Raw genomic sequence first — 288358 nt, 5'->3', positions numbered from 1 at the left:
TGATTCATAAATCAAAACAGAACCCAAGTCAGTTAATAAAAACCACTCTGATTTATAGGTCCAAACTCATAAAGAGTACTGACAGAATCATAAGTGAGGAAAAAGGTCTCTGGGGGAAAATGAAAGATTGTTCCAGATCCTGAGAAACCAGGGGGTTTCATACAAAATGTACACATATTAATTATTAAAACAGCCGATTCAGCATGGTATGATTAATGTTAGGTCACACTGGCAAATCAAAACAATTTAGTAAATTCAAAAGGTTCTTAACACTAACTAATTTCTTAAGGTCTTCCACAGCAATTGGGCTCCGGAGAAGTAAAATCCAATATGAAACATGTTTTTGTCAATAGCCTATAGAATCTTGTACATGATGGGAAGTCTCATTCACTGTACATGCTTTCTATGACTACAATCAATTTCCATCATTGCACTCCATGTTCACCGAAACTGTGGAGAGTGAAAATTCGCAGAGGGCAGCTGATCAGAAGGGGGAATAGGCAAAAGTAAGATGAGCAGAACCCCAGAAACTGCATCCTTTTAAATTAAACAGTGTCTCGCATGAAAATGTGGCATAACTATGATAGATAATTTATTACACTCCTAAAAGAAATAATCTTATAGTTTCAGGTGCACAATCATTAGTTCATCGGTTATGGTCATATGTATCATTAAAATTACAAATTTGCACAAATAATTTGTTGCACAAAAATATACGTAAGGAAAATCTTTAAGAACACGATCTGAAGTCAAAGGGAATATGATTGCACGTTTGCTATCCCAGGCATTTTGGGGAATAAATGTCCATAAGCTAAATCCCCTAAATGGCACAAAAGACTACAAAACCTGGCACATACTTGAAATAGTTAGTGTTTCTGCATACTCCAAGTTGGGATTTGGAATTTAAATGAATCAACTCATCAGTCTGTCTCTCATGGTATTTCCACACTTACGCTACCACGTGTAGGCTTCTGCAGTACTTTGATTTTCTTTCTTTTTTCTATACTTTGCTTATATACTGCACAAGACCTTGCATCAACTCGGTAGAAGTACTCTGAGTTGTCAGAGTAGTGCTTCCAGGAGCTGAGAACATCAGTTTTATGAACAATATTTTAGGAAGTGCGCCAGTAGATTTGTATTTAGTGGGAAAAAAACAAATTTATCTGCTGATTAAACATTTAGGGGCATATTATCAAGGGCGTTTATCTCCGCTTTTTTGGCTTTAAAAGCCAAGAAAGCGGAGATAAAATGATCTCCCTACTACCAAGCTGTCGCTAACACCAGTTAGTGACAGCTAATAGGAGATAGCGACCATCTTGGGTCCCGCTTTGCATGTCAGTGATATTTATCACTAATGACATGCAAAGTGGGCGTGCCAAGATGTTAGCGACTGGAAACAGTCGCTAACATTGCTATCTCCTATTACCAACTTTTGGAGATATTCGCGCTAAGCGCGAATATCTCCAAAAGCTAATACCTGCCCTGAGCAGTTCTTCACCATGTTATCCAATGGGAGGTGGATAACATGGCTAAGAGCATTTGCTCGATAATGCATGAATATCGCTGACTTTTCAGCGATATTCATGCATTGCGGCCGTTTTTTATCGCATTTGCGATAAACCTTGCTAATAGCAAGGTTTATCTGCGATAAAAATCGCCGATGTGCGGCGATAATTTTTGTCTCTAAACAAGTTAGAGACAAAAATTATCGCTAGTTGTTGGTAATATGCCCCTTAATTCTTTACGCCAATACCCCCTAGCTCTCAACGGTGCTTTGTCACACAATCGGGACAGGCTAAACCCATCAGATAAAAAAACTACCATAATCTCTTTCAAATGTGGTAGCTTCTAATACACTCTTCAGCATCTGCAACAGAACCTTGAGTTTTCATCTGTCTTAAATCTATAACTTTGCACAAGACATCATATGGTCTCAGCTGAAACCATATGTTTGCTTTATTTGAGTTACAGCTGTTAGGATTTCAACTCTGTTTAAAAATCTTAGCACCATCCATGAAGAGTAATCTGTAATCCATAAATAGGACTGAAATTTGCGATTAAATATATTTTATCAGACAGAACCTGAAACTCAACAATGTGCTACACAACTGGTCACACACCCTACCTTGTTTCTGTTTGTCACTTTCAAGTTTCTACCAAGCCATGTAACCTAATTTAACGTGTAATAGGAAGGGTATGTAGCTATCAGCTGAGATGCTTCATTTTCGTCACCTGGTCTCAGCACATATTTCTTCCTAATACATAGTTAGAGCCTCACTTAGAAGCCCATTGCACTGCCAGTGCGTCACTTTTTTAGACTCACTAACAGTGCAGTGTGCCTTCCCATATTTACAGGGCCATATAAAGTCAACCTGTCTGACTTTTCATAGCCTTGTAAAGAAGGGCCCCATTCACCCATTACTCTGCGGGAAAGTGGCATTCCATGAGTGTTGCTATGGGTGTTCCCACGCAACAACCATGGAACCTCACACATTCCCAGATTTACAAAGTGTTGTAAACCTGGGGATGTGTTAGAATACTACGCCTCCCAAGGGAGGTGTGGGAGTGGTGCAGCAATGAGAAATACTTGAAGTTTTTCCTTATATTTTGCTCTTGGTATTTGTGCTGTATGTCTTTAGGAATGTATAGGAAAGTAGGATCTGCTTCTTATGGGTACCCCCACTTTTTGCTTGATGGCACACTGTTTTGGACTAGTCTGACTGGGTTCCTGCTAATCAGGACCCCAGTCTATCTGCTTTTTCCCTAAAATGTTATCTCATGTACTTAGGTACACTCCAGATTGGATACTGGGTTACCCTTGTAAGTCCCTAGTATGTGGTACACATGTACCCAGGGCATATGTACTCCACAGGCCTCCCATTGACTTAAGCATGTATTATGCCACCCACGAGAGGCCATGCAAAGTGGAGCTACAGGCCTGCCATTGAAGCCTGTGTAAGATGGTGCATGCACCACTTACTTTAGATATAGGTTTACTATATCTGTAGGTCACCACACTTAAAATTTATAAGTCACCCCTACAGCAGGCCTTCACAATCCTGAAGGCAGGGTGCTGGGTTTTACGTGAGAGGGTGCCCCTTCGGCGACCATTCTCCCGGGAAGTCAGTGACGCAGCCTGACATATAGGTAGAGGTGCATTATATGCTTGCGTAAAATGCTTTCTCGAAAACAGCTGCAACAAACCATGTCGTGTTTGATATTAAACACCTTAGAATTATACCTCCACACCAATAACCGGTGTCGGAGGTATGTTTCCACCCCTCAGAAGCAAGCTCCCGGTACCAGCCTTCTTGACCCGGACAGCACAAAATGGATGCTGCCGACCAGAGACACATTTCTGCCCACCTGCTGCTGAGCCAACCTCGAGCAGAGGAAGGCAGACCAATAGGCATCCTGCCACAGGGAGGTGTGACCACCTCCCAGACAGGATTTAGTGTATTGGGGCTGGGTGGGTGCACAGTCCCTGTGCATAGTTCAGTTCTGGAAGCCGTTGGATCCTGCTCTAGTGTGAAACTTGACAAAGGACATGGGAGTAACCTCCCACTGTCCTGACCCTCCCCATAACCTGTCCAACCCTCTCCAGTGGGTACAAAAGGGCGTACCTAGCTGTAGGACCCTAGATTCGACGTGGACAAGATTCTAAACAAGAAACCACTGACCTTCCACCGTCTGAATACTCTGAATTTTGACTGGGCCAGACTTCATCTCCTCTCTGTCCAAAGCATCGTCTGTGCCGGTGCACCATATAGGCTCTGTGCAAGACCTGTGGAGCATCAAGGACTACTAAAGTATCTCCCTTGGGGGGAAGGAGTCTCCCCCCTGTATTTGCAGACACCATAACGCAACTGACTCGTCTGCTGATTCTGAGCTCCTGAAGACTCCGAAGGCCACAGTAACACAGGGGATGAGCTGCCCTCTCATCAAGTTTGAGGTCAGTATCCCTCGTGGGGACCGCATAATCCGAACCCCTGTGCACCGCATACTTTTGCAAGTGCATATGCTTGTTGGTGTTCCCCACTTTCGTAAATTGGGCTGTCAATAGCCCCAACCTCTGCGCAGTTGTACAAAGGCCTTAGGCCTCCTCGCAGTCTGTGCCCTGCAATCTGTTGTTTTGTGCAACTGCTAGAGGTCCCCTAGCGACTCCTGTGCCTTCGGCATTTGGGTCCATTTGAGGGACAACACTGCTTTTCTTGGGCTCCTGTGGTTGCCCAGACCTGCTCTGACTCCCCTTGCTATGGTGAGTCTTCTGGTCCTTGCTCGGCCAGCCTGTGACCTTCTTTGTCCTTCTTCGTTGATTGCCGCTGCCTAAGCTTGTTGGTGCTCCCGCCGAACACCGACTCCTCAGCACACGACATCCTTTGTGGGACGGCTCAAATCCGGCTCCTGGTTGTCCTCGAAATCTCCTGGCTCCGGCAGCTGTAGAGTCAAGGTCTCCTTCTTCACACCTGAAGCACATGACATTGGTGGACATTCATCTCCCAAGGCCCTGGTGACTCCTGAGTGACCCAGACACTGTCCCCTCTGCTTTCAGGTTCCTTCCATCAAGAATCCACCTGCAGATTCCACTAGGACACTTCTTCTTTCCAGCAGTGGCATTTCTTCCCATTGAGAATGACTGAGGTTTCCGACGCCACTTCAGCCCTATGCAACAGGCTTCCCCTGGGATAGGTAACTCTGTTACTTCAGTATCCACGAGTGGGACGGCTCTCCATCCTTCTATGTTTCTATGTTTCAAAGGGTTGCCTCGTAATCCACTGGGAAGGGTCCTAAAACATTAAAACTGCAACCGCAACTCTCACATTGAATTGCACGTAGCACTCGGTCGTGTTCTCACTCTGCACCTGTCCTCCTTGGGGTCCCTACTTACTCACCTTGGATGGTTGCTCGGGGTCCCAGCGATTCTGCACTCTCTAGACACTCTATTGGTTCGATTTGTGGTTCTTATACCACTATTTTAGTATATGGTTTGAGCTCCCCCTGGAGGCCACTGTTTATTAGTGGTTCTTACTATTGTTTCTGTGCTACAGTATTCTGTGATTTGTGTTAATCTGTGTGTAGCAGATACTGTGAGGTATTTAAGGTGTGTTTTTTTTAATAATAAATATATATTCTTACAACTACTGTGTGGTTCTCCTTTCATTTAACCAATACAAAAAGGTTGCATTCTGGTAAAACCAGCTGCTTAACATTCCTCCAAGACTAAGCCTGAAGGCTGCTCTCCACAGCTACCACTTAGATAGCTTTCTAAGATTACCTTTGACCTCTTAAGTCACCATAAGCGTTGTTTAGACGGGTGCAAGGTACCCACTTTAATTAGTGGACATCATATACCAGGCCAACTTCTCACAGAATGTTTACGTGCAAGATGTTGCCCCTTCCTACACATAAACAATAATTTCTGCAATGGAGGCCCCCTTGTACCATGGCACAAGAGTGTCTGAGTTGGTGCACAGCTGCTTTTTATCTGCAAGAGAAAAGGATAGGAATGAGCTGTATCTTGTAGACATGGCTCATTCCTGCCCAGGAAATCTTGCTGCACTGCTGTGCCTAAAAATTTAGTAAATGAGGCCCTTAGTAGCTTCCTGGGCCATTCATTTGATATGCAGGTAATTGCTAAAATCAGTCCCTTGGACCCTTTTTATCACTTATTCTTTTTAGAAGACGAGTGCATAGTGTGCTTGATCCAGATTTACTCAAGTCGTCACCACCATTATTTTCCCTGATTTACCAATTTTCCAGAAAAATAGACATAACCTGGGGCAGATGTCTTTTGTGCAGTGGTGTTTTTGCACCGGCTGATTCCTCATGTGTCTAATTGACCTTATGAGTCAAAATATTTCCCATGAAATGAGGCCAATGGCATTGCTCAATCCACAGTAAAGCAGTCAATCGCTCATTCATCCAGCTTCATGGGTGGATGGTTTAATTAACTGCGCCGCTTGCAAAAACAGCTTCCTACATCATCATCTACATCATCCTCTATCTAAGCAAAATGATGGGTGACTTGATAAACCGTTATCTTCCTTTCGTGAACTCCTGTGAGTGGTGTGCATTATGACGGAGTGAATGCATTGTATTTTTGGACAAACTGAAAGTGCGGAAGGTGTCGGTGATAGCTGACTTTGACAGCTATTACTTTTGTAAGTGATGTTGTTATAGGCTTGGAGAGAATAAAGGATTTTTGACCCACTAAAAGTATCAGCTTCCTTCCGGGATTGAATTAAGAAATCTTCCATCCCTATAACTACTGAGTCCAGTGGGTGCTCTTTCAGACAAACAACAGATACAGAAGGTTATACGGCAAGAACCAGACAGAGCATGTTTTATGTCAAAAACTTAGGGTTAAGAATCTCAATGGCAGCTGATTGTGGAAGAAAGGCTGACATAGGTTACTTTTAAAAGGACAGACAGACTTATACTATTATGCTTTTTAGGAGCACAGCCAACTCTATAATGGTACTATGGTAAAACAAGCATAGTCTGTTAGTGAATCAAGGGGCTATAGCTGCAAATTCCATGCTAGGGTAGGATACGTTGCATCTCAATGGAATTCTGGCAATTTTGGGACTTATCTCATGCTACCATGGTGCAGAAAAATCTAATCACAGAATAATCAACTAGTGGTTGATTCCACACCGATGTGCTGCATTTGTCAGCAGTTGTAGTCAACTAAAGGGTGTTCAAACTATGTGGGTGTGTAAACATACATGTTGATTGTTAGTTTTTGTCATGCTACACTACAATCCATGCGGAATCCCACAACTGTGTTGCATTGCAGCTGTCTCTTGGCCATCACAAGTTATGGTATTCAGGGTATTGGTTTCCGGTTATTGGGAGTGTTGAGTTGTGAAGAGTGGTCCAAATTTACTAGCACTTGGGGCTGGGTTTGTTTAGCTTTTAGTAAGTTGGCCAAAGAAACTTAAAATAGTACTATGCACTAATTCGTGCTTCTTTGAGTGAAGGGGACGTTTCATTGGTGGTACATTAGCGTTCCCATACATCTACACATCGGTTTTGTTGCAAATCCCTACCTACTAACTAATGTAGAAAGTAATTTGTGCCAAACACTTACACCTCATCAAGGCAGGCATAACAGTAGAAGTGTTTTATTTTCTCCATACTTTTCAAACTATGCATGTCTACTCTAAAGTACCGCACATATAAAATGGGAAAAGTATTAAAGCATAGTTTTTGTACTGGAAGGCTCTCCTTCCAGTACAAAACCTATGCTTGAAATCACACCCACAACCTTCATATTATGATACAAGGATGTGTGTGTTGGCGCATGGCATCCTAAAGTTCACCAGCACAGGGAAAGAGAAAAGCAGCACCATATCTTAGCAGATACGGTACAGTTCTTCACTCCATTTAACGCAACACAGCAGAGCAACTTTGGTTGGGGTCACATTTTAGAACATTTTCCCCAGTGTTTGACTATGTTGCCTTGCTAAGATCAAACCTTTTTGCTAATATCCCTAACTTCTCTCTGTGCCACCACTGGGAGATTTTGATGGCACGTCCAGCTTGTCCATGACCTTTGCTAATTGATATCATTGTATTGGCGCGTAATAACCATTGCTGTTATTGTTATTGCCATTTACATGGAGGACAGTATGTGTCAATATCATCTAATAATTTGTATTTTGTTGGTATACGTTGTTGGAGAGTACGTGTTTCTCATTGCCCCATTATTGCAGATCATTTTTCGAGTAATTTAGTAAACTCCAAACTGTAACCACTCTGCACCATTTAAAGCATTGTCATTCAAAAGTGGTTGCAATAGGTGGGCTTCTAGATTGGTTTCCTTACATCTGATTTCCTGTTTCTGTTTTGCAGTTTAAGTGGGCTTACACTGCATGGTAATCCCATTTCGCTTGATATAATTTAATTAGACTCCTTGCCTAATGGAACCTTGTGATCTGCCTTCTAGAAACTGCTGCGTGAATTTATACTCGCGTTTCTTATTCTAAAGACCAATTATTTATAAATCCAATCAAATCTCGGATGCTTATCTCAAACCCTACTGAACTACAGGATAACAAGTCTCTCCTTTCTATAAATCTATCACTTCAATATATATTTGCGTGTACAGCACTTAGGGGCTTTCTACATAAGACCATAATGATTATTCGAAATGCAGCATTTTTCTGTGAAACTTATAAAAAACTGAAAAAAGACGAAATTATTTTTAAATTGAAATCCATTATTGAATGTGAGGGTGAAAAGGTTACCAGGCCATTGTGAAACAGCCATGGAACAGTGAGGTAAATACTCTGACTGGTTTCAAGCAATACTGTATGCTATATTTGCACCCCCCTGGCGTACTGATTTGTAATGTCTTTGACGCTTATTGGGGTACTCGCTAGCATGATGGCTGTGTGCAAAGACTCATATGTACCTACTGTATATTGATACATCTCTTTTCTGAGTTTCAAACTCAGAACAAGGGGCTAATCTGGGCAACCTTAACAGCGAGCTTTCTCTTTTTCATCCATTTTACCCCATAAAATGTCACCAGGTATTTCCTGGCAAAAATACGCAAAGGGGGGAAACTCAGAAGTAGGCAATTAAGGAGAACTTGTAAGTCAACTCAACCATACAGTTCTGTTTATGCCATGTAATATTTGGGGGTCTCTAGTTGGCACAGGTAGGTACCTGTGACGAATAGGAACTCTTGCCTCTAGTCAGGGTAAGGGGGTACACTCCTAAAATAACCCCTGCTCACCGCCTTGGTAGTAGATCCTTACAAGTTGATGAAAGTATACACAAAGTCCCTTTTCCACTCTTTGGCAGTCAAGCAACCACTGCAAGCCAATCCCCCAAGCATCACTTCAGCTTAGGGATCGTCTTTCCTCAGTTTCTTCAGGTTCCTCTCCTCAGCAAGGGTTTCTTCTTATTGTCCAAAGTGATCTAAATTCTTGGGATCAGGGTCCCAATACTTATACCCCAAAATCCTTTGTCCTCTGCAGGCAGAGGGGCATTTGCCCAGTCCAAACCAATTCTGGAGCACTCTGTTGACATGACTGCTTCTTTCCTTTCACAGTGCAGGGCAGAAACATCAGACACCCCACAGGAGGTAGAGCCAGCATTGTGGAGGAAAGGCACAGCCCTGGAGCACTCTGTTGACATGACTTCTTCTCTCCTTTCACAGTGCAGGGCAGAGACATCAGACACACCACAGGGGTGGTGCCGGCATTGTGGAAGGCAGACACAGCCCTATTCAGGTCCCAGGTGCAACTCCTCCCTCCCATCTAGTAAACCAAACCAGCCAATCATGGAATCACTAATTCATACATTCATTTATAATAGGGAGAGCATATGCACTTTAGCACTGATCAGCAGTGGTAAAGTGCCCAGAGTCATAAAATAGCCAACAACAGGCCAGAAAAAATATAGGAGAAAGGCAAAAAGTTTAGAGATAACCCTGCAAAAAGGGCCAAGTCCAACACAACCCCCTTCCAGCCAAAACGCAGGGTAGACCAATCACTACCTTGATGGGCTTCCCTGCTTTGGGCAATAGAACATGGATCTGGCCCGCAACAGCCGGGGCATATGCCAGTTCTACGCCAATCTAAACCCATTTAAATTCCTCTGTCCATACTCTCAGGGCCCATCATGCTAACCCATGGGGATCCCTTCTCCTCACCTGTGGACACCACCTGTGCAGCATCTAACCCTAACTTGCTCACAGGTGTGTCCCAACAGACAGACAGCAAGCCACAGCGGCCACTGACAGTAGTCCAGGATGACAGCCAGGCCTTATGCCTCTCAAGGCTCTCAAACGTCTGTGGCTTCAGAGAGAGGGGGGCCGTAGCCCCAGGTGCTTGGCATCCTTTGTCCACTCTCCCTCCTGTCAGGTCAGGTATGACATCCTGACACTGACCCACCAACCCCAGGCCTGTACCTGACAGCTGGATCCGGGACTGGGGTTCCCTCTCCGACACCCGGTCCTCCTCCTTGGGACTCTGCACCCTCCCCCCTGGAGCAGTACCCCCTTCCAGAATTGTCAGGGTGCCTGTAGCAGGTGTCCTGCACAATTAGCCCACCAGTTCAGAGGTTCTATCCTGCAACTGGACTCCCAGGTCAGGGGGACACCTTGAATCTGACCCTCCAACCTAGGCTCTAAACCCTCTAGTTGAACCGCGGTCAGAGGCGAGGACTACCTCCCTCGGCACCCCCTTCCAGAGTGCTGTACCCTCCCACCTGGAGTTGTACCACTAGAGGCTACATCGGTCAGGACACTGATTACAGTTGTCCCTTCCTCCAGGTAAGGCAACACCTGAAGCTGGCTTCCCAACCCAGGGACCATCCCCTGCAGTTGAGCGCTTGCCTGGCACACCAGGACGTCTTTGGGAGCACATATGCCCTCCGAACATAACACATAACTCATGCGTCGTGTGACAGTCTGCCTGGCGCAGATCTCCCGACCCCTGCCCATCTGACAGTGCGCAAAGATCCCCCAGGACAGAAGTGGTGTCACCATGGTCATACACTGGTGACTCAGTCCTTCCGACTGGCCCCTGACCCACTGGTTCTTCCACTGGGGACTCCTTCCCCCTCTCACCCCTCAATCTGGACTTCTGCACCCTCCACTTAGGAGCGACACTGCCAGACACCAGAACAGATGGAGGCCTGCTTACAGACACTCCCAGTTCACCAGACACTAGGGGATCCCCCTCAATGGGCGGCCCATCAGGACAGCCTAGGCTCCCTATCTGGTGGTCCCTTAAAGAACCATCAAGGCCCTGAGAATGGGTTTCGGGCACCTTGGGACACGCAGCCCCACACTAACTCCTTCTCCACTTAGACAGGACGTGAGCCCCTACACCCCTCCCAATACAACAGGACCTATCTGGGCTACTCTGAACCACTTCCACCACTCTGGGTTGGAAGATACCTGAGCCACTCCCCTCAGGGTCACTTCCCAATGCCTCTCCAGGACCTCTGGAATCCACCCAAAGGTCTTCCTCCAATGTGAGCTCCCTGGGGTCAGAGAACAGGTATTGGCATAGCTCTGGAAAACAGGGACTTACAATATGCTCTCCCACAATTGGATCACACAGCCCCCCACAGGGGTTAGCCAAACTATCCTTTACCTCATCATCCAGTGCCTCGCACACATACTCCACACCACTCTCCTGAGATTGGCAAGACAGTATCTGACTGTCTCTGTCACTCAACCCACACTCTTCTGGGCGGTCTTCACACTCACATACCAGGACTTCAACCTTGGGGAAACCCCTCTCCCTGTACCTCTCACCTAGAGTCAGTAGAGTGTCCCTCCCACCACTAGGACCATAAACCACTGCGCCAGTTTCCCCATTCTCTTCAGGGACGCTGCGCACTACTGGAGCTACCTCATGTCCTTGAACCTCCTGGTGTATGTTAACCCCCTCCTTCAAGTCAGGCGTCAACTCTCTGGGTCCACTAGGGACTTCTTCAGGGCGGATTCTTTTGTGTATTTTTAGGTTGTCGTACTGGAATATCACAATTGTTTTCATAACAGGAAAGGTATCTCAGGAAGTATGGGAAAAATCCACGTTCTTGGACATATAATCCAACGTTACAACGTTCCTATCTCTGCGAGTAATGATGGACAGATGAGCCAGTGTGTCGGGAGGGATAATTCAGGAGACGGGCAATTATAGGCCTGGGGAGGGTCCCAGGTGGAGGTCTTGGACCCAGCGATCGATGTGCTCTCCCCACTATAAATTGGGGGGAAAGCATTACTTCATCGGTGATCTCCATCAACATCCGTTCAACATAGTGCTCTATTCTACCAGTGTTGGTACTCTCCGGTACTCCCAGTATGCGTACGTTGTTGTGCCTGCTTCGGGCTTCGATATCCTCACTCTTGGCATCAATAATGCACATAAGCTTATCCATTTGCGCAACAGCATTTCGCAGTTGAGTTGTGACATCCTCTGTGTCGGATATCCGCTGTTCAGCCTCCTTTAGTCGGGTGTCATGTGCATCTAGCTTACCGGCTATGGTGTCTATGCGACTAGATAGAGTGTCCACCTTGTCAACTATCGTGGCAAAGCCTTATCGCATTTCTGCGAGGATAGTCTGCATATCTGTGACTGGTCTTTGGGCGCTGGCTCCAGCCGTCTCTTGTTCACAACCCTCCGACGCCGCGGGCTCGGGCTTAGAGCCCCTCTTGGACTCAAACGTGAGTCACGGTTGGTGGTTGTCGGGTTTGCCCATGTCGAGGTTCTCTACAGTACTAATTGGGACAGGGATGGTGTCAGTTGTCAGCAGCCAATCAGTGAGGGCAGCCTCCCCCTGAGAAAGTTTATGTACGTTGTCAGAGTTCACAATTTCTGACGCAGAATGGGCCCTCAGGACTCAATCCCATAAAGCACCCTATCTCCGCTGTGCATTCAACGGGGCATCCACCCCAATAAATCAGCAATGTGACACCACCAGGTCGACAGTTACCAGTGGCGGACAGTACAGGGCACTCACCGGCCGTATCGTTATATCCCACTTTGCCCTTTATTTGTGCTAGCCCTGTAACACTGCAGCAGGCATCGGTAGCAGTCGCCTCACAAAATGAGTCTATGTCCGCATCTAGGGTCCTAGTAGGTGAAAACTCTCCTCAGAGCACAATGTCTGTGGTAATTTTGGGGGAATCCGCCGTCACCCACACCGCCAGGCGGGATGCAGGCAGCTCCTGACACCAGCGCTGTCTGATACAAAGCAGTAACATGGCCGCCGCCATTAGACATAGGGGAGCTGAGCATGCAGCTCGGCGATCTCAGCTCTCAGAAGGCCACCGGTAGGCAGTGTAATCTCCGGGCTGGTATTAACACCATGGGGGCCGCAGCAGGGATATATACAGCTCCGTCTCACTCACTGCAGGTCTGATTCTGGTGCCGCCGGTGAGTAGCGCTTCAAAAAGAGGGTGGTGATGGACAGAGTATCTGAGTTAATCAGAACACTCCTACGCAGTCAACAGATCAGGGCTTGATCCATCACCGTTTTTTAGCTCACTGCACCATCCCAGTTCAGAACCTGGCTATATGCAAATTAGTCTGTCCTTGGCCCAGTGCATCATGGGAACAGGGCAGACCAAACTACCAAGGTGAGTAGCGCGGCCCTGCCACCATGTGAGTTCCCCGGGACTCCCGTGGGACTCGCAGCCGCTCCTAGGCACCGCTCCTAGGCACCGTGGCGGAAGATGGTACACACCGCCGATGCAGAGCGGCTGCCCGATCCGACTCAGCTGGCACGGGAGGGAGACGTTTGATACGCTGCTCTGTTCAGCACACTTTCTGCTGCCACCGGCAACGGGCGAAATTGGATTTAATTAGTTGAGTACATAGGATTAATGCAGGATATTATTCCGGACCGCGGGAGCCTTAAGGAGTTTCGGCCATTCCGCAAGCGCGCCACCTAGCACCCCAACAGCACCTCCCACCTTTATTTGCCCACTGTGGTTTTCTCTGTTCACCAGTCCTAGAAACCTACCATTCTGTGAGCCTTCTAGAACTGGAGCAGGCACATATGATCATGAAACAAAGAAGTTAATGCAATGTGTGCCATCATATTCCAACAGATTGTCCTCAATTCTTGCTGCGCAGTGTAGGAAGCTGGCTCTGTATGTACTATGGTGGCATAGATTGCACAGAGTTTAGCAAAAAGTAGATAATACTAAAAGCTCTATTTGTGGCCATTTGATTGAGTAGTTTGGCTTATCAGAGGGTAGTGTTAAGCATTTATTGTACACACTCAGGCAAGAAATGATTGCACAAACTCAAAGGCTGAATCCAAACCAATTGTTGTGTATAAAAAGTAATTTTCTGGTTATTTGATATCTAGAACCAAGAAATACTCAGTAGCAGGTAAGTAGCCGTTTTCAAAGCAGTAATACTTTCAAAAATGCAGTATGAAGTGTTTTGCAAGGCAGAGGAAATGCTTTACAGTTTTGGAGATGCTTTTGTATTAGTCAATCAGAAACAGTACCACTTAGCAATGTGAAAGATAGACTGGATGCTCTTGATTATCGAAACAGCTTCAGACATCCTAATCATAGAAAGACAAGAAATTAAAGAATTAGAACAAAAACTGATTGATAGCACGGCTTTAGATGACGCCAAAAAGAAACTAGAGGATATTCAAAATGACGTAACAGGATACAGAGATTACCTAATCAATAAGAAAAGCAATAAACTGAGGAAAGATATTGCTAAATATAATCCTGAACACGTATATCCGTATCTTCAGAAAGATTATTATGAACGGCCTAGAGATAATTTACAAAATCGGAGACAGTGGCAACAACATCCAGCCAAGAACTTTCAAAATAAGAAAGTTAGATTCTTTGACACCTCATACACCAGAGGTGTCAAAGAATAAAGATAAAGAGGTGGCAACTGGCCCAAATAGAGAATCTCTCTCTTTTTTGGAACAGCGCCAGAATTTCGGACAACAGCGAGGGAGGAACAGAGGGAGAGGCAGATATACCCCTCAACCTCAGTTCCACCAGAGGCCACACACTAGGAGTCAGAAAAACTGGGACCTATAGATAAGGCTCCAGTGATCAACCTATCAGGGATAGAACTCACAGATGTAGAAATTAAACTTTTAGAGAAAGGATTAGGTTTTGCTATTGCATCACCAATAGATAGATTTAATCTAGAAAGAGATCTTCAAAGCTTTTTTCGCAAAGCAAGATTACAATCTTTTTTTGAAGATAAAAATAGGGTCCCTTCACAAAACAAATCAGGACTAAAACCTAAGTCTACATGGACTCCACAAATTGGACAGGTTAATAAAGATATAGAGGCTTTTGAAAGAGTTGTCGAAAAAAGTATCTCAGACCTCCTTGATCAGAAAAATTGGATAAATTTAAATCTAAAAATAGAAGAAAAAGAGGCCCTGAAAAAATTAGAAAACTGCCACACATTAACTATTAAGCCCGCGGATAAAGGCGGGAGTATTGTGGTGATGTCAACCAAACAATATAATGATAAAATGGCCCTTCTCCTAAAAAATGAAGACCATTACCAACAAGTTAAAATGAAAGATTGGTTACAACTCAAGGAAATGGTCAAAAGAGTACTTGACTTAGCCAAAGAAGACGAAGTAATCTGTGATGAAGAATATAAATTCCTTTATAACACTAATCCTACAGTGCCCGCACTGTATGGATTACCCAAAGTCCATAAGAACCCAACAGATCCCCCTATGAGGCCTATTGTTTCTAGTATTGGCTCCTGAACGGAGCCTCTGAGTAAATATGCGGACATTTTTCTGCAACCACTAGTTACTAAACAAAAGGCGTACATAAAGGATACGGCAGATATTATCCAAAAAGTTGAAGGACTATCTTTTAATTCAGAAACCCAGTTCCTAGTGACCCTTGACATAGAGGCACTTTATACAAACATACCCCAGGACAGTACGATTAAAATGATAGAATCTCTTCTGAGTACCAATGAGAGAGACCTGAACCCACAAGAAACATTTATTATTGATTGTGTCACGACAGTATTAAAAAATAACATTTTTATTTTTAACAAAGATTTTTATAAACAAGTCAAAGGGACCAGCATGGGGGCCAGCTGTGCTCCCAGTCTAGCGTGTCTATATGAAGCACAGTTTGAAGACATCCACATTTTTAATCATTTGGCTCCTTTTTTTGAAAATATTTCTGAATGGTCACGTTATATTGATGACGTTTTTTTTTTTATTTGGACCGGACCATTGGAAATGTTGAAAGAATTCATATTGTGGTTGAATTTAGGGGATGCAAACCTTAGGTTTACATCACACTATGACAGACATCAATGTGAGTTCCTAGATATAATAATTAAGCATGACAATGGTACACTTCAGGTAGAATTATTTATGAAAAAATGGACAGAAACACCATGCTCCATTATACCAGTTATCATCCCCCATGTCAGAAAGACAATATTCCCTTTGGGCAATTTTTAAGACTAAAACGTAATTGTACACTAAATAAAGATTTTGAGAAACATGCAAAGATTTTAACTGAGAAATTTATCAAGAGATGATATCCAAAACGCATGGTCAAACGTGCGTATAAAAGAGCGAACTATTTCAACAGGGACTGTCTCTTTCAGAAGAAACAGGAGCAAGATCCAAAAGATAAACCTCAGATTTTTTTTACTAACTACAGTACAGTAAGCAACAAAGTAAAGAATATAATAAATAGGAATTGGCACCTGGTTACAAACAAAAATAAAGAGAAGGTCCCTAGACCAACATTTGCATTCAGACGAAACCAAACAATTAGGAACAGTTTAATACATACATATAGAAAAGAAGTTAATAATCCACAACTAAGCATAAATAATGCACCTCTTCCAACTGGAACTTTCCCATGTGGGAATTGTTCCAATTGCAATAATGTCCTTAAAGGGGATTGCATCAAACATAACAAGATTACACATAGAGTTAAATCCTTTATCAATTGCAGGTCTAAAAATATGATATACTTCATCAAATGCCCCTGCAATTTAGTATATATAGGGGAAACTTTGCGTGAAATCCGTCAAAAGATTAATGAACATAAATCCGCCATCCGGACTAAGAAAAGAGGGGCCCCAATAACAGAACATTGGCAGGAGGCAAACCACACAATTGACGACCTTACCTGGTGTGGTTTAGAAATTATCCAGATAAACAACAGAGGTGGTAATATAGATCTGAAAAGGAAAAAAACTGGAACAATTCTTTATGTCTCAATTTAACTCAGTAAAACAGGGTCTAAATAATAGAGAAGACTGGGAGCGTATTTTATAAACGAAAAACTCCTAATAATCCCCTCTACTAGTCACTGTTGTTACCCTGAATTAAGAGAACATGTTACTATAAGAGAACCTGTTATTATATGAGACTGTATTAAAGATCAATAACGCTCTATCTGTCCCCACATAAGAGGTCAAATTAGAGTAAATATACCTATAGAGTGAGAGGAAAACTATATCAGAGATTTACCATCCCAGATATGTCCCCTTATAAGACGTCAAATTAGCGGATATATCTCCACAGAGTGAGAAGATAACAGCTGTTTTGTAAAATAAATGTCTCGCAATCGAGTCCATTATACAATATAGATTTTTTGTTTAAAAAGGGGTTCAGAGAAGAAATTACTTGATTAAACATATTATTTATATAACAATGCGAGACTTTGAACCAGATTATAGTCTACAGCCCATTTTTTCTTTATATTCATTCTTAGGGTAATAATTAATAGTCGTAGGCCTATATATGGCAGAAAAAATAGCTGCCCAAACTAAAACTTACTATAATTAAACAATAGCCGGTAAATAAACAGAATATATTATGACATTGAACTACCATGGTAGTTCTTAGTTAATGTCGCACCGGAAATAACGAAACGCAAGGTAAATAAAATTGTGTGACTTCACATTAGATTATAGCGTAGTGCCCAAAAAATGTTTTCCTTACTTTTAGGGTGATAATTAATATTCACAGGCCTTAATACGGCAGAAAAGAAAGCCGACCAAACTAAAATTACTATAATTAAACAGTAGCCGGTAAATATATAGAATATACTAAGACATTGAACTACCACGGTAGTTCTTAGTTAACGTCGCACCGGAAATGACGCTACGCAAGGGAAATCACGTGTCCTTAACCCCGTGGGACTTAGACGCCAATACAGCCCGCGCTTATTGCAAATATAAGGAGAACTACCGATACAGGCTCACTTTTAACACGAATGAACGAGTGACAAGTGGAACAGGGAGGCCGGTCCGTCTACTATAGGTAAGTGATGGCATATCGTGACCTCTCTTTTTGAAGATCAAGACGGCCGTACTTTAGGCCTCTTACTAGAGTAGTTAACCATTTTTTCAATGCATAATACGTAAGACCAAAAGAGGGGTAGAATAACGGTATAATTGCTTTAACAATCATGTTAGATACGTAATAATATATACCAACATGATGTACCTTTCGTGGGAAACAAGAATCAGTTAGACAAATATCAGTTATGCATAACCAGATTGATCGTAATTTTCTAAATTAACCGATAGATTAAAGAGCGATCGATGACAATTTTTAGAAAAAAGAATAGAAAGAATATAATTGGACACGCAGATACGCCTTAACATATTGGGTTTTTCCATGGGTAGTTCGTAATAATAGAGAATACCCTAAGAGATATGACGTTTTGCATAACGGACCCTCGAGTAGATAAAATGAGGTGGGAGAGTTTAGATCTAATACGATTGACGCTAGTTCAGTAAAAAAAAATTGTTCGTTATAGTTGGGTAATTAAACTACACCAGCTCTAGAGAAATAAACAGGAACAGAAACCTGGCGCGATTGTCAAGAAATCCAGTCACATGCATCTCCTTTGGTTTAATTTTCTTATTAGTGGGTAAGTTAATAGAATATACTTACAAACCAATCATAGAAATGAACACAAAGACAACAATTAGAACCGAATATGATAACTCATTCATTTTTATACAGCCACGAACAAAAAGATAATAAACTTCGGTGGCTCCCTTGTCCTCAATGAGAATTTATAGATCAAGAAATTTTAAGGTAATGATTTTGATTCAAACAGAGTGAGCATGATGAATATCTCAGCACCTGCCGTTTATTTCTGAGAGATTATTAAATTTAATTATATATTCTCAAAGGGTACCTGATCCAGAGAGGGTTACCAGACTAACTACAATTTAGTAGAAACAACCGACCAAAAAGAAGAAGACACGGTTAGAAATTGAGAATAACCTCAAATTGAGTACAGAGGTCGCTACAATCCCCTTTTTCTTAAAGAAGGTATGCACACGAGTAATTTAGTCTCCTGTGACATTTATGATCTGTTTTTCTATTCAGTTGTTTGTTGTTCAAATTGGCTCCACATAAACCCAGTATCAAGAATCACTTAATGTCGGATGTTCAGTTTAGTTAGTATTCACAAGTGCCCGCAAGTATAGTGATAATCATGTTTAGCTACTGATTAGTGTAAACAATACAAACTAAAAAAGTGTTTTTATATTCTATAAAAAAAGTACATGTTTTATGGATCTAATTGTATTTTTTTTATTAAATAGAATTTCGTCCTGATGAAGGTGAAGTAAGAATACCGAAACGCTGCGTCGACAACCTTTATTTTATTGTTCCCCATGGGTATTGACACATTTTTAACCTTTGTAAATGTATAGGAATTTATATAGCGCAAATCACCGAGTGGTTTCTAAGCGCTTGCTTAGGGAACCCGTCCTGGTATTCCCCTGTGAGATAACCCCGGCAGGGTATCCGCAAGGTGAAAGCCAGGCATCCCGCCGCGAGGGGCCGTTGTGGAGATTAAGCAAGCTATTGCCCAGAGTCGCAGAGTGTGAACCCGTGAATCGAGTAGGCACCGGAGCGAGAATTGTCGAGTCCATGGACATTTTAGGACTCAAGACCCCGCCGAGCCGGGAATTGAACCCTGGTCCCGGGCTGACCTCTGCTTCCAGGTCTGCCTCCTCTAACCAGTGAGCCACACTTCTCCACCTTTATTGTATGGCACTTTTTTCTTGTGTAAAACATTATAATGTATGAAATAAATTGTACAATTTTCTTATAATTGAATTGTGTGTATTCAAAAAAATTTGAATAGAAGTTTTTTCCTTGGATATGTGTATGTGACATTAATGGGTTCTTGATTAATCAGTGGATGCATCACAAAAGTTTCTCCATACTGTGGCAAGATAGGGAATTTTTTCTTATTGCAATGTGAAAGATACACAGTTGCATGCAGTAGGTAAAATACAATGCAATCGAAAGGGCGGAAGACAGTGTTATGCATTAGGAGGTAAGTACTCAACTTGTAATCCTAGTCTTCGGGGTTTGGACCAACACTGGGCAATGTTTAATTTAAGGTAGGTACTGCACCACCAGAAGCACTGGGGTGGCACGGTACAGTGGTCACTGGGCCTATGTGAATCCGCTACGAGGCCTCCGGGTTGTTTGCGCTTTATAAAACCCGATTAATAATAATTAATAATAATAATCAATGGAGACTGTTGGCTCCTTGAAGAGGCATGGTTTGCAGGTAAGTACCCACAGTTTCAGGGCACTGACCCCAGGGGCAAAGATCAGTAGAAGGGGGCCACAAGGCAGCACCAAAGCTACACCACCAGCGGCACAGGGACAGCATGGTGCAGGGTGCAAAATCAGCGTCAGGTGCACAATGCGTTTGAATGGGTAGACTTGGTCGCACAAAGAGGCTGCAGGCTCAGACTAGTGCTGTAGGTGACCACCGGCTGGGCAGGTAAGTTGGTTTGGCTCCCCAATCCGTAGGGCTGAGGATGCTGGGCTACCTTTTGGTGTCCGATCTACTTAGTCAGAGCTGGTCACGGTCAGTGAAACCCTTTGAGTAGCCAAATCCAGGAAAAAGAACATGAAGGTGTTATAAAAGACCTGATGCAAAAGGTTGAAGACCTTGAGAACCGAGGCACAAGACACAATCTGCGCTTTCTTGGCATCCCCGAGGGCGCCGAGGGAAATGATCCAAGGGGCTTCATGGCTGATCTTCTGAAAACATATTTTCCCGAACTCCAAACTTGGAACCTGAATAAAGAGATCCAACGCGCACATCGCTTCCCCTTGGTACTCCCAAAACGTAACCATCAAACCCCACAGTACCCGAGGGCCATGTTGGTCTACTTCGGAAATTTCATCTTAAGGGAAAAAATCTATGATATTGCCAGACCGTCAAATAAAACAGAATTCAAGGGATTTACTTTCTTTGCGCGCCCCGACTTCGCTCACGCGACAGTAGAACGCAGATGGCGAATGAGACAACTATTCGCCCCATTTGAACAAACTGGAGCAACAGTATACCTACAAAACCCGGCGCGTCTTAAAATCATCTACAAAGGAACAACTAAAAATTTCACAAGTGAGATCCAGGCTGAAGCCTATCTAAAAGAAATTACTGAGAAAAGCAAGCAGAACACTGGAAAATAATCAAAAGGCATTCTGTAATGGTCTTAACCATTAAAGTATTACACTTTATTGAACATATACGCCAGCGGATTACACACCGGCAGTTCATTGGGGAAAAAAATAAACAAAAAGATAGGACTAAGATAAAGAAGGAGAGCATCTCAATTTTGTAAAAATTTGGGTTAGGAAGACAACAACGTGAAGTAACTTATATGTATTCTATGTACCCAAAATTTATATATTTTTGATCAGGCCACAGTGCATGCGTGCTGGGACGTTCAGTCCCTGCCGACGGCCACACCTGGGCGCCCTATGACCCAGGACGTCTCGCAGGGAGAGGGGGGGGATAGGGGGAGGAGAGGGGAGGCTGGGGGGGGGAAGTGGGGGAGGGAGGGGAGCATTTAAAAGAAATTTAAAAAACAGAACCAGAGTCAATCCAAGTCTTACTTTTTATTTTCAATTAATATTACTCTCACAGAATAGGGCAATCGAAACCAAGTCAGATCAAACACACTATCAATATGAGCTGAGGGCATTGGCAGATTATGGCTTGCTAAACATAGGACCATGGGGAAGTTAACTATACGAACTTGGAATGTTTCAGGACTCTTAGATAGTGATAAACGCCAACGGCTGGGAGAGATAATTTACCGAAACCCAGCAGATATTATCTGCCTTCAAGAGACACACCTGCCTTGGCTGAAAAGACACCTTCTCAAAATCAGAGGATATAATTTATTAGCATGTACCACACAAACCTCCAATATTAGGGGGGTAGCAGTGCTTGCTAAAACTTTTCTGGGACAGGCCACCCATAAAATAGTAGACACTCATGGCAGATGGGTAATTATCAAACTGGGCATTTGTATCACTATCTGCTCTATTTACGGATCTAATCAGGATGATCCGACTATATTTGAGACACTTGAGCTCGAGCTAGCACCTATACAGGGCCCACTTATATTATGTGGCGATCTAAACATATCGTTAGGCCCTTGATTCAGTAGTCATACACACCCTCACTATATTGGCCGTACGCCACGAGTCTTTAAAGCTCTTAGTAGACTCTGCGATAGCTTTGGGTTAAGCGATGTATGGTACCTAAAAAACTATCCGGACCCTGGCTACACTTATTATTCCTTCCCCCATAGCAAATATGTCAGGATTTACTATCTATTTGCTACTAGTGATTTGGCTGACAATGCTACAATTTTAAAGGTATCTAAAATTATCTCGGATCATAATGCTCTAACTCTCACTATTAAACTTAGATCCATTAAGAGGGAACGCAGAATCTGGAAATTTGATAGGAAGCTGTTAGCCAACAAAGATTATATTACTCACATTACTAGCTGGGCCCAAGAGTTTTTTGATATAAACTGATATAGTGCCTGTAGGGTTGTTGTATGGGATAGCTTTAAAGCGGCTCTAAGAGGCGAAACTACGAGCTATCAAGCTAGAATACGGAAGCAAAACAATATGGGATATCATCAACAATTGGCTGATCTGACCAGAGCCGAGGAAGTGCACATGGCACAAATAGCTCAAGGCGAAAATGGGAAACTAGCTATGCACCGCCTGCTAGTGTTAAAAACCGAGCTTAACTCTGGCTTGACTCAGAAAGCTGCTGAGACATATAAAGCACACCGGAAAGAAGTGTACGAGAACGGGAAGAAAGTTGGCAAACATCTCGCACTACATACACGCCAGCAAATGTCCCATAATGCCATCACAAAGATACAATCACAAGGGCAGACGTTCACACAAACACAAGAAATAATTGGTGCATTTCAACAATACTATCAGACCCTCTACCAGGATGATAACAGAACCAGCAGGGTAGACGCAGACTTGTTCTTGAAAGATCTTCTTGAGCAACCAGAGGTAAACAAGACTTTAGATGATAATACCAGAGAAGAGCTCGAGAAAGAAATTACCCTTATAGAAGTCCAGCTTGCTTTGTCTTCACTGGCTTCTGGGAAGGCGGCAGGTCCCAATGAAATACCTCTGGAACTATATAAAATTCTCAGTCATACCCTGGGCCCACTATTATATGATCTATTTTTAGGGATCCAGTGGAGTGGTATCCCACCCACCTCATGGAGAGAAACAAATATAATTATCTTTCCAAAAAAGGGCAAACCTCAGGATCAATAATCATATCGCCCAATTTCCCTAATCAATTCTGACTCCAAATTATACGCTAAAATAATGGCCATCCGGCTCGGACGGGTCGTCGAACATCTGGTCTCCTCATGGCAGCACGGGTTTATTCCCGGCAAAGGTACGACCGACCATACTCGGAGAGCAATCTCCCTGTTTGATGTAATGTCTGCAACAGGAGTCCAGATGTCGATGATCCTTCTGGATGCCGAGAAGGCCTTTGACCGGGTGTCCTGGAATTTCTTATGGGCTGCCCTGATGCAGTATAATTTCGGCCCCAAATTTGTCAAGTCGATAATGGCTATGTATTCTAAATCAATAGCGAAATTACAAATAATGGGCTCTAAATCAAGTATAATTAGAGTATCCAGAGGCACACGCCAAGCCTGTCCATGTTCTCCAATATTATTTGCCCTGTATATAAACCCTTTAATTTTGAAACTTTTAGAGAACCCACTAATCACACCTATAGTTGTTAACAAATTTGAAACCAAAGTATTGGCCTATGCCGATGATATTGCGGTACTAACACCTAATCCTTCTGTGGCAATATCAGAAATAGAGGCAGTAACGCAAGCCTATGGACACTGCTCTGGATATTCTCTGAATAAAGAAAAAACAATCATCCTATGTACAGATAACATTATTTGTAATGATCATAGGAAAACTAATAATGCTACATACCTAGGTGTTAGCATAAGCCCCAATGTTACACAAATCTCTCAACTCAATTATGAGCCCTTACTAAACACTGTAAAGAAAGACCTAGATCGGGTTAATGGTTTACAGCTGTCAATAATTGGTAGAGGAAACTTTTTAAAAATGAATATCTTGCCAAGGGTGCTTTATCTTTTTCGGGCTATTCCATTGATGCCTGAAGAAAAGGTCCTCAAAATTCTAGACTCTCTTATGTCCAAATTTATGTGGCAACAGGGCAAAACCAGAAGATCCTTGAAGCTTCTGTCACTACCACAGAACAAAGGTGGACTAGCAGTTCCAAACATTCTGCTATATATCTGGGCTTCATTTCTCCAACAGATGGCCCCCCTTCTTTATGAGAATCCTAGCTCAGAGACCACGGAGGATGCACCTATTCCATCTATATACGAGCTATCCCTAGGGGAAAAAGCTAAAGGTCTTTTTCTGAGACAAGTAGAGAGAAGCTATTACAAGAAAAATAAATTCAAAGTTATCACGAGTGCCTGGACAATCTGGTTAAGGATTACGAAGTATATGCACATCCCAAAGCTTAATAGGTATTCTCCCCTATGGCATTCTAACCTTCTTCCCGAACTAGGGAGCGATGTTATCGCAAAGAAATGGCATTCTGTAGGAATTACCTCAGTTGGCGACTTTCTGGGTGCGAATGAGGCTTTTACCTTTACAGATCTACAACAAAAATGTCATCTTCCAAATGGGCACTACTTTAAATATTTGCAGATTCATACTATGCTCAAACATAAGGATCCTAATATTAACTTGGAGAAAATTTAAATTATCGATGCCATCGCTAAAAGAACAGCAAGAATAGGTACAATCTATGGTCAACTGCTGGATAAGGTACAAGATGATCTAGAACATACAGAAATTGCGTGGGCAGACAGACTTGACAATCCAAATGTAGATATTGACATGAGTCTCTGCCTATCATCACGACTACTTAGGTCAGCTAGTTTAAAAGCCCAGACCTATAAAACTATCTATAATCTATACTATACTCCGGCCAAATTATATGCCTGGGGCAAAAGAGAGAACGATCATTGCCCCAGATGTCTTAAAGGTCCTGCAACGCTCATTCACATGCTCTGTGAATGCGACCAATTAACACTTATTAAAAAAATGATCTGTGAATTCTGGGAGGAAGTGTTTGGCCATAAAATACCCGACTCCCCTACTCTATATCTGCTAGGCACTGATAATACACTAAACCTGAGCAGGGAAGAAGAGGACATGCTTTTTATAAGCTCGGCAGTCCTCAGGGTAATACTACCAGCACGGTGGAAAGACTCAGATCCACCGAGTTTTCAAATGTGGATAGCACGTCTTCTCGGGGTCTTCAATCAGGAAAGTGCCATTTATGCCACCAGAGGGCTAAGATCTGCTATGCGTGGTATGGCGATCTGGCAACCCATCACTAATTGGAGGAGGAGGCTTAGCACAGTGTGATAGTATGATAATGACTTACTCTATTATGTCGTTTTATATGTCTATTCATTGCCCTTTTTCTTTTCATTTCTTTTCTTTTTTTTATCGTTTTCTTCACTTTTATTTCACTCTCCCTCTCAATATGAGAATGAAAACAAATCAAACATGGAAGTAATTGTTTATTGTACAATATTATCGTATTTCGACTACTTTTTTTTGTTTGTACCTGTTTTATCTGGTTCTGAAAAATAAAATGTTAAAAAAAAAAAAGGGAACCCTTTGAGTAGTGGCTGCAGGAAACTGCCTGGGGTCCATGAGAGGTCAGCCAATGAAGGAGATGAGGTCAGGATCAATAGGGGAGACTTCACAGGAGAGGGGAGCCACTCAAACTTGCCAGTGGGTGTCAAGGGCAGAGTGGGCAGGGTTTGAGATCCACCAGGATCCAGAATCCTTGGTGTAGTTTCTTTTGGACAGGGCCGCTGTGCTCGCAAGATCTCGTCTTGGCTGAAGAGAGGCAGTCTTCCTGTGGTTCCTGGAAGTCACTGGCCATGGGACAGGCTTCGTCTTCCTCGCAGGGTCTTGGAGCAGAAGGCAGGCCGGTAGGGCTGGGGAAAAATCAGTAGTCATCTTCAAAGCTCAGCTGCACGGTGCCATCTTTGTCATTTTCTTCTTGGGTCACAGGAGTCTGAGAATCAAGATTCAGGGGTGCCCTAAATACTGAATTTAGATGCTTTGCAGGTACTGGCAGGTAGTAGCCAATGGGATACTTTGCCTTGAGGGTGACTTTACCCTATGTATGTCCCCCCCTTTTGGGGAGGGGGCAGCCCCTAACCTGATTGGCTAAAATCCTTCCATTCAAGATGAAGGATTTCCTCAGGGGGGGGCGGCGCTTCAGCTCTGGGCACCTAAGGGATGGCCCTGGCTGAGAGGGGACATACCTTTCCGGACTACTAATTTTCCTGCCAACCTTGCCACCAAAAGTGGGGCTTGGTTGGGAGTGGGCATCTCCGCTGGTTGGAGAGGCCCTGGCTAACATTACAACGAACAGAAAGCCTTTGAGGCCCATCTCCTAGAATGCTGTTTCTGCTGGGGAGTAGGTATGAAACAACCCAACACCAAGCAGCCTTTGCTCCTGACACGCGAGTACAAGGTCCATCACCTCAGGGGGTCAGAAACGTGTGTGTGTGTGGCAGGCTCAGGCACGCCAGTCAGCTGCACACTAGTGGGTTGGTAATTTCTCTAAGGTGCCCTCTGGGTGCATTTAGCAATAAATCCAATACTGGCCTCAGTCTGCGATCATTGTGCTGAGAATGTTGATACCATTCAGTAAAGCCATCATGGAGCTGTAGAGTTTGTAATGACAAAGTCTCAGCCCATGTACTCAATATGGCTTCACTGTACTTGAAATGTTTAGGTAAGGACTTAAACACTGTAGGGGCATATTGCTCATGCAGCTATGCCCTCACCTGTGGTATAGTGCAACCTACCTTAGGGCTGCAACACCTGCTAGAGGGGTGGCTTACCTATGCCACAGGCAGTGATAGGTAGGCATGGCCCACAAGGATGTGTGCCATGTTGACTTTTATGTCTTTTCTGCACCAAAGCACACAATCTGAAATGGCAGTGTGTATCTGTTATTTATTTATTTATTTATTTATATTCTTGTAGCGCGCCTGAATCAGCCCCGAAGGGGTATCTCCGCGCGTAGCTTCTGTATGAGTCGAATGCTTATTGAGGGGGATGGCAGAGTGAGGGGTCTCTGATGGTCTCTGATGGTGGCACAATACATGCACAATACATGCTGCAGCCCTTAGGACACTCTCTAATAACAGGCCCTCGGTGCCAGTGGTACCTTTTACAAGGGACTTACATGTGGGCCAGAGGTGTGCCATTTGTGGAAACAAAGGTACAGTTTTGGGAAAGAACAGAGGCCCTGGGAACCTGATTGGCAGGGTCCCAGGGCACATTCAGTCAAAGTGCATCAGGAATCTGGAAAAACGTGGGAGGGAGTTACTGTAATAGAAACCCACTTTTCTACACATAGGATATCAGGCTGCATGAATTTGCACCACATAATAACAGAAGGAGAGAGTAAGGGATTATCCATAAGAGTGGAAGGAGATACTCCTGGTCCCCTGGACCTAAGACTATGTAAACAACAAAAAGAGCATCATCATTGGACCAACTACATGGTCTCAAATGGGAAGAAGGGAGATGGAGAAATAACAAAAGAAAGAGTTTATCTTTTTATTTGAAGACCCCTCACTCACCAACCTGGTTGGTGACATGCCATCATGAGTCCTACATGCCATCCAGAACTCATGATGGCATGATTTGAACACTGGATGGCATGTAGGCACAACGGCCTCTGACTTCTGCATAACTAATATGTTCTGAGCAGAACAGGCTACCCTCCCACCCCGTGAAGCACCTGAAACTCACTCCCTGAGTTTCTCCCCCCTTTTTTCCTCGCCTGATAAGGCTGTGAGGACACCGACTGCAGGTATCCAGTTTGGTATCTGGGACCGAGGGCTGGGTACACGTTAATGTGTGTATACCGGCCAGGTCCCATGTTTTTTGGTCCTGACGAAAACCTTATAGATCCCATCACAGGTTAAAACATGTAGACTTCACAACCACATAGATAAAGTTGGTCATAAAAACCAAGACTAGTGTCTTTCACTGTCTTTTAACACTGTCCAGTAACTTCAGAAAAACATTTTTCCAAGAAACTATACTGAAACAGTTTTTAACATCACTTTTTTTGTACTACATTCACAAGGAAAACCCGCTCCACTGTAATCAGGTGTCGCAGCACACCCGGATGGCATTCGGCTATCCGGGTGGGACCCCGATGATAAAGCATGTCACCAACCAGGTTGGTGAGTGAGGGGTCTTCAAACAAAATCAGAATCGTGGGCCAGATGGAAACATCCATCTTCTTATGCGGGGGAGGATACAAAAACTTTTTACTGCAAACCACACGTTCACTGACAGTAACTACATAAGCAATTCCCACTACTAACCCACAACAATCTTCATTATTTAAAAGTAAATATCTCCCGTTTGCCAGTAATGTGAATGTGGTAACGATAGCAGGCACAGGTGTACCTTTCAAAATACAGGCCAAATTTGGCTCATTTTGGTTACAATAGCCATGTAATTGGATATGTCTACACATCAATGAGTTATCTTATGTTTCAGTGCAATCTTCACCATTCAAATAAACTTCGTTACCCTCCCTAAGGCATCTATAGGTAAATGGAAGCGACCAAGCTTCATGGAGATAAGCACTTCCAAGAGGTTCATATCTACCAATTGCTAAGTACTTCATACACCCCTTGAACTTGAACAGAGGAAACGGGAGCGTTATTAACCCGTGGATAAGCCACGTTGCTGAATTGGCCTCAGCCACCGAGAACGGTAAAGGTTCCAACCTCTCAATGTGTAACATAAAAAAGGAGGCATCTTTCATTGACAGCAAATGCTGCATGTCAGTCAAATTAAACGGGGCAAACAATGTTGACGTGTTCATGCAATGCCATGGCACCGTGCCAGATTTTAAGGTTTGTAAAGTCTATGCAAATTGCATAATGGAACGCAATTGATTCTGACCATGGTATAAAACAGACACTTCATCCTGGACAATATCAACAACAGATGATACAATATTGTCCATCGTGTAAATGCGGGAAGAAAGTGTATAAATGCTATTATCTACAATTGCTAGCACCTTCTCTAAGTTAGCCTGATCTATAGCTCTAATGCGGGTAGCGGCCTCAATCTGGGACGTTTTCCAGACTTCGTTATAAGTAGCATTTATCCATCTTTTAGATCTGCCGTTAGCCGGGCCCTTTATAAAATCATTCAGATCAACATCGTCAGTCAGTTTAGATAAATGTAGCTTAACTGACGCCAAAGTGGAATGTTTGAGCCAATTCTGACATAATTTGCCTACAGGATAGGTAGTCACAGAATGGCCACTTTCAAAACGGGGATCCACCCTGACCTGCGTGAAGCCATGAGCCAAACCCAGAAAACGATGCTGGCAAGAATCAGCACTTCTGTGCCAGAGCAACCAACCCTTGGGATCCAAGCTGGATATGTTAAAGGAAGAATTCAGCAACAGAGTATTTAACTCTCTGATCGAGAATTTAGTAGCATTATCCCAACCGGAATATTCTTCTAAGTCAGGAAAAGAAGGAGCATTTAATTTTTTAGTAGTAGCCAATCCAAAGCATGTTGTCTGTGAAATTGTAGTATTCAAAAGCAACATATGGTTTCGGGATGAGGCATGCACGGTGCAGAGCCTCAGTGCCTTGCACTTGCCAGCTTTTTGAACCCCAAACAGATTTAAGGTCAATGGTATCCTTCCACAACTCGTAGCCCGCAACAGCTAATTGGTCTAGAAAGGACTTCGAATACAATAATTTAGTATCGGTAAGTCTAACTTTGGATGTGGACTTTTCAGTCATCTTAAAATAAAAGGCATTGGGATTTGACTGGTTAAAATCGGTAAAATAAGTGAATGTCCAAAAAGGAAGCAGATCTGCCTTGTATAGGCGCTGGACAATGTTCCCATTGTGTATAATTTACAGTGTTCCTTCTGGTATTAGCTTTATGTAGGTAGTGATTGCCAAAATGTTGGTAACAATGTAAATCACCGTAATTAGCAAACTCTAAATATAAATCTTGAGCATCTAAGGCAGCATAATATTTCAAATCAGAAAACAAAGCTTCTATGGCCTGAACATCCCAATCATCAGAACGTATATTTTGTTTAATCACATCCCCCATAGAAACTCTAAGCACATTAGGGACATTTATAACTTCAGTGGGCCCATGGATTTGAAATCGAACAGAATCCCATACAATCCAATCTAGGACAGGCCAAGCAGTTATATTAACAAAAGTCAGGTCCCTCTTCAATCGGTGTGATGAGGAATGGGGAGCCAATGTTCCATTGATATGTCAAATGCATGTTCTCTCCTCGACATAGTGTCCATTGACAAGTCGAAAAAAATACACCACATAGCCAATTGACATGAATAGGTAAATTAAAAAAAGCACCAACCAAATGTAGGTCCAAGGTGGAATCAAAAAATGTTTTTTAAACAGTGTTGCCAAAACAGAAATTTTTGAAGGGGTTGTTGATGTGTGAGAATCAGCGTCAAATGAAAATCTTGATTCTGTAGCCAAACCAGTTTGCAAATCAGGCATCGATAAGTCAGTGGGGTAAGTGTAGTCAGTTTCATCAAGGTGAGTACCAGGCAGTGAACACAGTAAAGGACTTGAAACTGCAGGCATCTCGAGGGCAACATCAGGCCTTGGATCAGAAGCCGTTCAAAACAGAATTTCTCAAAATCGAAGGACATGAGACTGCCGGTGTCATACTAAGAAGAACCGGCCACTTTGTGTAACTTGACATTGTCAATGGAGATATACCTGTTTTCTTTACGACCTGGAAGTGGTGGTAAAATGACTGTTCTTGTGCCCTTCACGCCAAGCACTAGAACTGGAGCTCGATAAGTGGGACCAAATCCTTTCTTGTTATCGATCTTCTCTCGAACCAGTTCTCCAACCTGGGGTAGCCAGCCAACTACCGGAATTTGCAACGCAGCTTCAGATGTGCAGGGCAAATTGTCCTTTGCAAGACTGTCTCTCGTCTTTTGGAGATCCTGTAAAACATTGCAATGTTCGTCTATGTCAAAGTAGGCAGCAACAGCCGCCTGGTCTAGACCGCCATGGTCCGGGATGAACATCTTGATACCAAAGAGCATTTCGTATGGGGTCCGCCCACCCAGAGACCTTCTAGGGAGATTATTAAGAGCACACTGCACGCTATTGAGGTGGGCCTGCCAGTTCCTGCCAGTGCCTATAACCCTAGCTGTCAAAGACTGATTTAAATCACAGTTCATTCGTTCCACAACACTATTACCCTCAGGTCTGTATGGAGACGAAAACTTGACTTGGACCCCCAACGAAGCCATGGCATCCTTATACGCCTTAGAGACGAAAGCAGGACCCTGATCCAAATGGAAGGTACCACAGGCAAAAATCCCTACAAAGATACGCAAGTCTCTTATGACAGTTTGCGAATCAGTGCTGCGGTGTGACTACACCCACACAAAGTGTGTGCATGAATCAACTACTACTAAGATGTACTTATACGCAGTATCAGAGGAAAAAGGACCGCAGTGATCTAAGTAAACACATCCAAGTGGTTTATTAGAAATGTACAACTGTGTCTGGGGTGGACGCGCAGCAGTGGAAGGTTTAATCTGCTGGCAAATGTCACATTGAAGGACATAATCACGCGTCTGTTTGTACAGTCCCCGCCACAGAAACGTTGTTGTAACTGAGATACAGGAGCCGAAACGCCCGCATGCGCAGACGCAACACCTTCATGGGCAGCCGTAACCAGTGTGGACCTGCGGTCCACGTTGGGAATTAACCTTTCACCAACGTCCGGTATTTTCACATATGGAATTTTATCAGGATTTAAGTGGTATGAATACTTCGAAGGGAACCCCTTTGGATATTTACTTCCCCTTCAGTCGCGGCTACTGCCGCCAAGATATCATCATCAATATTATTCTTGGAACATGTAACTGCCGCAACCAAATATGTTGATACTGCTGATTTTGCGGCCTCATCGGCAAAAGAATTGCCCGCGGCGTGAACTCCCACGCGCTGATGACCAAGAGTGTGAATTACATACACGAGTGGCAATTGCTCTTTAAGCTCAGTCACTCGGACCCAGATCATTTTATGTTTTATTGTGCTACCCTTGGCATCACGAAAAACATTCTGAATCCAAAAGAACAGATTTTCATTGTAAGACTGGACACAGTAGTAAGAATCACTCACAATAAGAGTCATCACACTAGGATCAGCGTACTCTAATGCAAACATCAGAGCACGAAGCTCTGTCAATTGTGCGGTGCAGTCCCCTAAAGTCTGCGTGTGTACAACCTTGGCTTGAATTCATCATTCACCATGGCACCTACCACAATGGGGCAAGCTGAAACGTATGCGTGCTTAGACTCATGCACAACTTGACCTGAACCGTCAGTGTAAACGGTACAATGGAAATCCTCCAAAGGCCACATAGTCAATGGCGCAGGATGAACAAATTCATACTGCAAAAACTCTTGTGACAGTAAGGAGGCATCAAAAACAAACGTGACATCCGGAGACGTCAGGGACGCAGCCCATTGTATCCACCGTGGGTGCAAAGCTTTAGAATTTGGTACCCTGGCTTTCGTCACTGCTTCAAGTGCAGGATACGGGGTAACAACCAACATGCGTTTTCCCTGCGACAGTGGTCGTTCCTTGAGAATCGCCATTTGCACTGCTGTCAAAACTTTTTCCACAGAGGAAAACCGCATTTCAGTCGAAGTGTACAAGTGTGACTTGTAAGCAATAGGTACTGTGTCACCCTCGTTAAAAGTAAGGTAAGTGAAACCCACCGCCCCAGGGATGATTCTTATCACCAGGTTGGTGTGGTTATCACGAGTCAGTAAGAATTCAGCCTGCAAAGATTGCAAAATGGCTGATTGTTCTGTTCTTGTAGGAGCGCGCAGTTGTGCGCATTTCTACAAAAAGTGAAGAGCCAATCCTCGACCTTCATTGTTGAGCTTGTAGCCCAGAAACAACACTGTGTACTCTGCAATGTGAGACTTAGCAAAGTTAAATTTGTAACCGAAGTCCGCAAAGCTACAAATTATTAGGTGAACGCGACACAGATGCGCCCAAAGTTCGTCGTCTGTGAGATAGATGTCATCCACATACGAACAAGCATCCGGGTCGACTCTCTCCAAGAGAGTTACAATGCGGGCGGCAAACACCCCTGGACTATTCTCATAGCCCATCACTAGGCGTTTAAACTGGCGTTTTTTACTGCCACAGGTAAAACTGGTCCATTGGGAACTTAGACCATCCAAATTGTGGGCAAAAAAAACATTAGATATGTCAAGTGTGGGCTTAAACCGTTTACGCACAAGAATATCAACTAGAGCAGAGCCGTGGGTATTCTGTACCGCACAGGTACGGCAATGCGAGTTTAAATGCCCGTAATCCAATACCAAACGGTACGAACTGTCAGGTTTGGTCACAGAAAAAAGCGGGTTATTCATTAGTGACACACAAGTTTCAATTACACCCTGATATTCCAATTGTTCAAGGATTTCCGCCACGGAAGCCTTAGCTTCAAGTCGGATGGGATATTGAGGTTGAGGCTGTGGCATAGACCGCAAGGGAATCTCGTGGTGTGGAGTAAATTTATCCCAACCACAGTGTGTACGGTACAGAGCCAGCGCAAGGGCTTTAACCCACTCTTCTGCAAAATTCAGCGCTTGCTCCTTTGAGACGGTGTGCGTGAAACTAGGGAGGATCACCTCCTCCCCTCTCGGAGCTGTGAGGACAAAAGGAGGGGCTCAGTCAGCCTCCCCTAACAAAATGTCATAGGTAGTTGTAAGATTTTCCCAAAATACCCCTTTTATGGTACGCTGTATGTCACCTTCAATTAAAAGGACCATTTCATAAAGCCTATAAGGGGGAGCTACTCTGGTATCAGCTGTCTCCACAACAACAGATCGGTCAGTCGCTGTTACCTTCAGTAGTGGACACAGGGCCTCTCGTACTATGGTAATCTCCGCCGTGCTGTCCAGCAAGGTCAGAGCCCATGTCAGATTCCGAAGCTGCGTTCTCACTATCTGTGGCATATCTTGCTGTTAAAGCAGCAACTTTCTTTTTCTGAAACTGGGGCCTCTTCTGTGAAGAATCGTCCTGCTTGCCTTTTCCGTCTTTCGGGCGGGGCGGGTCATGAGACTGCGGGCCACCCCTACCTCTTCCGCCACCTCCACCACCGGACAATGAGGCCAATGTGTCCTGAAAAGAACGAGGAGAGCGTTGATCGGGGACCTGAAATCTATCGGGCGACTTAATCATACTGCGGTAGCGCAAATCATAAACGCGCTCAGTAGACGCAGGAAATGGTGACGGTGGACGGGACTCCTGTTTCTGTTGTTGTTTATTCTGTTTTTTGACCAAGGTTGCTTTTTGGTCTTGGGTTGATCATCATTCTCAGACTTTGACCTTTGAGGTTGCTTTCTCTCTTTAGTAAAAAATGGCTTGACACCCAGACTATTACGGCCAATGGTTTTATAAGCAGCCGTGATAATCTTCGGTAACTGTTGGGGTTTTTCGGCATCGGGGACCGCGAGCAAAGCATTTGACACTTGAAAGTTTACTGCGTCTCTCTTTATATTAGAAAGAATGAGCTAGGAAACTACGTCAAATGTGCCGCATAGTCTCATTCCCAATTCAACCGCAGCCTTAGGTCCGTGTTCGTCCTGAACACGCTTAATTACCGAAGGAAGGACAGCCATTGACGGAGTGCCGAAGCACCTCGTGTACACTGCTTCAAAAATTCTGCCCCATGACTCGCAGTCACCGGCGTCTGGTATCAAGTCTTTCGACAAACTAATTGTAAGAATCCTGTGTTTTTCAATAGGAGTCGTGATAGGAAATATAGATTCCAGCTGGTCAAATTTCTCAGCAAGCCAGTAAGGCATATCATCCTTATTCTGGGGGCGCTTGCCCATCACAGCATTAACCATTACTGGACTCAGTTTCAAACCACTAAGTCCGGCTGGAAGAACCGCAACACCCGGGGCCCTGCCCGGGAGATTGCGGGCAATTATTGTACCAAGGCCCTAATAACTGCAATTGCAGTTGTATGTAGGACCCGTAGATCAGCAACGGAGACAGCACCCATTCGAGGATGCGGAGTAAATCCTGCCAAAACAGGCCAAGTTGTGCCTGGCATGGACAAAGGACCCAATCTAATTGTTGCTAATGAGTGGGGAAGGGCGTCATTAAACCAAACTCGATGCTGCCAAGCATTAATTGGAACTTCCTGTGTCCTATAAGCAACATATTCTGCGGGCATAGCTGAGTGAGTATATGTATGAAACACACCAGAATTTGCGTCCACTGCAGGAAAAGTCACCCACGAGTAAAAGATCTCATATGGGTACGCGACTTCTGCACTCACCACCATGATCACCGCCATGCCCTCCAAGGCGACATTATAAGTCTGCAAATGATTGCGTACTGCAATGCGACTATGCTGCGGTATGTCAACGTCACCCATTTCTACACAGAAATAAAGTGTGAATAAAAAAATTTACGTAACACAACTGGGTAGTAATTCAAACGAAAACCGTTTTCAAGCTTGAATAAACCTATATAACTATAGGTAGGTTTGTCCAACACTACTATTATCCGGAAACAATAGTGAAGGGGTTAAAGACTGATAGAAGCACTACTCAAGTGCCATGTAATAAGACCACCAATGGTTGGGCGCCATGTCGCACAGATTCTGCTCCTACACTGAACTGTGCATAGAGACTTGGAACCTCAATGAATTAGGGTGTACCAAAACTCACCTTTGTATCGAAAATCCCCTACCAGACTAGCAATCAGAGTCTCATTGGTTCTTCCATACCACCAATGATTAGACAACCCAGAACATGGACTTAGAACACCTCAGGTAATGTGGAACACATGAACACTCTTTCGTTATACTATCATACCAGTCCAAAACGAGGAGTAAATGAAGACATGTGCAGCTTTGAAATATTTATTTCTAATGCCGTGTTCTCAAGCGCTGTATCTTAGCTAATACAAGCAAACATATTATAAGCAAGATGGTTATCGGCATAATTACTATTTCATAAAATACAAAGGGAGAAAGCATGTTAAAATGCTAAAGGGAAGAAGGCTAAATGGCACCTCAGTCTTACCCTCCCTTGCTAGTATATTATATTATATCTACAGAAGGTCTCTTTGGGTTTATAAGGGCGGCCCCATACCTCTGGTCCTAGTAGAAAGGGATCACATCATTTTGTACGCCAGCTCTCTGCATGCGAATGTTCTCCAAACTGTGTGTGCATGTTCTGCGCAGTGCATTATTAAACGCGCTAAAATCAGAGGTGGCCACAGCTGCATATGTGTTATGTCTAGGACGTACGTTGATCAGACCGAACAACAGCCACTATATTGATATAACCTTGAAGGCCTCGGCACTCACTGTTCAGACATAGCTTACCAAGCAGGGCTGATACTATAGGAAAACATATTATTCTTGTGTGAAGTAAAATATTCTGCTAGACTCTAAACATTTATGATATTGTGTGCCGTGTGCAGAAGCAGCAGAGAGGAAAAATGGCGTTCAAACTTCTACTAAGCACATGCTAACTTAACACAGTGTAAAGGCAAAGCCCATCTCCATGACACTACAGTCTTACAATCACTCGACTGGCTATCTATAGCAAGGAAGGCAATATTCAAGGTACTTTGCATTGTTGACAGGGTCTGCCAGGAAAAGGACCGCTTTACTTACAAGCAGAATTCAAGCAATACAAACAAATCAGGACACTGCACTCCAGGCTTGCACCACTTATCAAATCACCTTACCATGAGAAATCCGTACAAAAGGCACTGCTTTCTCAGTACATTCTGCCAAGCTCTGGAGCTCACTACCAGCCAACAATAGAACCACCTAGGAGCCTATACACTTCAGACGACATTTGAATGCCTGGCTATTTCCAAGACAACTCCAGCACCACACATTCCGACAACAGAAGCTGGAAAGACATTCGCACCCTCAAACTCAATCTTCAGCTTACAATCCACAGATTGGAAACAACCCAACCAGAAAACTACTTTCAGTAGGCAGGTAAGTTAAGGAGAGCTGACCTATGTTTCGATTTGGTATTATATAGTTATGTAAGTTCATACACAACATTTCTGGCACACTCTAATATCAATACCATAATACTTAGCAGTCGGCAGCTAACTGTAACTAACATCTCTTACATTCATAAAAGAACTATCTGCTATGAGGGTTGTCCATGACCAGTACTGTGCAGCCAATAAACAATCCATCACTAAATGAACGGCATGGAATAACTGAAGAGATCTGTCATAGACTGGTTCAATTGAAAGATTTTACTCTAGTACATGACTGCTGGTCCCAAATGTCTATACACTATGGTCATTCATTACATCTCACAATGGATTCCAGATATGAGATGATAATAAAACGCATCCCACCATCTCACTCCACTTCTTTATCCCGCGGACAATGCCAGATCTGGCCCAGAAGTATACACTAGGGGACAGATGTATTAGGATTTTGCTTTGGGTTTGTGCCACGTCTTTGGTGCAGCCCGATGTAAAAACATTTTTGGTATTTACTAAGCAAATCAAAACGACCTTGCCTGGCTTTATGTAGTTTAATAAATACAAAGTAACACAAGGCATGGGTGGAGCTTAGGCATTCGCATACATCTACCTATGGAATCTGATACAGTCCCAGATTTATTAAAGCTAGTAAATTTGGGAATGCGTCAAACGAATGCACCTTCCCCAGTGAGGCGTAACAAGGAGAAGTTTCTTTATTTCTACCTAAATATGCTTTGCCAGCCCAAATCAAACTGGAATTTGGCCTGCATATGCAAGAAATTGCCTGTAAAGGTGCCTATGTTGAGTGCTGGTATAAAATCAAAAGTGCTGAATCTGGATCCCTGAATGCACATTTATGGAAGGAAATACCGTCAAAAAAAGAAAGTGCGGCCATGACCTAATTTGTTAGCTTCAACTGACCGTTTGGACCTGGGGGAACTTTGGGAGGCCTCAGGGATGCATTACAGCTTCAAACATCTCGTTAATAAGACAGTGAAAGTGTGTCCATGGTGGAAGACAGGGCAGTGCTTAAAGAAAGGGCCCACGGATGGTTTGTCGTGCAGAGCTACACTAAACCCTCCTCGCAACCTTATTTAGCTGCTGGATTTACGAAGAGAATTAAGGAAAAATGTATTAATTTGTGAATGGGTATCCTTCCGACCCTGCTGCTCCTGCCACCTTGGAAACAAACACAGACATTGACTATTTGCCGCCTATGTAGGAAAGCAAAAGAGAATGTACTCCATCTACTGTGCATCTGTGGAAAACTGCAATCTGAACGTCGACTGCTATTAAAAACCCATACCTAAGACCGAGGGAATAGGAACTTGTAGGCAGGCAGTGAAAGCATGTTTTGAAGGTGGAGATGTTCAGTTGATCTGTCGTTTTGTACGATTTATGGAGACAGTGGGGAAAAAACTGCAATATCCAACAGCTAACAATTTCTCACACTGCAACCAAAAGGTTCTCCACAGAGACACTGGAACAACCTTTTGCTAACTCATCCATTATACAGCTGAAAATCTGCCTTCCCCAGCACTTGCGACCCTTTAATCCCCAGTCTTCATATTTATGCTCTGGCTCACCACTCTGAGCATTAGAACCATACATCTGGATCCGTAGCTAAAGACTAATTGCACTGTGGCCACCAGCAAAGATCACCTCGGTTGTCTGGAGAACAACTTTTCATGCAGCAGTTTCTTTTTTTAATTGAATTGTCAGCTAATAACTTTTATGTTACTGAATTTCGTGATCTTCCACTTCTCTTTTTTAAAATAATTTTTAAATACAACAACATTCAGTTGAACAATTTATCTTTATACAGTGTGCAAATCCAGTATAACTACTTTATACAAAAATCAAATTGCAACTGTCGGTTCTAACTTTGGAAAAGTCAAGACACTTCTGGTATTTATTTTATTGCAATGGTTCAAAGTAATCGCGCAAATAAAGTAATGTTATCTTGATTTCAGCTTATTACTTCTTCATTCTATGTATGTTGCATTTTGCAGCACACATAGAGGATTATGCCTTTATGGATTGTTTATGTGGAGGAAGTTGTCCCAGTTGTAATGCTGGCACCCTTGCACCATGGCGCAAGGGTGCCTATGTTGGCGCTAGGCAAAACATAGTGTAGCAACACTAGAAGACAGTAGGAATGTGTCATATATTTTTGAAAATTGTGCATTTCTGCTTTCTGCCTTTCAAGCAGCGCAGGAACATCTTTTGCCATGTTAAATTCTTTGAAATGTAAGTAAATCTACCCCCAAATTTCTGATTGGGCAACCCAGTGCAGTAATCAGCTAAGCAGATTATAATCATAAGAACCACAGAGCTGTTGAAAGCTGCCAGCATCACGAAAAAACATAAATTGCATGTCTGCCTTTCTCACTCCTCATCAACAACCTTCTAACTACATATCACCGCATCAAGGGGTACCTTTCTCTCCATACCATAGAGGTAAACATTTGAGTGCCACACATATTGGCAGTAAGTGCTATACAAGTGTGCAATACAATACAATATTTGTAACTTGTGCATCACTAAGATTTGTTTTGATTCTAGTAAAATCTTTGCTTCCATTAGACTTCAGAATTGTAAAACAAAATGTGCTTCATTTGTGCTTTTGTTACTGCTGGAACATGTTGAGATATGTGTTCGGTTCATTTACACTCCCTGTATTACACAAGGTCACCGGAAATATGCGTGTCTGTGGCCTAGGAATTATGCAATCTGTGAGTGTGGTGTTTTCTGCATAATTATGTGTTTATCTCATTTGCCACATCATCTATTATCTGGTGCATATTCTGCAGATTTGAACAAAAAACACATTTTGTTTTTGAGTTCAAATAGATCAAAAGCTACTAAAAATCCTGCAACGTGTGCTGTGATGCAGTGGTAGGTTCTTCACAAAGGTTGACTAGTCACCTTTCAGTAACTTACAGTGAGAGGTATAAGATGTGGGACTAGTACCAATAAAGTGAAATCTTTGTCCAGACTGTACAAACATGCACAAATGTCAAATTAAGTTATACTACTAAAAATGTGCCACATTAAACTGAATAATTTGGGTTTTCTTGCTACTTAATTGAGTCAATATTGCTTCATAATTTGGGCCTCCACTGCTGCCTAATTCCTGTAACCCTGTCTGCCTAACAGAGAGAATATCACATAATTCACTTTACAAAATCCTCTCACTTTGCAGTTGAAGGAAAAAAAGTAAACAACATATCCACAATAAAAAAATAAGCATCAATTTGTCAGAAGTCAGCCTGACATTTTTTTTTACCTGTCTTGGAACACACAGTACATGTACCAAGATAAAACTAAATTTTAAATGCATTTTTATTGCCCATCCACCTTCTGAACTCCCGCACCTTTAAACTGTGCCAGGAGACATAATTTTGGGGGGGGGCAAAGATTAATATGAGCTGGCTTGGCCTTCAAATGCCCCTGTGTGGCTATGGCCCTGGTTCCGGGCCCATCTGCCGGAATTCTGTAAGAAGCAGAGCACTGCTGGTTGCAAAAAGCTGCCACCCACGACTGGTCACTTCATGATTGTGACTGCAAGGATGCCCCCGATTGATGTCCAGAGGCGCTGGTGTGGCCTTAATCAAGTGTGGCATGGAGATACATACAAGGCCTCTGGAGTGTGCTGGACTTGGTGCGAGATCTGCCTGTACACAACGACTCTGTTAGACAAAATACCTGTGGCCAGCGTGCCAGGGCAGCCTGCAGAAAAGGGAGTGCCATCAGTTCAATGGTGAAGTGAGTACACTAAATGACATACAAATTGAGGTGATGGAAGCACCTGTTAATGCCAAAGATATTAGAGGGATGATAAATGGCCTGGCAATGGGGAGGGTGCTGAGAGGAGATGAACTACCAGTATAGTTCTGTCCAACATGCCGTGCAACATTTGTCCCCAAGTTATAGAAAATGTTTGAGGCGGCTAAGCAAAGAGGGGTCTTGCATCAAACAACATGAGAGGTCACAATAGTAGCAATCACACAACCTGGGAAGGATCCACTACAGACTATAGCATATTGCTTTCCACAGATTTTAAGGTGCTGGCCAGACTTCTGGTCGGTAGTGACACCTTTAAAGTCATACAGACCATGCCTGGTAGAGGTACTTTCATAAATATCCAATGCCATTTTCACCTTTTGAAAGACAGCGGCCAGATGATCGTGTAGCCTGTGGTGATGACGACAAATATGGAAAAGGTGTTTGATACTTTAGATTTGAAGTACATTTTTGGGGTACTAATAAAAATGGGTTAAGGGACTGAAATGCTGAAGTGGATCAAAGTTATGTATAGTGGTCCTCGGGCAAGGTGCAGATGGGTAGGGTTATATCGGATGCATAGGAAGTGGAGAGGGTGACACAGCAGTGGTGTCCGCTCTCGGCTCTGCTGTTTGCTCTGGCAATGGAGCTGTTAGCCGCGAAGGCTACACAAATACCTGATGGATGGGTGTGTTGATTGATTAAGAAATGCACATCAATTTGCTATATGCGGATGATATCTTGTTATATTGAAAGGATGCAAGGTTTTGCAACATTGAGGGTCTTAGGGCAAATGCCTGTCCTCAAAGTTAACCAGAGAAAGACAAACCTTTATTCCTCACAGTAGCCAATTTCAGTCCTTCCCGAACCTCCTGTACTCTTTGCTATCAGCTATGGGACTGTGACTTTTCAGTACTTGAGGGTACATGTATGTAGGATAGATGAATATAAAATTGATGAAAACATACAAGGAACTCTGACTTGGGCCTTGTGGTCTTTAGGCTTCATGAAAAACCTTCTCCTGTCAGCAGAGGGTTGAGTGACACTCACCAAGATTATTGTCCTGTCAAGATAGTTATATTTATTTGGAAACTTCTGATCTTAGCCACAGAGAGCCTATTTGGCAAAATGAACAGAATGTTAACCAATTTGATATGAAGAAGTCCTTCACAGATGTTCTATATACAAACTGCATCAGCTCACAATAGATAGAGGCCCATAGGCCCATTTGCCCAAAATATAAAACTTAATAATGTTGCTGCAGCACAACTGCTATGGGTGGGCAGATGGTGATCAGGGGCTGCTAACCCTGACCTGAATTATGGAATGCACAGATGTTGTCGCAGGGATTCTGCTCCTACACAGAACTGTGCATAGAGACTTAGAACCTCAGTGAATTAGGGTGTACCAAAACTCACCTCAGTATCCAAAATCCCCTTCCAGACCAGCAGTCAGTGTCTCATTGGTTTTTCCATACCCCCAATGATTAGACAATCCAGAACATGGACTTAGAACACCTCAGGTAACGTGGAACACATGAACACTCTTTCATTATACTAACATACCAATCCAGAACGAGGAGTAAATGAAGACACGTGCAAGTTTGAAATATTTATTTCTAATGCCGTGTTCTCAGGTGCAGTATCCTTGCTAATACAAGCAAACATATTATAAGCAACAAGGCTATCAGCATAGTTACTATTCCATAAAATACAAAGAGAGAAAGCATGTTAAAATGCTAAAGGGAAGAAGACTAAATGGCACCTCAGTCTTATCCTCCCTTGCTAGTATATTATATTATATCTAAAGAAGGTCTCTTTGGGTTTTAGAAGGGCGGCCCCATACCTCTGGTCTTAGTAGAAAGGGATCACATCATCTTCTACCCCAGCTCTCTGCATGCGAATATTCATCAAGTGTGTGTGCATGCTCTGCATAGTGCATAATTAAACGTGCCAAAAGCCAGAGTTGGCCACAGCTGCATATGTGTTATGTCTAGGACATGCACTGATCAGACCTCACAACAACCACTGTGTTGAAATAACCTTGAAGGCCTCGGCACTCACTGTTCAGACATAGCTTACCAAGCAAAGCTGATACAATAGGAAAACATAATATTCTCGTGTGAAGCAAAATATTCTACTAGGCTCAAAGTATTAATAACAATATGTGCTGTGTGCAGAAGCAGCAGAAAGGAAAAATGGCGTTTAAACTTCTAATAAGCTCATGCTAACTTAACACAGTGTGAAGGCAAAGCCTATCTACATGACAATGTGAGAAAAAAAAATAGTGTGAATCCTATATGAGCAGGGTACAAAGCATACTAACTATATACAACTATTGTCGGTGGTGAGATACAACATGGCTGGAATGCATTTTGCCACCCTTGACCCTCAACTGTCACTGTGGGCTTTGCCTCCTCGTTATACACTTACCAGAACTGTGAATACCAGACTATGGTCTGCCGCAGGTGTAAAGACATTGGGAGACTTGGTGAATGATGAAATGTTCCACACATTTTAAATGGTTGGAGACTGTACACATGGCGAAGAAGGTGGTCCTCACATTGGGAACAGTGCACAGAGATGTGGGTTAGATTTTACCAGGGTCTGGTAGGAATAACCAAAATTCCTTTGGAGATGAATTTGGGTGGAAGACATTGATGAAGACATAACCTTTAGAGAATGGGATAAGATAGTGTCTTACCCTAAAATTTTTCCATAAAATACTCAATTTGAACTGCTGCAGTTTTTGTATTGTACACTGTACATATTCAACCACACATAGACTGCACATGCTGTTTAAAGACTCCCCAGATAATTGTTTCAGCTATACGGCACCCCCGCTGATCGTCTGCACAAGGTTTGCACATCTCTGATATTAGAGCTAAACTGCACTAAGGTATTCGATTATACCAGAGAGATCACTGATCGTGACCTAGTGAGAAGTTCTAAGAACTATGGAGCATATTATCAAGCCTGGGCGATAAAATTATCGCTGTTTTAAAGCGGCGATAACAGGCTTGATAATATGTTCTATGGAATTCCAATCGAAGCTCATGTTAGATGTCTTCACATCTAACATGGGCTTCGATTGGAATTCCATAGAGCATATTATCAAGCCCATTATCGCCACTTTATCGGCAGTTTTCTGCCGATAAAACGGCGATAATTTTATCGCTCAGGCTTGATAATATGCCCCTTAATGCTGGCCTCTTGCCAATATCAGACAGGTAAAAGATGGCATGCTGACCTGGCATTTGCTGGCCTGGCCATATGAATGTCCAAGAGGCTGATAGTGATGAGGGGAAAGAAGGATGATACTCCTTGCTATGGGGATGGTATGCAGACGTACATAGATGAGTGACAGCAGAGATTAAGGTTTTGACTGTGCAGGCCTATAATGCTAAGAAGAGCATACAGTATGATGAATGAGATGTACATTTGCTTAGACCCCAACACAATGATATCACTAGGTCCTTTTAGATTTTCCTAAATTTCCTAATTTTCCGCCCAGGCTAAAATAGGAGGATTCCCTAAGGTAGTAGGGATTGTGACATACTGGAATGGGTGTGGTATATTGTCGCTGTTGTAATATACTGAGGGGTGCAATCTGCCTTGCTTAAGTACATTTCTAAACTGCCCAAAACTTATCAACACAATAGATGAGAATTTCTTGCAGGACCCTCGGCACCTTGAACATGATATTGCAGACTGTCTGTAAACATAATGGCTCAGTGGTGAGATCACTACTGAGGGTTAGCCTTCTAACAGAGTCTGGCTATATGGAATATGAATATGTTATACATATGCATGTTTGTCTTGGTCTCACTTGTTGTAATGTTGTAATTGTGTTATTAACATAAAATAAACATAGATCTGAAGAAAACAACGGTTAAAGGGATGGTATAGCTAGGAGAAAATGTCAGTTAAAACATAACATTTTAAACTAACAAAACCACTGAAATTCACCTCTTATAGGTATTTGAAATAACAAAGGCTCATGCCATAAAGTGTTTTTATTATATTCCTATTTCAGATTTCATTAGGGACGTTATCAGTACAGTCATTTAACATATGATAAGTCATGTAATATCCAACAGTAGAAGCAGTGCATGGCGAGGGCACGAGCCATAGTAACTTTAGGGCATGAGTTATCCCTACTTGAGATAACTATAAGAGATGAATGTTGGGGGTTTTGTTTGTTTAAAATATGATGTTTTAACTGAAATTGTCATCTAACTATAGCATCCTTTTAGCCTTTGCTAATTGAAAGTTACATAATTTTACAATTCCTAACTATAACGCCACTCTAACCTTTATTTTTTTATCAGTGGATTTCTATGGTTTTTTTTAACATTAAGGGACTTGTCCATCATTGGGAGCCCAAGCCCTGCCACATGCAACCTTTGGCCATGCACTGCATAGGGTTGGATGCACGGCCTGGCCACAAGCCAGGCCCTGCGTCTAACCCTCCTGGGGGAACCTAACCCCTAACTATGCATGGACGAAGAGGCCAGGCCCTGCACCCAATACAGTGCATGACTGTTCACAATATAAAGTGTCATTTTAAGTAAGGCAGACCTACTGGCTTTGTCAAAAACTCAAAACTATCAAATATAAATGTGGCTTGCTTATTGGCTTTATCAAGGGACAGCACATCAACAAGTGTAAAGCAGACCTATTGGCTTTGTCAAAAAATCACAAATAGCTATGAGAAAATGCATATTTTATAAATTCACATATAACACATTTGAATACTAATGATTGTCTCAAATAATTTTTAATAAAGTGATAAAAAAATAATCATGTGTTTGAGTCTTTTCTTTAAAACCTTTTAGGCTACAAAGTGCAGCCACAGAACCAACTACAAGAGGTCCCTGCACTCCAGCTGAAGAGCATACAGCTCCAGCTCAGAGTGCATTAAAAAATATGGGAAACTCTACTGTGTTCATGGGTTCAGTGACCCAGTAAACTTACAGTATTTTTCTAATGTTGCAGGGGGGCTGCGCTCTCCATGCAGCCCCCCACAACATTTAAAAAGTGTCTGGTGGTGCTGGGTAGAGCCGGCTATTTTGTTTTGACTGTGGGTGCCCGGTTCCCACGCGGATCGACCATATATGTATTATAAAGTTGCTGGCGCAAGGGGATCCTGAGGCCCACCCAGCCACAGCCAGCTCCCCAGCCACCAACCACAGTGGGTGCCACTGGGAGGTGACTCTGTTACTTTGCTCCCATATGGGCAAGATCAGGTTTTTCTCTACTCCCATCTGGGCAGATGCAAAGTTGTGTTCCTGTCTGGAAGAATACGGGCAGAGAATAAAGTTTATTTTCCAGGGCCGAGCTACCCGGGGTAGTCAACATAAAAGTGTCCAGGGAATCTGTTCCCTGGGACACTGTAGTTATCGATCCCTGGAAGATAGGGTTTCCAGGGCTGATACATTGCTTTGGTGGGGGTCAGCAAATCCCATCAACTAAGTTAAAATTTGTGCCTCACAGGATGTGGTCCCTGGGGCTTCCACGAGGCTAGGGATGAATGCTGCACACTTGGTCATGTTAAAAAAACAATCAGGTTATGTTGATGCGGTCCCTGGGTCCTAAATAAGGCTCAGGGAGTAGAGACCACATTCCCCCTCCCAATTTTAAGGAAAGCAGGTCCTGGGGATGGTGTTCCAGGGGCCTAAAACAGGCTCAGGGTGGTGGAATGCACGCCCTCTACTCATTGAGTGAAAAGTGGCTCTGGGTGATGGGCCCACAGGGCCTAAAGATGAAGGTTGCCTGTCCCCACCCCTAAAAAACATAATGGCTCACCCCCCGGCCCTAAAAAAAGGGCGGGAGCCTCAGCGTTTTTTGGCACCGATAACTATTACTCACATCCTCGCCATTTATTGCTTATGACATCCCATATTACAACACTCATAATATGTTCTGTGTCATCATAGATAAAACTAATGATGACAACTGAACAGACGTCATTAATGAAAGCACTGTGCATGGCAGGGGCAAGAGTTATAATAAATGCTTGAAATATCTATAAATGTTGAATTCAGTGCTTTTTTTAGTTTATGTTTAGACTAACATTTTCACAAAACTGTAATGTCACTTTTAACCTTTGTTTTTTTTCAGCGAATTTCAGATTTTTTTCAATTAAAAGTAAGATATTTTTACCACTCATCACTATAAACATCAATGTAACCTGTAGTCTTTTCACTTGGTAGCTTGGCATGAGCAGACAGGCTTAATTAACCCCAAGGCAATGCATAAAGAATAAATACACAACATACCAGTTTAGAAAAATAAGGTATCTTTATCTAAACCAAACAAGACCAAAACATAAAAAATACAACATACATATATCAAAATAGCACTTAAAAACAGTTACTTCCACCTGGGGCAATTACGGCGTCATGACAGGCATGAGTCCAAAGTATGGCACCGACCGTGAGGTTCGAGGCATTGGGCACGGAGTCACGCAGACCCCCAAACAGTACCTTGGAAAGTGAAGTCTATAGACAATGCATGGTGTTGTGGAGGTGAGGTGTCAGTGCAGAGGTCAAGGCCGGTTCCCTGGTTGCCCAGGGTAGGAGAGGCATCATGTCAGTGAGGAGGCAACGTGTCGAGTCAAGGGCTGGGGAATTAGTCAGCATGGGTGGATAGGCGTCGGTTTCATTGAGGTGATGGGGGTTGAAGATTTCTTGAAGTCACCTTTGTCGGTTATCGGCTCTGCGATAATGGGATGCTAGCGCTGGCAGCGTTGATGTGAGTGCTGGCGTTGGAAAGACCAATAACTGCAGGCATTGGCAGGTGTAGGCAGGCAGTGGAGCTGTGGTGCAATTGGGGTGGTGCATCGTGCACTTCATGAGCGGTGCCCCTGGCCTCGGTGCAGGTTGCAGTGTCACTGATGGCAGTGCTGATGGCGTCTGAGTTGTTTTTCTTGCTTTATTTAGGTTTATTCCAGCTCCCAATAGCAGGAACAACCTCCAGAGGCCCAAAGTGGGAATAGGCATTTCCTGGCAGATCAGTAGAGTTTAGTGGAGCTAGTGGTGAAGACTTTGTGTCCCTGAGACTTTAGCACAGGAGGCCAGCACACACAAGGCCTTGGAGAATCTTCTTTAAGCAGGTTCATAGCAAAGTTTCAGTCTTTGTCTTCTTCCTTGGCAGAAGCAGCCACTGGAGGACAACCCAGCAAAGCACACAGCAAAGGAACAGTAATCCTCCTTACAGCTCTCCAGCTCGCAAAACGTTCCTCTTGAGTCCAGAACTGATTTAAAGTCCTGGGTCTTAGGTCCAATACTTATGCCCTAAATTTGCATTGTTCTTTTTGGGGAAAGGGGCTCTGAACCCAACCCAAACCAGTCCTGTCCACTATGGAGCAGCATGATCACAAGGGGTGGAGACAGCATTGTGCAAAGGAGACACAGCCTATTCATGTGCAAGCAAAACTCCTCCCACCACTCTCAATGCAGACCAGGTCGATGAGTGACCCAGGCAAGACTGAACACACCTCAACCCCCCCCCCCTTAGTGACTGTCTGGGGTGAATGCACAGCATCAGCTCCTGTCACTCAAACACCAGATACTGAATACACAAACAGCCAGAGGCACACAGGAATGTAAGGTAAGAAAATTATCACTTTCTAAAAGTGGCATTTTCAAAAACAGAATTTAAAAACCACCTTCAACAAAAGGTGTGTTTGAGGTTCCTGAGAACCTACCACTGGTGTACTTCTTGGACCACTGTGCTTAGCTGCAGCTAATAAACCTGATTTTCTACGCCTAACAAAGTGTCTTGTGTCTCTGTCTGACAAGGCAGGTGAACCCGGGGATTTTAGGCGTGCCCTGCGCCGCTGGGCCCATAAGGCCCAGTTCTCCATGTTCATAATTTCTGAGTTCAAAGAGCCTAAACTAAATTTTTCTATCTTGTCCCTATTGAAAGCCACACATAAGGCCCAGTTCTCCAATTGGCGCCCAACGTGGGGCGGCTTCAGTGGTAGCGGTTCAGACCAAGGATCGAGAGGAGCTTCGCAAGAAAATTCTGGAGGAATCGCGAACCACGTCAAACGACCCATGTATGTCGAAGTGGACTGAAGGTCTTTTGCAGCGCTGCTACTCCTTTCCGACGGCTGCTGACGACTGCTGCCCTGACTGCCGCCCTGCCTTGGCGCTCTGGTGATAATTGGTACCGCGAGACGTTAGACGGACACCTGTTGGCGTACGAAAACATTTAGTTAAGGATTTGTGGGTAGCGCCCACTCTTTTGTCTTGTTTTTGTTATTCGACAAATGCATTAGTCGAAGCCAAGGGGTAAGTACGTTTGTACTGTGATTATTGCTTCTAACCCCCTTGAAGTTTGTGAATAGTCCAGTTTGTTACGAAATGCCTGGGCTTAGTAAATTTAGGAAATTCTGCTGTTTTGATTGTACTAGGGATTCCCGGCTAGAGGATTCTTGTCCGATTCCTCCGGTTGGAACTCCCACTTATGAGCTCTATTGGAAACATGGTCTTGGTCCCATTATTTTTAATGAAACATGGATCCGATATACGAAGAAAGATGGTGTTCTGCAGTGGCCACAAAATAGTAGCTTTGAGCCTGAATATTTAGATAACTTAGAAACAATTTTGTTTTAAAGAAAAGCCCGGCCGGCAATGTTTGAATCTTTCCGCCTATGGCATAAGGAAGCCAAACAGAAAGAAATTAAACAGGCAAAAAGAGATAAGAAAAGGCAAGATATGACAATTTTACAGGCTGCCCAACAGTTTAAGACTAATGAGACTGATCAGATGATTGAGGTCTCGGAAAGACAGCATTGTATGGCAATAGATAGGTGTTATCCGGTGTTGCCTACTTCCCCACATGCTAAAGATCTGGACGAAGATCCCTTAATGTCTCATTTATGGAGATTACCCCCACCTTATGTATTAGGTGCTAATGCACCCCCATTGCAGCCTATTGTTGAGCCACCTGTTGCTCAACCAGTTTCTCCGAATCTTCCACAATTGCCTCTTCCAGTAATTCCACCTCCACCTCCTTTGCCGCCAACTTCTGTGCCTCAGTCTCCTTTGTCGTCAGTTTCTCTTCTAACTACTAGCCCTTCTCCTGCCGCGCCTAATGTATTGTCTCCTGTTTTATTGTCAGATTCTCCTACGGCTCGTCAACGATTAGTTGATACTGTTTCTGGTCTTTTATCACCTTTCTTCGGGTCCCTTAATTTGACTCCTGCTTCATCTAGAAGGCAATCTCGTAGTCAAATTCCGGATTCTGAGGAACGAGTTAGGTTGGACTTTCTAGCTCATAATTGGATCATGAAGGGCCCACAGTATAATGTGCGTGATATTCTGGGTACTTTCCTTCAATGGAATGCGCCCACGCAGAGATATGTTTTTGATGTTAGGTGTGACATTCTTGTCAAAGGATGGGAGGATATGGATTTGGGTTCAGCTCCCCAGGGTCTGTTAGATGTACAGGCTAAATTTGATAAAGGACTTATTGTGGGTTCCGAAGTCGAGGATGCTGTCCAGACACTTGTCACTTTCAGGTCTTCCCTTTACTCCCAAACTTCTTTTGAACCTGATCCTGCGGTAAGACAAAAAGTGAAACACTATCTTATGCGAGAAGTTCCTCCGATATGGAGGGATGCGGTTCCACAGGTAGGTGCTGCCCCGCCTGTCCCTGCTCATTTTCAGCGTATATGGGTACATGTCCCTTGGAAAAGATCGGAAGTTTTGGCGCTTAAACAGTCTTTACCTGACCCTCGTAAGAATCCTGCTGGGTATTATAAAGAGCTGTCCCAGACTGTTGATGCATGTATCATGAATTTGGCTGATATTGATATGTTGATGGGAAATGTAGTCCCTCAAGCATTATGGGCTCGGATTCGCAGGGAAGATCACGATCAGGCTTTAGGTGGTAATTGGGCTGCTATTGTTGCCGCGGATGCAGCACAAGTAGGTGGTGCTAAACCTGATGCTTTGATTACAGAATTGCCCAGTAGAATCATCACTTTAATGAAAACGATGATGCCTGCCTTACGCGTTAATTGGGATAAGTGAGCTGCATGTAAACAGAAGAAAGATGAGAGTGTCTCCGATTTCTTTACCCGTTTCGAGGAGACGTTTATCGACCATAGTGGTCAAGATATGAGTGCTGAAGGTGGACAGTGATTATTTGTGGATAAATTTGTGTTTAATTTACTTCCGGAATTATCACATAAATTGAAAGATTCTGAGAGTGCGTGGGCCGTTTCTTCGTCCGCCCAGATATTAGCTACTGCTCAGTACTACGAGAATAGGGATAATGAAGAAAAGGATAGAGCGGAGAAAAAGACTAAAGAGTTGAAAACGAAGGTTCTTTTGCAACAAGCTTATCCCCCTCGTTCTGCTCAGTGCCAATCGCAACAGCCTCCACAGTTTCAAAGATTGTTACAGAAACCTATACCTTTTGTTCCGCGACCTTTGCTGGGTCCTAATCAATGTGCCTATTGTAAAGAAGAAGGTCATTTTAAGAGTAGTTGTCCGATTTTATTGCAGCGTAATGGTGGACTCCCAGGGCCACGAGGCCATGGTGGTTTTCAGTCAGCACCTAGGGGTAGAGGGCGAGGCGCGTTGTCTCAGGAACAGCGTTCCTTTCCCCCTAAAAATACCATGAATTATTTCGATCAGCAGAATACTACAATGACGATTATTGTACCGAAAACGAAAATTCTGATTACATACTAGCTAGGACAGCCATGGACAGCCATGGACAAAGAAAGGCAGTGGTATCAGTTCCAGTTGATCAGAATGGGCCTTATGTTAACGTTGTTGCATTGGGTGTTTCAGAGCCATTTCTTTTGGATACTGGTGTAATGAGGAGTTCAATTATTCACTCCAAACTTCCTGGGGCACCTTTGTCTGGCTTAACAAATGTTTCTGTAGGATTCTCTAGCGCCCCAGTTCGCAACCCGGTTTCTTGCCCTCTGCCTATTTCCATTGGTCCTTATGATTTGGAAGCCCAGCTCATTTTAACGACTGGTTGCAGTGAGAATTTATTGGGTTTGGATTTATTGAAACGTCTACATGCAACATTGTATTGTTCCGCCTCTGGTGTACATCTTACTTTGGGTGATAAATTAGTTTTTCCTATGTATTTGTCTAAGGATCAATTGCCGCTTGAATTGCGTTCACTTCCTGCTGCACTTTGGGCCACGGGTCCCAATGATGTTGGTCTGCTCAAAATTCCACCTTATGTGATTACTATCAAGCCTGATGTTAAATTGCCTCGCATTCCTCAGTATAAGATTTCTCACGACGGCGAAAGAGCTTTGTTGGCTATTGTTCATGATTTAGTCCAGAAGGGTGTGGTTGAAGAAACAAGAGGAAATGTTTGCAATAGTCCTGTTTTGCCCGTTCTTAAACGTACTGATCCTTCTAAGCCTCCTGTAAACCATTTTGTGATTGATCTTCGCGAGGTCAACAAAATTGTTGTCTCTCAGTTTTCTGTTGTCCCGGATATTACTGCCTTGCTCATAATTATCCCTGCTTCAGCTGTCAGGTTCTCAGTTATCTTTAGCATTCCTATTGCTGAGGAGAGTAGATATCTCTTTGGTTTCTCTCTCGGAGGCCGAAGTTTTCGATTCAAGCGTGCACCTCAAGGCTATTGTGAGAGCCCCTCCATTTATAGTCAGGCTTTGAAATCCCAGCTTGACGCTTTCTCTTTGCCTTCTTGTGCTACTCCTATTCAGTATGTGGATGATCTGTTAGTGGCTGCCGATTCAGAGGATGTTTGTAAAAATGCGACTGTTTCGGTTTTGTACCACTTGTCTGATTTACATCATAAGGTGTCACCTCGTAAATTACAATATTGCTACCAAGAGGTTTTCTATTTAGGTCATCTCTTGTCGAAGAAGGGAAGGCGATTGACCCCAGAACGTATTCATGCAATTGCACGAATGTCTGTACCCTCCACACAAAGGGAGGGGCGTGCCTTTTTGGGCATTACCTCTTATTGCAGACAGTGGATTCCGAATTTTTCTTTGTTGGCTAAACTCTTGTTGGCACTTACTCTGAAAGACACACCCCAACCTCTTCCCTGGACTGATGAATGTCAGAAGAGTTTTTCAGATTTACGCACTGCTTTGTGTTCTGCTCCTGTGTTGGGTACTCCAGATTATAGTAAACCTTTCACACTCTACGTTCATGAAAGAGAAGGTTGCGCGTTGTCATTCTTGACACAGCAATTTGGAGGCAAACAAAGGCCATGTGCCTATTTTTCGGATACATTGTATCCTGTAGCCAAGGCATTGCCTAGTTGTCTCAGAGCAACAGCAGCAGCAGCGATCTCCATTCGCCAATCTCCTGGATTGGTATTGGATCACACTCTTGTTGTCATGGTACCACATGCAGTGGATACTCTCTTGAACAGAACGAAAACGCAACATCTCACAAGTGCTTGCTTGTCTGGATATGAGTTGACGCTTTTGGCTAGCCACATACATATCAAGCGATGTAATGTTTTAAATCCAGCAACATTGTTACCTATTCCAGAAGAGAAAGACACACAAGAACATCATGATTGTTTTCTTCGTACAGAGGAGGAAACTAAAGGCAGAATAGATTTGAAAGATACACCACTCGTGTACCCGGATGGGATCCTATGGGTGGATGGGTCTTGTTTCAAACTTCCTAATGGTGAGACGACTGCAGCTTATGCTGTTACTACTTTGTATACAGTAGTAGAAACTGCACGTATTACACAGAATTCAGCACAAGCAGCTGAGTTGATTGCACTGACGAGAGCGTGTGTGTTGGCTAAGGGAAAGAGAGTGACTGTTTACACCGATAGCCAATACGCCTTTGGCGTGGCTCTTAGTTTTGGTCGTTTGTAGAAGGAAAGAGGATTCTTTACTTCCCATGGGACCAAAATACAGCATGGTCAGTTGGTGACTGACCTTCTCGAAGCACTTGCCTTGCTTATTCTAATAGCGATTGTGAAGTGCAGTGCACATAAAAAGATCACTGATGATGTGGGTCGTGGGAATGCTTTTGCAGACGAGGTAGCAAAAGAAACAGCGAAAGATGTCAAGAGTCGTATGTACGTTGCAGGTCCTGCAAGATGGGTCAGAGAAGCAGGTATGTGTGAGGATACAGTAGAAAGTGTGAAAATGATTTAAGAAGTAGCAACAGAGAAGGAATTGAGTAAGTGGAGAGTGAGTACGGGAATGTTGGATGCGACAGGATGTTGGACGGAATTGTCAGTACACCAACGTTGGTTGTTACCAGATGCCTACGTACTACCTGTAGTTACTATGGCTCATGGTCCAGTGCATATCAGTGCGAAAGGGATATGTAAACTGTTGGCTCCAGTATGGCAGAATGAGGGTATCCCTAAATGTGCGGACAATGTGGTAAAGCATTGCATTGTTTGTTTGACGCATAATCCAGGAAAGGGAACCCCAACTCCGGCAGGTCATTTTGCTCCCCCTACGTATCCTTTTGAGGTATTACAAAATGATTACATTCATATGGAACGTTCCAATAACCTCAAGTATGTCCTGGTGGTGGTTTGTGCCTTATCCAGATTGATAGAGGCCTACCCCCTAAAGGATAATACTGCTTTGTCCACTACCAAAGTCCATTTGAAGGAATTCTTCCCGAGGTTTGGTTGCCGGGCATTGTCTGGAGTGACAACGGAAGCGAATTTGTTGGTCAAATTATGCAGAAGGTATGTGCGGGTCTTGGTATTTACGAAGACCCCGATGATGAAGCATGACACCAAGGGGCCTGTTGGTGTGTGAGGGGTATTTTACACGACACTGAGTGTTCCCCATCCTTGTGGTGCACACTGGAAGTAGGATTCTTCTTGTTTATTTATCAGTGCCTGTGGAGTAGGAATCCTATCTTTTTACTCTACCTCCCTTCATTGTTATTTTAGTCTCTAGGCAGCGCGCAGCTGCAGGAGTTATTTTCTCCAGACATACATCGTCACACACATAGAGACACACACTTAGGTATAATAAAAGAAGCCAGCGGTCCATTCAAAATGGAAGATGAACACGGCCTCACTTTTGCAGAGGACGAAATTGACAAGATCCTATCTGATACCAACCTTTTCGAAGGCCTGTGTAACCAGGAAACAGGCCCACAAACAAATGATTGGAATGAGTTGCTGAACCTTAGACGTAACCAAATAAAAGCAGCCTTACACGGGCTGTTCATGACTCAGTACCTTCGTAACAAAATGGCACCACCTGGCCTAATTGTTAAAAATGAACCACTCATTTTCCAAAACGATTTAATTTTTAAGAAAGAGTGGTCATTGATTTCTTGGCACTGTTCAAGAGACTGGTTAGTTCTCATAATTAAGACAGCTACCAGGATTACACAGGAACTGAAAATTGAAATAAACAAAATAGAGGTCCAACTGAAAACATACATTCCACCAGAAGAGTTGAAAACTAGACTCGAGGAATTAAACCAACAAATGACTGACTTCGAGTTCACTCTGAAACAGAGTAAAACCAATAAATTAACTAAAGATGTGGCAAAGTTTACCCCCGAAAATGCATATCCATACACAAAGGTGGATTATGTCTCCAAGAGCACCTACAGCGACGCGGATAGCGACACTTCTGATAATGGGTCCTCAGGTTCCAATTCGAGCGGAAATCGAGGAAACAGACAACGCAGAGGAGGTTGGAGACAAAGGAGACAGCAGTTCCCTAGACAAAGGGGATGGCGTGGGTACCAACCACAAAACCAATTCCCACAATTCATGGGCCCACCACAATTCAACCCTTTTCAGTTTGGACCAATATGGAATCAAGAATATAGCGATGGTTACTATGGCCAGCAACAACCGTATGGAGGGCCACAACAACCTTTTTTAGGGGCACGCCAGAACACACGAGGCAGGAACCGGAAAGGCAACACAGTCGCTTGGGAAGACCAGGAGCAGCCCAACGCCCGGACAACCCGGAGCATGACGGGATCACTTCCCAACCAACCGTCAACCAGCAAGAGAGGGACCTAGTTGTGAATCTCACACCCATGACATTAACAGCGACACAGAAGACTGTTTTAAACAAAGGCTTGGGGTTTGTACCAACTCAGAAACCAGATATCTTCAAACTCAACATAGAGCTACAGGATTTCTTCAGGAAACTAAAGCTACAGGCCTTCTTCAAAGACAAGCCTTTACCAGAAGATAAAACAGACACAGGATTGAAGTTGAAATCAACCTTCACCCCACCAGATTCTACAATTCCCGTAGAAATCCTAACCTTTGAAAAGGCAGTGACCACTGAGGTCAACCAACTGAATACAAAAGGGAAGAACGTCTTCTATAACACAAGTGGTGATGAACAACAAGCCCTAAGAGAACTGACAACCAACAATGAGCTCGTTATAAAACCAGCAGATAAAGGGGGAGCGATAGTATTGCAAACCCTTGAGGCATATGATAAAGAGTGCCAGCGTTTACTATCGGATGAACGGAACTACAAAATGTTGGAAAGAGATCCAACGGAAGGACTTCGGATCCGGATCGGCGGCATGGTAGAGGAAGGCCTAGCCCATGACTGGCTCAGCAAAAAGGAAGCGGATTTCCTTCAACAACCTACTCCAAAAATACCATATTTCTACTGTATCCCGAAGATACATAAAAACATCGAAAATCCACCGGGAAGACCCATTGTTTCCGGGATTGGGTCGATTCTGGAGCCTTTGTCCAAATTCTCGGACGCTTTCCTCAGACCAATGGTACAATCCACAAACACATATTTGAAAGACACAAAAGCGGTCTTACAGCTACTGGAAGAGAAGGAATTTGATCCATCCACACAGCTCCTACTAAGCCTCGACGTGGAGAGCTTATATACGAGCTTGCCTCATGAGGAGACACTACAGATCATAGAGGAAGTGCTCTTCAGTAATACATGGAAGTACCAGACACCAAGAAACCTGGTCCTAGAATGCATCACCATGGCCTTGAAAGACAATTTTTTCAAATACAAGGAGACCCTATACCTACAGACCCATGGAACAAGCATGGGCAGCACTTTTGCCCCAAGTCTAGCGGGACTATACGTCCACCATCTGGAACAGCATAAGATCCTACATGAAGATAACCCATACCGTTCCCAGATTGACACCTGGAAACGGTACATAGATGATATCTTCATCATATGGAATGGGGATATAAACAGTGCCACGAGTTTTGTAACCTGGCTCAACAACCAGAATGAGTACCTGAAATTTACCAGTACTATTTCCAACACATCAATGGTCTTCCTGGATTTGAATATATACACGGAGGAGGGAAGGCTGAAAAGTACCACCCATTTTAAACCCACCTCCAGGAACTGTTTGTTGCGATACGATAGTTTCCATCCCAGACACCTAAGGGAGAATCTACCGTATGGTCAATTCTTACGACTCAGAAGAAACTGCACAGAATTGAACCAATTCAACAATCAGGCCAAAGATTTGAAAACCAAACTGATACAGAGACAATACCCTGTTAAAACCATTGATAAGGCGAAGAAACGCGCAAGGAACAACCACAGGGAGGCACTTCTAGAAAACAATCCACAAGACAAGGGAGCAAACAAAAGACCAATTTGTGTTACGACATATACATCGATATCAAACCAGGTATCGAAAGTCATAAACAAACATTGGGGAATACTGAACTGTGGAGACCTGGATTTTGAGAAACCAATGCATGCACGCCGGAGGGGCAGAAACATCAAAGACATGCTGGTACATACTAGACCACGACAAAACCCCACAGGAAGACAGAATGTGACTGGGGTTCAAGGACACTTCCCCTGTGGCGATTGCAGCTGCTGTCATCAAACCCAAAAAAGCAAAACCCTAACCTTTAGGAATGGCACATCATGGGAACAACGCCAGTTCTCTAATTGTAACACGAAGAACGTGGTCTACATGATAACGTGCCCATGCGGTCTAGAATATATAGGCATGACCACCCGACCTGTCAAAGTGAGGATAGGGGAACATAAAAGCAACATACGTTGTAAAAAAACGACCACCAAGATGGCGTCACATTTTTTGGAACTTCAGCATTGCATTAATGATTTGCGTTGGACGGTTATTGAACGTCTAACATCTGATACAGGCCTGTTCCAGAAAGAACAACGATGGGTATTTCGCTTGGGAACCCATATTACAGGTCTTAATGATGACATTCCATGGAGCCAAATTACTGGACCATAATTGAAACACTACAACGTCATTAATTTCATTTTATCATTTTTTGGGTTTGGAAAAATAAGAACCTATAATACCAAAATTATCCTGATGTGTCTTTCACCCAAAGAATGATATAAATAATCACGGAAAGCCCTTTAAAAGCATGCACATAAATGGACTAGGACAGTACTAATAATTTTTTCTGTTCAGGCCTTTTGCCCATCATGACAAACAGACTTAATGATGGCCCTATGGGATGCCCCGGAATTGAAGTAAACAGTATTCAAAGTTCGTGAAAAGCAATAGTATTTCCGATACACCGCACGAGATCAGTGCGATTCACACATCCGCGCATGCGCTGGTAACTAGCAAACCAGGGCACAGCAAACACGAAATGCGCATGCGCGTGCTCTTTGAAAAGTTCAATAACAAGGCATGCGTAGTAGGACCCGCGTCGACAGGAACTTATGTCCGGGCTCGCAATAGGCAGGGAAGCGGACACTCCGTATTTGGTCTGCCAAGAAACCCGGTAATTAACCAATGAAAAAAGGATACATGTTACACTGAGAGCGTGAAAAGGTACACGATAGGCGGGAACACGGATGTCCCTTTTATGGCCATCTTCCGACTTCCGCTAATTAACGAATGAGACAACACCTAAATCCCCAATATATACCGCAATGTTGCTCGCTAACGCATTCACGGCGGAGCAGCACAGGGTGGTAGAAGGAGGCCAATTTAGGCGGATTTCGTGAGTATATATGAAACACGAAAACAACTCTCAGATATCCAGATCTAGCGTGGAGTCCAACAGTGAGTAAAAGGAGTAACAATACTGAAACTACTTCTTTACCCTCACAGATTGTGGATCCACCTACCTACCCTGATGTTTCTGGATATGCTCATGACGCAATATACAACAGTGACTATGAGTATGTCCAAAAGAAAGAAAAAATATATATAAAAAACCTTTAAGTGTGTCTTATATGTTGTGTGTTATGTATGTCCCCTTTTTTACAGGTTAATTTAACTGTTTGGGGCTCCAGGTGACTGCACCTGTCTGAGCCAGTCCTACATGGCAACCAAACTAAAGTAAGTTTTTCTTTTTTTCAGGGCATGCAAGTGCATGAACCGAAGATACCGCTGTAGGCACATTGTTAGCCTTCGTGAGATTGTTATCACTTTTTGTTAAAAAGATAATTAGAATAACACATTTTTATAGGAATACGTGAGTAGGGTTGGGAAGTTGTGCCCCGTCCTGAAGAAGGAACACCAGTTCCGAAACATGTCGACGCACACCAGAGGTTTTGTCCCTAATTAAGACAACTAACCTCGTTTTTTGCACACCTTTTTAATAGCACCAGCTAGGGGTACGGAATAAAGTTTTTTCGCACCACCCACTAGCCAGGTACTTTTTAATTTTTCACTACACCCTTCACTCACATTAATCCCCTCACATGCACTCAACACACACCACACATAGTCAATTCTTGTCAACGCTCCCGCGTAGTCGCAGGTCGTAGCGTGCCGCATCCCTTTAGCGGGGTGCGAAGACCCCGATGATGAAGCATGACACCAAGGGGCCTGTTGGTGTGTGAGGGGTATTTTACACAACACTGAGTGTTCCCCATCCTTGTGGTGCACACTGGAAGTAGGATTCTTCTTGTTTATTTATCAGTGCCTGTGGAGTAGGAATCCTATCTTTTTACTCTACCTCCCTTCAATGTTATTTTGGTCTTGGTATTAGGCAGAAATTCCATGCGGCAAACCATCCTCAGTCAGCCGGTTTGGTAGAGTGTTATAACGGCACTCTCAAGCTCAAATTAGCAAAGATTCAGGCCAGCACGGGCCTCGCTTGGCCCGATGCCTTACCTTTGGCACTTCTCTCTATGAGAACAACTGTGCATTCTTGTTTAGGACTTAGCCCTTATGAGGTTGTCTTTGGGCATCCAGCCAATGTCTGGGGAGTCCCTCGACCTAAAAAGTATTCCGAAATTCCATATCCATTGTTGTTTGATTACCTGCATGACCTCACCACTAAATTACGTGTTATTCATCAACAGGTCCAAAACGCTTTGCCGGAGGCTTCCTCAGATCCAGGTCATTCCATCCAACCTGGTTTTTTGTGTGCGTCAAAAACTTCCAGAGGAAAAAGAATTTGGAACCTCGCTGGGGGCCACCGCGACAAGTGCTTTTGACGACATGTACAGCTGTGAAGCTCGTCGGAAGGAAAAACTGGGTACACGGCGTGCACTGTAAAAGGGTACCATTACCTTTACCTTATGACCAGTGGGTCCGAGAAGGTGTGGGTGATAGTGACTGTGAGAAAGTACCCCGATTTGTGCCATTCAGTAGTGCACGCCTGGACTGTACAAGTTCCGAGAAAGAAGATGACGATGTGTTGCAGGAAGCTGTACCACTACATTTGTGCCTGAATACAACGAATCCAGAGACTTTGTTTCAAGACTAAACGATACCTGGCAACACACGGTACAACCTAAGACCTAGGTTGTTAAAGAACAATTTAACTTTTTTGTGTTTTCCTTTTGATTACTCTCATTAAAAGACATTTTCTTTTCCACTATCCATCAAGTTGCAGAGTCACGGTATGAGTCTTAGGCTGTGACCTGAATAGTGACTAGGTCAACAGGACTTGCAGTGTCATAGGACGGCTAATAATCACACCTAAGTGATCCAGGAAGATTACCGTGAGCAACGCCTTTAGAGAATGGAAAGTAAAGTGGAAGGGAATGATATTAAGATTGTAAAGAGAAATGAGTACAAGAAATTATTGTTTAATAGATGTGGCGTAGCATTATGTATTTTAGTAAGTTTATGTATTTCATTAGCCTGTGTGGGTTGGGTTGCCCACACTATGCAGCAAACACCTGCTCCAACTTCTGTTTCCTTGTCTTTTCCTACTACTACCTCCCCGCATAAGTTCTATACACTCCCAGATCATGAGCAAATTAGGCGAACAGAATACTTCAATAATTCATTCATCCAGTTGTTACATCAGCATCAACTGGTAGTCAACACTACTGACTGTTGGGTTTGTGGGCTCATGCACCATAATGCTGAGAAAGGGATACCATATTTAGCCCTTCCGTTTTCATATGAAGGTTCCGCTTGGGCTTATTTGGCTATGTTTTCCAATGCACACCAGAATCAACTTCGATATCCTCCTGATGGACCATATAATGGTGGAGCAGATTTTAGTCATAGTCCTTTGATAAAGGGAATAGTGACTATGGCTAAAATTGCCGACATTGGTAAGATTCCCGTAGATGAGAAGCGAGCATATGATGGTTGGAATGTGACTCGTTACGTTACTAGCCTTACTGATAAGGCTAGACAAAGAAGATCTCTACCAATATGGACCGTACCTCATAAAGGTAACTTATGTCTATAGATAAATGGTCAGAATAATAAGAACAAACTGGAAAAGAGTGTTTGTTCCCATACATACATCTATTCACCCTTTATTTCTTCACCGATAGTACCATCTCAAGGTACATATTTTGTCTGTCATGATAGAGCCTATACATGGCTTCCTGCCTATTTTTCAGGAACATGTTACGTGGCTTTCCTCCTTCCTCCTACATATACTGCTCCTTCAGGTCATCACAGAAAAAGATATGGCAGAGGGGTTATTGATTCTGGAGACACAGCTGGACAAGAGGGAGGAGACTTTATCAAAGGGTTTCTTCCCTTTTGGGGCCCAATGGTCAATAGCAGAAACATTAGACAGCTAGTTCGTGTTGTTGAGGCTACGATAAATGTAACTTCCGGAGCCTTAAGTAATTTGACAGCCGAACTTCAGCCTTATGACTTTGCAAAACCGAATTGTTTTAGACATTGTCCTTGCAGATAGAGGAGGAGTCTGTAAATTGATTGGGTCTAGTTGCTGCATTTACATTCCTGATAACGCCCCTACAGTATACCAAGTCATTTCCAAGTTACACATGGTTTCCGAGTCTATTCATCAGGACGCAGGAGATTGGTCTGTGATGGGATGGTTTTGGGGACTACTGTCCACATGGGGATGGAAAGTGTTAACGTTCCTTGGAATGATTCTGGCCATCATTTTCTCTTGTTGTCTCTGTTTTCAGTGTGGCCCCGCCATCTGTGGTCTTTGTGCCACCTTGTGTGTCATAAAGTCTGTGTCACAGCAAACAGAGAACATCAAAATGATGTTGCATCAACAGCTCAATGACCTCATGACCATTGACATCGACTCAGACTAACTTGAGTCCTTTGTGTTTTGCCTGAGTAATGGTAAAAGGAGGGTCTGAGGTTCTGTGGTTTTCGACTTCGTTCCGTAACTAGCCGCCATTTTGTGCTAGCCGCCATTTTGTGTTGCCTTAACTCAGGCTACACGGCGAACATAGTGTTTTTGCATTTCCAGCTGCTATGCGTCTCCTTTGTTAAAAAGTAACCCCTGGTCCTTGTTTACGAAACCGATGTCAGGGTCTGCCAGAGTTCGTTGATCCATGTCTAGACTGATTGATCCTTGTCTTAGTTGACTGTTTGGGTCCCACCATTCTTCTCTCTCTTTATCTTGTTTGACTTGCCTTCGCTATTCTCTCCTTGTATTCTCCTATTACACAACTATCCTTTGAAACACGCAAATACGTCCTGCCACCTGCAAATTGAATTACATGCACTAGCATTGATCAACTTGAGGGGAGGGGAGAACACGGGGTCTGAAAGAAGGGCGTATTCGAGATACTCGATAGCTTGTGTTCAAACTTTTCTCATTCGTCAGTTTTGTATGTTTTGGGAGTAGGCATTGTAATTATGTATACTATAAAAGATTGTGCGCCACAGAATTAATTGGCAGTCTCCTGAGAACCTACCACTGGTGTACTTCTTGGACCACTGTGCTTAGCTGCAGCTAATAAACCTGATTTTCTACGCCTAACAGAGTGTCTCGTGTCTCTGTCTGACAAGGCAGGTGAACCCGGGGATTTTAGGCGTGCCCTGCGCCGCTTGGCCCATAAGGCCCAGTTCTCCATGTTCATAATTTCTGAGTTCAAAGAGCCTAAACTAAATTTTTCTATCTTGTCCCTATTGAAAGCCACACTTGTAAAATGTTATAGCGCAGCCCCAATGATTAGCCTATAGGACTGACAGCCTTTCAACACTGAAAAATGAAATACACAGAATGTCTCTATCAGGACATGCCACACACACCAGTACATGTTCTACCTTTTACCTACACTGCACCCTGCCCATGGGGGTACCTTGGGCCGACCTGAGGGGTGCTTTACATGTAGGAAAAGGGAAGGTGGGGGCCTGGCGCGTGGGTGTGGTCACCAGGTAGACCTGGCAGTTTAAAACTGCATGCACAGACACTACAGTGGCAGGTCTGAGGCACATTTGAAAAGGCTACTTGAGCGGGTGTCACAATCAGTGTTGAAAGCCCACTAGTAGCATTTAATGTGAAGGCCCTGGGCACACTCATTGCACTTTACTAAGGAGTTACCAGTAAATCAACTATGCCAATCATAGATAATCAATCGTAATCATAATTTACACATAGAGCATATATACTTCCGCACTAATTAGCCATGGTAAGTGCTCAGAGTCCTAAAGCAAGCAAAAACAGGGCAGGAAAAGTAGGAGGAAGAAGCAAAAAGTCTTGGAAATAACCCTGAAAAATGGCTATTTCCAACAATCTTTAAAAAACAAGTTCCAAAGTTGCCAAAGCTTAAAAAAATTAAAGTAAAATAGTTGCAAAGTTTACGTGCCTATATGCTACTTTGCTCATTTTCATCACATTCCACAAGTTTTCTTAGGATTTCTTGCCAATTCTCACGGTGGTGTACCAGAGTGGCTTGAGTTGCTGACCATGACTTTGATATGGTCTTCTGCCATAGCTAGTACCCGCTAGCTATTTGTATTGTATATGCATCATGGATCACTTGCAGTAAACAATGTATTATGACTTAAAAACAGTGTAGAGTGTTTATAGTGAGAACAGATTTGTCCATTTTCTTCTATGAAAATCGACCAAAACAATCCATAGCTTCTCAGGAATTATCTTTAAGAGGCAAGGCAGGGCATTCGGCAAAATCATTCTCCATTTTACTGCTGATAAAACTGCAGATGAATTATGATATTGTTGGATGATATTTTCTGTATTCTGTGAACACTGAAATTCATGTGCTGAGGCTCAAGTGCCAGGATAGAGTATTTCTTCGCCTCTTAGACACTGCCGAGGACCACAAACCTACTTCTTTACACCACTTGAATGAGTGTAGACTTTCCTGGGCGGACTGATACATGTTATGTGTGGGCTGGAAGTTTCTCTGGTAACAACACTAGCAATAGGATTCAACAAACTCTGAAGCTGCAAGATCAGAATCTCAAGGACATAGCTCGAAACCTCATTTTTTAAAGCACCACTGTGATGATTGTCCGAAAGACTAGACAAGGAAACATTATTTGTAATAGCTTTTCAGTGATAGAATCCATTTGTGACTGCAGTTTCTGACTGTGAAAACAAGAATTCAACTCATCCAGGTAGACACCTACATTTTAGGTCACCATGAGAAGAGTGGGCGATTTGTCTATCTCTGACGACTGCAATTCAGAGAAATTGAGGACGACTATTGTCCCTTGAAAAAATGCACCCTTTCAACTGGCTTTCTCTACAACCAGATGAAGCAAATCTTTGTGAAAATTCCTTGAATGCAATTAGGACAGGCCCATGCTTTGTTTGAATGAATAAAATGCGTAATGCATAGCAACAAATACACTTTAAAGTGTGCATTTAAACATGGAGACAGTTTGCGGTCCTGAAAAACTCATATAATTTTCAGTAGATTAGAACAATATGGTAGCTTAACCACTACCTCAAATATCTCAGACGGGCTTCAAAGTCTTTTAAGATAGAGATAATAACAATAGGATATTGACTATGAGGAAGAATTGTAATCTTCCCAAACTATAATTCAGTTTGATCAGCCCTACTGTGAATGGATGCAAGAAGAGACTATCTAATAGAGGATTTATTTCACAAAGATGTACTAGGACTCCTATTGTGCAAATGTGTTCCCCTCTATTAGAATCAGGGTGCATAGTAACCTCTCAGCTGGTGGAAGTATCAGGACGGATATAATGGCCCCACATGCACAACCTTTTGCACATTATCTGTATGAACAGCTGCACTTTCCTACTTGTTGTACTTGATTTTAAAGTCTTGGTCAACCTTACTTGTGATACTACCAGGTTAGTTTAAGAACATATTTCTCTGTCATAACGTGATTCCTGAATGATTTTACTCAGTCAAGAGGCTGTTTCTGTTAGTGTGCATGGCATAGGTGTTTATTTTACTCATGCAAGATTGATTAGACAGTGGCAAATCAAAACCAGGAGTTGCTGTACCAGCAATATTGAAAAGGACCTGGCATTAGGCCATACTCTGTTACCGGAGTGACTTTTCTGTAAGTCTATAAATTACACAATATGTGGTTTTTTGCCATGATCTGTGAACTTAGCTCACCTTCTGGTGCTCGGCAGACACATGAGTGTATAGCTCCAAAGTCACCAGCAATGACTGCATTCTGGAGACAGAAAGATAGAGAGTGCTCCACAAATATTGCTGTCACTTGGCAAAAGGTGTCACATCTCTGGAAGGTGAACTACATACTGATGTCTGAACCCACACTCTATTTCACATAATTCCTTCGAACTCTCATGATGTTTGGAAACAGTTGTAGCCATTTTGAGTGTTATTGAGTATACGTTTCCTTGTGTTTCAAAGTGTCCTTGCTAGGCGATCAAGATACTTTTTTGCTGCAGCCAGGATCTTTCTGCCAGACCTTGTGAAAACATAAGAGATTGTTACCTTTCCTTATGAAAGTGTGATTGGAAGCTTAATCTGAATACAGAGAAGTATTCTAAGGATTACGTTTTGCTCAGAAACACACTTAAATAGCTGGAGGTGCTGATTCTGAGTTCACATTGAAGGAGTGAAGAACGCAATTTTTGCACATATTTATTTATTTAGGAGTTTTATATGTTTTAATCCTATTCTATATTAGGAAACCGAGTGGCTGTGCTTCTCTTCAGAATACTGTTGAAATATTTGCACCTTACATGTTATGACGTTCCGTGAATTCTGAACCCGTTTCATAAAGGTCGTCGTATCATGAAGATTTTGGTATCAGCGGACCGAAAATGGCGAGTGTAAGATGTACGAGTGTTTTTGTCATGTTCGAGTGACGAGATCATCATGAAATAAGGGATTTCGTTCTGAACCCTTGGGTTCCATTTTGTGCACGGCAGCCATTTTGTGGTTGCCCTCACATAGGTCGATGACTAATGCCGAACGAGTCCTTGGGACACATACACCTTTGGCTGACTTCTGTGTGACCTGGGCAAGCTGACTCCGTTGCACGAAGCCAAACTTGTTAGGCCAGTTCCTTTCCCAGTAGCTGATCAAGATTGAGGATCAAGGCACAGGACATCATAAACCCTTTATTGCACACAACTATGTCTTATCTTACTCACACCTGTCTCTGCTCCTTTCTTTATGGCCTGTTTACGATGAGGAGGTGCCTGTTTTTATTAGGGGTCCGTTCGACTTATCTGATGAAGAATGTAGGGCCTTTCCGGGTAATTGATGGTGGGCTGGACAATGAAATGTGGGTTTGTCATGCAATGATTTTTGTCGTGTACACATGGGATTGGTCAACTGTAAATAAGGAATGTTTGCCTGAAGCACAATATTTGGTATAAAAGGGATGACTTGCTTTGTAAAGTTGAGCAGTCTCCTGAGAACTCATACCGTGTTGACTTCAAGGACTTCTGTTACTGGCTGCAGCCAATAAATTTTGATCTCTGACGTCACCAAGAAGTGTCCCGTATCTCTGTATGTCGAGACGGGTGAATCCGGAGACTTTGGGTGTGTCCCCTGGCACAGCTGGGTTCTAAATAACCCGGTTCTTCATTTGGCGCCCAAAGTGGGGCGACTTCAGCGTTACCGGTCCAAAGCCTGAAGATCGTGAGGAGCTTCGTGTGGAAATTCTGGAGGAAGGCCTGCCACTTCATCGACCCCTGTATGTCGTGGTGGTCAGAAAGTCTTTGCTGCGAGGTTCCCCGCTTTCCGACGGCTACGAAGGACTGCTGCCCTGACTGTCGCCCTGTCTTGGAGCCTTAGACAATTTGTAGAGCGAGACGATAGACGGGTCTTCTGGTGACGTCATCGATACCTCAGTTAAGTATGAGTGGAGCGTCTCCCAGTCATTAGTTTTTGGGTATCCCCTTGGGATCTTTGATTTGGGACTTGCAAGTACCAAAGCCGAGGGACTCGTGTATTCACGAGACTATCGTATTCGATAATCCTTTGAAGTTTGAAGCTAGACTAGTGAGCGAAGATGCCTGGTCTTAGCAGACTTGGAAATTTGTTTTGTTGTGGTTGTAATAGGGATTCCCGATTGGAGGACTCGTGTCCGGTTCCTCCGATTGGAACTCCAACCTATGAGCTCTATGTGAAACACGGCGTGGGCCCCATCACGTATAATGAAGTGTGGATCAGATACACCAGGAAGGATGGTGTCCTAAAGTGGCCCCAATATGGTAGTTCAAAGTTCAAAAGATACTTTATTCGGTTTAAATCACAAAAACCATAAAAGTGTACAAGTATTAAAAAGGTCCACAAGTCACCAGGCTGCATAATTTTAAGATAAAATACAACGTAGATGCAAAAACAGGGAGTACCCAATACGATATGCAATACATGGTGGGAAGAGTTTAAAAACAACAGCATAAACATTGCTCACCCGATTAAAAGATTCATGCAATAGTTGATATTTATAGAAAATCAACTAGGACCAAGCGATCTTTTTGCCAAGTCTCACTGCTATGGTTAAAAATGTTGCCACATTATAGATTTCCCATATTTCTGTCAAAAGTTGAAGGTACAACAAAGCTGGCTTCACTTGCCTAAAGCCTTTTCCTTTTAACAGTGGTATAATGAATTTTGATCTAATACCCTTAAAGTGATCACAAAAGAACAAAAAGTGAACAGTGTCCATAATTGAACAGCCATCACATTTACATAGATCCAAGTCCCTACTCCTGGTCCAGACAGGGCGGCCAGAAATTAGGAGGTGAATTTTGTTCAATCGGAACCTTGTTAACAAACACCTATGATTGGCATCATTAACAACTTTGAGATACAGTTCCGGTTCAGGGCCAGAAGAAACGATCAGCTGATGGGTCCTGACAGAGGGCTTTAGCAGCTCTCTGTCCTCTCTATCCATTTCTCTATTCAGCAAAGAAGTATTTTTGGCCCATTTCAGATCTCCTTTCACCAAGCTGGAAGGTTTATCAAACAATTCGGGCCGACCCAGCTTTTCACACAATTGTTGCACGTATTTCAACCAGGGGATCTTTTCCCAGTGATCTAGCAACAAACAGTCTTTTAGGATTTCGTGGTTCACTTCAAGTTCTGGGTTTAGCCAAACTGCTAACCATTTTAGTAGGGGGGCCATGGCAATTTTATCCTCCAAGTAACCCACGCCGCATTCCTGATGAACTATGAAGCTTGCAGTGGATCTTGGGAGGGAAAGAAGTGTTTTTAAAAAGTTGTCCTCTATGACCTGAAGCGATGTGACAGGCCTAAAGCCCCACAGATCGGCCCCATACATGGCGATGGCGGTACATTTGGCAGCATATACTTTTAACACTGCTTCGATGGGCTTCACCCCTACTTTACGAGAGAAGTTCAGCACCGCCGAAATCGAGCGTGCCAAGGCTATTTTTTTCTCTACCATTTGGGGTTGCCACGTAGAGCCTTCGTCAAAAACAACCCCCAGGTAGGGAAATCTAGAAACTCGTGATAGCTTGTGGCTGTTACAAAATAGTGACATCACATTTTTTTTTTAATCTTTACTTTGTGGCCCACTACCATAACATGGGACTTGCCAAAATTGACACTTAAGTCAAGATTATTCATAAAAACATAAAAAGAGTTCAGCAGGCATTGGAGTCCTACAGCAGTTCTGGCTAGGAGGGCAGCGTCATCCGCATACAGTAAGGCAGGCAGTAAATATTTCCCAGCCTTCGGAATATCCTTGCAGGCAGTGCCCAAAACTTTACCTAGGTCATTGATATATAGTGTAAAAAGCAGGGGAGCAAGGATGCAGCCCTGCCTCACACCATTGATGATACTAATTTTTTCCGTGCAGTTCCCCTTTCTGTCAAAACGGACCATTGCTGTAAGGTCCCTATGGAGGTCTGCTAGGAAATACACTATGTTAGGGTCTATTCCGATGTTAAGGAGCTGGCCCCACAATTTGGATCTGTTAACTCGGTCGAATGCCGAGGACAGATCCATAAAAGCAATAAACAGTGACCCTTGCTTGGCTAAGGTGTACTTTCCGATGAGCAATTGTAAATTGAGGCTTTGGTCAATAGTACTGCGCCCCTTTCGAAAACCATACTGTAAAGGGGAGAGTATATTGGTCTCCTCTAACCAATCTGTCAGTTTGCCTAGAACCACTCTCCCTAAAACCTTGACTGCAGAGTCGATGAGGGATATAGGTCAGTAATTGCCAGGATCCCCCCGGTCCCCTTTTTTGTAAATAGGTACAATAACCGACTGCGTCCATGACTCAGGAATGCCTGCCTTCGAAACTCTATTAAAAACATTGGCTAAAACTTTGGACCAAAATAAAATATCAACTTTAAAAAGATCAGAGGGAACGCCATCTGGTCCAGGAGCTTTGTTTTTGGTCATCAGGCTGATGGCCGCTGCCACCTCCTCCTCATTCACAATTAAGGTATAGGGCGATTGGGGAAATGCAGTCATACTTTCTGCCGCCGTGGTTTCTTTTTCATAAACGGACCTAAAGTGCGAGTGCCATCGATCTTCTTGGATTCCACAGTCCAGTTCATTATTACTGGAATCCGAGAAATAAGGTTGGTTGACCACCGCCCACAACTTGGCGCTGCTTTTTAGGACGTCTATTGAGGTCAGATCAGCCCAGGCGTCCTCTCTAATTTCGCGACGCCTTTTTTCAATTGAGGTCTTGTATTCTTTCCTGAGGGTGGCCACAAGCCGTTTGTCTACTGGGTTTGACTTAAGTGCAACCTTGAGTTTATGGTTGGCTGCTGAGCAGTTTTTGTCAAACCAACCATCCTTCCCTTGCAATCTACCTTTACCCTGGCGAGTGAGGTTGGAGAAAATGTTGAGGCAAACCTTTTTATACGCCTCCATTACTTCACTGTCTCCAGCCTGATCATCCATACACAGCGTTAGGTCGTCCCTGCTACTAAGACAAAGGTTACAGAAAAATTCTTCTGGGATTAGATTGCACCATTTGATTCTGCGTCCTTGGTCTGTCAACCGCATATCCTGTTTCCCTACCGGGTTTGGGCAGCTATCCTTGATAACAAATATGTTCTTTGATTTTAGTACAACAGGATTATGGTCGCTAAAGTGTGACCCTATAACTGAGTAACTGCTAATTTGGACTCCGCAGGTACTGCTGAGGAATATATAGTCAATCACAGAGCCACTGCCACTGCCATGACCTGTAAACGTGGGAATATCCCCCTCACCCCCAATTGGTAAAACAAACCCATTTTCAGCCAACATTATTTCCAACAAAATACCCTGCTCTGAATGTTCAAAGTGGGTATTTTCTTCATCCGGGGTACCAAATAACACGTTGGGGGGACATTTATCCTGGCAACCGTGAATATTGAAGTCTCCCATCAACAAGATGACACAATCATGCTCTGCCGACTCTTTAAAATCAACCAAAAAAGCACTTAACATCATCAGGCTACTAACTGGACTGTCCCTGTCAAAAGAGTTATAAAAGTTTATAACCAAAACATTATGGTAACTCCTATAAGTGATTAAAACAGCAAGACAATAAGGGCAGCCAGTAGCTATTTGCTTGTATGTCCCAGGGATTCTAGCAGAAATCAGGGTTACCAGTCCCCCCAATATGGTAGTTTTGACACGGAAGTTTTAGATAATTTAGAAGTTAGACTTTTTAAGAAGAAAGCCCGGCCGGCGATGTTTGACTCTTTCCGCCTATGGCGAAAGGAAGCCAAACAGAAGGAAATTAAATTAGCGAAGAGAAATAAAAGAGAGAAGGGTACCTTGATAATGCAAGCTGCTATACAGTTTAAGGATAACGAAGAAGAACAGGCGAGTGAGCAGTTGCACAGGCAACGTAAAATGGCGATTGATAAATGCTATCCAGCTTTGCCGCTTCTTCAGCAAGATGCAGCGAAGGAACTTGAGAAGGATCCCTTGATGTCACATTTGTTGAGTTCGCCACCCCCTTATGCGCAGAGTGCTACAGCACCTCCGCAACCCTTAGTTGCGCAGCCTCCGGTTGTGTTGCCTCCTGTTATTCCACAGCCGCCAGCTCCTCTTCAGTTGGCTCCTACTCCTCTGGCGCAGCCTCCTCAAGGGCAGCCGACTTTGCTACTTGCTCCGTCTCTAATTCCTACGACTTTGTCTCCTGTATCGTCTACTCCTTCCGATATTCCTTCTGATACTGCCTCTACGTCTGCTTTGTCTCATCCTGTTTTTCTTCCTGTTCTTTCGTTGACTTCTCCTTCTGTTCGACAGAGAATGACTGATACTGTTACTAGTCTTTTATCTCCTTTCTTTGGGTCATTGAGTATGACCCCTGTTTCAGAGCGTAAACAGTTGTATAGCCAACTGCCTGATTCCCGAGAGAGGGAAGTATTGGATCATTTAGCGCGTAAATGGGTTACTCGCCCTTTAAGATACGATGTAGAGTCTGTTATGGATGTCTTCCGTCAATGGGAAGCACCTAAGCAGAGATATGTATTCGATAAAATGTGTACTTTCCTTCGTGAAGAATGGGAAGATGGTGATTTGGGACAGACTCCGTCTGAGTTGTTCTGTGTACAGTCTGAGTTTGCGAAGGGAACGATTGTGGGTTCCGACGTTGAGAAAGCAGTTGCGACGTTATTGTCGTTTAGGAGTGAGTCTCCTTCTCAGCCGCTGTTTGAGCCTGATCCTTCTGTTAGGAGAAAAGTGTGACAATATCCAATGAGAGAGGTTCCTCCGGTATGGAAGGAAGCAGTTCAGGCCGATGTAGGTCTTGGTATTGTAGCTGCACCGGCTCATTTTCAGCGTGTTTGGGTACATGTTCCGTGGAAACGTGCTGAAGTTTTGGCTCTTAAGCAGACCTTACCAGATCCCCGTAAAAATCCTGCAGGGTACTATAAGGAGTTATCACAGACCGCAGACTCATGTGTTATGAATCTAGCTGATACAGACATGTTGTTTGGGAATGTTGTTCCACAGCCTTTATGGGGTTTGATTTGTCATACAGATCATGCGCAAGAGTTAGGTGATACATGGGATAATATTAGTGCAGCAGATGGCCGACAAGTTGGTGGTGCTAAACCTGAGCCTTTAGTAGCAGAACTTCCTGGTAAGATTGTCACCTACATGAAAACTTTAATGCCTGCTATGCGAGTTAATTGGGATAAATTGTCTGATTGTAAGCAGAAGAAAGATGAAGGCGTGTCCGATTTCTCACCAGGTTTGAAGAGACGTTTATTGACCATAGTGGTCAAGACATGAGTACGGAAGGTGGTCAACGGTTGTTTGTTGACAAGTTTGTGCATAATTTGCTTCCAGAGCTGTGTAAGAAGTTGAAGGATTCAGAGAGTTCTTGGGCCGTTTCCTCATCAGCACAAATATTGGCTACTGCACAGTACTACGAAAATAGGGATAAGGACGAGAAGGATAGAGCAGACAAGAAGACTAAAGAGTTGAAGACGAAGGTTCTTTTACAGCAGGCGTATCCGCCTCGTAGTAGCCAGCGTGATTATCAGCAACCTCAGCAGTTTCAGAGAAACTCGCAAAGGTTCGAGTCTTCTCAACAGCGTTTTCCGGTAGGTCCTAATCAGTGTGCATATTGTATGGAAGAGGGTCATTTCAAGAGTAGTTGTCCGGTTTTGTTACAGCGTATGAATGTTGTTTCTAGTGTAAGAGGTCGAGGTGTTCCGCAAGCTTCTAGAGGTAGAGGACGTGGAGGGTTCCCCCAGAACGCGCGTTCCTTTCCTCCACAGAATACGATGAATTGTTTTGATCAGCAGAATGGTGCGTCTGGTAGGACGACTCAGTACTATGCTGACGACTACTATGTTGAAGGTGAGAATGTGGATGGTAATGATTGCTAGGACAGCCACGGACAAAGAGAGGGAGTTGTTTCAGTTCTAGTAGATCAGAATGGACCTTATGTTGAAGTGATTACATCAGGTGTGTCAGAGCCTTTTCTGTTGGATACTGGTGCTGCGAAGAGTTCTATCATGCACTCTAAACTACCTGGCGCACCTTTGTCTGGCTTAACGAATGTTTCAGTAGGTTTTTCTGGCGCCCCAGTTAGAAACCCGATTTCTAGTCCTATGTCTCTTTCTGTTGGACCTCGTGAATTCAAAGCACCCCTTATTCTGACGACAGGTTGTGGTGAGAACTTGTTGGGATTGGATCTGTTAAAAAGATTGTATGCAACGTTGTATTGTTCTCCTTCGGGAGTACAACTCACATTGGGTAAGAAAGTGATCTCCCCGATGTATCTGTCGAAGGATAAACTTCCGACAGAATTGTCTTCTCTTCCTGATACTATTTGGGCTACTGGTCCTAATGATGTGGGTCTTTTGGAGATACCGCCATATGCTGTGACGTTGAAAGCGAATGTTAAAATGCCACGTATTCCCCAATATAGGATCTCTAGTGATGGTGAAAGGGCGTTGCTAGCGATTATCCATGATCTAATTGAGAAAGGCGTGATAGAGGAAACAAGAGGTAATGTGTGCAATAGTCCTGTTTTGCCTGTCTTGAAACGCACTGACTCATCTCAGCCGCCCGTTTACAGGTTTGTGATCGATCTTAGAGAAGTTAACAAAATCGTCGTGCCACAATTTCCTGTTGTTCCGGATATCACTGCCTTATTGACAATGATTCCAGCTTCGGCCACTTGGTTTTCGGTGATTGATTTGAAGAATGCTTTCTTCAGCATCCCGATTGCCGAGGAGAGTAGGGATATTTTTGGCTTCTCTTTAGGAGGTCGAAGTTTCCGGTTCAAGCGCGCTCCTCAAGGCTATTGTGAGAGTCCGTCGATATATAGTCAGGCTTTGAAAACACAGCTTGATACGATGGTCTTACCTGATGGTGCTGCTCTTCTTCAGTACGTCGACGATTTGTTAGTTGCTGCCGATACTGAGATAATTTGTAAAGAAGCTACTTTGTCATTGTTGCGTCATTTGTCTGACTTCCATCACAAAGTGTCTCTTTCGAAGTTACAGTATTGTCGACAAGAAGTGACCTACTTAGGTCATCTCTTATTGAAGGAGGGAAGAAGATTGACCCCAGAATGAACTCAAGCGATTGCGAAAATAAGTGTGCCAATTACACAGAGAGAAGTGCGTGCTTTCTTGGGTATTACGTCGTATTGTAGACTGTGGATCCCAAAGTTTTTCACTTCTTCCGAAACCTTTGATAGCTCTTACTGTTAAGGATACTCCGAATCCTATTCCTTGGACCAATGAATGCCAGAAGAGCTTTTCTGAATTGCGCGATGCATTGTGCTCGGCTCCTGTGTTGGGTACCCCCGACTACAGTAAGCCCTTTACACTTTATGTCCACGAGAGAGAAGGATGTGCGTTGTCAGTTTTGACACAACAGTTCAGCGATAAGCAGCGTCCATGTGCGTATTTCTCGTCGACTTTGGACCCGGTAGCTAAAGCGTTGCCGAGTTGCTTGAGAGCTACAGCGGCAGCAGCTGTTTCTATTCGACAGTCTGCTGGTTTGGTGATGAATAATACGTTGGTTGTGATGGTTCCACATGCAGTGGATACGTTGTTAAACAGGACCAAGACACAGCACTTAACTAGTGCTCGATTGTCAGGTTATGAGTTGACACTTTTAGCGAGTCATGTGCACATAAAGAGATGCAATACGTTGAATCCAGTCACATTGTTGTCAATTTCAGTAGAGACAGATGTTTCTGAACAGCATGATTGTTTTCTCAGGACAGAAGAGGAAACGAAAGGGAGAGTAGATCTTAGGGACACTCCTCTTGTAAAGTGTGATGGTACCTTATGGGTGGATGGTTCGTGCTTCAAGCTTCCGAATGGTGATACGACTGCGGCATATGCTGTTACGACTTTGCATACGATTGTTGAAGCTGCACGTATCCCACATAATTCAGCCCAAGCAGCAGAATTGATTGCTTTAACGAGAGCGTGTGTGTTATCAAAAGGAAAGAAAGTGACCATATACACCGACAGCCAGTATGCGTTTGGTGTGGCTCATAGTTTTGGACGTTTGTGGAAGGAACGTGGGTTCCTCACGTCTCATGGAACGAAGATTCAGAATGGTCAGTTGGTTAATGAGCTTCTGGAGTCACTTACCTTGCCGTTGCAAGTTGCGATTGTGAAATGCAGTGCACACAAGAAGATTACTGATGACGTTGGTCGCGGTAATGCGTTTGCGGATGAAGTTGCGAAAGATGTGGCGAGGGATGTGATGAGCAGAATGTATGTTGCAGGTCCGGCGAGATGGGTTCCGGATAGAGGAATGTGTGAGGATACGATAGAAAGTGTGAAGTCGATTCAAGCTGAAGCTACAGAGAAAGAGTTGAGCGTATGGAGAGAGAGTACGGGTAAATTGGATTCGAATGGTTGTTGGGTGGAATTGTCGGAGCATCAGCGATGGTTGTTACCCGATGCGTACGTGCTTGCAGTGGTTACGATGGCGCATGGAATGGCTCATATCAGTGTGAAAGGGATTTGTAAGTTGTTGGCTCCAGTATGGCAAAATGCTGGAATTCCTAGGTGTGCAGAGAATGTGGTCAAGAATTGTATGGTTTGTCTGATGTACAATCCTGGTAAGGGAACTCCAACTCCAGCTGGTCATTTTGCGCCTCCAACGTACCCGTTCGAGGTTTTGCAGCTAGATTTCATCCACATGGAGAGGTGCCACAATTTGAAGTATGTACTCGTGGTTGTTTGTGCCTTTTCAAGATGGGTGGAAGCATATCCCCTGAAAGATAATACTGCCTTGTCCACAGCTAAAGCCCTTGTCAAAGAGTTTTTCCCTAGGTATGGTTTGCCGAGAATGGTCTGGAGTGATAATGGGAGCGAATTTGTGGGTCAAGTGATGAAGAGAGTATGTGAAGGGTTAGGAATCCGTCAAAAATTCCACGCTGCAAATCACCCCCAATCAGCTGGTCTAGTGGAGTGCTATAATGGCACCCTCAAATTGAAGTTGGCCAAGATACAGGCGAGCTCTGGTCTTAAATGGCCTGATGCTTTGCCATTAGCACTTTTGTCAACAAGGATGACTGTACATTCTCGAGTGGGACTTAGTCCTTACGAAATAATTTTTGGTCGCCCGGCAAACATATTGGGAGTGCCGAGGCCAACAAAATTTAGTGAGATTGAACACCCTGTACTGCTTGATTACTTGTATGATTTGACGGCTAAATTGCGTGTCTTACACCAACAGGTTCACGATACGCTGCCTCAGGCTTCTGAAGATCCAGGACATGTCATCGATCCTGGCTCGTGGGTGTTGATCAAGAATTTTCAGCGGACAAAGAACGATCAGCCCGCTGGATTGGTCCCTACTTGGTGCTGTTATCAACGCGGTCTGCAGTGCGAGTGCAAGGGAAGAAGAACTGGATCCACGGCGTACATTGTAAGATGGTTTCCCCTGCCTCTGCCGTACGACCGGTGGGTCCAGGAGGGTATTCCTGATTCGGAAACTGAGACTGTGCCTCGTTTTCTGCCTTTTAGCGATGCACGTTTAATTGGGACAAGTTCTGAGCGTGAAAGTGACGATCTTCTGCAAGAAGCTGTGCCACCGTCAGTTCGATTGGACACTACCGAGCCTGAACTCTTGTTCTGTGACCAGACATTGCCTGGGAAAAGCCGCTATAATTTACGACCAAGAATCATGGGACAAATAAAATGAAACTCTTTTCTTTGCTATTTGTGAAAGTTCAGTTCTCCCATCTGAGAAACTGTTTTGACTGATTTTTGTTTTTTGAACCGCCATCCGGGTTCAGCTGTAGGGTCGCAGTGTCAAGTCTTTGGAGTGCAAGCCGAAGACACAAGGTCGACCGTTCTGGTTGGTCCGAGGGAGTTCCCTGGACTGACAGACGCATTCCTTAGCACGGAACACCCTACCGCCGCGAGCAGCATGGTTAGAGGATGGAGTTTTTCGAGATGGGGGAGACCTGTTGAAGAAATGAGTTTTAGAAGCAGAATGTATAAAATTATGAGCAGAAAATGTTTTTTAATATTGTGTCTTTTCATGTTGCTTAGTTTAATGATGTTTTTGATGGGATATATAATATTCTCTTTTCAAGTGACGTTTGCACCCACTACACAGCCCATACCTTCTTCTACTGTTTCTTCGCATTCTTTTAATCCTCTGCCTGAACATGAGTCCATTAGGAGATTGGAATTCGTTAATAACTCCTTCGTTCAGCTTCTGCACCAACACCAATTAGTAGTGAACACGACTAAATGTTGGGTGTGTGGTCTTATGCCTCATACTACTGATAAAGGTATTCCTTACCTGGTCCTGCCATTCAGCTACAATGGTTCTGTGTGGGCATACAGAACGATGTTCATCTATGCTCGTGAAGTCCACCCCCTACGTTCTGTGAAGGACAATCCAAAGAATAGTGCTCTAGTTAAGGGTATAGTCGACATGATTAGAGGAGCTAGATCTTATGAGTGGATAAAGGAAATTGGTCGTTGATGGGATGGTTTTGGGAACTGTTATCCACGTGGGGATGGCAAATTCTGATGGTCATTGGGATGATCTTAGCCATTCTTTTCCTGTTCTGTCTTTGTGTACAGTGTGCCCCTGCTATATGTGGCCTTTGTGCTTGTGCTACATCGTGTGCAAGAAGACCTGTATCAAGAGACGTGCTAAGTAATAGGATGATGCTACAGCAACATCTTGATGATCTGATGAGTATAGACCTGGATTCAGACTGACATGAGTTTAGGTTATTGCCTATGTAAGGGCAAAAGGAGGGTCTGAGGTTCCGTGAATTCTGAACCCATTTCATAAAGGTCGTCGTATCATGACGATTTTGGTATCAGCGGACCGAAAATGGCGAGTGTAAGATGTACAAGTGTTTTCGTCATGTTCGAGTGACGAGATCATCATGAAATCAGGGATTTCGTTCTGAACCCTTAGGTTCCATTTTGTGTACGGCAGCCATTTTGTGGTTGCCCTCACATAGGCCAATGACTAATGCCGAACGAGTCCTTGGGACACGTACACCTTTAGCTGACTTCTGGATGACCAGGGCAAGCGGACTCCGTTGCCCGAAGCCAAACTTGTTAGGCCAGTTCCTTTCCCAGTAGCTGATCAAGATTGAGGATCAAGGCACAGGACATCATAAACCCTTTATCGCACACAACTATGTCTTATCTTACTCACACCTGTCTCTGCTCCTTTCTTTATGGCCTGTTTACGATGAGGAGGTGCCTGTTTTTTTTAGGGGTCCGTTCGACTTATCTGATGAAGAATGTAGGGCCTTTCTGGGTAATTGATGGTGGGCTGGACAATGAAATGTGGGTTTGTCATGCAATGATTTTTGTCGTGTACACATGGGATTGGTCAACTGTAAATAAGGATGTTTGCCTGAAGCACAATATTTGGTATAAAAGGGATGACTTGCTTTGTAAAGTTGAGCAGTCTCCTGAGAACTCATACCGTGTTGACTTCAAGGACTTCTGTTACTGGCTGCAGCCAATAAATTTTGATCTCTGACATCACCAAGAAGTGTCCCGTATCTCTGTATGCAGAGACAGGTGAATCCGGAGACTTTGGGTGTGTCCCCTGGCACAGCTGGGTTCTAAATAAACCGGTTCTTCAGTTATGGTTAAGGTAGTAATGTGTTAACAGAAGAGATGTTTTGATATCCGTGTGAATTGTATAGTTCTGAAGTTGTTATGAATATTTGTTGTTTCATTTTCAAGAAAAGGCAAACTTGAATGCATATCAGGGACATAGTGCGTACAGAAGGTAGTTACCTTGTCAGAGAAGAGAGTGTGAATATTTCAAAGGCTTGTATACTATTGTGCTGAATATAGAAGTTAGTGTTCAGAACGCACTTTGACATAAAAGGGTTAACCAGCTTAATCAGTGTTGATGAATGAAATTGGATGCAAAAGACTATGTACTGCAGTGAAATTTTAATTGGCTTCCTTTAACTATAACTTTGATAGCAGAATCTAGGTAACTAAATTGGCCATGCTATTTGTCCTGCCAAGGTTTTGCAATTTAGTGAATTAGGAGCTGCAAATGGAGAGAGGCAGGTGGCTGAGGTCATGTCAACCAGAACTAATGTCAACGAGACTAAGGGCCTGATTAGAACCTTGGCGGATGGGATACTCCATCACAAACTTGCAGGATATCTCATCTGCCGTATTACAAGTTCCATAGGATATAATGGAGCTTGTAAAACTGATAGAGCGCGCAGGGCACCCGACTAGTCTTTTATCAATATTCGCCTGGGCCCATAATCAATATAACTCACAAATTATGCAGGTAACCTTCGCTCTACTATCAGTGTATTTTAGACATTTAGGACTTTTGACCTATCTATACCTTGACTTACCAATCCACGTCACTGGTACCTAAAGTCCTAAGGGATCAAGGGTGTTAGCATAATAGTAATAATAACATTTGCAATCATATAATAACCACAAACTCGGGAACTTTTAAATTCTTTAACTAAGTTTCTTAAATGGTCATGATCCAAAGATTAAACACCAAAAGACTTTCAGTTATGAAGATCAGAATCAAAATGTAACTATGTAGAAAATGTTTTAAACTAATTTCGATCATTTAGCACTAGGGAAGGTAAAGAAAGGGAAGATAAAATATGATCAAAACATTTAAGCATTTAACACAAGGGAGGGTAAAAAGGGAACATATCAAACTTTAAAATAGGAAGGGTAAAGAGAAGGAACATAATATGCAAGCACTATTATCAAATATGTACCATTTAGGGAGGGGAAGAGAAGGAAACAAGTTAATGACAAACCCACATAAATGTATATTTACCTAGGAATGGTGTGAAGAACTAACCCTGGCCACAGGTCAGTTGAAGGACAGAACCCCGAAAGTTGCAGTCGCCAGTCGGCTAGCAGGCGCAGATTCAGAATCAGGAAGGGTAAAGCCAAATTGGATCAGGACAGGACCACCAAAGGTTAAGACTGGCACCCGCAGTTAAGTTGCAACGCCTGCGCTACTCCCTCTCTGCAGCTAACAGCTGGAACCCCGATTGGGTTTTCGATTTCCCCCGACAAAGTGCTTCGCCAGCACTTCAGATTCCCAGAACCCTGATTGGGTTATCAAATCTTCTAACAGAGTGCTCCGCAGCCCTCTGCTCTTGGTCACCTATTGAGTGCGTTGGGTCAGTGACAAGTCAGCTATTCGGACAAATTCTCTTGCTAAACCTATGCTAGTTATACTATTATTCAGGTCAGTGTACCACCCCCCAATGTTGCAAATGTAAGGATCCCCAATTTTGATTGGACAAGGAATGAGGAGAGGTCGTCACACCATACCAAAATCAAACTTTTCTCTTGAATATTCTGTTTAACGTTCCCGCCCATCAATTTTATTTTTCTCACATATGTTTTATTCCACCCGGCAGTGAATGTATCAATAATGATTACAATGTGGTCCATATTTCAGTTCAGTTTCCTTCACAGAGGTCAGAAGTTGACTTTCTCAGGAACAACTTCTAGCAAGTCGTGCCTTGGCCAGGTTTCAATGACAAATGACATAGTTCCTTCTGGAGTTTGACATGCGCAGTTTGGCTTTTCAAGATGGAGTAATAGAATCTCTCGGGCCCAAAGATTACGATATATGAAAAGTAGAAAAGAAACAATTTTAGAACACAGAATAAATGAATGCACTGTATACCACTTATCTCTACTCTATTCCCATTTATTTATTTTTAACTATTGCGTTAAGGTTAAGCTGAACGAACAGCTTAGCAAAAGCAGCAGTGCAAGCTTCATGCATGCTGTAACACTTAGCAGCCATTTTAATTTCAGTGCGCAGAAGCGAAAGATTCCCTCCAAAGCAAAGAGTACGTCATGTCACGTGAGTATGACAGACGCATGCGCAGTAGAAAATCCCGCATAGCAGCAGCCATTTTAGTTGCAAGCGGATTACGGTTAGTAAAAGCACATATGCAAGCTTCATCTAGATACCCAAAATGTAGTGTAATGCAATATTAGTAATACAAACATGTTGATTAATTTATTACCGTTATGTTGAGAGGGTTGAGTCAAGCAAGTCGCGCTACATGCGAATCCTTGCTTCATCAATACAATGGACAGAATGTCCGAGACTCTTCTGATGGAGTATCCCATCCGCCAATATCATAATCAGGCCCTAAGATTGAATGAAGAATACTGGACGGATACTTGGTCAGGGGATTCCTTGGCATTACAGAGAAGCAGCTGATACATGAAGGAATAAAGGGATAGCACAATACAGAATTTAGTACATAAAAAAAGTGGGGTGCGGAATAATCTGAAAACCTCAGAAATGGAGTAGTGCAGATCTGTAGTCAACCACAGCCACTGTCCCTTAGCACGGTCTCCAAGGTATGTTTGAGGCAGAATTCACAGTACTGAACTAATAGCCTTGTGCAGAGAAAGAAATTGAAAAGGCTCTTTGTATCTGGGAACACGCTCACCTAGCCTTGATCACCTCGGACAGACAGGAAACCGCAGAGACTGATGATGAAGGATATGAGGACACCTTTTCTCAACTTAATAGTTTAAGAGTACTCTCCATGGTAGGAGGTTAGCTAAGCTCAGCCAGCACGAACTCTTCTTAAGATGGCCCTCTGCCAGAGAGAACTGAAAGCCCAGCGGCCAGCCCTGGCACAGAGAGAAATGAAATTGGCTCTTGAAGAAAGAAAAGAGACTGGCCTTAGAGGAGGAGGGTGCTAACATAGATCTAAAGTCCAACAACAGCAGTGACAGCAATGAACAGATATCTGCAGGGGGGGGGTCACACAACCCTCCCTTGCCCTATGACATTGTACCTAACTTTGTAGTACAGGATGACATAGATAAATGGTCTGCCCCTTTTCAGAGGGCTTGGAGAATGTGCAATACAGGACAGGTCCACAGCACTTCAGTTCTCTACTGTGGGATTTAGGGCCAGATGTAGGTAGCCTAATACCGGTCGGTAACGGCCGAAATTCGTTAATTTCGGCCGTTACCGACCGGTATCTTAAAAATGAGATGTAGGAGTCAAAAATCTACCGATTCAGAAAATATGAGTCGGTATTTTACCGAATCGGAATATACCGAATCCTTAGTTACCGAATTCTTATTTACCGAATCGGTAAATAAGAAATGGTAAAAAAATGTCTATGGAGATGTAGGAAACCAAAAAATTACCTAATTTCATGAAATTCTGTATTTAAGAGTCAGTATTTACCATGGATTGAAAGCAGGTTGTAACCAGGTGCAGGCTATAAAATAAGGCCCCAAAATGCAACAGTGTAACCAGAATGGCGGCATTCTACGTCATAGCAAGGCGGATACGGCTACAGGCAGCAGGAGAGAGGGAATGGAGAAGGGAGGAGCAAGTGTACAGGCAGAGATAACACTCTTCCAACTGACTGAGCCGGAGATACTGCAAAGGTACAGGCTACACCCCCACACCATCCTGGACCTGATCAGGGACCTGCACCCACTCCTGGAGCACCCAACACCAAGGGCGCACGCCATCCTACCCCATGTGCAGGTGCTGTGTAGCCTACACCTGCTTGCCTCTGGTAGTTACCAGCGTGTGATTGCTGCAGTAGGTGGTGTGTCCCAGAGCTGCATGTCCCGTTTCTTTAGGGAGTTCCTTGAGGCCATGATGCAGAGTATGCATCATTATAGTTGGTTCCCTGACACACCTGCGGAACTAGCAAAGAGCAAAACAGATTTATATCAACTGGCACACTTCCCTCACGTGATAGGCTGAATAGATGGCACCCACATCCCACTCCGCCCACCTGCAGCCACAGAACACATATACAGGTACCGGAAGTCAACGCACTCCATCAATGTGCAGGTGATATGCAACGCTGGCAATATCATTACAGACATTGTGGCTAAATTCCCTGGGAGTACTCACGACTCGTACATATTCCAGAACAGTGGGATTCACACACGCCTTGTTGCTGGAGAGTTTGGGGACGGATACCTGCTAGGTAAATGACTGTGACACACCCTGATAGTCATAGCAAGCAGATGAATGTATCATGAGTATGTAACTAATGCCACTGGCTTTTCCACCTAGGCAATAACGCATATGCCCTGCGGTCCTTTGTGCTCACCCCCTACCTCAATCCATCTACCAGGAGTGAGAGGCGTTACAATGTGGCTCACAGATCGACTCGTAACGTTGTTGAACGCACATTTGGACTCCCCAAGAGCAGGTTCCGCTGCCTCCACAAGAGCGGAGGTGCACGCCAGTATACTCCAATCCTGTGCTGCAAAATGATAGCGACCTGTGCCATGTTGCACAATCTTGCCACCAAGGAAGGCACAGAGGTGGAGATTACACATCATGAGGACATTGATGATGAACGAATTGTAACAAAGTCGTAGTCGCACTCCCCGTGGTAAAATGTAATAGAAGTTGATAACGTGGGTGGTGCTATCGAAGTGCAGCCCTCTGTGCTCAGAGCAGTTATATTTCAAAAAGTGGCATATCCCTTAGGAGTGACGTCCCTTCGATGCACTCAAAGAACAGATCTTCGCCTCATTCATTCAATGAAATTCAATAAAGTTTTTCAATGAATTGGTTAATTCTTATTCTTTATTTTGGTTCTTAATCATTTTTTCATGTTTCGTTATTACTGCATAACATTATTCAAAATGTTCCTCTTGATTGCGCCCAATGCATTTCGGGCTTGAGCCCTTTGTCAGGGGACTTCATTAAATGCTGTAAATTTACAAACAGGGTAACGTAAGTTCAGTGGGCTAGCGTTCTACTTACAAACTGATCACATATTTACACTTTAGAAGAAACATGCAAAGGAGAATAGGAAGGGCAGGGTTTGCAAAAGTTCATGCATGCTGTGTATTTGTATAAATCGAGATAGTTGTTCCCGTGAAGGCAGGTGTATATTCGTCAGTGCCTAGAACATGATAACATATAGTAAGGTGGTGCTAGTAAAATACATATGGAGGGTGACATCATGTATAAGATACATGTGTGCCCGTGTTTAGTGCGTATAAATGAGCATGTTTACTCATTCTGTTCCCGTGAAGGCAGGTGTATATTCGTCAGTGCTTGGAACGTGATAACATATCGGAAGGTGGTGCTAGTAAAATACATATCAAGGGTGACATCATGTATAAGATACATTCGTGCACGTGTTTAGTGCGTATAAATGAGCGTGTTTACTCATTCTGACCTGTACCGTGGCTGCGATGTGAGCGCTTAAATCAGTTAAATCGTGATATTATTCGATCTGTGAAAACAGAGATACAAATGACTAGGTTAAACTAAAGCCGAGCACGAAACTTGTGCGTGCTCTTTAGTTATATCGCGCTGTTACCAGCGGCTTACCGTGATCAGCGTAGTTCGGAACTGTCCAAGTTTCGCGGTCTCGATCGTAAGCGTTTGTCGAGCGGTTCGTATTCCAAATGGGGATTGGTGAAACCATGTCTTATGTCGAACGAAGATGGAAGCCTCGTTCCGATAGGTGTTTGGTGGACCACGTGATCGCGAAATTCTAACTTTATTGTTCCGCCGTGTAAACACTACATCGAGTGCTCTACTCAGAGTATGTGTAAGAAAGCGTGGCCATTGGGTAGTGTACCTGATGTGTGGAACATTCCAAGAGTGTGTGCACCCACGAGCATGTGTACATCTGTATCGGTGTTTAAACTAAAGCTCTATCACTAGACATCGCACATTTCTAAATATCTATGAAATACAAATATACATTTTCCTAGTTAACAATACACAATTGTTTTTAAAAAAACTTGGTCTACACTTGTATAATGTCTCTATAAACAGCAGCTGTATTCTAGCCGTTCATTGAGTCCCTTTGGATGAATTGTAGATAAACGATGTATCCAATATAATTCACGTTTCAATAGATATTGTATGTTGTCTCTCCCTGGAAGCAAAGTTACCATTTCCAGAATACAAAATTTAAGTTGACTTGGATTATGGTTGAGATTATTAAAGTGGACTGCAACAGCTGATTTGCCAAGTTTTAGACGAATATACACCTGCCTTCACGGGAACAGAATGAGTGAACACGCTCATTTATACACACTAAACACGGGCACGAATGTATCTTATACATGATGTCACCCTCGATATGTATTTTACTAGCACCACCTTACTATATGTTCTAGGCACTGACGAATATACACCTGCCTTCACGGGAACAACTATCTCGATTTATACAAATACACAGCATGCATGAACTTTTGCAAACCCTGCCCTTCCTATTCTCCTTTGCATGTTTCTTCTAAAGTGTAAATATGTGATCAGTTTGTAAGTAGAACGCTAGCCCACTGAACTTACGTTACCCTATTTGTAAATTTACAGCATTTAATGAAGTCCCCTGACGACGGGCTCAAGCCCGAAATGCATTGGGCGCAATCAAGAGGAAAATTTTGAATAATGTTATGCAGTAATAACGAAACATGAAAAAATTATTAAGAACCAAAATAAAGAATAAGAATTAACCAATTCATTGAAAAACTTTATTGAATTTCATTGAATGAATGAGACGAAGATCTGTTCTTTGAGTGCATCGAAGGGACGTCACTCCTAAGGGATATGCCGCTTTTTGAGACATTGATGATGACACAGAACAGGCAGAGCCCTATGCAACAGGAGCAGCACCAGCAATAGATGGGAGACTGAGAAGGGCAGAGATCACACGCTGATATTTCTAGGTAAGTGAGGAGACACAGACAGGCTTAGTATTTGAAGTACGTAGTTTTATTGTCACTACGGCATTTAAATAATACCACACCATGGTACTACAATGTCTATTATTATGACTGGGTGGTCACAGTCAACCTCACCGTGACCTGTCCTGTAGGTTGAGGGCATTTTCAACGTTTGCATCCATGCACTACAGTGCGGGATGCACAAGGCTGGGTCTCAACGCTTTCGGTGGTGCCTGGGTCAGTAGATTGGCGCCTGCTGCTCCTACGCATGTCAGGGACAGGAGTGCTAGAGCCACTCCTGCTGGTGGAGTCTTCTGTTTCCCCGACACCTGTGTCTCCAGCAGTGTCTGCCTGTTGTGTGAGCATCAGCTCCATGGCAGAGGTGACTCTCCCCATCCCCCTTGACAAATCCGTGCAACAGTGCACAATTGCATTCTGCATGGCGACAGAACGCCAGCACAGCAGGGAGGTTGCAATAGCAAAGCAGTTCATTGCTTTTGTCTGTTGCCGCATACACTGACGATCCCTGCGCCTCTGTGAGTGGTCTCTATCTAATTTGTCGCAGAGAGCACTCATGCACTGGGTCATGTCCGTTATCCCCTTTGCCATGGACTGCATGCTCTCTGTCATGTTGCCAATACCCTGATCTATGTTTGACATCTTGCACTTTATACTGTGCACCTGCCTGTGAACTGCTAAAATTGCCTTTGCCTGCAGGCGCTGGACTTTTACCATGGTGGCCTCAAGACCGCAGAAGACCCCCTCTGCATCCTGGCCTTCACCTCTCTCCTGTGCCCTTCGGCCTCGGACACTGGCCCGCACAGCTCCTGAAGTAGTCTGCTGCCCAGCGTTGTCAGCCACAGGTGGATTACTTGGCATGTCACCCTCCTCATCTTCCTCATCTGACGTTTCTTGAATCTTGAGAGGAGGCACATCAAGCCTCCTTGCCCTTCCCTGCACAGATGACTGTGATGTTGGTGTGGGGGAAAGTGCTGCTGGTTCCGACTCTTGTGTCCCAAACAACAAAAGGGACTGAGGCTGTGGTGTGGTGGGTCGCTCAGGTGTAGTGGCTGCCTGCGCTGTAGTTTTGTCTTGCTGAACAGCGCTATGACCTGCTCTTTCTTTTGTCTTCTCCCTCCTCTCAGTTGTCGGTGCCCTCTCCTCCCTCTCTTGTGCTGTACTGCACAATGACTCTCCTGTGGACAGATATGGACATTGGGTCAGTGGTGTAGTTCACCTGTGTGTCATAATTAAATCACATTCCTATCACAAAATTGCCTAGTCTTCATCAGCTTTTGGAAGTAGTGTGTGGCATGCCTTGCTGAATTCTATGGTGACTGCATTGATGTACGTACCTATGACTACGTCTCCCATGATGCATTGCTGGACATAAGTAAAACCTGTTCTGGAGTGTGATGCAGACACACACAGTGGGGAAGGGGGACAGGGAAATGGGCGGGGATTAATGTCCATGCATCTTACCTTGTTTCCTTGCAGCTCTGGCAGAGCTGTCAGCGTCCCCAATCCCATGGATACTTTCCGGCTCCAGGGTGGATTCAACCAGCTCCTCAAGGTCTGTCAGTCTTGGTGCTGTTTTTCCCTCCACCTGTGGCTCCAGCTTCTTTTCTCTGTGCTGCAAGTTTTTTCTTCTTGATGATCCGCAGATCGTACCATCTTTTTTTGAGGTCATCTATGTCCCTGTGGATGACCCCAATGGCATTGACCTTGGACTGGATGTTAAGCCAGGTTTCACAGACTCTGCAACATGCAGAGACTGTTTTCCCAAAATTTGGGTGTGGTGTTTTACCACCTCCTCAACTATTACTTGCAGTTCTGCTGGGCTGAATTTGATTTTCCTCCTGCGCTCAGCTGCATCCTTCTGGCCATCCTGGGTCTCCATTCTGATTCTCAGGTATGCTCAGGGAAGCCTGCTCCTCTGTCTTTCCTCCTGCTCTCCAAACAGTTCAGTTGCTCTGCACCTGCATGGGTGTGGCCACTCCCAGGTACTGTGGAGGGGTGGTTGCATCTGAGTGGCTGGTTCCTCTGTAGCTTTGTTGGGGGGTGTGGTGGGTGTTCCTGATTGGTTCACAGACTCACATGGGTTATTTTTATAATTACCGAATCGGTATTTACCGATTCGGTATTTACCGAATCGGAATTTTCCGAATCGGTAAATACCGAATCGGTAAATCCCATTCATTCCTATGGGCCAGGAGGACCATAGGAATGAATGGGTATTACCGATTCGGTATTTACCAATTCGGAAAATACCGATTCGGTAAACACCGATTACATATTCCGAGTGTTACCGAATCGGTAATTTATTCCGATTTTTTTCCTACATCCCGTTTTCCGATTCTGAAATACCGATTCGGTATGAGTCGGTATTTAAGAGTTGTAAAACTGAATTTACCTACATCTAGTCCCTAGTACCTGGAGTGGGGAGGGATAGGCTCTTGACTCTAGACGAGTGTGTAGCTGAATCCTATGAACACATGACAGATGCCTAGTGGAGAAATTTGGGCTCACACGTGACTGGTATCATGAAACACCCACAAAGGTGCACAACAGTATTTCAATGAAGAAACTAGAAGGTTGGATAAAAGGTAATGACGTTACAACTTATGGACTGTATAATTGGTTTGTCAAAGAAGACATTTTAAGTAACTGGCCTTCCCACCAGCTACAAAAGTAACACCAGCTACTAGTGGATCCAAAGTTGTCTAACTTCAGAGAACTAGGTAAGACAACTGATGAATGGGTGCACACACGTGTATCCAAAAACTTTTTGGGGATGACCTTAAGGAAGGGGGTCAGGCTCCCAAAAGGGGAATTAGAGAAGCAACAAAGAGAAAAATAAATACTTTACAAAAGGGTCATTAAAGCCATCCCAAGTGAAAGAGTTTTAAGCCTTTGACAAAACTAAGTAGGGATTGTACAAATGGACGAAACCGTTTGATCCTGTGAAGGCTGGGGTGTGCTTAGACTGTTATCAGCTTGGGCGTAAATAGTGAGACTCTGTTCGAAAAAGCCTTTTACTGATAGGGAGTCACAAGGAATTTCTTGTGTATGCATTGGGGTGGAAGAAACCAGGAGTTACAATGAAGCCTCGTTAGTCTTTGTGGGTAGGGTGGATGTTGAAGCCCTGTCTGCCTTACCACTCAGCAGGGTAAAGTACAGGCAATGGCCTAACTTCAACAGGACCAAAGTAGAAGCTCTGGAGTATACAGAACGAGCCTCACCAATCTCTGAGAATTGAGGCACAGTTCTATCCAATGGCAATGGTCAATTTTGAGTGCGGAGGGGTTACTGCCCTGAATAAGGTAGCAGTGAGACCTGCTTTTTCATTGGAGTGTCCTTTAGGAAATTAATTGGAAGCCTCTGCTTGGTCTGAGGTTGGAAGGAAGACCCATGAAAAATGTCTGGGTCTTCCTGACTGTGTGACAATGGCCCAGACGGCAAGTCAGCAAAGTGAGGGGAGCCTGGTGTCTTCAACAATGGCCAAGGCTCACACAACCAAGAGTAAGGGCAAGAGACATGAGAAACCAGCCTTGAATGTACCCACAATCCAGAGGAAGTGTGGAACCTGTCAGAGCTTCCTGAATAACAAGGGGCTAGAGGCCCCTCCAGGGAAGGGTTACACCAAGGGCAGAAAATGAATCCAACACTTGAGGACCTTCTGTGTCAGGTGTAAGTGCATGTACAGAGGGATACCCATGGAACCCAAAGATGTATTCAGAGAAAAATGTCCAGTACAGTGAGAATAGGGACCCAAAAACATGGGGCATCCAGGATATTGGTGTCCCCCCTAAAGTATAGGGTCTTCCTCTCAAACTTATAACATCCTCTTTGCTGGACATCTAGGGCCGACTAAGACCTGATCAGGGTGGTCAATCACTTTTCTTGGCCCAAGATGTCAGAGGTGAAGAAGTTCTGTCACTTCTGTACCACCTGTGAAACCAGTAGCAAGTCAGAAGGCAACCCAAGGCCCCATTAATTCCACTACATGTGGTTGGGCTGCTTTTGTAAGGGTAGGATTAACATTGTTTGTCCCCTGGACCTTTTAGCTGCTTCAGAGAATAGTTTTGTTTCAGTGATGATGGACCATGCAACAAGATATCCTAAATCAATACCTCTGAGGACAGTTACTATGCTCTCAATGGCAAGGTCCCAGGTAACTGTATTCAGCAGAGTAGGATTTCAAAAGAGGTATGTGGGAAAGTACCCTTTTAGTATGGTCACCCCCTCACACAATTCTTGCTCCAATGCTGATGGTTATGGCCATGAAAGGGCACTGGAACCTGCTGCCCAGGCCTCAGTGCTTTTGTTCTCACCCTAGAACTGATATGTGGAATTGTTAACTCCTAGGGGCAAGGACTTTAACATCCGTTATCAGTTAATAATATATGGTACCAGTGGTACCTAGGGCATGGGTGTTAAAGGGGTCACCAAATCCTAAATCCATCGTTTTTTGCACTCAACACCACCCCAGTTCAGACATGGCCATATGCAAATCAGCTTTGACACTGTGCCTCATGGGAACAGTCCAGCCCGAACTGCCAAGCCATGTCTTTCCTGGACCGGATTCAAGCATCCTAGGATCGGTTTCTGGCTATCAGCCGTCTTCATCCAGGATAGCTTGACTCCAGTGGTGTGGAGAGCATGGGACTCACGTCTGAGCATACCCATCCCACTCGGGGTGACAAATGCAAAACAACAGTTGATGGACAGAATGCAGAACAATGTCATAGATTCACCCCAGTACAGAGATCTGGGCCTAAATCCATCGTTTTTTGCACTCCACACCACCCCAGTTCAGACATGGCCATATGCAAATCAGCCTTGACCCTGTGCCTCATGGGAACAGTCCAGCCCGAACTGCCAAGCCATGTCTTTCCTGGACTGGATTCAAGCATCCTAGGACCGGTTTCTGGCTATCAGCTGTCTTCAGCCAGGATAGCTAGACTCCAGTGGTGTGGAGAGCATGGGACTCACGTCTGAGCATACCCATCCCACTCGGGGTGACAAATGCAAAACAACAGTTGATGGACAGAATGCAGAACAATGTCATACATTCACCCCAGTACAGAGATCTGGGCCTAAATCCATCATTTTTTTGCACTCCACACCACCCCAGTTCAGACATGGCCATATGCAAATCAGCCTTGACCCTGTGCCTCATGGGAACAGTCCATCCCGAACTGCCAAGCCATGTCTTTCCTGGACCGGATTCAAGCATCTTAGGACCGGTTTCTGGCTATCAGCCGTCTTCATCCAGGATAGCTTGACTCCAGTGGTAATGCAGGTGAAACCCACAAGCTGTGCACGTAGCCCATCTCCCTACAGGGAATGGACTTCACAGTGGAACATAGACCTGGGATTGACCATGCAAACACATATGCCCTTTCCTAGTTCGACTGCTTAGATACTGAGAACTCAAAGGGAAAGTTGTAACTCACCTTTCATCTGGAGGGGGCTGTGTAAGTTAATGCCTCCTTTTGCTTGATCAGACCCATTTTTTGGACTGTTGCTGTTGGTGTTTGGGCTCTTTACACTAGAAACCTGCAAACTATGCCCTGGTGCATGTGCTCTGACTCCTAAAAACATGTTGAATTGATTAAAATCCACAATTGGCACATTTAATTTACCTACAAGTCCCTAGTATATGGTACCACGTGTGCCAAGGGCCTGTAAGTTTAAATGATAGGGGTGGGTGTCCCACAGGCGGTAGATTTCCGGTTTGTTGTGCTGCTTGCACTGAATGTTTTTTTTTAAATTATTCATTATAACAACAAAAGATGCAAAGAAAAACATCTGATAGCAAAAAGTAGAACATAAAAGTAGAAAAGTAGTCCAAAAAAAGAAATGGAACGATAACATCAATCGAAGCTTAATATAATTAACACAAACATACCGGGAAAAGACGACATCAACAAGCCCAATTATACATTATTCTTAAGAAAAAAAAGTGATCAAAGAGGCAAAAAAAGAAACAAACAATGGATTATCAGTCCCATTGGAGATACGCCCATACCTTTTTAAATTTAAACCAAGATCGCAGGCCTCTAACTTTGGCTAATGCTGATTCCATTTCATATATTTGTTTGAGTAAGACCCACAATGCATTAATACTTGGACTCGTATTTTGAATCCATACTTGAGCAATACATAAACGAGCACATGCTATGACAATCGAAACAAACAATCTCATATAACTACCCATGTCCCGTATAACCCCTAAAACTACTTCCTTCTCAGCTATCTGGACATAATGGCCAGCCAATGTTGTGAGTACGGAAGTTACCTCTGTCCAAAATAGATTCAACCTTGGATAGGTCACAAACATATGTCTTAGGTCTGCAGCATACATTTGACATTTTGGACATGGCGATTTGGCTGATGGTTGAGTCGTAGCCCATTTGGAAATAAGCTCAGGAGTATAGTACAACATAAATACTATCCAATGTTGTTGGAGTTTCAAATTAAATGATGTTACAGATGTATCTATAGATTCCAGTGAATCCTGTATTTCCTTATGATTTATCTCAGTTTGGAAGGTCCGACTTAGTTTCACAGATACCTGTAGCCACTGTTCCCAATAAGCTGCGCGGGTGAGCGCGCGCGCACAGAGGTCACCCTAAGCGCCCAGTGAACTGTATTTACCGCGCACTCCCTGCAACACCGTTCGCGCCACCGCTGCTTTAAAAATGCGAGCGGCGCGAAAAAATGCCATTTCTCTGTGGGAGACTGACAGTTCCTGACAGTTCTTAGAGTGCACAACTGAGTGACAGTTCCTGACAGTTCTTAGAGTGCACAGCTGAGGGATAGTACTAGTACTTGTGCTACGCTCGGAAGTTAAAACTCTTCCTCACAGTTTGCGAAAGCCACCAACTATAGAAACTCATTTCCTATGATTAGCACTATGGAAACAATCTCTGATAGTCTGGTGAAGTAACAGACGACTGCAGCTCACACGGACAGAAAAAGTAAAAACCATTCTTACATACAGTAAGAAAAGTTTCAACATCGCCAACTCTAACAAAAACATTGGGATGTATAACACCACAAAATAACTATTTAAAGATGTACAGGCAGACGCATTCTTTGAAATAAAGCATTCTCAGTAGATCCTGGGTAACTCACTGCTTTAAAAATCTGCATAATTGAAATCCGCAACCAATCACATTCAGCCTGCCTTTTCCTGACACACACAGCCGAGCCTCTCTCTCATTACATTTAAGTAGTGCAGTGTGCTGGAGCGGCCCCAGCCAGGCCTCTGCCCTGACCTCTGCAGTTCTCGGCTGCCATGAGTTAAGGTTTGTCTTTTGCAGTCTTTAACTTAATGGTCTGATACTTTTTATCAGTTTTATTTGGATGCCGTCCTTCTCCCCCCTTTTTATCATCACCCCCCTCGACAGCTCAAATGAGAATATTGATTAATCGCATTGTGCCAAGTGCTGAATCATGAGTCATGGTTTCTCTTTCAGGAGACTATTACTCGGTGGAGGAAAAAGCAGGTCAAAACCATCAATTTAATTAATGGGAATTTCTATTTATCACCAGCAGCCAGAGGGGTTTTGCTACATGCTCTGAAGACCCTAAACCATCATTAAAAGGAGGCTTTGTCACAAGTGTAAAGGGCACTGAAACATCCTAACTTTAACCTGCAGCCTTCCACCTCACTCCCTATATTTCATAATTTCTGCATTTCTAGACCTAATTAGCTCAATCAGTTCTTGGTAGCACCCTTTATACATTACTGAAACACCCACAGTGTTTGTCGAGAATAAGGTGCCTTGGAGGCAGTGAGTTAACCCCAGCTCTCCCCCTATCAAAACACAATTTTTCTAGAACAGGAAGGCAGTGGTGAGGGTCAATATGTCTTAGCCATGTTTTACAGCAGTGTGGCTGCTATCCAGTATGGCTAAAAATTACTGGTGCAAAGTGGCGTGGAGTGAAGCCTTCTAACGTGGAGTAGAGTGCATTGTTATGGAGTGGCGTGGAGTTGAGTGTTATGGTGTGTTATGAAGTGGTTTATAGTGATGTGGAATGTAATCTAGGAAGTATAGTGTTGACCTAAAAAGTATCCAATGGCCCTGATGCAGACTCTAGCATATGAGGGCTATACTCTATACTACTAAGCAAAATATGGTTAATAAAAACAGTCTCATTGTTCTCTTAAAAACGATAGCATTGCCTCAACACTGATTTTATTATGAACAATGCTCGTGCTGTTTGATGCTAATGTTCTACCCCACAACCAACCTCCAAAATTAAGACATGACATTTTGACCTTACTACCAGTGAAATACCTAAATCAACATTTACACCCTTGTTAGGGTAGGACAAAAACATATCTGAAAACATTCAAATTTGCTCCTAGAATGCACAAAAGTTTAAAATTAAAGGATGCACAATGTCCACAGAAGTAGCAAATAATCTACCTCTCCCTCCCTCCATCTCCTTCTCCCTCCCTCTATCTCCCTCCCTTTACCGCTCTGTCCCTCCCTCGACCTCCCTCTCCCTTTCCCTCTCTTTCCCTCTACCTCCCTCTCTGTCTCTGCCTACCCCTCCCGCTCTATCCCTCCCTCTCACTCTACCTCTCTGTCCCTCCCTCTACCTCTAGCTCCCTCTCCCTAGCTCTCCCTTTCACTCCCTCTCCCTGTACCTCCCTCTCTGTCTCTACCTACCTCAACCTACCTCTCCCTCTCTGTCCCTCCCTCTCCCCCCTCCCTCTACCTCCCTCTCTGTCTCTACATACCTCCCGCTCTGTCCCCCCTCTCCCTCCCTCTCCCTTTCCCTCCCTCTCCCTCTCTCTCTGTCTCTACCTACCTCTCCCTCTCTGTCCCTCCCTCCCCCTTTCCCTCCTTCTAATTCCCTCTCTGTCTCTACATACCTCTCCCGCTCTGTCCCTACTTCTCCCTCCCTCTCCCTTTCCCTCCCTCTCTGTCTCTACCTACCTCTCCCTCTCTATCCCTCCCTCTCCCTTTCCCTCCTAATTCCCTCTCTGTTTCTACCTACCTCTCCCTCTCTGCCCCTCCCTCTCCCTTTCCCTCCTTCTAATTCCCTCTCTGTCTCTACATACCTCTCCTGCTCTGTACCTCCCTCCCTCTCTACCTCCCTCTACCTCAGTCCCTCCCTCTTCCTCCCTCTCCCTCTCTGCCCCTCCCTCCACCTCCCTTTCCCTCCCTCTACCTCCGTCCCTCCATCTACCTCTGTCCCTCCCTCTCCCTCTCGCTCCCTCTCCCTTTCCCTCCCTCCCTCTCGGTCTCTACCTACCTCACCTGCTCTGTTCCTTTCCCTCCTTTACCTCCCTCTCTGTCTCTACCTACCTCTCCAACTCTGTCCCTCCCTCTACCTCCCGCTACCCCTGTACCCCCTCTCCCTCTCCCTCTCTGTCCCTCCCTCTCCCTTTCTCTCCCTCTCTGTCCCTCCCTCTCCCTCCCTCCCTTTCCCTTTACCTCCTTCCCTCTACCTCTCTGTCCCTCCCTCTCCCTTTCCCTCCTCTACCTCCCTCTCCTTCTTCCTTCCCCTACCTCTCTGTCCCTCCCTCTAGCTCCCTCTTCCTCTAGCTCCCTCTCCCTCTCCCTCTACCTCCCTCTCCCACCCTTTCCCTCCCTCTACCTTGCTGTCCCTCCCTCTCCATCTACCTCTGTCCCTCCCTCTACCTTCATCTCCCTCTACCTCTCTGTCCCTCCCTCTCCCTCTCTGTCCCTCCCTCTCCCTCTCTACCTCCCTCTACCTCCTTCTCCCTTCGCACCTCCCTCTCTCTACCTCCCTCTACCTCGCTGTCCCTCCCTCTCCATCTACCTCTGTCCCTCCCTTTCCCTCTCTGTTCCGCCCTCTCCTTCTCTGTCCCTCCCTCTCCGTCCCTCTGTCCCTCCCTCTCTAACTCCCTCAACCGCTACCTCCCTCTGCCCCTCCCTCTCCCTCTCTCTCTACCTCCCTCTACCTCTATCTCCCTCTCCATCTACCCCCACTCCCTTACCTCCCTCTCCCACCTTCTACCCCCTTCTCCCTCCCTCCCTCCACTTCCCTCCCTCCCTCTACCGTCCTCTCTCTCTCTACCTCTGTCTCTATCTATCTGTCTGTCTCTGTCCCTATCTGTCCAAATTCTGAATGTGCTTACATCCAGGCGTGCAATGCCCATTGGGCTCAAAGGGCTTAAGCCCCAGCCTCCCCCACTTACCCATTCGTTTGTGGCAGCCCGGGCTGAGACAGCTTCCTGGGCGCGCATCAGCTGTACCTGAGTACTTCACAGGGCTTCCATTTACTTGTTAATGAGGCTTTGTTGTTTTTTTCACACCTTCTTACAGCCCATGCATCTCCACTTTGCCTAGAAACGACAAGGCAAGGTGCGTGCGCCGCCAATGAAGGCCTGCTAGGCCGCTGGCGGCCCGCGGGCCGTACTACGAGTACCACCGATGTAATTAGTTTACACAACTTTAAAATACTTTTTAAGTGCTTTTAACTTGTATTTGCTATTTTGTCAGCTATAAATTACGGCAAACCTAACCACACAACACAGTATAGTTTAACGTGACACTGTATGTGTGGAAATGCACCATCTTTTCAGATTTTTAAGCAAAAGTTTGGAGGGATATTTGGCGCTGCACACACGCACGGTCTGGGTTCCTGGCGCACATTGCCATGGCTGCAGCGCACAGAGACCCTACACTGCCGCACACAGAGGAAAAAAATTAGAGGGAACATTGCCTGTAGCCCATTATCGCTAGCGGCTGCTAGCAGTTTCTCATAATACCCTCTGACCACATAAGAAATAGTCCCTTACTTGCAGATACTTAAAAAATGTACTCTGTGCTCGCCCTGATTGTGAGTGCTGAGAGCATGCAGCGTGAATGGCACTGTGAGGCGCGCCAGAGGGTGTCACTTTTTTCTGCAGCTCGAGTACATTTTCTACTCATGTGGCAGCTTTCACAACGCAAGTGGCAACTTTCTTAAAGCAAGTGGTAGAAACCTGCTGCGACTGCTGTGTTGAGAAGTCGGTCTAGCACTATTTTTTTCTCACTTTAACTCGCCTACTTAACTTTGCCGAGCCACGCACGAGAAAGACTCCACCTAGTGGCAGTTGACAAAGTTTTTGCCGTACTCTTTACTCCAAGCAGCGCACGGAGTGGGCAAAACTCTGCAAACTCCACCTGAGGAGCGGAGTTTACCATCCACCCTCAGTAAATGATAGTAGTGATCTGCAGCACTTTTTTAACTACTAAAGTGGCAATGTAAAGCATGACTCTAGGCCTGCCCCATCAACTTAGCTGAGCAGTTGTAAACCTGCCAGTTTGACCTGATAAAGCTCCCTTATTCCAGGTCTAAACCTTACTTTTATAAATAGTAGTAAGTCACTACTGAAGCTGGCTTTGCTATCCCTAAGGAAGGGTGCATAGTATTTAAAAGGATTACATAATTTTTTTATGTTTTCAGTTAAATATTCCCCAAACCAATTTTTCACTCTAGCAAGGTGGGCTGTGTCAGAGAAAACACTGACATTAAGTTCAGATTGGCACTAGCTGGAAAAATACTTCAAACACACATTTTTATAGATAAACAAAATACAACTTAATGCCAGAGTAGAATTTTCTCAAACAATTTCAGATATAGTGAAGTTAGAAAGACACAATTTTTCTGCCTACAGCCTCTAGTAGTCTTTTCAGAGTTAATACCCACTGTCACCAGACAGCCTGGTGACCCCCTGCAAGGAGGTGTGAAGGGTTGCCTAGAAAGGGAACAAAATGGGCTTTAGTGGGAGGAGGTGTGTCCTCCTCCTGACACTATGGCCTGAGGGTAGGCCTGGGTGGTGAACTTTGCTCCGTTCGCGGAGTTTGCAGTTTTCTACACTCCAGACTCTGCAGAGCTTGAGGTGAAAACTCCGCTTCGTGTTGTGCAGCGGAGTTTTTTCCCCGCTCGCGATCGTGAATGGTAAGATCGCGATCGCGAACAGTAAGTTTGTGAGCGCGAGCTGCCTCTCGGGTAGAATTTCTACCCAAGTGACAGGAATACCAGCACAAACTGTAGTTTTCACTGCCCGCTGCCACTCGCAGGACTTCGTGGACTTTTTTTGTTACTTCGCGCAGTTCAGCGTAGCAAAACTACGCCTACTACGCACAGGTCTACCTGAGGATGTTCTGACCAACTTTACCCTCTTCAAATGGGCATCCCTTGTTACAGGCAAGTGTAACACACACCTCAGACTACCCATCCGTTTTCCATTTGTCATGTTGGCACCATTTCCAGTGAGGGGGAACCTGTTTCAGAACTGGTTTGCACTGAGATTTTCTCATTTCTCTAGACACACCTCAGGGTTGTGCCCAGAGCTCTTCCCAGGGGGAATAAAGATTTTGCCGTGTTGGCGTTTGGCAGAACAGTGAATTGTGGGATTGTTTTGGGCCAAAACCCCAGGAAATTATGTTGAAGTGGGTAGGTTCGCCCCTAGGAACATTTTCCCTATTAGTCATGGAGTCTCCCTCACACACAAACTAGTGCCAGGCACACATGTGATACATCTGGATACCTTCTTCAGAACACATCAGGACCCGTGGAAAACAGAAGAAGAACTACACCTGCTGGTGAACCTGTGCAGAGAGACCCAAAGGGCTAGACCTCCTCTCCCTTGTACCCAGTATAGGAAAGAGGACTCCAAAGGTTAGTTAGCTGACCCTCTGTAAAGCTACAGCACAACAAAAGCTGATAAAAGCAACTTTTTACAACAGCCCAAATGACCAGTTCCAACTAGATCAGCCCTAGACCCTGCTGGTGGCTTCTGCGCGAGTGGGTCCTAACTCTCAAGTGGTGCACACACAGTCTTTGACCCTTGGCTAGTGTTAGAGTGTATTCCTGTCCCTAAAACCACCAAACTAGACACTTAGAAACTATTTCAGAACTTTTTATCCAGAGAACCAGTAGAGACCAGGACCAATGGCAAAGCCACAGCTGCTGATTTCAAATTGCCATCAGATTCAACTCCAAACATAGAGAGACTTCAAAGAGGCTGATTTTGAACAGTGTCTGACTGCTGACGAGACATTCCTGGGTACGGGCTCTGGACTTCACCTACTCAGAGCTTCTTGGCATCAGCAACGATCACACCAATTTTCCACCGCACCGGACCTGATGCTCACACAGAGGACCCATGCTTCACCAGGCTGCCATTATTGAGCCCTCCTTCGAACCCAGACAGCAGGCCGACCTGCCTGACGCCCCGTCAACTTAAAACCTACATCAGATTAAATTAGATTCTATTTTTATAAATTTAAATGAGATTTTTATTGTGTTATGTTTTCTAGTTTTTAACTGTTTTAGTACTAATAAATGCTTTGTATAGTTACACCTGTCTGCTCTGTGCTACATCAATCGAGGATTTACCTCAGGTTTAAATTATTGAGGCTTAACTGGACCTGGTACAGAATTGTGACAAAATTATTTGTTGAGGTCTCATATACTCTGCAACTAATAAGCCACTTTCTCAAATACAATGTATGTAACTTTGTGTCTGTTGTTCTTATTACAATCTCCAGTGCGTACAAACGCTGGTCAAAGATACTGAAAAACAGAAGTTGAAGGGAGAATTAGCTGCACTGCAGGAAAGGCAGCTTATTGTGAGAGAGACTATGGAAAGTGCAGTGGTCAGAGGAGATCAGATGGAGGCAATATGTTCTGCACTAGCAATAAGGGTAGCTCAACAGAAAAATAAGTGCATAGGGTACCATCAGCCATGGGATCCCAGTCCATGGTAAGGATCAGACTCTGGCAGTGACAAATGGAAATGGGATGAGGAGGTAGAAATATGCAGAGCAGATGTGGAAAAGGAGGGAGGTGAGGCGGAAGAAACAATACTGACTCACCCTCTCATTCAAAACAAGTCAAAAGGAGTGGCTGGGGAGAAGTGCCGAATACTCTTTTAGTAAGGGTTTATACTCAGAGTGAGTTGTTGAGGATAACTCATATGTTTCGGCAAAAGGCCGGAGACCCCCTATTTAAATGGCTGGTTCATTTATGTCATGCAAGGGCTTAAGGAACCCATTTATCATCAGAAGAACTTCTAAAGATGGGATCAGTTACAATGCATGTGATGTTTGGGCAACTGTTATGAAGCGGTCAGGGTCACAAGTATTTCCTTCGATGGGATGGCGACTAGAGGAAATTAGGCTATTGTACCCAATTGCCACGGATGTTGAGGAAAATTGGGGGCCTTGGTTCGCCACCACAGAGGCAAATGAGCAATTAAGAGAGATGGGAAAGAAAACTGCAATTTATTGTCAACAATTTTCAGGGCCAGATATGGAGCCAAAGATGACTGGGATAAGAGCACACTTCATTAGGAGGGAACATATATTACCATTCAGCAAATGGAGAGCACTACAAATAAAATAATTAGAGAATACCTGGTAGGGAAGCCTTTGTAGCTCCTGCAGAGAAGAGGGGGGAGAGGAAGACTGGATAAGATAGCAAACAAAGGACGGCAGCTGCCTCACAATTGTCCCCAGACTTACCCAGCTATGGATAGGCGGTTCTGAAGCTGTACTGAGGATCAGACCAAATTCAGAGGAAGGTGGCAAGAGATACATATTGACTATGGTTGACACTTATTCTGACCTAATGCTTGGACTGGTTTGGAAATCTGCTAATCACACATCCACCTTGTAAGGCCAGATTACGTAGTTAGGCACTATGTAGTACAAGAGAAAATCCAAGCAGACAGAGGTACTCATTTTACAGGGAAAGCATAGTAATTGGCTCAGTAGCACATGGTTTGGTAGGTATTACACAGTAGCTATTACCGTCAAGCAGCAGGAATGATACAAAGATACAATGGTTTGCTGAAAGGGCAGTTAACAAAGCTATCAGTGTGAAAGAACTTGAGAGTATAGAGTAGCAATTTAAACTTATCACTGTTCAGTTAAGCAAAAGACCAATAAGGGAACAGAATCCATTCATTCAAATGACCAGGCAGGGCAATGACTAAACTCCCACAGTGACCATGTGGATGTCAGACCACAAGCCAGACTTCCATTACAGGCCATACCGTGAAGTATAGGACTAGATCTATTTGTAATGGAGATAAAGAGAATGAGACATGGCAGAAAAAAAACATTCCTTTGGAGATAAGAGTGAAATTGCTAGGTAAGACATCCGGCAGGATTACCTCACGACCAACCCTAGCTTTTAGGGGAATATGTGGGGAGAGAAGGTATCGGCCCAGATTATGAAGGCTAAATCAAAGGGACATTACTGATCCAGGGAGAAACTGCTATATTGTATCAAACACATGATTGAATACCATATCTGAATAAGGATAAATCTCACAATGAGTGGAAAGATCCATTCCCCCAGACACTAAAGAGGAGAGTGAGGATTTCAAAGCACTGGAAAGTAAGTGTGCGTGCACCATGCAAAAGATAAAGCAGAAGCTGGAGAAAGGAATGGGAAGTACATATGTTGTGCTTTTCAAAAATTCTAAAATGGCTATGTTTGTACCTACAGTGAGGAGGACCTTTTAAACTCAAATAGGGGAACTTTGTCAAAGATGTGGTACAGTTTCATCTTGGTGATTGTAACAGCAGGAGGCATATCAGTGTATCACAATATATACAAGAATGCTACCTATGATCTCTATGGTTTTTGTGCACCAAAAGTTACTAACATCATCAATGACAAAAGGGTTGATTTCACTCTGCAGCGTGCCAGTGGGTGGACGTGAATGCTGCCAAGGTGATGACTTGGAAAGTGACTGATCAATTAATTTGTACAAACAGCTTGAGCGAACTTCAATAAACATCAGCAACATTGGAGGGACTGAGATATACCATGGTCATGACATGCATGTAATGCACTGAAATCTTAGTTTATAGCAACTTCGATATCTCAGAGTAAGCAGTGTGAGTGTACTAAGAAGTAGACAATTTTACAAGTTCACATGGTCTTAGTCACCAAGAGCAATGGGAAAATGGGGGCCCAGAGTTCCAAGCCTCCAGCATTGATGCTTCATGTAGCCAAGTAGAGAATAGTTAGTAATTTAGATTAAAGTCAGATATATTTTAGGGTGCAAACAAGCTCTGCATGCAAGTATTATTAATCAGATCATATGACAAATCAATGTTACCAGAGGGAATGTTATAGTTTGTGATACATAATTTGCCAAATATTTACAACAATTGTGTCCCATACCAAAAGTACATATTAGGAGAGATTTGGGGGTCACTAGTAGCCAGGGCAAGTGGAATTGGGGTGGGTGCACTTAACTCCTCCAATATTGGGCCATTCGGAATAAATGAACATCCACAGGATACATTACAGTGAAAACTATTAAAGTTATACAATTTCAAAGCTTTATTCGACAGCATGTCATAAAAGCAAAATTATACTTCCTCTTACAATTAATAGACATAATCATTATAAATACTAACCAAAAATAAAAATACAATGTTAAAAAGTTATTAAATCACGAGGCTGTCATTTACAGGTTAAAAACAAATGTTCTAAAAGATATTTTTTTCTTTAAAAAACTGATGTATACAAAAATATGATAAATCATCTTATTGAGAGTCTTTAGAAAAAATCATTGGCTAGAATCAAGAGATTTTAAAGTGCGGGTGCGAATGATCCAGGCCCACCTTAAGAATTTGGCGACTGCAATCGCTAGGCAAGGTGAACAATCAGTCTCCAAAATCCGTAAGGCCTCAATATATCTCCGGGTGCCCATATTAATACATATTGGTTTTAGCCACTTGCTACGAGGGCATATATAGAGGGGACATACAAACAGTATATGGCATACATTCTCAATCAAATTTTTACAATTATAGCATTTGTCATCCCAATTTGCCGAACACTTACAACTGAAGGCTTTTACAGGTAAAGTTCCAGCTCTAAACTGGAAAAACAGCTTTCGGTCAAGCGGACTGTCATGATTCCGTATGAAGCCTTTCTATTTGGATGGCTCCATTAATAACTTGGCACTATTTGCCATAAAAAACCCACCCCTTTCCCGTGCACCTGCACTCCGTAAGTATGTATAGAGAGAATGTGGTTCGCAGATCGACAGCAAGAACAACTACGTCCAGTACCGGCCCTCCTCCCCTTAGTCTAGCTCATGTCTTGTAGTGTTTAATACTTCCTCCAGGAAGGGGTTAGTCTTTAGGGAGGTTGGTCCCTTGCGTCCCTGCGAATTCACTACGCGTCTCATATCAAGACAAGGTAAGGGACGACGTTTTAAGACCTTGACAGAAGGCAAAGCCCAAGTAGAATAATTCGCCTGGAAGGAATGGACCAAGTCTCTCTTCAGGATATAGCCGCCATGCTATCAGAGTTAAAACAGGAAAATGTAGCTTTACGTAGAGACATGGTTTCTCTCCACAACACAGTTCATCAACAAAAGCCAATTTTAAAACCACCCACCTTTTCGGAGGGGGGGCTTCTTCTTCTTCTGAAGCCCAAACTCAGATTCAAGTGATCACACCAGTTTCTACGCCTTTAGCTCAACCTGAGAGGTTTTACGGAGACCCTAATAAATTTACCATCTTCCTTAATCAGTGCCATTTACATTTTTTGGCCAAAACCACAGCTTTCCCAGATGATTCCTCCAAGGTAGCATTTATGTTGTCCTACTTAGGTGGCGGTGCTGCTTTGTGGTCTGTCCCTCTTGTAGAAAGAAAAAATCAGGTTTTATATAATTTTAGAGCCTTTGAACGGTCATTAAAAAAGATTTTTGCCAAGCATGTCTTTGTTCAATCGGCTGACAGTGAGCTTCTAAATTTAAAACAGGGTTCGTCTGATTTACTACATTACATATCGGTGTTTAATCGTTTGGTTCTAGAAGCCGATTGGCCAAATCAAAAAAGGGTGTCCTTATTCTATAGAGGCCTGAAGGACGAGCTCAAGGACATGGTAACTCAAGTCTTAGAACCCCTCGCAGAGATCAGTGAATTCATAGATCTGGTTGTAAAATTAAATCATAGGTTTTCTGAAAGGAAAGGAGAAAGAGGTAGATTGGACCATAAAGTAATGTTTCAAAAAGATAGAGTCTTGACTCCTCGAGAAACAACCCAAAGATCAGACTCTGTAGAACCCATGCAAATAGGTTCAATTCGAGGACCTTTAACAAAAAAACAAAAGGAAAAGAGACGAAAGTTAAATCAATGTCTTTATTGTGGGAAATCTGGACATTTCGTAAAGGAATGTCCTTCTAAACCAAATAAGGGGAAACCTAAGGCTGTAAGTTTAGCTTTAACTTCCGAGGAAACAGAAAACTAGAGCACTCGGTGAAAGAAGAGGTCAGTTTATCGAGTGTGTGTTCCAGTTCGGCCTCAACGGTCCCACCCAAGGGGTGTCGACACTTTTGTGTAATTGTCGAATTGAAAAGTTTAGCCAATTCAGGGTGTTCTAGGAAAGTAGAGGTAATTATTGATTCAGGAGCTACAGGGAATTTTATTGACACTCAGTTTTTAAAACTTTTAGGATTCAGTTCCGTTCTAAAAACTCACCCAGAAACTGTCAGAGCAGTTGACGGTAAAGAATTGACTTCAGGACCTATTAAAAAGCAAACCGAGGTCTTACTTATGGACAGTTCCCCTATCCACAGGGATAGAATAGTTTTTGATGTTATCGACGCTCCACAATTTAAACTAATCTTGGGACTTCCCTGGCTTGTTTTACACAACCCAATTATTGATTGGCAGGCAAGAACAGTGACCTTTAGATCTCATCATTGTTTGAGTCAATGTTTTCTGTTAGACAAGACTGGAGACACTATTCAAGGTTTTGAATTACCCGTAGAATCTGCTAGTATCCTACTCCTAGAAGGAGTACCTACAGTATACTCAGACTTACTAGATGTATTTGATAAAAAGAAGGCTAATACTCTTCCCCCCCATAGAGATTTTGATTGCAGGATTGATCTCGTGCCAGGGGCAAACTTGCCATGCAGCAGAATCTATGCTCTGACAGAGAAGGAAAACAAGCACTTACGAGAATACCTGGACGAATATCTCGCTAACGGTTTCATCAAGCACTCTAAGTCTCCTGTATCATCTTCACTTTTTTTCATTCCAAAACGTGGGGGGGGGGGATTTAAGAGCGTGCATAGATTATAGAGCCTTAAACAATGTCACAATAAAGAACAGATATCCTTTGCCTCCCATTCCAACTCTTTTAGATCAGGTAAAGAATGCAACCATTTATACTAAATTGGATTTGCGCGGAGCTTACCATTTTGTTAGAGTCCGGAAAGGTGATGAGTGGAAAACAGCATTTCGTACCAAATTGGGCCTTTATGAATATCAAGTCATGCCTTTCGGACTCTGTAACGCTCCTGCAGCTTTTCAATTTTTTTATAAATGAGGTATTGCATGAGTTTATTGACATTTGTTGTGTGGTCTATATTGACGACATTTTAATTTACTCTCATTCTGAAGACGAACATGTACAACAAGTTCGCGCCATTCTTCAAAAACTGCTTTCCAACTCATTATATGTGAAATTAGAAAAAAGTCTTTTTCATGTGCCTAAAGTAGATTTTTGGGGATACATTATTAGTCCCTCTGGCATTGAAATGGACCCTAAGAAAGTTGAAGCTGTTACTTCTTGGCCCCAACCCTCATCTGTGAAACAGATACAGAGTTTTCTAGGGTTCGCAAATTTCTATCGTCGATTCATTCAGAATTTTTCACAAACTATAACTCCCATTACCAAACTGCTGCGAAAAGGAGTAAAATTTGATTGGACGGAATTAGCTGATAAGGCTTTTCACGACTTAAAGGAACAGTTTACGTCAGCTCCCATTTTGAGTCACCCAGATCCCAAACTCCCATTCATTGTCGAGGCAGATGCTTCTCAGTTTGCTTTAGGAGGGATCCTGTCTCAACGAAATTTTGAAACTAGTCAAATGCATCCCATTGCCTATTACTCTAGGAAATTGTCACCTGCAGAAGTAAATTACGCAATAGCTGATAAGGAATTATTAGCTATAAAAGCAGTTTTCGAGGAGTGGCGACATTACTTGTTAGGGGCACTTCACCCCATCACTATCTATACTGACCATAGGAACCTGCAAGCCTTACAAAAGGTAAAAGCTTTATCAGCTAGACAGTTAAGATGGTCTCTGTTCATCAATGATTACAATTTTGTGATAGCTTACCGACCTGGGAAAGAAAATCTAAAAGCGGACGCATTGTCTCGTTTAGGAGAAAATAATTTGGATCAAGAAACTGTAGTTCATCCTGTGTTATCCACTGCTTGTTTTCAAGCTTGCTTATCAGTCATAAGCATTTCTGATGAAATACTGAAGGAGCAAAAGACAAAGAGTCTTGAAGAATGGAGAAAAGAGTACCCATATCTTCAAGAAAAAGACAAGTTTCTTTATGTACATGATCTAGTAATGGTTCCTACTAAGGCCCTTCAGGAGTCAATTATCCACCTTTTTCATGACTCACCTCTCTCGGCTCATCCGGGAATTGCCAAAACATACGAACTGATCAAAAGACAATTTTGGTGGCCTACAATGTTCAAAGATGTTCAATGTTATGTAACCACTTGTAGTGTTTGTATCCAAAACAAGCCCTCTCACCAGCCTCCTAGTGGTTTATTAACACCTCTTCCTATACCTCCTCAACCATGGCATTCTATCTCTTTAGATTTCATTGTAGAACTTCCTTTAACACAAAGAGGAGACACTACAATTCTAACGGTAGTGGATCAGTTTTCACGTATGGCACATTTCATTCCGTTGAAAAGACTTCCTACAACTATGGAACTAGCTAAAATATTGATTACACATGTGATTCGTTTACACGGAATTCCATCAGTAGTAATTTCTGACAGGGGGTCTCAATTTATATCTCATGTTTGGAAGAATTTAAGTTCCCTTCTCCAAATGGAAATTCGTTTGTCATCTAGTTATCACCCCCAAACTGATGGTTTAACTGAACGCACAAACCAAACCATCGAACAGTACCTACGTTGCATGTTAACCACCGTCTCAGGAGATTGGTCTGATCTCTTAAGCACTCTGGAATTTGCATACAATAATGCAGAACATACTTCCACTAACATGTCTCCTTTTTTCTGTAATTATGGCTTCCATCCTAAAAGCTTTCCAGACGACATTAAGATTCATAATTCCGTTTCAGCAATTCATGATTATATTTGTGGGTTGTCTTCTATTCATAAGGAAGCTCAGTATAACTTGGCTAAAGCAAAAGAATCCCAAAAGAGGGCTGCTGATAAACACAGAAGAGAACAACCCCAGTACAGTCCCGGAGACAAAGTTTGGTTAAGTACAAGAAATTTGACCATAAAAGGAACCAAGAAATTTAATCCCAGGTTTATAGGTCCATTTCCCATTGATAAAATCATCAACCCGGTTTGTGTAAAATTACTCCTTCCTCAGAAATATCGGATTCATCCGGTGTTTCATGTGTCCTTAATCAAACATTTTGAGCCTCAAACTAGGTTGATTCGACCTCCATCTTCCGTCTTAATTGATGGTCATTCAGAATTTGAAGTTAAGAAGGTTTTGGATTCCAAGAGAATTCGTGGCAAACTATTCTATTTGGTAGATTGGAAGGGGTATGGCCCTGAGGAAAGATCATGGGAACCTATCACTCACCTACAAAGTGCTCCAAGGGTTTAAGGACATTTCATATGCAGAACCCCTCAAAACCTAGGCCTATAGCAACGGTTTTAGGGGTGATCTTGAGGAGGGAATACTGTCATGATTCCGTAAGAAGCCTTTCTATTTGGATGGCTCCATTAATAACTTGGCACTATTTGCCATAAAAAACCCACCCCTTTCCCGTGCACCTGCACTCCTTAAGTATGTATAGAGAGAATGTGTGTGTGGTAAAATATGTGATTTATAAACATTGTGACATGGGTTGCTTTTAGAAACATGAAGCCTCTAAATGCCGTTTTTGTTTGAGTGTCTCGTGATTTAATTCAATGCATTTCATTGTGCCTTTTTTCCAACGTTCAATTTGCCCCTCGAGAAATATCATGCAGGCTTGTTTCAGGATAAAATCATTGAAGTTGTTCTCTCGCATGCGCCCTGCCTAAATCTGGCCGAGCGCACGCATACGTAGGGTGCAGCTGGGTGCGGTCGGGTATTTAAACCGCACCCAGCCTTCTAGAAGGCGCTTTGCCTTCCGCCTGTTCCCGTGAAAAGACGTGTGAGCTCCCATTCTAAAGAAGACAGCTGCTCACCTGATTTACGATCTCAAGGCCTTCAGTCTTCTTCAGAGTTAAAGCCTGGCATCTTTTTTTAACATCGGAACCTGCAAGGACAAAAGATAAGTTTAATTATTTTCTAAGTTAAGGCGCCCTTCACAAGAAAGGTTACCGGAACAATTTTTGGAACAGTTCTTTCAAGAAATAAACTACAGGACTTCAGGAGACGAACATTGAAACTTGATTTAGGTGTTTAGGAATTTAGAGTTGTTTATTAAGAAAAGGGCAGAAGGTGATCTCTGTAATTTGGAAAGGCGTTATTTCCGAATGTGGTATTTTTGATTCCTCTTGCAATGTGCTTGTCTCTTCTTGCCATATAAACCTTTATATTTTAGATCTGGAAATCAAAGAATATAAAGGCACAGAACACAAACTAAAAGCATTCCAAAGGCGGGAATCCACAATAAGACAACACAACAAGACGGAACAACAGGGACTCACCTGACAAGACTGACCAACAAAACAAGAAAGAAATACTGGACGAAAGACTGACAACAGCTGTTCGCAGGTCGACAGCAAGAACAACTACGTCCAGTACCGGCCCTCCTCCCCTTAGTCTAGCTCATGTCTTGTAGTGTTTAATACTTCCTCCAGGAAGGGGTTAGTCTTTAGGGAGGTTGGTCCCTTGCGTCCCTGCGAATTCATTACGCGTCTCATATCAAGACAAGGTAAGGGGCGACGTTTTAAGACCTTGACACGGACTCTCTATAATATCCCAGTAGGCTTCACAGAGTGGGCGAGATTTAAAATCAAGGAACCGTCCTGTTAAATTAGTTTTTGTACAGGTACTATGGGTGGACATCCAAATCATTTCCCAATACATTTTTTTCAAAGTTGGTTTTGACCGGAAGCTTGGGACGTCTGCATCTACCCATAGATGATCAAGCTCCAACTTGCTTAGTAAGCCCCTTATCTCTTTAAGCCATTGAATATGATGAAAACGGTCGGCCCTGATAATATCCTTTAGTTCAAGGGCGTAATGTGCTAGTTCTGGGGTTGTCCAGATACGCCTCCAGTACAATAGGGGCGTAACCGTACTATATCCTCAACTTTTTTCCTGCTGAGATCGTATAAGAGCGGGATGGTAGGAGTACTTTGGGGTACCCCCACTAGGCAACGTAGGAATTTGTTCTCTGCCGTTGTCAGTTGGGTTAGATTGTTAAACCCCCAAAGTTCAGAACCATACAAAGAGGCACTTATGACCTTCATATTATAAACCTCTAGGGCAGGTGTAATTGGCTTTGTAAAGGAAGCTTTGTGCTTTGTGACTAAGGCACCCGCTAGCTGATGGAATTTTAGAACAGCCATATCAATGCGGCTTTTCCAGCCCATATTGCTCTGGAGAGATATTCCCAGGTACGTGAATGCCTCTACCTGTTCTAGTGGAGTTCCATTGAAACTAATTGTACCTTTGAAGGTTTTCCGCTGACTCAGGCACATGAACTTGGTTTTTGAGGTGTTTATCTCAAGTCCACGGAGTTGGCAAAATTCTCCGAACGCGTTTACAGCCTTCTGGAGCCCACTCAGGGTCCTGGAGACTATCAACGTATCGTCTGCGAACATGAGGACAGGTACGCGTTGCCCAGCCAAAATCGGGGCGTCGGTGGGGGAACGGTTAAGATAGTCCATGATACCGTTGATGTATAATGAAAACAGCGTGGGCGCCAATACACACCCCTGCCGAACACCACGCTCGACAGGAAATGAGTCGGTCACCTCACCCCGCTTCCCCCATCTAATTCTGGCGTAGTTGTTCTCATGCAGGCGGACGAGAAGGGTCAATAGTTCCGGAGAAATCCCTGACTCAGCGAGAACCCTCCAAAGTTTGGAACGGGGGACTAAATCGAAAGCCGATTTTAGGTATACAAAGACCGCATAAAGGGTCCCCTTGGTCAAGGCCACATTCCTCCAGTAGAGTGCAATGAACTAAACAACCTGGTCAATTGAGCTAGTACATGGCCGAAAACCGGCTTGATATGGGGACAAAATGTTGTGTTCTTCTATCCATTGTTGCAATTTATTTTGTACTAGACGACCCATAAGTTTTTGGGCTGAGTCTATAAGACTGATGGGTCTATAGTTACTGGGTAGAGATTTGTCACCCTTTTTGAAAACCGGTATTATTTCGGCGCCTTTCCATGAAGGTGGGATTGGCGCACCCCTAGCCACCGAGTTAGCTAGACACTCAAAATACCTACACCAAGATCATCTATTGCTTAAAAATACGTCAGCAGGAATACCATCCATACCTGGGGCTCTACCCCCAGTCACGCAATCTAGCGCTATGCTAACGTCCTTAGCTGTAAAAAACTGATTCTGTTAAAAAATAGTTAGAGGAAGTGGGCAGTCCACTTCAGTAGAGTTTCGTGCGTATTGTGGTCTAAAGAAATCTACCCACTCTTGTTTCGCAACATTATTTTGGAGGGCCTGAGCTGCACCACCTCTGTCCCATTTCACGATAGCCCAAAATTGTTTTGAATCCCTTGCTCTACAGGCCTGTTTCAATTCACGCCATTGATCCTCAACCCACTGTTTCTTAGCTGCCTTCTGGGTGAGTCTATAGATCTCCCTTGCCTTCCTTACTTCTATGGGGTTCTTGCACCTTATTTCTGTGCACAGGTTTTGGCGGGCCACTTTGCATACATTGTTATACCACTTCACCTTCGGAGGTTTATTATTTCCCTTGTCTGGTTTTATGGTTTTACTAAAAAATAGTTGAAGTTTTGCAAATAAGTGGTTATGTGCCTCAGACATTATTTGGGGAAAGTCTAGTTTATCAGTGTGAGTATTTAGATTAGCCACTTCTTCAATAACCATATTTTTAAGGGCCTCCAGTTTCTCAGGCTTCTCTATGAAGCTACCCCATTTAATATGGCGCATATTATTGGAAGCGACTATATCCAAGGTGACCTTCCCACATCCCAAATTCATTTCTTTAATACCCGTCTGCGCTTGGTACTCCATGCAAAGTGGGTTGTGGTCGCTTTCCATCCTAGTTTTAACAGTCATGTCTATCAGACTGTGCCGCCCCCTTATATCCACCAGGATATAATCAATGCGACTAGAGTACCTTCCATTGTCAAAGGTATTTTTCCCCAAGCGATCAGACAAGGTACGACCATTTGCTGCTCTAAGCCCTCTAACTAAACATAGGGCCTTTAGCTGTATTGCTACAGCTGACCATCTTTTTACAACAGGTAGTTCGAGCTGGGGGACGCCCCATTTACTGTCCTCCTCTACAGCGAGAAACTGATCCTCTTGGCCTAGGGGTTCAAAAGTGGTGTTAAAGTCTCCACCCACTATGATAGACACCTGTGTTGGAAGTACCTCGAGCTGCTGGTCAAGAGCTGCGATTACCTCAGATGTTTGGGTCCCTCCTATTCCCCTCGCATAAATGTTAAATATAGCCACCTTTTGACCGTTTTCCCATGTGATATTAACTGCTAGGATATCATTCAACGGGGGACTAGTTTGGTGTACCTTACAACATAGGGCTTGTCGGACCCAGATGATCAGGCCCCCAGCTGGCCGACCTTTCGATTTTTTAGTTGCTAACGCATGGAAGTTAAGGTACCCCACACGATAGACAGGAGCCATAGACCAGGTTTCCTGAAAGAGTATGACGTCGTGCTGGTCGACAAAACTACACCATTCAGGGGAAGAAATTTTATTGTCAATACCGGCCAGGTTCCAAGAAAGAAAAGCAACCCCAGACAGAGTACTTGATGATTCCCTCGGGTTTTCAGGAGCTAAACTTGCGCCCCGATCACTAGTTGATGTCCAGTGACCGTAGGTGCAAGACAAATGTTCTCTAAATAGCCCCCATCTATTTCGGGGCTATCGTGTTCTCAAACTAGGTCCGAACTGGTTAGTTGGCCAAGGTTCCTACTCTCCATGCACTGCCCAGTGAAGTGCGATCTTTCATTTGAGGTTGTATGTAGTATAGGGTCCAAGTTAATTTGTGGCTCACTCCTACCCTCGGGACCATGTTTACTGTCAATCTCGCTAGTCACCATAGTTCTAGATCTTACGCTCCTCAAGAGTCAATCACATTCATTCAGATCGGACAGGGCCCCAAACCGATTTTCCAATCTGATACCACCATCTCTGGTTTGGACATCCCTCCCCTCTGTTCGCAACACAGGGGCACGTTTCGACCGTAATCTACTATGGTTTACTACACTCCATCTTCTACTGTAGAAGAAATCAAGGGTTAATGGGATCATATCAGAGTCCCTACGTTGCGGGGGAACAAGTTTGCTAATAGATTTGGAAGTACATCAGGACTAGAAAAGTTCAAGGCTATACAGTCACCCTTGAATTTTTTTGGGTAGTCCCCAAGCCATGCTACCCTCCTAGCCATAATAATTTCCCCTGCCAACTGTTGTTTTCCCCATGGTGATATCTTCATGTTTTTCGTCAGCCAGTGGAGTGCTTTATCAATTAAAGAAGTTGTTGTCTCTACCTGCCCAGGTGTTAAAGAAGGAACATTTGCCAGGACCAAAACTAAAGGGGAAGGTTCAACTACAAATTGAAACAAATCACGCTCTTTACGTGCTTCTTTAAGTATTATTGGGGGGACCTTTGTAACTACAGTTTGACCCTCCTCACCTACTGGGTGCTGGGTGGGCGGGGGTTGCTGAACTACGTTCCCACTATCTCCCTCCCCTCCTCCAGGATGAGCCTCGTCATTTTCACACCCATTTACCACCGGTGCTGGTAAGCCATCTAGTTCTTCCAGAGTCTTGTTGAGGAGTGTACCCAGTCTATTTACCTCTGCAGTGAGCTGGTCGACTTTAGCCACAAGGGGTTTTACAATGCCCTTGATCTTCAAGTCGAGCATGCTCACTAGTTTTTTAATTTGGTCATCCTCCAGATTCTCGATGACACCCTTCCCTAGAATAGCCTCATCAGTATCGTGGGTTTTGGGTGGGGAAGCTAATCTTCTTCTGGCTGAGCGCGATCCCCCACGTTTAGACTGCACTTTCCTGCATGCTCTAACTGGTGTAGGCTTAGGGGTCGGTCGATTATGTTCCCTAATATCCATCGATAAATCTAAATCAATAGTAGGCGCAATGTTTAACTCAGGGGAATCACTAACAGATAAATCAGGATTCACAATAACGCTGCTAACTTCCCGTACCATTAAATCAGGTGAGGGCTGCGCATTGGGCGGGGTGAGGGATGTAGGAGATGTAGGGGAACAGCTTAGCCCTAATGACTGCCGTCGCTCACTGTTGATTTTGCTCACTACCTTCCTACCTATATTTTAGGGTGCAAACAAGCCCTGCATGCAAGTATTATTAATCAGATCATAGGACAAATCAATGTTACCAGAGGGAATGTTATAGTTTGTGATACATAATTTGCCAAATATTTACAACAATTGTGTCCCATACCAAAAGTACATATTAGGAGAGATTTTGGGGTCACTAGTAGCCAGGGCAAAGTGTATTGGGGTGGGTGCACTTAACTCCTCCAATATTGGGCCATTCGGAATAAATGAACATCCACAGGATACACTACAGTGAAAACTATTAAAGTTATACCTATGTGGTGCCCCCAGCCTTCACAGGAACTATAGAAGGACTTACGGAGTTGTACCAAGATTAGCAATGGAACAAATTAACATATGAGAAATGTGAAATATGAGAAATGGGAATATCATTTTAAATGTATCTATAAATTAGGCAAAGGCATTCAATGTATATTATGGCAAAATACTGTGAATCGACAATTTTCATAATTCATAGATGAATGGTTGGAGACAGCACTTTAATGTGGCAAGGAGGTATGGTGTTCCTTTATACTGCTTCCAATCACCAAAGGAAATGAATGATAGGTGCCACACACAGTACAAAGTAACGGCTTGATCATACCAAACACACTGTAGAACCTGCTATGTGTACGGAATGGTCAAAGTGATGGGCATGTACTCAAATGGAGAGCCTTAGGCCCATATTTGCATACCTGCAATAACGGGACCGTGAGTGGTTCCCTAGTCCATTAACACTACTGCTCAATACCAAGCAGGGGCAGATGCATTTTGCTATATCACTAAACATCCGGTGCTTATAAATTCACACAATTCGTGGGTTAGCAAGTAATGAGTATCCACAATGTAACCAGTATAATGTACAATTCATAAGAGTAGACAGGCATTGTATCTACCTAACACATTTACTACATCTAGACTAGGTGTGCAAAGTCAGGGGTTTCTTGAATCATAAGTCCTATTTGCCTTGAACCTATCTAGTTTAGAGACTGTTAGACATATGCACAATCTACATTTGCTAAACTTGATAAAACTGCAGTATATGCAAAATACCTAGCTATCCGTATGACTACAGATGCTAAGCAACTAGTCCACACAACCCCACATATTCACTGATTTACAGTACATCACTGGTGTGACCCATTTATCGACTGGGCCACTGGATCTATATTAACGATGAACCAGGTATTTCATCACCTAATATAGTTATTCATTGGCATCACTGTCTCAACTGTCATGATGTATAAGCAAAATATGTGAATGGGCAAGGCCGAGCGTTAAATTAGCGCACGCCGCCATTATGGCGGTCGCACCAGTCCACGGGGGCAAGGAGGAGGTGGGAGCACTCCCACCACCCCTGAGCATCCAATAGGCAGCGCGCGGAGGGGCGTGAACCGGAAGCACTTTAGTGCCTCCGGTTCACGCGGGCATCCAACTTTGTGGTCGCACCGGTTTAGACCGGCCTGGCCCGTGCCCCTCCCCACAGGAATGGCACCTGGGCCACCAGCGGCCCGTAATTTGTTTTCTCTCTTTGTGTTGCAGGTTACGGGAGAAGCCAGGACGGTGGAGTCTGAGCAGGGGAAATGCGGTTTTGTCGGAATTGTCGTCTTTCACTGGAGCGAGGGGAGCAGCGGGAGTGCTCGGGACATCAGTTGATGCTGTTTTTCCAGGGCGCAGATGGGCTACGAGGTCCCGACGGTGCTCGGTGGCGGAGGGCACAAAGACGAGACCAGCAGTTAGTAAACGTGCGCTGACTGAGGGGTGATCGCGCCCTGGGTGTAAACAAACCTGCTCCTAGGAGTCCCATTGTTCTTGTCATTAGCAAACGGGGATTGGGGGAATCCACATGCTGTTCACCCCGCTATTGCGGGCGTATTGATCTATTTCCCTCTCGCCAGAACTGTCCTTAGGACGAGAGGGTGGAGCGGCATTAGCAAACGGGGCTGGGGGGACTACGCATGCTGTTCGTCCCGCTGTTGCGGGCGTATTGGTTGAGTGTGTTGTGGTCTCTTTGAACAAACGCGCATGTAGGGAGTTTGTTATGTAGTTATTTCCTATACTTACCTGTTTGTCCTCGTTCCCTTCCATCTTACCTCATTGTAGAATGCCCTGCGTTCTGTGATCTAGAATGTGAGGTTGACAAGACTCGACCTTTGGAAGTTCCTGTCTGATCGTCGAGGGTCTTGGATGCCAGTTTCTTCTCTCTGCAATAAATGCCTTGAAACCTCCTCCAGCTTCTCTCGTTTCATCTCAACATTTTTGGCGACGCTTGGTTTTCCTCTACGCATCTTGGAGAGACAGAGAGAATGTTGGTGTCCCTGCACTGCATGCCTGGTTTCCAGCTTATGTGATGAACAGAATTCTGGTTTAGAGTTTACTCCAGCTTTGGTTTGGCTTTGATCTCCGTTCCTTTGCCATAAGGCACTTTTCTCGTTTCAATTTGACCTATGGAAATCTGTGCCATGAGATCCATTGTGTAAGCCTATACGCTCGAGCGCAAGCCAACCGTTGCTGTCCACGTCATCATCTCCTACGTTGCTGGAAAGCTTCCTCTCAGCGTGAAACGCACAGCGCAGTGTTTGCGTGCTTTGCTTACGTACTCGTGCGTGTGTGTTCACACGTCAGGTTACGTGCGGCCATCTTGGATTTGCCTTGTCAGTTTCCCTCGAGTTTCGGAGCTGTTTCCTCATGGACCTACGTTTGTAATTCTTCTGTTTTTCTCTATTTGGCTTTAAATTGCAAGGTAATTTTTGTTTTTGGTTATCTTGTGCAGCACTTACACGGTGATCTGCACACCTTCAGCCTGATTTTGTTTATTTCTTCGAGATTGTCCTACAATCTCAGTGACGCTTTGCAGTTTTCACTTTGGTTTCTCTCTGACTTTTGTTTTCAACTCAAACACGTTTTGCAGTGTGACTTGAATATTACCCTTGTGCAACACATTTACGGTGATGGCTGAGTCCAATTCTAATGTTATCATGCCTCCTTTGTTCCTTCCTACTCCTGTTCCTCCTAAAATTATCTGGGAAGATTGGTTAAGTATGTTAGAAAATTATATTATAGCTTTGGATGGAGGTAATTTTTCTTCCGCTAGGAAAAAGGCACTTCTTTTGAGTGCCGCTCGCAGCCTCTGGGGATTATCCAGCTGAACTTTTTATTTGCTTTTAGCCTGCTCCCTGCATCCTGACCAACGAGGACCCGGGGACACAAGCGGACGCTGCCGGGGCCGGGACTGCTAGACCCAGGGTGCCCAGCGCTTCAAGAACTCAGCGCACCTGGTGTCTCTTCCCGCCCCCAGCCCTCCACCCTTGCTCCAACACCGGCTTCTTAAGGCTCGCGGCCCCCGCTCCGCGGGTGCCGCTCGCAGCCTCTGGGGATTATCCAGCTGAACTTTTTATTTGCTTTTAGCCTGCTCCCTGCATCCTGACCAACGAGGACCCGGGGACACAAGCGGACGCTGCCGGGGCCGGGACTGCGAGACCCAGGGTGCCCAGCGCTTCAAGAACTCAGCGCACCTGGTGTCTCTTCCCACCCCCAACCCTCCTATTTTAACGTAGAGGTGAGCGCGCACGCGGGACATAGCCCGGGGCGAAGCCCGGGCCAAGGGCGGGCCCGTTTAAGCCCGTTCAAGACCGGGCAAGACTGGACTGGGCCACCCCACTTGGTCTTTTTCTATTTTTACCAATATTGCATTTTATTGTTAGTTCAGTACATCTCATTGCCCACTATTCGAACTATGTCTCCGAGGGGCACCAGGAGCACCAAAGCCCTTCGCAACGCCCAAACCACTGGCCCAATCGACCAATTCATTGCTAAGGCAAACAATGCCATTAACCAGGGTGTCTTACTGTTGGAGCGAAGGGTTTCTCAGGACCTGAACGCCGCTAAACGTTCCTCCCTGGGCTTATTGGCAATGGCCAAGTCCCCGGCCAACCCCCCAGCCCCTGTTACCCTTTTAACTAATAATGCTGACCCTATTTTAGTGCCAGCTACCGTGGACTTATCTGTTTCACTTGATTTTTCAGTTCTTCAGCAATCCCAATTAACATCCTCACTGGAGCACACCCCCGCCCTTTTCAACTCCCCGAATAGGGTTGACCCAATCCCTACTGTCATACGAGGAATCAGGGAGGGTGCAATTCCCAGAAAAAAAGAGAAGTCCAAAAAGATCCCGCGCCACGCTAGGAGCCCACAGCTTAACAACCACCTCCAAACTGGGTCCCCAAAAGCCCTGGCACGTAACCCTCACCTCACTTCTGTTCTTCATACTCCCATTATAGTAGCCCCCTCACCTACCGATGAGACACACTCTCTCATTGTAACTCAAAACTCTTCCCCCACGCCGCTCATTTTTAGTCCCCATGACAGTAATAGTTCAAACGCAGACTCTAGTAATTGTCCCTCTGAGTCAAATAAAGAACTCTTAGATATCATTGGGGCACTACTCAAATCCTATCTCCAGCCGCTAGAGCACATTCTCACCAACATAGCGAAGCAGTTAGATGTGCTGTCATCAACACTAAAACCCCCCATAGGGTCTCAACCCGCTAAACCTGTAGCCAGTAAACCTGTAGTCAGTAAACACATGCCCAAAAACTCTAGCAACACGGCCCTGGGAACCAGCAGTTCGGCTACCATTCGTCCTGCAGTAGTACCATCTATTTCCACTGCAGCAACATCATCTAGACCTAATCCCCCTAATGTAAAGTCAGTAAATGCCCCTACCCCAGCAGTTCCCTCTCTTCCAACCCTTGCCCCATTGCCTGCCCAGCCTACCACTTCTTCCACCAGAAAACCCAATTTCCGTGATCAACATAATTCTACTCATAGGACTAGGAGGAAGGGGACCCCTCCAATCCATCTCCCTCCCGAAGCAGCACCCTTTGTCATCATTATGACAGGGGTTCCAGAATTAAACCCAAGCTCGGATGAACCCAATTGGTCCCTGAGAAATAAGGTACTATACTGGTTATCCAGTAATAGGCCCCTTCCCCCTTATGCCAACAATAGAGTCACCTCAGTACGGCGAGTCCCTTGGTTAGGTAAAGCACACAAATCACTTCATGGAGACTGTGTAATAATTAACTTCGAAGACCCTAATACAGTAGAGCATATTTGCTCTTAGGACTCCCATTATACATCCGATGGTATCAGTACCAGACGACTCTCCTTTTTCTATCCTCCAGCCCAGCACTACAACACCGGGTCAGAATGGTCCTGGACTCAAGTTGGTAACTGGAATCCTAGACGGGAGTGGAACAACAGGCAAAGGTATGGGGGGAGGGAAGCAGCACACTCATTCGGTTGGGGCGGAATTCCACTGTCCAACAATTATGAATGTCTGGATATGGTTGATTGACCACCATCTTCCCTCAACTACGTCAATCCTCCATCTCCTTCCCCCGACCACTGCACGGCGGCACAGACCTCGGGACCGGTCTTGCTCCCGAGTACGACAACCCTCTCTGTTTTACCTAATTCTGATGTATCTATTTCAACTCAGATAATTGTTTCTCCTATCCCTCCCCGAATTCAACTCCCTACCGAGCATGTACCTACTACCCCTAATCCTTCACCCACCATCACAACTGCCTCTTGCGTTCCCCGAAAACACTGTCTTTTCCTTAATGTTCCTCCATTTAAATCTATTACTGCTAAAAATAATGCCTCCTCGTTTCATCTTTCGGTTCTATTTTGGAACGTAGCAGGCCTCCGCCTAAAACTTAAAATAAATTCCTGGCTGGATTTTGTTTCCCCTTTTAAAATAATTTGCCTTCAAGAAACGTGGGCCATAGACCCGATCCATCTGAAGGGCTATATTACCTTTCACTCACCTGCCAGCCCTACAACACATGGCAGATCGAAGGGGGGTTTAGTTGTCTACCTGTCTAATACCTTACCCTTGTTGAAATCTTCTGCCCTATATAACACTTCAAATTATCAAATAATTTTGGTTGAACTTACTAAAGGTATTGTTTACCTCTGTGTTAATTTTTATAACAATCTTAATACAGTTGACTGCATTAAATGTGTGAAGGAAATTTCTTTTCTGATTAATGACTATTGTAACAACCATCCTACATTTTTATGTTACACAATTTGGGGGGGCGATTTTAATGTCACTCTGTGCCCTAACTATAGTAAGGGAATCTGTGGTTGGCAGGATGAAAATGATTGCCCACTGACGCATTTTACTCACTCCCCCGTGGGTAATGTTGTTAATGACAGTCTGGTCGAAATGGAACTAGAATTCGCTAATATGTTGGTTGATCCCCCTACTGATTTCAAGCCTACCTTCCACGGTAGAGATACGCTGTCTACTATTGATTATATTTTTTGTTCAACAGCGCTGAAAGGTAACCTACAACGGTTTAACACGGGGACAGATATCTCAAGTGACCATTATCCCAACAGTATTATCTTGTCGATTCCACATGGCACCCAGCTACCCATTCAGACCAGTCACCTAACCCAGCAGTCTCTGACCCTGGACAGAGCGAACGGCTTCACGGTTAAATGGTCAAAAATCGACCCTTTGGCTATTAACGCCCAAGTCATCTCTAACTCTCTTCCATGGATAAACAACTGTCTTGCTGAAGATTCCTCACCACAGTTGATTTTATCCAGTTTTCAAGAAATCCTATCAGTAACACGTTCAGTCCTATTTCGTAAACATAATACGGCCACGAAAGGCTCTATGGGTTGGTTCGACAAAGTCTGTCGTAAAGCCCTAACAGACTTAAAAAAGGCCACAAATAGCACTATCAGAAATCCCTCTCTGATAGTGAAATTAAGAAAAGATTACAAGGTGGCCCAACAGAACTGTAAAAAGGCCCTAAAGAAGAACTTATGGGATCAACTACACGAGTCTTGTTTAACCAAAGATAGTGCCCAGTTTTGGCGCGTTATCAAATCCCCTTTCCTAGCTGATGACAATACTCTGCAACATATAGACGTTGCTATCACTGCAGAGCTCTGGGTATCTCACTTCTCAAAAATATTTGGGGGGCATCTCGACCCACCCCCTCCAGCAGGTACCCCACTCTCAGACCCTGATGGTGTTCCAACTTACCCCATCGATTTACATTTTACCTTAGGTGAGGTCCTGCACGCTCTATCACGATCTAAAACAGGAAAAGCGCCTGGCCCAGATGGTGTCCCTTCAGACATCTTTTCTAGGAACCTGGAACTGTGGGCTCCAGTGGTCACTCAGGTGATGGCGGCTGCTTCGTCATTAGGCCTTTCTGGATTCTTGGTCCTCCTCTATACTATTGCCGATCTTCAAGAAGGGGGATCGTAGTAACCCTGCCTGCTACAGACCAATTTCCCTCCTGGACTCACTGGGGAAGGTCGCTGGTCGCCTACTCCTGGAACGACTCCAGGATTGGGCGTCGGACAACAACATCTTAACCGACCTCCAGTATGGGTTCCAGGAGGGCCTTGGTACGGTTGAACAGGCATTAAATCTCACCTTACTGGTAGGCAAGTACGCCGGAGCAAAGCGCGGCAATTTGTACGCAGTTTACATCGATCTCAGCTCCGCCTTTGATTGTGTGATCCCCTCCAAGTTATGGTTCCTTCTGAGCGAGCTTGGAGTGGATCCCCCTCTCATTAACTTTTTGCGTGAGCTGTATTCCGACGCTACAGCGCGCGTTAGGTTTGGGTTAGCTGGAGAATTAACACCTTCTTTTCCCGTTACGAGAGGAGTAAGGCAGGGCTGTGTCCTGGCCCCTTTTCTTTTCAACCTATATACCAACAGGGTTGAGAAGGCCTTGCTCGAGGGTAGCCAGGACCTTCCTGCTATTAACCATCTCCCAATCCCTGCCTTACTGTATGCTGACGATTCCGTCATCTTAGCCAGGACCCTCGTTCAGCTGCAGAAACAAGTAGATAGGTACAACCAGTTTATGTCTACACTGGGACAAAGAGTTAACAAAAGCAAGACTTTTGTTATGCACTTTGGCCCGAAAGTTAAACATCCGAAACCTATTTACCTGGAACAGGTCAAACTGGAGCGCGCTAGGGACTACCCTTATCTAGGTATCCAAATGGATGACCAACTAACCTGGAAACAGGCTGTGGCTTCCCGGAAAATACACTTCCAAAGAGCTACTTCAGCCCTGGTCTCCTTTTCTCGTAAACTGGGTAAACCTGCCCCTAGAGAACTGCTTAAAATTTACCAAGCCAAATGCCACAGTGTAGCCACCTATGGTGCCCCCGTTTGGGGACATACCCAGGTTGATAGTTTACAACTTGTTCAAACCAAGTTCATTAAATATGTCCTGGCTCTACCTAGGAGCGCACCAATATACGGCTCCCATATCGAGCTGGGCATCGATTATATAATAGATTACATCGGATGCCAGCCGATTCTTCTATGGCGCCGTATTTGGTTAACACCTCAATGTGATCTTACACGCTCCCTTCTCCAGGATTGTCTTACATTAGAACACTGGCAAAAAATTCCTTGGTTATTGTACGTTTTTAGTTTCTTTAGGGACATGAACTGTGATACTTATTTTTCTGATCCACTGTCCCTGTCTGACATTAGCAAAAAGGCGTTGAAAACTCTCTGCATAAATCACCTGAGACATCTTTGTCTCTGTTCAGAGATTCTGAAGCCCAGTAACGCCCATATTTTATCCATACAATCTACTCTTGGTACCCAGCCCTATTTGTCTTTTTTTTTATCTAACTTTGAAAAATACGTGTTAATACGATTTCGTTTTAATGTATTCTTCCGCCTTGTCACTTTCCCTGATACGCACAATTGGTCGCACGAAATAGGAAGATGTCCGTGTGATGGCATTTCTGCTCAATCAAACATACACACGATCCTTTTCTGTCATTATTTTGTTCAGCCACGTAAAAAATGGTTAATCCCGCTCCTACGCAGCATGGGGTTGAGAACGTGTCGACCAGCCTTTTTGGCTCTGCAGATGTTGGACACCCCCTATGCAGCTAAATGTGTGGCACTCTTTCTGAAATCCTGTTTAAAAACTCGCAGTATGATCGGTTCTCTTACTGTATGAATTGACACTTTTTACGTGCTCTGTACCCTTGCAATATTTACAGTTCTTTACCTTTCACCCTGTATAATGTCTGTATCTCATCTTTTTTCCCGAGTTTTATCTATGTATTGATGGAAATTTACCTGTTTTTTAAATTGTACTTTTTATGATTGAATGTTTGGTCAATCGAATAAAAGTTTATGAACTGAACTGAGTGCTTTGGGGAGTGAGGGTCAACGTATATTCAAATATCTTCCCGTTGCTATGGGTCCCAATGGACAACCTATGGACAATGAATATTTTTAGGCTATTAAGAGGTTCGTTTCGCTAAAGAAGTCAATGTTGTCATGGCTAGGTATAAATTTTATACCCAACCTCAACTGGAGAACGAAAGATTAAGAGAACTTTCTATGAAATGTAGGTTTGGGAACATGTGTGAGGAGTTAATTCGTGACCAGTTGGTTGCACAATGTAGGAATAAAAAGATTCAGGAGAGACTTTGGGCTGCCAAGAACCCCACACTTAAAGAAGCCATTGACTTAGCTAAAGTCATCGAAGAGTCACAAATTTGTATTAACGAAATAAGCAAAAAAGACAAGTCTTCTAATGAAATTGCCAGCACCAGTGTTGAAGATGACTGCGAAGTTAATGTAGTTGCTAAAAGAAGAGTGGGGAGTTTTTCTGGGTATATTGTCAAACCTAGAAACAAGGAATGTTCTCATTGTGGCAGTCAGTTTCATTACTCTGATTTTAAAAATGTTTATGCTTTAGACCAGAATTGCAACAAGTGTGGTCGTAAGGGCCATTATTCGCGTATGTGCAAAAGTTCAGAGACCTCTGACAAGTCTAAATCAAAAGTTAATGTTGTTCAAGAACTTCATATGAGCAAAAGGATTCTAGCTTTGGGTGAAGATTTGGATCTCAGTTTGGCCTCTGAAGATGACTCTCGTAGACTTATTAGACCTTCTGCCAACTTTAATGTGTGTGGCAAGGATGTGTCCCTGATGGTAGATTCTGGTTCTATGTTCACTATCATACCTGAATCTATTTTTAACTCATTGTGCAGACCCTCCAGGATATCGCGATTTCGCGATTTACCGGGAAATCAGCACTTTTTAAAAAATGCCGCGATTTTTCCAAAAATGCCCGCGAAATCGGCATTTTTGTAGAAATCGCGGCATTTTTCGCTATATCCTGGGGGGCCTGCTTTATGTAGCTATCGCCTGTGAATTGGGCTAGCAGCCAAAGACATCCAGTGCTGAGTTTTCTACGCCACGCCCAGCCTTCACTGCCACGCCTGTCTGCCCACAGGATTCATGGAGCATTCTTCACTCCGATGCTGCACCAAAGCTCCTCGGATACTCAGCAGCAATGGAGAGGCACAGCAGGATGGCAACCCTCACACCTCTAGCCCTTGATGACCTGTTAAGAGGTGCTTCGAAGGTGACTGAGAGGGAGGGGCTGCAGGTTTAGGAGCAGCGACATCTATTCACATGCAAACAGCCCTGAATGTGTCATGTCTCTGCTATTTAGAGGGGGGCTCACACATTCCATTTCTACCCAGGGCCCCAAACATCCGAGACTCGGCCAGATTACACCCCTGATTACACCGAGGCAGCACGTGGTTCTCTTCACAGAGCGTAATTACTGTCACTAAATTGTAAGCAAACCTCGGTTCTTCAAACATGCAGTCTATAATGTAAGAAAATAAAGAAATGACACAATCGCACCCACACTCATTAACAAAGTATGGAGGACAATCAGTTCAATCAGTTCTCTTAGAGTATCTCCTGTAAGTACTGTACATCACAGTGGGGGGTGGCATTTTGGACAGAGAGCCTGTCTTCTCGTTGTCTTGTGCAGGAGGGGGCGAGGAGCCCAAGATGATACTAGAATACTGCATGCCCACCCCTGTGCCCACCCTGGTGGATCCTGTTCCCTCTCCTGTGATGGCTCCTGCCCTCCTCTCAGTGATGGATCCTGTCCCCCCATGTGGTGGCTCCAGTCCACCCCCCGCCTGTGATGGCTCCTGTCCCCCCATGTTGTGGCTCCAGTCCACCTACACCTGTGATGGCCATGTTGTGGCTCCAGTCCACCTACACCTGTGATGGCTCTTGTCCCCCCTTGTGGTGGATCCTGTCTCCGCCCTGGGTGGCTTCTGTCCCAGTCCTGGAACGGCCCCTGCAGCGAGGGTGAAGTTCTTGATGGGCCTCTTCTCAAAAGGGCTCAGCTCAAAATTAATATGGAAAGGTCGGCGAGTAAGTAAGTGAAGGGATGGGTGAATGGCTGGATGAATTAGTGAAAGGGTGAATGGATGAATGAAAGATTGAATAAATGGATCATGAGAGAGGATGGATGGATTGATGAGAGGGGAAGGATGGAGAGAAAATGTAAATAGCTGGATGTATGGGTGGAAGGGTAGCTGGATGATGGATGAGGGGAAAGATGGATGAGGGGAAGGATGATGGATGAGGAGAAGGATGGATGGATGGATGGAGGGGATGGATGGATGGATGAGGGGAAGGATGGATGGATGGAGGGGAAGGATGGATGGATGGAGGGGAAGGATGGATGGATGAGGAGAAGGATGGATGGATGAAGAGTGGGTGGGTAGATGGATGGATGGATGATGAGGGAAAAGGATGGATGGGTGATGAGGGGAAGGATGGATGATGAGGGGAAGGACAGATGGATGGATGGATGATGGGTGGGTTAAAGGATGGATGGAAGGAAGGATGGCTAAGTGAAAGGGTCGATGGAGAGAGAAAGGGAGGATGGATGGATGACTAAAATAGTGGATGGGTGGAAGGATTAGTAAGTGAAAGGATGGCTGGATTGGTGAAAGGGTAAATGGCTGAATGGATGAGTGAATGGATGGATGGGATGAAGAGTGGATGGATAAGTGTACAGATGGATAGGGTGAAAGGGTGGATGGATAATGGAGATGAGTGAAAGGATGGATGAGGGGATGGATGAAGGGATGGATGAGTGAAATGATAGATGGAAGGATACATGATGGATAGGTTTGCAAACGGTTGAATATGTTTGGAAATGGCTGGGCTTACTTATATACTATTGCGCGACCTCTGATGTGTCTGTAAAACGTACCTATTGTCCTGAATTTTTGTCCTGAATTTTGAGCTCCTGTCCTGAATTTGTGTCCTGAATTTTGACCCTTTGTCCTGAATTTTTATACTCACCGTCCTGAATTTGCACCAATGCCAGTTGGTCACCCTATTCGCGGGCTTGGAGACGGAGCGCCGTGCAGAGATGTCTGTCCCTCAAGATAAACAGACAGAACCACTCAGCGAGAGAGCTGAGGCGCACACGGGACGGGGTATCTGCAGAGGCGCGCTGGACAAGGGATGAAGTCAGAAGGTTGAGCTCACCTATTGCAGACCATTTCCCCCTGGGAGTGAGCCATGGGAAAATCCTAGAGGCGAGAAATTTAACACGGGCGTTAAGTGGCCCCATGTCATGGGTGTCAACTTCAACCAGTCCCTGCTTTTAAATCGGAGACGATTTGCAGGCTGACATTTTGCAACGAAACTACAAGTACCAACATGCAGTTCGCTACTGTTTAACAAGTGACCACTTGGCGGTTTTGACTGCTCTTTCTCTAGTGTTTAGGTCTGTCGAACGGGCATCCGGTGGGATATCAGGTCGTGTTCAAAATACACTGTATTATTTACTAATAAAAGGGGCGATAGGTATAGCCATCATTAGTGCAGCAGGTACAGTGGCACCAAGCTCTAAGGCTATTGCAAGACACAACCTGACCTGCAATGGTACGCCTCTTCTGGCGCAGGGCTTTGCAACGTGACGCATCTGGGAGATGCATCACGTTGTAAATACCCCGCACCATGGTGCATCTTTTGCGCCGCCGCTGCGTCACAAAAGTGACGCAACTGCGGCGTAAAAGCAGCGCAAGGGGCTTGTAAATCTGCCCCAAAGTGTCTACATTGTAAAGAAACCAAATATACACAGCTTCATGTTGTTAAATACCTAAAAAAACGAAGATATCTGTGTTTGTTGTAGGAAAAATGGCCACATAAAATGCCGCAAAATTGCCGCTAAATTTCCATATTTGTGCTGCTAAATTTCCATTTTTGTGCCGCTAAATTTGCTAATCCATGCCGCTATATCCTGGGGGGGTCTGATTGTGGCATGATATTATCTTGTGTATCAAGGATATTAATCCTGTGAGTTATCAGGGCCAACCTATTTATATTCTTGGCTTCATGAAAGGTCTCATAAAATGTGGTTCTAGGTGTGTTGAAGGTAAGGTGTATGTATCCAAGGATGGTCCTCTCATTCTTGGGTGGATGCACCAGTTTGACCTAAATATCATTATCAATCCCAGGGCACCTAATCAAATTATGGTTGTTGATGAAGATGTTCAACGTGATCAGATTCTTCAAAATGCCCACAGGGTTTTTGAAGATAGATTAGGTTGTGTAAAGGGGTATATGCATAAAATCATTCTTAAGTCCAATGCATGTCCTATTCAACATAAACTCAGAAGAGTTCCTTTCGCTGTTAGAGGCAAACTCAAGGATTTGTTGAGTGACCTTCTGAAGTCTGGTGTGATAGAACCCATTGAAGCGTCATCCTGGATTTCTCCGGTTGTTTTGACCCTTAAGGCGGACGGCCATTTGAGATTTTGCATTGATTTAAGATCTCTTAATAAGGATATTGTAATGGACACTTTTCCGTTGCCCAATATCAACGAACTATTGCAGTCTATTTGTAATGCCAAATTTTTATCAAAAATTGACTTAAGGAGTGCATACCATCAAATTAAACTCCATCCCTCTTCCACAGCACTTACAGCATTCATCACCTCTGAAGGCACTTTCCAATTCACTCACATGCCGTTTGGCTTAGCCTCGGCGGCGAGTGTTTTTCAGAGGATGATGAGTGAGTTGTTTAAAGACATCAAAGGGGTCATATTCTTTCAAGATGATGTCTTAATTTCAGGTATAACTGTGGAAGAACATAATGTGGTGTTGAAACAAGTACTTTGGAATTTGGAGCACATTGGTCTAACAGTCAACAAGGATAAGTGCAAGTTTTTGACTGAGAAAATCGAATATCTTGGTTACACTGTTTCTTGTGGGGGTTTTACTCCCAAGCATGATTTGTTGTTGGCTATTAGAGATGCTCCTCATCCTAAGGACAAGGAGCAATTGCGCTCTTTCTTAGGATTAGCTGAATACTATTCAAAAATTGTGAGATCCTTTGCTGATGTGGTGGAACCTTTGAGATGTTTGTTGCGTAAAGGTGCTAAATTTTGTTGGGCCAAGGAACAACAATTAGCGTTTTCAAGTATAAAGGAAAAGATTTGTCATGCTGGGATTTTGACTCCTTTCACTTCTAACTGCAAAACTATTTTGACTGTCGATGCTAGTCTTACAGGTTTGGGTGCGGTGCTCTCTCAAGTTCAAAATGGGGTGGAGAGAACTATTGCATTCGCTTCAAGGACTTTGACGCAGCCTGAAAGGAAATATTCAGTCAATGAAAAAGAGGCTCTGGCGGCTGCATGGGGCACTGAGCATCTTAGAGTGTTTTTGTGGGGTTTACGCTTTTGTTTGAAAACAGATCATAAACCTCTGATGAAGATTCTATCAGCTGGTGGTGCGGGCAAAGGGTCTGCCCGTTTAGCTCGGTTTGCAGCTAGGTAGCAGGAATTTTCCTATGATGTGGTTTTTATTCAAGGATGGAGGAATTCGCAGGCCGATTGTTTATCCAGATTGTCTTTGGATTGGGAGGTTGTCGATAAAGCTTTGGTGGATAAACTTTCCTCTGAGGAAGCTGTTGCCTGTGTGAATGAGATCAGTGAGACTACTGTCAGTACCTTTTCAATGGAGCAGTGGGTTAAGGAGATGCAAAATGACAAAGTTCTAAAACAAGTTATTGTTCTGATCAGGATTGGTGCTGTTTGGGGAAGTTTGGTTTCTATCCCTCTGAGACCGTTTTGGAAGCTGCTGGATGAGCTCTCTGTGTGTGGTCAGGAGGTTATTGTGCGTGATGAGAGGTTTGTCCCCCCTTCTGGTTTGCGTTTTCAAATCTTCAAGATCGCTCATGAGGGGCATCTTGGTCAGGGCATGACTATAAAAAGAGTCAAACAAGACTTTTGGTGGCCTGCTATGGACGACCAAATCCGTGGCTGGGTTGAAGGGTGTTTGTTATGTAAAGATAGTGAAAAAATATTAAGAATTGGTGCTCAAAAGAATTTGGGTCATATCCCTGATCCTGGTAAACCCTGGCATCTTATTTGCCTAGATTTCATTGGACCTATGTCAGACCTCACTTTGGATTTTCGCTTTGCTGTTGTCATTGTGGATGTGCATTCTCGTTGGCTAATTGTCAAATTTGTCAGGGAAATTACCACCTCGTCCACTATTGATGTCTTGGAGAAAATTTTCTTCGAAGAGGGTGTTCCTCATTCCTTGTTGACGGACAATGGGACACAATTGACGTCTGGTGTTATGCATTGTTTTCTTGAGCGTTGGGGTGTTAAACACTCATGCACTTCTTTGTACAACCCTATGGGTAATGGCATTGTTGAGATGGCCAATAGGTTGGTCAAGGGTACCTTACAATTAGCTGTTGCTAACAGGCAGTCCCCCATTCAGTTGATTGATGAAATGTTGTGGGCCTATCGGTCCACTGAACATAGTGTTACTCATGTTTCCCCTTTTGTCAGCACGCGAGGTCAGGTACCTGGTTCTAAATTGGTTCCTTCTTGGCTTAAAGATTGGGTCGCTTCTGATGGCTCTTCTCCTGAAAACTTCTTTGATTCAAAGTTTCAGGTTGGTGACTGGATTAAGATTAAATCTGGTAGAGTCAGAGCTGGTTTGAGTAAATTCTCTGTTCCTTGCCGCATTATCAAAGTGGCTAAACATTATGTGGTGGTTGAGGGTGGTCATAGGTGGAATCTGCGTAGGATTGTGCTTTACCAGAGAAAGGGTGATTTAATTAAGGAGGGTCCTTGTGAGGATTCTTTTTCTGATGAGGAATGTTCAGGTGCTTTGTTTATTCCTGATAAAAACAATGATGTTGTGGGGAGGGAGATGAGTGGGTTTTCTGGTTCTTGTTCTGTTCCACATGGTGTTGCTCCACAAGAGGTTGTTCTTCAGGATTCTGGTTCTTGGTCTTCCCCTGGGGTTCCACCAGAGAGTTTGGGGTTTGAGGAACCTGTGGGTTCGGCTGACTTGGTCAGCAGGGTTCGCAGACCACCTTCTTACTTGCAAGATTACATTACGTCTTAGAAGCAAGTTCTGTTTATTAACTTCTGTGCTTTATTGTTTTTTTAATCTTTTTCTTTCATTAGGGAAGAGGATGTGTTATGTAGTTCTTTTCTATACTTACCTGTTTGTCCTCGTGCCCTTCCATCTTACCTCATTGTAGAATGCCCTGCGTTCTGTGATCTAGAATGTGAGGTTGACAAGACTCGACCTTTGGCAGTTCCTGTCTGATCGTCGAGGGTCTTGGATGCCAGTTTCTTCTCTCTGCAATAAATGCCTTGAAACCTCCTCCAGCCTCTCTCGTTTCATCTCAACAGAGTTCCAATGAATTTTATTCTAGTAGCACAGCACCCAAATTGAAAGCAGTCAGCTGTTTTGTGCGTGGTGTGGAAGCGCAATCGATTTTAAAAGGGCGAGCATGGGTGCGAGCAGCTGGCTTCTGTGTAAGCATGGGCAGATTATGCGAATTGGCAATCCGCGAACTTGCGTATTTACGGATTCGCAATCCGCAAAATTGCGAACTCTCGCGAATGTGCGTTTTTTTTTTTGTGTTCGCAAGGATTTCTGCCAGTTCGCGAGGGTTCTGTACCAGTTCGCAATTGCGAACTTACTTGTCGGCTCGCAACGGCCGCGACTATGTTGTTTCTACATCTGGTTCATCATCACAGGTTCACAGCACCCTCTGTTTCACCACTGCCACCCTCTGGTACACCCATGCCACCCTCTGGTACATCACTGCCACCCTCTGGTTGGTTTATCACTGTAGATTATGGGGGTGAAAAAAAGCAAGCACACCTGCCCTGCTTCAACTGACATGAATTAATTTGGGGTTGATTAATGTGTCACTGAATTTAAACTTCCAGTCTGGCTGGCACCTGCTTCCTTATCTGTAATTTGCTTTCTGTTGCAGTGCAATTTTTTTTCACAGGACCTTTGTGGCCTATAGTTTCAAGTAGGCAACTGAACTCTGAAGGGGCCCCTCAGGAAGCACTACAGGGAATGGTTACTAATGATAAGATTGAACTTTTGCACCTGCTGAGTGCTTTCAGTTTTGTCTGTAATTGCTTTCTGTTGCAGTGTAATTTTTTTAACAGGACCTTTGTTGTATACTTGTAGCTATTCTCTGAGCCTGCTGTGAGGGTCAGAGCAGGGTCATAGAATAGTTGCAAGTATGCAAATGAACTCTGAAGGGGCCCCTCAGGAAGCACTACAGGGAATGGTTACTAATGATAAGATTGAACTTTTGCACCTGCTGAGTGCTTTCAGTTTTGCAAAAATCCAAATATCCAGCAGCATCCACAAAAAGTAATCCTTCCAGGTCAAGATCCAAATCAAAGTGACCAGCACATGAAGAAAGCACTGGGAGTAGCCTGGTGGACAGGAACAGGAAGTTGGAGACTGTGGGGAACTTCCTTCCTCCCACCCCCACCCCCCAAAATGGACTCCTTGCAAAGAAAAAGTGCAGGCAAATGTCAACCCGAGGAGTTATTCTGATAAAAATCATAATTTTCAAGGTTTATGCTGCCTGCTGGTGGATTTCTTGTGCGAAATTGCAAATTTTACAATCTCGCAATTGCGAGATTGTCGCTGCCTGCCGCATCTACATGTTCGCAAGTGTTTACTCCCGCGAAATTGTATAGTATTCTAGTTGGCAAGTGCGACCAAGCAAAAAATCCGCTTCGCACGGATTTTACGAATTTTCGGCAAGTTCGCGAGAGTTCGCGGATTGCGAATTTACCAAAAATCCACAAAATCCGCGAGCGGAACGGATTTTACGCCCATGCTTACTTCTGTGCTCAATTTGGAATTGGGTCACCGTTTACACCGAGGGAGTCATTGTGATAAGTATATATCTATTGCCAGGGGTGGCATGCTGCATTGTAGCCACTTTTGTATTTTGGAAGTGTGCTGTACGTGGGTATTTGTCCCCTTGCTGCAAAAGAACACGGGCAGAATTTTGAGCAGTGACTAGTGGTCAGCACGCGCACCGGCACAGTGATTTGACGGGTTGGCGTGGGAAGCTCGGCTTCGCAGTTTGTAGAGTTGGTAGTAGGGGGTTAGTTGCAATGGGCAGGAGCTCAGTTTTCCCCTCTGTGGGAGCCGTTCACAACAATAGCAGCTTTTGGTAAGAAGGCCCGATCAGCTGTTTTGCAGAAACGCAAGAAGCAGTGTTGTTTATTCGGGCGTGTGCGCTATTTAACTATATGACCAGGGCAGGGCAGCGGGTGTGAGTTTCTTAGTATTGAGTATGCTTGTGTATTGCTCCGGATGTGATTTCTGAGGCAGTACATCAAGCTTGAAGGGTTAGTATTTAGCTGTCAAAGCTGCAACTGTGTTCCCCTCGTGATAATACGTGACTGTATAGCCTGATGGTTAAGGCATCTGACTTTCAATCAATAGTTTGAGGGTTCGGTCCATCCATGGTCAGCCCCCCTTTTTAAAGATCAAGACACACCCTTTCAGGCAATACATCGAGTTAAAGGGTAATAAACATCAAGACAAAGCTTTCAGGCAGAACGTCGAGTTAAAGGGTAATAAAGATCAAGACACACACTTTCAGGCAGTACGTTGAGTTAAAGGGTATTATTGTGTAATTCTACTGCTGCCCCACAATAATGTATGAGATGCGCGCTTTCCGTCGGTGTTGAGGCAGAATTTCTAAACAAACAAATACAGATGCATGGGGTGTCCGCCCGGTCTTTGCTTCCGGCTGTATTCACGCCGGAGTGCCTCGCATGGGGAGAGCATGCTTGGGCCGATGGCGATGTTAACGGCAGCCACACTGTTGAGAAATGCTAGGGGTAGCACAAAGGGTACAGGCACGCAAGGAGCAAGTACGTGTTTGTTTAGTATGTGGATAACGTTTAAGTAGGCAAGCTGGCGTATTTTTTTAATTTTGTGCCAAGGCCGAACTAAACAAAGAAACACTGTTGTGTGGTGTGCTGGCTCGTTCTGTTGTTTTTAGGGTACATGCTTGCATGTGCGCCTCGCAGGGGGAGGGCACGCTCAGGCCAAGGGATATGTACACAGCAGCCATACGGTGGTCGATTTCGACTGGCCTACCCGCTTTCATGGCGCATTAATTGTTTGAGCGCACGCGTGGGCAGAGGCACAGCTTGTGTGTTACTAGCCCAAAAATAGCCATAAGGTTTTACAGCTGATCGGCTGGTTGCGTTCAGGGCAGGGTAAATCATGCGGTTAGCGAATTGTCTGCCTGCTACATCCTCCTATTTAACACACAATCTTGCTGACGTTTTAAACATAGCGCAAAAGAGGAGTTAGGTCCTTAGTGCGGCTGAGGGAGGGCTGGACCGTTATACAATGTGCATACTAAAGGATGCCCCCTTCTCACACTACTTCCAATATTACTTATTCTACAACCGAATACACACATTCATTGAATCCGGTCTGGTATGTTTATTTATACCTTCTACTCATTTTGTTTTTTTGAAAGAATTTTTTTTTTATTGACAGAGAAAAATACACATATCAGGAGTTATTTACATTCATATTCAATTAACACAATACATATAAATCTGACATTACCATATACAATACATGTATTTTCAAACAACGCAAAAAAAACTCAAAAACATCCAACTAAACAACAATTAGTCATTTTAGAATGCATGCAAATCAATAAATCAATTGTTTAATTCCGATTCCTAAACAGAAACTGATTCCATAACAAGAGCTGCAATGTCCATTTCATTCAATCAAAAAGGGCATAGGATGCGATGCTTGGCTCTTGGTAGATATGCCGACGCGTTTCAAGTTCGGGTCAAAAGTCCCCAAACCATCATCAGGGCTCTGTTAATTATCTGTTGAGGATGCAGAAAAACATAAGGTTTTAATGACCCTTCAATTCCTTCAGTCCTCTACTATCTCGTTTGGGCAAGTTATATGTTTACCTGTATTGTTCTGAGGGTGAACGCTGGTGACTGCTGTTGCTTCCTGCAATCCTATCTTCAATTCTAGGGGAGTGTCTAGGGATCAATAACATATTTTCCTTATTTATACTCTATGCATATCGGCTGATAGAACATATTTTGCCATTCTATATGATCAATATTAAAAAGGTTCATACCTCCGTCCGCGCGGACTGGCGGTGCCGGAGGAGAGGAAGAATTTTCCGTCTCAGCTTGTCTTTTTCGTCCTAATTATAAAAGCAAATTGGTATTTTAGCTACATTCTTGTTTATACTTAGTGTACTGCGTTGGTATATACTCACTAGGCATCCCCTACCTTAAGGGTCTTCCACTGTCGCGCTGCAGCCAGACTGCTTTCTCTATTTTGGCCACACCGATCCCTTCCACCTAGTTCGAACAAAACGACAATTAAGTCTACTGTTTTCTTACTTCAATCTGTTTACGAACGCCTTCGCGTTGTGTTTGCCCACATGTCGAGGTCAGATGTTCCTACCTTTCTCTTCTTTTATCAGCGGTAAAAGCGGTCGAGCCCTTTACTTCAAGCTCCCCGCCGGGACTCAGTAAGAGACCAACTATTCTGGGAACAAAAAACAGAGGGACGCGGTGAATTATAGACCGCGTTCCCTGCTTCGTACGGCTGCAGCAAAGGCTAGCGCTTTTTCGTTAGCAAAATACCTGATTGTTTCTGTTTCACTCCGCTTAGTAGGACCAGTGTAGCTTACTTCCTCGCTAGGCGTTACTAGCTGCGGACGCCATTTTGAATTTATCAAAACAAACGTCATCACGCGTGATGCATTATGTTGGAATTCAATTCCTTCAATGGTATTCACACATGCGACACAATTGCCGCATTTATGATGTCCCTCGATTGGTTTCAAATCCCACAGGGCGAGGAGGTCATGCTTGGGTTGGGGCTTCGGGAGATCTGCTCTCACAATTTGTTGTCCCACACTCCGGTTCTTTTTGTACGCGAAAATAGGGCGTGGAAAAGGACACTCTAAATTTTCCAAGAGATGCCAATTTTTTAGCACTGCTTGCCTCAATTTGTGCGTGTCTGGCCCAAAGGTAGTCACGCACACCAATCGATCCAACTCTTTCTTTTCCTGAATCTGCAGTAGTGATTCACGTGGAGTGAATCGGGCTCTTTTATATGAGTGCTCTAACAGTTTCCTTGGATTCCCTCGATGGAGCATTTAGTTACAAAATGACTGGGCATGATGGTCGTAATCCCCTATATCGGAGCAATATCTCCGAATGCGTAGCATCTGGCCATATGGTAGGTTTGCCTTCAGGCTTCTCGGGTGATAACTATTGTGGTGCAAGATGGTGTTCTAGAGACGTCATCTATATAGCGCCACCATTGTATGATGTTTGCAATGTATGGATTATTATTTTCCACAAACATGGTCTCATATTGTGCCATATAGAGCACTGCCATTTCTGGGGCATAAGGGCACCCCATGGCAGTGCCCTTAACTTGCATATAGAACCGGTCGTTAAACACGAAATAGTTCTTTTTCAATGCTATTGCTGCAAGTTGTAATATGAATGAAGTAGGGACTCTGTGTGGCCTGTCCCTTTTGTCTAGATACAACTCAATGACCTCAAGCGCTTCTTCTTGAGGAATTTGCGTGTAAAGGGACTATGGACGTTACGTCCCTTTACACGCAAATTCCTCAAGAAGGAGCGCTTGAGGTCATATGAGACCATGTTTGTGGAAAATAATAATCCATACATTGCAAACATCATACAATGGTGGCGCTATATAGATGACGCGTGGCTCCTGTGGCAGGGGAGCCACACCGAACTATTGGCGTTTCACGAATGGATTAATTCCAGACATAAGAACATCCAGTTCTCTATGGAGAAAGTAACATCAAAATGACATTTCTGGACGTAGAATTGTCCTGTGCGGATGGTGTACTAAAAACAACGTTGTACAAAAAGTCAACGGACAAGAACACCATCTTGCACCACAATAGTTTTCACCCGAGAAGCCTGAAGGCAAACCAACCATATGGCCAGATGCTACTCATTCGGAGAAATTGCTCCGATATAGGGGATTACGACCATCATGCCCAGTCATTTTGTAACGAAATGCTCCATCGAGGGTATCCAAGGAAACTGTTAAAGCACTCATATAAAAGAGCCCGATTCACTCCACGTGAATCACTACTGCAGATTCAGGAAAAGAAAGAGTTGGATTGATTGGTGTGCGTGACTACCTTTGGGCCAGACACGCACAAATTGAGGCAAGCAGTGCTAAAAAATTGGCATCTCTTGGAAAATTTAGAGTGTCCTTTTCCACGCCCTATTTTCGCGTACAAAAAGAACCGGAGTGTGGGACAACAAATTGTGAGAGCAGATCTCCCGAAGCCCCAACCCAAGCATGACCTCCTCGCCCTGTGGGATTTGAAACCAATCGAGGGACATCATAAATGCGGCAATTGTGTCGCATGTGTGAATACCATTGAAGGAATTGAATTCCAACACCAGGGAGTGAAATGGAAGCACCTGGGTTTCTCCAATTGCAAAACAAGAAACGTAATCTACGTAGTCATTTGCCCCTGTAGCAGGATCTACATCGGCAAGACAAACCAACAGGTCAACCTCCGCATAGGCCAGCATAGGTCCAGAATTAAAAAGAAGGTACTCACTGCCCCTATGGTCGAGCACTTTGTTGAAATGTCCCACAATGAGAATGACTTTAAATGGTCAGTACTTCACACAATGAATAATGTGCAGCGCTCTGCCGATATTGACAAGATGCTCCTTGAAAAGGAAGCATATTTGGTTCTAAAATTTAATTGTATACTGACAGGCTTGAATAGCATGTCAGAGCTGTCGAGAATCTGAGACTTGGTGGCACACTGATGCATCGTAGATGCTTTGGTTTATGGAAATATGCTGTACATAGAACGGCGTTGTGGAGAAAACTAACCCATTTATATGGCGAGCTCAACTAGGTCCTACCATAACAAAATCTCATGACATCAGAATTATCGCGAGTAATTCAGGATCAAGTACTTTATTCATCTCACAAGTAATGCGCGGATGATGCATTGTTTAGAACGATGTATGCTTTAAAATTTGTTGTTAGAATGCTATACCGTATATGTTCCAGCTCAAATTAATACGCCGGAAAAAGAACTGCGGTGTTGTGAAAACTGAGACTTTGTTTACAGGTTCCCTTTTTTCACTCAGCCAACACAGTGAGTTACATCTAATCATCAACTTGGTCCGACCTTAATAAACATTAAAACGAGCGAGAGTATCATTACCATGTAGTTTAGCCGCTCTGAAACTACGATCCCCATAATGCATCACGCGTGATGACGTTTGTTTTGATAAATTCAAAATGGCGTCCGCAGCTAGTAACGCCTAGCGAGGAAGTAAGCTACACTGGTCCCACTAAGCGGAGTGAAACAGAAACAATCAGGTATTTTGCTAACGAAAAAGCGCTAGCCTTTGCTGCAGGCGTACGAAGCAGGGAACGCGGTCTATAATTCACCGCGTCCCTCTGTTTTTGTTCCCAGAATAGTTGGTCTCTTACTGAGTCCTGGCGGGGAGCTTGAAGTAAAGGGCTCGACCGCTGTTACCGCTGATAAAAGAAGAGAAAGGTAGGAACATCTGACCTCGACATGTGGGCAAACACAACGCGAAGGCGTTCGTAAACAGATTGAAGTATGTATGTATGTATGTATGTATGTATGTATTTTAATGCTTGCTAAGCGCAGCTGTCACCCAGCGGGTATCCTGGCGCTGAGATCAGTTCCACCATCAATTCTACAAATTATTCTGCTCTAGGGAAAAGAAAAGTTTTAAGGTCCTTTTTAAATAAAATCAAATTCGGACTGCTCCTCAGTTTTAGAGGTAGAGTGTTCCACATTGTGGCGGCCGTAAAACTAAAGGCGCGGCCACCCATTCTCACTCTGTTTATTCTAGGGACATTCACTAGGAAAGCTGAGGCGGATCTCAGAGGTCTGGCAGCCTGATACCACGAAAAAAGATTTTGCAATGGTATTGGTCCTTGACTATGCAGTGCCCCAAAAACCAGGCACATAGCTTTGTAGGAGATCCTCTGCTGGACCGGCAGCCAGTGCAAAAATGCCAGAGCTCCCGCAGAAGACGCCGAGCGAGGTAGGGATAGAGCTAGTTTAGCCGCCATATTTTGAACCCTCTGTAATTTGTGGATCAAAACTTTTGGGGCTCCTAGAAGTAGTGCGTTACAGTAGTCTAACCTACTGAGGATGGTACTACGCACTACTTCTACTCTGGCATCCCGCGGGATAAGCGGCAGTATCCTCCGTAAAGCACGGAGCAGGCCCATACATGTCCCAACAGTCCTGTTCACCGAGGCATCCAATTGTAGGTTCGACTCGAACATAACTCCCAGATTGCGGGCCGAGTCTGCTGCCTCCACCGAGCCTGGAATTGAGCTAGGCCAAAAATCTTCCGGCAATGGGCGAGGTAGTCGGTCAGCAGAGCAGTGCAATATCTCCGTTTTTGTGCCATTGAATTGAAGTGAATTGGCTTGCAACCACTTTGCTGTGGCCGACATACACTGATGGAAGGTGTCCCTCGACACTGCCTCTGAACCCTCAAAAGAAAAAATCAATTGGGTATCATCGGCGTAGTTGATGACTTGAATGCCGGAAGATCTTATAAGTTGTATCAGGGGGCGGAGGTACAGATTAAAAAGAATTGGACTTATCGCCGAACCCTGGGGGACACCCTGGTTCACCTGACGTGTAGCAGAGCGGAACGGTGGTAATGTTACTGCCTGTTGTCTGTTATCCAGATATGATGATAACCAAGCTAGTGCTGAGCCCGTTATTCCCGCATTACCGAGACGGTCCAGAAGGACCTCATGGTTTACCGTGTCGAACGCGGCCGACATGTCAAGCAGTACTAAAAATGCTGACTTGTCCCTGTCGACACGCGTTCGCAGATCATTCAACACGGTAACCAGAGCAGTCTCAGTACCATGGCCCGGTCTGAAGCCAAACTGAGCTACATCCAGACTGGAGTTGGATTCCAGGAAATTGGCCAAGGCTCTCGTAACCCACTTCTCTAAGATCTTTATCGCGAATGGTAACAGCGAAATAGGCCTATAATTGGCTGGGCAGAGGGGGTCCAAGGTAGCCTTTTTTAGCAAAGGTGTTACAATAGCCAATTTCCAGCAGTCTGGTACAGATGCAGTAGCTAACGATTGGCAACAGATGGAGTGGAGCGGGGGGAACAGCTCGTCCTGGAAGGCCTTCCAGATCTTGTGTGGCATGGGATCAAGAGGAGAGCCAGATGATACACAGTTAGCCAGAGCACAAAACTCCTCCAACGAGGGTATTGGAAAGCTCGGCAGCTGACAGGCAAGCTCCTTGTTCATATTTGACTCCGAAGCCAGGTGACCTGGGAACACAGAGGGACAAGAACCAGGTGGCATCGGTTGCGTAGAGCCCTCAAGGCCCTTCAGAATGTTCCTAATTTTGTCATCAAAAGCTGTGGCTAAAGAGTCACAAAGCTCCTGTGACACCGGAGGAGATGGTGTGGCACATGTAGGATTGGCTAAGCTCTTTACCAATTTGAACAGGGTCTGAGATTTGTTCGATGCCTTTGCCAATGTCTCTTCCAAGAATTTGGCTTTGGCATTTCTTAACTGGAGCTTATATTCTAGTAAGATACCTTTGTAGGCGGCCCTGTCTTGCTCTAGATACCCTTTCCTCCATGTGCGTTCTGCTTGTTTGCAGCGCAGCTTTGCCTGGCCGAGTTCCTCGGTGAACCAACCATTGGTCCCTCTGGATCTATCCTTCAGTTTCCGTAGGGGTGCTACCTCGTCCAAGGTTGTTAAGATTTGCTGGCAGAGGGCATCATAGCTTTCCCCTACACTGTTCTTTAACTCAAATGTTCGGGCCAGGAACAAAGGTTGCTTAATCTCCTTTAGCAGGCGAGTCCATGATCGATTGAATGTAGTACTCCCCGAACTAACTGGTTTAGATAGGGCCGGCTGAGCTATAGTAAAAAGGATCAGTGAGTGGTCGGTCCAACATTGAGTTAGAATGTCCTTCACTGAGATTAGTTCATTATCCGCAAACACCAAGTCCAGTGTATGCCCCTTCGTGTGAGTGGGGGAGAGGACAAGTTGTTCAAGTTGAATGTTCCCACATGCTTGACAGAGTTCTCGAAAGGCAAGATCATGGGGTCCAGAGGGCCACAAATTAAAGTCGCCCAAGACAAGGAACTTGGAGTGGGAATTTGAAAGATCATATATCAAATCGACCAGTGATTGGAGGGCCGCTGTCGTTGACGAGGGTGGTCTATAACACAATAGTCCAGCCATCCACGTACCACCTAGGGTCCCGATAGAAAAACCCATGAGCTCAAAGCCCAGAATTTCCTTTAGCACAAGCGGTTGGAGGGAGATTGAGTCTCTAAAAATACAACCGATTCCTCCTCCTCTACCAGAGGCACGAGAAGCGTGCCTCACGAGGTATCCAGGTGGGCACGCCCACCCGAGCTCTACCTCGCAGTCGGATGTGATCCAAGTCTCGGTCACAAACAGAATATCCAGATGGGAGGATTCAATTACCAGGGCAATTTCCGCATAATGCTTAACTAGGGAGCGTACATTCAGAAGTCCACAGGAAAAAACCTGAGGTTGTGCTCCTCCCCTGCTCTCGGAAGAAACTACCGGCGGGTGCATCGGAAAGCTCGAAGTGCCAGAGGCAGCCCTATGCTCTGCACCGGACGCGTCCGAGACGCGAACGGGCGCAAACGGGCTTACCTCTGGCGCACCTCCGGCGCGTCTACGGCGCGCCCGCTGCGCGCATCCGCTGCGCGTCTGATTACACATACCTATTTATGGTATTGCGCCGCCCGGGCTTCCGGCTACTAGAGCCTCTAGCCCCACTCAATATGGCGCCTGAAGTGTCCCAAAGGTTAGCCCCACCAAGATGGCGAACGGAAAACACCACCGGAACCCTGGAGCCCTGTCTAAAGACCCCGCAAAATGCGGGTGGGGGGGCCGATTATGGTGCAAGAATGTCCTGCTCTTTCCCCGCGTTGTTGGCCAGGTAAGTTAATGCACAGCAGTAGCGCGATAATACACACAAAAGCGGCGCAGTTTTAAAAAGCAAAAGTTTGCTAAAGTAGGAAATACTAAATTTAAAATAGCAGCAGTAAATTGGTAGTGCGCGCGATGAGGAAGGATCTAAGGCACTTACCCAGGGAGCAGCTTAAATAAGCTCTCCAATGCCCGGGCTTCCGGCTACTAGAGCCTCTAGCCCCACTCAATATGGCGCCTGAAGTGTCCCAAAGGTTAGCCCCACCAAGATGGCGAACGGAAAACACCACCGGAACCCTGGAGCCCTGTCTAAAGACCCCGCAAAATGCGGGTGGGGGGGCCGATTATGGTGCAAGAATGTCCTGCTCTTTCCCCGCGTTGGTGGCCAGGTAAGTTAATGCACAGCAGTAGCGCGATAATACACACAAAAGCGGCGCAGTTTTAAAAAGCAAAAGTTTGCTAAAGTAGGAAATACTAAATTTAAAATAGCAGCAGTAAATCGGTAGTGCGCGCGATGAGGAAGGAAGTAAGAAAACAGTAGACTTAATTGTCGTTTTGTTCGAACTAGGTGGAAGGGATCGGTGTGGCCAAAATAGAGAAAGCAGTCTGGCTGCAGCGCGATAGTGGAAGACCCTTAAGGTAGGGGATGCCTAGTGAGTATATACCAACGCAGTACACTAAGTATAAACAAGAATGTAGCTAAAATACCAATGTGCTTTTATAATTAGGATGAAAAAGACAAGCTGAGACAGAAAATTCTTCCTCTCCTCCGGCACCGCCAGTCCGCGCGGACGGAGATATGAACCTTTTTAATATTGATCATATAGAATGGCAAAATATGTTCTATCAGCCGATATGCATAGAGTATAAAACAGGAAAATATGTTATTGATCCCTAGACACTCCCCTAGAATTGAAGATAGGAGTGCAGGAAGCAACAGCAGTCACCAGCGTTCACCCTCTGAACAATACAGGTAAACATATAACTTGCCCAAACGAGATAGTAGAGGACTGAAGGAATTGAAGGGTCATTAAAACCTTATGTTTTTCTGCATCCTCAACAGATAATTAACAGAGCCCTGATGATGGTTTGGGGACTTTTGACCCGAACTTGAAATGCGTCGGCATATCTACCAAGAGCCAAGCATCGCATCCTATGCCCTTTTTGATTGAATGAAATGGACATTGCAGCTTTTGTTATGGAACCAGTTTCTGTTTAGGAATCGGAATTAAACAATTGATTTATTGATTTGCATGAATTCTAAAATGACTAATTGTTGTTTAGTTGGATGTTTTTGAGTTTTTTTTGCGTAGTTTGAAAATACATGTATTGTATATGGTAATGTCAGATTTATATGTATTGTGTTAATTGAATATGAATGTAAATAACTCCTGATATGTGTATTTTTCTCTGTCAATCAAAAAAAAAATTTCTTTCAAAACAACAAAATGAGTAGAAGGTATAAATAAACATACCAGACCGGATTCAATGAATGTGTGTATTCGGTTGTAGAATAAGTAATATTGGAAGTAGTGTGAGAAGGGGACGTTTTAAACATAGACATAATGCGTTGTTGCTTGTCGCATGGTACGGTTCACCGCGAGATAATTCACGAAGGTAGCGCGATGCCGGCTGGGTACCTGTTTCACGCTGCTGTATTATCAGGACCGCTTTCAGGCCGCTTGTTCGGTAACTCACGATGGTACTGTAATTTAATCCTCATTCCAGCATCAGGGAGAAAGATTGGCTGGCGCTGGGGCTGTTACCACGTTGGTGTTACCAAGTGGGTGTTTATCGCGTTTCTGATGTTTACTGCATTGGTGTTTTACAGTGTCGGTTCTACTGCATGGATGTTTCTGCGTGACTGTTACCGGGTGTTGCCAAGTAGGGGTTAACAAGGGGGGTTACAGTGTAAGGTTAAAACTTAGATATTCACAAGTGGTTGTCACTGTGTCAGTGTTACCGTGTGTTATGAAAGAGGTTGTTACCACATGGAGGTGGTTGCAGTGATGTTACCAAATGGGCATTATGTGCTAGCACCACGTACATGTTACTGCATGGGTGACCGTGGGGTGGTTACTACATATTATCATATCTATCGGTGTTACCGCATGGGTCTTAACACGTTATAGCGTGTGTGTTACCGTGGGGTGGTTACTACATATTATCATGTCTATCGGTATTACCGCTTGGGTGTTAACACTTGTTACAGCGTGTGTGTTACCGTGTGGTGGTTACTACATATTGTCATGTCTATCGGAGCACGACTGCATCGCATGATATGCAGGAGTAAGGCAGGAGATCACTTAATCTCCCTGTGCCTAACAAATATGAATGTGTCATCATATAATGCGATAGGGCTATGTTAAGTGCTCCCAACATAATGTCATATTTCAACTATGCTAATTTTTCAAAAACGCTCCTAGTCCCTCAGCTTCGGGTCAGCAAGCCCTTGAAATGAGCCGACACACTCTTATGCTATTCATAACGCCAAGAGTAACTAATAACGAAAATATGGAAATTAGAATTTCATCTGGCGAGATGGCTGTTATAAATCACTGGTGATAATGCATAGCAAGCTAAGGTTCCGATATATGGGATGCCATTTCATTACCAAGTTGTCTGACTGTGATTATAATAAGGATGTGTTTGCTGGTCAAATAATAAGGTACAAAGTAGCAGTCAGAAGGCACACTGTGCGGTTCTGCGCAGATCTTGTGATCTGGCCCCAGTTTGCATTGGGCGCAAATGGATTTCAGGCTGTCATAGCCAGATTTCAATGTTCAGCAGCTAACGCAACTGGTGCTATGCGAAGAGCTCTCAATTGAAAGTTTGATTTCAACGTTCCGCAGGAAATGCAACTGGTACTACACTAAGCGCTCTCATTCGAAAGTGCGATTACAATGTTCCTCATGTAATGAAACTGGTACTATGCTTAGCGCTCTCGAAGTCTCTCTGAAAATCTGATTTCAAAGTTCTTCATGTAATACAACTGGATATGCTAGGCACTCTTAATTGGTTTGATTTCAATGGTCCTCACTTAATTGTACTGATGATATGGTAGGCGCTCTCGTTAGTAGTCTGATTTAAATGTTCCTCAGGAAAATGCAACTGGTGCTATGCTAGGCGATCTCACTGAAAGTCACATGCAATGTTCCTTATTTAAATGGAACTGAGGATATGCTAAGTGATCAGAATTAAAAGTCTGATTTCCATGTTCCTCAGGTAAATGCAACCAGTGCTATGCTAAGGACTCTGAATTGGTAATATGTTTTTCAATGTTCCTCACTTAATACAAATGACGCTATGCTAGGCACTCTCATTGAAATCACAGGCAATGTTCCTTATGTAATGGAACTGAGGCTATGGTAAGCGGTCAGAATTGAAAGTCTGATTTCCATGTTCCTCAGGTAAATGCAACTGGTGCTATGCTAGGCACTCTCAATTGGTAATATGATTTGCAATGTTCCTCACTCAATGCAAATGGCGCTATGGGAGGCGCTCTCATTGAAAGTCACATGCAATGTTCCTTGTGTAATGGAACTGAGGCTATGCTAAGCGTTCAAAATTGAAAGTCTGATGTCAATGTAAAGTTTTTAAAAGCCCTGCTTGGGTCAGCCAGCAAGGTATATATATGGTATTATAACCCATTATTCTTGTATTTCCACAAACAAAGCCTTGCAAGTGCGAAAATAACCCTGCTTGTTAAAGCGTGGGCCTCGTGGTCACACCTTCGAGAATGCAATAGGCATGCGGGTGCTGTTACAAATATGAATTAGGAAACTGTCGGCAAGTAGCCATAGGCACATGGGTGCTGTTACAAATATGAATATGAATTAGGAGTCTGTTGTCAAGTAGCAACCATCGCAGGTACACGTATACATTGGAAGGTAGTTATGTCACACCATAGCTCTGCACCCGTGTGCTGGTACATGTACGCAAGATATGCCTGTGGATTTGTCACACAGTACCTAGGCACCCTTGTACTCATACACTTATGGTGAGTTTTGTATTGTATCACACAGTATCTCAGCACCCTTGCGCCTGAACGCTTATTCTTTGATATGTCCGTGTTGTGTCACGCGGTATCTATGCACCCTTTGTGCTTGAGCAATCAAGCTTTATATGCCTGGGGTCCATCACCCCCTTGTGCTTGTACACTTATATTATTACTGTATTGTGTCACACAGTACCTCAGCGCCCTTGTGTCCGAAGACGTATGCCTTGGATGTCTGTGTTTGTGTCATGGTACCTATGCTTGGGCGCATCCCAGCATTAGATGCCTAGGTCGTAGCATACAATACCTATGCACCCTGGGTTTGTACACTTTTCGCACTAGACACATATGTGGTGGCACACAGTGCCTGTGCATCCATCTTGCTTGTGCATTTGATGTCCGCATTGTCACACCGTACCCATGCAGCCTGGGCTGACGGTGTGGGTGGAACAAGGGGTGTACAGTTTCATGACGAAGTCAATAGGCCTGGCATGCAAACCGCATCTCTTATCCAAAGGCTAGGAGCAGTAATCATCTGTGCTTTATGTTCCTTTATGTATGGTGGATCCATGAAGGTGATACCTGTGAGGTGATCCACACCGCAATAACGGTGAGATGTCAGGGCCACTCCTGCTACGCGGCGATGAGTCACGCCTCACTATCTTCCCATTCAAGAGTCATGGGTTTCGCCATCCAAGACGCGGGGTTGGATTTGGCTAACTTTGGGACCCACTCCTTAGAATTGGGGCAGCCACCGAGGCAGTGGCAAAGGGTCTAAGGGAGGAGCAGGTCAAGAGGATCGGTAGGTGGTCCTTTAACTGCTATAAGCGCTATGTGCGGCTGCACATGCTGTAGCCTATTGGCTCCGTTTCATGAGAATTGCAAGTTTCTTTATCCTGTGACTCAGGGAGAAGTTTGCATCGTACACTGTTACATAGTATCATGTGCAGTAGGATAGATTTTAGCCTGTCAGTAGGGCAACACACTGACGGATATGCTATTTTCATGTTTGCTTCCAGTTTCACAAGGACAGGGTGCGTAATTTGGGAACGAGAATAGAGTTTCATGGACATGCACCTAGGGGGTAATGACCCGGCTCGCCAGGGACGAAGGGGTTTTGTTGAGTCCAGGGGCAGGCAAGTTACAGGGCATGGCCTTTCTAGTGGGCTGAGGAGGACATATAGTCAGGCAACTATGCTGTCCTGTGGCGGTAAGGTCATGATTGGTAAGCATAGTCTTCAGTGCTTAGCGGTCAGAACCATGTAACTCCAGGGGCAGTGACAGCCGGTAGGTAGGCTGTCGGGGTGCGGGGGCCGGGGGAGACACTCTTTCCAGTGGGCCTGTGGCCACCATCGCACATGTATGCACATCAGGGTGCAAGTATGCTGAATTTTGCAGCCCCCGTTTATGGAGTTCAAGGCAGAGGGCGTAGGGGAAGTCAGGGGGAGAATATCCATCAGATAAGCTGTCCCCCATGCGCAAGCCTACTCCGGTGGAATAATTTGTAGTTTGCTGGGATCTAGAGGCTGCCAGTCATTGACCTTGCCATAGGCTCTAGAGAGTTGACACGCAGAAAGTGAATATATGCATTGTTAGATTTATGGTAGGAGTCTTGTGTGTATTAGAGTTTAAGGTTAACCACATTACATCATCTGTCCAACAATGTATCCGAACTTTCTGCGTAATTGTACATAATGTGAATCAGTAATGTTTATTAATTTTTGCAATAAATACGGTTACACCCACTAATCCAAAAGATGGTGTGGTCTTATTACTTGCCTTGAAGGAGGGAGGGCGACCCTTTCCGTACAAGGGCTGCGGGTCCAAAAGGTAAATATGGGACTTAGGGAGTACCAGGCCATACTAAGCAGATTTAAGTCAAAGAAAAAACACTCAGTGCAACGTTTAAAGGACACCACAGTAATATGTATTCACATGGGAGTAGTCAATGTGAAGAAACGCATAGATAACTTGGTCATTTCAAACAATGAGGGGTGGTATGTGTAACAGATAGGAGTTAGTGTTCAAAAGAAATTGCAATGTGAAAGGGTTAATCAGCAAAGTCAGTGCTGATGAGAGAAAATGTGCAAAGCACCAAGTATTACAGAGAAATGTTGAATGGGTTAATTTCACACTAACTTTGAAACATGCATTAATTTAATTTAATATACAAAGCTATGTTTACTGCCAAGGTTTTGCATTGTATTGAACGAAGGTCTACGGAATGGGAAGGTGTACTATTTAGGTCATGTCGACCAGAACCGATGTGAACCTGCCTAAGATTAGACAAAGGAAACCCAGAGGAGGCTTGGTCAGGGGTTTTTTAGCATTACAGAGAAGCAGCTGGAACATGAAAGGATAATGTGGAATAGTGCAAGCCAACTTTTAGTGTATAAGAAAGAAGAGTGTGGGACACTGTGGAAGGCTGACAGATGGAGTGGTGCAGGTCTGCCATCGCCCACAGCCGCTGCCATCTGCACCGCCCCCTAGGTATATTTGGCGCCTGTTTCCCAGTGTTGTCCGGAAAAGCAAAGGTGAGCAGGGACATATGGCCTTTTTTCTCACTTTATCTTGAGTAGCAAAATGTGTTACATTAGTGATTAACTGTGTTAAATATCATAAGCCATCATTTACACTATATGTGATCTTAATAAAGTTATATCATATCAGTTAAGTATGCTGCTCCTCACTGGGTGTTCTTATTGATTTGTATCTGAAACCAGTAGTTTGGGGTAGTTGCAGATAATCAGAGCAATACAACTTTGATTACATAGATATTATTTATATTCCATGTTTAGGTATGCCAGCTTTCCACTGAAACACAGAGATTCTGAGACATAGCAATATTCTAAAAGTGTATAATTTCTATGGCATGTGGTAGATGACTCAATACAGTGATAATGTGCTAATTATAGTCATTTGGGGGCATATTATCAAGAGTGGCGTTAAAATTATCGCCACTTTAGCTGCAGGAAACTGCCGCTAAAGAGGCGATAATGGGCTTGATAATATGCCCTTGAGAATTCCAATAGAAGCTCAATTTCACACCAGAACATGGGCTTCTATGGGAATTCACAAAGGCATATTATCAAGCCCATTATCGCAACTTTAGCATCAGTTTCCTGCCGCTAAAGCGGCAATAATTTTAACGCTGTTTTTTGATAATATGCCCCCTTGTCTTTAAGTAGCCACATTGACTTGCATCAGTGACCACCTGAGAGACAAGTTGGAGTGGCCATTTTCAGTATCTTCGTTTTCTCTCTAATTCTTTTCCCCTTTCCACAGGTGTACTGCAAACCAACATAACTACAGTTATGGATCACTGTATATAAGTAGAAGTACAGAAATGGTAATTGCTAAATTTTGATCCGGATTTCAGATTAGTGCATTTTGACAACTCCCAGTGGACTAACCAGTCTGAAGACTGTGTGTCTAGGAATAAGTGTCGCTAGGAATTTGTTTACTATGGTTAACACATCTAGGTTTATTCAGCTTCCTAAAGATCGAAGTCTAAACTCCTGTTATTCCTCTGACCAGTGCAATTGGTTCTCAAATTGTTTTCATGTATAGATTTGCAAACTTTGTAAAAATGGATAGTGTGGCTAGGCTTAAGTGCTTTAGTTTGACTGTTCTGCTGAGCAAGATATATTCATCTCAATCAATGAAAAAGTCTACAGGCGCCAAGTTTTCCGAAAAAAATGGGGTTAACAACTTCGGGAACATTATCTATTTCTCCCCTTCTACCTGTTTTTTTAAATGATCCTCATAAAGGTACACAAAACTTTTCTTTAACATCTAAGAAAACCTGCTTTCATGCATCTCCAGTATGTTGCCCACCAGCTCGCAAGCCCCAAACCCCATCATTGCATTTCCTGCTCCGATACAGTAATCTAACTCACATCTCAGTATGTAGTTCCCCACATCAAAATGAACAATATAGTACTGATATCTGATAGCCAACCTACCCACTCATTTATACAGAAATGTCACTGGATTTAGCAAATGCAGACCATATTAAATATGAGCCAGTACATTATTTTGTTAGAGGAAAATTATGTTACATGGTTCTCAAACAGGGTAATGGGCTAATTTACAGGTGATCTAGTATCAATGAGTGATGATAAAACCTAAGCTGACTGCAGGCCTGATTGGGTAAAACTCATTAGGACTAAATGCAGTTGATGCAGCATTTCATCTGGCTTCAATATGGGTTACTCTTCACCGGGAGACCATCGTCCAAGAGATAGTAGCACCCAACGAAGGTGGAGCTATCACAGGCGAGCTCCCCAGTTGCTCATGCTTGTAACTGCCTTAAGTATTACATTAGTGCTGTCGATTTCTCTTAGGCCTCAGTAAATGATTGCAGATGTATTGTCATGAAGCCCGCCATTTATGTCTCATAGCGCGAGCTGCACACAATCACATGTTTAACAAAGCTTTCTGTTTTAGCTAATATGATACAAATAATTGCATAATAAATAGACGGAGAATCAGTCAATTCAAAGTCCAAACAGCATATCTAATCCACCTAGCTGTACCATATCGAAATATTGGTCTAGTTAACCTCCTGAAATAAAATAAAATATACGGATTATTTTTAATGTAATAGCAAAAGACTTCTGCTGATTTAAAAAAAAGATAAGAAGTCAGGTTTAAAATTACAGAAAGAACTTTCTGGTTTCAGGATCACTCAATGTTTAAAGTTCTATTGAGATCTACATTGTTCTTTTTATTGCACACGCTAAGCTAAGGTCCTAGCTTACATCAGCTGGAGAGAGAGAGAACAAGAAGGAATATCTGCTTTGCCTAGAAGAACCCTACATAGAAGATTATGTATGCTGCTAGATTTAAAATCTTTGACAAACACTACAGTATCATGTTCGCAAAAAAAGTCCAAAATCATTAAAATGACACAATTGCAAAGTTAAATTCAAGTTAAAGTACATGCAGGCAGGTACCCTGACAGATATGCAGGGCTTTTTCCTGGGCTTACATTCCACAAAATCACACTCTAGAATAAGAGAAAATAAATGACATTTGACTACAGGCATGCTAGGGCTGGACTCAGAGGCCCAAATTCCGATTGTGCCCTTGAGGTGTGGCAATTCTGATTTTGCCAAATGAGCACATGAAGCGCTGATTCTCTACCCATGGTGCGTGAGGCACCCGGGGGTGCACTGGGATGAAGAGCAGGCCAAGAGCGGGCCTGTCTGTGCCCATCTGAGCTTGGAGTAGCCTGGCTGGGTCCTCCCTTGTAGCTTGCAAGATGATCGGTAAGCAGAAAAGCTCCCTTCCAAATACTGTCTCTACTAATACTGGCCCGTAGCAAGCTTGTAAAAAACCTTCTATTTTGACCCTGCTTACTTCTGCTGTGGGAGCTATTAATGAAAAATGTCATCTGCTGTGGTGAAACTGGCTAAATACACAGACTTAATCGCTGGTGAGTGCTATTGAGAAGGAAACTACCTCTGTACTGCTTATGGGTACTACCTTATGTGATATCAATCAATCAGGGAATTGTGAAGTACGCTGTTCACTCGTAGGGGTCTCAAGGTGCTGGGGGGGGAGTGGGGGGAAGGGGTGCAGCTCCTGTCAGGCGAAGAGCCAGGTCTTGAGGGTCTTACTGAAGATGTGAAGTGTGGGTGCGTGTCGGATGATGATCAGGACCTCGTTCCAGGTCTTTGCAGCGATGTAGGAGAAGGCTCTTCCGCCTGTTGTGCCTCGGCAGATGAGCAGGGTTTCACGGAGGGTGAGGTCAGCGGATCAGAGATTTCATTTGGGTACGTGGAAGGAGATTCTTTCATTGAGAAATTGGGGTCCAGTATTGTGGAGGCATTTGCAGGCGTGGGAGTATAACTTGAAGGTTACTCTCGAGGGATGCCAAGGACAAGTCTGGCTGCGGTGTTCTGTATGGTCTGGAGCTTGCATAGCAGAGATTTGTTGAACCCCGCATGGAGGGTGTTTCCTTAGTCCAGTCTGCTGGTTATGAGTGCATGGGTGACGGTCTTTGTTGATTTGGAGGGGATCAATTTTAAGGTCTTCTAAAGGATGTAGAGGGTGTTAAAGCAGGTGGAGGCGATGGTATTGATTTGTCCGGTCATGGATGAGTATGATGCCGAGGTTCCAGGCGTAGTCTGTGGGGTTGGGGCTTCTGAGGGTGGTGGGACACCAGGTGTTGTCCCATGCAGAGGGTGAGGGTCTGAAAAAGAAGACTTCTGTCTTCTCTGAGCTAAGCTTCAGGCAGCTGGTGCTCATCCAGGATGTGACATCCTTAATTCCTTCCTAGCAGCTGAGTCAGGTGGTGAGGGAGACCTTAGTGAGGGAGAGGATGACTCTCTGTGATCGGACTCTGAGGGTTGACAGTTCTTTTCCCATGATTCAGGAATGGGGCTGTCTTTCTGGAGTTTACTGAACCGCCGAGGAGCGATTTCATGCCCTCACAAAAGGTAGTGTGCATACCTTTGGACAGGTGACAGCGCGCTCTCTGGTATTAGGAGCCTGCGGGCCCCCCTTCTTTTCCTTGACTCAGCCCCCTATTCGGGGCGCCTTTCTGGTGCCCCATACCACTCTCGCCACACGTCCTAGTCCTGAGGAAGACCCCATAGTAAGTGGATCTCAACCTACACTATTCGGGGGTCAAAACGTCGACTTTTATTTTCTTACCTACCCAAGAACAACCCATTATTGTTACTGTGTTTTATCGTATGGGCTAGGTTAACTATTGTTTTTTTATGTGGCTGAATGATATGCCTTTGTGATGTCAACTATTTATTTTGTGACCACAATGAACCCTTGAAACTATCTACACAACTCTAATCCTCTCAAAACCACTTACCTTCCCCACTTCTCCCCTCCTTCTACTTCGGGCACATTTTGTATACCCAATGAAGAGATTTCGCAGACATGTGCTTTGATGAGCATGTGAATAAATAACATCTTTCACAAATTCAATGTGTAATTGTTTTCGTCTGTAATAATACAAAAGATTTTTTGTGTTCTCTGTAATGTTCATACTGGGACCATTTTCCCTGTAACCTTAATTCCTTCCTAGCAGCCGAGTCTGGTGGTGAGGGGAACCTTAGTGAGGGAGAGGATGATCTGGGTGTCATTGGCGTGGAATACTATGCTGAGTCCATGCTGTCTGATGACGGCAGCGAGGTGTCCATGTAGATGTTGAAGAGAATGGGGCTGAGCGATGATCCTTTGGGTAATCAGCAGTTGATCTCTGTGGGTTCAAAGAGGAAGGGTGGAAGTATGATTCTTTGGGTTCTGCCAGTGAGGAAGAAGCGGAGACAGTCGAGGGTGGTTCCCTGCATGCCCGCATCGTGGAGTCTTGTGGTGAGAGTGTGGTGGGAGACAGTAACGAAGGCTGCAAAGAGGTCAAGTAGGATCAGGGCTGGGGTGTTGCCTAGGTCGAGGAGGGTGCGGATGTCGTTTATGGAGGTGAGTAGGGCAGTCTTGGGGCTGTGGTTGCTGCAAAATTCAGATTGGGACGGGTCAAGGATGGAGTTCTCTGCGTTGAATTTCAGTAGTTGGATGTTGACGATCTTCTCAGTGACTTTGTCCATGAAAGGGAGGAGAGAGATGGGTCAGTAGTGCTTGAGGTCCGTCCGATCTGCTGAGGGCTTCTTGAGGAAGGGCTTGGCTTCTGCGCATTTCCAGTAGTTGGGGAATATGCCCGCTTCGACTGTAGAGTTGATGGTGCGTCGTAGTTTAGGTGCAATGGTGGCGGTGGCTCTGTGGAAGATGTGCGGAGGGCAGTGGTCCGTGGGGCCTCCTGAGTGAATGCAGTGTCTTTGGTGGTGGCCGGGGTCCAGGAGGAGAGGGTGGGCTGGTTGTTGTTGCTGGGGGAGGAGTGGATTCGATGTCCGGAGTCTGTTAATTGAAATTGTCTTAGAGGGATCATATTTTAAGGAGGAAGTAAGAACCGAGTTTGTTGCAGAGGCCCTGTGAGGGAGTGAAGCCCAAGGCTTCACTGGGGGGCTTGACTCTAGGCAGGCTAGGGGAAGGAATTATTTGACTATTGTCATGGATGAGTAACAAGGAGAGAGGCAGGGAGAGTACAATGACACTCTTGTTCCCCGGTCAATAATCAATAATCAAAAGAAGAGTGTCTATGGAGGCTAAGCCGTCCTTGGGAGCACAACAAACAACCACACTGGGATGTTGAAGAAGGCCCTCACTCACCACCTAGTGATGACATGCTTCATCATCGGGCCCCACCAAAGAGACCGAGTGTCTCTTTGGTGTGCTGCAACGCCAGGTTTACTGCGGAGCGGGATGGTGAGTATAGGGCGTGTTGAGTGCAAATGTGACTTAGTGAGTGGTGGGTGTATTAAAATGGTCTGTAGTGTATCTGAGGTAATAGTTTTATTAAATGATCACTAAAGACACAAAATATTAAAATATGTGAGGAAACAGTCCACTTTAATTGAGTGGTAGATTCCTAAAGGGTGGTCGACATGTTTCTTGCCATCGAAACGGTGTTAATTTACCCGGCAATTCATCAGGACTGTGTGTGATAAACCCTGGCGGTATGGGCACTCTAAGGCCCACCCTTACCTAGGGATGTGAATGTGAAAATTAAATAAAAGTGAAAAGTGCAAAAAAATTAGGAATGATTGAACTATTCCTAATTACTCCTGGTTTAGGAGGCTTTTACTTATTGTTTCTGCACCTGAAAAATAAAAGGACAGAGACATACAGGTAGGACAGAACAAACACTTAGAATTTCTCCTGGTTGTTACTGGTTGTTATTGTAAATATCGTGCTCCAAAAGTGAAATAACATTCTAGCTGTGGTAGAATAGCGCTATGGTTAACACCACCTATTAGCCCTGGGTTCAGAAGAGCTATGAGAGGTGCGGTGTCCTATTCGTGGTACAGACTAGTAGTGACTAAGGAATTAAAAAGGTGAAAATCTTCAGAAGAAGATCATCAAATTAGCGATCAATGCAAAAGTAATAAAAAGATCGCAATCAAGTTAAAATGTCTCACTTTGTAGGTGTTAGGAATGAACACCATGGGTCTCAGGAGGGGGGTGGGAGCGTATTCGGCACACCCTGTCGAATGGCAAATCAAAGGAAAGAGGAGAAAGAGGCATCAAAACAATGCAAAACCACTTGGTAGGGCGGAGTGAGATCGGTACTTAGCTTTGTACTGCAAGCCGGTTCCAACTTACGCCCTTGACGCTCAGCACCCGCAGTCTACCTACGTCGCCCTCGAACCGGACCCCGACGATAATAAAACGGGCTCGGTTCACTGTTTAAAAGCAGAGTTGCGAGGCGGTGATTGCTTCCGGGTGGGCGTGGGCTCGTGACCGTCAGACTCGCGCTACCAATCGGAGCGCTCTGGAGGTAATGACGAACAGTCACGAGAGATGTTGGTTGCTTGGTAACCTGGGTAAACATTCTGCGTACTAAACGGGGAAGTGTTTGGTTGGGACTGGTGCGGTAAAGGCGCATCACAAATTGGAGCATTCCGGGAATGTAGGTTACTCAGTAAGGTATATATTATTAACACGATCGTGTTTAGGGAAGTAAAAGCCGCATCTCAGCTGTTGGTGCTAATTCTGGATATCTATTGATAAATAGTAAAAAGAAGACTATGGATCCACAGCTTTTAGTGCTTTTAGTGAATATTTTCTGGTAGATGGTAGACAGATGATTCCAAAGGTGGTAAAAGGTAATTAGCCAAGGGTAAACACCCGGATACCGCCAGTCTGTTGTTAGGGGTTTACATTGTATAGAGCCTATAGATTCAAAACATTATTCAAAAAATTACTACTGTTTCAGAGAGTTAGACTCCAGTCTGATTCACTTTATCACAGCATTCCAAGGAATATCATCGTTAAGACCTAGAAGGTGGGTAGCCAGCCTGTATACCCACCTTTGTTCTTTTTCAAATAGAAGGTTAGAAATGTTGGTGCCACCAATCACTTGCTCAATGACAGTCCATCGCATGTCATTGGGGGTATGATTTTGTTCCAAATAGTGCCGGCTCAGTTTAGTGGTCAGTTTCTTGCACCTGATATTGGAGCGGTGTTCCCCTATCCTCTGCTTAACTTTTCGTGTCGTCATTCCTACGTAACGCAGGTCGCAGGGACAGGTGATCAGGTAAACAACATTCTGAGTGTTACAGTTTGTATGACCTTTCTGTGTCCATATTTTACCTGGCTCAAGCTCAAGGGTTTTAGTGTGTGTCGTGAGGTGACACACACTGCAGTTGGTGCATGGGAAATGTCCACTAATTTTCGGAAGACCCCAAATTTCTGTAATCGATCTTTCCAAGGTAGATGCCTCAATCCTGGGTCGGGTATGCACGAGGGAGTCCCTCAAGCTGCGTCCTTTCTTAAAGGAGAAAAGAGGTTTTTCCCAGTCTGTTTTTATACTGGACACAATGCGCCAATTTTTATTGATTGATTTTTTCATGTGGTTAGACATTGTGCTGTACGTGGTTACACAGGTCAGTGGTATGGTCTTATTGTCGGTAACCCTGTCTTCAAGGAGAGATTCTCGTGGTTGGTTACGAGCCCTCTTGTAACCTTTATTCAATATTTGGGTAGGGTAGCCTCGAGATTTGAGTTTATCGGTTAGGTCAGCAGACTGGATCTTAAAATCTTGGAGATCAGAGCAATTACGTCTTAATCGCAGATATTGTCCGTAAGGAAGGTTTTCTTTGAGGGGCCTCGGATGGAAACTTGTGAATTCAAGTAGATTATTGCGAGCGGTGGGTTTTTGGTACGTTTTTGTTGTCAGTTTGGTCCCAGAGATCTGGATCCTAACATCCAAAAACGTAACCTCTGTTTTACTCAGTTCAGAGGTGAATTTCAAGTTGGTGTCTAGTGTATTGATCCAAAGTAGAAAGGCCTGTAATTGTTCATCATTGCCTGTCCAAATTAGCAGGACATCATCAATGTAACGTCTCCATATTTTGATGGAAGACGTATAGGGGCCATTGGGTTGTGTGATATGTCTCGCCTCAAAATCCGCGACGTACAGGCCTGCCACACTAGGGGCAAATGTACTGCCCATTGATGTCCCCGTAGTTTGCAAGTAAAGGTTGTTTTTATAGGCAAAGAAATTCTCCTTCAATGCTATGGTAGCGCAGTCTAGTATGAAGGTCTTGGATGCCTGGTAATCCCAGTTTATAGAGTCTAGAGCCGTCCCCAGGACCTTGATAGTATCGTCCTGGGGGATGCTGGTGTACAGACTCTCAATGTCCAATGTCACCAATGTGACTGTGTCTCCACTAAAATCAAGGTTTTGGAGCAGTTGAAGTAAACTTTTTGTGTCCTTTAAGTAGGTCGGAGTATTTTGCACTAAAGGTTTGAGATAATGATCACAAAACCGTGAGAGTGGCTCCAACAAAGAGCCGATACCGGACACGATCGGCCTCCCTGGTTGATTGATTATGAGAAGGCATGTGAAGTACTCCTGACAGACAAGAAAAACTACACCCCCCTAACACAAGACCCCACCCACGACTTGAGAGCTCGGATCGCCAATCTGGTCAAAAGAGCTGAGGAGAACGGAGAACTCTCTAAAAATGAGGCAGATTTTCTGAGCACGAGTGAAAGTGTAATACCATACTTTTACACCCTTCCAAAGACACACAAAAACCGGCTACCACCACCAGGGAGGCCGATCGTGTCCGGTATCGGCTCTTTGTTGGAGCCACTCTCACGGTTTTGTGATCATTATCTCAAACCTTTAGTGCAAAATACTCCGACCTACTTAAAGGACACAAAAAGTTTACTTCAACTGCTCCAAAACCTTGATTTTAGTGGAGACACAGTCACATTGGTGACATTGGACATTGAGAGTCTGTACACCAGCATCCCCCAGGACGATACCATCAAGGTCCTGGGGACGGCTCTAGACTCTATAAACTGGGATTACCAGGCATCCAAGACCTTCATACTAGACTGCGCTACCATAGCATTGAAGGAGAATTTCTTTGCCTATAAAAACAACCTTTACTTGCAAACTACGGGGACATCTATGGGCAGTACATTTGCCCCTAGTGTGGCAGGCCTGTACGTCGCGGATTTTGAGGCGAGACATATCACACAACCCAATGGCCCCTATACGTCTTCCATCAAAATATGGAGACGTTACATTGATGATGTCCTGCTAATTTGGACAGGCAATGATGAACAATTACAGGCCTTTCTACTTTGGATCAATACACTAGACACCAACTTGAAATTCACCTCTGAACTGAGTAAAACAGAGGTTACGTTTTTGGATGTTAGGATCCAGATCTCTGGGACCAAACTGACAACAAAAACTTACCAAAAACACACCGCTCGCATTAATCTACTTGAATTCACAAGTTTCCATCCGAGGCCCCTCAAAGAAAACCTTCCTTACGGACAATATCTGCGATTAAGACGTAATTGCTCTGATCTCCAAGATTTTAAGATCCAGTCTGCTGACCTAACCGATAAACTCAAATCTCGAGGCTACCCTACCCAGATATTGAATAAAGGTTACAAGAGGGCTCGTAACCAACCACGAGAATCTCTCCTTGAAGACAGGGTTACCGACAATAAGACCATACCACTGACCTGTGTAACCACGTACAGCACAATGTCTAACCACATGAAAAAATCAATCAATAAAAATTGGCGCATTGTGTCCAGTATAAAAACAGACTGGGAAAAACCTCTTTTCTCCTTTAAGAAAGGACGCAGCTTGAGGGACTCCCTCGTGCATACCCGACCCAGGATTGAGGCATCTACCTTGGAAAGATCTATTACAGAAATTTGGGGTCTTCCGAAAATTAGTGGACATTTCCCATGCACCAACTGCAGTGTGTGTCACCTCACGACACACACTAAAACCCTTGAGCTTGAGCCAGGTAAAATATGGACACAGAAGGGTCATACAAACTGTAACACTCAGAATGTTGTTTACCTGATCACCTGTCCCTGCGACCTGCGTTACGTAGGAATGACGACCCGAAAAGTTAAGCAGAGGATAGGGGAACACCGCTCCAATATCAGGTGCAAGAAACTGACCACTAAACTGAGCCGGCACTATTTGGAACAAAAGCATACCCCCAATGACATGTGATGGACTGTCATTGAGCAAGTGATTGGTGGCACCAACATTTCTAACCTTCTATTTGAAAAAGAACAAAGGTGGGTATACAGGCTGGCTACCCACCTTCTAGGTCTTAACGATGATATTCCTTGGAATGCTGTGATAAAGTGAATCAGACTGGAGTCTAACTCTCTGAAACAGTAGTAATTTTTTGAATAATGTTTTGAATCTATAGGCTCTATACAATGTAAACCCCTAACAACAGACTGGCGGTATCCGGGTGTTTACCCTTGGCTAATTACCTTTTACCACCTTTGGAATCATCTGTCTACCATCTACCAGAAAATATTCACTAAAAGCACTAAAAGTTGTGGATCCATAGTCTTCTTTTTACTATTTATCAATAGATATCCAGAATTAGCACCAACAGCTGAGATGCGGCTTTTACTTCCCTAAACACGATCGTGTTAATAATATATACCTTACTGAGTAACCTACATTCCCGGAATGCTCCAATTTGTGATGCGCCTTTACCGCACCAGTCCCAACCAAGCACTTCCCCGTTTAGTACGCAGAATGTTTACCCAGGTTACCAAGCAACCACCACCCCACGTGACAGACCGTCAGTGCTTCCAGAGCGCTCCGATTGGTAGCGCGAGTCTGACCATTAACACTTCCGCGTGTAGCGCGCAGAATGTTTTCCCAGGTTACCAAGCAACCAGCATCTCTCGTGACTGTTCGTCATTACCTCCAGAGCGCTCCGATTGGTAGCGCGAGTCTGGCGGTCACGAGCCCACGCCGACCCGGAAGCAATCACCGCCTCGCAACTCTGCTTTTAAACAGTGAACCGAGCCCGTTTTATTATCGTCGGGGTCCGGTTCGAGGGCGACGTAGGTAGACTGCGGGTGCTGAGCGTCAAGGGCGTAAGTTGGAACCGGCTTGCAGTACAAAGCTAAGTACCGATCTCACTCCGCCCTACCAAGTGGGTTTGCATTGTTTTGATGCCTCTTTCTCCTCTTTCCTTTGATTTGCCATTCGACAGGGTGTGCCGAATACGCTCCCACCCCCCTCCTGAGACCCATGGTGTTCATTCCTAACACCTACAAAGTGAGACATTTTAACTTGATTGCGATCTTTTTATTACTTTTGCATTGATCGATGATTTGATGATCTTCTTCTGAAGATTTTCACCTTTTTAATTTCTTAGTCACTACTAGTCTGTACCACGAATAGGACACCGTTCCTCTCATAGCTCTTCTGAACCCAGGGCTAATAGGTGGTGTTAACCATAGCGCTATTCTACCACAGCTAGAATGTTATTTCCCTTTTGGAGCACGATATTTACATTAACAACCAGTAACAACCAGGAGAAATTCTAAGTGTTTGTTCTGTCCTACCTGTATGTCTCTGTCCTTTTATTTTTCAGGTGCAGAAACGATAAGTAGAAGCCTCCTAAACCAGGAGTAATTAGGAATAGTTCAATCATTCCTAATTTTTTTGCACTTTTCACTTTTATTTAATTTTCACATTCACGTCCCTAGGTAAGGGTGGGCCTTAGAGTGCCCATACCGCCAGGGTTTATCACACACAGTCCTGATGAATTGCCGGGTAAATTAACACCGTTTCGATGGCAAGAAACATGTCGACCACCCTTTAGGAATCTACCACTCAATTAAAGTGGACTGTTTCCTCACATATTTTAATATTTTGTGTCTTTAGTGATCATTTAATAAAACTATTACCTCAGATACACTACAGACCATTTTAATACACCCACCACTCACTAAGTCACATTTGCACTCAACACGCCCTATACTCACCATCCCGCTCCGCAGTAAACCTGGCGTTGCAGCACACCAAAGAGACACTCGGTCTCTTTGGTGGGGCCCTATGATGAAGCATGTCATCACTAGGTGGTGAGTGAGGGCCTTCTTCAACATCCCAGTGTGGTTGTTTGTTGTGCTCCCAAGGATGGCTTAGCCTCTATTGTCATGGATGTACATCAAACTGAGCGTCAAGAAATTACTGATCATTAATTAACTGTGAAGAGTGGAAAGAGGACTAGTTCAACAATTAAATGGGGACCTGCAAAGTGTTTGGGGGTGGGTTAGGTGGAACCTGTTTTGCGATTACTGTCCAATCATTTGGATTTTAGTTTGGATGTGTTTTTTAGGAATATTGACTATCTAATATCTAACTCCTTGGATAGCTGTTCACAGAGGTTGCCCAAGATCAAATGTACTATTTCGTAACTACAGGTGCCACTAAATCTTAGTAACAATCTGGCTGGCACTAGCAGAGCTCAATCTGGCCCTGAGCTACTATCTCTGCCTCACTCTGTGGCTCAGGTGAGCACTCATTTGGTTTGGCTTCAAGAACTGCTTTCCCGGTGATGTCTGCTGTAAAGAAGTTAATAGTGCCTCTGGACAAAGTGCTGATGAACTCTTCTTGAACTCCTTTTATTACCTGTGTTGTAGTGTAGTTCCTATATTTCCAATAGGCTCTGTGCATTGGAATAGTTTATCCTATAGATAGGACGTAGGACTTAAGTCAGTAGGTCTCTATCGAATATACACAACTTAATAGTGAGTGCCAGCTAGCTAAGCGGTCACTAGAAACTTTCTCGAATACACAATGTATTTTTTATTTTACTCATTTGTAAGGCGCATAAGCATGGGCGTAAAATCCGTTCCGCTCGCGTATTTTGCGGATTTTCGGTAAATTCGCAATCCGTGAAATCTCGCGAACTTGCCGAAAATTCGTAAAATCCGTGCGAAGCGGATTTTTTGCTTGGTCGCACTTGCCAACTAGAATACTATACAATTTCGCGGGAGTAAATACTTGCGAACACGTAGATGCGGCGGGCAGCGACAGATTGCAAAATTTGCAATTTCGCACAAGAAATCCACCAGCAAGCAGCATAAACCTTGAAAATTATGATTTTTATCAGAATAACTCCTCTGGTTGACATTTGCCTGCACTTTTTCTTTGCAAGGAGTCCATTTTGGGGGGTGGGGGTGGGAGGAAGGAAGTGCCCCACAGTCTCCAACTTCCTGTTCCTGTCCACCAGGCTCCTCCCAGTGCTTTCTTCATGTGCTGGTCACTTTGATTTGGATCTTGACCTGGAAGGATTACTTTTTGTGGATGCTGCTGGATATTTGGATTTTTGCAACACTGAAAGCACTCAGCAGGTGCAAAAGTTCAATCTTATCATTAGTAACCATTCCCCATAGTGCTTCCTGAGGGGCCCCTTCAGAGTTCATTTGCCTACTTGCAACTATTCTATGACACTGCTCTGACCCTCACAGCAGGCTCAGAGAATAGCTACAAGTATACAACAAAGGTCCTGTTAAAAAATTACACTGCAACAGAAAGCAATTACAGACAAAACTGAAAGCACTCAACAGGTGCAAAAGTTCAATCTTATCATTAGTAACCATTCCCTGTAGTGCTTCCTGAGGGGCCCCTTCAGAGTTCAGTTGCCTACTTGCAACTATAGGCCACAAAGGTCCTGTGAAAAAAAAATTGCACTGCAACAGAAAGCAAATTACAGATAAGAAAGCAGGTGCCAGCCAGACTGGAAGTTTAAATTCAGTGACACATTAATCAACCCCAAATTAATTCATGTCAGTTGAAGCAGGGCAGGTGTGCTTGCTTTTTGTCACCCCCATAATCTACAGTGATAAACCAACCAGAGGGTGGCAGTGATGTACCAGAGGGTGGCATGGGTGTACCAGAGGGTGGCAGTGGTGAAACAGAGGGTGCTGTGAACCTGTGATGATGAACCAGATGTAGGAACAACATAGTCGCGGCCGTTGCGAGCCGACAAGTAAGTTCGCAATTGCGAACTGGCACAGAACCCTCGCGAACTGGCAGAAATCCTTGCGAACACAAAAAACAAGGAAAATCCGCAAATTTGCGAGAGTTCGCGGATTTTGCGGATTGCGAATACGTAAATACGCAAGTTTGCGGATTGCCAATTCGCAAAATCCGCCCATGCTTAAAGGCGCATGAATCATCCCCAAGGGGATCTCTCGGTGCCCAGAGAAGGCTGATGGAGGAGAGGTGACTGTTCCCTCTTTAGAATAGCCAGATCTTGAGGAGCTTTTTAAATTGTGCAAAGTTAGGGCAGGCACAGAGAGATTCGGGGAGCTCATTCCAATCTTTAGGGGCTAGATAAGAAAATGCCCGGCCTCCCATTTTAACTTTCCTAATTCTCCTACCACAGAGCAGGCTGCAAATGCTGGATCTAAGTTGTTGCGCAGGTTGGTAGCGTGCGATTTTGTTCATCAGTTAGACCAGGCCCAGCCCGTGTAGAGACTTATAGACCATGCAGAGTAGTTTGAAGATGGCGCGCTTTCTAACAGGAAGCCAGTGTATAAGGCACATAAGAGGGAAAGAAGGGGTTTGTGCTGGTTTGTTAAGGGCCAGACGGGCTGCGGTATTCTGCACCACCTGCAGCTTAGATAGCAGGTCTTCCCTGATTCCTACGAACAAGGAATTGCCGTAGTCGAGGCGGCTCATTAGGAGCGACTGAATAAGTGACCTTCTAGAGTTCAGTGGAATCCAGGGGAAGATCTTTCTGAGTAACCGCATGTTCCCAAAGCAGGTACCTGCGAGGGTTTTAACCAGCTCTTCCATAGAAAGATTATTATCGATTTTGACCTCTAGGGTCTTGTCCCAGCCCATGGGGGCAGGGGTTTCTCCTGGTTCTGTCGGCCACCAAACGACACTCCACAATTCCTCTGCCTTACCGAACAACAAAATGTCCGTTTTGGAGGAGTTAAGTTGCAGAAAGTTCTTCCTCATCCAGCTGGCTATATTCCTCATACACGCAATAAACTTAGCCCTAGTGTCTACATTTTTTTTTCCAATGTGTACTATCATCTGGGTATCATCAGCGTAGGTGATGGCTTCAAACCCATAATTTCTGATGATAGAGGCCAGGGGAGCTACGTAAAGATTGAACAGCATGGGGCTCAGTATAGAGCCCTGTGGGACCTCCTTGTCCACAGCAGTTGTAGGAGACACAAATGAGTCCAACTGCACACATTGAGTTCTATCTGACAGGTAACTCTGAAACCAGTCAAATGCCGGGCCTCTGACACCGATCTCCCTAAGCCTGTTCAACAGGATATGGTGAGAGATAGTGTCAAAGGCCGCCGACAGGTCAAGCTGCCCCAGCATGGCTGGGGAGTCCCTGGCCAATGACATCCTCAGTGTATCCGTAACCTCTAAAAGAGCAGCCTCAGTCCTATAAAAGGCACGGAAGCCAGACTGGGATGGGTCTAGTATTTTGTTCTGTTCTAAATAGCTGGAGAGATTTCGATTAATTAATGTCTCCAAGATCTTAGAACAGCACGGAAGGAGAGATATTGGCCTATAGTTCTGGAGGTCCATAGGGTCTGCTGTGGCCTTTTTTAGCAAAGGCTTAAGACTTGCGTTCTTCCAATTACGTGGGAAAGTCGCAGTCGCTACTGAGTTGTTACATATCTTTGCAAGTGAGTCCTCTACGACCGAGGATAGTTCCGAAATGATCGCAGGTGGTACCGGGTCCAGAACAGCTCTAAGATGTTCGAAAGTTCAAAGACAGGAAGGGATTAGTTTCTCACAACCGCATAAACATGACAACTTTGTTTCCCTAGGACTGGAATAACTATCTTCAGAGTCGTGGAAACAATAGATAAGTATTTCACTCAGTCAATCGTGCATGCTTCGTTTCTACAGAGGGTGCACAGAAATAGAGAGACGGGCGTTTCCATAAAAAGGGTTTATTAAACAGTCTTCTTTCTCATGCAAGAGAGGTGAACTGCTACAATCGTTAGGCAAAATGCAAAGTATAATGTGCACAGCGTAAACAGTAATATGAAATAATACTGTAAGAGCATTTTATGGTTTCTAAGCCATATAAAAATACATACATAAATAACACAGGCTAAAATGCTCAACTGGTGCTTCTAAAATACGCCTACCCCAATGTACCTAACCTAGGTCTAGTACAAGGGAAGAAGTAAGTATGGTCTTTAGCATAGGTTTAGTTTTGCCAAGAATTTGCCAAAGGTTTCTCTACGTTCTAATCAGCTTCATACCTTAGAATGAAGGAGGTCTGGTATCTCTGTCTTGGGACTCGATTTCCCAACACCCCGCAAGGGGAGTCAGAAACACTGGAGCTGGATTTCTCAGCAGAGGAGGGCAGCTTCCTGATCAGTGCGTCAGCTCGAGAGTCAGCTTCCTTCGGCACTTGCTGTAGCGAGCTGCGTCGGGCAAGTAGGTCATCGAACTGCACCGAACCACCGTGCTCTGCCTTCAGAAAACAAAGGATTTAGTGGTATACATGTTGGGGCCCAGACCCAGAAATGTAGAACTCTTTTGGAACCAAGAAGACTCCCAAGAAGAATAGCTGGAGAAGATGGGAGGAGGAACTACCACTGTTCCGAGTGCTTTGCTGTGTTGGCCTTCAGTGGCTGCTTCTGTCTTGGGTAGTGAAAGGACTAGACTGAACTTTCTACAAACGTCTTTTGTGAGTTTCTCCAAAGGCTTGAGGTAAAGATTGCCCCCTGTTCATGAAGTCTCAGGAACAGCAAAGACTTCAAGTTCTTCTGCCCTCAGCACTGGGAACTATGTGTTTTGTGCTGCAACAGAAGGAAAAGGAACCCGACGCCGTCTACGACGCCTCTGTCGACTCCGTGTCATGAAGGTACCGCAGAGGGCACCTCTGCAAAGCCGCACCGCAACCCTGGTCTCACGACGATGCCACCTGACACTTCCACCGAGCAGCTGCTTGCACCACGGCCTGTGGGTACCGCACTCCACATCGCCATGCTTCACACTGTTGCCCTGGTATCCCCGATGACGCTGCTCCGTGCCAACATCGACGCCACTGCTTGCACCGTGGTTTGAGTGCACCGCTCGTAGGTTACATGACGCGCTGTCCTCATCCCTCATGTCGGCGCCATTGACTCTAGTTCGCCAGCCGACTACAGAGCTTCAGCAATGACAACACCACTGCTTGCACCGTGACCTACCAGCACTGTGACCTGCCAGCACTGCGACGAGCCCGGCTGCACTTCACACCGCAGCACCCGATGCCTGCTGACACCAGTGCTCCTGACTTCAACCGCGAGGAGTTCCATCTACAACGCCTGTGACTTCAAGGGCCCGACGACTCCTGCATCGACCTCCGGAACCGACGCCTGTGGACGCCGTGCTGTCAGAGCTCACTGAGAGGTCACTGATGCCCTGCATTTCTAAAGGTACTGTTTTGCGGGTCTTTCTGACACCGTTGCTGGCCCTTGACACCGCAGTCAGCTAGAACTGTATGGAATTTGTTGTTCACGACACCGTGATAGCTTCAGATGAAGCTATCAACTTCAAGGAACTTTATTTCAAGTTTATTTTGATAACTGAAGATTTATAAAGTACTGTATTGTGGATTTTTTAGCCTTTTTGGCCTTGTCTTAAGTATATAAAAATATTGGATATAACTGGCGTGGTGTCCTTTTGTAGTGCTTACACTGTGTTACTGTTGGTTATGTGCAAATGCTTTGCACACTTCATCTAAGATAAGCCTGACTGCTTGTGCCAAGCTACCAGGGGGTGAGCAAGGGTTATTTTAGGAGTGTAACTCCCTTATCTTGACTAGGAAGAAGGGTCCCTACTTGGTCAAAGGTGCAAGCCCTTGCCAGTTAGAGACCCCCCATTTCTAACATAAACATAGGAAGTGTGGCTTTGTTAGGTAAAAGCCAAGTTTTAATAGCCTTTCTGAAAATCAGATGATTCTGGATACCTCTGATAGACAAAGGTAGATAGTTCCAGAGGGCGGACACCTGCGCCTTGAAAGAGTGGCCCCGGCTTTTGCTCTTGACAGTTGAGGGATGCAAGCTAAGTACTGATCAGTGGAGTGGAACGTGCAACGTGGTGAATACAGCGCTAGCAGATCAGATAAAATAGGAGGTACTTGTTGGGTGAGAATTTTATGGGCAAACCATAAGGTCTTAAACTGAATTCTTTCATCAATTGGCAGCCAGTGTAACTTAGGCATGAGCTTTGATGCTGAGCAAAATTTAGGGAGAGCAAAAAGAGTGCGCTGCCGCATTTTGTACCCTCTGTAAGTGCTGAATACCAGATTTATTTGTGCCTAAATAAAGAGAGTTACAATAATCCAATCTGGATAATATCAAAGATTGGATAATGGTCTGGCGAGATTGTGGGTCAAAAAACCCTACGAGAGGCTGGAGTTCACTCAAGAGTCCGGAACATACCCCGGCGACCGCTTTTGTTTGGGCTTTGAAGGACAGAACACTGTCCACTAATGCACCCAGATTTTTCACAGCCTCCTTAGGTGGTGGTCTGGGCCCCAACATGCCTGGCCACCATTGTTCTGACCACACAAGGCTGTCTCTCCTTAGCAGCATAATTTCAGACTTACGGGCGTTTAGCTGCAGACAATTTGCTGTCATCCAGCCTGCGATTGCCAGCATGTCTTCCTGAAATTTAGTGAGGTTCTGCTTGCAGTTTTTGGAGAAAGAGATAACCAATTAGGTATCATCTCTTTAAGAAACTATTAACAGTCCTTTGTTTTTTGCAACTGCTGCAAGGGGTTGTAGATAGATATTAAAGAGCATTGGGCTCAGCATCAATCCCTGCGGAACTCCGTAGAGGACAGTGTATTCCTGAGAACAATGGGGTGACCTGGAATGTTCTACCATCCAGAAAAGATCTGAACCAGGCCAAGACCGCATCCCTGATACCTATCTCCTGCAGGCAGCGCAGTAGAATCTCGTGAGAAACCGTATCAAAAGCGGCGCTGAGGTCAAGAAGAATCAAAGCTACGGAGTATCCTTCATCCAAAGTGCTTTAAAGTTGCCCCCTCACCGCCAACAGGGGGGATTCGGTGCTGTGGAATGATCTGAAATTGTTTTGTGAGAGGTCCAATATCTCATTGGACTCTACAAACTTTGTGAGGATGGCATTCACATAGGATTCAGTGGCTTTGGCCAGAAATATGAGCTGGGTTATGGGGTGATAATTTTTAGGTTTGGATGTGTCCAAAGAGGATTTTTTTAAATAAAGGGGCCACTTTGGCGTGCATCAATGCAAGTGGTATTAATGCCGAAGTCAGGGATAGGTTGATCAGCTCACCACAAACTGGTAGTAGATGTTTTTGAAATTTACAGAATTGGTCCGGTTTCATAGGGTCTGCTGGGGAGCCTGATTTGATTTTATTGCAGAGGGACTCAAACTCTGTGTGAGAAAATAGAGGGAAGGAGAGTTTTGGTCCTTCGCTCACTGTTCACGTTATCCGTTGTTGCTTCCATGCAACCTATATTGTCATTCACATTTGTGAAATTTTTATAGATATTCTCCACCTTGTTCATGAAGTAGTTGGCCAACTCATCACATTGATTGGAAGAAGTGATGGGAGGTTCGGCTACCTAATTCAAGTTCTTCATATCATTGAGAACGGTGAAGATCATTTTTGAAGGATTACTGCTCTATTTAATTTTGGAGGCCACGTAATCAGCCCCGGACTTCCGAATCAACTTGTGGTACGCCTTAATGGATGCACAATACTGACTTTTAGCTTCCAGGTCATATGAGCGTCTCCAAGCCCACTCAAGCAGCTTGCAGTTTTTTCTCGCAAGGGTCAAGGACTCCTTAAACCACAGGCTGGACTGAGTTCATTTTCTGTGACTAGGTTTGGCAGGAATACAGCTATCCAGGGCATGCGTACGCCAGTCCTGGAAAAGATTGTTTGCTGCATCTATATTGGGGGGCAGCTGGGGTTTTTGTGCTTGCAGTCGGTCACCGAAATGATCATCATCTAGTTTGTGCCAAGGTTGTTTTAACGTAGGCTGAAGACAAATCTGTTGTGGGTGTCCTTGCCAGCCTAGGGATATGGAGATAAGGAAGTGGTCCGAACATGCCATAGGGAGAGGAGGGAGGACTTTTATTGAGGGCAAATTGGAAAATACAGGATCCAGAAAGTGCCCCTTTAAATGCGTAAAACTAGGGATGCATTGCAGCAGCTGACAGGCTGCTAAGACGGCTACAAAGCTAGCATACTCCTTCTTATGGTCATCTTCCAGATGGAGATTAAGGTGTTCTAGAAATGTTAAAATTTGCAGATTTGATAGCCACTATGGCAACCAGGTTAACCAATGCTTCCCTAAACGCTTTAGATGGACCTGGAGGTAGATAGATAAGCAAACCGGAGACTGTAAGATTGCAGTTAAAGGTGATTTTAAAAAGGGCATTTCCACAATGTGGGATATCCTCCCCCGTAAAACTGCAGAAATAAGACTCTTTAAAAATGATTGTGATACCAACACCCCCCTTGCCCCCCCACTGTTAATGACTCTATTTAATTCCTTCATGGCGTAGCCTTGTGGTACCGACAAAAAAGGCTTGGGGGTACCTCAAGGCTTCATTTTTGAAAGATTACTGATCTCTTTAATTTTGGAGGCTGCCTAATCAGCCCCAGACTTCCAAATCAACTTGTGGTAGGCCTTGATGGATGCTCGATAATACTGACTTTTAGCTTCCAGGTCATATGAGCGTCTCCAAGCCCGCTCAAACAGCTTGCAATTTTTTCTCGCAAGGGTCAAGGACTCATTAAACCACAGGCTGGACTGAGTTAATTTTCTGTGACTAGGTTTGGCAGGAATACAGCTATCCAGGGCATGTGTGAGCCATTCCTGGAAAAGATTGTTTGCTGCATCTATATTGGGGGGCAGCTGGGGTTTTTGTGCTTGCAGCAGGTCACAGAAATGATCATCATCAAGTTTGTGCCAAAGTCGTTTTAACGTAGGTCAAGGACAAATCTGTTGTGGGTGTCCTTGCCAGCGTAGGTATATGGAGATAAGGAAGTGGTCCGACCATGCCATAGGGAGAGGAGGGAGGACTTTTATTGAGGGTAAATTGGGAAATATAGGATTCAGAAAGTGCCCCTCCAAATGTGTAAAACTAGGGATGCATTGCAGCAGCTGGCAGGCTGCTAAGCCAGCTAGAAAGCTAGCAATCTCCTTCTTATGGTCATCTTGCAGATGGAGATTAAGGTCTCCAAGGAATGCTAAAATTGGCAGATTTGCTAGCACAATATGGCAACCAGGATAACCAATGCATCCCTAAATGCTTTAGATGGACCTGGAGGTCGATAGATAAGCAAACCGGAGACTGTAATATTGCACTTTAAGGTGGTTTTAAAAAGGGCATTTTCACAATCTGGGATATCCTCCCCCGTAAAACTGCAGGAATAAGACTCTTTAAAAATGATTGCGATACCACCCCCCCGCCCAATGTTACCGACTCTCTTCAATTGCTTCATGGCATAGCCTTGGGGTTCCGCCAACAAAGGCTTGGCAACAGAGTCATGGGTCAGCCAGGTTTCTATTAAAAACAGCACATCCAGGCATTCCCCCAGTAGTAGGTCAAACACCTCTGCATGAAGTTTGACCAGAGACCTACAATTAAAGCTGAAATACCTAAACTCCCAGCTATGAGGAGGTGGTGCTGAGGTCGGACCATCCATCCTCATTTTAAATGCACATGGTTTGCAATTAAGGGGACCCCCCCATATCGGCCCAAGCATGATTAATAAATGTGTTGAATTGAGCCTTGATAGACAGGAGCTCATCACAGGAGTATGATAGCTTGTGCCTGTTTGACCGGGCAGAATGCCTGGCGCCTGCTGATGTCCAGGCATGGATGGGCGCAGGCGGGTTTGCCTTTGGCGAGCCTTCGGCGCACGAGTGGTGCCCCTGCTGCGCGCCCGCGCTGCGGCATGCATCAAGTATCCAGGGGCAACAACTGGCTCCTCCCAGCTAGCGTCTTATTGGCCAAAGTCAGCCAATCAGCGCTAAGCACCAGCCATAGGCAGAAGCGTTTCGCTTCTGGTTCAAATTAAAGGGTGAGTAGCTTTAGAAATACATCGCAGTATAAATGAAAAGATAAAAGGCTTGAAAATAAAGCAGTGGCGGGGTCACAGTGTGCACTATATAAAACACAGCCCTCCCAGGACCCAATTAGCCTCCAATACTCTAAGCAGAGTGAATACCTGGCAGAGAAAAGTGCGTCCGTACTGTGGCGTACATCAAGTAGCCGGGGGGCAAAAACTGGCTCCTCCCGGCTAGCGTCTGATTAGCCAAGGTCAGCCAATCAGCGATAAGCACCAGCCATAGGTGGAAGCGTCTTGCTTCTGGTTAAAATTAAAGTGCGAGTAGCTTTAGAAATGCATCGTAGATTAAATCAAAAGATAAAATGCTTGAAAACAAAGCTGCGGTGGGATCACAGTGTGCACTATATAAAAAACGGCCCTTCTAGGACCTAAATAGCCTCCAATACTCTATGCAGAGTAAATACCTGGCGGGTGAAGACCTGGGTGGTGTTGATGCTCTGCAGCATACCAATGAGCTGGCCTTTGTTGGTGTTGTCGGTGGCCAGTTCCTTGTGTATGTCCCTCTGCAGCTGCTTCATCTCCCAGATTTCTGTTAGTAACTGGCCCATCATGCCTTGGGAGTCCTGATAGGCTCCCAAGACTTGGTCGATGGTGGCCTGAGTGTGGTGACTCCAGTGGGCTCACTCAGCGGTCCACAGCTACCATCCCATAAACCCTATGGCCACGAGCCCATGCCCTTGGCTCAGGCTGCACCCTCCCACTGGGTCCTGGCTCCTCAGTGATGGGGTTGGTGATTATCAACTCAGAATACAGGACTGGAGGGCACAAGATGCTAGTGACTGTGCTAACTACACAGGTTGGGTGGCAGGGGTTGGCTGAGATATTACAGCTGGGGTGGGAGGAATTGTTACGGGCACAGTGAGACAGACTGTTGCCGTCTGCCCAGGCTGACCAGATTGCCAGGAAAGTCATCCACGTCCACATTTCCAAGAGTATTGTCATCACTGAGGGCTTCATCTGAGGGTGAAGTGTGTGTCTGTTTGGTGGCCAAGCCGTGGCTGGTTCCTGTGCCAGATAGGCCTGTTGAGAAATAGAGAACCTTGTTATTGGTGGAAGTGTGATATATACATCCACATCGTTTGTGTTACAGTAAGTAGAGATGTAAGAATAAACAAAATAGATGGAGATTACTATTGCGATCTATATCCTCAGCATTGGACTTGTTTACAAGACATTTGGAGGCATTCAATACATGTAGTAGAATTGATCAGCTCATTAGATGTGCTGTTATGTTGCATTTTAGATTAGGGAATGAACATGACATCTCCCAAACATTTAAGCCAACACAGTGTAGAAGTAACATGTTCATTTGACCATTCCAAAGCCTAGTTATGTGCAATACAGGCAAAGACACAACTTCATTGTATATTTAGCATTATTCTTCATGTGAGCAGTGCAGAGTCAATGGGTCAGCTGCCACTTGCAATCAGCTCAGTTACCTTCATGCCTTAAATATATTTAAGATACCCATTTGGTATGGTGCCACTCATGCCATCAATAGTTTCAATTGAGGAGACAATGACAACATCAAGCTCAGTAGGCAGACATGTCTCTGAGTAGAGCATTGCATGCAGATTGTTCAGTCCATGAGAAGTGGAAAACAGTGGTAACATGGCTGACAAGTGAGAATGGGCAAACAGCACTATTGCTTCTTGTTTTAAGTTACAGAAGCAGGGCCTCAAGCTAGTTGCAGTCACTTCTATCACTACTTGCCCCACACTTGACAAATGCTTAACTCCATGAGAGGTGAACATCAGTTGCAACATGACTGACAAATGATGGGTATTGGCAAATACCACTATTGCATCTTCTTTAGAGTTTCAGAAACTGGGTCTCATAGTAGTTGTAGTTATTACAATCTCTTCTTCCTCACACTTGACAAATGGGTAACTCCATGGGAAGTGAACGTCCGTTGTAACATGGCTGACAAGTGAGAATGAGCAAGCAACACTGTTGCTTCTTGTCGTATGTTACAGAAACAGGTCCTCATGGTAGTTGTAGTCCTGTCTATCTTCAACTTCCCACACTTGTCAAATGGGGAACTCCTTGAGAGGTGAACATCAGTTGTTACATGAGTGACAAGTGAGTATTGGCAAACAACACTATTGCATCTTATTTAGAGTTACAGAAACAGGGTCTCATAGTAGTTGTAGTCATTTCAATTTCTACTCTCCCACATTTAACAAATGGGTAGCTCCATGAGAGATGAGCATCACTTGTAACATGGCTGGCAATTGAGAATGGGCACACTACATTTTTGTTTGTTGTTTTCTGTTACATAAACAGGGTCTCTACTGGTAGTTGTAGTCATGTCTATCTTTACATACCAACACATGACAAATGGTTAGTGTCTGGGATGGACCATACATTTACACTAATGAATACCATGGGTCCTGTTATGATAATTTAAATAGTAATACACTTACAGACAGCATTGCTACATGTGGCATGTAATGGAGATTGACACATGTGATCTTATAAGCAACAATACACATTCAAACTCACAGTCAAACATCTCTGATACTTTGAGTACTGCATGTTAGGAAAGTAGATAGAGAACCCATTATTAAAAGCTGGGATGGAAGCATATAAGACATTTAAGAGTTGTGACAGTCAGTGAGGTGTAACTTACCAGACTCCTCTCCTTTAGCTATTCCTGTCAGCCCTCAAAATGCAGGATGGTGTAGACAATGTGCATAGATGGTCCTCTTTTGCAATCCCCCTGTCAACCCATAATGAGGCGTCCGTGGCACAAGCTGGACCCAACCATTTTCTTAGATATCCTAAGCTCGCACCCCCCAGAATGGACCTCAGATTCAGAAGCAGCTGATGCTGCCTTCAGGGGATGGGTCAATAAAGCTTTAGACTGTTGCATTCCAGCAAAGATGTCCATTGCCAAACACGCTTTAACCCATGCATGGTATGACGAGTCTTTTCCAGCAGAAAAGAAAAAATCTAAAATTTCAGAACGGGCTTCGAGAAGATAATATGATCCCGCAGTAAATACTATATACAGGAATGCAGTCAAAGCATACAATAAATTGGTCCGGAAGACCAGGCCAATGTTCTAAACTAATATGATCACCACAAGCATCTTTGGTCTCATGAAAGAAATGGTAAACCCCCCGTCTGCTGCTAACAGCACCATATCCTCTAAACTTCAAAGCGAGACACTGGCAAAAAAAATTATCAGTAAAGTGGAACGTATTTATAATACATTCTGTCAAGGGAAGGATGTCCCCGAACTTTGGGAGAACTCCTTTGGGACGCCACGCCCTATTCCCTCCAGGACCTTCCAACTAAGTTCCTAAAAGACATGGAGGTTCTGTCGGCCAAGGTAAAATGAGGCTCCCCTGATGACCCTGTTAAACCAGACCAATTCAGGCAATTCCGTGACTGCCCCCTGTTGGAGAGGTGGGAGCTGATCAATATGTCCCTCTCAGCCGCAGTGATTCCTAAGTCATGGAAACAATGCATCTACTAATAAAACCAACGCTGGAGGCTTCTCTACCAGAGAATTTTCGCCCAATATCCCTGCTTCCATAGCTTTCCAAAATCATAGAGTCCCCTGTCAATACGACCTTAACTCTGTATTTGGAAGTAAATTCAGTTTTAGATAGGTCACAAAACAGTTTCTGGCCTATACATAGCACGGAATCTGCACTACTTGCAGTTACAGAGCAGTTACTGTCCACTTTAGATGAAGGCAGAACCTTGGCAATAATTCTGTTAGACCTGAGCGTGGCCTTCAACAGGGTCTCCCACAGGATTCTGTTACATCAATTAGAGGAGCTCGGGGTCAAGGATAAAGCACTGAAAGATTGGCGTCCTTTCTGACTGATCAGTCGTTCCAGGTCTCTGCCCCTCCTTTCACTTCTAGTGTCTTTCCTCTTGGCTGTAATGTGCCATAGGGATCTGCTCTTAGCCCCACTTTATTCAATATTTATGTTCGACCCCTAGGCCTTTTGGCAAAAGCTCGGAACATTGCCATGGTAGAATATGCCGATGATACCCAAGTGGTGTTCACATTCTCCAACAACATCAAGCAGGACCAGGCAAAATCTTTTGGCCATCTCAGACTGTATGGTGGACAATTACCTGCAATTGAATCCCACCAAGTCCGAGGAGCTCTTGGTGGGCAGAGACACCCATTGATGGGGCAACCAATGGTGGCCGTTGACTATGGGGTCCCCTCCCCAACCGGAAACTATGGTTAAGAATCTAGGAGTTCTGGTGGACAGGACCCTCTTACTTAAAGGTCATGCCAGGTCAGTGGTTGGCACTTGTTTTGGCCTTCTGCGTGGCTTGAAACCTTTTCTGGGATTTTTTGATGCACCCACCAGGCAGATAATTATCCAATTCCACCGTGCAGTCTTGTCTGGATTACTGCAATGGATTACTACTTGGCGTAAATAAAGCTGTGACCAAAAGACTTCAACTGGCCCAGAACGTGGCATCCCGGATGCTTTTTGCAGTACCTAAGCACTACCATAAGCACTACCATACCTCAGACCTTCTCCGCCGACTCCACTGGTTATCGATAGAACAGAGGGTCTACTTCAAGATGGTATGTCTTACTCTTAAGTTCTTGTATGGCAGCGGCCCACAAATCCTGTACAAATTGTGCTCTATGAATGTTCCGACCCGAGCTCTGTGCTCTGTGGACCTCCATCTGGCCTGTGTCTCGAGAGTGTGCAGGGCAAGAGCTGGGGGTCGCTCGTTTAAAGCTTTCGGCACCTGCCCTCTGGAACTCCATCCCTCTTGTTGCTCGTAGAACACAGGATCATTGGGCCTTCTGGAAAATGATCAAGACGCGGCTTTTCTCCAATCTATAGTTCTTTTCTCTTCTCTGTCTGTGCCTGATAGCTCTAGCGCTGGGACACCCCATTGCTGGGGCACCCCATTGCTGGGGCAGCCATGCGCTTTTCTAAAAACAGTTAACATAACATAACATAACCTTCTCCTCCCAGGGAAAGAGTTGTCATGGAGCGCTGGGAGGACCACCTCAGTCTTCTGGGCCTCCAGGTGATACTTGGAGGTCAGGGAACAGACTTTCACCCTCAGGTCATGATAAGTCTTCCTAATTTCAAGCTCTGTGTGCGGGGTGGTACCTACAGCATTCACTTTGTCAACTATCCTGCTCCACATTACTATGAAGAGTTGTATGTTGAACTTGGGCTCCAACTAATTGAGGCTTTACTCCTATGATTTCATCCACCATGACTGACAATTCAAACTCTAATAAACGTGGATTGTTTGTGCGTAACATAACTAGAAATGAAAGCGGGTGACAATAAAAAGCAAAAAACATCAAGGGATATTGGGGAATATTCAAAAAAGTGTATGGAGGTGTTAAATGAAAGTGGAAAAAAGGAAAGTCTTATGTGTCGGAATTTGCTGCTTTCTATTGCTGCGCTGCAAGGTAGATGCAAAGGATCATGGTCTGGGATGTAGAGCATGTTAGAGTGTGATTTGAAGTGGCCATTAGCTGTGTAGTTTTTTAATCCATCCAATGGCCACTGTAAGCGTACCACGCCGGTCTACCACCACGGGGAACTGCTACTAGGGGACTGCCAGTACAACTGTGTTTTTTTTAATCTGCTTAGCGGGAAACCGCGTTACTGAATGTGTCAGAGTATGGCATCGCCAATATTGCAGACTGCTGCGTCCCAGGTGGGAACCACGCCATTCAAGTGGTTGGTGGTTCATGCTGCGTACATTGTAATATGGCAGGTGGAAAAGCTATGGCACGGCGGTCTTCTAGGGACTGCTGCTATGGCAGAACGGCAGTTGGACCGCCAAACTCGTAGTCAGGCCTTCTATAATTGGCTGTTATTATTTTTCTTATTTTCTAATTGTTTGTCCTTGTTGCTTGCTTTGTATTGTCTATTTAGTTTAAATTCATCTGTCCTGTCATTAATCTTCTTTGATTTTTTAAAAATTGAGTAGCAGGGTGGAGAGATTAATACTGAGGGTTGTTGTTGGTACTCTATTCTTTCAGCGAATAGTTCCGTAGTAAGTAGATGTTTCCAAGGGCTGTTGGCTTCTGCTTTTCATTGTCATTATTAAATTGTCTTTTCCCTGTTTGTATTTCCCATGATCTTGTTTGTTTGATATTGTTTTCTGCTATTTTACACCTATTAACCTGAGTAGGTGTTTGTTCTTGTATAAACTCTCATTGCACAACTTGTTCAATAACTTTGTCTTTAGAAAGGATTTTAATATTGCAGGTAAGATTTACAGATTATGGTCTAAATCACTTGTATTTTTTTTCAAGGAGTAACAACATTCATTCAAGAATTCTCCGAAGTGACCGTCTGGATCTGTTCCTAAGAGGTCGCTCCCCCCACGCTCCCTGGCCACAGAATCTGCCTGCTATCCTCGTTCCTGAAGCGCCTCTGCCGATTTCACCGTGGTATCGTAGGCACAGCGCTCTGGTCGCGATTGTAATAGACATTAATTCATAGCGCATTGACTTTAATACAGCGCCGTACCTCGCATGATAATTAACTTTGAAGCGCAACGTTGTCTGTTTGGATTGTAACTACTGCCGCCATTGACTCACTATATTTAGTGCTGCTTTACTGTGTGCATTGATTTGAGCAATTTAGCCTTATAGTAACCTGCCCCCGTTTCACGTGCCATCCTCCATTTTGTCATCTTGTTTGTTTGTTGTGGACCCCCTTGGCCCGCCTACCCTCCCCTGCTACCGCCTCCCAGCTGACCCTCCCACCCACGAATACAGCGCTCACCTCCTCCTTCTCGCAGCTGTGACCGTCTGGATCTGTTCCTAAGAGGTCGCTCCCCCCACGCTCCCTGGCCACAGAATCTGCCTGCTATCCTCGTTCCTGAAGCGCCTCTGCCGATTTCACCGTGGTATCGTAGGCACAGCGCTCCGGTCGCGATTGTAATAGACATTAATTCATAGCGCATTGACTTTAATACAGCGCCGTACCTCGCATGATAATTAACTTTGAAGCGCAACGTTGTCTGTTTGGATTGTAACTACTGCCGCCATTGACTCACTATATTTAGTGCTGCTTTACTGTGTGCATTGATTTGAGCAATTTAGCCTTATAGTAACCTGCCCCCGTTTCACGTGCCATCCTCCATTTTGTCATCTTGTTTGTTTGTTGTGGACCCCCTTGGCCCGCCTACCCTCCCCTGCTACCGCCTCCCAGCTGACCCTCCCACCCACGAATACAGCGCTCACCTCCTCCTTCTCGCAGCTGTGACCGTCTGGATCTGTTCCTAAGAGGTCGCTCCCCCCACGCTCCCTGGCCACAGAATCTGCCTGCTATCCTCGTTCCTGAAGCGCCTCTGCCGATTTCACCATGGTATCGTAGGCACAGCGCTCTGGTCGCGATTGTAATAGACATTAATTCATAGCGCATTGACTTTAATACAGCGCCGTACCTCGCATGATAATTAACTTTGAAGCGCAACGTTGTCTGTTTGGATTGTAACTACTGCCGCCATTGACTCACTATATTTAGTGCTGCTTTACTGTGTGCATTGATTTGAGCAATTTAGCCTTATAGTAACCTGCCCCCGTTTCACGTGCCATCCTCCATTTTGTCATCTTGTTTGTTTGTTGTGGACCCCCTTGGCCCGCCTACCCTCCCCTGCTACCGCCTCCCAGCTGACCCTCCCACGCTCCGCCCCCCATTCTCCATTTAGATAGATGGTTTCACGCGCAGCGTCCACGCGCAGCGGTCACGCCGAAGGTGCGCCAAAGGTAAGCCCGTCTGCGCCCGTCCGCGCCCAGCCCGCGCCCAGCGCCATACCCCCTGGCCCCCGTTCCACCCACCCCACCCGCATTACATACGGCCCCTCCACCCTCTTAGCCCTTAACCCCGGCCGCCTCCCCAACTGCGCCCAAGCCGCTCCTGGACACACCCATGGACCCTTCACATGCAACTCCTGCAAGTTTGACGGCACCAAGACCAACTCATCATCCACTAACACCAAACAGAGACCTGACACCAACCACCTAAAATGCATTCTGCTCAACACCCGCTCGGTCCACAGACACGCCATCGACCTCTGGAATCTACTAGACACCATCTCCCCGGACGTCGCCTTCCTAACAGAAACATGGATGAACACCTCCTCTGCCCCAGACATCACCATTGCCATCCCGGAAGACTACAAGATCATCCGAAAAGACCGCACCAAGCAAACAGGAGGAGGCATCGCTATCGTCCATAAGAATTCCATCCGCATCTCAACCAGCTCAGACGTCAACCCCGCTAGTGCCGAACACCTTCACTTCCAGATCCACACCGACCCCAAGACCACACTCAGAGGCACACTCCTCTACAGGCCACCAGGACCCCGTGCACAATTCTGTGAAGACTTCACTGACTTTATCACCCCACACGCCCTCCCCTCCGAGGACTACATTCTATTGGGAGACCTCAATTTTCACCTGGAAAAAAGCAACAACAGCAACACCACCACCCTTCTGGACAATCTCGCCAACCTCGGACTCAAACAACTTGTTAATACCCCCACTCACTACGCAGGTCACACACTCGACCCTATCTTCACCTCCAGCAAACATATCTCCTTCAGTCACACCACAGCTCTCCATTGGACGGACCACAGCTGCGTTCACTTTATCTACAAAAAGACCACAACCCACAACCACCCTCAACCCACGCTGCGAAGAAACTGGAACAAAATCACCATCGACCAGATCTCCTCATCGCTTCTTCAAAACCCCCCTGCCCTCTCTTCGAACGCCAACCAAGCAGCCATTAACCTCACTCAATGGCTAACCAACAGCGCCGACAACCTAGCCCCCATGAAAAAACGTCAAATCAAACTAGGCAACAAAAACGCCCCCTGGTTCAACGATGATCTTAAGAAATCCAAGAAACTCTGTCGCTCCCTTGAGAAGGCATGGAAAAAAGACCCAAACACCAGCACCAGGGACGCCTTCAAAAACGCCACCCGCATACACCACCAACTGATCCGGACTGCCAAAAAAGCCGCATTCAAAAACCGTCTAGACAACAACGCCCACAACAGCAAGGAACTATTCAACATCGTCAAAGACTTTACCAACCCCACTGCCAACTCCAACTACATCACTCCCTCTCAAGCCCTCTGCGACTCCCTAGCTTCGTTCTTCCACGACAAAATCGCAGACATCCACAACAGCTTTGTCAACCAACCCAGAGACCAACCCACCCAACCTTCTGCCGTACCTTCACCCCCCCTGAACATCCTCAATGACTGGAACCCAATCTCCACTGTGGACACCATCCGCCTGATGAACTCCATCCACTCAGGATCCCCCACAGACCCATGCCCTCACCACATCTTCAACAAAGCAGATTCCATCATAGCACCACATCTCAGAGACGTCATCAACTGCTCCCTCAACTCCGCCACCTTCCCGGAAAGCTGGAAACACGGCGAACTCAGCGCCCTTCTGAAAAAACCCACAGCTGACCCCACCGAACTCAAAAACTACCGCCCCATCTCGCTCCTTCCATTCCCGGCCAAGGTCATCGAGAAAGCTGTCAACAACCAACTCGCCGCCTTCCTCGAAACCAACAAATCCCTCGACTCCTCACAGTCTGGCTTCCGAGCCAAACACAGCACTGAGACCGCACTCATCGCAGCAACAGACGACATTCGAACTCTACTGGACAATGGAGACACAGTCGCCCTCATCCTCCTCGACCTCTCTGCAGCCTTTGACACAGTCTGTCATAGCACCCTGTTACAACGCCTCAGAAACATCGGAATCCAAGGAAAAGCACTGGATTGGATCACCTCATTCCTTGCCGGAAGAACCCAGAGAGTCCGCCTCCCACCATTCAAGTCAGAGGCCTCTGAAGTCATTTGCGGAGTACCACAAGGATCCTCACTCAGTCCCACCCTCTTCAACATATACATGAGCCCCCTCGCGGCCATCGCACGCCAACACAACCTCAACATCATTTCCTACGCTGATGACACTCACTGATCCTCTCACTCACCAAAGACCCAAACACCGCCAAAAACAACCTGCATGAATAAATGAAAGAAGTAGCCGAGTGGATGAAGCTCAGCCGTCTGAAGCTGAATTCCGAAAAAACAGAAGTCCTTATCTTAGGTACCTCCCCCTCTGCCTGGGACGACTCTTGGTGGCCAGAGTCCCTTGGCAAAGCACCCATCCCGACTGACTACGCACGGAACCTGGGCGTCATTCTGGACTCTTCACGCTCGATGACCAGACAAGTCAACGCCGTTTCGTCATCATGCTTCAACATTCTTCGCATGCTCAAGAAAACATTTCGCTGGATCCCCACCGAAACTAAAAAAACGGTCACCCACGCACTGGTTACAAGCCGACTGGACTACGGAAACACCCTATACGCCGGTACCACCGCAAAACTTCAGAAAAAACTCCAACGCATCCAGAGCGCTTCAGCCAGACTCATACTAGACATCCCGCGTAATAACCACATTTCTGGTCACCTGAAAAACCTCCACTGGCTCCCCGTCAATAAGAGGATAACATTCCGCCTCCTAACCCACGCACACAAAGTACTTTACGAACTTGGACCCGACTGCCTCAACACCCGACTCTCCTTCTACACCCCCTCCCGCCAGCTACGCTTCTCCAACCAAGCCCTTGCTGCTGTACCTCGCATCAACAAAACCACCATGGGAGGAAGATCCTTCTCCTACCTGGCGGCTAAAACATGGAACTCACTTCCCACTCACCTTCGCCTCACTCAGAACCACCTAGCATTCAGAAAGCAACTTAAAACCTGGATATTCGACACGTAATTCACCACCCTTCTCCAAGCGCCTTGAGACCCTCTGGGTATGTAGCGCGCTATATAAATGAATTGAATTGAATTGAATTGAAGTGTATGCAATGCTTCAGTAAGGTGTACATGTTCTCCTGTAGTCATTCAGCTTAAGTTTGGATGAAGAGGAAAGATCATTACTACAGGTTAACTCTTCACTCAGTGTACTACTGAAAAGTCTCATTGATTCCTTTAGCGTTTTATTCCTCCTCTGCTGATGTAACATACTCAGCCCCACATCAGGGAGTGTATAGCCCAAGGGGGTTCACTGACACAACATCGATGTAAAAAATATTGATGTTAAAAATATCGAGTAAGAAAGTATGGACAGCAAAAATATTGACTCATACTTAAACAAGTACAAAAATATTGACATAAAAATATTGATGCAAAAAATATAGATGTATAAAATATCGACTTTTATATGAATATAAAATCAAATATTATATTACATGCATTAAATAATAAATATAATATTAACACAATAAAATAAATGTAATATACATTTTAATAAAATACAACAAATATATTTAACAAAAAAATAAACACACAAATATAATAAATTATACATATATATATTTACTTAAAACAATTGATAAACTATTATTTTTAATTTATGTTAAAAGTTTAAAATAATATAAAAAATAAAATATATTAATGATTTAAAATATAAAAAAGAAAAATCTATAATAAATTAAAACATTAATATATATCAAAAATATTTAAACTTATATTTCACAATACAATCAGTGCAACAGTAGGAAAAGTGTTGGATAGCAAAGGGGTAAACATAACTATTCCCACTCCTTTGAGTGCAACAGTAGGGACAGTATTGAATAGCAGAGGAAGTATATGTACTATTCCAACTCCAGTGAGTGCAACAGTAGGTAAAGCGTTGGATAGCGTAGAAATAAACATTACTATTCACAACAACCAACTATTAATTCTTAAATTAAAAATAAATTACTTCCCACCCTTTGCACCTATAAACACCACACACACACCTAAAATTAGTTACACAACTACAATAATTAATTACCAATTAATTAATTAAAATTAATTAACACCCAATTATTAATTAATGATAAATTACTTTGCACATGTAACACTATAACATCACAATTAAACAAATATGAATAAATAAAAAATAATCAATACATGTAATATGATTTAATTATTTCCTACACTATCCCCCTATAAACCCACAACCGGCTAGGGAACTAAAAACGCAAAATAAAAAAATAAAAAAATTAATAAATACAAAAATGTAAGACATATGTCAAAATACAAACGATTGTTATACAAAAAAATACATCACATACATATAAAATGTATACTAAAATACATAACTTTAATTAAAAAAGATATTTTTAACAACTATAATTTTGCAAATGAAATTAAACACTTCGATATTTTTAATATAAATAATACTTACCTTAAGTCGATATTCTTGACCACAATATTCTTGCTGTCAATATTTCTGAACCATGATATTAATGACTGGATATTTGTGAAACTCGATATTTCCAACTCAATATTGTGTCTCTGCACCGTCCAAGGGTAATACTCCTATCTGGTTCCCTTCAGTATCATCATTATTTCATTCAAGTCCAGACTTGCCATTCCAGATTATTGCCTATTTCCAAGTATCAATTCTGCATGGGGTGGCATTGTCTGAATTGTCATCTGGTGATATCACTGGCTGCTAGTTATAGATGCAGTCATTGGACTCTGCTTCTTGCTGTTTCCTGCTTAATGCTCTGGACTGCAGAGCTAAAGCGAGGGCCCATCCCCTGTTCCCTGAGGTGGGGCCTCACTGATCCACAACTCGGGACAAAGCCGTAATGCCACATTGTCTCACCGCACCTGAAAGATGACTCGTGGAGAGGTGTGGCTCACTGGTTAGATGCGGCAGACCTGTAAGCAGAGAACAGCCCGGGACCAGGGTTCAATTCCCGACGCGGCAGGGTCTTGGACCAGGGTCAGCGGACTCGATAATTCTCGCCTCAGTGCCTACTCTAACCAGGGAACACACTCGGTAACTCTGGGCATTAAGCTTGCCTCATCTCTACAACGCCCCCCACAGACGCCGGGGATGCCTGGTTTCACCCTAGAGATACCCAGAAAGGGACCATCTCACAGGGAAAACCAGGACGGGTTCCCCAGCGGTCTACAGCGCCAGGACACTCGGGTAGAGTAACAGTGCGCTTTACAAGTATCCCACATTTACATTTACTAGGGGATCTGTGAGCCATGCCCCACCCCACACTGAGAATCTTCCAAATGGCTCGGCCAGAGTGGCCACACCGTAGTAAACACAGTAGTCCAGTGGGGAGGCAGGTGGGAGGGCTGCAGACAAGAACGCTCTGCATGACCAGCAGCGAAGATAGCACCATTCCACCAACAAGTGGGCAGCACATAGCGGTGTAGCAGTGCGATGTCCACAAGGTACAGGGAGAGAACAAAGTCGCCATGCAGGTCCTCGATTAGCACTTCCTGTGGGCGGGCACAAGTATGATCTATGGAGTAAGACAAAGCAAGGCAAGGTAAAATGAAAGATCAACTGACTGATTCCACATGATTTATTTGATTTTTGTCAGTAGTTAGTCTTGCTTAAATATGGCAGAAATACTTTTCAGATTATAGCTTGAAAGCAATATCTGAACATTGATATCTTCCATCTTCTGGCAATGACGATGTGAAATATTTGATTCATGGGGGAGCTTATCTGACTCATTGGCGAACCTTAGTGACCCCTACCTGCCTTGGCGGGGGTGTTTGGACCCGTTGCCCGCCTTCCTCGCTGGTCCCGCTGCCTGTGCTGCTGTGCCCGCCCGCCTCCCGCCGCCGCATACCTATCCCATCTGAGTGCGGCCGCTGTGTGGAGGGGGGCCCGTGGTGCACAGAACTCTAATTCCCAGCAGCCTATGCGGCCGGAAGCCGCCTTCGGAGAAATCGCGCCAGGAGGCGCATAAATTACAGCGTCACCCCCGGTGGAGCGGGGAGCTTATCTAACTCATTGGCAAACCTTAGTGACCCCTACCTGCCTTGACGGGGGTGTTTGGACCCGTTGCCCGCCTTCCTCGCTGGTCCCACTGCCTGTGCTGCTGTGCCTGCCCGCCTCCCGCCGCCGCATACCTATCCCATCTGACTGTGGCCGCTGTGTGGAGGGGGGGCCCGTGGCGCACAGAACTTCAATTCCCAGCAGCCTATGCGGCCGGAAGTCGCCTTCGGAGAAATCGCGCCAGGAGGCGCATAAATTACAGCGTCACCCCCGGTGGAGCGGGGAGCTTATCTAACTCATTGGCGAACCTTAGTGACCCCTACTTGCCTTGACGGGGGTGTTTGGACCTGTTGCCCGCCTTCCTCGCTGGTTCAGCTGCCTATGCTGCTGTGCCCGCCCGCCTCCCGCCGCCGCATACCTATCCCATCTGAGTGCGGTCGCTGTGTGGAGGGGGGGCCCGTAGCGCACAGAACTCCAATTCCCAGCAGCCTATGCGGCCGGAAGCCGCCTTCGGAGAAATCGTGCCAGGAGGCGCATAAATTACAGCATCATCCCCCGGTGGAGCGGGGAGCTTATCTGACTAATTGGCGAACCTTAGTGACCCCTACCTGCCTTGACGGGGTGTTTGGACCCGTTGCCTGCCTTCCTCACTGCGTCACCCCCGGCGTCACGGGAGCGTGCGGGAGCGTCCCGGGAGAAACCCCGGACAGGGGCGGGGCTGTCTAGGGCCGTCCAGGGCCGTCCAAGGCCAGACGAGGCTGGGCTGGGCCACCCCCCTTGAAATTGCTCCTCGGGACCCTCACAGTAAGCCTCCAGCATCCTATTCTCTGGTACATTTTATTATTGCACTGTAGACGTAAGCATTTGAATCATGACATCTGGTCTCAGTAATGGTATAAACTCCCTGGTGGGTGGTTCTGTTAGAGGGACACTAGATCACTTTATTACTAGGGCTGCAACGGTGCTGGAACGCGAGATAGCCATCACTGAGCGACGCATCTCTCTAGAACCCCTCTATAACAAGCGCTCTTCCCTGGGACATATTCAGTCTGTAACTACACCTCCAGCTGACGCCACGGTAACTTATCTAACCGGTGATATTAGCGTCCCCTTGCAATTACAAGACTCAGTAGTATCAACTGAAATAAACAGGGATAGTAACAAACACGAGCAAATTACAGCCCCATCATCAGAAACTTCATCAGAGGATTTTATATCTAAATCTCCTTTTAAGCACACTAAGAGAAAGAAATCATATAGAAAACGGTTGCATCAGGGCAGATAACTAAAAAAAGAAAGCGTGGGGGAAATGGGCAAAATAGTAAATGTAAAGAAGCACCAAAAACTGCCCCGAGTACCCTAAAGAACCCAAGGATAGCTGCTAGGAAGACCATGCGGGATCACTTTCAGCCACCAGTTCCCCCCACCCTTGATTTAATGGGAAATATCAAGCAATTGGTAAAATCCCTAATACTACCGTTAGTGGAGAGGGTGAAAAAAATTGCAGAACAACTGGCGTCCCTTGAAATTTTAACCGCCACCAATATAGAATTAACTAGGGAACTGACTACTCATGCATTGAAACAACCCACACAGGTTATTTCTACAGGGCTGACACCAACCAATGCAATGATTAGTCAGGACCCTTCACCCATCACTAAGGATAACTCCTTGGCACCCAGGACTATAGGGGAAGCCCAAATAATACACAATGGAGATAGAATTAATAAATCAGATGACCCCCATGGAAATATTACCAATACGCGGCCACCCATTAATAAGCAGAGGGGAAACACACAACGAATAGACCTGCCACCTGAGGCAGCAGCCTATGTAGCGGTACTCACTGGGGTTCCGGAATTAGTGCTGGGAAAACTGAAAGCTACCAAGAACTTAAAAATAAAGTAGTGTTTTGGCTGCGGCAAAATAGGCCACTGCCCCCTAACATTGATGGTGAAATCCTTCATGTAAGAAGGCTAGGATGGGTGGGGCACAGACCGAAGGACATTCAGGGGGATGCTATTATCATTAACTTTAGGGACCGCCGGGTAATCACACACATCATAGACTGGTATACTGATCGGGGCGGTGGAGGAATCTCGACACACGATCTATGTTATTTCTATCCCCGCTCCTTATTGTCTAATCCACCAAGACCCCGGTCACTAAATTTGGGCAACATAGAAGGCCCCCGTTTTAACATCCCCACTTTTAATCGTTTTCCCGCGTTTTCTGGCTTGGAGGGAGTAGATTGACTCCCTAATCTGGTTCCCAGGGACAGCTATACCCCCAATTATGCAGCATTGCAAGCGGCATCCTATGTCACAGCTGATGGTGAACACACTAATCGAACGGTCTCCAGCAATTTCCATGTGAAAACAATATTCAGCAAAAAGGATTTGTTAAACCCTATTAGCAAGGCTAAGGTAACGAGCATAAACCGTTATGATAAGGTTACATCTACTACTCTCGATTCAGAAACGATCTCCGGCACCTGCGGTGTCCACCCGGGGAATAAGGTAACAAATGAGGTATGCGAAAGGGCACAACATCGTAAAGGGTCTGACCAGACACTGCTTACATGTATTGACCAGCAGGGTTATGATCCTGTTAATAGGAAGCCCTTAACCACGGGCATTTACGGCTCCATATTAACTTGCAAGCCTAATAATTTGGACAATCCATCGTCAGTTAATATCCCGCCAATTCAACCATTAAGTCACAACAAGGTTTATGATTTGCTTGCTATTCCCTCTTTGGCCACTAGGGAGGGACCCACAGCCAGCATCAATAGTACTGTTCCCACCAATAAGGTGGAACAGATCGATAACTTACTATCATGGAACGTGGTGGGGCTATCTGATAAATCCACCAACCCCATATGGTTAGAAATTGTTACCCGCTATAGTATGGTCTGCCTACAAGAAACGTGGACAATCAACGAGACTCACCTTTTGGGGTATAAGACCCTACACACACCGGCTACGCCTAGTTTACATGGCAGAAATAAGGGGGGGCTATGTACGTATATTTCGACTAAGTACGGTTCGACACACGTAAAGTTTACCTGGACGGAATTTTATCAAATTATCGTCTTTACGTGGGGAGTTTTACAAAACCTTACCCTGGTAAACTATTATAATAATATCCCAAGCCCCATGATGGAAACAGCTCTTAATAACCTCAGGGCAAACTTTTCAAAAATAGAGGAGCAGACGAACGCAGACATGGCGTTTCTTTGGGTGGGGGATTTCAATTGCCTTTTGTGCCCTCGGAGCAGGTTGGGAATTTGTGGTCTTGGTGATTGTAAGGAAGATGCGCCTACCCATTTTGTGCATACCAAAGTTGAGGACCTTCTTAACAGCTTAACTTCCCATCTTGATCTTTTGTATGCTAATGAATTATGTTCCCCACCTAAGCCCTTCCATCTGGCTTATAACGGGAGAGGCTGTCACTCCACCATTGATTACATATTTCTATCATCAAGGTATGCGGGAATAATATCTAAGTGGGCAACATTAAACACCTTTGACTTTAAAACTAAAATCACACGCTCCACCTAATAAAACGAATACTTCATCTCATAGCCCTCTATTAAAACTGGCTAGCACTAATGGGTTTTACCTCAAATGGGAAAAAGTGGTGCCTATGGACTTTCTTCAAGTACTGGTGAAAAATACTTATGACGATATCCAGACTTGTCTCTCGATCTCAGAAGATCCCCAGGTAGTTAGTAGTTCCTTTGCTAAAATCTCTCTTGAGATAAAAAGACTACTGGCAAGGGCGCCCAGACAAGTATCCCCGCATAGTCACGGCTGGTTCACTGAGAGTTGTACTAAGGCTCTGAAAGCTTTAAAACTGGCCTTACATACCACCCTTAGAGCTGCAAATTCGGCAAGCCAGGCAAGCGTACCGTGCCACTTTATTAAGCAGAAAAAATCAAATGAAGAAGGAGGCATGGCTGCCTCTTCAGGAGGCTACTGATAAGAGGGACAACACAGCCTTCTGGAAGGCAGTAAATGCTCCCTTCCTGCATAGTACGCAGTCCCCTAAAATAGATCAAGTAATATCCGGCGACACATGGGTCAGACATTTTGGTAGCCTATATGATAGGCTGGACCCCTTGGACCCTGGGGGTACACAGAACCCCAACGTCGGTTCACTCACAGGGCAAAATACCTATAGCTCCTTTCCGGTAGGCATTACATTTGAGTATGCGGAGGTACTTATGGAATTGAAGGAAAGTCCCTCGGGCAAGGCCCCGGGCCCGGACTGTGTACCAATTGATGTACTTAAATCACAGCTGGATCGCTGGGCCCCTTTGCTGACAAAGGTGACAGGAATGACCCTTCCTGTTACCGCCCAATCTCACTGGTTGCCGGGAGAATATTAATAAATAGAATCCAGGAGTGGATAGAAGAGCACGATGTAATCTCCACATTACAATATGGTTTTAGACCGGGAAAAGGAACTATTGAACAAGGTTTAAATCTAGCCCTAATAATAGCAAAGTATACCCAGGCAAAAAAGGGAAAACTTTTTGTGACCTTTGTAGACTTGAGTTCTGCATTTGACTGCGTTGATCATGAGCTACTCTGGGCAACACTCTCTGAGATTGGTCTAGATAAACGCATTCTCTTATTTATAAAAGAACTCTACAGGGGGGCAGGGGGCGTGAATGTTCAGATAAGTTTCAGATCCGCAGAGGAGTGAGACAAGGGTGCATATTAGCAGCCCTGCTCTTCACTCTATATATAAACTCTGTTGGTCAACATCTTAACAAGGCTTATCATGACTATCCCACTATCAACGGGACACCAATACCTGTATTACTGTATGCGGACGATGCCGCCATTCTATCACAAACATGTGTGGGACTACAAAGGGCAGTAGGTAAGTTCACCGACTTCATGAAACACAGAGGTTTACACGTAAACGTGTCTAAAACTTTTACCATGTCCTGTGGAACTGGGATTAGAAAGAAACAAAGCCCAATTTTTTTAAATTGAAGAAAGTTGGAGAACATAGATAGGTTTTTATATCTGGGCATCAACTTCGATAAAAAGGGCTCCTGGCAGGCTGCAGCACTGGCAAGGGGAATCGCGTTTTCCAGGGCTATAGGCGCACTGATCATTTTCTCAAAAAAATTGGGTGGAAGGCCGATCAGGCCCTTATTACAGATCTATAAGGCCAAATGCATATCAACTGGCACTTATGGATCAGGGATTTGGGGGATTGAGCATGTAGATAGCCTCCAACGCTCTGAGAATTCTTTCCTCCGATACCTATTGGCTGTCCCTCGTGGTACACCAACATATGTGGCACATAGCGAATTAGGCCTCACACATATTATGGATTTAATTAACTCCTCTCCCATACTGCTGTGGCACAATGTTTGGGCCAAGCAGGAGACTAGCTTGAACAGGGAAGTTATTAAAGACTTTCTCAGCTTGACTGGGGCTGATAAAATCAGGTGGCTCAAGTATGTGAGAAACATACTAAATGACATAGGGCATCCTGAATTTTTTTTCTAATCCGTCAACTATGATTAAAATGCCCCGAGCCACCCTTAAAAAACTGGTACTGCAGCACCTGGAAAGCCATCGATGGTCTGTAGAAAAGGGTAAGAGCATGGTAGTTGAGCATCAATTGTCTACCATCACGGAAGGGGTACAACTGTATTTAACTTTAGAACTATCCCCTTCACGCGCATGTTGCTTACCCGCTTTCGTACTGAAACCTTTTTCAGACTAATAACTTTCCCACACCCAAATAGCTGGTCAAGAAATTTAGAAAACTGCCCATGCGACAGCATTTCACCACAGTCGAATATCCATTGTACTCTATTCTGCAGGTATTATCAGCTTCCAAGGGCAACCTTTTTGAAACCCCTACTCAAATCGTGGGGCATACGAACCTGCAGAGCTGCCTATCGTAATTTGAAAATTTTGGAAAATGCCCACGTTATTGCTGTTGTCTCCACTTATTTAAAAGCTATTATTAGAGCCAGGGCTTCGATGCAACCCTAGAATGAGTGAGGATCCATGTGAGTTGAAAACTTTATTATTTGCCTTTTGTATCAGTTGATATTGACTTTGGAGAAAATGAATTGAATTTTAAGGACTGTACTATTTTAAAACTCTTTTAATGTATCCATTTATCAGTGGTATTTTATCTTTGTAGTTTTTATTCTCAAGAAAATTGTCTGCTTTTATTATATTGTTTATACATATCGAATAAAGTTTGATGAATGAATGGATTCCTGTGTGCTTCATCTGGTGATGTCCATGTGCATATGTGTCTGCAAATGTGTCTGCGCCTGTTAGTTGGAAACTGTTTTGCCAGTGATGAGGTCAATAGAATGACAGAAACCAATAAGTTTTTATCCTTCATTTCTGCTTACAAGGCCATTTACTCCAACTATGTTGTCTTCTTTTCTGCTGCATCGATTGGCATTCTAGTCTCCAACCACCAGAAAGAAATCCCATTTGTATGCTCTGTCATAACTTTTCGAAAGATCTGGGGGCATATTACCAACAACGAGCGATAATTTTTGTCTCTAACTTGTTTAGAGACAAAAATTATCGCCGCACATCGGCGATTTTTATCGCAGATAAACCTTGCTATTAGCAAGGTTTATCGCAAATGCGATAAAAAACGGCCGCAATGCATGAATATCGCTGAAAAGTCAGCGATATTCATGCATTATCGAGCAAATGCTCTTAGCCATGTTATCCACCTCCCATTGGATAACATGGTGAAGAACTGCTCAGGGCAGGTGTTAGCTTTTGGAGATATTCGCGCATAGCGAGAATATCTCCAAAAGTTGGTAATAGGAGATAGCGATGTTAGTGACTGTTTCCAGTCGCTAACATCTTGGCACGCCCACTTTGAATGAATGAATGAATGAATGAAATTATTTGTAGAGCGCACGATGGCCAAAGCGGCTTCCTGGCGCTGAGAGCTCTAGAGAACAGAACAGACAGGGCCAGGAGGTTTAGCGGGGGTAGGCCAGGGCAAACAGAAAAGTTTTTAGCGCTTTACGAAAGTGTGCGAGAATGGGGATAGAACGCAAAGAGAGAGGAAGGGAGTTCCAGAACCGGGGAGCAAGAACAGAAAATCTAGTTCCACCAGTGCGAGATTTGTGGAAACGGGGAACAGTGAGGAGGGCAAAAGAGGATGAACGTAGAGTGCGGGCAGGGATGTGACGAGAGATCAGAGAATTGATGAAAGCCGGTGCAGAGTGATCAAGGGCCCGATAAACAAGGCACCCAAGCTTAAACAAAGATCTCTGCAGAATGGGTAACCAGTGGAGGGATTTAAGGACAGGAGTGATGTGATGGGTTTTGGGTAGGTGAAAGATGAGACAGGCAGCCTGATTTTGGATAGCTTGAAGGCGGCGGATTTCGTAGGCAGGAATGCCTGCGAACAAGCTATTGCCATAATCAAGGCGGGAAGTGATAAGGGCAGAGATAATGATTTTGAGAGAGTCCAGAGAGAAAAAGCGGGAAATTTTACGGATGAGCCGAAGGGAGAGGAAGCAGGAGGACACCACGGCGCTGACCTGGCCATGCATGGACAGGTCCTGACTGACTCTGATGCCCAATGTTTTAACGGAGGGAACCGTAGTGGGAGGGGGGCCAAGAATAGGGGGCCAGAAGGCAGGGGACCAAAGCCTGGATGAGCCGCCAATCAAGACAAGCTCAGTCTTTGCATGTCATTAGTGATAAATATCACTGACATGCAAAGTGGGGCCCAAGATGGTCGCTATCTCCTATTAGCTGTCACTAACTGGTGTTAGCGACAGCTTGGTAATAGGGAGATAATTTTATCTCCGCTTTCTTGGCTTTTAAAGCCAAAAAAAGCGAAGATAAACCCCCTTGATAATATGCCCCTTGGAGTCTAATTACAACTCTGAAAGCTGGACAGATAATCACGTTTAAGTTACAAATGCACGATTTTGCATTAATTATAACACAAGCGTGCACATCCTGAAGGTTTTGTGGATCAAGCCTGCATTCTCTATCTTTATTCTCTTAGCATTTGTGAACTAGTTTCATGACACACATGCCCTTAGGGTTATGTCCCTTCTTGTCAGAGGTAGCAGTAATAACAATTTCTTTGTCTCTCATAGGCCAGTGTTTGTAAGCGTGTTCCTATCTTTTAGGCTCTGTACTATAGGGACGAGGATCACTTCCATTATTTTGCTGTGTAATATCTCTTCCAAAGAATTAATCTTTCATCTGATCTTAGGAAACGCATAGGCCATGTCCATGCCACTTGTGATGTCCATTGTATATTGACTTTCTCTGCCTCCCTGTGTCTTCAGTGACGCATTTGCTCAGAGTCAGAAAATTCATTTAGCTTATCAATGCACTCATTTGAAATGTGCGGTCAGTGATTTCACATGAGTAATCTCCAGCAATTCAGTCTTATCCCTATGATTGCAATTAATTTTTAGTACCTCGTCGTAAGTGGAAGGAGCGTAGCTGCAATCAGTCCATCCAATCAGCTCAGCTCCCCTGCTGTGCAATAAAAGGTCTGTAAGCATGATATTTCTCTTGCTGCTTGAGAGAAAGAATACATTGTAGCTTTATCCTTCAACCCTAGAAAACTATCCAGATGTCACATGCAATACGTGTATAACAGGGAATGTCATGGAGGCATTGACTCAAGGAACATTAAAACACATGCGCTATAGATTTAAGTGCAGCAATGAAGCGAAGAGATGATAAGGAGAAATATGATGTTTATTCAATAAACTTTAAATGGAAATCTCAGTCTTGAAATGCACCAAATTAACAAGAGGTAAAGTGGTGAGTGAACTTACCCCCTTCAAGAGAACAGAGGTTACTTTGCATGACAAAACTGAAATAAATGGTGCCGATTTGTTTAATTACAGAAACATTGAAAAAAAGTTTAACTAAATAGCCTCAGGCCGTAAAGGTTACATAATATTCTGTGGAGAGACTCTCGTGAAATACTGTAGTAATTCTTCATCTTTTGAGTAAACCATATCAGTTTCAGGTGTGTTAGGGACTTGGGATGTAGTGGTTCTTATATTTGCCAAAAGCGAGGAAAAAAATGAATGAATATATATATTCAATGGAAGGAACTAAAGTTAAAGAGACGATGGGGGCGTGGGACTGGACAAATGGCTGACAGGACGTGCACTCCCAAGTTCCCGGACAGTTTTGAAAAACAATCCTGTCTAATCCTGCAGTAACACCATAACCGTCGTCTCTCCTGAACGGGTATGTGATTCAGGACCTCACCACTCCTAACGACAGAATAAAGATGGCCAGACTGCCCTCGTAAGACCATGGCGAGGTACGGGAGCCGAGCTGAAGCCTACCGCAGAGAGGCCTGAAGACCGCGGTGGCTCTCCAAGGGGCAATGTGCAGGTATTCACTGCCCTGAAGAGCTGGAGGTCACTGAATTAGAGGGCCTGGGCAGGCTTCAATGGTGAGAGCGCCATACAGTGAAGCTTTGCAATGAAGCAGTGACCGGTCCTCTGAGGCATGTGCGGCCCAGCTAACGCAGCACGGCCTCCAGCGTGGGTCGCACTGGACTTGCAACTCAAACTGGCAGTGGTAACCGATAATCCTTTTGCCAGACATGACTGCCTGGTAACTGGCATCCTGGAGTCTGTGGTGGTTCCACTCCAGGGTGACTCGGTGTCTGGTGCTTGAGATACTGAGAGCAGTGTGGTGGCGCTGGGGGCCACTGCACCATGACATATTGACGCTACAGGGCTGGGACAGGCGCAGATCCACTCATGGGAGCTCCAATGGCCTGTGAGCTCTGCCAGCTGAGAAAAAGCACCCATCAGGGATCCTGCCTGCCTGAGGCAAAGGAGTGACACCGAATCCAACTCAAGGGGCGTGACTAGGCCTGTGCTCCAGATAGGCTTGGTGAATCCTGTTGAGGCTAGGGCTGATCACACGATGAACAGTGCACCGCCAAGGAGCAATTCTTGGATGTCTGCACACTCATGGTAGGGGGCAGAGAGTGGGCGTGGGTAGGCGAGCGCATCCAGAGACACCTCCAAAAGTGATTCACGTCCTCTTGGTATTTGGAGGAAGACGTCCCACTACTGTTATTTTCCATGCCCATGGAAGTGCCTTCCCAGGGTATTCCTGGGGTTGGAGTGTCTGCCTCTTTGGAGTTTTTTCCATGTACCGGTGTCTGGTGCCCTTGTGTAACATGCACACACCACTTTGCCCTTGTATCACACGGTTTGCTACCTCTCACATGTTTTTATCGTTGATACTTGCACAAGTGCCACCCTGCCTACATAACGCTTGTTCGTGTGCCTGAGTGTCTAGCACCTTTTGCAGTATGACACCTAAAATGATACTTTGTTCTCTCTTGTAACCGCACACTTGTCACTTTACTACCTCATGTATTTTTGGCTGCTCACAACTCTCACTACCCCATGTATGCTGTTTGCTCACAACTGTCTCTATTACCTTTACTACCTCATGTATTTTTGGTTGCTCACAATTTTTACTACCTCATCTATTCTGTTTGCTCACAATTGTCATTATTATCTTTACTACCTCATGTATTTTTGGTTGCTCACAATTTTTAATACCTCATGTATATTGTTTGATCACAAATGTCACTATTATTTTTGTAACGTAACGTATGCTTTTGTAAGGTTTCTCATTATGTTCCATGTCTGTTCCTTTTGTGAAGCGCTCTGACACCTTCGGGTAAAGTCCGCGCTATATAAAACTGCATAAATAAATAAAAATCCCCTCTTCCCTCTCATCCCTGTCTGCTACAGAGAAGGGACCCACGGTCTTGTGGCTCGCAGTACCTTGGCTGCACTTGGTGGCATTTAACTGAAATGTGTCCTTATGGTAATGACTCCTCTGCTGATCCTGGGGTGACAGGGCCCTGAATATTGGCCCTCTGGCGACTAGGGGCCCAGTCAAAACTAGGACTCCTCTGACAGTCTTCACAACAAGGCCCAGCCACATCCTGTGATAGGGGGCCTCACAGCTCTGAGATTTGCTCATAGAAGTTGTCCTGAGGGAGTGCCTGTCCCCTCAAAGCCCACCACAAACATTTGCCTGGATATTGGGACCATGGGTAGTGTTTAAAGTCGGTGAGCTGTGCTACCACGCGGACTAAAAACCCCAGATGCTCTGGCAGAAGGGACCCCGGGTGGGCCTCAGTATTGGGAGGTCCGAGGGGGGGGGGGGGGGGTCACAACTTGCAGAAAAAATCGTGGAAGTCTTGGCCATCCACCAGCAGCGGAGTCCTGGCACAGTGGCTTACGTGGCATCCTCGCTTCTGCGACCAACTCCGACCTGCCCCTGCTATCTTCTGGCAAGGAGCCTAGACTCTTGGGCCAAAGCAGCTCTGGAGTCAATGTCAGGGGCCCGAGTGCCTGAAAGAATAAAAAAGCTCAGCATGGGTAAGGACAAGATGACACAGACTTATGGTGTGAACACAATCACACAATACACTATGCCACATTAACCAACAAAGAGAATAACGCTGTAAACCGGTGCCATTGATCCCAAAGTTGTGCCGGAGATGGAGACAGAGCCTTCAACGCCTGAGCTATTGGCTGCTATACAGGAATCCTGCATGACCCTTGAACACAGAATCAAAGAGTCAACCTTCTCAGAGCTGATTAGAAGAATATAGCTGATAAAGTTAAATCTGCAGTGTGCAACATAACTGAACTGCATGGGGAAGTTGCAGTTCTCAAAATGCCAAATTGCCCAGATGACTATGGTCCTGGCAGACCTGGATCGGAGGTCCGAGGACACGGAAGGCTGTGCTCGACGGTGTATTATTTGAGTCTTGGGGTTCCTGAAGCGAGCAGAAGGGACGTTGGTGGACCATTTCCTTGAGAACTGGATACGAATGGAACTTAAACCCCAGGGCTTATATGATGTGTTCATGGTAGAGAGGGCACAAGGGCCTTGGCACCACCTCTGCACCCCGGTGGGCCTCAACAAACCATCATTGCAAAGATTTTAAATTATCACAACAGAGACTGTATTCTCCGAGCAGTGTCAGAGGGATTGGCCCCCCTGTTCGAGACCACGAACATAGCTTTATACCCTGACAATATGAAACAAGTACAAGAGAGGTGTAAGTAATTTCTCAGCATTAACTAGAATTTGAGGGCTCTAAATCTTAGGTACATGCTCCGGTACCCTGCAAAGCTTAAAGCGTTTGCAACAGGAAAAATCAAATGTGTTTGACTGCCCGGAAGATGTTTGGGAATGGCTCAAGATCAGAGGTAATAAACCTTTGTACTTCTTGTCGGGGGCCAGCCGTTCCCAGACTTTGGGGACATGCACTTGCAGACCCTCATGGCAGAACCAAGTGAGGGCAGCAACCCTAACTCTCATGCCATGGGCTCCCGAAAAGTGACAATCAGAGAGGATGGTACCATGCAGCTCAGAGCTGTAGCACTGCCCACCTCTGAACAGTGCTAGGATTTGCAGTTCCCTACTGCTGAAGTGGACACAGGGGCCACTAGCCCGATGTAGGACTTTGTGCTCAACACTATGATCACTCCAGAGGTGGTACTGGCAGTGACTGAATCATGAGTTCTGGGGTACATATTTGGGTGGAGCGACATTTGGAGAGGTCAGAAATGGCAGTAAATTGCATACATGATGGTACCAGTTACCAGCTGTGACAGTGTTTTTTTTTATAAAAATTTTTATTGGCTTTTTCACAAAAAACTATTTCTTAGCAAAGAACCCTCCCCCCACCCCTCGCAGCCAATAAAAGCCAGTGGCACAGGTACAAAAAAACACCAAAGAAAGACCAAAAAAAAATATATAGTAACAAAGCAATGTACCTAAAAAAGGTATTGTAGGCTTCTTATTCCCTTACTATGTCTCTTGGTCCCCCTGCCCTTGTTGATCAATCCATTTGGAGAATGCCCCCCAGACTTCAAGCCCAGTCCTCCTTTTCCTTCGTCCTTTCTTGGCATATACGGCTTTTTCTAGATGATATGTAGCAACAAATCTAGCCAACCATTGTGCGTAGGAGGGAGACTCAGAGTCTAGCCATCTGGAGGAAACGCAGATCCTCCAAACTGCCATTGCGATAAAAATCAGCCCTTCCTCCTTTACTCTTGAAGAGTCAGATTGTGTTCCCAAAAGAATAGTCGTAGGATTTAGGAGGATTGGTTGGTTTATTATTTCACAAAGTAAGTTCTGTATTCTAAGTAGGGTGGAGTCAATGGTTGGACAAGTTGCAAATATATGTATAGAGTCCGCCCCTACCTTGGAACAACGTGGGCATAATGTTCCTCTCCCAGATCCCCACTTGATGATTTTGCTAGGTGTCATATAAAGAAAAAATATGGTTTTAAAATGTTGTGCCTGTAGTTTGGCAGAAATTAGAATTGTTGTGATAGCCGCAAGGAATTATAAAAAACACTTTGAGGGGAGTCAAGTTTGGTGTGCCATTTAGTAGCAATAGATTCTAGGTCGTCTGGGGATTCTTATTTAATATTTGATAAATACTTCCAATGCAAGCAGTAGTGTTATTCCGGAGAGCATTCATAAGCTCAACCTCAGCGAATCCGCTGGCTCCTCCCACTTTCCTAGAGAGGTAGTCGTAAATAGTCATGTATTTAAATAAATCTTGACTTTTTAATTTAAATCTAGTCTGTAAAGTCGAAAAGGATTCAATCCCCCTAGCTGTTATAAGGTCCCCTAGTTTAATTATCCCTACTCTATACCATTCAGACAGGTAGGATGAACTAAATATAGCAGGTAAGTTGTTGTTGTTGATTATAGGGGAGTAAAAGTTAAGTCTACCGATTCCAAGGATTTTCCGGACATGGCGAACAACTTTATAAGAGTTCATTAACGTCTTAAATTTAACGCGATTGTAGTATCCATAAGTTGTTTCACGGATTAAGCAGCTCCAATGTTGCTCCCCTAACAAGGACCGAAAGGGTGAGGGTAAAGACGGTTCAGCTCCGCAGGTGGATTCCCTTAGTAGAACTGAGCTGTATTGTAGAACTGCCGCCCAATAGTATATGGTGATGTTAGGAAAAGCCCATGCCCCTCTATCTTTCGGTAGCGTGAGGTGTTTTAATGCACGTCTAGGCTGAGCGTATGCCCAAATAAATTGGGTGAAAATTTGTTGAAATTTAAGAAGGTCTTTTTTTTACTAAACTCAAGGGGTATGCAACGAAAAAAATAAAGTAGTTTAGGGAAATAAGTCATTTTGATGACGTTGCACCTGCCGACCAGCGTTAAATGTAAATTATCAATTTGTTTTAATGCCTTCTTTGTCTGGACAGCAAGGGGAGTCAAATTGACTGTGACTATTTCCTCTAGCCTAGGTGAAACCAGTACGCCCAGATATTTGGCCTTTGGCACCACTCTAGCATCAGTCCAGGTGATTCTGTTGTTTACTAGAATCTGCGTTTTGTTCTTATTTAGAGCATACCCGGATAATCTCCCGAATTTGTGGGCCTCACTTTCTAGTGCCCGTGTGGAATTGGCAGGGTCTGGAGTGGTAATGGCGAGATCGTCAGCATAGGCCAGGATTTTACAGCTGTTTTGAAAATATACTACTGGAGAGATGTTATAATTTTTCTCTATTTGCTTAATGAGGGGGTCTAGGTAAAGAGCGAACAGTAACGGGGAACAGGGGCAGCCCTGCCTGGTGCCTCGTGAGATTTTAAAGGGCTCCGTTAGTTGTCCATTTATGGTGACACTAGCAGTTGGGTTGTAATAAAGTGCCTGCGTCGCCTGAATGAACCTGCCCCCGAACCCCATACTGTCCATTACCCTCCAAAGGAATCGCCACGAGACCCGATCAAATGCCTTTTCGGCGTCGAGTAATATGAGTGACATCGGGTCTCCGGCTACTTGGGCAGCGTCAAACAGAGTAATAACTCTCCTGACGTGTTCGGTGGTCCCCTTCCTGGGTATAAAACCATGTTGCCATTCTGAGACAAGGGGTTCCACTATTCGGGATATTCTGGAGGCTAATACTTTAGAAAATATTTTGGAGTCGCAATTGATAAGAGTTATCGGTCTATAAGAACTCATGTCTAGTGGAGATTTATCCTTTTTTGGGAAAATGGAGATTCTAGCGTTAGACCAGGAGGCAGGGGGAGAGGCTCCGCTGAAGATGGATGTGATTACCTCTGTAAATATGGCCTTGATTTGATTGGCAAAGATTTTAAAGAATTCAACGGGAATACCGTCAGGGCCAGAAGCCTTCCCATCGGGGAGACTATTGAGGGCATCCAGGGTTTCTTCCCATGTGGGGGTAAGGTCCAGAAGCTGGCTATCCTCTAAGCTAAGCTGACCTAGTTCAATCTCACTGAGATAGCCAAGGATCTCTCTATCTAGGGCATCGGCCGTGAAGCAGCTTTCTTCCTTATATAGTTTGGTATAGAACTCCTGGAACCCATGCCGGATAAGACTAGGATCCGTAACCTCTATACCTGAAGAGAGTCTGATTGTATGGATTTCACTAGAGGTAGTTTGTTGTCTCGTCCTGACAGCTAAATGGTGCCCAATGTTGTCACTACACTCATAGGTCTTCTCCCTAGCCGCTGCCCACTTGGCCGCGAATTTTTCCATAAACACCGCCCCTATTTCCGCCCTAGCCAAAACTGTTTCTTGCTGGACTGGCTGGCAATCTGATCCTGCATGGATTGCTTGGGTTAGCTTTATTTCTATGTTTCTTAGCTTTTCTTGGAGATCCTTAACCTGATTTTTTTCCGCTCTATTTTTCTGGACAGAGAACCTGAGGGTCTCGCCTCTGATCCCAGCCTTTAAGGTGTCCCAGACTGTCATTTGGGAAGCGGAACCAATATTTATCTCCAAGAACTCCTGGATCTATCCTTGCATGTGATTAACATAGCTCGAGTCGTACAATAAAGCTTTCTCAAAGCTCCACCTGGAAGCCTCTCTAGATTGCCCAAACTCCTTTATGGTGAAAATAAGAGGGTTATGGTCGGACATAAAGCGGGGCGCAGTATCTATAGTAAAGCTGGTGGCCAATGATGCAGAGACAAAGAAGTAGTCCAGTCTAACCAATCCTTGATGCGGGGCCGAGTAAAAAGTATACCCAGGTTGTAAAGGGTTTTTACTCGCCCAGCTATCTATCAATCCATGAGTCTGGATAAGATTGGTAAGAGCTTGAAAAACTTGGGGCTTCCTTCCTTTGTATCTCCAAGTTGTGTTAGTGGCCCAGTCGCCAGGTAGGTGTATATTAAAGTCCCCACATAGCACTATCGGGGTGGGCCAGTGTGCTAGTTCACTGGATACTTGATTAATGACCCCAGGATCGTCAGTATTACTCCCATATAATGAGCAAAGGGTTAAAGAAGATTTGTTAGGGAGTTGAATCTGAGTGATGGCCCACCTCCCTAGTGAGTCTGATTTGGTATATGGACAACTGATAGCGAGTCTTCTGTCAGTTAAGATTCCTACTCCCTTTGTTTTGGCTCCTTGTGTGGTAGCACCCACTACTTTAAACCCTAATGTCTAATAGGTGTATTTGGGACTGTTCTACATGAGTTTCCTGTAAGCATATGATGTTCCCCCCAAGTGTCCGCAAGCCCATGGCCACCTTTTGTCTCTTTGACGCGTCGATCAAGCCACAAACGTTGAGTGAGACAATTCGTAATGGTTCTAACCTAGCCATCTAAAGGGTACACCAATGCCCGTTTAAATTCCATGAGAAAGAAAAATTAAACAAGTCTAACCATAAAGATTCGTGTGTGTGTGTGTGTGTGTAGAATTAGTACCTATGTGTGCCTCCTGTGACCCTGCCCACCCCTCCTGCCCCTCCCCCAACCCCCCCGCCCACCTCCCCCCCTTATGTGAGCAATCAGGCCAAGCCTGAATGATGGTGGTCAGTCATAAGCCACAGCCACTAGCCACGCCAACCACTTAAAAATTAAGAATGCATGATTGTAGTCATGTGGTCGGCCATTAGACCTGTCTTTCGTGCCCTTGTACCTTCCGTGTTCTAGTCAAATGCTTGACTTAAATGAATAGGTGCATAATTTGTTTCGTGTTACAGTCTTCCCCCCATTCGTTTCACCCCCCCCCTTCCTCACCAGAGGAGTCGAAGTTCTAAGAGGAAGTAAAAGATGAGAAAGGAAGAGAAGAGAAAAACAAATGTATCTATCAGTAATTTTCCTCCCTTCTGAAAGAAAGAGATAGCATCAGAGTAGGATCAGAGTAATATCAGGATAGCCAATCAAGTCATTATGTCCCCTTGTGTCCTTTCTTGAGTTTAATCTCTTCCAAGTACTCTTTGGCTTTAATTTCTGATGTAAAGACCTTGGTAGTGCCATGCAGGATAACCTTCAGCCTAGCTGGATTCATGAGATACACCTCCGCGCCTAGTTGTTGTAGGGGAGAAATCAGCTGTCGCAGATGCCATCTGCGCTCGACAGTCTGGTGGCAAAAGTCCGGTTTAGAGAAAAAGGTAATCCCATGAGCCCCTTTTTTTGAGTTGGGGCGAGCCTTGTCATAAACCAGTTGCCTCAGGAGAAAATTACCAAAATATACAATGAAGACCCGAGGCTGACCTTCAGTTATATTGCCGTTGTTGTATTGCCTTTTCAGAAAGAAGGGAAATTGGTGAGCTCGCTGCACTTCGCGATCCCAGTTCCAGTCAGAATGCTCTGGGAAAAAGTCTTGCAGTAGCTTGACATTGAACTGCCTGGGGTTCTCCCCCTCCTTTCCTTCAGGAATCCCCAGCAGGCGCAGGTTATTCCGGCGTTGCCGGTTTTCATGCTCCTCCATTTTCACCATCAGGTCCGAAAGGCAAGCGGAGTTGGAGTCACTTGCCTGTTTGGTTGCCACTGCTTCAGTTTCCAGTTGTTCCGTCCTAGTCTCGACCATGCCCACTCGCTCGCTGACATCTGTGCAAGTTTTATTCAGCCGTCTGAGACCGCCCTGTAATTTTTTTGCTGCGTTCTTGGCTACTAGATTCTCCCCTCTCACTTCCTCCTGAAAGTCTTTAATAGAGGTGAGTATGTGCATTGACTCATTGCCTTTGGTTTGTAACTTTCTTGGGCTGCGCCATTGTGTTTGTGATTGCGATTGGTTTGGCTCGTCTTCTTCTAGGTGATAGGACATCGTCTTCTTCTAGGTGATAGGACATCTGCGAGTCCGAGTAGTCCCATTTAAGCTGACTTCTTACTGTATTTTTTAGGGCGGACGACCGTGTCGGTATTATCACGGGAGGCCTCACTTTCCTCTTCACTAGCACTGCTAGTATTGTCTTCATCTTCTTCCATCTCCCCTTCCCCTGATGAACTCGGGGTACTGTCTGGGACCGAGTAAAAATCCTCCTGTCCAATCTCTGGAGTCCAAGGGGCAATAGTGCCAGGAGGAACTTCCAGGCCTCGGATGACTGCTTCCGTCCCTATGAGGAGGTCCCTGGTATTGAGGTTCTCAGAAGGTGTGCATAGGGTGTTACCAATATTTCCTTCATCTGATTCCAGGTGTTCGCTCTCAGTAGGAAGTGGGGTTAAGAGAGGATTGGGGGGAGGATTGGGGGGGCTCAGAAGAGCCAAGTGCGTGGTCATATTCTTCGGCTGGGGTGTGTGGTGAGAGAGAGGGCTCGGCTGAGCTGTGCTGATTGACTGGTAGGCTGTGGGGAGCATCCAGGCTGGGGGGGCTTTACTGGCATCCAGACCGCCAGCAGGGGTTTGACTGATGTTGCCACTAGCACTATCCTGCTGAGAAGAGGCATCAGCTATATTAAGTCTTTGCATTTCTCTTGTGCTGTTTTTAGCAATGGCAGCCTGATTCTTAGCCACTAAAAAGATCTTAGCAGGAAGGGGGTGTGTTAGGCCAGCATCTTTACTGTCTTTAATATCTTTATTAAAAGCCCCTGCCCCTGCCCCTGTCTGGACAGTTTTTTTTCCCCACTGACCCCACTAACCTGTTTAGGCTTGGTCTTGGTCTTGCCGGTGTCGTCTCCTGCAGAGGAATCCTTCCCTGCAATGGGTGTCTTTGCCTTTAGACCTTTTTTTATTCCGCGGTGACTCATACTTTTTGCTCTGCTGCCCTCGTCAAACCTAAATCTCTCCAATGTTGGGAACTGCCCCCAAAGTCCACACAGCACCATCAATACCGCATCCGCCAAGGGCAGAGAGCCCAGACCTCGAGGGCACACCGCCCGCCACTCAACACAGCACCTTCCCGCCCGTCCGCCCGAGCGCTCACTGGGCGTCCATCTCCTGTGTCCGCAGTACACGCAAACCGCGTGTAATAGTAAGTTCTCCGATCTAGCTGCCAAAAAAACCAGCCAGTCCGCCAGGCAGTCCTCCTTCCCCAAGCACCTCTCCACCGCCTCGATAAGTGCCCCCGACGGCCCTGCAGCTCCGAGCAGGTCCCGCTGCGTCCTCCGCTGTCTCGAAATTCTATGCACCTGTGATCCCAGCATCGCTGATGCGTGCGCAGGGCAGGTAGCCGATCACTCGAGGTCCGGTGGCTGGCGTGGCGGCCGTGAGCACAGGCTTACGCTGACTCCATCTTGCTCAGTAGCCAGCTGTGACAGTGTATTTGTATAAGGACCCATGTCACAGGAATAGGGTTGAAATGTGCTGAACGCCTTGCTAGAAGGAAATATAAGCAGTCTGCATATTGGGGGACTGGTCCGCTTATGCAGTGGTATTGACTGGAGGCATAGACATGTATGTTTTGAAACTCCTGTTATACTCAGATCAGTATGACTGGTTGGGAAGCTGTTTGAAGTTGCTCACTAGCCAGTCCTGTTTGGACAGGCGGGGATGGAGTGCACATCCTGGCAAATGCATCAGGTGGATTCCAATAGTCATATTATTGCACTATTCTTGCCCAAGGGTGAGTGGGAAGGTTTTAATAATTCATGTTTTCATAAGTTCTTCGTTTTTCAGCAGCAGAAGGGTTTAGCCGGATGGGTGGAGAACACATGTCGCAAATTTAAACCTGGAACGTCCGGGTTTGGGAACATACAAGAAAAGATACAGGGTTCTCTCATTCCTTAAATGCAATAACATTGACATTGCATGCCTGCAGGAAACTCACCTGAATGACACATGCAGTACAAGATTAGCCAAGAAATGATGGGTCCAGGTGTATCACACCTCTTTCAACACATATGCTAGGGCACTTCGATATGGGTGGCTTTGAGAGTCCCCTTCTCTCTTACATCTATGGAGGCTGATGTTGGAGGCTGGTATTTTCTGCTTTAGGGTGTTTTAGATGGACGTGACCTCATAATATTAAACACATATACCCCAATACAGATTATCCCACTTTCTTTCTCACAGTGCAGGAGCTGATCACCCAAGAGGTCCACTTGCCCCTGACAAGGTTTTGGGATTTCAACTTCATTTGGACCCTAATTTAGACAGGACTTCGGCTATAACAAGCTCAAATCCTAATATGATGGCCACTCTCCCAGGGGGGCATTGACAATATAGGGCTGGTATACATATGGCACCTACAACACCCTACACAGAGCATATACACTTGCTTATCTGTGACACACAACACCCACTGCAGACTGGACAGGGGGCTGGTAACAGGGTTTCCTAGGCTAGAGAACGTACATATAACACATATGGGGCGCTTTCTGTCGGACCCCATGGCCATTAATTGCACAGTGACTACGGGGGCTACGAGTCAGAACTCCGGGTCTTGGTGGATACCCACAGATATTCTGGAAGACCCAGCTGGGGTCGTTCTCACTGACAGGCTACTTTGAAATAAATTGAGGTTCCAGCAGGAGGAGATCCACGGAATGGGAGGCAATTAAGGCAGTCCTGAGGGGTACATGCATTACATGTGTAGTCCATAGGCAACTTTAGTCTAACTTGAAAAAGGGAGGAACAAACACTTGTGACAGCATAGACAGAGCACCCTCCTAGTGCCACCAAGCGCAGGGAGGAACAGAAAGTCTGTGGCCATATGTCAGACATTTGGGACCCGCTTGACAAATACACCTTTAAACAATACAAACAAAATGCTACACTGGGAGGGTAACAAGTCTGGGCGCCTTTTAGCCCAGATCCTGCACAGGGAACAGACCCCCCCACTCATGACGCACTTATCCACTCCGGATCGTACCAGTTACTTCCAGGGCTGGATTGCGAAACTATTCCATAAGCACTTGCATCAAGTTCACACGGAAGACCCGTCCATAGACACACACATGTATACCCCATTCTTGGAGGGGCTAGACATTCCCACACTTGGACTGGTCACTTCAGAGGACTTAGATTAACAGTTAGAACTGGAGGAATTTATATCTGCAGTTAGCATGCCACCACAGTCCAAGAAGCCTAGTAGTGATGGCTTTCCATCTGAATTTTACCTAGCATTTTGGCCACATTAACACCAGGGATCCTGGATGTATTAATGGAGGCCTTCGTTCCTGGAGTACTGCCCCAACCATGCGTGAGGGAGAGATCCGCATGCTCCTTAAACCAATGAGGCCAGACAGATAACCCTGCTGCGTACAGGCCAATCACAATGAAAAGTTCTGATGTGAAGATGCTCTGCAAACTACTAGCCAAACGTCTGACACCTCTCTTGATGCACTTAGTTCATGAGGACAAATGTGGCTTAATTCCAGGGCGAAGTTCTGCTATGAACCTTTGCCGTCTATCACATGTCCTCGATAAGGTCAAAAACTGAGATGAGGAGATGGCCCTGGTAGCGGTCGATCTGGAAAACGCATTCAACACAGTGCAATGTGGCTACTTGATCCATGTACTGCACATTATGGTTCTTGGCACTAAGTTCTGTGGGTGGATCTGGCTCCTCTATACAGAGCCGAGTGCGAGAGTGCAGGTGGGGCATTACAGCTCAGAGGCATGGACACTGAATCGTAGGATTTGGCAGGGACGCCTATTGTCACTGCTCTTGTTTGTGCTTGAAATAGAACCAATGGCTTTATGGGCATGAAGGGAGCTGAGGTACTGGGACGGGCCACTTGGTGACACTCGACATATCATCTTGCTTTATGCGGATGATGCCTTATTTTATCTCTCTCCTAGGGAGCCCAGGAGATGGGGTCCTGTGGGCCAAATTGGCCTGCTGAGGAAGGCCACATGTCCACCTCCTCTTCATTTTGATGGCCAGGGCCTGGGAAATGGGGTCCCTGGTGACAAATTAGCCTGGGAAAGGGGGCTGTTTCCCCCTCTCCATTTGCTATAGAGTCGGGCACTGGGGGATGGGGTTCCTGGGGCCATAATCAGCCTGGGAGCGGGGCTGTGTGCCCTCCTCCTGGATTGCCTGCATGTGGGGAATTAGCTACAGGGCCTGGCCTGTGTCTGACCCCCTGCCAAGCACAGCTGAAGCTGTGCGTGGTGTTGTGTGGCTTTGGGGGGGTTGGTCGCAGCCCAGGCCCTGCGGCATAAGGCAATTAAATAATACCTAACTTTATTAAAACTCCAGAAATTCACTGAAAAAAACAAAAGGGGACAGGGACATTATAGTTAGGAAATATAATTTAAAAAAATCGAAATTCACTAAATAACCTAGGGTACCAGGAATGTTATAGATAGGTTCAGATGTTACACCCAAAAAAACATAGAATTAAACAGTTATAGCTATATCTCAAGAAACTACAACTTTTGCCAAAAGGTAACTATAAATCACACCCTCCCCGTGCACTGCTAATTATCCCACATATTCAGTCCTTATAGTTAATTTACAGGCATTTACATTTTATTGTGTAAACACTCACTATGCCCCTAGCAAATAGACACATAATTCCCTATACTTTTCTTTGTCTGATTGGAAAGGGAGTGGAGTCTGTTAACACCAATGCCCATGTTAAAAAAATAAGCATCACATGTTCAAAAGACATAACCTGACATTTAATCTCTTTCTTTGAAGCATAGCAAATGTGGCACTGTTAATACAGAATGTAAAGGTATCTTTTTTTTTTATTTATTTAGCTATTGCTTGGAGTTTCGCAACTCACCAGAAATTGGCTCATGGCCAGCTGTGTGTATATATTGGATTAAATATTAGAGATTGTATACAAGGATCAGGTTGGTCCTGGTGAAAAGATTTACCTCTGCATCTAGTCTCTGGAATGGAAGGAAAAAATCATCAGCTGGAAAAGGAAGCAGCGTGTTGCCAAAAAGGGCCTATGTGGTCAGATAGCTAGGACAATATCTTCAGTTGACCTGTTGTTATTTGACTGCAAAGCTCCGAGCACAAAACATTTTTATTGCCAGAGGACTTTCATTGGCTGTATACCTTTTGCATAATAACAACAAAGAGTAGCAGTGGGTCAATAATTGTATACCTCTCTCATATGTATATGCAAGGAGTAAAAACTAAAGAAGAATATCTTTCCTGTGTGGAAAAATACCCATCAGTTGTCGATCCTGTGCGCCCTGTTCATCATTTGGGTACCTTCACACCAGGAAGGTAAATATCAACCACTGTAGATGTTTGAAATTAAACAGTGGAGAAAATGAGATGTTATACCAGAATCAGGGTGTGGAAGGACAACAAAAGAGTAGTGCATGTGAGAAGTGAAAAAGTGAACTGTAAAGTAGTGGCTTCAACAAATAACCACTAATTCTTATGTGACCTCACATAAGAATTAGTGGTTATTTGTTGAAGCCACTACTATCGCACGCTTTTTATTGATATGGGAGGATTTAGGTGTTTAATAAAGTTGTTTATGCTTTTTCTACCCAATTTTACCTGATTATTTACAGTTCACTTTTTCACTTCTCACATGCACTACTCTTTTGTTGTCCTTCCACACCCAGATGATGAACAGGGCGCACATGATCGACAACTGATGGGTATTTTTCCACACAGGAAAGATATTCTTCTTTAGTTTTTACTCCTTGCATCCATCCACTACTGTTCCAGATACATATGAGAGAGGTATACAATTATTGACCCACTGCTACTCTTTGTTGTTATATTGTTTATTGAGGGTTTGTAGCGGTGAGTGGTCTTTAAACATCCCCTTAGGCCCTCCTTCCCCCCTGTTTGTATGATTATTGTATACCTTTTGCACCTTTGCCCGGTGAAGATTTTTATCTTTCGATTTAGGCACTCATTTGGAGGTCAGATTCTCTTAGTGGGGCAGGGCAGCAGGCTGTAGCTGAAGAGAATTCTATAAGGCCGGATACCTTCTCCGCAAGGTATCGCTGAATCATATTTGCTGCTTTGGAGAAGAACGCAGTGGGAGCATCCTGAATCTTTGACCCAGCAGTGACGCACCTTCTTCAGATTGGCTTGGCATACTGATTCTACTTTGGTTAGTTGAAGCCTGTCGTTCAAACAGACTCTGCTGCCAAAGCTGCTGTGCAACGGCTGAAGGAATATAAAACATCAGCACGAAAACTCAGAAATTCTCTGCTGCAAGAATGAAACTTTGATACTGCATAGAAGAAGTGCAGCAGTGATCTTCCGCTGACAGTTAAATTGAATATTTCCTATAGCATATTATTAAGATACTCTACTACTGCACTGAAGAGCGGTTTCAACCAGATAACAAATAGATGCGGGAGTGGACTAGAATTAGAGGTTAATAGATAGTGTTACAAAAAGAACAATATCAAAGGGAGATTTTCAGAACAGAGATAGATTTCTATTCACAGAATCTAGTCAGAAACATTCTCAGAAACAAATTCAATACGTGGGAACTATGAGAAACATTGCAACTTTTAGCAAACAATGACATTTGTTCGAAATGAAGTAAATGGAACATTGAGATGTCTTGGAAAATACTATCTTTCGTCAATCCCTAAATATATCTCTGAAAATAAGATATAGTAAAAGAACTTCCTTATGAAATATTGTTGTCAAAAGTAATCTGCCCAAGAATATGACAGAGAAGTGTTTACATGGAGCATTAGCTCTCATCCTTTGCAGTACATGTATAGCATGCAAATGCAGTAGAAATATCTGAGAATGTAAAATTACTACAGTAATCTTACATAGAAGAAAATTGAGCATAATAATTAAGCATGTATGATATTAGTTACATTCATGTAATATGAACTATGTTGGTGGCACTTTACTTTCCAGGAATTTTTTTTTTTAAAAAGACATGAAGCCCATCAAAAAAAAATGTTAAATATACGATGATCCTTCAATGTGGTGTATTACATGAGAGTGAAAGGACCCACCTCAGATATTTTGGGACCGGGTGTCAAACACCAAAGAAGGAGATAGAGAAACAAAACGTAGATGATTAGATTCTTATGATATAATTGTTTTGAAAACATGTAAATCAACAGGTTTGCATTCTGAAAATGAATTAAATATTTACTTACATCAAGTCTACTGTGCAATTCCAGGCGTTTAATGTCTAGTGGTTTTTCTCTTTATTTTTCCCATTTCAGTTATTCGATTGAACTTCAGAGTGGACCTTGTCGAACAGAATGTTTGATGCTGTACCGCTCAATGTGGCATTAAGGTGATATTAGCAACAAATAGTCAAAGAACTGTCTAAAGATAACGTGTAACAGTAGCACACTAGTCCACACTTTTTCCATTGTTCTGATATGTACGTACCGTTAACTGAGTTGATCTGAGGTTATTATAATTTTTAATAACTGTGAAGAAATGTTGATGTTGAAGTTCTCTCTCATACTATACATATGCAAACATTACTATGAATTGTAAAATGAAATCACAAATTTCAAGTATGAAAAAGTACACTGTCAAACTTCACTTCTTTTTTCATCCCTTTATACTGGTGGCATAAACAAGATGGCAAACAACATGAGCAAGGCTTTTGTCTATGAGACAAAAGACATAGAAAAAGGAATGTACTGTTTGAACTGAATACATCTCATATTTAACCACATGAGTGCGTGGTTCACCCACATTTTTGCCACATATTTGAATACTAGGACCTTCATTACAAGTGGCTCAGCTACCAAAGCGAATATAATCCCACTTTTTAAAACCTGATAACACGGCATCAGAACTTAAATGGTGCGACAATGATCGTCTTTTACAAGTTGTTCACTTTAAAATTGACAATAGCATGTGGATGTTGGTGCTTTGCGTACCAAAGTCTGCCTGTACCGGTATTTCCCGTGCGGTTATACTCTTTATTGATTGGTTTAGCAAACCATTTAGAATTTAAAACATAGCTAAATCGAACAATAAAAGGACAGTAATAAATGTAAAAAAATGGATTTAAAAATATTAAAAATTCAGTTGAGCATTATGGGCTAGTAATGTTCTGCTGGAAGACATCGCTCTGGCTTTCTGAAGTTCTGGACTCCGATTTGATTATATAGTCTGTTCATTCAACCGCTATACTAAGATGAGAAGGGTACCATGCATGTTCCCCCAGTAAAATTTGCCTAGGGAAAAGTGTGAGGCATGTGGTAACTACTTCAAAAATGTTAGTTCCAATTCCTGTGCAAGACATTAGTTTTCACAGGAGCTGAAAAATAACAGCTGAATCCTAATGAGGGCCATAGTGTCAAGCCCGCTCCCCCTCACCCACACTAACCCCAGCAGGGCTGGGATGGCTTATATATGTATATGATACAGGAAAAAGTGTATACATGGTATATTGTCCTACATTGCCATCTAGGCTTTCTGATAGCATAATAAAGTAAAAGGCCAAAGGTCAAGAGGTACGTAAATATCAATAAAACCTTGAAATGGCAATATTGGACCACATTACGTTGCCCATTATGTACCTTTTATATTGCAGATTCATTTTGTGGCAGTTAGCTTTTAAGAGGTGAATTATTTATTTAAAATATTAGGATGTAGACTGGACTATACTAATTGGTTGTTTGTAGGAAAAAGTGGAGAATCCTTAAATACATAGTTGAGAAATTCGATTTTCAGGTAAACACCCTTTCCTTTGTTAAAAATAAAACACAGTGTATTTATAAAAGGGGAAGGTTATTGCAGCTTTTATCAACAAGATGCAGCTAAAAATACCCACTGATTGGAAGTTGTATTCATCTTTCCTTAATAGTATGTTGATTAAAGATGCCCACATTGTTCCCTTTGGCCTTCTGGAAACATCCTACAGTTAGGAAATGGAGAGAGGGTGCTGTGTTTATCAATAACTTACGATTTAGCTTACAATTTAAAAGCACCTGCTGCAGAGTTCCTTGTGCCTCCATCTTTCAGGCAGCAATTAAAATGTCAAAATAACTCTTCTGATTAATGTTCCTGCTAGAGAGTTTTTTCTAGTGGTACTTTCGACTCACCATAAAGTAGTGCAGAGGGTTAATATGCCTGCTGCAAATAACAAATCTGTATTTTATGTGGATTGCTGAGTGGAATAGTAAATCAAGCCTTTACCAGTGCCTTCAAACAAGTGAAATGTATGTGAGAGAGGGCCATGTAGAGATGAGGAGCACTTCTGCAGGGTGGTAGTGAGGGAATTCGAGAAGGAGGTCATTGGCGGTGCTAAAAAAGATTGCCGCACCACCAGCTCTAAAGTCAGCCCTGGTATGAAGCCTGAGTACACAGTAGTGGCTGCTACTTTGCATGCTTGGTGGGGCAAGGGCTTAACTGGGTGCCACCGCCTCTTCTCCATCATCTTCTGATGCAGCAACAGGAACCACACAGCCTCTCAGAATCCCCTGCCCAATCACAACGCTGCCTTACAGCAGTGTTATGATTGGTCTGAGCGCCGTGGTTCGGCTCTCAGACAGGGACTTGGAGGCTGGACATGTTCCCCACCATGCTGTGTGATGCAGCCTGGTGGGGGAGATGCACAGTGCGTATGAGTGTTTGGTCGGTCCTAGAGGGACGGCGAAGCTGACATGCACACTTAGGGAGAGTGTTTGACACTACTTCCCCTACCCCCTGCACTGGCAAGCCCCAGTGCCTACCTGCCCCGCCCTCCACCCAAGCATGAAGGAAAACGAGGATGATAATAAAGTTAGTCATTATCATTTTTCATTTTACACTGCTGTAGTGGGGAGGTGCTCCTCCAACTTAGTGGAGGAGCAACCACTGTGAGCTCAATATACGAAATTCTAAATGGGTTACTGTGAGTAAAAGGAATGTCTTTCTCCACGATGTTCTAAGGGACATCAAATGGAGCAAGACAATTTATCTATGCTATCAGTAAAAATCCAGAGGTAAAAAAAACTTCCTACTTAATTACTTTTCCCATCTATAATTTTATGACAGCAAGCTCTCAAAATCATCTGACCCTACTTTCAACTGCTTTGCCGGAGAGGAGAGAATAATGGGGAAGCCATGCATAACATGGCGTCTCCTTCATGTCCCGAATGTAAAATCATACTAGGGCTCCTGACACACACCTCAAAAACCAGTTGTGCCTTCTGCCTTCCTCCCTTCCCAAATTGTGCTCTCTACTCACCATTGGAGGAGAGAGTAAGTGTGACACTGCCAGTGGAAACAACATTTGGTTCCCATTGTTGCTTTGTTAAAGCAGAAAGTAACCAGATTTAGAATCAGTTATTTACCCCAGTGAGGCATAGTTACAGCCACATACAACATAAACTTAAGATTACTTGTACATAAAATAAGCATTATTTATAATAATTCAAAACAATACAAAAAAGTAGTCAATTTGTTTTATTTTCGCATTTTTATATATTTCTTCCGATGTGGTGTTCTTTACCTCCTATGATTTCAATGCATATGTGTTACTATACCAGTTTTTGGCCATGGGTGGTGCTTGATTTACTCCATAGCTTGGCTGGAGTAGTGTGTCCCTTTTTGTAAGTAATAGTGCTATAGTAGATGTTTGTGTAACTTTTATGAACAGCATTGTCTTACTTTTTAGTGGGTGTCCTTTAGTATTTGCATGTCCTTCGTAAATTTCTTTTAACCATGCTCATTTAATAGTAGATATTCTACAATGTCAAACCACTCTCCCTAGTCTCTTATACATTTCTACAAACATGCATACTTGTGCGTAGTACAACATCTATCACAATGCTAATTCTTCTTGCACAATTGCCTTCTGCGCATCTTATCAAAAGCTTTGGTGAAAGCCACTAATGCATAATGGAGTGGAGAATATTTTCTTGTTTTAGACTACTTAAAGAGCCATGAGAGCTGCAGACAAACCCTACAGACAATCCCTAAATTCAAAAAGAGTACTTCAGGTATCAGGTTGTGTTCTGAGGTAGGTGCAGTACTCTGAAAGAGCTACTGAGGGGCTCATGTTGGAACATACCGTACTGAAATGAATGCAGAAGCTCTTCAAAGTCCTTTTCCAAAACAAATCTGAATTGGAGTGAATTTCATGCGCCTATGGGCACAGATATATTTTTAGCTTAGCTATACAGAAGACATATAAACCGTTATAGGCAGTATCTTTCAAATTCCAGCTGTGGTGTCCAGGTGCCCACCTGCTTCACATTTCATCATTCTGGTAGCCACGGAATTCTTCAACGACCTTTTTTATGAACCTCCTGATAGATGCTGTATGTGATGATGACATGCTTCTCATAAAACAATGCCCATCAAAAGAGGGTTTCTTTTAACATTGGTGATTACTGTCCCCATGAATGTAAATGTAAATGTAAATGTCATGGTACTTATAGAGCGCAGTGTCACCAGACGGTCACCTTGCGGTGTTGCCTATTCGGCTTCCTGGTGCTGATACTCATACCGCTGTGGAACCCCTCCTGGCTTTCCCTGTAAAGTGTACACTCCTGGGCCCCCCCAGGGTGAAGTCAGGCATCCTTAGCGCGGTTGGGGCCGATGTGGAGGCTAAGCAAGCTATTGCCCAGATTTGCAGCGTGGGGCCCATGATTAGAATAGGCACCGAGGCGAGAACTAACAGGTCCGAGGAAATTGAGCCCGAGACCCCGCCGAGGCGGGAATCGAACCCTGGTCCCTGGCAGAACTCTGCATCAGGGTCTGCCGCTCTAACCATTGAGCCACACTCCTCCATGAACAGGTTAAGTACTGATGGCTACTGACCACTGATTATATTTGTGCCATCAAGACCTTTTCACTTGATCGCCAGTGATGATATTGGTTACTGACTGTTAGACTGGTCACCTTATGGTAGTCTTATCCCAAATTTTAGCTTTCGCTCTCATATTTTTCTGAATTTGCTTTTGTTGGTCATCGGACTTTGTGCACTTTACCACTCCTAACCAGTGCCAAAATTATTTTACTCAGTCCCTAAAATATAGTAAATTTGGCTTACACCTGAATGGCATATTTATTTACTTATAAGTCCCTGGTAAAGTGATACACCATATAACCAGGGCCCGAAAATTGAATGCAACTAGTGGGTCTTCAGCACTTATTTTGCCACCCACTTAAGTAGCCCTTTAAAACATGTCCAAGGTCTGCCATTGCAGCCTGTATGCAATGTTAAACTGCCAACTCCATTTGTAAAAATAACTCCTTGCCAAGCTTTAAACTCTCTTTTTATTGCATATGGTACCCCTAATGTGGGCCCTAGTTCGGCTATAAGACAGGGTGCATTGTAACTTCAAGGCTGGACATGTACCTTTAAGTTTTGCATGTCCTGGAAATCAAAATTTACAAAATGTGTTTTTCACTACTGGGAGGCCTACCTCTTCCATAGGACAACACTGATTCGCCTTATTACTTTTAATAAGTGCTAACTTTTGATTAGAAGCAAGTAGGAAATTCATGTTTGGTGTGTACGAAATTGAAATTGTAATTTCAAATCCTCTTTAATGGCAATGTCAGATTTTAAATGTTTAGATTCTGATTTTAAATCAGAACTTTGAAAAGGTCACTTTTCAAAAGGTGATATTTTCCTGCTCTAGCTATTTTGTGCCTGCAGACTGCCTGGGTCACATGACTGGGTGTAGCTGGCAGTTGGACTTTGTTATTTATTTCTCCCAGACAGCCACACAACACCAGGATTAGGTGTACCAGAATGGGCCATTATTGGCAGGATGGGATGGCGAAGATGGGCACAGTCAAACTTTCAAATTAATAGGCTGTGCCCTGCCTTCAGACAGAGGACTTCCCACTAACTCATTGCGCTTGTAGTTAAGATGGAGCCAGGGCTGGAGGGGCAGGAAATTCCAAGCACTTCAAAGGGAAATCTCTAGAAACTTCTCCCACATCAAAGAAGGTACCAGGTATAAAAAGATTATCCTCAGGCCCACTCTTCAGTTCACTTTTTGGACCTGCGAAAGGACTCTTAGAGGACTGCCTGCTGCTGTGGCGAGTGCTGCAATTCAAAAGTCTGTTTTAATGCACTTGGAAGGACTGCTCTGCTACCTGAAGTCTGCCTTGAACCTTCAGCGGCCTGTTCTGAACTTTATACCCTTTTCCACTGCTAGAATCCAGGAATATCAGGGTGACTCCAAGGGCTAGTTGTCTGGCCTCTTGTTCAGAGCCTCGGGTCAGAAAAGGTTTCAACCATCTTGAACCCACGCCTGGACCCCACCTGATTGAGTCCTGACCCTCCAAGTGATGCCGCTCCAGTTCTGTACTCTTGAAAGCCGTGCTCGAGGTATCCAGATAGCCAAAACCTGGTACTTGGAAACGTTTTGGCTAAAAAGTGCTCTGAGAACTTAAAGGAGACCAGGATCTACTTGCTTGTCTATCTATCCAAGGTGCGTCATTGGTCAGCCTGATTTCACAGCAGCTCCCACTACGTAATTCTTCAAAGCAGCAAATCCTCTTGATTGGTCCTTCGCATAAGGGGTATTTGGCCTCATGGAGCCGTCATCTGCTATAGCTTGCAGCTTTGTCGCACTAGAGATTTTTGCCTTTCAAATAAAGAGACTGAATGTAGAAATCTTCACTGCGACTCCCGAACGGCAACACCGCCTCCTTGAACACCTCCTGCAGTCTTACCCCTTTGAACTTTGCCTTCTCAGACATTTTTCTACAAAATTGTATCGAAGTCCAAAGTAAAGCCTCAACTGGGTGCAATCCACTTATTCTATCTGACCCGCTCCATCGCAGTTGTCCACATTTTTCAACTCTGACTCCGTCTCCTGCACTTTAGATGTGTGCAGTTGGCGTTTTTAGGCAGTCATTTTAACCTTAAACTTTAAAAATTCACAACTTGGTTCTACTGATTGGATATTTGTTGTTTTGTTGTCAAATTGTTTATTGAAATGTACTCTATTTTTTTAATGAGTGTGGGATTTTTCTTTGTGTTGTATTTTCACTTTATTGCTCTTTGTATGCTGCATTCATACTTTACATGTTGCCTCTAAGTTAAACCTGACTACTTTTGTGCCAAGCTACCAGAGCAATAAGCACAGAATAATTTAAATTTTGTAGTTCACCCTCACAGGGATTGTGGCTGTTGCTTTAGCAGGGTTAATACCCCACACAAGACGCAACCAATTTCTCACACTGACTCTCTCTGGTAAATCCAAGTGGAAGGTTTTGTCCCTTTATTCACACTGTTGTATGTGAAGCCTGCAAGAGTGTGCTTGGGTACATGTGAGCTAGGAAATGTATGCTGAGATTCCACAGTGTGCATTTAGCCCCTAAAGCTCCTGGCTGCACAATATTCTTAGCAGTAGTCATTGTTAGCTGTCTCTCCTTTACTTGCATGTTGCTCGTTGGCGCTTCTTTGATTCTCCGTCCTCAGAAATTCTTTGTAAAGCAATGTGCACTATCTGGCTTTAATGATCAAAAAGAGAAAGGAGAAGGAGGGACCTTTTGAGCCACTGGGCTGAAAACAAACAGTAGCGCAACCAAGGCAGAGCATCATTTGAACAAAGAATGTTGCCTTGTGGCAAAGCCGAGAAGTATATCTTTCATAGAAGGTTATGGCCTGCCTCTGAGGCCTGTACTATGCATTCTGTAACAGACATTGTCTGAGAGAAATCCACAACCCAAGAGTAACTGCCCTACCTGATGATGTTTTCTGTGGAGCAATAGCCTAGTGTTAGGAAAATATGTGATATCTTCCTCTTGAAAAGTTGGAGCTACGTTTGAATTGGAAAAGACAGTTTTTTTTGCCCAACTACCTCCAGGACTAGATATGAACTGACCCTGTCAACATATCAAATGTTCATGATCTACTTCAGGATCTCTGCACACCAGCACAGAGGAATGCAAGGACCATGGGTAGAAATCTTAGCTGTCTCATTCCAAGGATAAGATTATCTGCTGCTGCATAAGCATGTGGGAGCTATTCCCACTTGTCAGTGAGAGATAGAGAAGTTCAACATAAGTAACACGCCTGCCCAGATGAGAATCAAGATGAGAAGCCTGAGAACTGCTGCTGAGCCTGACCTATTCTCCCTGCATCTCCCATCTGTGAAAGCCCATGCATTACACCGTGCAATATCTCCAATGCTCTAGTGATGGTCATGTGAGGTCCATGGTTCTGTCCACCCTAAGTTGGTGCATTTGTTCAAGTGGGCAATTATTGTGCAAGGCCTGCCATCCTGCACCATACATTGCCACATTCTTCAATTGAGTGTTGTGAGCAACCCACATGCGGTGCCAGTGACACAAAAAGGGGCAGAGGAGCTGTAGCATCAAAAATGTTAATGAATATAAAAGAATCACAGAAATCACAGAAAACCTAGCAAATACCCATGAAGCAGGGTAGCAAGGTTTACCAAGGTAGTCAGTATAAAGAAAGTTGCAAGAACCCTGAGCAATAAGCTGAGGGGGAAGAAATAGTTAGCGGCTCGTGGAGAGGGGAGCAGAGGTGCTAGAAGAGAGACAGATGAAAGCGAACAGCTGGTGCTAGGAATCAGGGCTTCATCATGAGAGGGAAGGATGCACGGAGACTTTAAGAGTTGAAGAATTGAGAGGCCAGAAGACACAAGAAAGAAACAAGTAATGGGGTGAGGATCTGAGCTAAGACACAGGAAAAGAACATGTGTAAGTGACTCTGTAGGGAGCAGGAACAATGACAAAAAAGCAGGGCTCCATCTCCAGTACGTGATCTTGGCAAGGTTTGAGAAAGGAAGGGACAACATGGACCAGAATTCATGACAGTAGTAGTGTGAAGACCAGGACTTTAGTGAGAAGTTGAATGAGGTTTGTAGTGTTGCAGGAAGTGTTCTACTGCAAACATATCTGAAGGTATGACACCTAAGGGTCCTCATAAATGCCACCTGGAGGCAAAATGACAGAATACTGTCATAAATTTGTAAGGTTGCTTGTAGCACAAGTCATGTTAAGGATGGCTTAGGCAAACATATCAAAAATAAGAAGTATATTAAGGAATTCATATTTGTCAAACCTGACCTTGTGTTTAGATTCCGAGCCCAAATACTTGTATTCTGGAGTTACAGTAAAGATAATCTACATATATAGTGTACAGTGACTCATATCCAAAGGATGATTTTGGTCACTTTTGATCTATAATTGAATCATATCCATTTTAGTTTGAGCCCCATCTATCATAGTGCTACCACTGTAAAAAATGTCAGTCTGAGTCAGACAACTGCCTTCCTCACTCTGCCTAGATGCATGCATACACATGTGTGCATGTGTTCCCCAGCCACCTGCACAGCAGCTGAAGTTTTTTTTTTTTAAACTGCTACTACAGGTCACAGCACATAACCACACAAGAAGAGCTCGACAGAATGTGAGCCTCATTTTCAGAGTCCTGTGCCACAGCTGAGGCTCAAAAACCTGAGGTTTAAAAGAGAGGAAATGGGGTTAGGCCCACTATATCTGGAGGCTGCACTGAACTTTCCCAACAAATTCTATTTCACATTACTATAGGCAACGTATCCTATAACCTTAAGCCTGTCTGTAACCATATCTGGTTGCTGAACACCGTGCATATGGCAACAGGTTTACCCATTTTCTTTTTTTGTAAACAAAATATATTTTTATTTTTATAGTAAACCAGCAACATATATACATCCATAGGACAATACTGATGGTCACTGTGATACAGCAAAACTCACTAGTACCCTCAACTGTGTCTGCCAGCTTCACATTTCAATAATGTACTTGTAACTAAGATCTTGAGCTATCAGCCCCAAATCCCCCTCTCCCACCCCTGTTCCGTTTGATGCCCTATATCTGTGAAGTTTGTAGATGGTCCAGCATCTTTATATGCAGAGAGGTACATATATTCCTAATATCCATGTAAGGCATCCAATGAATGGTTAGAGAATCTCCTATAATAGTCTGAATACCTCTGTGTAGCTGTCTGCCTGATACATTGTAACAGGTAGCCCCTGGGGGGTCTGACCCAGGGCGGCACTGCTTTAGTCTAGTGGGGGGAGTTGCCTTCTGAGGTGTGGTTGTCTGCTGTCATCTCCTCCCCTAGACCCTCCAGCACACTTGCAGCTGCCATAAAGCCTCTCCCTTTCTTCGCTTCTTTAAGGAGATTGGCACTTTAGTATTCTGCACACCTACTTAGTTCTCTTTTCCACCCTTTCACTGTAGGGCCGGCTGCTGATTTAATTTAAGTGCAATTTGCCTTTTAGCCAGTATCAGGGCTAGGTCTATAAATCTGAGCGTGATCCTGTAGTTAGCAGGAGGTGGTTAGAGACCAAGTACACACACCACGAGTAGCACCGAGAGATTGAGGACTGTCACACAATTCACCAGGGGATCCCTCCAGCATGTAGTTATCTGCGGACAGTCTCAGACAATGAGGAACATTCCTGCTCCAATCATCCCACATCAAGGACATGCGTCTTGGGTGTATGGAATGAATGTATTAAGCCTGCCAGGTTTGAGGTATGCCCTATGTATAAAGTAGAAATTAAGAAACTTAAACCTAGCATTCCTAGACAGTTTGGTGCTCTTTCCAGTATTTTCACCCAGTCTCCATCTGTGATAGGTATACCCATATTAGTTGCCCATCTGTAACTTAGTGCTGTTACAGGGGCATCCATGTCAGTCCTTTGGGGCTCTGTAGAGGCCTGATACAGCCCTTCAGTCTCCCCTTGTAGTACAAATGACATGGTAGCCCCGGCCATTGGCGCTATATAGCTACTACTGTTGCCCCATGGAACAGGAAGTGCCCTGCCGATATGTCAAAGTCGGTCTGTAGCTCTACAAAGAGTCATGATTGTCTTGCAATGTGTACGTCACCAATTTCCTCAATGTTGCTTTCAATCCATGCAGCCAGCCTGAGCCAGGACTTGGGGCTCTGTAGAGGCCTGATACAGCCCTTCAGTCTCCCCTTGTAGTACAAATGACATGGTAGCCCCGGCCATTGGCACTATATAGCTGCTACTGTTGCCCCGTGGAAAAGGAAGTGCCCTGCCGATATGTCAAAGTCGGTCTGTAGCTCTACAAAGAGTCATGATTCTCTTGCAATGTGTACGTCACCAATTTCCTCAATGTTGCTTTCAATCCATGCAGCCAGCCTGAGCCAGGCATTAATGGAGTAAGGGTGGATAGCCACTGAAAGGAGATGTTCGGTGAGTAGGGGGTCTCTGTTTTGCTTTTTTTGCAGTTAGTGGGTCCAACAATATTTTGCAACAACTGTAAGTTATGTGCATCTGCCACTGCATGGCATGGCTCCATCAATAGTCAGATAAGCCATTATAGTGGTGGAGTGTCAGTGATTCCCTGCAGAATCTCTTCCTCTTTGAACCCCCATCTGTGCTGATAGATATTATGTCTCGAAGTCAGGGGCCACTAGTCCACCCTCTGTCGTCAGACATTGTAGTTCATTTATGGAGTTAGTTGTCGCTTACTCTTATACCATATTAAATCAATAAGGAATCCAGTTCTTGACATTTATGCCTGGGAACTACTACCAATAGTGTACTAAAATAATATAGTAGCCTGTGTAGTTCCACCCATTGTGGTAACCGCCACGATTCCAGCCATAGAGAGCAGGAGAGTCTTCAAGTAGACTATTGCCATTCTCAGTGAAGCTATCGCCCACCCTATACTGCCTTCTACTACATCAGTCACTTTTCATATATGTTGACTCCCAAGTATTTAAATGATGTAGGTTCCCATATCACTTCCTGTGGCATGGGGGCCGCATCCGCGGAAGATCGAATTGAGAACAGGTTGGTTTTCTTCTGGTTTACTGGCAGGCCTGAAAGATTCCCAAAACTATCAAGGGATTGTATTGCCTGTTCTTGGTCTGAGTATTTATTGTTTAGGAAGAGCAGCATATCATCTGTGTATAATGTGATATGATGCATAACTCTGTGACTAGTCACCCCCATGAAGTGGGTTGCCTTTCCTGCCCTATACGCCAAAGGTTCCACTGCTATGGGAATTAGCAGCAGGGATAACTGGCAGCCCTGCCGGGTTCCTCTCTCCACTCCATAGTCATCAGCTATTATCCTGCCTGTTTTAACTCTCACCTTTGTATAAGTACAGAGGAGTCAAGTCCACGTAATGCCCCGGTTACTTACCGGTAATCTTCATTACTCCGAGTCCATGTCTTCCTCGCCACAGTATTCACAGATGAGCCTCAGGCTCCACACAGAACTCCAAGTACAAAAACAGCGCTCTAGTCTCCCTCTCCCTCCTCCAATATGGCCCCCAGTGGCTCCAGCCAATCCCATAAAGGGACACAGAAGCACCAACACGACCTGAATAACCAAGCCGCAGACATGAAGCCACCACCAGGGCCGGGAGGGAAGGGAAACTATACTGTGGCGAGGAAGACATGGACTCGGAGTAATGAAGATTACCGGTAAGTAACCGGGGCATTACCTCCTCGTCCTGTCTTCCAAGCCACAGTATTCACAGATGAGCCGATACCAAAGTAATCAGATTCATGGAAGGAAAACAGACCACACCAATAGTGCAGCGAAAACATATTTTAATAAATAGAGGCAGAACAACCAGAAAGGACACCCTCTCAAGGTACCCCCGCAGACAAAACAGAAGAGGCAAATGAAACAGAACCCCCACCCCCAAGCTGGAGGCGGTAATGGGACATGAAGGTATGCGGAGAAGACCACGTAGCAGCCCTGCAAACATCCTCCATAGACACTCTATTGTAGTTGCGAGAGCACAGCTGTATAATCCTCCATAGACACCCCTTAGAAAGAAGCCCAGGACACAGCCACAGATTTGGTGGAACGACCTTGAACAGGAAGGGAGGGGACCTCAGAGACCGAAGCATATGCCAACAGAATGGCTTCTTTAATCCAACGACTGATCGTGGAGAGGGAGGGTTTCAAACCCTGACGTGACAAACCAAAATTTACAAACAAGTTGTCAACTTTACAAAAGGAAGACGTGCGAGACAAATAAATCAGCAAGGCACGCCGAACATCCAAGAGGTGCAAAAGGGACTCCTCAGCCGAGGAAGGATCAGGACAAAGAACCGGAAGAACCACCTCAGCAGACCTGTGAAAATAAGAATCAACCTTAGGAACAAAAGTAGGATGAGGGCGCAAGACCACACGGTCCGCCAAAACCAACAAAAAACGGGGCAGAACGAAGGAAAGCACCCAACTCACCCATACGTCTGTCAGAGGCAATCGCCACAAGAAACACCACCTTGAGAGTCAAAAACTTCAAGTCCACAGACTCCAAAGGTTCGAAAGGAGCCAACTGCAAGGAACGCAAAACCAAAGGAAGGTCCCAAGGAGGAGGACACATGATAGGACGGGGGCGTTGGAAAGAAAGAGACTTAAAAAGTCTAGCAACCAATGGAGAAATAGAAACCAAAGGTAGGACATGAAACGCCCGAATGGCGGCCCATTGAGCCCGAAGAGTCGAAATGGCCAAGCCCAACACAAACCCATCATTCAGAAAGTCCAGAATGCCAGCCGGATCCAAAGAATCCAAAAACAGCCCACGACCAACACACCAAGAAGCAAAATTATCCCAATGCTTGGCGTAAGGCCTCAGGACTGTTGAATGACTACAGCCACAGCCACCGAACAACCCTCACGCATCAGAGACTCCCTCTCAAGAGCCAGGCCCGCAGACCCAGGGAACGGAACACAGGCAGAGGAAGAAGAGGACCCAGCAGAGGATACGGCATGAACGGCAAGGTCCATCCTGGAGACACAGCCAATTCCAACAGAAGGGGAAACCAAGGGCGACGCTTCCAACAAGGAGCAACCAGAAGCACCAACGACCCCTCCCTCTTGATCTTCTGCAACACAGCTGGAAGCAGGTGAACAGGGGGAAAGGCATACAACAGACCCTTCGGCCAAAGGAACGAAAGCGCGTCCACCCTCCAGGCATCCCGGCAAGGCATAATCGTGCAAAAGCATCGGATCTGGGCATTGTCCCGGGAGGCAAACAGGTCCACAATTGGACAGCCAAACATCACCTGCAACGTCCTGAACATCCGTCTCGTGAGGGACAAGGACCCCATGGAAGGAAACACCCGGCTCAGACAATCCGCCACAGTGTTCTCCGCACCAGGCAGGTAGACGGCAGAAAGGGACTCCAGATGCACCTCCGCCCAAGAACCAATCCGACGGGCCAGGCAACTGAGGGAGCGAACCCTGCACCCCCCTTGATGGTTCACATAAGACATCACAACCTGATTGTCCGTCCAGATCTGCACGTGGTGACCCTGAACAAGATCCGAGAAGTCCAACAGACCCAGAAGGACGGCCTTCAACTCCTTGTAGTTGGAGGAACATGACAAAACAGACTGAGGCCAAACCCGCTGAGTCGTCGAATCCCCCAGAGTAGCACCCCACCCCAGCAGGCTGGCATCGGTAGTGACCAGGCGGGTGGGAACAATCAGAAAGGGGCGGCCCTTGGACAGATGACCCTCGTCCAACCACCAACCCAGGACCACCCGAACATCCTCCGACATAGGAACCAGAACACCCGTATCGAGGGAACAGGGGTCCCAATGCGACAAAATGTGCGACACCACCGGGTACATGTGGAGGCGAGCCCACGGCACCGTCAACAATGAAGCCGACATCAGACCCTGAACCCTCAACCACAGGCTCACCGGATGAGAATGCCCCACCAACAGGGCACGGACTGCAGACATCAGGGACAGAATGCGGGGAGGGGGCAGGAACACCATCCCCAATTGAGTCTTGAATAGAGCCCCAATGAAAGTCAATTCTTGTGCAGGAACCAGGGAGGACTTCGGCACATTCACGAGGAACCCATGATGCGCCAGGACATGGCACACTTTCTGGACATGCAACTCCGCCTTAGGAAGAGAAGATCAAAAGAAACAAGGGTGGCTGGGCCCAGTGGGAAGGAGGGTAGGCAGGGCCTCACTATTATGAACTACAAGTGTTTGCCTATGCCTCCAAACTAATTAGGGTACTCACAGATTCATGTACGAGTAAACAATAGTTTATTAGTTTACCCAAACAACACTTTATGTTTTTCAATTAGTATTCAATTCATAAAAAAGATGTTCAAAAAAGCAGACCCAAGTCTGCTATCAACTTCATGTCATAGCCATACACACTTTCGAAAAACAATTTATACATATATACAGTGAAACAACGAATAGTTGACGTTTTTAACATAAAATGACAAAAAACTTATACCGTGAACACATTTCACCACGAAAACAGTTGAATAACATGGATAATTTAACCATGCATACATGAAAAACTTTTTCAGAAAAAAGAGAGAGAGACAAGGATATTATTTCCAACAAGTTACACTCCCAGGTCCTGAACCTTATGTGATCAATTGAATGTCAGGAACATTGCTCATTTTAGCATCAATAACATTGGCCAACTGGCCAGTGAAAAAAGAGAGAATGCCGACGCGTTTCGAATCCAGATTAATGAATTGCTGGATTCTCGTCAGGGCAGTGTAATTCTATTCCGTGGGAGCTGTTTAAAAAAACACAACAAAATGTTTGTCAAAAAGTGGGTCCTCTAGCCACTCATCACTAAACTAGTTTAGGAACAGAATAAAGCGTACCTTGTAATATTCTGCCCACAGTCGCTCCTATTTACATGAAAAATGACGTCTATGCCGGTCAGTTTGCGCTGCAACAGAGTGAGATTTAGTCAAATCTGGTAGGCGGCACCTTTTTTGCATAAGGATATTCACCGAGTGTTTATTACCTGCACTATTCTTGGACGTGTGGCAAGTTGTGCCGATATCTTTCCGTATTTGGGATTGTGCTCATATCATTTCTGAAAAGACAGACAGAAACAGGAGCGTGTTTGAATAAACTGCTCGCTCGGTGGCGCACCCATGATCCCGGCCCATGGAAAGAAACTTACTTGAACACCGGTCCGCGGGTTTCAAAAAATGGGGATTCTGTTTCTTAGGACGCGGTCGTCCGGCACAGTCTAGCTTCGCAAATCTGGGGGAGTAAGGGGAAAAGGGTGTTAGCGCCCTACAGCGCATAGTCCTGTCTCATTCCAAACAGTACCGAGGGCCGATCTGCTGGCAGATCTAGTTGGCGGGTCTCAAGCTTACCGCAATTGTTCATGAACCTCCGCTTAGTGTCCTCACTCCAACCGACACACTCCGGTTTGTGAATGTCAGTGGCAATGCCGGTTTTGGGAATTCCGGGTCATGTGATTGTTGTGGGACCAATCAGAATTCAGAGGCAATTCTAATGCACTCTGGGACCTGTAGTTCCAATTAGCGGTTGTTGTGTGCACTGTGTGTTTGACCGGGATTATCAAGTACTGATTATGATGCACGCAGGGACCTGTGATGTCAAGGGGACAGACCAATGTTTTATGCCCTGTTAATTTCGCTGAGGCTATTCAGACCCTTATTCACACTATCAAACTTGAGGATTAAGTAAGCCTCCTTGCGCAACAACATTGTGTCAACGTCTTGATAATATTTGGGATCAATCCAAACCAGTGTAGTCCACCTGAGATCGTTCTCAGAGTGAGCCTTACTGATAAAGTGTTCCACCATGGGGGCGGTCAGAACTTTTTTCTTTATGCGAGATCGATGCTGGGTAATTCTAGCATTGATGGCCTGGTTCGTCTTGCCTATATACACTCTGTTGCATGGGCAAACCACCGCATAGACTACATTGCGAGTCTTGCAATTAGTGAAGCATTCATGCTTCCATCTGATGTCATTATTTGTAAATGTGTCACCTTCTAGTGTGAATTGGATGTCAGGGTGCCTCGAGTTCAACCACGCATGAAACTGTTCGAGTGACGCCTGGCTCCCCTGCCACAGGAGCCAGACGTCATCGATATATCTTAGCCATTGAATGATCTGGCCTGAGAAAGGGTTGTCATTCAGGACAAACCTCTCCTCCTATTGTGCCATATAGAGCACTGCCAGCTCCGGTGCATAGGGACAACCCATGGCTGTCCCTTTGATTTGAATAAAGAAGTTATTCTCATACTTGAAGTAGTTGCTTCGAAGAGTAATCTCTGCTAATGACAGAATGAAACTAGTAGGCACCCGGTGGGGTCTAACCCTCTGTTCTAGATAGAGTTCAATGACCTCTAGAGCTTCATCCTGCACCCAAATACCGCAGGATGAAGCTCTAGAGGCACCCTGACATCCAATTCACGCTTAATCACAGTCCAAAGGAAATGACTTTCCTTGACGTCACTGTAGGCACCAGCGAAACTAAGTTGACAACTTCCTTGCATAAGAAGGAAACCGACAGGAACACAATCCTGCATTACACCATTACACCAGTTCGCATCCCCAATCGCTCAAAAACAACTTGCCCTATGGGCAACTGCTGAGGATTAGGCGAAACTGTACGAATGTAAGTGATTTTGACTGTCATGCATCAAGATTCTGCGACAAAATGGCAGAGAGAGGGTACCCCAAAAAATTGTTAAAACACTCAAAAAATAGGGCCAAATTCACTCCAAGAGAAACATTATTCCAAAAGACACATTTACAAATAATGACATCAGATGGAAGCATGAATGCTTCACTAATTGCAAGACTCGCAATGTAGTCTATGCGGTGGTTTGCCCATGCAACAGAGTGTATATAGGCAAGACGAACCAGGCCATCAATGCTAGAATTACCCAGCATCGATCTCGCATAAAGAAAAAAGTTCTGACCGCCCCCATGGTGGAACACTTTATCAGTAAGGCTCACTCTGAGAACGATCTCAGGTGGACTACACTGGTTTGGATTGATCCCAAATATTATCAAGACGTTGACACAATGTTGTTGCGCAAGGAGGCTTACTTAATCCTCAAGTTTGATAGTGTGAATAAGGGTCTGAATAGCCTCAGCGAAATTAACAGGGCATAAAACATTGGTCTGTCCCCTTGACATCACAGGTCCCTGCGTGCATCATAATCAGTACTTGATAATCCCGGTCAAACACACAGTGCACACAACAACCGCTAATTGGAACTACAGGTCCCAGAGTGCATTAGAATTGCCTCTGAATTCTGATTGGTCCCACAACAATCACATGACCCGGAATTCCCAAAACCGGCATTGCCACTGACATTCACAAACCGGAGTGTGTCGGTTGGAGTGAGGACACTAAGCGGAGGTTCATGAACAATTGCGGTAAGCTTGAGACCCGCCAACTAGATCTGCCAGCAGATCGGCCCTCGGTACTGTTTGGAATGAGACAGGACTATGCGCTGTAGGGCGCTAACACCCTTTTCCCCTTACTCCCCCAGATTTGCGAAGCTAGACTGTGCCGGACGACCGCGTCCTAAGAAACAGAATCCCCATTTTTTGAAACCCGCGGACCGGTGTTCAAGTAAGTTTCTTTCCATGGGCCGGGATCATGGGTGCGCCACCGAGCGAGCAGTTTATTCAAACACGCTCCTGTTTCTGTCTGTCTTTTCAGAAATGATATGAGCACAATCCCAAATACGGAAAGATATCGGCACAACTTGCCACACGTCCAAGAATAGTGCAGGTAATAAACACTCGGTGAATATCCTTATGCAAAAAAGGTGCCGCCTACCAGATTTGACTAAATCTCACTCTGTTGCAGCGCAAACTGACCGGCATAGACGTCATTTTTCATGTAAATAGGAGCGACTGTGGGCAGAATATTACAAGGTACGCTTTATTCTGTTCCTAAACTAGTTTAGTGATGAGTGGCTAGAGGACCCACTTTTTGACAAACATTTTGTTGTGTTTTTTTAAACAGCTCCCACGGAATAGAATTACACTGCCCTGACGAGAATCCAGCAATTCATTAATCTGGATTCGAAACGCGTCGGCATTCTCTCTTTTTTCACTGGCCAGTTGGCCAATGTTATTGATGCTAAAATGAGCAATGTTCCTGACATTCAATTGATCACATAAGGTTCAGGACCTGGGAGTGTAACTTGTTGGAAATAATATCCTTGTCTCTCTCTCTTTTTTCTGAAAAAGTTTTTCATGTATGCATGGTTAAATTATCCATGTTATTCAACTGTTTTCATGGTGAAATGTGTTCACGGTATAAGTTTTTTGTCATTTTATGTTAAAAACGTCAACTATTCGTTGTTTCACTGTATATATGTATAAATTGTTTTTCGAAAGTGTGTATGGCTATGACATGAAGTTGATAGCAGACTTGGGTCTGCTTTTTTGAACATCTTTTTTATGAATTGAATACTAATTGAAAAACATAAAGTGTTGTTTGGGTAAACTAATAAACTATTGTTTACTCGTACATGAATCTGTGAGTACCCTAATTAGTTTGGAGGCATAGGCAAACACTTGTAGTTCATATTAGGAAGAGAAGAAGCAGAAATTAAAATGTCGTCCAGATAAGGAAAAACACTAACGCCCTCCCCATGCAAATGTCCAATAAGAGGAGCCAGAATCTTAGTAAAGATCCGGGGAGCAGAGCAGAGCCCAAAAGGTAATACCTGGAATTGGTAATGACGACCCTGTACACAAAATCGGAGAAACTTCTGAAAGTCCGGATGAACAGGAACATGCAGGTAAGCATCCTTCAGGTCTATTGATGCAAGGAAATCCCCTTGAGACACCAGTGGAAGGATCAAAGGAAGGGAAATCATTTTGAACCATTGGTGAGGGATGAAAGTATTGACCCACTTCAGGTCCATCACAGGCCGAAGATCCCCGGTGCGCTTGGACACCAGGAAAAGTATGGAATACACCCCTCTCCCCAACTGATCGCTGGGTACAGGAACGATCGCCTTCTTGACCACCAGGGAAGCAATGCCTTCCAAAAGCGCCAACTTTTTCACAGGATCCCTGGGACAAGGGGTGGCCCTGAAACAGTCTGGGGGTGTCCGGGCAAATCCAATGCGCAAACCCTCCGAGAGCACCTGAAGCACCCATTGGTCCGACACAGTCTCCCGCCAAGATTCCATGAAGTAAGTGAGGCGACCCCCAACCGGACCTACACCAGGAGCGACCCAGTCAGGACTTGGAAGCAGGAGCGGAGGAGGCAGAAGCGCCGGAGAACCGGGACTTATCAAAGGAATGGGCACCCCGGCCACGCCCCCTACCACGAAAGGGCTGACCAGCCCGACCCCTCTTCGAAGCACCAAAAGACCGTTGTGAACCAAAGGCACGGAACCTGCCAGGACGTTCAGGAGCAAGCAGTTTACGGTCCTCCGCCGTTTTCTTCACCATCTCGTCCAGAGGCGAACCAAAAAGCTTAACACCAGAAAAAGGGATCTTCATAAGCAAGTTTTTCTGTGCAACATCAGCCTTCCACGAACGGAGCCATAACTGACGCCTCGCAGCCACAGAGGACCCGGCCGCAGAAGCAGCAGCCCCCAGAGAATCAAAGGAGACATCCGACAGCAGACGAACCTGCTGCTCCATCATCGCCGGGGTAGAAGAAACATCCTCCCCTGGTCCAACAACTCCGAAAGAGACTGAAAATCTTTGAGCAAGGACTGGATAGTGTAAGACGAATAGGCCGCAGCCCTGATAGAAAAATTTGCAGCCGCAAAAGTGCGTTTCACAGCACCATCCACCTTACGGTCAACCGGGTCAGCAGGAGAAGAATCCTCCGAAACAACAGACCCATGCGAAGACATGCTGGCCAACAAAGAGTCAACCTTCACAGAGGCAGGGTACTTCACAGCAAAATCCTGAAGAGGGTATCTCTTACTCAAAAAACGAGGAAAAGAACCCTTGTCCACATCCCTCAATTCATTCTCCAGGACCTTCAAAACATAGGAATGGAGAGGCAAAGAATCAGGCTCAGGATGATGATATTGCGAAAACAGATCGTCCTCCAGAGGCACCACAGAAGCAGGAAACACCAAGTTTTTGCGAATGTGACCCAGCACCTCCTTTAGGTCGGCACCCTGCACAAAGCGACCCCTGACATCAACCTCCTCCTCATTCTCAGAATCAGCAGCAGCAGCAGTGCCATCACCCTCGCCTTTTTAGGAGGAGGGACAAGTACGTGACCCTGTAACGCAGCAGAGGCAGCAGAATTGATCATCTGCTGCAAAATCTCTATAGAAGGAACATGCACCCCAGAACCGGAAGCCACGTCCAAAGAATCAGGAGCACCAAGACCAGAGGAAAGATCCATGACAGCCAGCCACGTGAATGAATGAAAAACAAACGCAGGCAAAATGCAGAACAGCCCGGTAAAGTAGGACCCGAGGTTGCTAAGCAACCGAACAAACCCCACCTCGAACCAAGCCGAAGGTACAAAGGCAGCCGGAAGAGCCGCGCGCACCCATAAGAAAAAATGAGGCACAGACCGCAGTGCGCCGAGCCGAGTCAACCCCCGAACGCGTCTCCAGCCCAGCAGAGACACGAAGAGGCATGAAACCACGCCGGCGCGAGGACCGGCAGAAGGTAAGGAAACCCAAAGGAAGCCTCCGGCTCCCAGAGATCTCGCACCCGGCCGCGCAACGTCCGCTCAGCAGGACGCGCGGCCGGGAAAGGGAAAGAAATGAAAAACGGCAAAACAGGACACAAGGCGTCCCGCCCAAAACCGAACAAAAACAGCCGTAAATAGAAAGCCACGAAAGTCCGCTGAAGCAGGACACGAGGCACCCAGGCAGTAGAAGGGGGAAACAAAACATAACTATAACGAAGCACATGGAATGACAAAAAAAACGAACATAAGTCAGCACAAAATATCAAACACTAACTTCCCCCAACTAGATACCAAAGGACAAGGGGAACTGCTAAAGCAGGAACCCAGCCCCACTCACCTGACCAGCAGGGAAAACACAGCACTCGGAGAAGTACAGAAAAAAGAACAGGTCGTGTTGGTGCTTCTGTGTCCCTTTATGGGATTGGCTGGAGCCACTGGGGGCCATATTGGTGGAGGGAGAGGGAGACTAGAGCGCTGTTTTTGTACTTGGAGTTCTGTGTGGAGCCTGAGGCTCATCGGTAAATACTGTGGCGAGGAAGACAGGACGAGGAGGTAATGAACCTATGCCCTAGTCTAATTCTCTACATTTCTGTACAAAGTAAGACCAGTCTAGGATGGGCAACAGGTTTACCCATATAATCATTCCCCAGTCAGAGAATGAGAGCGTGAGAGAGAATAAATGATTCCCTTGTGGCCTTTGGGGGCTTCTGTGATATGAATTGTGGTAGCAAATGTTGCTTCCCCCTTTTAGTTGAGAGTTGCACAGATCTATAAAATAAATAAGTGCCTTGGCTCAAGGTTTGCACAGAAGCCTACATCCAGTGCTATCAAATGTCAGCTGATGAATACCAAGGCTGAGTGGATTTAATTCCACTTCATGCTACTTTAATCCCCCACCAGTTACACCTCGTCTCTTTATCTCATTCCTGTAGGTTCTCACTACCAGGGCAAGTAAAACTCAAAAGAGCATGTCCAATTTTTTTAAATGCATGGCACCCTGCCTTATATGTATTAAAAAGGAATGTTTGGACCTAGCAAACAATTTATTTTGCCAGGTCAACAGGAAAGATGAAACTGCACACAAGATCTCTGCAATGGCAGTCGTGAGACATGTTTAAAGGCCTACTTAAATGTATGACCCAATCAGTGCTGCAGGTCCACTAGTAGCATTCACTTTACATGCCCTGGACATATGGAGTGCTCTTTACTGGGGACTTATAAGTACATCACATATGCCAAGGTGGTATAAGTCAATGTTATTATGTTTTAAGGAAGGAGCACATGCACTTAAGCACTAGTTAGCAGTGGTAAAGCCGGGCAGTGCTGAAGCCTGGAAAAAGACAGCAAAGACAGGAAGAAAAAGTTAGGGAGAAACCATGTCAAGGAAGCTGGGTCTTACAGGTTAGAATGTGGGTAGGCGGCAGAAGCCACATGAAACCTCAGCTCATTTTGGGATTGAAAGCTCAAGAGGACCTCGAGCTGAACCAGAGCCTATCATCTGGCTTTAGCCTTCAATGTCTCATACATCTCTGTACTTTTCACTGGGTATTCTATGCTGGAAATGTGTATCTGAGGATATCGTAGATTGTACTGTGAATGACTGTCTTGTACCTGTGCTGTGTGCGAAAAGACCTTACACTGTTGCCAAATACTGCACAATGTTTGTGTTGTGTTTACACACAGGGTTGTAATACTGTTGCAGATGCTGCCCATATTTGTGCATGAGAGCGAAGCTTTGATTGTTTCTGACCGGATCAGTATGTTCTAGGGGTGTTAAGGAGCATGTACTCTTCCCATGTTCTGTACCTGTTTTGTGTGTAGAAATCTTGCTATGCGTGTGAGTGAAGCTTGCACTTATACACTCCAGGGCTGTTTTTTTTACACTTGTACCAAATGTGAAATGCTGCTTCTTTCTTCATCTAAGGTAGGTGGTAAATGATGTTGCCCAGTGCCACAATTGTTCCATGTCTTTGAAAGAAGCTGGCAGTGGTCCTTCAGTGCCACATTGTTGCATGGCTTTGAAGGAAGCTTGTACTGGCTGGGTGTGCAGTACCACACTTTTTCCATGTCTTTGAAGCAAGCTTGCACTGGCCTTGCAGTACCACACTTGTTCCATGCCTTTCAATGTAGCTTGCACTGGCCCTAAATTACCACATTTATTCTATGTCTTTGAAGGAAGCTTGGAACAACTGGCTGTGCCGTAGCACATGTGTTCCATGTCTTTGAAGGAAGCTGGCACTGGTTGGCACTGTAATACCACACTTGTTCCATGTTTTTGTACTAAACATACACTGGTCCTGCAGTATCACACTTGTTCTACTCATTTCAGCAAAGATTGTGATGCTCTTGACCAGGGCTGTATATTTGTGCATGTGAGCCAAGGACCCACTGCTCTCTTCCTCCCTGTATTCTATCTAATGCTGTTTGTTTTAGTGCTGACACAAATCTTTTTAGAGAAAAAGGACTTTGAGTAAGCCCATTTCCTGTTATTCATCAGATAGAGTGCCATTCACATGATGGTTCAGCTCTTTAGAACAGAATACAAACAAGCATTGGAAATGCAATAGGTCTCGCAGTTGTTTAAGTTAGAGCAAGTAGCATTATAAATGGCAATTTCATTTACTTATGTGTTATGGAGTGTATTATGAGGTGTGTAGTGGAATTATGTGGGTTGGATAGGATTATTTGGTTGTCTAATTGTGTGGTGTGAATTGGATTTGTGTAGTTGAATTATGTAGCAAGGTGTGCTGTGGAGTAATGTGGATAGTTATTATGTGGTAATGGAAATATGTAGAGTGGGATTGTGTGTTATTAGGCAAAATAAATAGAATTTAAAAAATCCTCCTTATTAAAAAGGGAAGATGAGCTATAATTTCAGCACCTTGAAGATGTTTTGGCAGACAGGGCAGCACTATATAGGTGCATATTTGAACAAAACAGACCCCTTGTGCCATCCAGGCCATCGTTTTGCTGCATTTGATGCTTGTGATCCTGTAATTCAGCTAATGTGCACGTAGTTTTGTCCATGTTATATGTTCACACAACGCTCCTTGCATTTTATAAATAAATGCTCCCTACCCTGCTCGGGTAGTTAGAAAACAAATGCAGTGGTTGAACGGGGCTCCTCACTCCTCTAAGCACCAATGGTATCCGTCCTGCCCTCTTGGTAATTAGGCTCTCGACTATTCACAGTGTACTTTTTTTAGTGTGTAGCATCTTCTCTCTGTTCCATGGAGAACACATTGATTTTGGCAATAAATGTACTCCCTGCGAACCGCTGTTTGCGCTTACCTGCATGGGCAGCAGGGAGGCCAGCGCCAGCCACCAGCACTACCAGACAGTAGTTCCGGTATGGGGAAAAGGGAACAGGAGGTTCTCTTGTTAGACCCCTTGCCCACAAAATACTCCTACGGCCATACCAGGATTTAAAAGGGGAAAGAAAGGGAATTGTAAACAATTTACTTTCCACCCAGTTAAGCGGCGGTCATGTGGATGTGACATCAAAATGGCAGGGAATGTCTAACAACATTTCCAATTACTACATGTGTTTCTCAAGTCAGAAAACCCAAATCAAATTAGGCGCTGGTACTTATGAAGTGACTAACTGCACCGCAATTTATGGACATGTTATAAATGGCTTCAATGAAAGTGAAAATCCAAAATTCACTGTGCTAAAAGACTCAAACTACACCTCACTGGCCAGGCCAAACAAGCCTAAAACCAGTCCAGATATGCTTGCATTTCCTGGCCTGGTAGGTCAGCCTTGAATGTTCCTACTTAAGCAGGACCAAGACTGATTTTGCACATTGCTGCTCTCTGGAGTGACAGTGATTTAAAAATATATATATATATATATATATATATATATATATATATATATATATATATATATATATATATTTTAATTTATTTTCCAAACGAGACAAAGTCTCGGACAAATGCAAACAAAAAAATGCTGTAATTTGTGCGCCTTCCTCTCCAGCTTCTACCTTCCCCCACCACGACCCACACTTGACTATGTATAGTAGCACTCTAGTACATATAGCTTTCACACCACTTTTGCTATCTCTTCCCCAGCCTACAATGACCCTAATAGACAGCTTAAAAAGCCAATTGGTATAAGCTTATTTTACAGTACCTTTGTGGGGGGAGAATACACGCACTGTGCAAAGTCCTAATACAAGCAACAACAGGGTTCAGAAAAAGGCAAAAATTCTGGGGTGACAATGCCAAAATTGGAACTTTGCTAAACTGGCCTTCAGTGTCACAAGTTACTGTTCATATTGTCCCTCATTACCACATGATACAACACAAATACCAAACAGTATTTCTCATAAATGACAAGGGATATTTTCTATCAATTTCACAGGTTCCTGCCAGTCAATAACACAGGCCTGTTGATACCACCTATCACTAACCCTGGGCGTACTTCGCGAAATAGCGCTACGCGTAGCTACGCGAAACGCACTGCGCGAACTGCGTAGTGCGCTGTTCGTGATGATTGCACAGTGCCGGATGCTTGTCCGCGCTGTGCAATCATTGAAAACGTCATCTTGCACAGTGCAAGCTTTTTTTATTGCCGCTCGAGTAGATTTTTACTCGAGCGGCAGCTATCTCAACGCGGACTGGTGGTTTCTCATCATGAGCAGTCGCGGGCATATGCGACCACTTGCAATGAGAAACCTGACTTCCCCGCGTTGAGAATGTCGCCAGGAGGTTTAGTTTCCACGCGCGCAATCGGCAACTTGATGTTGCTTATCGCAAACAAGGAAAAAGTCTCGCCGGGATGTCATTTTGCTTGCCCGTGGTCGCCAACTTGACATTGAGGACCGCGAACAAGCAAAAAAGGACCGCTGCACTACGCGTGTTTGCACTGTGCTACGTGCAATTCACGTTGTGCAAAGTAGCGCAAACTATGCGAGCGTAGCGTAGTGCTTTGCCCAGGGTTACTTATTACCCATCAGTTTTAATGTGTAAAGAACATTAATGAAAGAGGATCTTGCCTAAAAATATCATGAAACAATGCACATTAGTTTGAGAAGACCTGGAATGTCAGTACACAACGATATTGCCCACCCTCACCTAGACTATCGTCTATCAATAAAATGTGATAATCTTAGTCAGTGCGTCTGGATAGTGTTCACATATCACAAGACAATGCCTATCAGTATTATTGACCATCAGCATCGCAGAGTGCTGGCTACAAGAAATATAATGTAAAATTGTCCATCAATACACACAGCAATTTTCATCAGTGCTACGAAATGCATTCCACCAAATTCCGAAGCATAACCGTCAAAAATACCATAGAGCGTAGACCATCAATTCAAACAGGTTCCGCTAACAAATATCACAGAAAACACCGCATCAACAAGACATCAATCCCAAACAATATAGTTGAAATGCTAGAGCAAGTCACTCGTCAATAACATGGAGTATTGTCTAAATAGCACAGGATATTGCCCATCAGAATCAATGGATGTGGTTTGTCAATACCACTGAATACTGTCCACAGGATATTACTAATGAGAAGTAATCCTGCAGGATAATTCCCTTCAAGAATGCAGGATATTATCCTTCAATAGCACAGGATACAACCCATCATACAATAAGAACCTGTTGATCAATCTTGCAGGACATCAGTACATTGGGATACAGCCCAACAATACCAAAGGATACACAGTATTACCCATTCATTCTTGGTGATACTGCAATACAACAATGTGTCATACTGCCCATTTACACAAGAAGGCCCTGTATGATCAGTGTTGAGAATACTAAAAATTGAATGAGAGAATAATGACCAACCCCAAGATACCACAAATGAATGCTGATTAATTCCCTGAGGTACTGCCAATCAGTGCCACTGTTTTTTTTTTTGTCGCTATCACATAATACTTCACATTAATACAAGAAGATATTTTATTCAACAATAGTACTGGAGTCCCTCCCCTCAATTCCAAAGAATACTGCCCATCAACAATCAGGGTCCAGGCAATCTTCGAGAGAGCATACTGATCGCCTATTCAAGATAATAGTGTCCACTTGTATACCGATTACCCCTGTCAATACCCCAGGATATTGCCTATAAACACCACAGGAAATTGTATATCAACAGCTCGGTCCATTGTCCATCAGTACAACTGGATATAGCACATCGATGTCTTATGAGACTGCTTGTCAGTTGCAGAGCAATACCACAAGATTCTGATCATTAATACCACATATTACTGCCTAAACACCAGAGCATACAACATGATGCTATGCATTAGTTCCCTGGGATATTGTTCAACCTCCAGAGGATACTGCCCCTTAATTCCACAGGAAATTGTTTGTCAAACTTACTGAATATTGGCCATTAATGTCTCATGATATTGTCCAAATGTTACAGGATACATCCCTTAAATATCGAAAAGCCTTTATGACATGGCACTTTAGGAACTGATCCTCTGAAGAACTTCTCTCCTTGGCGTAGTGGTCCTTTGTCCGTCACCACTCGGATGCCTTCAGGTCGCCATGCGCAATGTAAATCCCCTAGCGCAGCATACAAAATATAAATACGGCAGACTATTGCCCATCCAAACCGGAGGATAATGTCCTACAACGCCAGAGGCTCTTTCCCATCAATACCAGAGGTTACTACTGGTCGGTAGCACAAAGTATTGAGCAGCAGTGCCTGCCTTAGGAGACTGTCTTAAGGCCAGTGAGAGCTGTCCATCAAAACCAGTGGATTTGCTCCTCAGTGCCACCCACCGATAACACCTCATATTGACCATCAACGCAATAGGAGTCTATCCGTCGAATACACTTGCTATTCGCCATCTATGACACCAGAGAATGTCCACTGAGCCACTGGTTATTATCCAACAGTACTTATTACCACAGGATATAGTTTCTCATTGCCACTGAATATTGTCCACTAAAGTAACAGGCTATCATTTGAATTCTCATTGTGACAACAAACAGAAGGCTGTTGATTAATGAGCTTAAACAAATAATGTGTCATTTGAATACCACAGGATTTTGTCATAGTACCACTTGGTATTGACCATGAATTGCACCAGAGAGTACCTCCGTGCACCATGGGACATTGCTAATCCTTGCCATAAGGTATTGTCCAAATAGAAACGCTAAGTGTCTAAATATCCAAGAATGTTGTACACCAGTGCCACATGTTACTGCATCTCAATGCCACAGGGTGCCACAGGGTACGTTGCCATCAACAATAAAGGCCCCTTGCCATCAATGTGTGTGTCCAGTGCCAGACAATACTTTCTGCATGAGGCATAATATTACCACACAAGGCTCGCTTTTCCCGTTGGCATCTTAAAGTTTTTGGAGATATATTTACACTATTTTTGTGTGAACCCCGTTTTTATTATTAAAGTTTGTTGGTACCATGTGAACTTTAATTGGCACAAAATGGGCAGTAAAATTAAGTTCAGGGGGTCCTAAAAATCCTTAAGACGTACTGGTAATTCTAATACATTGCTGTAATATGTTGCTGCCCTCCACAGTCATCACCCCTGCACAGCACCTCCAGCCCCCGGACCAGACAGACACCAAAATAGAGGCCGCCTTACACAGACAGAGACAGGGGGAGGGAATAAAGTGTTAGAGTAAGAAAGGCGTTTATATAGGAAGAACGATGAGGTAATGCTATGTTACAACGGGAATAAAGCGCGCATTGTCATGACTGTTGGGACACTTCATATTTTAAAAGTTAAAGTAAATAAAAACAAAAACGTAAAACATAGCTTACATGTAATAAATCCCTCCGAGAATAAGCAGCCCTTCCCTTTCTGTCTTCTGCCGCCCTCTGTCCGACCGGAAGTCAATTTCTTACACCCTGACCCCAGGAAGGGTAGGAATATGTTCACATTGGCACCAGAAACGTAGCAAAATCACTTGGAAGTAATCCTTTTTACTTTTATCACTCCGGAAGTGTTTCGGAATAGTAAAACAATGCCAGAATATACCTTCTGCAAATAAAGTGTTGTAAATAATTAAAAAGTGATCTTACACATGTCCTTGTATTAGTAAATCCCAGGATGGTTGAGTCTCCCGCCAGACTCGAACCTGTTTTCTCAGCATCAGAGTCGGACACCCTAGCCGTTAAGCCACACCCTCCATGTATACATGGCCCGTACAATAAGATAAGTCAGCCGGTATGACAGTGCTTCTGTTTCCAATAGAATATTCACGTAAACGATGTGCCTGATCACGCTGTGGAACATCGTTTTTAAGAAATCGCCTAACCTCAGCTATAAAATTGAGCAGTACCTATTTCGATAGGAGCATTGATTAAAAAAAAAATGCGACATGAGGTAATGGAGGTGGAGAGCGCCACACGGACTGCAGCACGTAGCTACATCTATGCCGAATGAAGCATTTACAAAAAAACAGTGCCATGAGTTAATGGTGGGAGAGGGCACCACACGGACTGCAGCACATAGAGCTACCGCAAGACAGGAGCTGGACTTGTAGCAGAGTGAAGGCCAGCAGTAGGAAAAGAGTTTATCCAACCAACAGAGATGCCTACACAGCGTAACATAACTGTACTTGGCCGGTGCCCTGCAGTCTTCAAGGGAAGTGACATATCGGCTGCAGGAACCAGCCAGGAGGCAGTGAGGAAGATTGATGGTGAAGTCAGCGTATGGTAAGTTACAGGCGGGGAAAACGTGGTTCTATAGATAAGTCCGGGTCTTGCAGACAGCGCATGCGCACTGATGCTCGATCTAAAAATTGAGCAGGGTATCAGCCTCTTCAGCTTTTGGCTTTGTTTCCAATGTTTATTTCTGCCTTTTAGATAAATGCTGATCTTTTGGATGGCAGTTATTCTTTCTAACAGTAGTTCTCCTGCTTACTCGGTGTTAATCTGCTTCCAGAGAAATCTGGCCTCAGGAGACATTTCCCTTAGTTCATCCCTCAGCAACTCACCTGAAGTTGAAGACTAGTGCAAATTGATTAATGAGAGTATCAGCCCCACTTCTTAATTTCCGTAATTTTTTATTAAAGATTATATTTACATGGAGCATACATATACATGGGAAGAAGAAAATGAAAAGAAACGCCCGGGGGGGGGGGGTCTTCTTGGTCACAGTCTTCTTGGCGTTAGTCCATTCGATCGCATTTCCCCTCATTGTTGGTCCGTTTGTTTCTCCGTCCCCCCTCATTCCGATGGCTGTCGCTGTTACATCCTATCCCCGACCGTAGCAGAAAAAAAGGAAAGGAGAGAGAGAGAGTGGGAGAGTGAGAAGCGCAGGATCGTTACAGGTCTTGTGGTGTTTCTACTGCCGGATGAGTGATATGCATGTGGTGATTGTCAGGCTGTGTACCTGGCTGTGCTGTCTATGGGGGTTTGTGCGAGGAAAGGTAGTTGTCTAGAGACTCCCACATGTTTGATTGTCTGTGCGTCTTCGGTGTGTGCTTCGCCGTTATGGTGTCCGCCCCCCTCAGGAAGGTGACCCAGTTGAACCAGGCTCTGAACGTGGCCTTCCCTGTGTCCTTCCAGTTGTACAGTACCGTTTTGACCGCTGCTGTCAGCAGCAGGTCAATCAGGTCTCTGTCTTCTTTTGCTGTGATTGAGGGAGCCATGAACCCTATTGCTAGGCTATGAAAGTCTAGTTGTAGTGCGGCCCCTGTGATGTCGTTTATCAGTGCGCCAATCTTTCCTCAGAACTTCCTGACTTTGGTGCAGTTAAAGAAAAGGTGTGCCAGATCCCCCGTTTGTTTGTTGCATTTCCAGCAGGAATCGCTCTCGCGGATTCCTATGGAGGCTAGGTGGGCGGGGGTCCAGTATGCCTTGTGAATCAGCCAGAATTTGGTCTGGTCTAGGGTTGTCGTTACTTTATTTCTTGACGTGGATCTCCAGATGTCAGCCTTCTCTTCTTCGCTCAGCTCCCTACCCGCTAGTGTTCCCCAGTAGGACATGACTTTATTGTTGAGTTTGGTGGATTTGGGGCTCGGGGCCTTGTAGAGGTGTGCTATTTGATGCCCTAGTCTGTTGAGGTTCGTGGCGTATTGTAGGATTGACGGTGTTTGTCTATTCAGGTCTGCCTTCCCTATTGCTACCTTGATCTTTAGGAAGTTGTACAGTTCAATGCTGTCCATTTCGTGTTTTCCTTTGAACGTGTCAAAAGTGGTGTGTGTGCCCTGCTTTTGAAGTTGGCTTACTGTGGATATGGTTAAGTAAAACAAGGGGTTTTCCCACTGGGAAGTATTATAACCTGTTACTAGATCAGGATTCAAACTCACAACCATCAATCACAACATTCATTTTGTGGAACTGGAACACTTACCAAGAAGGAACATATACAAACAAAAATATAAAAAAGTTGCAATTTATTAAAAAGATATTGGTTACACAATTTATCGACAAAGATATCAGTTAAAAACATATAAAAGACAAAAATACCTCAAATCTATACAATTTATAAAAATACAATCAGAGCCACCTAACGTGGACGTGGAGAAATATCAGAAAGACAATACTATCTGTCTTATTCATTTCATTTCGGACACCTAGTTTGTCAACAATGGAAGGAATGTTGTTCCTTTGAACCAGGATTGTTGTTGGCAACGCCGAATATGAATTTAAATTATAGCGTCGACGCGTTTCGGAAGCTTCAACTTGATAACGGCTTCCTTCCTCAGGACCAATTTATATTTTTATTCTCCACAACGTGAACGAGTTACTCCTAATGCACAAAAATATACAATACAATGCAACTGTTATACTAACATGTGGTGTATCATGGATTACATTTTTTTATTTTCCGTTTTGTTTCCTATTCCACAAGATTTATTCAAACTCTGCCATTAGGTCTTAGCGAGAGGTTTTTAATAGAACCATAAATCCTGGCCCAACCATGTTCTGGACATTTGTTTCTCTCTTTTTTCTATATATATAAAAAAACTGGCAGTGCACTTGTTTATCAATACAACACATTAAAAATGTCTACATGGCCCTATATATAACATAGTGGTCTATTACCTTTACTATTGCAACAATACTCAAAATGTAACCTTCTGGTTGTGTTGTCCACCTGTTTTTGTCCCATACATAGCCACACACAAGTATCATTCATACCAATAAATTTGTATTGAGCACTGACCAGAGTGGTTCTGTTGCTCGTAGAAGGCTACCCAAGGTGTAGCTCCTTATAGCTTGTGAAGTCATCAAACTTTTTTACTCCGATCTAGAATGTGGAGGAATATAACGTTTAGTGAGGCATGCCCAGATGTCAATGGTATTAAATTAGCTTCTTGGTGCACATTCTTTTTTTGTTACCTTAAATTTATTTTCAAATGCTTTTTAATTAGCAACTTCTCTGTTCGGAGAATAATTCAAAGACAGAACCGGCACAAACCTGCATAAATTGCAGAAAGAAGATTAGTGTATTATCCCCTCTAGTATTATTACGTTAGGGATCACTTGCATGGAAAGGCTCCTATGCATTCGTATCGAGATTTGCATTTACCTCTTTTCATCTGTGCCAACCAGCGTACTTGACTTGGCAGTTCCCCTCCGTTTGAAATCGTTTTATACTGCAAGACATATATTTTTTATATATTGTAAAATCAAATGTATGTTTCTAACCAGATCAAACCTCCTATGTCTAAGAATCATTATTCGTTCTTACCCAAAGGACAGGTCTTGTCTCCGTGGGTGGGGTTTCTGTTTTACAGCCGGGTAAGTTTTACTCGAGGCTGTATTGAAACAATATACAAAATGTGCCTATGATTAGATATAGTGCTATTTGGCGATCCTCGATTTGCTGGCTTTATCGACTACACCATAAGGGCTGATTTGAAACAAACACAGTTTTAAATTCATAGATTCCTTACCTAACGAACGGGTTTCCTCTCCGTGAGGGGGGATTCTGTTTGGCAGTCGGGTATTTTAACACGTGGCTGCAAACAAATGCAAAAGGTGCATATGCTAGCGTCAGTTAGCTGTTTTTAATCCTAATATAAGGAGAACGATTTTAACGAGCAGTCTAAACTGTTGCTGTCCCTATGTTGCCCCGGTTTCCTTTCTTACCTGTTGAACGCACACGGCGAGTTTCCCCGGACCTGCTCTTCAAAGGCGTCTGATAGATCACCGCTTTTGTTTTGAGAGTATCGACTGCTCTCTGTGGGATGGTCGCTTTTAAAATGCATCATCGGGTCACATGGTGGAGATACAGCCCCATGTGACTCGTGAGGGCGTTGTATGGAAAGCGCCAATTTCTCAGTTTTTTTCAAAAAAGTTTCTTTTCCAAAACTTTAGGCTGTATTGTTCTTGTTATGTACCTATACCGATGGGGCTAGCGTTATTTACGTCATCGGGTCACATGGTTAAGATGACGCCCCGTGTGACTCGAGAGGGCATTCTCCGGCGAGCACCAATTTCTCAGTTTTTTATTAAAAAAACTTTATTTTAGTTCGGGATTACAAAACTTTATTGATTATATGTATATATTATTTTACCACGAAGTCTTCGTTTTCTATATTTTGGTCAAACTTGACTGAAATATCTTTTGTTTATATTCCCTGAGTAATGCAAAGATCAGCAATTTTTTTATCTATTTTAATTTGGTTGGTTTGAATCTTATGTTACTATGTCACATAAACCGGTTGTTCAGCTTTTGGATTACGTCCCTAATACTGTTAAGATGTTAGATTTGGCTGACGATACTGGTATTTAAGGAATTGACTGGGGAAGTTCTTTTATTAATTGATCTATGTTACAATTCTCATCCAATCTTCTTTTGAATTGAGTCCATGGTTGACTGTATCTAGGGTTGAAATATACCACTGCTCTCTGTTTTTGCGTTTTGTCTCCAGATTGCCTCCTCTTTTTGAGCCAGTTATTTTTTCAATGACAAACCAAGAGAACTCAGTGTGTTTATGTTGCAGTTGTTTGAAATGCTCCACCAAGGGAGCATTCTCTTTATTGGTTTTCAGGGCAGATCTATGTTCTAACAGACGCAGTCTTATTTCCCTACCTGTTTCTCCTACATAGGCTAGTTTGCAGGGGCACAAAATTATGTAGACCAGGTTACTGCTTCTGCAATTATTTAAGGTTTTTGAGTTCATGGTGTAGTTGTTGTAGGTCAAGGACTTACCTACGATGCAGTTTTCACATACAGAACACTTACTGCATTTGTGGTTTCCCACAGCTTTGTTACCATTCAATGTCAGTTGGTTGTTTAGGTTCTGTTCCCTGTAGGTATGGACCAAATTTTGACGGATATTCTCATTTCGTCTAAAAGCAAATATGGGTTTGGCCAATTTGACTTCCTTACCATCATTTAAAATGTGCCAACTCGAGTGGATCACATTTTTCAGCTTGTTACTAATGTTGGAAAATTGGCTAACAAAGACTAATTTTTGGTCATTAAGTGGCTTTTTTGCTCGTGCGGTATCTGGATGTATCATTGTGTCGCGATCATAAAATCGTGCCCTTTTACACGAATTCCTGATTAGTTTTTTAGGGTAACCCCTCTCTTGAAGTTTTTCACTTAGATTGTTGGCATGTTTTGCATAATCTTCAAGAGTGGAACAATTTCTTCTAAGGCGAAGAAATTGTCCAAATGGGACATTATCTCTTTGTGAGCGGGGATGATAACTGTTGTAATGTAAAAGGGTGTTTTTGTCTGTAGGCTTAGAGTAAAGTTCTACTTCTAGTCTGTCCTCCTTATGTTTTATGGTGATATCTAAAAAGTTTACGGCCTCTCGATCATACATAGCTGTGAAGCGGAGGTTTTGATCTCCTAGGTTTAACCACTCAAGGAATTGTTCTAGGGTGTCCACCTCTCCTTCCCAAATGAAGAAGATGTCATCAATGAAGCGCCGCCATAGTAAGATGTTTTCAAAAAAAGGCGACGCTTCATTGAACACATGTTTCTCTTCGAACTTGGCAACGTATAAACATGCCAAGCTCGGCGCACAGGTGGCTCCCATGCTGGTGCCCTTGCGTTGTAAGAACAGCTCATCTTGGAATAAAAAAATATTACTTTTCAGGACCAGAGTTATGCATTGAAGTATAAACTCCATATTGGCCCCTCTGAGGTCTGCACTGTTTAGTATATCCTCCACCACATTAATGGTGTCATTTTGCGGGATATTTGTGTACAATGCCTCTATATCGAGGGTCACCATGATTTGGGTTTTAGGATTGTACACTTGGCCTTCCACTATTGAAATCATATGTGCTGAGTCTCGTACATAAGAATCCTGACTTAGTACAAGTGGTTTTAAAAAAACATCCGCGTATTGGCTCAAGGGTTCAAGGCGTGAGCCTATACAGCTCACGATGGGTCTACTGTGGATATGCCATGTCTGTACCATGAGTGCATGTCCAGTGTTTTGTCTCTGTACTTGATTCTGGGGTTGTGCCATATGGACTCCATCTCGGTGTTCTTTATACTTGTGCCTAGTAGTCTGTCTATACTTAGGAGGGCTTTCCTGGTGTTTCTTAGAATGGGGTTGTGCTTGATTCCAGGGTGCCGGGTTGCTGTCAGAAGTGCGACGGGTTCCATACCACCCAGTAGTCCTCTTTCTAGTGTGAGCCAGGCCGGGGTGTAGTCTTGTTTGGGGGTGAGCCAGTATAGTTCCTGTTTTGCTATGCATGCTGTATGGAATGTTTTGAAATTTGTTATGTTCAGGCCCCCTAAGTCTTTTGTTAGTCTCAGTTTCTGTAAGCTAATTCTAGGCTTCTTCCCCTTCCATAGGAAGGTGTTGAGCAATTTATCCAATTTTTTGTGGAAGTCCTGGCGGCCTATGCGGACGATGTGCTAATCATCACTGAAAATCCCGAGAAATCAATCAGAGCCCTGATGGACACCATAGAGCAATATGCACAAGTCTCAGGATACAAGCTAAATAGGGAAAAATCAGAGTGCAAACCCCTAAACGTCCACACCACAAGGACAGTACTAGGTACATCGGGGCTGACATGGCAGAGAAAACCCATCAAATACCTAGGCCTCCTTTTTGAGAGGGACCTCAGGTCCACACTAGACCGGAACGAACAAGCCATACTCCGTAAGATCAAGGAAAGAGTAGAAGGATGGTCACCCAAATTCACCACATGGTGGGGAAGGGTGGAGACGATCAAGATGATGCTTACACCAATAGTGAACTACATGCTCAGCACCACTTCTACCATTGCTACCAGACCACAACTTCCTTCTGCAGAGCGCCAGGAATCACTGTTGCGCACTTCAAAACCACCCCACCATTTCAAATGGTACTCTGCATATTTTTTACTGTTCTACGATGACAGAGCAGTGCAAAACTTTAATCTGTAATTTTTGGCACTCCGCATTTAGTTTGCACACTTTTTTCTTTTGTTTTCCTTTACTTTTTTCTGTATTTCTTTCTTTATTTTAACATACGCTTTCACTACAAAGAAAACCACCACCTTTTAGGAGGGCAAGTGTGACTTTTTGAATGCCAAGCCTCTTCCCTTCAAAAGGCTGCAAAGATCAGACTCAGATAATCCGCAGTGCTGCTTCAAGTGTGGCTGATGAGAGATTAGATAAACATTGTGGACAGTCAGGCTTCATTACAGCATACCATAACAGTTTTGAATTGCACCATTGGACAATGCGCCAGATACTCAATGTGTGCCTCTTATGCCACCATCTGTAGTCCTCTTCCTTCCTAGTGAGCAGTGTTCCTATGTGTGAGCATTGTGCTTGTGTAAGTGAAAAATAGGCACCATCTTTTTTGTGAGTACATTGGAAGGGGTGTGCCTCTGGCAATGCAGGATTAACATTGTCTCCTGTGAATACAGGGTAAGTGATCATCAGACCGAAAGCTGTGCAGGGTGAGGCATCTGCCTGTGTGAGTGTACCACGAGGAGGGTTCCTATGTGAGCAGAGCAGTGTGAGTGAATGTCTTTGTGAGCATGCACTTTACAAGGGCCAAACCTATTGGCTTTGGTAATGCTTTTTTGCGTACTTACTTTGACTTGCAGAAATACAATAGTGTGTTTGATACTTGATGGCAGCTGCAGACAGTGCAGACAGTGTCGAAGGAGGGTTAGGAGTGTCGGGGGAAGCTGACAGACTTAAGCTGTCACCCTGGTGAAGGGGCCCAGTTATGTTGCTTGCATTAGGCCCATGGCAATTATAACAAATAATGCTATTCGCTGTCTTCTGATCGAAATGTACACGGGAGGAAATGATTTCCCATCTATTCATTGAAGAAATGTGGGAGGAATTCAATGCTGGTTCTTACTAAATGTAAATCTCCATCCAAAATGTACAGAATGTAGATTATGATTTCTATTTTGATTTCCTTTTTTATTTGTCTTACTCTCTCTGGCCTTCAACGTTAGAATAAAAGTGGATTTTTACCAGTTTTACATATCCCCATGTGTGTCTGCTTTTTCAGCGGAGAAGTACAGACTGAATGCATTCAGTTACTAAAGTTGCCATCAGTACCTTCTGTTGAACTAAAAATAAAAAATGTCTAGTGACAAGAATTTACAGCTCGTTTGTACAGATGCACAGCTTAGATCAGTCCGTACCGGATATGTCGCTTTTGGCATGATCACACAATCTTTGGGATGGGACAGCACCTCCAAAATGGGCCATTTGTTAACCATAGCCGCTTAACTAAAAAGTCTGTGTGCAGTATCTCCGAAGAAGGTGTGGAGTGCTGTTAGTAGAAGAGAGATATGCATCATCAAACTTCAGCACAAAACCAGGAACTATGTAGCACTACATCAACACCCCAGCACTGCCACATCACCACATCCACCACCACCACCACATCACACCGTACTCTCACCTCTATCCCATTGCATTTCTACTACTTGATACGGCACTGATTGCTTTAGCTCTTTTTTTACAGCGAATCCATCTTCAATGAATACTGATGGACTGATGCTCCTTGAAATGCATTATGCTCTTCATTACGGCTTTCTGACTGGTCGTATTGAATGTCGCTCATTCATGTGCCATTCAGACAATTGAAATGTGTGTCAAGTGTATTGTTTATGTGGGGATCAGACAGATTGATTGACTTCAATATGGTAGCCAATTTCTGCTTAGCAACATAACTTGCTAGGCTGTGCTATCTTATGCCTGCCCCACAACATAGCAGCAACATTATTACTCTTAGGACCGCGTCACTGCAATCGACCACGGCCCCCACCTGCATCACCCTGAAAGCCCATCACTGAGAAAAATAAAACAGTGACGGGTGGAGGCTTTGAGCTAATCTCCACTTTTGTGGGATAATTAATGAGTGGGCGGGGCCGCGTCGGCCAACGGACGTGCATAGCACTAGCAATGTAGAGCTCGGACAGGTTAAATATTTTTGGTCGCATTCTAGTTGATCATCTGCTTCTCAATGTCCCACTACAGACAGAGACCAGGCCAACTGTATGTATTTCTCAGTGCGATTCTCTAAGTGCAATGGGCATTCAAAGCTGCGGGCCAGAGGATTACTGAGCCACGGGGCTTCGGATGTTTGTGGCTAGGCTAGAAGGGGCAAGTCTTACAGATTGAGGGTGCTTGGTGACGTGAGGGAGAAGAAGAGGGCGTCAGAGGAAGGTTAGAGGGAGCACAATAAGGTAGGATTGTTTGGGATAGGGCACCACATGGAGCGCCAAGGGGTGGCATAAAAAACTGACGTGGGTGGGGCTCTAGCTCTGTTAGAGATGGTTAGGCATTATATTGCAGCCCCATTCCTGTCCTGCTCATGGCTCTCTCAAACAATCAGTGAAGTATTTATGGGACTTACAAACTTGAATACTTTCACTTGGAATCTTTAGGAACTTACAACAATACTTGGTTAAAACGTACAAACTTATGGTATGAAAAGGGGTCGCTTTGTTTTAAGCCCTAGCTATATTTAAACCTAAGCTGCAGGCACACAAAGCTGCCTATGCCCTTGGGCACTTGAAATATTATTTCCATTTTTAAAATGTATATGCTGGTCACACAAACTATATTTAGATATCTTCTTTGTGTTTTATTACCCAATCATTTCTAAACCTGAAATTCATGCAAATTAATGTATACCAATATTTTACGGCCCATAATTCACACATATGGTGTAATTACAGTAGATTATAAACGAGTTGCATTCTTTGGGGAAAAAATGGCATCATTTAATATACACAACAGGTAACCTTGAATAGTAATTCATTCCACACTCATATCAATGCTGACATTGACAAAGCACTCAGCCTTCAGTTTTCGAATTTGGAACAAGAGCCCTGTCAATAGCATCAACAGAGTCATAATACCTAGGTATCTATTAACCATCAGCATCCTGTTTCTTGCTTCCTTTTCTTCTTAATTTTCCTCTCTCGCTCTCTCTCTCTCTCTCTTTCTCTCGCTCTTCCATTTTCACACAGGCACAACCACACACTTATGCTCAAATACACACACATACACACGTATATTTATTATCATCTACGGCTTTGCTAATTTGTGTTAAAAGATACAATAATGACTATTATATACAGAATCAATCATATATCTCACTATGTGTATCATCAAAAAGACTCCATAATAATCCAATTACGTGTAGAGTTGTTTTATGAAAGATATGTTAACAAGCAGTGACACAACCAATAAGTCTGGCTTTCATACATTGCACATGCAAAGACAGAGTTGCACAAAATGTGGCTTCTTTATGAGAGCCCTGTGTCACTTTTGTACCACTTAAAGTGGTACATGCATGACACAAGGCTCTCAAAGATTTATGAAGCCATCCTGCGTGGCTTTGACTGGCCTCATACATCATGAGTACGGCGACGCAGCGCAAATCATTGCATCACTTTACTCGGCGTCCGGAAGGTGTTCCATGGGCGTTGCAGTGGGTTTCCCATGCAACACCCATGGAATTTGACGTTGCTCTAGATTTACAAAGTGATGGGGACCTAGGTAAGCGCCAAATCTGTATTCCTCCTGTCGTGAGGAGTAACGAGGAGAAATATCTCTATTTCTTCTAGTGTTTTCCACTTTGTATGTTTGCTGCATTCTGCAGCACTGATAGAAATAGGAAAACACCCCTTTGGGTTGTTTTTGTGCAGGAAGGTACCCCAACTACACAAAAACAATACTTCCTGCAACTGAGGCACCCTTGCACCATGGTGCAACGGTGCCTACATTGGTGCTAGGCTGCTAAAATGGCACCAGTGCAGGCAGAAAGGACAGTAATGCACCATATTGCTTAAATACGGTGCATTTCTGCCCTTTGACTTTGGCATAGCTCAGTGCCGCAAGGAGCCTTGCTACGCTGCCATACGCCAAAATGCCATAAATGAGGCTACATTTATGCTGTGTTTCTGGGGTACCTGTCTTTTTCTCTGACTCCTACGTCTCAGGCCTACTTTCAATAAGCAAATTTCCGGTGCTACCTGGAAGTTCCACCATTTTAGGAATAAAAAAATAGCTACACTACAAATTTAGGGAATAAAAACAGAGCCGGCATCGAAAGACGCATCCCATGGCATGTTCATTGGCATTGATATGGTCCTCTAGCTCTGGAGAAGAAAGATGTAACATATCGCGCTCTGTTCCACCTAGGTCCAGAAGGAGCCCGCATATCTGCAGTAGGTGGGAGTGTCCACTCTTCAGCATCAAGCAACCATGGTAATAATATTTAAATAAGGGAGACCCAAGGATTACCTGGGACCTCGGGTAATGACTAAAAACTAGGGGCCAATTCTGACCCTGGATTTTTATTTTCCATACAAATAGGATTTGTATTTTTTTCCATACAAATTGTAAAAGTCCCTTCCAACCCGTGTAGTACGATTCGTACGGGAAAAATACATACAGATCGGCCCGATCCTTACATATCGGATCGGGAAAAGCTGTACGACACAGACTTGTAAAAAAGACCATACAATTTGTAAAAAGGCTGTCCAACCGGCAAGTACGATTCGTACCGGGTTGTCAGCATACGATTTGTATGGAAAATGGCCTGTATAAGGGGAATGACTCGTACCGGGCAATGAAGCGAACCCCTATACGCCTCGTACCCTGGTATGACTCGTTCTGGGGGTACGACTCATACCGGTGTACGGGTCGTATAGGGGTATGAGGCATACAGGGGTACCCCCACATGCGAGGCGTGTGTATGGTGGGTACCCCAACGTCGCGCAAGTACGCACCGTACGTACACGATTTTGGGGTATGGTGCGTACATATGCGATTTTGGGGTACGGTGCGTACACAGGCGATTTCGGGGTACGGTGCGTACATACGCGATTTTGGGGTACGGTGCGTACACAGGCGATTTTGGGGTACGGTGCGTACACAGGCGATTTTGGGGTACGGTGCGTACATATGCGATTTTGGGGTACGGTGCGTACACAGGTGATTTTGGGGTACGGTGCGTACATACGCGATTTTGGGGTACGATGCGTACACAGGCGATTTTGGAGTACGGTACGTACACAGGCGATTTTGGGGTACGGTGCGTACATACGCGATTTTGGGGTACGGTGCGTACACAGGCAATTATGGAGTACGGTGCTTGTACGGTGCGTACACGACCAGTACCCCTTCATCGCGTATGTACGCACCGTACCCCACTTTCCGTGTCATCCGTATGCACCGTACATGCGCACCGTACCCCTGTATTCATGGGGTGTACGACGCATACATGGGGGGTCTGTCTCGTACTGTTTTCGGGGCGTACAAGGGAATACATGGGAACGTTGCGTACAGAGCAATTCGAATTGGAATCGCTTGTATGGTCTTTTTTACAATTTGTATGGAGTGCGTCTATTTGTACGGATCGTACTTCCTAAGTTGTAGGGGCCTCCTTACAAGTATGAGTTGTATGGGGAAAACGCTCCATACCATGATTTGTACAGCGTTTTTCCAGGATCGGAATCGGCCCAAAAATAGTACCAAACTATTATCAAAATGATTTTAAAACACACTTAAAACATATAAAACAAACCTTACCTTCAGAGACGTGAAGTGTCTCCCAACCGCGAGCTTGTCTTCATCCAAATGACACAAAACGACCTAAAGCGGTTACAAAATAAATGACCCAAAACGAAATAAAAAGATTAACATAACAAACATATTATTTAATGTTTAAAAATATTCATTAACAGAATAAAAAACGAATACTGTGTAAAAAAAATTAGATTTGTTACTTGTATTAAAATACTTAACAAAAGCTACATACTTTGTAAAATTATAAAAATAAATATTATAAAATACATAATATTTATTATTATAATTATTAAAATCTGGAAAAATTGTACAGAATTCTTAAAAAAAATATTTCAAAATGTATATAAATAAAGCTGTGTTAAAATATTTTCTTCATTTAAATATATTGTTTAAAAATGTATTATTATTAGTTTTTATATTAATATTAATAGAAAAATATTATGTATAACCAACATGTATGACAATATAAAAATTGTATATATTTTGTGAAAATATTGTACTTTTTTTATTTCAAACAATACTTACATGTACATGAAAGATGTTTTTGTAATAAAATAAAGTATTACAATCAAAATTTAAAATTGAAAAATACCCATAAAATATTTTAACAAATATAGGACTAAAAATATTTGTTTCAAATAAAAATGTCATACTAATTCTTTTGTTTATTTTTTCTCATGTTAATAAAAAAATCACAAATTGCAACTATACACAAATGGTATGAAATGTATTTATTCTCATAAGCTATATACTATTTCCACTCCAATCTACATTAATTTGGGGTAAGTGCTGGACACTAATTAAATATAATTTAATATTCCCACTCCAGTCTACATTAACTTGGGGTAGGTGTAAATGTAAATGTATTTCGATTTATATAGCGCACAAATCACCCAGGGGTCTCAAGGCGCTTGCTTAGGGAACCCGTCCTGGTATTCCCCTGTGAGATACCCCGGCAGGGTATCCACAAGGTGAAAGCCAGGCATCCCGCCGCGAGGGGCTGTAGTGGAGATTAAGCAAGCTATTGCCCAGAGTCGCAGAGTGTGACCCCGTGAGTCGAGTAGGCACTGGAGCGAGAATTGTCAAGTCCGTGGAATTTTTTGAGCCTGAGACCCGCCGAGGCGGGGAATCGAACCCTGGTCCACGGCCGATCTCAGCTTCCGGGTCTGCCGCCTCTAACCACTGAGCCACGCTTCTCCACTATTGCTGGACACTAATTAAATATAATGAACTATTCCCACTCTAGTCTACGTTAATTTAGGGTAGGTGCTGGACACTATTTAAATATAATTTACTATTCCCACTCCAGTCTACATTAATTTGAGGTAGGTGCTGGACACTAATTAAATATAATTTACTGCTCCCACTCCAGTCTACATTAACTTGGGGTAGGTGCTGGGCACTAATTAAATATAATTTACTGTTCCCACTCCAGTCTACATTAATTTGGGGTGGGTGCTGGACACTAATTAAATATAAGTTACTATTCCCACTCCAGTCTACATTAATGTGGGGTAGGTGCTGGACACTAATTAAATATAATTTACTATTCCCACTCCAGTCTACATTAACTTGGGGTAGGTGCTGGATACTAATTAATTATAATTTACTATTCCCACTCCAGTCTACATTAATTTGGGGTAGGTGCTGGACACCAATTAAATATAATTTACTATTCCCACTCCAGTCTACATTAATTTGGGGTAAGTGCTGGACACTAATTAAATATAATTTACTATTCCCACTCCAGTCTACATTAATTTGGGGTAGGTGCTGGACACTAATTAAATATAATTTACTATTCCCACTCCAGTCTACATCAATTTCTGGTAGGTGCTGGACACTAAATAAATATAATTGACTATTCCCACTCCAGTCTACATCAATTTCTGGTAGGTGCTGGACACTAATTAAATATAATTTACTATTCCCACTCCAGTCTACATTTAATTTGGGGTAGGTACTGGACACTAATTAAATAAAATGTACTATTCCCACTCCAAAATACATTAATTTGGGATAAGTGCTGGACACTAATTAAATATAATTTAATATTCCCACACCAGTCTACATTAATTTTGGGTAGGTGCTGGACACTAATTAATTATAATTTACTATTCCCACTCCAATGAACATTAATTTGGGGTAAGTGCTGGCCAAACAAAATAATTTAATAATAATACCAAATACATTATTTATAATCAAATTATATATTATACTAAAATAATATAATACTTCTTTTTAAAAACTATTTTTTCCCAATTTTTAAATATTTTCTCAATTATATATTTGTAATTTTAAAAATGTGTTTATGTTTTACCTATAATATAGACTTTTTCTAAACAAACACAACCCTTAACCACTATAAACAGTACAACTCAATCCTAAATTGAAAATAATTTTTTCTAATATAAATAATTTAAATATTTCTTTTCTTATTTCTATTAGTCAGTCAGTCAAAGCTTTTATTTTCGGTTAAAAACCATAAAAAGACAATTTACAATTTCATAATCTCATTTTAAAAAATACAAGTTAAAAACTGTTTAAAAACTTCTCAATAAAAACGGTATCATAAAATATACAAAGGGACAATGAAGGCAATATGGGGCCATACACCCGTCTCATAATAACAAACATAGAATAATAGCTAGGGCCCCACACAGTTTTCCAGAAGGGGAATACCTCTACCATGGTCAAGAGGAGAACCCTTAGCTATTGGGGGGTGTTTTTGGGCTTCCTTTTAGAATTGCACACCTGATATACCACATGGATAAAAGGAACCTTGATGTTGCGAACACAGCCAGGGCCGTGGTGTCCGTTCTAAGAATTCTCAGCACTACCCTATAGTCTCTGAGACCCCTGGACCTACAGTACTGGACTATCCATTTGGCCCTCGCACCGTGGTACGAGGGGCAGAAGAGCAGAACGTGCTGATCTGTCTCCTCTGCAACCCCGCACCCGGGCAAGTGCTCACTAATTGTGTAATCCCAGTCCACTTATGAGTGAGGCCCCTAAGCGGCAGTGAGCCATGCCTAAATTGGATATATAATTTCTTAGCCAATGGAGGCTGGATATCGTCCAGGAATTTCTCAAATCCTGGGAGTGCCTTGAAACCAAGAAAGTGCTCAGTCAGCCTACCCATGGAAGGATTTGTGAGTATGCTAGCGAGCGATGTTTGTTTAAAGCCAAACTCAAGGATTTTTTTTAGATCTGGGGGCAGGCAACCTCAGGGGACGACCACAGATCCCCCAATCCGAGAGCTAGAGTGAGATGTTTAATATGACTCAACCATGGGATCTTTCCCGCACCACTTACAGACAGGAGATCGCGCAGGTTCTCTCTGAAGCTCTCTAGTTCTGGAGTGGACCAAAGCCGTCTCCAGTATAACAGGGGACGATTCGAAACAATATCCTGTATGGGGACTAATCCAAGATCGAACCTTAGAGGAGTTAGGGGGGTGCTCCTAAGGAGTCGCAAGATCCGTCTGATGAAACTGTTCTCCGTGAGGGAAAGTGAGGGAGTACTAGCATGCCCCCAGAGGTCCGCCCCGTAAATCACACCCCCACGCGCCTGCACTTTATATATTTCAACCGGCGGACCCACAAGTTTCTGAGATGTTTTGTTGAAGACTTTTAAGATGCCACCCGAGGATTGTGACAGTTTCAGGTTCGCCCTGGCAACGTGTGAGGACCAGTCCATATTATTATTTCTATTAGTAAAATATTACAAATGTTGCTATAGTATTTACTTTTTACAAACACACACAACCCTTATGGACTAAAAACACAACGACTCAATACTACATTTTTTACACATATTTATTAATTTAAAAAATTTATAAATAAAGTTTTTATTTTAATGTAGAAATATTTTCAAAAAAATGTAAAATTTTCCACAATTATACAGCCCGCATCCACTATAAACACTACAACTCACTCATAATTTTTAATAATTTTTTTATTTAATTTTATTATAAATTTTTTTGAAATTATTTGAAATTTTGTAAAAATTAAATATACATTTTTTCATCATTCACCACCCTTACACTATAAACACAACAACTCTAACCTACATTTTTATAAATATTTATTACATTTAAAAATTTAATTTTTTTTTGTATTCAAATTTAGATTTGTTTCTTAAAAATGTAACTTTTTTAAAAAAACCCCAACCCTTATCCACTATAAACACTCCAACTCAATGATATTTATTTTTATTTTTTTATTTGTTTTATTTTTTTCTAAATTAAAAAAAAAATTTGATTTAAAAAAAATATATATATACATTTGTAAAACACTCCCCACCAGTACACTATAAACACAACAACTCAATACTACATTTTTAAAAATGTTTTTTACAATTTAATTTTTTTAAAATTTTATTTTAATTTTTGATTATTTCTTAAAAATTTAACTTTTTCTAAATAAAAACAACCCTTATCCACTATAAACACTACATCTCTATAATATATATTTTTTAATTTTAAAAATCTGTTTTTGTTTTTAATTTTGTAATTTTTTTTTTTTTGTAAATTTAATATACATTTTTAAAACACACCCCACCCTTATCCCCTATAAACCCAACATCGTGCTCCTAAAATTATATATGATTTTTGAACAAACATGAACAAATTAAATTTTATAAACACATTACAATTATAAAGTTTGAATACAAACAAAATATATTAACATAATTAAACACATTACCAAAAACTACAAATTATCGATATTTTTACACAACTATATTTTGTCATTCTATATTTTTACTTTCGATATTAAAACACACATACTATAAACAATATTTTGGTACTCGATATTAAACATTTCGATATATATTTCCATCGATGTTAAAACATCGATATTCTGTCACTTCGATATTAAGTCTACTTACCAAATAATCTTATAGAAGCTGCCCTACCTTACAGGGATAGGGGTAGACATCGCCAGTGCTCCAAAACCCTGTGGAAGCGCTGTAAGTTCCACCCAACCTTCCTCTCGTGGAACCCTGCACGATCTATGTTCACATAAATCGCCAGGTAGGTAAAGCTGACGTCGGACCAGACCAACTACTGGGACCAATCCCCCCATGGTGTCCACTTGGACAGCTGGTAAGCCAAGGACTTCTCCCAGTTAATTGGAATACTGGAAAAAATATCTGAAGATGTGCACTATCTCTATAACCCTCACCAGCAAGTGTTCCCCATCTGTTAAATACAGCAGGACATCGTCTGCATATAAGATCATATCCTCCCACTCCTCCTACCAGCATAGGCCCTGCAACTGTGCATCCTGTTGAAATCAAGCCCCCAATGGCTCCATCACCAGACCAAAAAGCAGCAGGGAAAGGGGGCACCCCTGGTTGGTGCCCCAAAATAAATCAAACTCCCCATACAACATCCTGTTCAACTGCACAGCTGCTCCTGTTGAATTTGTGATGCAAGGTCCGTCCTGACAAGTACGTTTTGTCATGCACTGCATTTACCATGATGCACAGGGACAAACTGAGTCCTGAGATGTAAGGAAGTGTGCCTCCACCCTCCTTTTGTTTGAAAAGACTCCCTTGAGCTAATGAGCTAATGAGCTGACAAGCTCTGGTTGATGCACCTGCACTCAGTGAACTGTACAGATACCTGAGAAGACTGTGAGCAGCGTTTCCAGCACCCCTTAAATGATGAAGAACTGCTATCCTAAAACATACCTTGGTGTTCATTCACATTTGGGCCAATTTATGGTAAGGGGATAGTATCTGAAATAAAGTGGCCATCCTTGACTTGTGGCAGTCATAGCTGCATTCTATAGCTAGCAATGCAGTTGATACATGGACTAGCACATGATGAAAGAATTGTCACAGAGTATCCATCCCTGGCATACTGTAGTGAATCCTAGGACATTGTGACAGTCACTGGCATTGGATGACCATCACTGGCAAGTGATGGTCAGTACTGGCATTAAGCATGTGTCTCAGGCATGTGATGGACATTAGGGGTGGCGGAGAATTCCTCTTTGCCGGCGGAGTTTGCAGAATTTTGCCCACTCTGTGCTCTGCGCAGAGTGCAGAGTTCTGAAAAACTGAAACGGAGCAGAGTTTTTTCTCTTGAGCGGCTCACCAAATGTAGTGACTGCTAGTATTGAGAAATCTGCCGTTCACGTTGAGGACAAATTCCCTGCACTAAGAATCCGTGCAAGCAGTGCGATTTAACAGACTCTGCCGCTGGTGGAACTTCGCAGAGCGCGGCAGAGTTTTTTGGGCACTTTGCGGAGTTTCGCAGAGTAAATTTCTGCGAACTCTGTTCAAGCCTAGTGGACATCACTAGCATACTGCTGTCATATTTGGAAATTTGCACCCTGTCATAATCTCAAAAACATTAGTGAGAAAGTAATAATAATTAGATAAAGTAAAAATTGTGTCATGTTGAACACAAATCTTTCATTCGAATCCCAAACGAGTGATATAGTCCAAGGTGTTTAACTCTGATAGCCCTTATTCACTGAACTCTAGTGTAAATCTGGCACAGGTTCAATGACTCAAATATTAAAGCTAAAATACTGTGTGACCAAAATATCATGGTAAGGATATTGAGGATAAGAATATTGTGAAGGTAAGTTTCTATGGGTAAGCAAAGTTTTTTGTGTATATTGACATTATACATTTCTTCAAGGTCCTTAGTTGTAGATTCAAGAATAGCAAATCTGTACTTACCTATTGCACTTACCTGAATTAGGTCTGAACTAACTACTAGCTGCAATTGGTTCACAGAATCTCATTTGAAACTTCTTTTCAATCCACACGACCTAATGTAATAAAGGTCAAGTTTACTTGCAAGAGCTGTTTTCTTATTACAATCCACCTCTGTACCTGTGGTTGGACAACAATTTGTATCCGGAGCCCTCTCCGTACGAATTGTACCCGTCCGTCCGAGTCGCGAAGTACGATCCGTATTCCGTGAATCCGTCCGAATCGTCGCGATCCGTATGTATTGCAAGGCTGAAACCGTGAACCGTACGACTCGTACACATGCCGTATGACCTGACGAGCACGATCCGGACCGGGGTATGAGGACGCGATTCATACGGTCCACGTTAGGTAAGGGCGAGTCGTACGGAAAAGCACTCAAACACATACACACCGTACGGTCCGTACCCCCCATGATCGCAGGGGTACGCCCGCTTACATATAACTTGCCCCAATAGGGAAACGACGGCTGCACGTTTCCAGCTAGCATCCTCTATATTATAGTGTGTCTGAATTTTGTGACAGACAGAGTTCTGTGATGCTTTATACCTTGGTGGCACATGGATCCTGCTTTATTGTTTCTGGTTTTCTGGCTGGTGGTAAATCGGTAACAGTGGCCCTTATCATCAGTGTTTGAAGTTCCTTGTGTAATTGATGCTTATTGTAAACAAATGAATGGCTTTCTTTCCTTCATACACAGTGCGTGTTGTTTGAGGGTCTCCAGGTGAGTAGTTTCAATTGATCACAACTTGGTGGTGTGCACATTGGGGGGCGTCTTGGTTTTATCTGGTAGGTTTAACCATATGCCTTGCAGTATACAATGGCCCTTATTTTAAGGCCCATATACTAAGTATCTCTTTATTTTAATTTCATCCGGTGTCACTTACACTTTATGGTTCTGATTATACCCCATATTCTATAGTGGGTCGAAATGTTGTTGACAATATCAATCAAACTGTGTAATTAAATCCTTTGGATGGAAGGGTCGTTTTGAAATGATTGTAAACCAAATTGAGGTTGTTTGTCTTTGTTGTTGGAAACCCTTATTACCAAAAGGAACCACATAGTATGTGAAAAAAAATATTTAAAGGTCTGGTTCTTTTTGAGTAGGGTTGCCTTTGTGTTCAGCTAATCACAATATTAAAGTGACCATCCCAACTTGATCCTCCAAAAAGTCCATACCCAATTCTAGCACATGGCTACCTTTAAACGGACGTCTGGCTCAGCAGTGCACACATGCAAGTGCAAAAAAAGGGTTGCTGGCTCTAAACTGCCATGCCCTATTATATACTAGGGACTGATAGGTACTTTCTATCCCCCTGCCCTATTATGTACTAGGGCCCTATGGGGTAGGTCATGTCAATCACAGGGATACCCCAGCCCTTAGTGTACCCTAGTGTATGTAGGCGTTTTTACTGTATTCTAAGTGTTTTCGGCTAGCACTGGCCCTGGGCCTGGTTAGTCAGAGCCCAGGGTCAGTCACAGTCAGTTGCCATCAGTACTAGTCAGCAAAAAGTTGGGGGGTGCCCAGGGCACAGGATGACTTTGCAATACCTACAAAACATGTATTTTCCTCTACTTGTAGTTTTCCTGGGGCAGTGTGGCCACAGACTCCTGCTTCATATGTGACAACTGAGAGGCGCTCTTATCTGGATCATCTCGTTAATCCACTTTTGGTCTAATCTTTTACCAATTCTAATAATCATATTACCCATCTTTTGCATTCTCTGGTTTATTCACCAGCCCCATGTTCCATTAGGATCCAACAGGATACCTTAATAATTAAAAGAAGGTACTTTTTCAATCAGTGCGCCCCGATATAAATATTTTGGGCTTTGTACGTTTGGGGACACAAGTCATTATACATGATTTTTGCTGGTTTGCCGTACGATTTAGTGTTGACATACAATCCTTAAAACAATTTAAAAGCTTCTAAAGACTGTTTTCTATTATTGCTAAAAGGACCGTGTTGTCCAGAAAGCAGGACCGTAACTCCATGGTTGCCGATTCTGGGAACATCTTTGCTACATGACTCTACAAATATGTCTAGGGAATTAATGTAACATTCAAACAGAAAGAGAGCTAATATACAGCCCTGCCTTATCCCTCTCACAATCCTAATTGGGTGTTTGCAATCCCCATGCTGTGTGTAGTGCACCTTTGCAGTAGTATCCCAAGGAAAGGGCCTGACAAGGTCCAACAAAAGGGGATCAATGCCTGCCTGTTCCATCAGTTCCCACAGCTTACCCCTGTCTACTAAGTCAAAAAAACAGGGAAGGTCTATGAAAGCCAAATGCAAGGCACCAGCCCTGTCTTTGACATATTTCCCCGAAATCAGGGGTAGATTGAGAGCCTGCTCCATATTCCTAAACTTGGTCGAAAGCCATATTGGACTGATGAAAAAAAGATTTTGCCTTTGCCCAGTTCTAACTAATCAATATAAGCATCAATCTCTGTGTATCTCTCCTGCTGTCAGAGCTCTGGGTAAGGATCCACACTACTACAAATATCTCATTTAGATAATAGTACATCTGACCGGGTGGTCTGACTCATAACACTCTAAATCTAGATCAGTGGCGGCTCCACCGCTAAGGCGGAGGAGCGTGGCCCCACTGCCAGGAGCAGCAAAAAAAGGAAAAAATTAAATGATAATAACAGAATGTTATTATCATTCAACGTTTTCCTCCTGCTGTGGAAGTGCATGAGGAGGCGTGGTGGAGCTGCAGGAGAGGTGTAGTAGAACACTCTTCCGAGCAATGACTGACTGGTTGGCACTCTCGGGCCACCCAAAACAGTCATGTGTACTCCCCTGTTCTGCATGCAGGCTGCATTACAGCTGGCATGGAGAACATGCCAACCCCTACAGTCCCTAGCTGTGCACTGCGTCACGGTGCTCAGACCAATCATAATGCTTCATTGGAGCGTTGTAATTGGCTGAGGGGTGGGAGGCTGGCTGCCTGCTTCCTGTTCCGACCTGGAGACGAACACATGCGAGCAGGAGAGAAGATGCAGGACCCGGCTGCAAAGGTAAGTTTTATTTTGTTATTCATTTTATAAACATTTTATAGCATCCTGCGAGCCTCCACCCCCCGCACCTGCTACCCCGTCTATGAGCCGTGCCGGCCGCCCTGATCTAGTTGAGCCTAATTAATTAGAGAGTAGTCAAAGACACCAGACTGTTTTGCCTTTCTCTGAAAGGGGGGCAATAGGCAAGCACCCATTGTGGCTATGGAAATTTATTTAGGTGTATTTCACATTTAGGGTTATTCATGACAGTGGTATACAAGGGGTCTTGGACGTGGTGTGACCTGATATTGGGATAGGTGTGGGAGACAAGTTTATTTGTGTGTTAGTTGGCTATCACATTAAGTGGTTAGTGAAAGACTAACATAAGAAAATAAAGCAGCATTAATATGTTTTTTGAGAAATGTGTTTGTATGGATGAGGAAATTACTAAAGAACGTATTATGGGAGTTGGGGGGCAATTGACCATGGAAGAAATTAAAAGGTTTTTGCAAGCATTTTCAGTAAAACACTGAAGGACTGCACGTTTTGAGGCTGAATGGACTAGTGGGACGTATCAACGAGATGGTTATAGAATCTTTGTAGCTAGCTTGAATCGAAGGGTTAGAAGGATTTTCAAGAAATGCTTTTGGCCTATCACATTATACCTAACTCAGTCACAGGAGGTGTACCCTTCCAATCCCTAAAGAATAGTAAGGCTATCACCCATTCTTACTTGGTTGGTCAGCAAAGTAGTGGAACGGATTGAAAAGAACCAAAACAAATATGTAGCACAATATAACTGGGTGAAGTGTGTGAAAGATCAGTTTTGACAAGTTGGTGGTATTTTGTCTGTAAGATTCTGTAAGTGTTCCCGAAAAAAACTCCCAACTTTCCTGACAAATTTCAAGTTGTCAAAGTATTGAAGAATTTGTGAAACTGAAAAATGTGCAGCTTTGGTGAATGGACACCCTTTGTAAAATAAATTAATCTGTTAATAGTAGTTCCGAAGTATACAGCAATAGAGTACTAGTGTCTGAATGAATGAGATTTCATAGCTCCCATCCACCCATTTGTCGTCAAGATTTCATATAATCACTACGTTTAAATGAATGTTGATTTGCTCATATATTTTCTAATTTTCTTCTCCTATCTTTGAAATATGATTTTCAATGCACACTCCATCACAGACTGTATCCAGACCTACCTACTTAGGGCTCTCCTGACATTGAATTACTTTCTTTTTTCTCATGTTCAGTCACAGCTTCTTCTGACCAAGGACGCTGCTGCTCTATCAGTCCATAGCTCCTCTCAACCATGAATCCTGCTTTCTAGTCAGCCTCGTTGTGGCTCCTCCTTAACCTGGACCCTGCACCTTTGATTCTGCCCCTACTTTGTGATAACCATCAGTGACCTGAGTGTAGTAACGTAAGACACGGTCTAGTGTCTCAGTTTCTTGTATCAGCACACTTAACACTCACCCACCACCAGGGGTCATAGGTCAGATGACCCTGGCAAATAATAGGGGCTGAGCGCACGTGCTCAGGGCCCATTACCTATCCCCAGTCACTGTGTCTGCGTGTTATTGCTGATTAGCATAATGAGGGCCTAGGGCCCCTCCCAGAACTCTACACTGAGCACTGTTTCTGACGGAAGCACTCTCAGTACCGTTTAGACTGACAAGTTAAATGCCTCATGACACACAGACCTCAACCTTGTTGGTCCATCTGCATTACGAGATGACATTACTCATCCGGGCCTTGACAACGCTGCAGGCACACAAGCCACGAAAGGGGCGAAAAAGTAGAGGCTGTCACAACACTAATATTATTCAGAAATTAAACATGAAAAATGTTCAAGTGCATAATGAAACACAAATTAAGTGAAGAAAAAATCACATTCTGTAAAAGTTAAACACTTTAGAAACTCTTTCAATCATGTGTTATTATAAATGACTGATTCCTCTTTGTAGAATTCTGGGATTTGTATTCCCTCCATTTATGCTTGTATGTACTTGGACAGGGGCCACACCAATGGTCGTTCAATGGAATGCACATATACACCCACTAGACCATTTACTTATGTAGATTTTGTCTGCTGAATGGAACATCAATGCCCTGGGACGCTTACCTCCAATCTCTTGATTATCATTTCTTGTCTGATGTCTGCAAGAAAGTGATATGTTGTTATACATTTTATCCGTTCTTGGCTCTATTTCCTTATATGCTTATCTTCTTTTACTGAACTCCCTTATCTTTTTGTAGTTCTTTCTGGGCCCCTCAACTCATGCTCTCTAACAGTATTCTAAACACCCTAAATGTTCTTTGCAGCCTGATACCTGTGAGATAAGAATCTACAGGAGTTGGTACAGGGATGCCTGCATGTGAGATTCTTTGTAATGATGGGCCATGTTGTAAAAGAAATAAACTTAGTTCTGGATACACTTCACTGCTTTAAATCTTCTTTTGAATTATCTTTCCGACTCACATTGCTATTTCACAACTCTTGCGATTTGGATAGAGGCGGATGAGTTAAAAGCGTACCCCCTACATATAAATCGCAATTACATGTTTCATTGTCCTGTGACTGCCCTGTGACTGTACTGTCGCAAACCATGGATTGTGCGCCGCCTCTTCAAAGGAGAAGTATTGTATTTTCAAAGTAGAGTCTGCCTGTGTCAGTTTCACTTTGTGAATGGTGGCTCGGAGATCGGGTGGAGCATACTAAGGGCCATGCAATTGCCACATGCTTCTTCTTATGGCATTCACAACCCCTTTCAAGAAAAGGGGGTGCAATAAAAACATGTCACTTTGCAAATGTTGATGCTATGATTGAGGTCTGCTGGCCCATGCAGGCCTCCGTCCTATCCTGCGGAACAAATCTTTTTCCTGCCCCATATTAGCAAAGCAGGAGGTTTAAACAATGGTCAAACTAGTACGTTGTGCTATGAGGGTTTTGAGCATTCTTCACACTACACAGTTCTATGCAGTTATTGGCAGCCAGCATCTCTAGTGTCTAAAGTAATGCATGTCTATTTGTAGAAGAGAAAAAAAAACATGTACAAGCAATTTTTTCGGAAATTCTGAAGATCTGTCAACACACTGAAATTATTTATCTTTGGTTCACCATAAAAAATATATAGAGCCAATGTTCGCTGAAAATTAACCTTTGACTCCATTCTATAATTTCTTTATACCTTCTATATATTCCACTATTTTTTGTGTTTTAATTGGCGCTGTTACTAAGGTGTTATCCTAATTCTAATGTTAATATAATTAGGGTACATAAATTACATGATGGGGTTTCTTCATGGGACATAGATTTACTTTTATTAATATAGACCTATAGGAAACATGTTGTGGTGAGTTACAAAAACTCACGTAAACGTATTTCTTATTAGCATATTGATATGCGTTGAGTCCATCCATATGTTTGTTTCCAGTTGGAATTATATTTAATTCTCATTATCCTAAAAAATTATAGGGAATGAATCTGTATTTTTTTTACATGTAAGTGCATGGTGTTTATTTTTCAAAAAGTCCCAAAATGTTTTTTACTTTTAACAATTATCATCTCCTTAGGTGCTTGTTGTTGTTCTTTGGGCCCAATTTAGAGTTTGGCCCACTGGGTACTCCGTTGCAAGGTGATGGAGAACCATGTCTGCTAAACTTCTAGACCATCTGCCAAATTTTGAGTCGGACAAACCATCAGGTTTAAGCCGATGGAGTAACATTTACCCTGTCTGTGTAAAACATCCTCCGACTGGTCAAAGGAGGAGGGGTTGTTGGAGGTACGTCATTGACCATCTGCTGTATTTAGAGCGCGTAGCCATATGTCCTTTTTATGGTCTGTCTCCACCAGAATATCCTGGTGTCGAGGGACAGTAAAACATAATGTAGATTTTCCTAGTGAGTTATGACGGAAAGTCTTAATTTTATTAAAGACACAGAGGCGAGTATTATGCTTTCTTATCTTGCATTTATTCCAATAGCAGCCAAGGTACATACTAAAACTACATTTCCCAGAGGGCCAAGCGAACCGCTGGCCAATGGGAACATACAAAGGCACAGAAGCACAACCAATGAGAGCGTAGCCATAGGTATATCGTCACAACTGACTGTGAACAGTCCTCTTTTTGCTGGCGAGCAGCTCAGATAGAGTCCATAAACAGAGGAACAATGGATAAAACAATACAAAATGGCAAAGTCCAGGAAAAAATATCTTGACCTTAATCCAACCAAGTTGCTCGAACAGCAGGAGTCACGGTGGTAGAAGCAGAGCCGGAAGAGGGGACATCACAAAGAGACGAAGGACTCTCTTGAAGATGCGGTAGGGAAAGCTGGAGTCGCTTTAGGGAGGGAGAAAACACAACTTAGAAATATTCGGTGCTCATTTCACCATAGGAGCCATGTACTCCAAAGCTTTTTGGGCAGGCTCTCATTTAGAGGACCTTCTGAGATCTGCGATTGGTCTAATGACAATGTATTCTGAATGTTTTATGTTGTTACTGCTGCTTCTTTGGTTATTGATATGCTTTGAGCAAGCATAATAGGAGCCTCCGGTCTTGCGATAAAATGTACATTTTCCTAGTAAGTTATGATGGAAAGTCTAAATGTTATTAAAGACATGGAGGCGAGTATTATCCCTCCTCAACACTTCCTCGCTCTTATTGGTTGTGCTTCTGTGACTTTGTGTGTACCCATTGGCCAGCGATTTGCTCGGCCCTCTGGGAACTGTAGTTTTAGTACTTATCTTGGCTGCTATTGGAATAGGTTTAGACAGAGTTTAGAACCCAGGGGTCTGGGGTGAGAGTATGCCATTTCTGAATGAAGAGTCTTAAACGACCCCCAACCGGGGGAAGAGATGAACGACCTACCTTGTTGGGTGTTGTTGCGGAAGTTCTTCTGTCCTCGACCTCTGAAACCACGACCTTTTTGTGGGTAGAATTGAGGCTTTTTATTTCTGGTAGCCTGAGTTGAAGGATCCTCTGGGGCCTTGGTTTTGATAGAAGCGGCCGGTAGAGTGGCAACTGCCTCTGACGGCCCCCCCAAAAACCCGAGGGGAAAGCACTTTTTTGATGGATTGTTGAGCCTTATCCAGAGAGGCGAAAGTAGTGACAAACTTGATTGTCTTTAACAAGAGAATCCCCAAACAGAAGGCCATCCGCCTTAATCCCAGGGTCTAGTGGAGCTAATGTTAGCCAGCAGGGTTGAGTTTGATGAGAAGACCTTTGCGGCGTTCATGGGTGATAGTGGCATTGGCATTTTCTAACAGACAGAAGGCTCGTTGAATAAACAATGTGATATCCTCAGCACTTAATTCAGTTCCCTCCAGACGAGCAGGTTCTGCAAGGTCAAAAATGCGAGCCAAAGGACCCACAAAATCAAGAAGCGTGTCCTGGCAGATGGACCAAGCTTTATCCACCCTTTTGCGGGGGTCTTGGCCAAACTTGGAGAAAAACATAAGTAAAGGTTGGTCAATAGAAGGGGCAACAGTAATGTTAGAAGCTAAAGAAGATTTGGGACATTCAGACTTTAACTTAGACCTTAGATTTGTCTAAGGGAAGACGAAGTCTGGCTGAAATATAATCGCCAGCATGAGAGGCCGGGAACCGCTCAGTGGAATTGGGATGTTGAATGGTGGAAAGGTCAAACATGGGCGCATCCTCAGAGTCCAAAACTGGAGAAAAAGCAAAAGAGTCAGATTTGGATTGTTTAGCAGGGGGGAAGGAGGGTCTGACACATCAAAAATATCAAATAAATCATCTGTGTCACCCATATCGCCGTCTGTGTCCATAATGGTGGAAATCACCAACTTTTTGGGTACCTCTACGTGTTTCAATTTAGCTTTTCTTTTGCCATCTGAATTGGACAACCCCTCCTTAGAAGGAGGCCTGGAAGGTACTGAGTCCTCAGTCAAGTGCGAAGGAACCTCGCTAGTCAAGCGTGACGCATCTTTTGAAACGTTCGTGGAAACGGAGGGTTCACACTTTGTTTTTCTGCTATGCTCCGCAGAATGGGCCAAAGCTTTGCATAACAGACTAAGCATAGAGTTTTCCATACCCTTTGGAAAACATTTCATAGATCCTTCCACAGCATTCTCCAGAGTTATTTATAAACATATTTAAATCACTTTTGAAGGCTTCACCTTCCTCAGTGTGCAGGTCAGACCCAGGGGAACTGTCAACCTCCATTGAACTAAGAAAGGAGAGACACATGGTAAACCAAGGGTTAATGGCACAGGGCTGGGAGTGTCATAGGCTTGAATGTAGGAAGAACCAACCCAGAACCACTCCCACCTTGGCGGGCATTATGGCAACGGGAGAAACAAAGCTTTGGGAAAATAGAAGCCAGCAGCGCCGAAGGAATTCACACGCGCGCGCTCTGGGAGAAGAAAAACAGAAGAAACAGCCGCTGCGTGACACGTTGGAATCAATCATCAACATGCGTGTGCGGGGGGGGCAGAGAGCAGAAGATAAACGGAGAGTCTTTAGATGCAAGCAACAAAGCGGTAAGCTCAGGAAAACTACTATTGGGCATACATAAGCAAACACCATGAATTAAGCACAATTGCAACAACATAACCATAAATTAGAAAGAGCAATGAAGAGAAGGCACTGATCTGACTGTGAGTAGCAAGAAAAGAGGAGTGTTCGTAGTCAGTGATGATGATATACCGATGGCTACGCTCTCATTGGTTGTGCTTCTGTGACTTTATGTGTTCCCCTTGGCCAGTGGTTCGCTCGTCCCTCTGGGAACTGTAGTTTTAGTACTTATCTTGGCTGCTATTGGAATAAATGCAAGATAAGAAAGCATAATAGGTGCCTTGTTCTTGCCGTAAAATGTGGCCCCCACACCATGGGAGAAAACCCCTTCGATGTTGGGGCCATTAGTGTTACCTTTTCCAAAAACAAACGTCCACTTTGGGAGTTTGTTTACGGAAAATTAAAAACTTTTAAATGGCTGTGTATGAACCGTGGGTTACACAATCCCATGGAGTTCACCTCAGGGCTGGAGGTGAACTCTAACTTTGGTAGGTGGAGTAAAGGCAGGGTGATCAAAGTAAAAAGCACTGCCACCCTCAAAGTTACTCCATCCATCAATCTCTAAATGAAACCCTAACTCGGAACCCTGCTATAATTTTCATCCGTCCAACACACCACTTAATACATAGAGCACTTTGCTAGGTGTTAGTATAGATTTTATGGTAAATGTGGTAGGAACACAGGGAACTGGGTGGGAAAAGGAGCAGACCTAGTACTAAAGGGTATTGTATGAGGGAAGATGTAAAGAGGGTGTAGGAAAGGTCAGGGGGTTTAGGAAGGTACATCACCAACCACACAAGATTAAGTTGATTGTATTACTCTGCTAGGAAGGTATGAAATTACACTTTTGTAGTAAGTTTATACTCAGAGTTTGTGAATAGTGAAAGTAGTAAACTTTTATACAAAGTGCAAATTTACTCAAAAGTGTAACTTACCTTTGTGAATCAGGCCCATTGTGTTGGAGAAATGAAACTTCAACTCATCTAAATCAGGCAAACACAGGAATCTGCGACCCCATTCATATAAGTTGGTGTGTCTGCCTTGTGAGCGACTTTGCAAGGCACGTTAAAACCTGCTGCTCAGTATAGAGATGCAATGCTATGGTGTGTTGATGCATTCCTGGAGGTCAGTGATATGGTGCTACGTGATGCTCGCATGGTGCTGACTGTCCTTATGCTTTAAAGCAGAAGTGGTTCTGTCAGGGTTTGGTGCGATGCTGTGGTTCTGTGTGAACATTTCTTGGGATTAAATATATTCTACTGATGGATAATGATATCATGCTTGGGGTTGGTGAAGTGTGGTGCAGTGGTAGGTATGTTGATGTGGTATTTTGAATGCTGATGCAGTTATAGAAAGCCGCGGTACAGTGTTGAGAACAGAGATATAGTGCTGAACGATGAAGGGCTGAGTGCTGGTGTGATATTGATGAGTGTGTTTGCTTTATGTTGGTGGGTACCTGCATAGGATGATGAGATCCTACTAGTGCAATACTGGGTATGGTGATGATTGATGGTAGTTGGTGCCACTGGATATTAGTGTGACCGTAAGTGCTACAGGACAATAAGGCAGTTATAAGGCATCTTGGTGCGGGTCTGTGGGGTTCTGAGGCAGTGTGCAGGGGTCCAGTACAGTGCTGGTGATACTCAAGGAGGGTGGGAAAGTGGTTTGGTGGTAAAGATGGTGATACTGTTCCGGCCAGTTCTGAAGTGCTGACGAGTGATGTCTAGTGCTGACAATTTGGTGCCTTTCTGTAACAGTGTTGATCATTGCTGGGCACAATGATGCTTTCCTTCTTTGTTGCGTGCTGTAATATGCCTAATATCACTATGTCATATGCAGAAATGTCCAGTGATATCATTATTGTATTCTACTATCATTCCCAAAAATACAATTCAATTCAGTACAGATTTACTATTATTAACTCATTGGAGGGGGTATTTATAAACAATATATAGGACACAATGCGTATTTCAGACAATATTCTGACGATGATATTGAGATACCAAACTGATATTGTAGTCAGAGGTGATGGTACAGTATTATCACTGTGGTTCACAGATGAGAATATTTGTGTCTTGCTTGCATGTTGGTGCAGTGCTGTGGGGTTGATGGACAGTTGTGGAGGTGAGATTGAGTTTTAGTAAAGATGTTACATACTTTGACAATGGTGAGTGGTTCTTTGGTGGGCAAGATTGTGCTTTAGTCTACTGGTGTAGTGGTATGAAAAGGTTGGGGCGGTGGATTTGTGGTGCAGAGAAAGCCAGTGTAGTGCTGGAGGTCGACAGTACGATGTGGGCAGTATTGGTATAATGCTTGGGGTGATGTGCTGTGTAGTTATAGAGATAATGGCACAGTTGGTGCATTGGTACCATTCTTGGGGTGCAGCTCTAGTGTGAGCTTTCATCTCAGATATTGGAGGTGTGGTGCTGTGGTGGTGATGAAGTACAAGGGGTGCTGGTAAGCTGAAGAGTGTGCATGGTATGGGGGCAATAGGTGGAGTGATGTGGAGAGGTACAATGTTGGCTGGCGATGTTGTACTGATGGGTGTGGTACTAGAATGCTGAGTTGGTGGTGTGGTTCTGTGCTGAGACTGGTGGTGTGGTGCTTAGGGTTGTGTAGGGCTGAAGGAGTTTTGTAGGTTGTATGATGGAACATCACATACATTTATCCTGCATGCCTTTACTACACAGTCACAACCTCAACTGTGACATTACCATGTGTAACTTTACCATACAAGTTGTTACAACGACTTGTTTTAGATGGGGCTGGACTTTGGAAAAATATAAATTACTTTTACAACTCGAATCTACGCAACAGTAGCGAAGGTGTTGGACTTATAAATCCAACACCAGTACAACAATGCGCCCCCTGCAGCAAGTTGTTGTAACAACTTGGGGGTTAAAGTAACATGTGATTACCTTGAGGTAGGGGTAATGACTGCATTGTAAGGGCTGTTCACTGTTGAAACTGTGGGTTAAAGGATGTTTTCTATTTTGGCATGGTGCTGTAGGCTGGTATTCCAGTACGAAGCGATGGTATAGTGCTGGAAATCAATGCTGGTGATTGGGGTTGATAGTGTATGTTAAGTGGTTGGTATTGTGGTTGTTGTTTTGCCCCGTACATGATGCTGAAGTGCAGTATTGTGGTGGCGTTGTGCTGAATGTCATACTACATTAATGGGAATGATTCAACATATTTCTTCGCAAGCGTGATGCAGATAATATTGTTGCTCTGCACTTTAGAATGCAATTGCTGTACTGATCATTGTTAGACTGTAAATACAGGGACGGTAAATTACAATGTCTGCAAACACACACGCTTAAGAAGTTTAAAGCCTGCTGGTTGAATGAAAAAATTGTATTATAATTTCAGATGTATTACTCATAGTGCACTGTCGTAGGGAGTTGCATAAAACCATAGCCATTGACTATGAGTTTTACTTTGTAAACAGATAATCCATTGTAAGAAGACAGCTCCAAGTACCATTTGTGCACTTCTTTGTGAAAGTGCTCATGATGAAAAATAGAAAGCAAGATATTTTTTTCTACTGAGTGGGAGAAGCACTCTAACAGATGCTGGAGCTGGTTGAGCAAACTGTTACTAGCAGACATAGGAAGAGGGAATTCATTATCCTTGAAAAATGCAATAATGGTTTTCATCCAAAGAAACATCTACAAACAAGAAGCTGAATTAACCCTTTCTATGCTCATGACGAGGTGGTTCCATCATGAGCCACAGTGGGCATGTGTTGATGATGGAACTGCTCCATCATGGCATGCACCCGCTGTCACCCCCCACTATCCATGGGAATCCCATGACGTCAGCACGCAGAGCGCGTGCTGATGTCATCAGGAAGCCCCGGACACCCTGGAAGCCATTTGTTTCCAGTCATCCACAGGAGAAGGTAGGTTCCTTGCTCTTGGAGGGGGGAGGGGGGTTCCTCAGTGCATCGAGGCATCAGGGGAAAGGGAAGAGTTTTTCCTCTCACCTGATGTCTCTTTGCGGGGCATTTCTGCTTCGCGATCGCGCACAGCATCGTGATCGTACAGCAGAAATGCCCCCACTATGCACCAGTGATTCATTTTTTTAAATGGAAGTGACCCCTTGGGCAACGGTTGCTTCCACAGGGCCTCAAATATTTGGAATTTTTTTTCCGCCCCTCACCCACTGGGCAGATCAGCCCATTTTTCTGGCGTTTTAAAACCCCACTAGACACAAGGGATAAATTATTTTGAATGGAAGCGACCTCTTGGGCAAGGGTCGCTTCCAAAGGGGGTTGTATTTTGGGCACGTTTTTCTCCCCCCCCCCCACTAGGGGCAGATCAGCCCATTTTTTGGTCTGTCTACCCCTGGGGGGGTAAAAACCCACTAGGCACCAGGAATTGTGTTTTTTAGTGTATGGAAGCTACCCCTAGGGTCGCTTCCAAGGGGGATACATTTACTGGATGTTTTTACTGCCCTTCTCCCGCTCCCCCTGGGCAGATCTGCCCTTTTGTGGCCTTTCTGCCCAGGGGGGGCAGGAATCCCCACTAGATACCAGGGATTTTATTTTATATATAATGGAAGCGACCCCTTAGCCAATGGTCGCTTCCAAGAGGGTTAAATTATGTTACTGTATTTTCTTCAACCCTGGGGACAGATCTGCCCCTTTTTTGGCCTTTCTGCCCTAGGCGGGAGGGGGGAGGCAGAAAACCCTACTAGGCACCAGAAATCTATTTCTTTTGCAAGTGGGGCTTATGTCTGTCTGCTATTTTCTGCCCCACCAGGGGGACAAATCAGCCTGGCAGAAAACCCCACCCCATCCCCATTTTTCTCAGCCGTATTTGAAGGCCCATCTGGCAGATTGACCATTTGGGTAGTGATATAGAGTGTTATAATGTTAATTGTTTTATTTCTTGAGAATTGAAATTGTAATGTCTTATTTCTCCTTTTTATTCTAGTTCAAGGCTTTTGCTCTTTAGACTGTTCCAGGTTGCGGTTTCGTTACTGGTGGTTCTGCAGTTTGTGTAGTTGCATGTGTTTGGTAAGAGAATTTCTTTGTACTATTTACTCTAAATGAGTTTCATTTCCCTGCATGACTGTGTTTTTTAGACATGGAGTAATAATAGCTGTATGTTTGGCTTCTGTTTTTTGAATGTCAAAATCTTTTTGCATTTGTTCTTAATATGCATTTTGTTGTCTTGTAAGTAATTGGGTTTGTTTCTTCTTTCTAGTGGGATATCATTGCTTTTGGCTGTGTCTCTGCAGAGTAGGTGCTGGTGAGTGTAGCTATCTTTGGTAAGTGATTCATATTGTTTTTGAGTATGTAGCTCTTTGTGCTATAGCCACACTTTGTTTATTACTTATTTTGAACAGTGTTTGTTGTTGTGGACTTGTTTGTGAAGTCTCCTTTCTTTGTAAGGACTATGGCAAGCCACAGGATTACTGCTCAGCAGGTTGTCGGTAGGCTTTTTGAGTCTGACCATGGTTCAGAGACTGACTCTGCATCTGAGGCAGAGGAGGCAGCGGAGACAGTGGAAAATTCTGGAAGTGAGTATACTGTCCACGAGGAATCATCAGATGATTTTATTTATTTATTTAGAGTTTTATAGAGCGCAAACTAGACCTGTGGGGATATCAGAGTGCTTTACAGGATAGATAGGAGGTAAACCATGGACTTTGGGAGGGAGGTTACAATTAGGATAACAACAGGGAGATACATTGTACAAAGAGGCAGGCAGTTTCAATCCCAGGATACCTGTGGGAAAAAAAGGTGGAAACATTTAAAACAACAGTCTAAGTGTGGGTGAGTATCATTCAGGAAGACCATGGATAATGCCGAGATAGTGGGTGGAACAGGGACACTGAGGTGCATGTAATGCCAGCGTTAGGAGAGGGATTTGCCCATTAGGAACATTTTGGCCTCTTTTTAGAAGCGAGCCAGAGAAGGATGTCTTCTGATGTCGGGTGGGAGTGAGTTCTAGATTCCAGGTGCAGCCCCGGGGAAGGCCCGATTGTATGTTTTATTTCCCGCAAGCATGCCTGTTGGAGCAAAAGGTGTCTGGCACATCGGGAATTTCTGGCTCCTCCGGATATCATGAGTTCTGGCTTAAGTTGGATCCTGGCCTCAAGAGGAAGCCATTTTAAAGCTTTCAAGTGGGGAGAGATGTGGTTGAATTTCTTTGAACCAGTTAGGAGTCTGGTGGCGGCGTTGAGGCAAGCTTTCAGTGGGGCTCAAAAGCTCTTGGAGAGAACTGTGAGGATGGAGCATTCATATTCTAGTCTGGAAATGACTAGTGCCTGGATTGCCATTTTTAGGTCAGGAGTGTCGAGGAAGGGTTTCAAGTTTCCTAGGTAGCTCAGGTGAAATCTGGTGGTTTTGGCCATTGAATTGATATGGCAACACATATTCAAGCTGCCATCAAGGGTTATTCCAAGGCATTTGGCAGAGTCTACAATGATAGGGGTGCAGTTTAATGCTGTGAAAGCCTTGAACCATTCTTGAATGTCAGGGTTGTTTTTGTTTGGTGAGATGAGGAGAAATTCTCTTTTTTTTCATTAAGTTTAAGCTGGTTAGAGGTGAGCCAGTGCACAGTCAGCTTCAAGGCCTCATTCGGGGAGAAAATGTCCTCAGGAGAAGAGATTTTAATGTAGATCTGTGTGTCGTCGGCATACCTCTCGTAGGCGATATTAGCGGTATGAAGCACCTCTGTGAGCAGTTCAAGGTAAAGGTTGAAGAGCGTTGGGGACAGGGTTGATCCTTGGGGAACTCCAACCGTGATTGGAGTGGGAGCGGATAAGGTACAGTTGATAAGATTCTCTATGAACGATTATGGAGGAAGGACCTGAAACATTCCAGAACGGTGCCATCCAGTCCCATCCTGAGTTTGAGGCGTTTGAGGAGTGTTTCGTGGTTAACCGTATAGAAAGCTGAGGATAGGTCTAGGAGACATGTTTTGCCTTGGTCAAGGGCTTGTAAAGCATTATCCACGATGTGTAGGATGGTGGCTTCAGTGCTGTGACCAGGTCTGAAACTGTATTCGAAGTCATCTAGTAGATGGAAGTTGGTGATATGTTGGCTCGCTGCTGCTGTACGCATGTCTCAAGAACTTTCGCTAAGAGTGGGATGTTGGATATAGGTCTATAGTTGTCAGGGGAAGCAGGATCCAGCATAGGTGTTTTTTCAAGATAGGGACAACTTGGCCAGCTTTAGGAGAGTCAAGTATCGTCCCCTGTAGGAGGGATGTGTTGATTATTGCAGTCCAAGAGGGGATGATAGCTTGAAAGGTGGTGGTTAGGCAGTTAGAGGGGAGAGGATCGTTGTAGTGATTGTACGGGTTTAAGGAAGACAGAATTTTTGAGACAGAATGTTTTTCATAAACTTTGAAGTTGGACCAGTGCGCTAGGTTTTTGGGTGAAGTCTGGAAAGGCAGCGTGGAGAGAAGAGGTGGGCCCAGTGAGGTTTGGGAGAGCGTTGCCGATTTATGATAATTTCCTAGGGCAGAAATTTTATCACAGAAGAAGGAGGAAAATTATTTGCATATTATTGGCACTTTAGGGGTTTCTTTGGAGGTTTTAGCCAGTTTGTTAGATTGGTGTTTGACCAGGTCGAATAGCTTGCATGGTCTATTCTTGGCGTTCTCTAGTTCAGTTCCAAATAATTTTTTTTTTGAGTTGCGGACTTCCCTATTGTATGAATTTCTGGACTGGTGGAGAAGATGTAGATGGGCTGCTGATGGGTGCTGTTTCCAGTTGCGTTCAGCCTGCCGGAGGGATCTCCTCTCATTGTTGAGGGATCCATTGAACCAGGGGTTCCTGTCTTTGATCCGGGTTCTTTTTAGTTTTAAAGGAGCAAGGCCATCAAAAATGTTGGATATGGTTATGGAATACTGGTCAGTGAGGTTTTTGACCATGGAGACGTGAGGGGGGAGGTCAGCCTCACAGCGGGCAGCCAGTTTCCCGTGATCCAGGTTCTTGGTGTCTGTAACCCAGCGTTTGGAAATCACAGGATGAGGTGACCATGTCTTGTAGGTGCCAGGCAGTAGGAATGTGATAGCGTGGTGGTCAGTCCAGTCGCATGGGGCTATGGAGATAAGCTTGACCGCTGATTCCTTGGAGATGATCCAGTCAAGGGTGACGGCTTTCGAGTGGGTTATGAGTGAGCAGGCTTAGTTGGTAAGGAAGTCTCTGATGACGTTGACCTGCGGGTCCTTGGAGTCATTCCAATGTATGTTGAAATCGCCTAGGAAAATGTCATTGGAGTTAGGTGGGTCCTTGGCTGTGAGAATTTCCATAAAGTGGTCAGTGAAGGTGTCTTTCATGCCTGGGGGGTGGTAGGAGATGTGCAGTCTGCACAGTTGGGTGGTTTTGATGCATATTTACAGTGCAAGGTATTCACATGAGTCTGCAGGAGTCTGCAGTATCGGCTGAAAAGCTCAGTAATGAGGAGGTTAGAGTGGTAGATGCAGGCAATGCCTACCCTTTTTTATTGGATTGTCTCTCGAGCATTACAATGTTGTAATTGGGCGGGACTAAGAGTTCAAAGCATGGCGATGAGGAATCATTGAGCCAGGATTCTGTCTGGATCGCCAAATCTGATTTTTGTCTTAGTATGAGATCGGTTATATTTGAGGCATGCTTTACTGCTGAGCAGCAGGTAATTAGGAGGCCGGATATTGGGGTTCGGCGTGTGAGTCGTGATTGGGGGTGGAGATGGGTATTAGCGTTAGGTTTCTATTGATCACTCCTCTGTCGCGGGGGTTTCTCATCTGTTAGGGTTGGATGTAACCATGCGAATAGGGAGTTTGACACTCAGATCTGTGGGGCAGGAGGTTATCAGGGCAGATTCGTAGCTAATGAGGAGGTCTGCGACTTCTTCCTCCGTAAGGTCTAAAAGGCTAGGCGTAACAGGGGCAGGTTTGTAAGTAAGGAGAAGGGCCTGAGTTTCCTCCTCAGAGAGGTGGCAAGGCTGCTTGCAGGTACGCAGGTGTCTCATGGATAGCGGTAATGGGTGAAGGAGGGGCATGGAGTAAGGGGCGGGAGTAGTGTCATGCAAGAGCTTGAGATTCCCAAACGAAAGTTCAGTGAGGTGCAGGAGGTTCTTTAGATCCAGAATGGTGTTGTCGATGCTCAGGGTTAGTTCAGCAGCTCTGTGGTGGAGAGTGTCAATATCATTATAAGTGGGGAGCTCATGCAGGCAGGGGGCCCAGGGTGTGGGAGCGATTATGAGGGATTGTGCTGGTAGCCTGGTAGTGAGGCTATGTTGATCCGTGATGATGATGAAGATGATGAATCCACTCTTAGTGCAGATGAATTGCCTTTCTTAGAGGAGGACATTGATGTGCCGATAGTGCAGCAAGAGGCATCTGGGTTGCAGCCTGGGGCTGCAAGTCCTCCCAATGAAACTGGCAGGCATGTTGCAGTCAACATTGCCAGACTTTCTTGGTGTTTCAGGGTGTAGAGTGGATATTGAAAACTTTTTGCCTATAAATTCTTTTCAGTTGTTTATGGATGATGTATTTTGGCAGAGATTGTTGAGTAGACTAATTTGTATGCTGAACAGTTTTTGAGGGACAACCGTGCCAGCCTCAGACCCGACTCTAGAGCTACCCGGTGGACTCCTACAAATCTGGAAGAGATTAAAAAGTTCTTGGGTTTCACTTTTTTGATGGGCTTGCTAAGGAAGCCATCCATGTCTTCATATTGGTCTACTAGTCCCTTGATGGTACCAGCTATATTGCCAACAGTCATGAGTCATGATAAGTATTTGCTTCTGCTTCGGATGCTGCATTTTATCGATAATGGTTTAGCGTTTCCATGAGATCACCCTGATTGGGACTGTCTTCTTAAGATTCGGCTTGTCATTGACCACTTTGTAGATCCATTTTCTGAGATCTATGCTCCAGGGAAAGAGATAGCAGTGGATGAGTCTTTGGTCTTGTCCAATGCCTGCTTGATGTTTAGGCAATACATTCCTAGCAAGAGGTTACGCTATGGATTTAAGATGTATATGCTGTGTGACAGTAGGACTGGATATGTCTCTAATTTTAGGATGTACACCGGTAGGGATTCTAGGATTGACCCCCCCCCCCCCCTCTCCCCCCGGTTGTCCGTCGACTTTTAGAGTGACTGAGAAAATTATGTGGGAACTTGGTAGAGGACTTTTTATCAAAGGTCACCATTTAAATGTAGATAATGTCTACACTGCTGTGTCGTTGTTCAGGGAATTTGGCAAAGTGGACACTGTTGCTTGTGGCACAATCCACTCTAATCGTGAAGGTTTCCCAAAAGAACATGTTTGTCAAAAGCTTGTGCGGGCCCAGTGCAGTGCATTGCGAAGCGAGGAACTTCTAGCTGCGAAGTTTACAGACAGGAGACATGTCCACATGCTGACTACCATCCATGATGAAAACACTCGCCTGTGACTGTTTGGGGTCAGGTTGATGAAGTGTGCAAACCGGTGTGCATTTTAGACTATAATAGGCACATGGGTGGTGTTGATAAAGTAGATCAGGAGTTGGAATCTTACACTGCTCTTCGTAAGGCTTACATTTGGTATAAGAAGTTGACTATCCATCTTTGCCACTTGGCAAACTTTAATGTTTTTGATGAATTTAAGGATTGGTGTCCTGAATCAAAGATCACTTTTGCTAAGTTTCAGGAGTCTATAATAGGCACGCTTGTTGTAGTGGAACAGGCAATTGTTACTAGAGTTGGAGTGGTGGAGGGTGTGGCTAGATTGAAAGATCGCCACTTTTCTAATAAATCCCCTCCCATGCCCTCAAAAGACTTTCCCAGTAGAATATCTAGAGTCTGTTAGAGAAGCGGTACATGGAAGGAGACTTGTGTGTACTGCTCTGAGTGCCCTTCTAAACATGCGCGGTGTGTGCCTGCTTGTTTTAGAATGTGCCACACGCAGAAGAATTTTTGGGAGCATCCATGAGTGGTAAAGTGAACTGCCTGGTCTGTACTGTTTAAAAATGTTGGTTCAATTTCAAGGTTGGCATTAGTGCAATGTATTTAGTTTCAGATTTTGTGTTAGTAAATTTGTATCTATTTACAATTTTTTTTGTTCTCTTTTTTGTATCAAAAAGCTCTAAATGTGATGACAGTGTGTGTGGGCTGGCACTTGTCTGTCTGTGTGCGTGGACTGGCACTTGGCAGGTGGTGTGCGGAGACTGGCGCTTGGCAGGTGGCCTGCGTGTTTGGCGCTTGGCAGGCAGTGTGCTTGGACTGGCGCTTGGCTGGCCGTGTGCGTGGACTGCCACTTGGCTAGGTGTGTGCGTGGACCGGCCCTTGGCAGTGTGCGTGGACTGGCACTTGGCAGGCAGTGTGTGCGTGGACTGGTGCCTGGCAGGCAGTGTGCGTGGGCTGGCATTTGGCTGGCGATGTGTGTGGACTGGTGGTTGGCAGGTGGTGTGATTGGATTCACGTTGGCTGGTGTGTTTGCTGTGTCAGGCATGTGGGCGTGTGAAAGTGATGGGCCCTCGAATGGTGCTGTCTGCGGATGTGAGTATTGTAATGTGATGGGCCCGCAGCTGGCAGTGTGAATGGGTTTGTATGTGTCACATGAATGAAAGATGTATGAATGGCAGGTAAAGAGGTTGGTGACCGGGAAGACCCAAAAACATAGGGATTAGATATAGTACAGCGAACTCTGAGTACTACATTTTTTTAATAAATAAGTTTTTAGACAATTCTGCTTTGGTTACCCACACAAGTGAGGTATCATTCTACCGTGAGACTGAGGGGAACGCTATGGAGTAGGATATTTGTGCCGGCCCGGCGATCCTACACAAAAATATGTGGAAAATGTGTTTTTCCAGCTAAATTTGACGTTTGCAGGGGATTCTGGGTAGGGAAACGTTGGGCTAGCCATGCACGCCATACCTCACTGGACTCCCCAGGGTGTCTTCTTTTCAGAAATGTGTGGGTTTGGTAGGTTTCCATAGATGGACGCTGAGCCGGCCGCCAAAAACCAGGTGACCCCCCTTGCAAAACCCAGTTGTTTTGTGATAGGTAATTTTGAAGTCTCCTCAATACGTTTAGGGCACTTGCCTGTTGCAGGTACTTGACCCATCCACACAAGTGAGGTACGATTGTTATCGGGAGACCTGGGCAAATGTTGGGTGATAAGAAATTCGTCTCAGCTCGGTGACCCTACAACTTTCCCACACAAAACTTTGAGAAAAATGTGATTTTTTCAGCAGAATTTAAGGTTTGCAAGGTATTCTGTGTAACAGAACCTAGTGGGAGCCAGACCTGTCACCCCATCCTGGATTCCACTGTGTGTCTAGTTTTTAAAAATGTATAGGCTTGCTAGGTTTCCCAAGGTACCGGCAGAGCTAGGGTTCAAACTCTACAGCTAGGCACTTTGCAAAAGAAGGGTCAGTTTTAACTGTAAAAATGTGGTGTGTCCACGTTGCGTTTTGGGCCGTTTCCTGTCGTGGGCACTAGGCCTACCCACACAAGTGAGGTTTCATTTTTCTTGGAAGACTTTGGTGAATGCGGGGAGGGTGGAATTTTGTGGATCCACGCAGATTCCAGAACTTTCCACCATAGAAATTTGAGGAAAACGTTTTTTTTTTTACAACATTTGAGGTTTGCAAGGGATTCTGGGTAACAACCTGGTGAGAGCTAGACAAGTCACCCTATACTGGATTCCTCTGGGTATCTAGTTTTCAAAAATGTATAGGTTTGCTAGTTTTCCCTAGATGTCGGCAGAGCTAGGGTTCAAAATCTACAGCTAGGCACTTTGCAAAAAAGGGTCAATTTTCACTGTAAAAATGTGGTGTATCCATGTTGCGTTTTGGGCCGTTTCCTGTTACGGGCACTAGACCTACCCACACAAGTGAGGTACCATTTATCTCGTAAGACTTTGGGTAATGCAGGTGGGTGGAATTTTGTGGATCCACGTAGATTCCAGAACTTTCCACCACAGAAATCTGAGGAAAATGTTTTTTTTACCAAAGTTTGAGGTTTGCAAGGGGTTCTGGGTAACAGAACCTGGAGAGAGAGAGAGAGAGAGAAGTCACCCTGTCCTGGATTCCCCTGTGTGTCTAGTTTTCAAAAATGTATCGTTTTACTAGGTTTCCCCAGGTACCAGCAGAGCTAGGGTTCAAAATCTACAGCTAGGCACTTTGCAAAAAAGGGCAAGTTTTCACTGTAAAAATGTGGTGTGTCCTTGTTGTGTTTTGGCCCGTTTCCTGTCTCGGGCACTGCACCTACCCAACACAAGTGAAGTACCATTTTTATTGGGAGACTTAGGGGAAGACAGAATTGTATAGCATCTGTTATTACCAATTGACTTACAATGCATTTCTGCCTTCCAAATGTAAGACAATGTGTAAAAAAGAAGTCGTTTTGAAAAATGTCCTATAATTCACTGTTAGTATGGGACTCACAATTTCGGAGATATGCATATAGCTACTGTTTCTAAACTCTCTATTTTGTTCACATTTCAGAAATACATAGGTGTATTTCATACCGATTTTTCCCTGTGTTTATTTTCCCAAATGAATTGCTGTATACCCTGTACACAATAAAAAAAACATTGCAAAATGCTGCTCAGTTATTGGGTCTGGGTTCCTCAGGTTATTTGTGATCATACAAGTCCTATATATCCCCACAACCAAAAGGGACCAGCAGATGTAACGGTATATTGCTTTAAAAAATCTGTCATACTTAGAAGACGTTAGAGGTGAAAACCTTGGCACACATGGCTGTTTTTCTTAACTCATTTTCAATTTTCTATAAGAAAACTTTTAAGGATCTACACAAATTACCCTTTGCTGAATTCAGAATTTTGTCTACTTTTCAGAAATGTATAGCTTTATAGGATCCTTCATTGCTTTCATAACCATTCTTACCATTAACTGGAAGGCCGATGAAAGCACAAAAAGTAGCACAAAAATCTATGTCCCAGTAAAATGCGAATACTGTGTAAACATATTTGATTTCTGACAAAAGTCTGCTTGTCCCTGAAAGCTGCTGGAAAGATGGTAATGTCAGCACCACAAAACTTTTGTGGATAACATTTGCAGGAAAAAACAGGCGCTTTCATCTGTAGCCTTTTTTCACATTTTTCCCCCCAAAAAACAAAATCTTGCTGTATTTTGGCTAATTTCTGGGTCCCCTTCAGGGAAATTAACAAACCCTGAGTACCTCTAAAATCGGCATGGATACCTTATGTGTTCAAAAAGTTATAGGGGCCTAAGTATGAACTACCAAAATAGACAAAAAAAGTCTTAGCACAGGGTTTGCCTAGCAGCAAAGGGGTTTACTGAATAAGACCACTAAATATTGACAAAACAATATCTATCAAGTGTAGTTTAGAAAGTTCAAGATGCAGTGAAAGAGAACTGTACATAAACAATGCTATGTGTTTGGGAAGCATAAGTTCAACCATTGGGCCTCTTGGTTTCTGAAATAATAGATGTTTATTGTTACTCAACACTGCGCATTGTATTGGCTGTAACAGGTTCAAAGGTTGAGTGGACCCACCCAGTTTCATACCTGTGACTATGAGGGCAAACACAGAAGACTTGGGTGAATGCATTTGACCACTGAGCCACCAGGCAAAGCCTTGGGGAGCAGTTTCACAATATGCCTTTATTCTGTTTTAATCTTACAGTTAGTTATGTTTAAGCTTTACATTCAGGAAGTGTGTATTTGTTTAGTATTCACTTAGTTTTGAAAAAGGTTTAGCTCCCTAAAAGTTATGAAGCAAATAATAAAAAAAGATCTATCCATTCACAGACTCTTTTACCAATTTTTTATATAGTTGAACATATGTTATGTTAGGCTATGTACTGTTATTGACATTTGTATAGGTCACAGTCTGAAACGGGTATTGCCACATAGCAATATCAGCCGCTTACCAAGCAGTTCTGTAGTTTCATTGCAGACCAGAGTCTGAGTCACACTGATATTTGAGACATGTGTGAAGATTTCTTTGTAGTGTTGTGCGAAATGTTTGCATGCAATGTATGTTGGTAGTCAATACAGCTGGGAGCAACCTGATAATAAACTGTAAAGCATGTTGGTGTAGTGTTGGATGCATGTGGAAAGCCTCATATAACTTCTACCGTTTTCATCAGATTTTTCATAGATTTGACTCTATTTCTTGCTTTCTTTGAGTCATCTTCAAACCTATAGAGGAAGTCAAGGAAGCAGTATACATGTTTACAGTAGGCTAAGGAACCCAAAGGTTTACATGAGAGTAACAAGTAAATGCCTTAAAGGCCAGTGAGCTCCTTTAGAGTTGATGGGATGAGAGCTCTGTTAGAATAAACATTGTGTTTCTTCATCTCATAGAGCTGTGGGAACCATTGAGTTCCCTATTGAGTCACACTCAGTATCCAAGTATGATGAAAGTGTAGTGATGGATGCAATTTTATGAAAGAGATTCCTGCCAGGGCAATGGAGATCTCTAAACATGGTGGGTGGTCACTGGCCAGAGGAGTGGAGGTCAGGGCCTCCACTGACCTGATGCACTGGTGGTCCTCCTGCTATAGAAGAAATTACACTCTAGGAATCTTCTAGGTATTCTGGGTTATTGGAACACTAATCAAAGTTGGCGACATAAGTAGAGTCTATGGAGTCTTTTACAGGCAGTGATTTTCACAATAATAAAAGGGGCAAATTTTGATCAGACATTGACATTGACATTCAATGCACCTATCATACTCCTGAGCAGTGGTGGCTGGTGAACTTTGAAAGTTGTGGGGTTTAAAACAATAGCAGTACTACAATTTTGCAAGCGAGCGTAGCAAGCGAACCCGAACCACCTACGGAGCATTCTCAAGGGTTCTCCCCCTGCGAAAAGTTTGAAAAAAAGAGTGGGCAAATGGTGCATTTTCAAGCAGATTTGAGATAGCAGGAAGGTTAAATAAGCAATTGTGAATCCATTCTAACAAAGACACTGGCAAAACTGTCAGTCTAATCGGATGCATATCAGAGGCCGGCATGCCACATGCTCTGTCCATCTGTGCCACTGTGTATTGGTTCGGACTAAAGGTTACAGACACATATTTAAATAGCAGTTTAATGCCTGCAGTAAAAAAATGTAATTAAAAGAAATAGCCATCCCACATAATTTAATAGAGCAGTGCAGATGCTTCCGGGCAGGCAGGTGTACTTTCTTAAATTTTTGTAATAGCTATCACTGATTTACTGACAGAATCAACTACTCACTTAATCTTATATAAATGTGTGCTGCTTACACCTACCATTGGTGTGATCCATAAGTGCTGTTCTGCCACATAGCGTATATCGCTGCCAACCTTTGGAGATTACATACTTTGTGATCTGTTTATGGATTTTTTTTCATGCCACAAACGTGCTGTGTTAGTCGTTTGAAGAATGGTAACTCGCCATAAGTGAGGCACTTGGCAGTTGTGTTGATTGTGTCATGCTGGTTGTCAGCATGTGTGCCCTTGAAAACTATATTAGTCAACAACACCTCCTTCAGGAATAGCCCACCATGGAAGTCAGACAGCTGTGGAGAAGACACCACCTCCTTTTCCCCTGTACCCCAACACCTACCCCGCCGCTCTCATCTGCACCTTTATTTGTATCATATCAACAATTTATTTTCTGTACCCCCTGCCAGTTCCTTTGCTTTGTTTTGTTCTGTTTGTGAATTTTTATGGAGCCTACCCGGTCCTTGGTTTTGGTGAAAAGTGCACCCTGGCATTGGATGGTGTCATTGTGCATCTGTACATCAAAGAGTTAAAACATGAGTGGTTCAGACAAACAAAGCAGGTTGCAAATGGTGAACAAATTATGACATGCAGAGGACAGAAAAAGGGAGACGTTTGTGTTTATGAGTTAATATTCCTGTTTATTACAGTGAAAAAAATTTAAAAGCCTTACAGCATCAGCTAAGTCGTCATTTCTGTTGTAGTTTGGCAGGTTATAAACAAAGGGGCACTGCTTGAACACAGCCTCTCTCAGAAGCTCTAACTGGATGATTAGTAAGCGTATCAGGTAAATTACAGGCTATGTAACTGCAAGCACATCTGAAGCAAAAGATATCCAATGCCCAAAAAGCGTGCAGAGGAAACATGACAAGTTGTGGGGAGAGATGCAGGTGGTGTCAATTGTCTCTATCGCTTTCCGCAGTGCCACAACAAATGTCAGAGCAGTCGTGAAAGGTTGGACATTGCCAATCGTGAGATGAAAGGGTCCGACGTTCAAGTGCTTTAACAAGTGCCTGGACTATTCCGTAAACTGAGATAGCGCCGGCAATCTCTGGTTTTGGCCCAAATTCCCATTGTGTAGCTTTCCATGTCACAAACGCATCCTTGTTGCCTGTCTCAAGAAGGACCACAGGTTATGTAATGTGGTCTGTTTCGAGAGTCATCTTAAAGGCGCTGTGAATAAGCTTTACAGCTGTGTGAACGGGGCCCCCTTCATGGTCTCTTCATTTCGGAGGGTTTCCACATTGATCCATAGCTCCGGTCCCAAGATTCCATTGATAGCCCCAGGCCCGGCTGTTGCCATGGGCGTGCTGGGCCCAGGGCTCCAATTTTCAGAGGGGTGTAGGGAGCTGTCTGCATTAACTTCATGCACACAGCAGAGTCCCTGTCATTTGGTTCCAGGGCTGCAGGTGCTTTATTTAACACCCCACCAGCCTGATAATTGCACTACTATCTACTCTCTCCCCTTTTGTCACACACTACTAACCCCCCCACCCACCAATTAATTTAACATCAGCATGAGATGCAGATTTGTGCATAGTTCAGATGAGGGGATGCAGAGAGGTGTTCAGAGGTCACTCACTGCTCTGATTCAATTAACCAGGAGTTGACCTCTGAACACAAGGGGCTACCCACTGTCTCATTGTATTCACCAGCAAGGAGGGCACCAAATGTATATCCGCCCCAGGGCGTATCCAGGCATAGGTCAACTCTGGATAGCCCAGTGCATTCTGAGTGTTGTAGACTTGGTTTGCTTTAATTGAACAAACATGTTTGGTATGCAAGTGAAAAGGTCAGGACTGGAAGCAAGTAATCGCCCTGTTATGTTATGTTATGTCATGTTAAAATGACTTATTAAGCGCATGTACACGGGTGGTTTCTTGGCGATGAGCGGGGCGGTTACAGATATATAAGACAGTGGGTTCAATCATAAGCTTGAGAGAATAACCATGTTTAAGTAATTTCCTGAATTGGCTGTAGGAGATGGCCAGAGACAGTTCAGGAGGGGTGGAATTCCAAAATTGAGGTGCCAGGGTCGAGAATCCCAAGCTCCCGTGTTTTTTGCGTTTAAAGCAGCCAGAGGTCAACAGGTTCCTGCTTGAGGAGCGTAGATCACGTAAAAGAGCATACCGCTGTATCTTTGAAGCAAGAAACATCGGACCACAACCAGAGAGGGCTTTATAGATGGTACAGCAAATCTTGAAGAAGGAGCGTTGGGTCATGGGGAGCCAGCGTAGGCTCTTCAAGAAGGGTTTCACCTGGGAGTGCTTAGGCTGATCGTGAATAAGCCTGGCCGCTTAGTTCTGCACCAATTGTAGCCGGCGCAGTTGGTAAGCTGGAATATCAGCATATAGGAAGTTTGCATAATCAATACATGACATTACCAGGGCGAGGACGACTTGAGTCAGGGCCTCGGTGGTTAGAGAACTGCTTATTTTCTGGATTCTCTGCAGGTAGAAAAAACAGGCGGAGACGACTGAGCTGATCTGGGCCTTCATGGTAAGATCATTACTGATCACGATTCCCAGGCTTTTGACCGAGCTGACTGGGAATGAGGGGCACCCTAGTAGTGGAGGTAAAAAATTGGAGTTCCAAGGATTGACTGAGCCACCAGTGAGGATCAGCTCAGTTTTGTCGGTATTTAATTTGAGCTGGTTGATGTTCATCCAGTTACTAATAAATTTCATTGTAGATTGGAAATTCTCCATTGATGAGTGTGATGAGTCAATGTTAAACACTGGTTAGAGGTCAGCAGCATAATTAAATGTTACGACCTCTCTCTTTCAGGGGGCCAAAATCAGTGGCAAAATGTATAGGTTGAGAAGGAGGGGGGAAAGGGAGGATCCCTGCGGGACTCCGCATGTCAGTCTTTTTTTCTCTGTGGAAAAATTGGCCAGACGGATTGCTTGGAAGCGATTGCTGAGGAAAGAGGTGATCCACATTAACGATAGACCCTGGATCCCGCCACAGCCGACACGGTCGATCAGAAGTTGGTGATCGACCGTGTCAAATGCGGCCGACAAGTCCAGGAACACCAGGGCTTGAGTGGTGCTCTGGTCAGCCCCCCTTCTTAATCCGTCAAGGACTGCCAGAATGACTGACTTGGTGGAATGTGCTGGTCTAAAATCTGCTTGATGTGAGTCCAAGTAATGAGATTGCTCTACAAAAGTGCTGAGACAGTTAGCAACGTGGGCTTCTAAAGTTTTGCCCAGGTAAGTCAGCAGAGATATAGGGCGATAGTTGCTAGGAATGACATTTTTTTCCTTCTGTTATATATAGCAGGAACAAGATCGGAATGTATTGTGTTTGTTTTTTTTGGTCACTCCTAAACCCCACTCGCCTTTATGCACAGAGGGGTGATGCAAGCATGATAGACATTCAGGCTTCACACGGGCAGCACTCTTGGGACGGATGAGTGTAACTGTAATGTGTTTCCATGTCAAGACACCATTTGCATTGATGCAAGAGCCAGATCCCTTTTCAAAGACTCTTTCTCATTCTCGATCTAGGGTGAAAAACTTTCCTGTTTTGCATTGAAAGTTTCAGTGAAAACTGATGGTTTAAGTTATTTTCCATTTTTTACAGGTCGCCTGGCCTCTTTTATGTCCATTCCCATGCTGAATGAAAACAATTCTAGTGCTTTGGGGTCCAGAACCATTTCCCCGAGCAGCGTGTTTCACACAAAACGTACTGTGCAGCGCATTTTAATGGAAGATCGAGACCTGTATTTTAATTTTTCCACAACTATTTATTGTTCCCGAAACAACCTTCATAAATATAAAGGGGCAGATTTATGATGCCCTTGCGCCTCCTTGTGCCGCAATTGCGTCACTAAATGTGACGTAACGGCGGCGCAAACAATGCGCCCTATTTACAACGTGACGCATCTAAGAGATGCGTCACGTTGGAAAGCCCTGCGCCATAAGGAGGCGTTCCTGCGCAGGGGGGGGGCCTTCCTGCGCAGGAACGCCTCCTAAAAGTGGCTGAGTGATATCTATGAGATTTCACTCAGTCACTTTTTACGTCAATTCCTTACGCCTGCTTGAAGCGGGCGTAAGGGTGACGCAGCATGCATTGAATAGGTGGCTCCTGTGCATTGCAGCAGTCATGTCGCACTTGCGACATGACTCCTGCAATGCGCCGCCCGTACGCCGAGAGATGTGTCACGCATCCTCACTGCCTTGCACCATGGTGCGCCGCATCATAAATGTGGCGCACCATGGGTGGCGGAGCAGTGGCACAGTCGCATGTTAACTGGCGCATCCCTGGGGATGCGCCAGTTAACATAAATCTGCCCCAAAACATTTATTTATTTAATTTGAAAAGCTTTATATAGCGCAAACTTGGCCCTCAGTGCACTTTACAAGTGAACCAAGGCAAAAACATATAAATCAATAAACATTGTTTTTAGAATACCAGTCTTTGGCACCACCTACACTAGTAAAGCAAAGGTCAGCGAGTATATGTCTTCGTCACTATTACATTGACAGCTAGTCTCCCAGTATAGTACCTTACTCTGAACAAATCAGGCATTTATATTTTGGAATGCCCCATACCCTCTGGTGTTCGCTCAAGACCTGTATTTTAATGTCAAAGATCGCTCTATAAACTTTTAGACAGTCGTAGGTGGCATGGTGGCATGAGGGGCAGGGGGGAGGGTTGTGCTGGTTCGTAGGGGGGTTGGGGGACTGGCCCGGGATGGTAATGTAATAAAATAAAACTTACCTTCCCCGGCCGGGTCCCGTGTTTTCCTGCTGCTGCAGCTCTCCTCAGACAGGAAGCTGCCACCCACAGGCAGCCTCCCTCCCCTCTGCCAATCACAGCGCTGCAATGGCAGCTTCTTAATTGCTGAGGCGCAGAGCACC

Source organism: Lissotriton helveticus, chromosome 10, assembly GCF_964261635.1.
Source record: "Lissotriton helveticus chromosome 10, aLisHel1.1, whole genome shotgun sequence".
Taxonomy (NCBI): domain Eukaryota; kingdom Metazoa; phylum Chordata; class Amphibia; order Caudata; family Salamandridae; genus Lissotriton; species Lissotriton helveticus.
This window is presented reverse-complemented; position numbering follows the sequence as displayed.